At 44.0% G+C, this 288,358-nt stretch overlaps 2 protein-coding genes across 2 annotated transcripts; one reads left to right on the top strand and one right to left on the bottom strand.

The window, feature by feature from the left end:
* The first annotated feature begins 16,638 nt into the window (after nt 1–16,638).
* On the top strand, nt 16,639–59,484 carry LOC121833552. The gene is made up of 6 exons (XM_042286956.1): nt 16,639–16,824; nt 43,898–44,054; nt 48,731–48,872; nt 50,158–50,332; nt 53,336–53,460; nt 59,361–59,484. The coding sequence occupies exons 1-6, from the start codon at nt 16,639–16,641 to the stop codon at nt 59,482–59,484; spliced, it is 909 nt and encodes a 302-aa protein (XP_042142890.1).
* Nucleotides 59,485–71,615: 12,131 nt separating this feature from the next.
* LOC8034337 (SCY1-like protein 2) lies at nt 71,616–244,561 on the bottom strand. The gene is made up of 20 exons (XM_042286955.1): nt 244,538–244,561; nt 241,566–241,682; nt 234,678–234,812; nt 179,961–180,121; nt 149,978–150,125; nt 139,112–139,258; nt 129,350–129,565; nt 125,348–125,464; nt 115,713–115,838; nt 98,697–98,873; nt 97,978–98,100; nt 96,614–96,727; nt 95,516–95,648; nt 93,206–93,324; nt 92,514–92,617; nt 91,390–91,440; nt 88,638–88,768; nt 81,247–81,464; nt 74,884–75,030; nt 71,616–71,882 (listed from the first exon to the last, which is right to left on the bottom strand). The coding sequence occupies exons 1-20, from the start codon at nt 244,559–244,561 to the stop codon at nt 71,616–71,618; spliced, it is 2,775 nt and encodes a 924-aa protein (XP_042142889.1).
* Nucleotides 244,562–288,358: the final 43,797 nt, after the last annotated feature.

The raw sequence follows: 288,358 nt of genomic DNA, 5'->3' as shown, positions 1-288,358 counted from the left end.
TCCCGCGCGCTCACGCACTTCGAGCTCCAATCAAATTCGTGCACGTGCGGTCTCCTCTTCTAAAAGGCGAAAGAAAAGTTGTCTCCGGAAATATTATACTGTAGTTCGACGGCTCATAGCAATAACGATGGATATAGATGAAGGTATATTCATTTTCAAGCGTCTGTGAAGGTTTATATTTCCAGCATCAGATCAGTGGAACCCCGGGAGTGGAGAACGTTCCATCCAAAAGACACAAGCATTGCTAAAGGTGAGTAATTAGAATGATCGCGGAGCAGCGACACCTCATTAATTCCACGTCAGCTCAGGTATTCTACGCTGAGTTGATGGCAGGCAAAGAGGCGAGCGCGTGGCTTCAGAATGTGCCGTCTTCGTGCTTTTGCGCGTGAAAACGAAATATTCCGATCTGTTTCGCGTTCTCACCTCGATAGCAATGATCCGTTGAACTCGTTCTGAACTACAATATTTTGGAAAGCGAAATAACGACAGCCGATATTTGACAAGAGGCGTTGCCGCTTTGCTCATTTTGTTTTACGTCCGAAGGGCACCCTCGGTCCACGCAAAAACGTGCCTGTGAATATGCTTAGCTACTGCAGATTAGTTTATTGCGCAAGTGTCGGGTGTTCTTATTGGGAAGGATATCCAAACTTTGCTTCCTTAGTGAATAAATTGAAAACTACGTCGATAGGGACAACAACAACATAGACTATTTGTGTTATTACGCGCGACTGGCCCACGGAGCCGAACGTTTCCTCAGCGCTATACTTCGTCTCACCCTACGATGGACTAAAGGCCAAAGCTACGGGCAGCCAGGTCCATTGAAGCAAAATACCAGGCAATTTCTAAGTGGCTCGTGATTGGATCTGGTGGTTCATAGCTTTTGCCTCTAGTCCATCGTAGGGTGAGACGAAGTATAGGCTAGGATCCTGCCCAGTCAGTAAAGCCGAACGCGGACGCAGCGCTCATCGGCAATATTAGATTAGATAAGTTACGGAACTGCTCATAGACGCCGTTTGTACGAGCAGACGAGCAATGTCCGTCCCCGTCGACTGCGAGTCCGCGCGGCTGCTGGCCAAAATGGGCAACTTTGGGAAGGCTTAGCCACCGAGAGATTGGACACGAGCACTGCGTCACAGTTCAAAAAGGAGCTCGGACATTTGATCTCGAGATCGGGTCCAATGATTGAGGCCGCGGGCCGTCTCAAAGTTACGAAAAGATGGCGCCACCCGTCAATTCAAACTTCATTCCCCGGTGGGCTTTTCTTTGATGCTTTTGTAAATTGCAAAAGGGCTACTACCGTGCTCAGTCAGAATTTTCCGAGATATTAAGCTAAAGCTATGTTGGTTATGTGGGCAGGTGTACCGAGCGCTCTGCAGTCGTGGGTAGTTCAGCGTGCAGCCGCTTCATGACGACAAAAGTGGCATTGCAGTCGTGTCCCAATTAAAGCCCCTTGATAAAGGTGTTTTCACAAGTACCGCCAACCATTGTTGTGGAAATGCGCAAGACACGTGCCACGGGCGGGTGCTCCGCCGCCATTCGCTTCCAAGGGCCGCTCATTTCAGTGCTGCGCCGCCATTTGCTTCCAAGGGCCGCTCGAGACCTGGGCCACGTGCGCTCGCGCATTTGGCGCTACTTGCAAAGACAAACAAAAACATATCGAGGGGCTTTAGTCCCAATCAGAGCCGTTTATTGAGAGAGTTTGGCCATGCACTGGTTTGAATAGGCGAGCATCTCGGGGCCAGCCGCAGACCGCGAAACAGCCCCTAGCGGTGGTCGTGTGCTCTAAATATGAGACACGACTAATGTAAGCCGTTTTAGCGTCGCTAGAGTGAAAAAAGTTTAGCTCTAGGTGACTGAAAGCTTTGTGCATGTGAGGTTTTAGTCACGCCAATATTCAAGTGTAGAATAAACGAATATGCGTTCCAAACCAGGGCCGACTTGCTATACTCTGTTTCACCTTATGATGTACCGCAGGAAAGCCTATAAGCGCGAGCTCCTTGCTCTGGGCCGCAACTCGGCGGCACAAGCTCTCGTGATTTAAGAGCAGCTGCTAACGTTATGAGCACGCGCTTCTAGCCTTCGATGCGGTACAACATAAGATGAAACGAAGTATAGAAACAGCGTCTCAGCTGAGAAGTGGGAAGAAAGCACTCCCAAAGCCAGCGCACGAGCCGAGCGGGACTCCGCGTCTCAAGACGCTCGCGCGTCCCAACCTTTGATCTGTTTTCTTTCAGCCAGTCTCAGCTGGGACGCTGTTCTAGCAAGCAGGCCCAGAGCAAACTGTCACGGATACTCCATTTACACAAACATCAGCATTGCAGACAAAGGCATGAGCACGAGCGCGTGGCTTTGGAAAGTGCCAAAGAAAAGCGTTTTGCTGAGCTAGGCTCACGCGCCTGTGCCTTTGTCTTCACTGCAGACATTTGTGAGATGGAGCAGAGAGGCCGAGATTGAACGGCTCTATTTCACGCCTTAAATGCCGTTTGCAATATTGTGACGTCGTGGTCTCCTGATTGGTCGACGCTGTGTCACAAATTTAGTTAAAGCTCTAAGCGCGGGGGGAATATTCGGCGCTGGCGGCGGCCTTTGTTCCGCCTATTAGCGGCTCTGGTCCCGATTCATTTCTTCTCAAAATGGCGTTGCGTGAAGCTTCTCCTCGGTATTTGTTGTGTACTGAAGCGTCGTGCGCGAGCGCGTGGGAGCCTCTCGTACTCCACGTGCTCATGACCTTTTTCGGATATTCGCCCGTGCCTTACTAAGTTCCAAAGGGGCTGTCTATTCCATCCCACCGACGTTCAACGAGGCTCCCCGCTAAAAGAATGCTATGACTGAGAAGTCGCGGTTCGTTCAATTGCCCCAATACATTATGCAAAATGAGAGACGGACAGCTAGGCCCTACGTCAGTTCAGGTAAAGGTATAACGTGCCAGAATGTTGGTGTTTCGTGTGCGCTTGCAGAACCTCTGATGCCCATCGCTGTTTGCGCCATTCCTGATTGTTGTGGCTTTTCTATTGCGACACATTAATTGAGTAGTCGAAATCCTACAGGTAATTGAATTACCTATGTAAAAACGCCAGGTCTGTCGTCACATTTCAACATGCGGCTACGCTATCGCCATGTTTTTTGTTGGAATGCGGCTTTACTCTTGAAGAAACTCCGGCATTTTCTTGCGGGCATTGGTCGCCGTTTAGAAACAGTGCTCCTTGCCAAATAGCTTTTGTGCACTGCACACTGTGCCGTAATTAGATGGGAATGTTTTATTTTCTTTCTGTTCAAAAGATGGGCAAAGTGTGGTATTCGATAAAGCCGTTGTCTTTCGTAGTGTGCAGCGCTACTATTATCGTTGCTCTCTCTGCCCAAAGTACTGTCATGCAGGAGTCTACGTTGCAGACCGGTGCCGAGGCCAACTCCTTCCTAATAAAAGCGGTTACGCTCGTCCCTTGCAAGGATATCAAGGCTCATGGGCGTACCAACCGGGGGGGGGGGGGGGGGTAAAGGGGGCGCTTGCCCCCCCCCCCCCCCACCCCCAGTTCTCAGAGTGGGGGGTGGGGCAAGGCATGTGTGTGCCCCCCCCAGAAAAAGCCGCCACTGGGCACGGGAAACACTACCCATCGCCGCCACAAAGGGCACCGCCCCGGCCCTGGGGGGGGGGGGGGGTTCTGGTTTGCCCCCCCCCCACTCAAAAACAAGTTGGTACGCCACTGTGAAGGCTAGACAACGTTCAACCTTAGCTAGACAACTCTTCCAGCTGCTCCTCACCAAGATGATGCGCATAACCCACGACAGTAGCCAGCTCCACTCAAACAATGCGCGCGCAAAAATGTAAGGCTTTATTTAGTTTTTAAAAATTTAATACTTACTTTAAATCAGCTTTTCAAATTTTAGTATAGATGCTTTGCAGCAGCTGTGCATGGACGTCGCGATAACTGACCTTCAGTTTTTGTTTCCTCTTATTTCGTTTATTTCACTTCATCATTACCATAGCAGGCCAGGTTATTGCCATATTAGATTAACTGTGTCCTTTTCTGAAGCATCGGCCTTTGTAGAGATTCGTCAACTACCGTTTCAGTTGCTCGGCATCTCGGTAAGACAAGAGAAGGTCAGCAATGGCGGCTGTAATTTGGCGCGTGTGTAAATCGTCTATATAGACTGGAGTGGTTAATTACGTCTTCGAGAAAAGTGTCAACAGTGTGCATTATCAGGGCGATTCCTGTAACTTGCGGAACCGCAGCGCTTTTTCATCGCATCGGCAAAAAGCAACCGGGACCCTCCAGCATGGCGACATCGAAACGCGTCAGGCACAAGCGAAATGCAATCGATCTTCTGCTCTGCACGCCTGAGCCTATGCGCCGAAAAACTTAGGTAGAGGAAGAGACGAGAGCGCGCTGAGACTTCAGAACGCCGAGCTCTGACTGGAACGATTAGTGGGTAGACCGAAAGCTAGAGTTGCCTTTGTCTCCAGTGCACCCGTGGAACGCGTTCGAACGCCGAACGCAGGCGTCCGGCGTTTGTCTCTCGCATTCGAACGCGCTCGACATGTGCGGTGGAGACAAAGCTTCAGGTATGCCAACTAATCATTAAAACCACAACTTGGCGTTTTGACGTTCCCGCGGACTCGGGTATCCTCCTCTTCGTTGCTTTCACGGCTCGTAGCCACCTTACGAAAGCTATGGGCGATCGTGGACTCCCGTTTAGGAGTGTAGAGGCGCCAAGCATAGTTGTTCGGACGCGCGTTTTACTTTTTCCGATTCAGCAGAAAGTTTGAGGGAATTCTGACCGCTCATATGTGCAGCATTCGTGGATATAGCACTTGACTTACTTGCTTTCTTTACCGACAAACTCGCTCCTGTAGCGCTGCGGAGACTTCACGGTGGGCTGTGGAGTTGTAAAAACTGAGGTACTCTTTTAACTCCATATATCCCCTATCAGGACAGGAAAACCTATTAAGAATGCGGAAAATAAACACCACCACGCACCAGTCACGGCATGGAATCCCTCCGCGGATTAAAGGGATACTGAACCAAAGAATTTAGTGCCCATAATAAGTGGCACACGTTCTTTCCACGAGCCAGCAGCCGCCGGTGTGCGCAAGCACACGCAACGAGAATGACGTCAGAGACTTCCATTCGCGCTTGAGAGGAGAGGGAAATGCATGGGCTTCGGGCCAAAGGAGAATAAAGACAGGCTTTTCATCTCTACAAGTGAAAGCTACGTACTTGTTAGACCAATTAATCGCTCACCTTTTACACCAGACACCACTGTGTAGTTGAAAAACTTGTCTTTATTTTCCTTTGAATCGAAGCCCATAGATTTCACTGTCATCTTAACCGCGAATGGAGCTTTGCCATAGATTTCACTGTCATCTTAACCGCGAGCACAGCCACCGGTGTGCTCGCGCACACCGGTGGCTGCTGGCTCATGGAAAGAACGTGCGCCATCATGGACACTACATTCCTTGGTTCAGTATTCCTTTAAGCATAAAAGGCTGTAGCCATGAAGAGTTAAGTGACGCGTAAGCTTGTGGAAAAAAAAAATTGCCGCCGCCCAGAGTACGCGTGGAAAGCGTACTTAAAGGGGTACACCCTTTTGAGTATGCTTCTCTCCTTGCTGGTGATTGTTAGTATGGGATAAATGCGCTAAAAAGACGGACAAGTTAAACAGCGACCAACACTACAGGGCGTTTAAGACAACAGAATAAAGCAGCTCAATAGGATAAAAGCACTCTATGGTTTTTGTCGTCCTTCAAAGAGGCGGTGCAACGATTTTCAACTGGAATGTCTTTTTTTTACTTTACACGAGCCTACTGGCACTGATGCCAGTAGGCTCGTTCTGGCTGCGAGTTCAGGGGGTCAAACGCTGCTACTTATTCTTTAATTTTTTTCTGCAACTTTGATTGCGTGTGGTCAAACACGAATGCGTGTTTCACACGCCATGAATGCCGGCGATCCGTTTTAAGCAGTATTTGCGAAAAGTACAAAAAATCCTTGCATCACCTCTTTAACGTTTTCGTTTTTTTTAGCGGTTTTATTTTATAGACGCTTTACACGCGCTAGATTACAGACGCCATTGCCGACCTTCTATTGTCTTACCGAGATATCAAACCACTGAAGCGGGCTTTGGCAAGCCTCCACAAAGGCAAATGCTGGGGAAAAAGACACCGTCGTATCTAAAATGCCAGTAACTTGTCCTTCTGTGGTAATGATGGAGCAGAGTGAAAAATATAAGCGAAAACAAAAACTGAAGGGCGGTTATGGCGGCGCCCATGCACAGCTGCTGTAAAGCGTCTATAGACATTTGCAAGCATGGTGCCCCTATTAGTGCCCCGTGATAGCAAGCTTCTGCAGCTTGCGCGTGAACATAGCTTTGCAATCTTGAAAATGCACGGGCTTTTCCGCACGGGCAGAGACATGATGACGGCCGGTGCCCTTGCTTGCAATCGTCTGTACAATGAAGTGTACTCAATAGACCGATCTTACCGAGCGGTCGGCGTATACGTGACGCCGCCATAACTTAGTTCGCAGGAGGTGCACGAAAGGGCTCTTGCCGTCTCGTGCCCTGCTCGCGCATGAGCTCCAGCGAGGTTGCCGCACCTTCAGAAATGCGCTTCTTCGACACATTGCCGCAGTGTTTGAGCAACCAAATTGACCGGTGGGATCGGTCTATAGTAAGTATTCACTGGCGGCCATATCCGTGTGCGCGACTGCTGAGCGCGTGCTGATGACGAGCTTTCACAGTTCTTTTGGAACGTGCATTTCGCACCCTCAAGATTGCCGATCTTTGGAGCCTATGAAGGTGGGCTCGTTCAGAGCATGCGCTCTAGACATCACCCACAAGTATGGCGCCCAATGAATACTCCTTATTCATTGAACCCCATATTTGTGGGTGCTGTTTAGAGCGCATGCTCAGAACGAGTTCAGATGAATAGGGTGTTAAGACCGGCACTCTCGATGGTGCGGAATGCACGTTGCAAAAGGAGTGTGGAAGCTCGCCATCAGCACGCGCTCAAAATTCGCGCACACAGCTATGGCAGCCAGTGAATATTCCCTATTGCTGAGGATTTTCGGGTAAAGGTATTTTTTTAGTGTGTGGAACCTGTTTATTAGTATATATATGATTTTTTTTCTTTTGTGGTAAGCAGTTTGCGCTGATCTTCCCAGACATCATATTGACGTGCGCTTCGGTAGCAGATATATGCGCATTGCGCAAAAGCCTTGTTTGTTGTTACGGAGGGTGTGGGAGGATCGTCTGGCGCATTTTATAGCTTGTACCTTGTAACTTGCACCTAACTTGCGCAGCAGTAGTGATGCACAACCGCACGCTGGTACGATGCTCATCTACATCGGCGCTGGCAGGGGGGGGGGGGGGGGGTATTAAACTCTGGATACCTCTTGCCCCAAGTTGCGGTGCGCAAACATACTCTGCCACCAATCTTCGCTTTCAAGCTCCGATTCCTACGTTTCCCGCAGATGACGGATGATCAGGGCGTGAGCGCCAACATATCGTCCAGGATCGCGGCTTGGAGGTCAACGTTCGCGTCCTGCCTCGGCGACAGAGTCCACTGCACGAGGTCCCCTTGCGGCGGTGGCGGCAGCGCCCACTATGGCGTGTTCGTCAACAACTTGCCGCTGCACGTGAGCCGAGAGGAGCTGTGTCGGCTGTTCGAGCCGTACAGTCGAGTTCAGGAGCTGGTGATTGTACGACGACCCGAGTTCAAAACCCACTGTTTCGGCTACGTGCTCCTTGACTCAGACGACGACACGAAGCTAGCGATCCAGCAACTCAACGGGACGCTGTTTGGGGGACTGAGAATCAAGGTGGAGGCAACCTTCGGCAAGGCGAGCCATATCTTCGGTTCAGGTGAGTCGCATAGTCTAATAATGCTTCCTACTTGGTGCGTGATGGAAGAGTGATTTGACGGCAAGAATACTAAAAACCAAAAAAAAAAAAGACTAGATAGAAAAAATGAACAGTGCGCTTTTAGTACTCGCGCTATGTCCGCCTTTCTAGTCCTTCTCTCTTGGGGAACACTAACGTGTCCTCGGTGAACAAGGACTTCTTGCTAGTCGTTGTTCCCCGTGAAACCAGACGTACTCATCTTTGATTTTTTGCGATATTTCTGCACATTTGTAAAATGTTGCATTATGTCAGGTTAATGGAAGGTAAACAGGGTGGTTTGTTTACATAAAGCTGGTAATACTCTCTCTGCCTTGAACTGTAGCATCATATAATTGACTATTGTATACTCAAATTCCATGAATATATAATTTTTTATCACCTCATTACTTTTTTCGAAACTAAATATTTTCACTAAATGACAGTATAGGCATCGAAAGTCATTTTAGTGCGAAACACGGCTCATGTCATTTACTAATGACCTGTTTTCTGCTATTAATGGCTAAGCTTACTGCTGATTAGTTTTTTTTTTTTTTGTAATTTGACTTTGCTTTACAGGATTTACTAATTTTTAAATTGAACAAAATTAACGGAATTGTCCGGCAATATCCCGAAGTTATTAAGTTGTTTCGCTTTTCACGTAGAGAGGGCCCAATTATAGTCAGGAGTGATATTTATTTTATTAAAGGACGCCCCAATATTTGTTAAATCAATTGGGAACATCAATACAAAACTTCACGCCAAATTTTGCAAGTATGCATGGCTGGTCATGTCCTGAGATCACATTAGGCATGGTAACGTCAGAGGCGCGGGCGTTGGCTTCGTTCAAGTTTTTATCAACATGGTTGATGGTAAGACTGCTGACTGGGCGAGTTGGTAGTTCATGTCGAATAACGTAACAGCGCACAACGAGAGAAACTCTGGCAAACTCAGACACACCAAAAAAATATACACTCACTCGGCGCTGACTCACAACTCTTGTATTTGTATTGTCTTCTGCTTCTACGCAAAAGACCCACCTCCTCTTTTTCTATGCTCTAGGAAAGAGATGACGACCTCCAAATGCAGAATAGAAAAATACCCAGTAAAATTTAGGAATTATTTAAAAATAATTATTAAAAATTCAAAAGTAAAGAACAATAAAAAATTCTTACTACTGGTGCCTAGAAGAACTTTTGGTTAAATGCTCCAGCTCCCTTAGTGAGAGAGATAAAGGAGGCCCGCTGACACACTTGTCAATGTGTCCTTCGATGCTTGCTGCCTCGATAATCTCCCTGGTTAGCTGACTGGGGCTCCTTCCCAGCACAGTGCAGTTGCTCAAACGAGCCGAACACCCACAGTCCCTACAGTGCACTCCCAAATGTCCAGAGTTGGCGTTAACGCCGTTGTTGGCATGCTCCCGAAGGCAGTCGTTCACACACCTACCAGTCTGTCCTATGTGCACTCGCCCACAGGAAAGTGGGAAGAAATAAATCACTCCTTCTACACAGAAAACGTTCAATATCAAATGCCACTGTAAGTTGCACCAAAAAGCACCGAACCAACTATGTTCCCTGTGTAGAAGGAATAATTTATTCCTTCCCACTACTGAGTGCAAAATCATGGGTGTCTCTCGACTTTTGAAAACCACTGGCCCTATTGCATACGTTTTTCATATGATGCCGTTAGTATGTATGGCTTTCTACAAGTAGCTTGGGATTTGCATAACACATAACCTTTCATGGAACATACACATCGACTATCTACAGCGAGTTCCCGAGAAATGAGAGCCGCCTTTATCGGCACAGGTTAATAAACTATTTATCGCAGAAAGCTCAGACTCTGTGAAAACGTGGTGCTTGCGGTTCGGGTGGAACGCCAAAGTTTGAGAACATGACGTAACCCGAATAAAAAGATAATTGAGGAAACTTAAATTTATTTTTGAGCCGACGTCTACCTAAGCCTAATATCGTCACAACAGAACTCGGCATTGTGGAGGCTTGTGGAATTTATATCAGTGAAAACACTTGTCAGTAAAAAATAATATTGTCTTTTTTCTTTCTTACATTTTTTCTACATTGAAATAGATGCTACGGGCACTATAATGCAATTTCTCATTTCGACAACATTAATTAGGCTTAGGTTGACGTCGACTCATATAGAAATGTCGATTTTTTCAGTTATTGTTTGATCCAGTTAACGTCATGTTCTGAAAGGACGAAAATAATCCCCGGAGAAGGAGAACAGGAGGGACAACGGACAAACACAAATCTCCAAACCAGCTAGCTGACAGGTGCGCGACCGAAAAATTCTGCCTGGTCGGTCGCGCACCAGTCACCTAGCTGTGTTTGGAGAATTGTGTTTGTCCTTTGTCCCTCTTGTTCCCTTTCTCCAGCAATTATTTTCGACATTTCTCGCCAACTCACTTGCACCTTTGCATTTAATTGCATTATTAATCATAACGTTCTGAAACATTCGCGTTCTATCACGATCGCTAGCATCATATTCCCACGGGGTTTTAGCTTTCTGCGATGCATAGTTTTTTTACCCAGGCTGAGAAACGCGGCTTTCTTTTCTCGAGGACTCCTTGTATTTAAAAATACTAATCGCATGGTGAGATTTATACGCCGGGACTTTATTTCTACTACTGTCCCAGTCAAACTACAATTATATAAATCTCTAGTTAGGCCTAAACTTGAGTACGCGTGTTTATTGTAGTATCCCGGGCATGTAGCATTAACAACATTCTCGAATTCTTTAAAAACTGCCGTCACGCGTTTTATTCTATTCAATTATCTACATAATTCTAGCGTTTCATCAATGAAATCAACTTCTAATCTTACCTCACCTCACCTTACGTGGAAAATAGTTTCGTCCAGGGAGGCACATAGCCAGAATTTTGATTCGGACCCGGGTTGGGAGGGGGGGGGGGGGGGGGGGTCGCCCATGACAAAATTCTGTATGAGGGGGAGGGGGGAGAGAAGGCCCCAGCCAAATAGAAGATTTCGGGGAGGTGGGGCTGGGCCCCATGCCCCCCCCCCCCCCCCCCCCCCCCCCTCGCTACGTGCCTGCGTCTGTCTTTTTCATAACCTTCAAACCCGGTTTTCAAATAGCTGTTGTTTCTGCGCGCACCATATGTGTACTCTTGCACCAATCATCTTTTGGAACTCAAGCACATTGTGCGAACACATTGACCCCATCCCGAGAATATCATATGACTGGAATAACCCCTTTGCCGCCACTGCTACTATCCCTGAAGCCGCCTTTTTTTCGAAACACACCACCTTTATTATCTGAAAAAACAAAAAGAGTATTTCATCGCGAATAGAGATTTCTATCTAGATCTCGTTTCACAGGAAACGAGGGCTAGAAGGAAGACAAGTGTACCTTTATTATTCTTGCAATTTTCTAACTTACGGATCTTTCCATAATACCGTAATTTGGGGGCCTATTTTTATACTGATGAACAGTCGGTAAATATAACTTTGTTCGTGCGGCCCAAATAAACCCCGATAATTCGGCATACCTACACTGGTGACATCTCACAATCGATGTTGAAGTAGTACTTTAAAGCGGTATCTGCCTTAGGTGCACCCAAGTGGTACCAGCGGTCGGCGTAGCTTTGCTACAGATTAAAATAAAGTTTTACCCCATATACCCGATTCGTACAACAGTTTCATCGCTTCTGACGGTCTGTCAGATTGTTTTGAACCACAGCGAGCTGATGACAACGTATGAATAATTTGTTTTAAAAAAGAATCAACTCCGAGTCAATCGTCATTTGCATGCACGACTCCATCCCGCGCAACATTTTATCACCATACATAGAAATGTTTCGAAGGGGTATTAGGATTGGTTATTCACATGCGAAATTCTTTTGACAGGAGTCAAAACTACAGGCTGTTCTCGAGCAGCTTTTTGGATGTAAAAAAAAAGTATAAATAAGCGAATGAACGGGGTTCATTGAAACATTTTACAAAAGTGTTTTTAGGCAGTTCATTTATTATATATATATATGCTCAAATATTATGAGTGCAGGTTTAAAGAAAATTAAGCTTAAAAAAAACCTGTTTTCTCCTATGCACATAAAGAAAAACTGCAAAAACCTTCTGGTTGATGCTCCTACTCACAGATAATACCACACACGCTCGGATCTACCTGATCTGTTTTCAGGTATGCATCTCAAAGAAGCTTTCGTATTTTTGCTTTATGTTGTGCCATCAATAAGTAGCAATGTCAAGTAGAAGGTGTTTGCTGTTTTCCTCCCTTTAAATAAAATACAACAACACGTTTTTTTAAATTTTTTCTAAGGTTAATGTTTTATCCTTAATAAAGTTTGAGTTTAATAAATGTACCTTCTAATTATACCTTTGTTAAAAAGTTTCAATGCACTTTGTTTATTGGTTTAGTTATGAGAATATTGTTTTAAGCACAAATAGCGCTCCAAAAAACCCGTACAAACTCCGATAAAAAAAATATAAGCGCTCGCAAAACTGTAAGCATTGTGACGTCGTTTAGGCGCCTGCACCTCTACGCTTTAAAACATGAAAAATGAGAAAGAGAGAGAGAGAGAGAGAAAGAGGAGAGAAAAAGAGAAAGAGCGAATTTTTTAGCCGGCTATGTAATGCTGAGGCGATGCGAAGCAGGGCGGGGCACTTTGTTTGCTATTGAGAGCTTTATGCCCACAGCCAAAGGAGAGAATAAATAATATATATGGCGAATTGAGCAAGTAACAAAAAAACAGAAAAGAAGTGTAATATACTGCATATGTTAATTTTTTTTGACGTTCGCTGATCAGCAATTACGATGTTTAAGAAGTGAGCTATATTGTTAGAGCCTTATCAGAGCTCGACAGGTGGTTGGTTTTCTAAAACTGTGAATGATTTATGATAGGGCGGCATACTTGAACACCAACATGAAAAAAAAGTGATTAAGATAGGCGTGGATAGACATGTAACAAAAGTTCGATTTCTTAAGTGCAAACTTTTTTGCTTTGTCAAAATCAGGTGACAGCAGAGTGATGCCAGTCGGTCAAGACTACAAGCGCTTCCCACGTCGAGACAGCTGGGAACCGGATTATCGCGTCCCTAACATCAACGGGAGCGGTCACTACGGAAATGGAAACGCCCACTTCCCGATCAATGGAGGTTACAGGCCTCAGCTTCAGGACAACGCTGACAGCCACGCAAACGGGCGCTATTTCAATCCTAATTACGAGAGACGGTACGGTGGCTACAGAAACGACGACCCTTACAACCCAGGGATCTCATTAGACGCGGCTAGAGAGATAACTCGGAAGATGATGTATTCGTGGGAGCGTCATCTAGCGTCCGTCCCAGAAGACGAAGACTGGCCCGCGTTCAACGAGCTTTTGGAGAAAGTAAGGTTCGCACCTAATAGGGTGCCTTTTGTACGTTACCCTAGGGATTACTCCAGCCCGGATGGCTACCAGGTTGACCAGCCGACATTCTGGCCAATATCTGATGACGCGAAAGAAGGGTGCAGCGATGCTGAACACTACCAGACAATCTTGGATGTGTTGCGGCGGCGACACGGCGACAAAGAAATTGATGACTTTCTCGTGGATGTGATACCAGGTATGGATGCGAACAGGAGGGCTCAAGACGAACTAAAAGCAAACGACCGTGAAAACCTGCGTGCAGATTGCACCTTACCAAGCGGAAGGCTTGATACCCAAATCGGCTTCACTGGAAAACGTCAGTATGTGCGCACTCGAGACGTAGGGTCTTCAGAATCGATGCCCGACGATGAAAAGTGGGCGGCATGTGATCATTCAAATCAACTTTATCCGCCTGTTTTCAAGAAGCACGAGCATCCAAACGGTGAAATAGAAAAGCTCTTTCACTCTGCGGACGCTCATTGTGAACGAAGCAGCCGAACCGATAAAGGCTCACCGCTGAAGCTGTCAAACCAAAAAGAAAGTTTGCTGGCGCAACAGAAACGCATACTTGACGAAGTAGAGGAGCGAATTAATCGTCTTTTGGCAGGGCAGGCCAAAACGTTGGCTGTGCAGGATGATGAAGTTCTTGAGGAACATTATTCGCATGTGGAACACCAAGTATGTTTCCAAGAAGCACTTTCTGGTGACGACTGCGTTCTTGAAAATAATGCAGGATACCAAGCAGAAGATGGCAACAGTCAAGATTCAGGGTGTGACGAAGACTACAAGAATATGAACGCCTTTGAAAACTCTTGTACCATGGAGGAAGTAAACGAGACCGGTGAAGAGGTGAAACCAAGGGAGCTGCTTAGACGGCTCCCCCAAGAAGAGCCGGGGCATTTATCGCATGCTTTTGACATAACCGACAGTTGTCGGGATTGTCCCATGAAAAATGGGAGCTGTGCCGTGTACGAAGATGTCGCATATGACAGCCAAGGGGAGAAGGTAGTCACCACGACTGAAATCATGCACGCTAGCCAGAGCTTGGGCAATGGCAAACTCTAAGCCCCAGTTTGAAATCAATTTTGATTGGGGATGTCTGGACGCTACCACCCAGGACGACTTGTGAGTGGCTCATCAAGCTGACTTTAAAGTCATGGCCGTTCAATCAAACCATAAAAGTCATCCAAAAGAAGAAGAGGGTATTCAAGGACACAGTCCGTTTAAAGAATCAGGAATTAAGGGGGCAGATGACACCGTACCCCTGACATAAATAATACGCACTGCAAAGGCTGAAAAAGGTAGACATGTTAAAGGAAAGGCATCGGGCTCTCTCCACATCTACTGAAATGACTGATGACTAAAAAAATATTAGGCATAAACAAGAGATTCTGGAAGCCATTACAGACCGCGTGCGTAACTTTGTTCAGCATGCTCCATATGAGACCGCACCGTTAGATTATTCTAAAGAACATGACCAGGATCAAGGTATAGACGAGGGCGAGGAAAACGCCCAGAAAGAAAACAAGAGGGACCTGCTGTAAAGAGGAGATCTGTTATCAAGGAATAGCTGAGGATGCTGTTTTTCTTGAAGGCTTTTTCACAGGTCTTGAGGAGCTTCAAGTGGTGCCTGTGCATCAAGATAAAGCTTGTAATTTCTATACCCCGTTTCACCTTATGTTGTACCGCAGCGAAGGCTAGAAGCGCGAGCTCATAGCGTTGGGAGCTTCTCTTAAAGCACGAGAGCTTGTGCCGCCGAGATGTGCCCTAGAGCAAGGAGCTCGCGCTTGTAGCCTTTTCTGCGGTACATCATAAGGTGGAAGAGAGTATAGATAAGGCTAAATCAGATTATATAAATAATGCATGCGACGTCTGCAGAATGTATTTGATACCTATTGGAAAGCGAGCTGTCCGCTTTTGATCTCAACGACGACGAAAATTTTGTACTTGAGGCGAACCCAGTGACAAGTTAAACGGCGCAAAAGAAAACAACACGTAAACCATTTGTTATGAAAACGAAGTAAAAACAAGGAACATAGTTCGCAACTTACGGGCACATAAGTTTGTTTGTTCGTTGTAAAACAGCAAGGTACGAGGGTCAACCAGCCTTTTCTTTTAAATTCTTGGGATGGTTTCAGTTTTTTTTTTTATTCTTAATACCGAATTATATTTTTATGGTTAGCCGAGACTCATTGTTTTCAATTATGCGTGATCATTTTTTTTTGTGTTTCTTTTGGCCACTTTTATATACGGATTGTGAAATGTGGATTATAAATTCATTGAATAAAGAATATCCCCTGACTCGGACGTGGGTAAAATTGTTTTTCTAATTAAAGACTACTGAATTTATAAGGTTATAGGATATCTTTTTATTGCGTTTTTTTTTTTTTTTGCCGCCTACTCGGTGTAAAGGGCCGCCCACACTAGCGAGAAAACGCGCCCGGCGCGCCGATAAATCGGTTAAGCGGCAAGATAAAGGGCGTGTCTCTGCACGCGCTCGTGGCGCTGACTGTGCTTCGGCGACATTTTGTTACTTGCCGCGATCGGCGCGCCGCTCGCGTTTTTTCGCTAGTGTGGGCGGCCCTTAAGAGGCATTGCCTTCTACAATAAGCTGATGTATGATTTCTGAATTATTTTATTTTTTGAGCATTTACTGCGAGTTAATCCCTCAGCGCACATGTAACAGGTAAGGGACGTAATACTTAGTGAATAAACTACAGTAAACAGAGATGGTAAAATATTCGTAAGATCGGTGGTGATTAGGCGAAAAAAGAGCATAGAGCATTATATAACTCCGCGCGTTCCTAGGTTTCAGATAGTTTCCGAAGAGAGAATGAAAACCTTGAAGAAGGAGAGGTGAATAAAAAGGGAGGATATGGGAGACTGCAAAGTGCGATTAATTGGAAGGAATTAACGCAACTTCTGCATATACTTGAGCGCTTCATGTCACGACATTCATCCCAGTTCAAGTTACTATTGATCGTGTAGTTTTAGCAAGGCGAGAAGACAAACTTTGAGAGAACCCACCCGGCGGACGTAATCCAACAAAAGATGCCCGATCAATTGAATCCGACGGTGCGTACGGAAAGCGGGAAAACATATTGACCACCGGCCGCGGAGTTTCCATGGAAAACGACGATGGTCAACAGATTGCCATCGACTGCTCCGGTATAGAAACGGAGCTGTGGTGGCGTCGTTCATTCACGATCAATGCCGAACCACGACGAGCCGCGGTTCACCGACTTGCCGCGTCCACTAGGCCGTGCGGGACCACGGGCGAGCCATGGTAGTTTGAAGGAGGCCGGGCGAATGCCCAACCTAACCGAAAGTTGAGGGGTTTGAATCAAGGTTCGCGTTTCTTGCTTATGGGTTGTGTTCCTTCGAAGAGGGTGCAATCGGGAGTGAATGAGGTGAAGAGCCTGATTGTTAACGATACCGGGTCTCTTCCAACGACTCCGGTACTGACCTCTCCACTTAAGGCAGCCCAGAAGACTGCGTCTGCGCAGGAACTGAATGATGACGCTTTGGATAAAACGGCTGAACCATTTCAGGTGAGAATAAAAATGATCAAGAATGGAACGCCTACACGCAACTTGGTAGGTGTTGTGGTTGGTTTTACAGGTATATATATATATATATATATATATATATATATATATATATATATATATATATATATAAGGACGGACTCCGGCCGAAACGTCGAAGACTAAATCGTCCGTTGTTGCTGTTTTCACCAAGGTTTTTTTTCTTCCCAGTTATATATATATATATATAACTGGGAAGAAAAAAAACCTTGGTGAAAACAGCAACAACGGACGATTTAGTCTTCGACGTTTCGGCCGGAGTCCGTCCTTCGTCGAAGGCCGCATCCGGCTGATACAGTACTGCCTTTCCTTATGAAACTGTCGGCACAGAGTGCCATTACTTATAGTTGGTGGCAGGTTAAGAAGATGCTCCGCCTTGAACATGGGCTTGCTTTCTTTCATAATAGCACTCGCTGCCAAAGTCCCGTGGAAGGCAGCGAGCTCCCGCCGGAGGCGGGGCTTTTACTAGGTCTTTAACCTATCTCTGACAATACATAGCTTGCAAATGTCGTCGTTGCTGGGTACTGAAGTTACCGAGAAAAGGACGACTGGAGATTCCGGAACGACTGCTAACTCGGAACGTTTAATCTGCTAGCCCTTGCTCTTTTTGCCCGGCTGTCGTCTCGTGGACACACACGCGCGAGCATCCGCGCGCTAAGCGGTGTTGCAGTGACGTAACATCTCGCTGTGTGCCCGTCACACGCGCCGGTTACGATGACGTTGCGGGTGCTAACGGTCATTTCTACTTACTGGCTTCTTCGAACTACAACTCCTCCGGTGTGAAACCACGGCGAAACGAACGTTTGCGGCGCATAAAATGCTGGCATGGCCGAGATTTAGGTCACATGCAATAGTCACTGAGTCCACATGAAGATGTTATTTTGCCTTTTTTGGTATACATTATATCTGCGAAGCTAATTTGGGTTCTTTTGTTTGATGAGTCATCGTTAATATCGTGTGAATTCTTGTGAGGTTGAACTTTTTGCGATTGCTGCTGATGGCAACAGCTAAACTATTTAAAGGCACAATAATAAACTGCAAGTAAAATTAAACACTTTCTAGAGTCTGACGTTGCACGACCAAGTCTTGTTATGTCATTACTACTTATCTCAGGCTTTGGTACGTGACACAAATTGTGTACTGTCTTAGAACATTCATATCCAAAGGTGGCATTCACTGGGCGTCATGTTCGGGGGCGCTGTTTAGAGCGCATACTCAGAATGAGCTCACATTATTACGCTGCCAATACCTGCGACCTTGATGTTGTGGAATGCACCTTGCAAAAGGACTGTGGACGCCCGCCATCAGCACGCGCTCAGCAGTCGCGCACACAGCTATGGCCTCCAGTGCAGGCACACTACTCCAGTTAATGCCTATTATACAGATACTGTAGCAGTAATACCAACAAAAGGTGATGCAACGATTTTATACTTTCAATAAATATAACTTGGAATTATTCCTTGACATTTATAACCTGTGAAACACGCGTTGCTTTTTTTCTCTGCGCAGTGGCAGTCGCAGGAAAAATTTGAGAAGAACAAACACCTTTTAGCTCCTCAACTCGCAGCCAGAAAAGCGGCCACGTGATCTGGAGCCGATTGTATGTTGCCAATGTTTTTAACATAGCCACGCGATGGGATCGGCAAAGCACAGGGCGCGCGCTGAGTTATACTTATTGTTAAAGCGATTTTCCGGTCCAATTTCGTATTCAAGAAAACATTTAGAACTCATTGTGGATGGCTGTTGGAGCATCTTTCATGACAAATCTGAACTTTATGTGCTTTTCTGGACCAGTGACTGTATTTTAAACCAAGCGTACATAAACGGCATGTTTCTTTTCCGCCTTCGGAGCAGCGGAGGCTCTAGTGTAACATAACGCAGAGATCGCTCCAAACTAAAACGCCCTTCGAATTGTACCCTCCCCATGAGCGCTACGACGAGGTTAACCCGCGTTGTTGCGCTAGAAAAGTTTTGGTTTTGGACTCTCGTTGTGCCGTTGTCACGCTCAATATTTCTCCGCGAAATTCACAGTGGCGAGTAAAATGAAACGCTGTGGTGGCGTCGGGAGCACTGTGTAACCCACGGAGGAATGAGGCATAGAATCAGACAATTGCAAGTCTGGTGTTATGTCACGTCAGTCATGGAGCGCAGCCATTGATACCTACGAAACTTGGCATGGAGTTTTGTATAATTATCAGGCGTGGATATCACTAAGTTGGGGTGTCGTTTATTAGAATAAAGTGGCCTTTGTTAGTCATTACGATTCCGCCAGATGACCTTCAACGTATCATAAAAACTTCCGTTTTCTACCTGAGAATCCCTTTAATGTTTGGTTATTCCCATCATCCCAGGCGACAGGAGCCACTACACCAAATGCACGTCGAGCCATTGAATGTCACAAGCCAAAATGAATGCCAACGCAGTTTTCGTGTCAAATGCATAAACAGCATTTAAATATCGCCACAGCGGGGATCACAAAGCTTGATGACGCACTCCAGTGGATCGCATTGTTGGCATTATCCGCACGGCTCCGTCATCGAGCTTTTTGAAGGAGAGACTGAAAGAAAACGCACTCTTTCGTCGAACAAAAAGTTAGGGCGCAAACGAGCTGGTGAAGGTTTAACTTAATTTTAGACAAACCCCCGAGACTGCGGAAAAGGCGAAGGACAACACAGAACGCAGACTCTCAAACACACCTGTGTTTGAGACTCTGTGTGTTGTGTAGTCCTTCGTCTTTTCCCCGGTCTCGGGGGTTTCTCTGTTTCATCAATGGAATTCCATTGCGACGAAGCCTTTTTTTGGTCAGTGGCGTTGAGTTCGAGTATTCCTGGGTTCCAGTAGTGCCAGTAGGCGGGCGTAAAGTGAGAAATGCTTCCACCCAATGTCCTTGCACAGCCCTTTCAAATCGATGCCTGACGTCACAAGATCGATGGCGTGTGTCCTTCTTCTATTCGACTGGGGAGGACGTTGTACAGGTGCGTGTTTACGCACAGCTACTAGGAATAACACTAGAAATGAAGATTATTTCAACCGCGCTATTTAAGCGTATAAAACATTTTTTTTTATTTCGTAAAAACACTGAATAAAATTAATCCCAGATTACACAAGACCAGGTCGTTTTTTCTATCCACCTGTCCTACAGAAACGTCCGTCCTCTAGACGTTGTGTTAGGTCCGATATAATTAAATTTATTTGTGAAAGATCTTATGCGAGAGCCTATTAGTGCCGAGATATTTCTGTGGCGCCCTCTTACGGTTTTCATTCGTGACGTCACGGCCAGGATTCGCCTCGTCGTGAACCGGGAGATGGGGCAAGCATTATCAGTTGACAGGAAGGCTATGCCCGACAAATGTTTCGCTTCTCCTAAAAAAAAAGAGAAAGAAAAAAAATGAAGTGACGAGATTGCGTTTGATTGGGGAAAGGCTCAAACGACAAAATTTTTCTATGAAAATGAGGGCGGAGACGGCTGAACCGAGCGCGCCGCCCCCACCGGACGTGACAAAACATTGACGTTTTGTTTCCTTGTTGTTTCGTCAAAAAACGGGACGAGTCCGTCAATGGGCCCTTTCGGCTTGAGACCGATGGACTTTGTCTCTTTTTAGCGATACTTTTTTTTTTGTGCCAACACCAAGATTTGGTTGTGTTCATTCGTGTGTGTGAGGTGCATTAAAAATGCTTTACGAGTATCTGCCGCTGGCAAAAGACGCTTCAAAATGGACCGTGCAGCCGCTTCGTTGAGAGCACAGTGGCGAGGTTGCGACGCTTGTGTCCTGCGGGGTCGTGCTCGTTTTAGGGTTGACCTATATGCAAACAAAGCTGTGTTGTTGTCATGCTGTTACCGGGTCGATTCTGCGTCCCAGCGAAACACCCAGTGTTGCGTTCGCCTCGGTAGTGCACGTACTACGCCGTGAGAAGACGACGACGATTGGAATACAAAGCACCCATTTCAAAGGTTCAAAGGTTCAAAGGTGTTTATTGGCTAAAACAACCATACGACCGAGAGCCTGAGGCAATCAAAAGGCAGAAGTCCGTCCATACATATGCTGATTTCCTCCTCGGCCATACGTTAACAGATGAAATGGAGATGTTGGAATGTAATTTACAAAAGGGTGAGATTGTAATTTACACTAAATTACACTAGAGTGTAATTTACAGTAGAGTGTAATTTACAAAAGGGTATTTCCTATCGCTCTTGTAACTAGTTCGATAATTTGCGCAAATCTTGGCGCAAAAAAAGGCAGCCCCGGCAAGGGGCCGCAGCTTGGAACCCTGGACCGGCAAACTGAAGACTCACATGCCTATCCGGAGCCTCGAGGCAATGATCCCCCAGATTTTCCCGGGACCATAGTGAAAACACCAAGTGGCAAGCTCCATGGTGCAAGGACTCATGCCATGAGCCAGACGACGGCAAACCCTTATCCGACTCTCGTGAGTCATCCTCAAGGCAACAGCGGTCCACCAACCGTTACAGGTCAGCTCATTTACCATCAGATGTCCCAACAAGACGGTCAGTTTTTAACGGACGGTACGAAACAACGTGAAACGATTGATGAATTCATGAAGAACAAGGAGTTCCACGTACAGGTGGTCACGCGAAAGGATTCGTTTCAGGAGTACTCGAATCATAAGAAAGAGTTTGAAGAGTTTCTTTTGAACCGCAACCTGCCTACCACTGTGCGGCAGAAGCAGATGGTGGCAGGGACACAAGAAACAAATACAGCATGCACAAACGACGCGAGGCAGAGAGATGACAACGAAGAATGGCCACTACTACTATGACATTTATGCAAACACAGCACCTTGCCTACAAAACAGAAAGAAGCCCTTGCAAAAACAAGGAGGTCCCCAACTCAGACAGTGGTGTTGAAACCTACCTGCAAGGAGAAGGTTCACACCTTCACCGGACGAGACATCTACCGGACGATGGAGAAAGCCGGCATCTAGAACACGGACGGTTTCACAGTGCACCTCAACGAGAAGTTGAATACCATCGCAATCGCCACCAGAAACCCTCGGCTCACGAGCGAGCTACTCAACATTGGAGCGGTAGAAGAGGCGGAAAGAAAGTATGAGATGAAACCGTACATGGCCATCTCCAGCAAACAACTGAGGGCAGTTATATACTTGCATGGCGAAAACCTGAATGAAACACCATAATCACTGATGGAGGGATTAGACTGTCGCACAAACAACATTGTGACAGCTAGGATCATAGGAAGATCCGGAAATACAGCACTGATCACTTTCGAAGGTGAGAGAATTCCGAAGCATGTGCGTTTCCTATGTGAAGTGTTCAATGTAATGGAGTACAGACCCAGACCTGTAGTATGCTACTCATGCTACCACATTGGTCATAAGTCCGATGTGTGCCCCCCCGGCACAAAAAGATGCGGCAACTGTGGACACATTCATGCAGACGCAGAAGGCTGTGTATTGCTGCCGAAATGTTTCAACTGCGGGGGCTCGCACGTTGCAACTAGCAGCAATTGCCCCAAAAGACAGATACCGGCAAGGTGTCCACAGCCGAAAAAATTACTAACACCAAGGCCCCTTTTGAACGGTCCTCCACCACCACCGAGAGCATCGAACCGTGGAACTGAAGACAGTTCCAAGCCTCAAACAGGGGTCTGGGCTGCTCCCCTCAGGCTAGGACCAAACAGGCAAGCACCCGATCCGGCTTCAATTGAGACAACTATATCCCGACGAACCGACTGCGATGGCGACGCAAATGCTACAGAACAGCAGCGTCACGCAGAAAATGGCGTCACTTGATCAAAGAGTGAGAAAAATAGAAAATACACTAGACTGCATTCTGCAGGCCCTTCATGCTATGAACCGACCAAGAAATAAATAGGACCCGTACGCAAAGGTCTAAAAGTAAAAAGACTCCATGGGTCTTACAGTGGAATTGCCGAACTGTTGTATTTGAGTAGGCAGAAAGACTACCGCCAAATACTTCGTATCTATTCTGGTCCGGCCGTTGCGACCGGTAGACAGATCGAGAGAGAGAGAGAATGAACTTTATTTGTACTCAGGAAACCCTGGTCCAGGTCTCCTAGGGGTGGGGGGATGCGGTCAGGATCTCGTACTCCTGAAGCACTTGTGCCGAGACAGTCTTGGCATGAGCCGCGAGGGCTTGAAGAGTCTGTTCGGCGATGTCTAAGGGTGGCGCCAGCCACTCCTCCCAGGAGGTGATTTCGGGGGAAGGGGGGGGATGAGGGGAGTAAAGGGGGCACGCCCAATATGTGTGACGCGGCCAGGGGTAGGTCTCACAACATTGACAAGGGGGGTGACTGGGTCGCCGGTGAATTCTATGTAGGACGTGATGTGATGGCAGTGAATGCGTTTGCGCCTGCCGGATAAGTGCGGCGTCTGTGCGGATGAAATGGCCGGGAGGAGGGGGCAGCGTTTGTCGGTTCCTACGGTACTCCTGCAACAGTGTGCGGCGGTTGTGTTTATCGAGAGCTCTCTGTGTTTTGGGAGAGTATGGGCTAGACCAGCCAATGGAGGGTCCGGGAACGGGAACTCGGGTCAGCGCATTGGCTTTTGCGTTGCCCTCCATTGAAACGTGGCCTGGCACCCACACTAAACGAAAATGATGGTAGGGGTGTTGATGCAATATTGGGGCGAGGTAGTTTCGAGTGTAAACATTGACTTTGTTTTGAAGGTAGCTGCGGAGTGCATCCTGTGAGTCTGAAAATATAAAGGTTGGGTGGTGTGTGTAGGGTTCGGTGCAAGCATGCTCAATTGCTATGGCAATGGCGTGTTCCTCTAAGTCATCGATGGCGGGTGGGTTAGTGTATTGCAAAGCATTTTCGTGGTGTTCGGAGTGGTAGGCAATCGTTCCAGTGTTCGTGTCGGTTTGAAGGCTCGCATCTGTGAAGTAGACGCGAGCTCCTTCTTGTTTTGTTTGTTTGTTTATTGATTTGTTTATTCTTATTTTCAGTGACCCACCAACAGCTTGACGCCTCCTTAGTGGTGCACTTATTCCTTCAGAAATACAACGCTAAACAGGATAAAAGCGAAACGTTATAAAAGAACAATAGCCTGAACACACTGTCGAAATTTACGCTTTTCATCAAATATATCAAGGCTAGCATTCGCACAAATCTGTTCTAAATGGTTATAAGTCAATTGTAGGCGTGTTATGGGTGCAGCTTGATAAAAGTCTATAGGATAAAACAAAGTATGAAGTCTACAAGACTGACGAGGAACGTGCAAATAGATGTGGCCGAGTAGCTCTGGGGAGTCAATTATACCATTTACAATCTTATACAAGTATGTCAGTTCACGAATTGTTCTCCTGTTATGCAACGAGTCTAACTTCACGAGTTCACAAATCCTCTCATAACTATAGAAATAATTCGGTTGAAAATAACGATCAAACAAAACACGAACAAACCTACGTTGAACACTCTCAATTAAGCCTGAATTTGTCACTCCAATACAGTTCCAGACAACTGAGGCATATTCAACACGACTACGCACCAGTGAAGAGAACAAACGTAAAATACAAAGTGGTTTAGAAAAATCGCGTGTCACTCGTGTAATGGCTCCCAGCACTCGAAAGGAAGCATTCGTAATTGTGGTCACGTGATGGTTGAAATTAATTGCAGGATCCATAAAAACGCCTAGATCACGAATGACCTCAACGCGAGTAATATTGGTGGAATCTAATACATAGGGAAAACTCAGAATTTCACGCTGTGAGTACTCGTTGTGTAAGAGCTCGTGCTCTGAGTTCTCGGCGCTTTTTGTTTCTGTCGGGGTCCATGTTTCTTGGGATAGGCTCTACCTGGATATTGGGGAGGATGTTCCACGGGGGTGGTTCCTGGGGGATGTCTGGGAGGGTGGAGGTATCGTAGTTGATGAGGGACAATATATGTCTGCCCTGCTTGGACGTTTTCAGGCGTTGTAACTGGGACGCTAAGTGCAGTGGTATGAGCTCGTCTAGCGTGTTGTATGTTCTCGTGCCAATGACTTGTATTGTCGAGGCCTACTGTGGGACCCCCAGCGCGAGGCGATAGGGTTTCCGGAGAGCTCTTTCTATTGCTTGGAGCTGTGAGGCAGTGGGCTGCAGGTAGGGAAGCAGATATTGAATTTGGGAGGTGATGAAAGAGTTTATTATTTTGAAGATTTGGTTTTCACGGAGGCCTTGGTTTTTTTATATTCTGCTTATGAGATGTGTAATTTGTTGGATTCGTGTGTTAGTTTGGCTAATGTACCGTGTGCCCTGCCGTTTTGTTGTATAGCAAGGCCTAGGACTTTGATTGTGGGTTTGTGTGGGACGGGCTGGCCGTTAATAGTCGGGTTGATGAGGCCCCGCTCTGGAACAGCTCCCCGTCGGTTGGAAACGACGAGAAGCTCCGACTTGTCCGGAGCCAGGGTGAGGCCCAGGGAGGCGGCGTAGTTGGAGACCCTATCGCAACCAGCCTGCAAGGCACCCTCCTGTTCTCAAGGCGAGCCGGTGTTCGTCCAGAGGGTGACGTCGTCAGCGTAAACTGAGTGGAAGAGGTCTGGGATTTCGTTCAGTTGTTGGGGAAGGTTGAGCATGGCTAGATTGAACAGAGTCGGGGACAGAACCGAACCCTGTGGGGTGCCGCGAGTGAGGTAAAAAGGAGTTGATTTGTGCCCCGGTATATGGAAGGTGGCCGATCTGTTGCTGAGAAAGTCTCTGATGTAATTATATATGTTTGTGCCGCAGTTTGTTTTGGCCAGGTTTGTTAATATGATTTCGTGGTTTACGCAGTCAAACGCTTTGCGAATGTCTAAGGCCAAAATACAGCGTAGTTGGGCTGAGCTGGGCTGTTCGAGGATGTCGTGGTGTAATCTAAGGTGTGTGTCCTGTGTAGATATGTGATGGCGGAAGCCTGTGAGCGTAGATGGCAAGATGTTATTTGTTTCCAAATGCCATTCTAATCTTGTGAGGACCATTCTCTCTAACAGCTTGCCAGTGCAAGATGTCAGAGAGATGGGCCTAAGGTTTTGTGGAGTCAGTGGCTTTCCGGGTTTAAGGATGAGTATGATTTTGGAGTGTTTCCATTTGGCCGGTATTTGCCCGGTGTCCCATATTACGTTGAACATCTCGAGCAATTTAGTGTGGGCTGTTTTGGGGAGATTCTTGTGCAATTTATATGTGACGGCGTCTTCCCCTGGAGTGGTGCTTCGCCGGAAGGAGACAAGGGCGCTCAATAGTTCGCCTAGTGTGAAAGGGGAGTCTAGTGGGGTTACATCAAACTGTCGAGGTGTGAGGTTACTTGTTGGAGTGGGTGTGCTGTCGGGGTAGAGATCCCCAATAAGTTCTTGTTCTAGTATTTCTGGGTTGGTGTCCGTGGCCAGAAGAATTTTATATAGGGGATCCTTGGGTGAAGAAGGCTGAATTAGACTCCTCAACAGTGCCCAAGCGCGTTTTGAGCCCATTTGGGTGTTTAGCGAGTTACAGAGGTTCCCCCAGTTCTGTTGTGTAAGTTGTTGGGCGTAGCTCTCTGCTTTTGAAGTAATGTCTTGAATGCGTTTCTTTAGATTCAGGTTGAATTTCTTTTTTTTTTCCATCTTTTGATTAGCGAGCGTCTGACCTCCCAAAGGTGTGCGAGATGGGGGTCTATGTATTGCGCTTGTTCCGTGTTATATATTTTTTTTGGTGTGTTTCCGCTGGTGCCTGACAAGCGAAACGAGCCATTCCTCAGGGTTCATGTTCGGATCCGGAGGGGACATATCAGTGCAAAAAGCATCCCAATCTGTTAGGGATGTGTGTGTGTATCTCGGTGTATTTTTGGGTTGATGTAGTGTTATGGTAAGAATGTTGTGGTCGCTGCCGAGTGTTTCCTGAGTGTTTGACCAATCCGGAGTGTACGCACCTTTATAGAAGGCGAGGTCTGGATTGGTGTCGCGCTCAGCAGAATTACCGAGTCTTGTAGGGAAGTGTATGTCATTTAAGAGGGTGAATTGTGCTTGTTGACTGGCAGAGGCTAGTTTTCTGCGGTTCGGTGTGTCGCGGGGGTAGCCCCAACTGACATGCGGACAGTTGAAGTCTCCTAAAACCAGGGTGTCGTGTGTTTTGCTGTTATGTGGTGTGAAGATCGGTTTAGCTAGTCGTAAGGGCTGTCTTGGGTGATGGTATACGTTAAGTATCTGAAGTGTTGTGGGATGTCTTTTGTCCGGTTGCACTACCACTCCGAGCGTGAGGGTGTGCTCGTCAGATAGATGGGCAGTATCTATTTGGGTGGAGCTGAGGGATTTGCTAACTAATGTGAGCAGATTTAGCTTCGTCCGGTCGGTGCCGTCTCCGTGGTGGTAAGTGGTGTAGCCGGCAAGTTTAAATAGATAAAATGCTTCTTGGCATACAATGATGTCGGGGGTGGGGATGCGTGCTGTTGTGCGTAGAGTTGTAGTGATGATTGTTTAGTGCGTAGGCCACGGCAATTCCATTGCCATATGACAAGTGATGTAGGCTTAGTTATAGTGGTCAGATGTAACAGATGAGGTACTCTCTCGGCGTTGTTTCGGCGTATTGGTGCTTGTGCTCGGGGAGCGTGAGCGTGATTTGCAGAGTAGACGGAGTATGCGATCAAGCTTAGCCTCCATAGAAGCATTTTTGCTGTCTTGCGCTGCGAGGCGGTGCTCATGTTGCTCGTGTTGAGTTTCTAGGGCGGTAATGTGTTGCTGGAGCGCGGCTAACTGTTCGCGGAGGGTTGTGAAGAGAGTTTCAATATTCGTCATGGGTTGTGTGGGTGTCGGCGAAGGTTGCGTGGTACGCAGTGATGGGGGTGCTAGTGCGTCGCGGTAAGATGCTGATGCGGGGAGGGGGGTAGTGGAATCACTCATGTTGTCAGGGGAAGGGGAGGGAGGAGGGAGTGGCTGGCTCACCTGTTGTCGAGAGCTGGAATTTCTGGACTGGAGTTGCTGCAAGTGATTTGGCTGCGCCTGATCTCGGCGTTGATTCGAATTTGGGGCCGGGTTTCCCCACACCTTGGATGTCTTAGGTCTTGGAGTGGTTGGGCGGCGAGCCGGTGCCCTCGATCGTGATCGAGGTCGGTGTTGCCTTGCTGGTGGTGGCTTTTGCTTGGTTAGGTCTTGTGCCGTGGTCTTCCGTAACTGGATGCGGCGTTCGTATGCTTGCTTGACTGCCTGGGCGTTGGCTTGCAACCGTGCTGGGCATTGCGTGGATGTGGTGGGGTGATCGCCGCTGCATGTTTTGCAGCGAACATGGCAGTCATGCGGTTCGTCGGTGCTGTTTAGCGGAGTGGAGCATTGAGCGCAAAGAATGGTGTCAGGTGGGCTTGCACATACGTCGGCTCGGTGTCCAAGGAGGTGGCACCTACTGCAAAACTGGGCCTTTGGGCGGGGGGGGGGGGTAGCATCTGAACTCGGATCCATGGTGTCGAAGCCTCGACGCCATGGATCACACCTTTGCACGATGTTGTTGGGGCAGCGGTGTAGGACGTGTACGGGTGGTCCCGATTATTTAGTACGAAGTGCTTGTGGTCGAGGATTTTGGCTGCAGCGGTTGGGCGAAGGGTTTTAAAAGCCAGTATGTTTTGGGAAGCTTGTACTTGCAGCATGGAGTCGGTCATTTCACCTGGCGTGAGGCCCGCAGTCATGACTAGGGCCTGCATGACGTGATGCGGCTGAGCGTCGCGGAGGAGAAGTCCGGTGGGTCGGATAATGACAGTTGTGATGTTCGTGGTCTTGCGGCGCGGATTTCCGTACACCGTCTGCCATTTTTCTTTGAGGGATGCGTCCTCTTCTTGCATGGCGGGTGATTGGGGATTAAGCGCTCGCTCCTAGCGCGACGACGGATGCTCGGCAGCGAGCCCGAGGAGCCGGCGCTCAGAGCGGGCAGCCGGCGCCGCCTGCCGGCGCCGCCTGCCGGCGCCGCTCGCAGCCGGCACCCCTCGCGCGGCTTGGCCGTAAGGCTTAACTTGAGGCGCCGGGAGGTTGCGAGGATCGTGGGCGGATAATTCCAAAAGGAAAGCTCACCGGCCGCTGAATCTTCTCCCAGAGGTTCCTTGGAAGTAGTAGAATCGGCGTTGTCAAAGATTGAAGGCGGTTAGCCTTTGTTACAGGGGATTGAACGATTCTTAGGACGGAGCGTTCCGTTGGCGCGTCCGGCGTGGTAAGGCCGCTCGCAGCGCCCCCAGATCGAGAGCTTGCGAGTGTGCGCGTTCTACGAGTGCGCGCGTTCTGTGGCTGCTGTGCCAGCATCGTCGTCCTCTAGCACAGTGTTGCGACACCGGGTATAACACTTCTCCCCCCTAGAGAGAGTCACCATGTTGCTGAGCAGCCGTCTTGGGCGTAGAGATCTCGATGATGCCGGCACAATGCTTGAGTCGGGATGTGCAACAGTCTCTGGGCCTGGAGCATTTCGTTCGAAGTTTGTGGGCTCACTATTTATCGTAATAGTCCACTGCGGTAGAATGCCTGAAGCCGGCTTCCCACTAATGTCCTTCAAAGAGGTCTCGGCCACCGGATATTCTGCGTGTTTCTCAATTCGGTTGCTGATGTGGTCCTCGTGCCGTCGAACTGTACCTCGCTCGGTAGCGACCAGCCAAGAACGCGATCCAATTCTCTTTGTGAGGGTTCCTGGCATCAACTGTGGTGTTCCTGTAAATATTTTTACAAAGACGTCCAAGGATTCCAAGGAGCGGTTGGTGGTCAGTGTATATGAGGACATGTCGTCCGGCAATGTACTCGTAAAAATGACACACTGCGTACACGACGGCCAACCCTTCCTTGTCTAGCTGCAAATAGTTTTTTTCTCCAGCTCCCAATGTCCTTGACGCGAAGGCGACCGGCGCTTCACGTTTTAGGTCATCTTCCTGGGCAAGGACTGCCCCCAGACCATAGGGCGACGCGTCGCAGGAGAGCAGCAACGGCTTGTTTTCGTCATTGTGTGCCAAAACAGTGGATTCCTTAACCAATTCTTTCAGTTTCTGGAATGATTTCCTATGCTTGTTTTTCCATTCCCACGTGACATTCTCCTGAAGAAGTCCATAAAGGTCGGTTGCAACTGTGGCTCTGTTCCTGAGAAACCGGTCGTAGAAGACCAGCAGTCCCAGAAACGCCTGCAGTTCGTTTTTTCCTCTTGGTTCCGGCGCGTCCAGAATGGCTTGCACTTTTTCATCTGTTGTGTGAATCACTGCTGCGTCAATTCGGTGCCCGAGGAACTTGGCTTCGCGAACTGCGAGCTGACATTTTTCTTTCTTGAGCCGCAGGCCTGCGTTTTCGAGCCTGGACAGTACTTGGTCCAGGCGTGCAGCATGTTGTTCTCGGCTCTCTCCACTCACGATGATATCGTCCAAGTAGATACATATGCCCTCAATGTCAGCCAAGGTTGTTTCCATTGTACGCTGGAAAATTGCTGGTGCCGCTGAGATTCCAAAAGGCAGGCGTTTCACTTTGTACAAGCCTTTTATGGTGTTGATGGTCAATACAGCTGCAGTGGCTTCAGACACTTTCAACCGTTGGTAGGCTTGACAAGGGTTCAACGTCGAGAAAACGGTGCCCCCTCTCAGGTTTGCCAGAACTTCTCTTGTAGTTGGTAGTGGGTACGCTGCCTTCTTTGATACGGCGTTGACAGTACTTCTGTAGTCTCCACAAAGTCTGATCTCCACTCTTTCTACGGACGAGGACTAGAGGTGTAGCCCACTCCGAATGTTGTACTGGCTCGATTATATCCTGCTCTTGCAGTCGGGAGAGCTCTCGTGTTACTGCAGATCGCAGTGCTAGTGGAACGGAACGAGCCTTCCAGAACTTTGGCGCTGCTCCCTCCTCTAGTTCTAAGTGAACCGAGGGGCCAGTGTATCCCGAAATGTCCTCATTGAAGACCGTGGAATGGCGGTGTAAAACCGCTTGTACCTCTGGCGGCGTGCTCTGCTGTCGCACTTGGTTGATTCCTTCTAACCTGATGTGTAGGGCCTGGAACCAGTCGCGGCCCAGACGGCGACAGCCGGATCCCTTCAACACTAGAAGCGGGAGCACGTAGTCTTTTGACTTGAATCTGACGGTAGCTTGGAGGGATCCCAGAAGCTTCAGTCCTTCAAAACTCCAAGTACGCAGTTCAACATCGTCGTGCGTAAGTTTCGGCGGATTCCGTGGCCAGGTTTTTCGGAAGGTCTCTTCGCTAATTAGTGAGCAGGCGGAACTCGGATCAACTTCGAACTCCAGTGGTTTGCCTTCAATTCGAAGTGTGACGTGAAACTTTGAAACAGCTGTGTCCGTCGCAAGCTTGTGAAGTTCATAAAATGAGCATCCAGGATTAGGCGGTATTTGACTCTCTGAACTTGTCGATGCCATTATCTGGTTCGCTTTCTTGAGCGGTTTGCTTGCCTGATGCTTTTTCTTGGCAATACAAGCTTTTTCAATACGTCCGCGCTTGTTGCAGTATCTGCAGTCCGCGTTCTTGAAACGGCACTCTTGCGGATCATGTTGTCCCGTACACTGGTAGCAACGTCGCCCCTGTTGTGTTGAAGGCTCCTTGTTCCTCTTTTCCGTCTGGTGCACCTGATGCTCGATTTTGCTCTTGATGTCCTGCTGCTGCTTAAGTGCGCTTTCAGTTCTGACTGCTATGTCAAAAGCAGCTGCAAACGTCAAATCTTTTTCTGCAAACAGACGTTGCTGCAGCAGCTCGTCGCGTATGCCGCTGACAAATCTGTCGCGCAGCACGATATCCAACGGCAGTCTGGTGTCGCAAAGAGGTGTTGCTGGTGTCTCAGTCGTAGCCCTTGTACCGGAGACCTGACCTGCCGTTGATGGCTGCGATGCCGTCGTTGCAGCAGTTATCGATGAGGTCAAGGGTATACTGAAATTGCAGTCTGCTGCCAGTTGCTTCAGAGTCGCGACGTAACTGTTGATTGACTCGTCGGCTAGCTGGTCCCGACGCTGGAACTTGTAGCGACTGTACAGCTCCGAGGCTTGAGGGTCGAAGTGTGTCCCAAGGATCGACACCAGTTCCTGGAACCCGATATCTCCTGGCGTCTTAGGGGCCACTAAAACTCGAACGATGTCGTCGGTTTCTGGCCCGCAAAGCGTGAGTAGCAGTGCCCGCTTCTTGTCCAGTAGTAGAACGAAGTAGAACCCTAAGCGTTCGATCCATGACGCCCATGCCTTGCCTGGGAAGGCTTCGATGGTACCTTGGGTGAGCATGGCTTGCGGTGGCTTTCCAGGCTTCGTTGGCTCGTACCAGGGCTCGTCGCCAGTATTGTATTCGAGTAAGCAGAAAGACTACCGCCGAATACTTCGTATTTATTCTGGTCCGGCCGTTGCGACCGGTGGACGGATCGAGAGCTTGCGAGTGTGCGCGTTCAGCGAGTGCGGGCGTTCTGTGGCTGCTGTGCCAGCATCGTCGTCCTCTAGCACAGTGTTCCGACACCGGGTATAACACGAACCTTCCGACAAAAGCAAGCAGAATTCAAGGAAAGACTGGACAAAATGGGTGACAACAAACCGCTTATCATCCTGCTGCAAGAAACAAAAACAGGCTCGATCGAAATTAGGGGTTACAACACCTATACGCAAACCGCCGCCAACACCGACCGTAATACACCAAAGAACCCCATGCCTACAGTAGCAACGCTGATAAGTAAGGACATCTCCCAGGCACAACTCATGACGCAACATCTCTGCAACAACACGCAGGAAGTTGTGGGTGTCAAAGTACGAATAGGGGGTAAGGAATGTAGAATCTTTAATACCTATATCAGACCGCACAGACGGGAAGGAAATGACATGTCATGGTTAGATGACGTGAAACACGGCAATATTTTTACGCTGGTGGCCGGTGATTTCAATGCCCAACACACACCATGGGGATATAAGCGAGAAAACCAACACGAAAAAAGCCTCAACAGCAAGTGTAAAGAGCTAGGGCTTCTTCTCAGGAATGAGCCGGATTCACCAACCAGACTAGGACTCAACCCAAGGGAAGCGGATACAACACCGGACTTAACATGGACAACCAGGAACCTAAGGGTGACCTGGCACACAAAGCCGGACCCCGTGGGAAGCGACCACCTTCCAATCAGTATCAAATTGCACAACAGCGTGGGTGCGAGAGAGAAGGTCCACTTTATTTGATGGGATAGATTCCGAATGCTGCTAGGAGAGAGCAGCATAGAAGACCTAACACGCAGAATACAGTTGACCATGGCCGGCGCAAAAGAAGAGTACCGAATACGAGAAGACGCACCCGCGCTATACCTGCATTTACTTAACCTATGGGCCAGTCGCCTTCAAGCCTTACAACGGTACAGAAAAAATAAACGAGACAGGAAACTCAAAATCAAGCTCAATCTTGCTACGGCTCGAGCAAAGAGGTACACACTGGAGCTTAGTCGGCTAAAATGGCAAACGCACTGTGGATCCTTCAACGAGAAGACGGGGCTAGGAAAAGCATGGAGCACGTACAAAGGGATGTGCGGAAAGACTAAAAGCAAAGGAATGGGAGCCAACCTGGCTCCCAACTTGGAATATCAGAAGCTGAGTTAGCAATTCAAGCTGGAAATAGCTTTTTCCCGCAGCCCACAACTTCCCCCCTAAGCACCTGCTACGAAAGATCGCAAACGGACGACCAAGCACCAGAAGACGCTCCTTTTAACAAGGGGGAACTGCTGGCGGCCATAGCCACAGCCAAATGCAACACAGCACCGGGACCCGACCTTGTAACTATTGCTGCTGTAAATAACCTCCTAGAAAAAAACAGGAGGAACTTTTGGAATGGTACAATCGAATTTGGAAACAAGGCACCCTACCCAGAAAGTGGACACACTCCACAGTAATTCCGATACCCAAACCCGGCAAGCCAGCCAACGATATCGGGAACCTAAGACCGATTTCTCTAACCTCTAGCCTGTGTAAAATAATGGAGGGAATGGTTTTAGCCCGTATTACATGGCACCTGGAAACACAAAGTAGACTGTGCCCTACGCAAACAGGATTTAGGCAAGGCCTCTCAACGCAGGAAAGCTTGGCCATGATACACCGAGACATAACATCTACTCCCCCAAAAGGACAACCCCGTACCATCGTGGCAATTGACATTAAAAAAGCATTTGATTCCATACCGCATGAAACGGTCATAAAAGCGACCGAAAAAAGGTGCATTCGAGGCAGACTGCTGAATTTTATAAAGTCCTTCTTGCAGGACAGGATTTACAGTGTTCACATGGGCAGCACCAATGGACCGATCTCAAATAACCCGATTGGAGTACCCCAGGGTGCCGTTATCTCCCCCACGTTGTTCAACATGGTCATGGCGGACCTCGCTCTAGCACTGGAGAAAAATGCGGCAGAAGTAAATTTCACAATCTATGCTGACGATATTTCTATCTGGACCGCAACAGGGGAAGCTAAAACACAAGAGGAACATTTGCAAAAAGCACTTGACATCACAGTTGCGTTCCTTAAGGAAACCGGGATGAAGATTTCGGTTGAAAAGACAAACTATCTGGTTGTTGCAAGCAGAAAAGTCAGGCAGCAGAACATTGGGGACACCATCTGCCTTCAGATTGAAGGAACGAGGGTCGAGAGAAAGCCCAGCATAAAAATTCTTGGACTAACCTTTGATGAAACCGGAGGCGCTCATAACTGGGTAAAACAAACGCAATTTCAATGGAAAAAGGGACTCAGTTTGAAAGGAGAACGACTAACAAGGCGAGGGGAGCAAACGAGAGTGCCTTGAAGAAAATAATACGAGCACTGCCCATTACCAGAGTTATGTACGTGTTCAATTTCCTGCGGCTAACAAAAACCCAGATAAGAAAGCTGGAGATACTTAACCATTCAGCCATGAGAGTGGTTACTGGGCTGCCCAAGTACACCAGACTTACGGATTTAAGAAGCGCCGCTCAGATGAACTCCCTCGAGGATATCGCAAACGAAGCGAGGAGAAGTCAACTCGACAGACTCGAAAGATCACCCGCCGGCCTTATCATCCTCCGAATGCTCGGAAAAACATCACAACAAAGCCCCCACATCGCACCACCGAACCCTCCCTGGGAGGATGAGGCGGCAGTGGACCTGAACCCCACACCGATGAATCAAAACAGGACCGAACCAAAACGCAGGGAAAGCAAAGCAAAACGCCACAGGAAAGAAGTGGAGGCAATTCTTAAAATGGGAACCGCAGAAGTAATGTATACCGACGCCGCGAGGAACGAGGACGGAACCACGGCCATAGCAATGCACTCAGCTAGCACCGGCGAATCAAAAAGCAAATACCTGCTAAATAGCAGCAGCACAAAAACTGCTGAACTATTGGCCATACACTGGGCTCTTGAAGAGCAGGTTCAGTGCAATCCGGCCGCACACATGTACGTCTACACAGACTCCAGCGAAGCAGTCAAGGCGTCCAGAAGGACAGACTGTAGGAATAAGATTGCGAAAGACATCAAACATACAGCTAAGATCCTTCGCCTAAATGGAGGCAGTTTGCACATCGCATGGATCCCAGGACACCAGGGAATCCCGGGAAACGAGGAGGCCCACGAGACCGCGCGGATTGAGCTACAAGCATCCCACGCCGCATCAGGTCACGAGCGCTCCCCCGTCACAACCCAACCAGAAGATCTGGACCTCGATGAACTGAAAGAGGCAAGTAGAACAGCTCGGAAACAACGACTGGCATCCCTGCTGCCAGAAGAGGCTTACCCTCTTCCATCCAATTACTCCAGGTGGGGGAAGGTATGCATTGGACGCATCGCCACCAACACAACCCTAACACCTGTGCTGAGAAGGAAGTTTTATAGGTCACACGATGAAGACGACCCTTGTCCCCACTTTAACTGCAAGACTTGCAAAACCCCGGCTACTTGTAAACATCTGAGATGGGACTGCGAAGCAAACAAACAGCTAAGGCAAGACGCACTCCTCAGCATTCCGGAAGACGCACGACCTCAAACATACGGAGAGTGGGTAAGCCCCCTGAAAGAAAGCGCAAACAGGATCAAGTTCTTGGACTCTTTACTCACCTACCTTAAGGCAGTGAACTTCACACACTTCATCTAACCCCCCTTTCTTACTCACACCCTTCATCTCTTCCTAATCATCCCGTAACACCAGATGACTTCAGTCAAGAGGTGTGGCGGACCCCAATCATCCTTAATAAACGTTTTCTGATCTGTACTACGCCGTTGCCGTGGGGAAACATCCGAGATCGCCGTGAACCATGCAGATGGGTTTCACACTCGTGCTAACTTCCACTTCTACAAATTGATAACCGGCAATCCAGCGGTACAGCCACGGTACGGGAAATTCTTCTCCGTCGTTAGTGCTCTGTTTCTTTAGTGATTTAACTGTGGGCAGAGATCATATCAAGATTACGTTTCAAACTTGTCATGTTGTTGCGATTGAGCGAGCGACGCGTCCTTCGCAATACGTCTAGCCCAATATTTAAATTAATATTTATATAGTACTGTTTGTTGATCTGCGATAATTGTCGCGTATCATGGAAGTTTTAGTGTTAGAAGTTTATCGTAAAATAGATGCAACGCGACTGTTGAGCTCGCACAAGGTTAGCTGTCGTTGCTCTGTTAAAAAGCGGAAATGCTCCTCCGGTTGCCGGAGAAACGGACGCTCGCGTAGGGAGTATGTACCACGTAGGTACGGCCGGAAAGGCGCAGGTACGGCAGGGGGACGGCGTAGCTCCTTCCGCTCTCCAGGGGTTGGCACTTGACGCCTTTCAATAGAGCGACAGACGCTAATCTCGCCATGTCGTAACGGCATCAAAGAGGGCAGTTTCGCCGTGCGCGCCGCTCTGGGTTACGTTCCTCTTACGGCTACGTGACTTCTGTTTCTAGTTTCTTGAAAGTCAGACATAGCTACTCAGGAAGCTATGGTTTGTCCAATCGCCAATGCCGACCACAGCGATACTTTTTGTCGCACGCGCGCGTCGCTAGTATATAGGCGCTTTTTTTAACTGGTTAACGATAACTGGTTAACTATACTCTTATGTTATACGCCTAAAAAGGCCTATAAAATAAACGCAGGGGTAGAGAAACTTGAGCAATATCAAAGATGAAATAACTTTAAAATTAAAGGGAGTACGGTACCACCAATTTTGTTAATCGAATCTGCACTCTCTTAGACCAACCGACACTTGACTCTCGCATTGACGTCAGCCATCGTGGGTCAACGTCTAAAGAGGACACAAAAAAATCACCATATGTTTTGTTCATTGCAGGAAGAGGAACTAGGTTTTGCGAAAGACCAGAAGGCAAAGATTAACAACTGCGTCACTTGATTTCGGAGGGACCGCCTGCACTATATGCGTAAACGAGCGCCTAAAGAACATCAACCACACATTTTCTGGAGAGTCCATCGCACAGAAGCTTAGAGCGGGTTGTCGTTCGTGTGGTCGACCGCCGGAAAGATTTACGCGTGCAAAAATGTCAAAACTGACGCTGTAGAAATGACGTGCTTGATTGCCATTGGAAATATTGCTAACTAAAAGGAAAAAGGAGTTAACATTTCAGTTAAAAATATTAGCCTAGATGCATCAATGGCTGTCCCTTCGACTAGATGCACTTTTGTTGATCGTTCATCTTTTAATGATGAATTCGAATGTATTAAACCAAACTTTTCTGTGATGCAGCCAAAACGCGAGAAACATAAATATTAAGAAAGCCAACCTTAATTACAATATTTTTTTCTCCCCGTTGCCCAATTTTTGATGTTTCTCTTGATCACGGAAACATGGTTAAAAAAATTACATTGCAACAAATATTGAAAATTACGAGTATTGGGTCTGGCGAGGGATAAAAAGGAAGGAGAAGGAGTCGCAATTTAAACGAAACGTAGTATATCGTACGAAATTATTGACGATTTTTGTAAACTCTATATAAGTACTGCATGCATGACACTAAGAACTAAAAACACAGTTATTGCTGTAGTGTACCTCCCACCCTCGGGCAAGGTGGTAGCTTTTTGCTTTTTTTTTTTTTTAGTTCACAGGTGAACTACTTCGTGATGTGGGTTTAAACTCTGCCTCATTTAAACTGTGCCTCACACAGCTAGTTGACTGGTGTTCGACCGAGCGTCATTCTTGTCCAGCTCGCTTGCACCTTTGCATTAATTGCATTATCATCATAACTTAAAATGCAGGCCGTTCATCCTTGTTGGTGTTAGACTGGCGGGAGCTGATGAAACTTATTTTGCTCTAGTGACATTTTACGCCTGGTTAGCTCAGTTGGTAGAGGGTTCTTCTGAAATGGAGAGGCCCCTGGTTCGATATCAAAACCAGACGGATTTTTTCGCGCATCAGTTACCCAGTTGTGGTTGGAGATTTGTGTTTGCCCTTTGTCCTCTTGGTTCCCCTTCCCCAAGAATCATTATAGTCATTCTTGTCGAGCTCACATATACCTTTGCTTTAATTGCATTTTCATTAGAGAATAATCTTTGTTGGAAGATAAGTTTATAACCAGGAAAGAGGCCACAGATAAGATGATTCACAACTTCATAAATGTAGGCAAGTATCCACAAGAACAGGAAAACCGAAGTGGTGAAAACTAGTCTAGAGAAATAATTATAGGTTATTTAATGTTTGTCCCAGTATCATCTAGAGAAATTGATGAAATGTTTAAAATCAAAACGATGAAATCAAGCCCCAGCCCATTGAATATGTGGCGTCTTTAATAAGTCAGTCTTTCTTCTAACTTAACAAATAAAATATTACAAAGCGCACATTTTCCAAACAAACTAAGAATAGTCAGAATTCATCCTGTGTCCAGAGAACGGGGAGAAAAACAAAGAAACACACAATTAAAAATTAGGTTTGGTATTAACGGCTTTTCAATTTTTTTAAACTAATATATGGAATAGGCAAGGATGCTTTTAAATAAACACAGTTATAACTTCTTAGCATACATTTTAAGAGTATAAATCTATGTAACAAACTGAAATCCTTCACACCAAAGACAAAATAATTGCGAACATTGAGAGTAAATTATGTACTCTCATCATTTTTGCACCATCAAAAAAGTTCGATACTGTGCAGTACGAAATATTCTTCCAGAAACTTGATAAATACGGCATACGAGGAATTGCACAAAACCTATTAAAGGGTTATTCGACAGATGGGCATCAGTACGTAATATAAATAAAATATCCTCTTCATAGTCAAATATACAGCGTGAAGTTCCACAAGGATCAGTCATAGGCCCTTTATTATTTTATTTGTATACAAATAAGCTCACAAAATAATTGGCCATCAGGAAGTAATCATGCACACTGATGATTGTAACATTCTTCAGTGGGGAAAAATATTTTGAACTAGCTGCAAACTCTTATATCTTAACTGTCACAATGCTTACAAAAATAGATTGCAATTAAACTCAAACAACACAAACTACATATTTTCAAACAAGTAAGTAAACGAGACGACGATAGTATAACTATAACATTTGAAGGCTTGTAACTGGAGCAAGTAAGCGGGTAAAAAAAGTCTTGGTATTTGGCTTAGTGAAGTCTTGTCATAAAGTGGCAATATTACCAAGCTAATAGGCGACTTGTCCAAAACTGTAGGCACACTGTATAACTTCAATAATTTTATCTCGAGCTCGCTGCCTAACAAATGTGTTACTATCTTGTTTTTAAACCTAACTAAGCAATTATGGCGGAACGACAAAATTCGGACGTTTATGAAGTCATTCAAAACTACCCATTTTAACGCGCAGTGGCCCGCACCGCACAAATGCGCCGTTGGAATTCGCTTTCATTCACTTCAATTTGTACCACGAATGAAAATCAAGGAAAGATTTGCGCAAAAACCAGAAATCAGGCTCGTCTAAATGTAAGCTATCGCGATTTGATAATAGCAATAATACTAATATTGCTAATAATATCAATAATAATAATAATAAGAAGAGAAGAAGAAGAAGAAAAAGAAGAATAGTGTTTATTTTATGAGCCCAACAACCATGCGCGACTTCGCATTGGCGCACACAAGAAGACCAAAATAAGAAACAAAACGCTTAGAGAATCAAATGTACAAACGATCATCTCTACAAATAAATAAGATACAAATAATACGTTATTTATTCGCACGTTTCTTAAATTGTAATGCATATTTAAAAGACTGAGCATGCTATTGGATAGTACCGGAATGCAATTTTTAGTTACCTTCCTCTCGTTCTTCTTCGCTGATTTATTAGTTGTTACACTATTTGTGCAATACTTAGAGGGGGGAAGCCCAAAATACGACCTATGTGATAGTGATATTTTGTTATTGTGACATGCCGAGCACGAGTTATCGCTTCTTCGTAACCCGAGATGACTGCGGGACAAGAAGCGTTCTGATCTTATGTGGCGAGGCGTCTAGCCTGAGGAGTAACTTCCACTCATTACGCTATTGTGTGCCGGTAACGTGCTCGTGAAAACTAGCACGATATGTGATATGTGAATAGTGTCATGCGGGAGCGAAACTTTGGCGAAGGCGTATTTTTGTATATTTTTTGGGGGAGATGCCCCATTTTAAGGCTCAAGCGTGTGCATATACGAGTGGAAATTGTGTTTGCCCTTTAGACGCACCTTGCGTCCCAAAGACTACGTCAGTAAGACCTCCACCCTGGAATGATTCAGCCAGTTTTCGTAAACCGATTGGCCTGTCTGCCTCTAAACGTCAAGTTAAATCACCTCGTTACTTGAACTCGAACTCAATTGGAGTTTAAGTCTTTTTGTCACTTGAACTCAAATTGAATTGAATTGCATCGAATCGACTTAACACAAGTTACGTTCAAGTCACTTTGCGACTTAAACACAACTCGAATCGAAAACAGGCACTGAAATGTCAATAAACCTAGTGGTAAAGTATGGTGTTGAGAGCCAACTGGTTCATCGTCTACTACTAGAAGAAGCGACGATATAATTAGAAAAAAATGAGCGAGAACAACTGGGCAAGGGGAACTCGCAACTAAGTGTATTGGAAATAAATTGTATATTTATATGCCCCCCAAAAAATAGTCAAGTTCATGTCACGAACCTGTCTTTTCGTGAGAAATCAAACTCGAATCTCGATAAGGGCTAGAATTATACTACCTGGCGGAGTCATCCCTTAGTGCTCTTCCTACAAATGATTCGTGCTTGCTTTGTAGTAGATGCACTTAATTATGGTCATTTCTTGATATCGAGTTCTTTGCAAAAGGAAAAGAAAGGACTCTGAAGGAAACATATATACGCCTGTACTATAAGAACGTAAGGGGATGGCTACGTTCGCAAAGCTCCCTTTGTCTTTTTCCCTCCCCCCCTTTTTTTTTTGTCTATTCGCTATGCTCCTCTTGTCCTATTGCGCCCCGGGTTTGATTTCTTGAGTAAAATAGACAGATAAACACGACTCTGTTTTTTTTTCATTTTTTCTTGTAAGTGCGTGTGCGTTTTTAATTTTAAATATACTTAGTTGCGAAAAATCACCTTCCGCCTTGGTTGCTTTGGGTTTTTATTTAGGGCCCTTTTTCTAGTACAGTAGACATATGTAGAACTGGTTTATTTACAATTAAAACATTTTATGTTTATAGGTTATGCACAAAGTAACTTCCTGCAGCGTGATGTGCTCAACAGCATACAGCAATATGTGCGATGGCACAGAAAAAAAAAAAAAAGGTTGATGTGGTAACTTTTAAATAAAACGATATTTTAAACACGAACGTAGAGAGCTATGCTGTGCACATGAAATAATAATGGCCTTATTAACATTATAATGCAATTAAATGCAAAGGAGCAAGCGAGCTGGACAAGAATGACGAAATTAATCCCTGGAGAAGGGGAACAAGAGGGACAAAGGACAAACATAAATCTCCAAACACAGCTAGGTGACTGGTGAGCGACCGAAAAAATCCGCCTGGTCCGGGTATCGAACCCGGGACCTCTCCATTACAATTGGAGCGCTCTACCAACTGAGCTAACCAGCGTTATGTTATTGCTAAAATATAGAAAATAGTGAGGACTGAAACTAACTGTTACCGGTCAATATCGTGTTTACATACAAACTCACAAACTTTAGGCACCCTTTTTTGACCAGCAATGCACGCTTCAAAACGCAACATTTTTCTGCAGAATTAGACTCTCTTTATTGACTTATTTAGAGTACGCGAGTTCAGCAACGAATGCACGATTTGACAACTGAGTGAATGCTTGCTCCTCGCTTCCACCATAATCCAAATATTCTGTTCCTCTTTCGGGTAAAAATACTGGCAGCGCCCCGCGAGGCATCTTGCGCTGGAAAAGTGCCATAAAAATTCAGCGGAAAAATCTTGCTATGTACGGAACAACCATCACCCAAACGAGTGCCAAATATACTTTATGCAAGAAAGTTTCCGAATGCCATATTTGTTGTTTTTATGTAGAGCAACCGCGCGCCGAGCGATGCTCTATTATCACAAGGCTAAAATAATCATTAATTTTTTTAAAAACATATCCACATTGCTTTCAGTCGACGTTCAGGAAGCTACTAAAACTAAGAGGAAAAAAAAAGTCCACGCAACATACACATAACACTGCTACCATTCTGTTAAGGCACCTGACACTGAGTGTGAAGAAACTTGAAACAACCAAAAGTGGAAGAGAGAGGGAAAGAAGTGAGTTAGACGGCGTCTCATGGTAAACTTATACCAGCTCGCCTGCGTTCTCACTGTGTTTACGTACAACAGCTTTCTTGAAAATAAACCTGGTGGGAACAGGTGGGCAGTTACGACGCGGACGGCTAAGGAGTACGTCGCCACCTCGCGGAGCGCGAAGGAGTTTGCGCAATTACTCTCGTTCTGCTGAGGAACGAGCTGGATGGGATGACCCGTGAGGCGTTCGCGCGCGCCTAATCTCGGAGCCTATGCTTGGCGCCGGAAGATGTTCTCATTCTTCGCAGTACGGTGGGTTAGTAAAAGAGGGAGGTGTGGCGGTATAGCTTGCGTTTCGTAACGCCCGAGAGAGGTCTCTCGGTTCATCCGCCAGTGTGACTTAATATCCTATATCACCATGGCATAATTTCAAAACGCTTCCTTATGATGGATTACTCTCCTCTGTATAAATTGAATCGGCGCACCGTTCTGGCCCACGCAATTGTCAGACATCCCCTTTTTAGTCTACCGCATTCACAGGGCCGAAGCTACGCCTCAGCACAGCCACGCGCGCACGCACGCGCCTTTGATAAACACGATCATTCTACGGGTAGATGTCAATTTGTCAGTGCTTGTTTACAACTGCCCTGGAGATAAGTTTTACTCGTTACTTTATTCGCATCTATGCTACCGTTGTTTTCAACTCGGCCTCCCGACATTATAATGCCATCTTGATTAGTGTAATCGCGCGAAGATCGAACGAAGCGAAATAATATTTGTTTACATTCTTTGTCTTTTTGTATTCGGGGCTGCTTTTTCTCGGTTTCAAGTCCGTGATTTTGAGTGGGTTGTACGTTTTCCCACACCTTGGGTGCTTTTTCGGCGTAAATTTTGCAATTTCGAAGAAACAACCACGCAGCTTTTTAAAATACGAAAGAGAAATACAGGGCTCGGCCTTGTGATTTTTCCACCTTCAGGGAAAGCGCCCGCGACAGGCATACTGGTAAAGTTCTCGCTACCAATAAGAAACGAAAACGACATAAGGTGTATGGGTTTCGAAGAAGAAAAAAAACAGCCTCAGAGACAGTTCAGTGAGGGCTGTTACCGAGCAAACACAGAACAAAGCTGTGTTCCAAGATTTGGTTCCATGAAGCCTGGGTGTTCGTTATGCAAGGACAGCTCTAATTCGGGGCTGCTCGTCTTCCCCGATCTTGGTGAACGACCAGCTGGGTGGCCACTTCTCGGGGGTTTATCCCTATTATACCTAAAAATACGGATCCCCAGATATTACCGAAGCGACACGTCACGAATGAACCAGTACTCAGTTTACAAACAACTCGGAGCGTGTCCACGCCAAGCGTGCGCAGGCAACAGATTCGCATGGAGGGAAGAGTCCGCGCAAGCGCCGTGGCGACAGAAGCTTCACCCCCGGGAGCGCAATGACGGAGTCGCGCGTTAGTTTCCATTTGTCGTCGATTTTTTTTTTTTTTATCTCGCAGCGCACCTCAACGCCCAGGCCTGTGACTGGCCAAACTCAAGGTGAAGACTCGGGTGTGCACGAGCTTTATGAAGAGTACGCCGATGTCATCACCGAGTTTTCAGACCCGGAAAAAGTCCGGGCCGTTGAACTCGACTTCAATCCCCTGAAAGACATCGGTAAGGAAGCGGAGCCGTAAACAACTGTTGGCCCGCTGCTGTTTTGCTAAGTTACAAGCATGCGCTTTTAAAACGGGTCGAAGAAAAGACGGGGCCTTTGAATCCATTAGTGAATAGGCACCTGAAACCCAAGTAGAAGGCATTATGTATTCGAGACTAACGGTATGGTATAGAATTTCCCATGTTTGAGACCGTCGTCTGAAATATTTGCCGACAACAGAAACGTATTTTTTAGTAGGAGGATATTTTCTATTTTTATAATGAGCACATTTATGCATTAGCACAGCTTGGCATGACGTTGGTTTGGAATTAATCCATTGAGCCCAATGTATTGCAATATGGTAAACGGTAAAATAACTTACCCGGTATTAGTCTGTCACAACTCTGCTTAGTCGTATGGAATATTTGTGTCCCACCTATGTCTCTCTTCTTTTGGCTTTCATACACAGTGTGTGTGGTTGTCGCATTCAGCAGCCGGTCCGATTCGTTAATGGAGTGAAAAACACGTTATTGAGTGCACAAAAAAGAAACGTTTCCTAGTCAGCTTGTTGGAAACGATGCCAGGAAGGCAGTGGGAAGATGGACTATCTACCTAGTAATAGAGCTATATAATCTGCTGGTTTTCAGCAACAAACTAAACCGCTGGACATGCATTTCCTCGCCCTTCGTCCCAAAACGTTCAGTTGTACAAATATGCTGTTTCTGCTTTTTTCTGGGTTTCTAAGTACTAAAAAAGAACGCAAGATTGGTTCAAAGTATTCTGGCTGATTACAGCGTGGGGCAAAGCAATTTTGCTTTGACAGTTCAACTGTGCTGCAGCGAATTAGCAATATTCAAATAAATGCTAGCCGGCACATTTGCGTCTGAGTGCGCCCGAGTGCGTTGCGTTCGTTCGTAACCGCTTACCACCGGTACACAGGCACCATCAATTAGATGGCCCTAGAAAACTTTCAGCCTCCAAATATATTGTCATAGTTTCTACTTATCGTTACTTAACAGTGCGCCTCACATTCCATCAACAATGTGTTAAGCGACTCTTTGACACAGATAGTGCCGAAAGTTTCAGATTAGGATCAGTTGGGAAACCCCTGGGAGGCAGCGGTGTCATTCTGTAGTGCTTCCGATAGGCGGCGATGGGCGCGCTCTTAAAGGGACCATGAAGGCAAATTAATTTTTTTTAAAGGTGTTTTCGGAAGCATTGGGGTCCTGGCATGCAACACAATTTTTTCTAGAACGTTGTAAATCTTATTTCTGTACCTGCAAATAAATTTGCGAAACCGAAACAAACATTCCGATTTCTTCCTTTTTTTCGCCTCTGGAAAGAGAAGTGACATCAGGGAGCACTGTCGGCATCGGTAGGATTCAGTGCACACTCAGTGTGGTTCCCGTGGTTCGCTCTAGTGCACGGCGGTCTGTGAAGAAAACCTGGAAGAAATGGACGACAACGCCGCGCTCGCAAACGAGTTTGAGCTCCCGTTCAGCGACCTCACGCCGACTGAACGTGCTTCGCTGCCGCTGTGGTGTGGGCTCCTTGGGCAAGGAAAATGAGGGAATAGCGTCTTTCCTCAGACGCGGGAACTTCATGTTTTTACCCAGACTCCGACTGACCTGAAGGTGCTGCTCGAAGTCTTCTGGTCAGTAATGCAACGAACAAATCCTGACACCGCTGTCCACAGCTCTACGCAAGACGGCGCGCAACTAAATGCTGCGTATTGCTGCATCGGTCGGCAGTTTATGCAAACTAACGTCGCCCGATCGACCGCACGTCTTTAGCCGACTTTTCGCGCAACTTACTACTGCACATAAACGCGGTATTATTGGTGAGACACCAGTTCGCAAAGCGAACACGAGACGACGCACGAAACCAAAACTAAAAGTCCGCTGCCCCCGGCACTGGTACCTCTTTTCTTTTTTTGTCCATGGTTGCTCGATGCTTGTTACGCACTCCCCGAGGTAGCAGTGCGAGATGCGTTCAACCAATGATAAACGGAGGGATCGCTTTAGATTATGCTTTTATACACGGTGTGAAACCTATTAATTCCCAACTACAACTTCAAAATATTATCCAACGTTCAAATAAACTTTTTTCATCACATCTCACCACCGAAATCGAAACCAAGAGCGCGTCTATCGTTTGAACCAATCGCCAGACGAGGAGCCCGTTGTCGTCACGCTTCGACGGCACACTTTAGTTCAGCTTTCTGCCGCCGCCTCGGTGGGGTCTCAGGCATCGTTCCCGGCACTATTATTACCGCGCCTGTTTGCTGGATTGGTGCGGAACCCAACTTCTGTTCGGTCTAGAACTTGGTCAACAGTATCTGAGACGTGCCTGACATCCATTTCAATCGTCCAATAAAACTTAGAAACTGCCTTCATGGTCCTTTTAAGAGCGTGCTTCAAAGGCTCCGATAGTGCGCTACGCAAAACACGGAACCAGTCTGCTAAGAGTCCCTAGTATTTCTTGTCAGCGGCCCAGTGTACTAACCGGACGCGCTAAATTGCTCATGGCGAAATTGCTCATCTACAGCTGGGAGACAAGTCGCCCGTTGGGGCGACTTGGCTCCCAGCTGAATCCCAAAGGTTGTATGCACATACACACAGCCTACTTTTTCTTTTAATCGGACGTGTGAGCAGAAACGTCCGTTATATCACAGATGCTTTCAGGCGTGCCCAAAAGAAAAGAGCTAAAACCACGGATATGTGCTCCTCGTGGTGAGAAAACATTGTACAATATACTAGGATTTTACTTTTTGCTTTGGTGCCCACGTTCTCTTTAAGGGCACAGGGTAAGTCCTATACTCCCCATGCATTTGAGGCCATGTTGAGGAACATTTTTTTCAGTGACTACTAGGAGTATTCCTGTCATGTATCTATCATTTTGTTCGAAATATTGTGTTTTATCCACTGAACTAGAATTATTTGAACCAATCTAAAATAAGTTTTTTTTTTATATTTTTTTATTCTAGTACTGAAATTTTTGTTCTTTTCATCTATTAAAAACTTTGTATCTCAAAAACTGCTAGGCGCACATTTTTAATTTTAGTTCAGTATTTTAGAACACCCATTTATGTGGTAGGAATAAAAAATCAACCCTCTATAATGTCACGTTAAGGAAAAAATGGTACCTATGTACTAAGAAACACTGTTTTGAGATAATTGAGTTTAAAGTAAAAAAACTGGTGAATAACGAATTTCTATTGGCACCAACAGCCTCAGAGTCATTTTTTTCAATAGCCGCCAGCTTGAAAGGCATTGCTAAAGTCATGTCTTCGCCTTTAGGCTTATCGCCTTGCTTGCCGGGCCTCTTTTGTGACGTGCCATGTCGCTTGGTCCGTAAAGTATATTAGAGTGACGTCAACTTCCCTCAGCCACTTGATGGTTTTCCACACAGGGTTCCATCCACGAAACTTCAAAACATTGGCTTCTGCAATGCTGCCACCATTGAATAAAGGAACAGCATCCAATGGCACCATTTTGTTGTTACGAAAACACAAACGCTTGAATTTACACACGGTACACACCTGGGAAAAACGTGCACAGCGTCTCGTGATTGTCTTGGTTGAAAAAAAGCTATGCAATAGTTGCGAAATAATTTTTTTTAGATTATCTGTTACTGGACAAGCTTTTAGGTCTTGTTTTGATTTTGTTTTGTTGGAGAATTCATCGCTAAACAGGGAGTGTATCCCAAAAGGAGGCATGGTCACCTGCTACTTGCTTTCGGAAGAAGTGATTTTCAGCCCAAAATATAGCTTTCTAAAAACACTGGGACAATGGAAAATGTGCAGAAAGAACTAAACTTTTCAAATTGCGAAAAAAACTAAAATCGATTTTTTTTTCAATTTTACCTTACCCTGTGCCCTTAAATACATTTGGTTCAGCGGTCATTAGTTTTATTTGCTCTACAAGCTCTACGGCGGTTTGTCTGGCCACGGGCCAACACCTTTCAGAGAAGGAGGCTATCACACGACGCGCAAGGGACCGTAATGGAACCGGAGCACCACCGCTTTTTAGTCTACGGCGGGGATCCGCTCCGGCGCACCCCCGCTCTTTCCAACTGGCCCTAATCGAAACACGCTGATAGTGCGTAAAGTTTATTTAAAAAATAATTCAGCATTTTTAGCCTAGTTGTACTCAGCTCGGAAGTGCCCCAGGGGTACCCGATGGATGGCGCCTATGTACCATGTGTTCAGCAGTGAAACGCTGTCCGCACAGGAAATAATTTCTGTTGGGCCCAGTATTTGCTGAACGGTAGCGGAGACTTCCCCTCTACTTCATGTGTACTTTGGGACGTTCTTTGGTGGTGCTTTGGGACATTGTTCGTACTTATAGCCCAAGGCAGGACACAGTTGCTCACACTCTGCTGGCTATCGTCAAGGCCCCCGCTGTTGTTTTCATCAAAATCTCCCGGAAAAAAAAAAGAAGAGGAGGCGAGGAGGAAAGCCGTGTTTTTTGCGAGGTTGGTGTCTTCACTGAAAACGTAGACGCCCGCTGAAACGGTCACGCTTTTTAGGCGTTAACAACACAAAGCGTGTAGACTGTTTGGACATCCCATTACGGGGGAACGCAGTGGCACTCGAGCACATTCTAAGGAAAATGTCTGAGCAAGACTTATAGTTCAGATAACATTATGCGGAGTTTTCGTGTTCTTGTTAGCCAAAATGTTGTTCGTTTGACAGATTTAGTCGTGGAAGGCAAGCAGTGTCCTCGTCGACTCAGCGGCAAGGACAGGGATCGCCACGAACAGGAAGTCATTCTGGAGAAACTGAGGACAGAAGGACTCGTACTGCGACCAGAAAGCAAGGCGTCCGGAGGAGTAGCGTACGTGGTTTGTTGTTTCTTCACTACCAGGGACAATCATGCTAGATACCAGGAGAAATCGTAGCTAACATACTTTTGAAATGCGGGGAGTGCAGGTCGGTTTTTTTTTTTTTTTTTGGTGGGGGGGGGGGGGGGGGCGGGAGAAGGCCAGAGTTTATGCGTGAAGGGAGAGGGAGACGAGAGCGATAACCATTGTGCATTGAAAAGACGCGTATTTCTAGACAGTTTTTTTTTACAGCGGAGCTGTTAAAGGCTTGTTTCCCCAGGATCGTGTCCGGTTCCAAAATCATGTCGACACCCGTGGCTAACCCAACACTCTTGTTGCCGCCGTCGCTCATAGATGGCGGTAGCCGTCCAGAGTGTTGTGCTTGCCGATTGTCTGCTTGCCGCAGTCGCTCATAAATGACAGCAACATTTCTTCGGAGGAAGAAGAGCGGAAACCGAACGAGCGGCGATGTGCGCAGCAGCGCGAATGGTTCCGCAACCACCGTGAGGTAGCTATCGTCTAAAATTACACTGCGTCGAGCAAATTAGATTCCCTTGTGAAAGAAGAGCAGATCGCTCGCCTGGAAAACCACCGCCGAGAAAAGAAGCGACCAGCTCCGCTGCTCTTCCTTCTTCACCAGAGTGGAAAGGCTGATTGTTTTTTTTATTGAAGTTGTGTGTAGAGTGTGGTACACAATGTACACAAAACTCCGATTTCATGAAGGCACGTTCCAGTAAGCGCTTCGTTTGAAGCCTAAAAACAAAGGAGAGCAACTAAAAAAAAACATCCGAAAGTTGCCTCGACATTTTTGTTGATGTTGTTATGACATTAGATGGGCACAAAGTGAACTGCGGAAAACGAGACTTGCAGTTAATGCACGTAATACGACATATTTTAGAGTGTTCTATTACGTAACTTTACGAGGGCAAGACAAGGCATCATCGGTGGTTGGTGGAGTAAATATTAGATGAAATTAACATGTGTTAGTGGTCGAGCGTAAAAAGCTGGCGTGGTTTTCATTGTTTCAAAAGATACTCTGTAGGTTACAAGAACCCAACTAACTTCGTACTGTTTAGGAGTTACCTTCGTACCTCTCCATTGTGCCATTTGCAACAGGACAATACATACGCGCCACTAGCCTTCTCAGTTGACATCCGGATCTTAGATCAGGCTGCCGATAACATTGTGGAATAGAAAAATGGATCTACAAAAAGTCCTTATTCTGCCATAGCAGACTAAATAAACCCGTAATAGAACCAAGCTATAGCTCAACACTTAATGACTATCCTTTTATTTCAGGTTCGAGCTCGTTTCCGCCAGCGCCGCGTCCGACACCGGAGGTCTGCGGCCGCAGGCGCGACAACTTCCTCCTTTGCTTCAAAAACGGAAGAAGACAACGAAAGGATCTGTCGAACCTGACTTCACAGAGAGAAGCATTCGTGACAAGCTAAAGAGGGCCGAAGACCGCAGAAAGGTATAGGCAACGTATATTCTCCCAGCAGCCGGGATAACGATTTCCCGTAATTCTACCGGCAGCCTCCCCCCATTGGCAGTCTGAAATCACGTGACAACTGCGGGCGGAAGGCTGACTTTCTTGTCAACCCGGCATTTCGTGTAACCACGTTTCATGGACAACTTGTTGTGGATACAGGTTTAATGGATGCAAGTTTCGTTTTCACTAACGTTTCATCAATGCTCGTTACGCGAATTACGCGCTGTAGGGACATTTTGTTCCGCGCACGTCACTGGGGCGCGTGTTAACCTACCCTGCCCACCCGTTCACGCCGCTTCGCGGCGACAGTCTGCGGCGGCTATTTAGAAAAAAATGCTAACCCCCCTGGCCCACCCGGTAACGCCACCTCGCGGCGAAAGTCTGGATCGGCTCCGTACCGAAAAAAAGCTAACCTAACCTGTGGATGGATGGGCCAAGGGGAGGCGACTGCCGGAAGAATTTTGGGGAAATTATTCTCCCTGCTGCCGGAACAATAGACACTACGAAGGTATATACGCTCGAGCCACACTGCCTTATACACTTTTTCCACAAGCGCGCAGCCATTTTGAATATCGTAGCTGCTGCGGTAAAACATCTTTATAATTTCTCCATGCTGCTGGAATGTGTTTATGAGGAATGCGTGGTACTAGCTCATTCTTGTTTCGCCTCACCTATATAGTCTCGCATATTCCAGGTTGAAAAGTTTTGTTATTTTTTGTCCCGCATACCGTATACAGAATCCACGTGAGCGAGAACAAAAGAAAACCGAAAACATTCATTGTTCGTATTCACCTCGAGAACCGAAGTAATACAAGTCCGAAACCTCGCGGAACGTAACTAATTTTCTCCCTAATGTAATAGAGTTTGAAGGTGGGCTAATCGGTGTATATTGGTAACAAGACAAAACAGAGAAAAAACGAAAAGAAAAAAAGACGCATGGAAAAGAAGAGGAAATACGCAAATACAGCGTTGACTCACAACTTTGGTTTCTTTCTCATCTTCCTCAGCAAATAGAAGCAATGAAGTGTGCTTTTATTGATTACTATTCCCTCTTTATTGCTTCTGTGTATTAAATCAGATGAGAGAGAAAACGAACTCGTGAGTCAGCGCTGTTTGTGTCTTTCGTCTCTCCTTGTGTTTTGGTTTTTCGGGCTGTTTTCTCCTGTCCCTAGTCATGTGGTCAATTAAGATATTAGTAGATACAACTTGGATTATTTTTGTGATATTTTATCGTGACGTAATATTGGGTTCTAATGAAATGCGTGCACTGGAACGCGTTGCCGTCGAGATATGCTGCACCTCCAAAAGCAAAACAAAAAAAAAAACAAAAAAACTGCGGGGTGGAAAGTAGGGCGCTACCAGGGTGTGCGTCCTACTCCGATGTGTTTGAACCTGGCCCAGCTCATCCCAAGATTCGACGCTGTGCTGGTAGTGCCCTGGAAGCTCCGTCACGATTCGCATTTCATTCGATCCCCGTGGCAACTGTTTTCGAAGTCCGAAAATCACTGTTTCCTGTTTCGACAACCAAGTCATGTAAGCAATACTTCGCGCAACACATAAAGAATGCGGAAAAAAAAAAGGTATTTTCTTTGATGTGACAACGAGCATAGATAACCAGGTAGGGTTTATATTTTTACATCATATACCGCAGGTCGACGCGGCAAAGATTGAACACGAGTGGCGCGTCAACGTTGGGGAGGGACTCGTGTTCTCTACGATTTTGACGAGTGCCAGCCGAACGGTGGCGCAGCGCTCGTGTCCGATCGGTGGTTGGTGCTCACTTCCCGTGGGTGGCGGAAAATCCAGCACCACGGCCTGGTTATGTCGTAAATGTTGGACCCAGCCGCCGGAAACGCGCCCGTTGTTTACATAGAAATTCGACTATATGAGTCTCGGTGTTGGTTGTCTTAGGGTGGAAAGTTGGGCGATAGGTGGTACATAATTAACAAAAGAAAAATAGCGAAAAAACAACAACGGAGGACAAGATAACGAAGTGTACAAACAGAGCGCTGACTCTCAATTGACTTATTGGAAGAAAGCAAAAATTAACACGAATCGCGGATCATCAAAAACATCAAGCCACCGCCGTACCGCAGGTGTCAGACTTGTAGAAGGATGCCAACTCTTTGTCAAATAATGGGATGAAAGGCAAACTGACGCGCCTATCTTTTTGTTTGGAAATATAAATGGCCTCTAAAATTTCTTTAGTCCTTTGTTGACCACGTCGTCCTAAGATACTGGTTTTATCAAGAACGGGCGTGCAGCAGTTGCCTGTTGGCGCTGATCTAACCGATAGAGGTTAAAATCTCAATAGAGCTTGCTCTCTTAGCCTCTCGTGTACATGAGCAACAAAAATCAAAACAGCGAGAAAAAAATTAATAAAAAAACGGAAGACTAGAAGACAAAGTGAATCAACAGAGCACTGACTCTCAACTGAGAAACTTTAGAGGCCTATTATATTTCTAAGTTTAAAGACAGGTGCATCAGTTCGCCTTCAATCTAATTTTTTTTTTGACAGAGTTGGCATTTTTGAGCAGGTATTACACGTGCGGGGAGGCGGTGACTTTATGTTTTTGATGATTCGTGATTCTTTTCGATTTATGCTTTCCGCCAATAAATCTGTGGAGAGTCAGCGCTCTATTTGTACACTTCGTCTTCTTGACCTCGGCTGCTGTTCTTTTTTAGCTCTTTTATTTTTTGTTAATCAGTTGTCTCATCTTAATTTCAAGGAATGGCGCAGTCTTGCTTTGATTGGATCCGAGAGTTCTTCCGCGTAAAAAATTATGCGATGACACATTTATTCTGACATAAAGAAGACGTTGCTAGATTGTTGCTAGATAGCCTTAAGGTTGTACCTACATTGTTGGAAGATAGCCTTAGGATTGTTTCTAGATTGTTGGAAGATAACCTTCAGATTGTATTTCAAGAGTTCTTTATTACTAGGCTAGATCGAACGTTTTGTGTCCTTGTATGTTTTTGGTGCAGAAACAAGAACGAGAGAAAGTGAAGAAAATACAAGTGTCCAAGGACAAATCCACGCCACTGAAGCCCGTTGAAGAGACAAAGCTTTTGAAGCAAGCGGTCAGGATGGCTGCAACTGTGGAAAGCAGGTAAGCAACTTACCGTTGCTTATTTAAGTTGCCCTGTTAATAAAATTAATAAAACAAAATAACAAAAATGCATACAATACCATCCAGGAACAAACTAGAAGCCATCCGTGCTTGATGTAACTACCTCAATGGTACGTTTGTTACCACGCTGTGGCTTCCAAATTACTCCTTTCCCAGTTTTGTTTACATTCGTCAAAACATTATTTCCAGAAAGACATAAAATGTGGACAAACGATATAACATAACCACACAAGCCTTAAAACAAAGCGAGGTTTACAAATATAATTGAACAAAAGTTGGATTGATAGGGTTTCCGATGTTTGGCATTAATTCGTCAAAAGATTCGGCGTAAACAAGGAACGGATATTTCACAAGAGTAAAAAACTGTATTTTGATTAGTGTTCACGCTACATATACACATTGGGCACGACGCCAGAAGGTGCGCAAAAGCCGAGCGCGAGAAACGCGGCATGGTGAATAAAAACAAAGCTATCTTTGATTATGATTAACTGGTCTTTCATGATTCGATAGCCAACATTATTACAAACGGTCGCAGGATGACATGAACAGAAATAAGTAAAATAAAACGCCGAAAGGTATCTTTCATATCTGGTAAATAATTGCTCCAGTTATTTGTCTAAAACACTGACGCCATTTTATTACTCTTTTTAAAATAAATACTGAAATCAATGAACTTGTGTGTATGATCTACTGTATACTTTGCCTCCGCTAGATGACGAAAGCTATCGGTGTCTAATGAGGGAATTGGAAGTAAGCCGCTTACCTGTGTCACAGCAAAATCGTTCAGTTCACCGTGTAGTCTCTGGCTTATTTTCCGTGCATGAGCGACATAAATTGTATTTGCATAGTGGCATACTACCTTAGCATTTTCCCCAGAAGTAAAGTTCATCCAGTACTATTCTGAAGATAGTAAAACCCACTGCATTTTCTTCATAACCTTATTCCTCGAGTCTTGCCAGCAATGGATATTTCGTCTTGAGAAATAGAAGGTTAGTCATGTTGCGTTGATTAGATTGGTATCTACCATGTAAATATTAATTCATCGTATTTTGCATTGAACTGAAACAATGGCTCCTTCGTTCTTTCGGCATGTTAGTTTCTCGCTCACTTTGATCGTGGTAGTTTTCAAAAAATTGATCACGTAAAGTAGTTGGGTATTCTAAAGTAATTTTGCTGAGCATTAAATTGAAGTTTTTAAAGGCGCCCAAAAATTAAAATATCAAAGAAAATGATGTGCCCCTTGATTTTCGATATTTTATGCTAGCAAGGCGACCTGGGCCAAAGGCTGCATTTTACTGTTTCATATTGTTAGAAAGCAAACTACGTTGTTGGTTGCATGAGCGTTAATGAGAAAGAACTGGAATAATGCTCATCCCTAGTGAATTATAAAAAAAAAAAAGTAGTTTCAATTCCAGCCTTCCGATTATACCAGGTGTCTTCGGTTAGGTATCTTATCAACGACACTGCCTTCTAACTGGCTCTTAAAGAATACAGCTTTTTTTTTCGTTTGCAAAATCTATTAGTGCAATTTTTGTTTTGTACTTTACATATGTCGACGTGCAATTGTATTTAGATTGAGAGTAATGCCTCTGTGTGAATTAGAATAAAGTTTTGTTACCGTTCATCGAAAGTTTGTGTTCTCTTAAGTTTCAGTGGGTAAAGTAGCCACTGTCAGATCGACACCTTCTGTATAATCTATGCCTTCCAGACGGCGTAAAGTACAACGTGGGGCCGCCGTCCGAGAAGTTGCGTGCCGCCGCCGTTGCTTCAGGGTGGGGGCACCCCCTTCGTTGCAGCAGGATAAAGAGCGTAGATGGAAGAGAGGGTCCATCTCGAACCAGGGGCAGCGTTTGCAATATATTGGCTGATACCTCCTGAGGCGAGAGGTCGCAGGTTGGTATGCGCTAGATTTTCACGTGGCGAAGAGGAAAGCAGGTCTTGCGCGGATTGTATTGCAAAACATGGCCAATAAACCACTTGATCGCAGTGGAGGAGCTATAAACTCTCTCTTATAGAGGCTCTCAAGAGGCTAACGTTAAGGCTTTGGGTGCGACGCGTCATCAGCGCGTGCCTTAGAGAGCCTGTATTACAGAGCTCCTAACTGGTCAGTAGGGGTCACGTGGTTTATGGGCCACATTTGTAATACGAGTTGCCAGGAGGTGACGAAAGGGTTGATCGTTTTCAAAGGCCTACATCTTTCCTCCTGCTTTCCTCCTCGCCACGCCAAAACGCAGCGCATGCGCACTTCCGACACACCTCCACAGGATGCGTCTGTCATTAATTTGGAAACGCTCCCCATGAATTGAGATAGAGACTTTAAGTGAGCTATGCTTAGACTATTGGCACTCCGTTTCCCGATCTGCTAGTGGAAGCCCCCATCTTGGTGCTTACAGCAGAGTCGACGAAACTGTCGATCGTCACAACTTAAAAATGCGACTCTCTCAGTTTTACACAGGGTGGTAGGAAGCTCAAGCACAGGTGATATCGTTTGCTCCGTCGCGGACGGTTCCAACATTTCTGTAGGACCAAAAAACGTTTCATCCGATTTTACGTAAAGCTTAAGAAAAGTGGCAACCATGATATTGTCACGAATGACAGATGATGAGACAGGAGAAAACGGAATGGACTAAAGATTTAATGGAGGCGACCTAGTGTCCCTCTACTTCGTTTCAGCTTCGGTCCGAGCGGGGACGATGTTATGAGTCAAAGGGCCAATCAAACAGCGCAAAAAACGCAGCGCCATGGTGTGCTTTCTGCGCTTGATAAGACTAGCCGGCGGAGGAGCGCGTACAGAGAGACGGCAAATACCGGCTGGTTCTATCAACTGCAAAGAGCACCTTATAACGTTGTGCCTCTTTCGCTGTTTGATTGGCCCTTCGGCTCATAACATCGGCTGCGCTCGGACCGAAGCTGAAACGAAGTATAGATAAGAGCGTGCTGCAAGTAGCGACATTCTTTGAAGTGCCGACTGCGTGACGATGCAGGTTCTAGGAAGCGAATGGCGGTGCACAGCGGAGGTCTAAACTGAGTCACACCATTTTGATCCAGCGGAATGTGCTTTGTCATTTGTATTAGCTGTGGTTGTCGTTACTTGTAAAATAAGTATCAAGGGACTTCAAAGCAAACTTGTGCTAGAAACAAAACAAAAACACACACACGCACACACACACATAGGGAAAGCAACAGCGAGCGTCGACGGCGGCAGCAGCAAACAGCGATGCGTTCGCGTAACTGCTGGTTCTCGCGAGAGAAAATCAGCGAATGAATCGGCAATACAGCGCTCGGCTCTTTATCAACTATGGTTCGACCTACCTAGAAGGCTCGGGAAAGAACTAGGCCGAGACCAACGTTACTAGAACACACAGTTGAGAAACTCAACTCGCCGTCGAAACCTGGGCCGATGGCGTCCACCGAGACCGAGCTAAATACGACAACAGCGCCACTCTTTATCATTTGTCTGTACTCTGGTCACCTTAAACTTTTAGAAGTCATGTGTTTTGCGTAAAAACAAACGAAAAAGACTCTTTGTATAAAATTTGTTGTTAGTTTAGTACAAAATGAAGGGCGCGTGTTGTTTTTAAAATCTTTAGTTTGCAAGGTTTTGCGGAACAAGTAATATTGTTGTTATACTACCATGCCTCAGCGGTGCCTTCAGGTAGCGCGTCCCGACCTAGGTGCATTTTAACTTCGGTAAAAATTCGCGGCGCGTCCGCCGGGGAGACGGGGGTGGCACCCCTGTAGCCTCATCCGCTGTGTCTGTTTCGGCGCCAAAACGGACGATTAAAGCCAAAATAGACGTCACGTCCAGTTCCTCGAGTGGCCGCTGCGGGAGAAATGGCGGCGTTGTGTTCGCCATTAGCTCGGTTCTCGAAGACAGATCGGGGAAACTTTTTCAGAGCAGTCTCTATGGCAGTTTCCCAACTGAGTGGTTGAGTAACGTTGGCCGAGACTGACTAGACAAGGTCATTCTGGCCTCCTTATCGTTTATGCTCGGTGTAAGGGTGTGCGCGAATCTTCTAGATGAACGGAGGAGCGTATCTTCTCGATCATGCACGCGGAAAAAGTTAAGCGCCAAGATGAATAAACTCTCATTACTCTGAAGCCTAGCTCAATTAGCGGCTCTAGTTCGAGGTAGACCCTCTCTTCAATTAGCTTTCTATAGCCTCCCAACGTAGGCAGCACCGTCTTGCGGCGCACACAGGCCTTAAAAGAGGAGGATGAATAAGTAAACCCGACGGCCTCGGGAAGCACTTCCGACAGGCATAGTGTATAGAAAAAGCGTTGGTCAGACATACACAATGTTGTTTTTTTCCTTGACAAAAATAACCACATTAGCGAATTTCGATTTCTACAACTTGAATGTAAACAACAAAAAGACGATCATGCTGACATCTGGTATATTGGCCATGAACCAGAATGATTATATTGATGTTGGCGTCGAAGCAGGATTGCTTTATTAATTTTTTTTAAAGAATACTGCGGCTCACATCTGTAAGCCATAACACGGGTGTATACATGGTGACTTGGTGTGATGTACTTAAAGCACTTTCCTCGTGGCAGAAGCGATTGCAGCAACAACATATTAAGTGACGGAAGGTTTGCCATCTCGTTAAACAAGGAATTCCAAACATTAATCGCCCGAGGAAAGAAATAATATTTGAAGACATTGTGCCTAATTCTATATTGTTTAATAGTGCTAATATGATTTTGTCTAGCTAAACCTCTTGTTGAGAATTCCATGTATCTTTTCACTATTGACATTAAAGGTCCCCGTTTAATGAAAAAATATATAAATTTCTCAATCTATTTATTTTCGCTCTAACCTCCAATGGCTGGATGTTGGCTTGTTCCAGTAAGCTTGACGCAAAACACAGTGTATCTGAAGCTATTAAATATTAATCTCCCTGCCAGTTTTCGGTGGCGTTCAAGTTTATTATTCCTATCTGCTGTGTGCGGGTATACCAAACCGTGTGAGCGTGTTCCAGTATAGGTCGTATCAGTGATTGGTAAGCAGTCTTTTTTTGTTTCGGTATCCGCGAGTTTTAAGGTGCGTCTAAGAGTGTACGATTTTCCCCGGGCTTTATTTCCTGTGTCGTCCATATGCTGGTTCCAAAGTAGTTTAAAAGTTTTTGTCACTCGAAGACATTTGTATTGGTCAACACGTTAAACGGGGTTCGCATTTATTTTAGTAGCTCGATTTCAAAAGATTCTGCTTCCAGTTTATTGTTTTTGCCAAGGTTTTATCGTAGTTTATTTTCATTTGCCACTTGTTTTATCATTTTTTAAATTTCATTAATGTCTCGTTACGTATTACTTGATCTTGGGGTGATTTTATTTGAGAGTAAATCACACAGTCATCAGCGAATAATTTAACGGGAACATGAATGTCCTTAACGATATCATTAATATAAATTAGGAATAAAAGAGGCCCCAGCACGGAACCTTGTGGTACCCCCGATGTTACTGGAAGTAGTGAGGAAATCTTGTCATCGAGATGTATATGTTCCGTTCTGCTAGACAGAAAATAGACCACCCTCGTAACTAATTGATAATTTTTTAGAATATCGGAATGGTTCAGGAGACGTTTAAGATACGATACGTGATCGAACGCCTTTAAAAGGTCATGACAAGCTAGGCCTCTCTGAATCCTAGCATTTATTGAAAATGAAAGCTCATGGAATAGCTCGATCATCTGAGTACCCGTTGATAATGATATTTTAAAACCGTGCTGGAATGGAGTTAGAATACTATTATCATCATTATATTGAATCATGTGGGAAGATCTTATGTGTTCAAGAATCTTGCAACACGCACTAGTTAAAGATACAGGCCTATAGTTTGATGGGCCTGTATAAGTACACGTTTCAATTTATTTGCAGAGAGAAGCGACTGGAAGATATGGTCCAGAAATTAAAGGAGAAAGAACTTCATGCCAACGCAGTACGCCGAAGAAAATTTCTCCTCAGCGATCCCCACGTGTCGTCAACCGACGTCTCCTACTGACTGAGAAACTCCACGTCTTCAATTCTTCGTGTTTATGACCGCTCTAGGTACGCCTAAAACATGTGTTTACCTGCGAACTAGGTTCCGAAGAACCAATGTGTGCCATGAGCACCGAAAAATTATATTCTTTGACTGAAAGTACGAGCGGTGATTGAGAATAAGTTAGCCTACCTTGGAATGAATTGGAGGATTAGAACGAAACTTCGCCAGTTTGCATCCTATCGCAGAAATGTGGGGCCACCATTGCTGAGAAGCGTTCTAAAAAACTTTAAGATTGCTTGATTTTGCTCCAGGATAACGCGCTCCATGAAAACTACTGTGCCTCCTTGCATCAGATACATGAATGCGACTTCCAACTCCTCTCCCGCCCTCTATACTCGGCAGATTTGGCATTGTCTTTTCAGACTTTTATCTTTTTTTCTGCAAGCAAACGACATTTGAACGAAGAGCGTCTTTACAGTGACGACGCCGTCATGGACGACCTGCGTGAGTCATGTGAGGACAGAGACCAACATTTGCTTTCTTCCGGTTGGCTGCACTGGAGCACCGGTGGAAAAAGTGCATCACACTCAAGGGAGAACTCCGTAGCAAAGTTATAAAATGTCATTAGCCTGGAAACAACTCCTTCACATTAAGACCAAATATTTCTCAAAGATCCCTCGTAACCACTTTAAATTGATTCAAGGAAACTAAGCGAAACGCTTTGAAATGATTGCAGCCTGACTGTTACCCCAATATACTCACTTCGGTTGTTCATTATGCTCTTATGTAGTTAGCATCAATTATTAACAGACCTTCCCACTTGGACTGTGGTGCATCGATGGTATTACTTATTAGAAGATAGAACTAGATCATTCCGATGTCAGCTACACACGCTGTGAGGTAAACTTGATAAATGGTGCCTCTTTTTTCCGCCCGGCTTATAAATTGTTCCCGTAGCTGCGCAGTAGTTTCGCAATGGGATTCAATGGAGACGTTAGAATGCTAATGCGAGCTTGTGATACATTGAGTTCCTGAGCTCGAATTTGTGGTTGTGATCCCTTTAGTTTGCACACACGACTGTCCCTGCGGCTTGAGAGCAGTGATGTCTTGGACTACAATTCGTACATTCCAAAAGTTATTTTCATAAAACCTCCACAACATGGTTTGATCTTCATTTCGTGAAATTTAGTGGTGGTTAGGATGACGACTGAACCAACGTTGGGCCAACGATTCTCTCCAAGCTCCGACATTGGCATGGTGCTAACTGTTATTTTTTTCCAGGGGAGTATAGTGTACATATTTTTCTGCCTAATATGTTAAGCGCTGGCCGACTCAAATATACTTACGTGATTAGATACTCGCTCGCTGCAAATAAACGATTTTCGATCATCTTCCTGTTTTTAGCGTCAAAATGCGAGATCAATATAAAGAGCGTGTCTCACTATTGAAGCATAGAAGTTCTGTCTCACTTCTCGTGTCTAGAATATCTAGTATAATAATGTCATGTACATGGCGAAAACTCTCATTAGACGCGTTCCCAAACAATGAGCTGCAACTCTAGATCCAACATCTTGCTACGCCTGTGGTTCCGCAAGCTTTTCTATGTCTCGATTTGTCAAGGAAATGAGAGACCGTACGTAAACGTTTTATACTCAATTTAATGTTTAGCGTACAACACTGTCAAAGCTGCTCGCTCGCGCCTTTAAATCAATATAGCTTTTCGTTTACACGAGAACGCGTGCAAATCAGACTCAAGACAGAGCAGCTTTGACAGCGTTATGCACTAGGGATGAATCGGAGCATAGGATTTCTCAAAAAAAGGGGGAAAAAACTCCCAGTTCTCATGGACGGTTCTTCACGCTCTTATTATCACGGATAGTATAGTAGCCGATGTTTTAATAATACCAAGCGACCGTGGACCGCCGTGCCAGCCAGCGCCGTGCCGCGGAGAGGTACGACGATACGGGCGAGATTAGGCGCTTGCGCACAAATCTCCTTCCGCTGCAAGCGCCGTCTGCTAGGCTATTTCGTTGACCACACACAACCCCTTTTCCTTACCTGCTGGCAGAGATAACCACCTTTAAGCAAAGAACTTAACGCTTGCTTGCGTGATAGTGCTCAGGCGTAACATAAATCTCGCGCCACTGTTTATACCGCACAGACATTTTATCTACCAACAGATAAGAGTACCAGAGAGTCAGAGAAGGAAAGAGAAGCAGGCGTGGAATAAACGATAATATCAACTAGCGCACTGGGCTTCTTTGCTACAGAGCAGGGGCTCTGTGCGGTCAGCGGAATAACCTAGCAGATGACGCTCGCACCGTAAAGAGCATTGTGCGCACGCGCCTAATCTCTCCCGTATCACCGCACCCCTCCGCGGCAAGGCGCTGGCCGGCCCGGCCATCGACGTTCGCTTGATATAATTAAAAATTGGGCCACTGTACGTCAGATGTCTTAACAACTTCTTAGTGCTGAAATAACAAGTCAATTCAAAAGTCGATACGTCGGGTCTGTGTGCGAATTATATATCCATGAATAACACGCCAAAGTAAATGAAGCAGTAGGCACGGTTCAGTTCGAAACCCTTTACTGAACCGCTGGATTCGTAACAGGCGCATAGCCACTCATAAGTTTATTCATTACATCGATACTTTGAAAACACTCCAGTTTTATCTTTCGTTTTTTTCTTCTCGTGGGCCAAATTAAACTCTAACAGAAAAGCGAGGTATACATTTGGAGAAATGGTCTCTGGGCCTTTTAGGATATACACAGGAGCAGGAACAGAAACATGAACATAAACACAGGAGAGAAGCACTGATATATCATTAGGAGTGGGGCCGCGCTCAGGAACACAGCAGAACACACACGCACACACAGCTGTCTTTGTATATCTTTTCCTGTTCTTCTTCATCTTCTTCTGGGGCAATAGTAAATCTTTTTCGCTAGTGTATGTAGGATAGAAGCAACAACAGTCGGCGTTAGCGGGCCGAGGTATGTACAGGTTTGTCTCTCCGGATAGGCCTTCCAGAGAAGCGCAGGCGAGTGCGAAAGCGGAACAGTCGGTTCGGAACACTCGGGTAGTTTATGAGAAAGAATGATAAATGGCGGAAGAGAGAGAGAGAGAGAGAGGAGATAGATTAAATAGATAGAGATAGAGAAAGAAAACATCGAGTGGTACCCGAGAATACAGCATCTTCGCGTTTTGAGAGCGCAGCACCTCCGCTCAAGCAAACAAAGGATGCCACTTCGGTTACCTAAACGCGATAGAATGGGGCGACGGGAGCTGCATCATTAAACTCCCTTGACCTCCAAAAACAACGCAAGGCTATTACCAGCATAATGTACAGTTCCGTTTTTTAGATTTAAAATCACTTCGTTTGAATTGTTACCCATATTATGTTGCCGCGATACATTCATGTATGTTTACCGTAACACTTTAACTCTGTTCAACGGACGCTGAGCAGTAAAAGTATTGAAAGTCAGCGCGAATAATAATCTTGAGAGAACGTAAAAATAACTGCTACAAAACGTTTTACACTCAAGCGTTCGGTAACACACAACATCTTGGATGTTCCTGTCAATGCTTCGAGATCAGGGAATGCAGAAAGAAATGTCGACTGTATAGACATTAAAACACCCAAGCTGTCTTGTTCTAAGCCTGTTGAAATTATTAGTGCCATTGCCGTTTACTCGATCATCAACGCGTGCGCATCAACAAAACCGCGACAGATGCTGGTTTCTCGAAGATCCACTTCTCAACCGCAGACAAAGTAACACACCACTCATGTCGACATGGTTTCTTCAGCATAAATGTGACAGGAGACCACATGCCCTCTGTCTGGCAGAAGAAAAACAAGCAACGTCATCTGGGCAAGGAAATTGTGTTTTTGCATGGCTCACAGTTTCACTTCACTTTCCGCAGAAGGTGTGTGCTAAATCCTGCGAAGAGAAGAATACATCTTGAAGAGTTTGTTGAGCAGAGGAGGGTATCACCGCACGACGGGTGCGCACGGTTGGTTGAACTCTTCACCATCTTATGTGCGTCGACTTCACCGTACCGTGGCTCACGTTTGGCGATGATGTGGCTGTCGTAGTCGGATGGTGCGTAGCGAGGTGGGTGCATCGGTCACACTTGAGGGTATTTTTGCTCTTGGGCAAAAGCAAAGTACTGTTTGGTTTACGTAAGTGCAGGCGTTGTGGAAAATACAGTTGCATTGTTTGATATGGGTGGAAGAGGCTTAACTTGCGTCATCACAATTCCGTGTGCTTCTGTGGGCGCGAGGGCTGTGACGGTGCTGAAGGCGGTACACGGGCTAGAATATACATCCTCAGGTACGCAAAAATAAACAATAAAAAACACCTATGGGATATTGTGCACAACCTCGGTGCAGTTTCTTAGTGCGCAAAAGAGAAACAAGGGACACAGTGTAAATATGGCGTTCGCAAGGCGAAAAACAAGAGAACTAATTAGTAGTTCAAAATATTTCGCACATCTCGGTAAGAAAACTTGGTGTGTGAAATGAAGCACAGGTCGTTGGAAATCAGGTTCAAAGAAGCTTCGAATTACAATATAGGTGAAAGTAGGAAAACTTATTAGGCTAACTTTATATTTCCCATACCCCCTCCCCCTTGCTGAAACAATCATTTTACTACTACTCGGGCCACGACACAAAGACAAACATTGTTTCTAAATGCAAGCAAAGTACTAAACCAAGATTAAAAGATGAATCAAATAGTTTTAACCCAGTAAGTCGCATTGTTTATACAACACAGTGCACAGGTTCGCAAACACTGACGTTACTTACACACATTGTTGAAAACACAGAAAGTTACGCAGTCTACAAACTTGACGCAGAAAACCGCATAGGATATGATGGGTGTGTTGGACTTGTAGTGAATGGCGGCAGTGGCGGCTCTTCCGTAGTATTCTGCATTAAAACTGAAGGTGTGTGGATTTGTGAGAATCCAACGTGTTTAGAAAGGTACCGCCTCTGTGGCTTATGTACTAAACAGTGAATTCGGCAGACACTTGAATAGCAAAAGTGCATTACTTCCTATTTTAATTTCGAAGGAAACCCTTCATACAGAGAAGGATTTTTAACACTTTAAAATTTCATTTTCTAATGATATATATGTCAATTATTAGATCGCACTGCTTATAATAATAGATTAGTAGGGAACATATAAAATGCTCGTCCAGAGCAGACAACGAATACTGTTGTTAATTCAAACAAGTTTCAGCATAAGACTCCATAAAGATGAGTATACATTCCTTTCAAAAATGATGCACAAAATAGTTGAGTTTAGACATGAAAATGAAATGTCGTAATTTTCGAAAGCTGAAGCAGCCGCCATTGCTACTATTCCAAAAGCCGACCTAACATGTGTGATATGTGGCTCCGCGGCTAGCAAAAAGCTGCAGCCGCATAACTCGGCGAGACTGATATGCATCTTGAAGTTCCTGGTTTTGGTTCTTGGCGGTCAACAAAACAGACACATCTGGACGCGACGTACACAACGCAGTGGGAAAACATTAGGGTGCCATCACGCATACACACATGACGGATGCAACACCTTTCTGGGCTCACACCCATAATGCGGGGATTCCATACTCTGACGTGAACCCGCGAGAGTACAAAGGTGTCCACCGGAATCGGGTAACAAGAGAGACGTGCACAAGTCAGCGTAGCATATAGTACATGAAGTGCTCTGTACCTGAGGGTATTCCCAGTGTATCTAAGAAGGGACAAATACGCGTTATGCGAGTTTCTTTAAATGAAGGAGGTGATTGGAATATTTTTGTATAATACCATGACGGTTTAGATTCTGCTATCTGAAGTTTGGTTCAAATATGTAAATAAAACTGTGACATGTGCATAACTGAGGCCGGCTATATGATGGTATTTTGAAATATGAACTACTTTTATTTCATTTCTGTATCATTTACAATATAAGTATATTATCCTGGACATTGGTCGGATTTGTGTGAAAGCTAGCAGCTTATAGTGTATCTTTTTATTTTACTTACTTTCACGAAATGGGAAGTAATGACGAACAGCATGGTTGTGTGAAATAAACGTTATTTTAAACCAAGCACTTGGAGCTTTCGAAGTTGCGTTGTTATCTGTCTCCCTCTTTTTGACATTTGTTTAACTTTCATATTTTCTTCTCCATGCTAAATAAAAAAAAGAGCTTGTATAATCTAAAGAAGCTCCTAATACATATTACATTCGAAGCCTTTCCGGTAATAATTTAATTACCTTTATCATGAACATTACAGGCCACCATAAAGGTGCCTAAGTATTGGCACTGGTTACCCTGAGAACTGTGAACCCTGTATCTTGATTCCAGTAGGCTACGCGCAATCGGGAGCCGGTCTTCAAACAATGTTCAGATTTTGATAATGTTAGTTCATGTTGAACAATACTTTGCAAATACTCTTCATATATACGGCAGAAACACCTTCACCGCAATCAAATTGAGTGAAAGCAAAAAAAAAAAAAGCTAATGAAACAAATATTTGGAGGCATCACAATCTTTTTGAATTAGGCCCTTTAAAACTTTCGTAATTAAAAGGGCAGGCTCACTAAAGCAGTCTATTTCAAAATTGAATTAAAGAAGAACGGGTAGCTAGATATAATGTAATTGTACGATATACGAATCTTGCCGATGTGTAATTTGCGTTTATTTAGTTTTGTAGTATAATTGGTTGTGCCTACACAATATGTACAAAAAGGTACCATAATTGTCGCCAAGAAACTGTATGCCGTGTTATAACTTAAGACGATGGACAAAAAGAGTTACATGAGTACAAGTGGTGTGAAGTAATATCTTTATGCACCGCTTAGGCAGCATTGTGTTCAGAAAGAGTGGTGAATAAAAAAAAAAACTATTGTGACAAGGATAGATTATGAACGCACGTTGATATTTTTAATGAATATTATAGTCAGCCAGCCCCAGGAATAAGTATAATGAACATAGCTCAGATGAGTAATATGCGACACTGAAAACCTCTTCAATGTTGTGCCGAACAAATGTAAACTAACTTTAAAAGTGATATGCGCAATATGTCACAATCTTGATATGCCTATCGAAACTTCTCGCCTATTCTTCCGGCGTACTATTTCAGTCCAGACGCTAATGCATAGTTTAGGTACGGTCATAAAAGATAATTCCCTCCTTTTAAACAACAATGAGGGCCAAGCCAGGCCAATATCAGTCCGTTCTGGTGCTTTTTCTACGAAGAGGCTATGCTTAATTAAACGTTTGAAGCATACTGCTGCCCACTAGGCTTTCCGCCTGAATCTGTGTGTGACACGGGTGTGTTTTTATGATATGTTTGACATATTCGCGTTTCAGGGCAAATTTGTTTGGTTTTTGTGGCGAAATAGCTGCGACATGACTGCTGCCGTAGGCCGAAAAAGCTAGTTTGTGTGAAAGAGTGGAATTTCCGCAGGCAGCAGCTTCTACCCGTATGCGTTTTAAAACAAGTGACCAAACTTTTCAGGCGTGAGTAGAGCTTGTCTTCAGAAAGACGATCAAATTTCTGGACGATTTATGCAAAAGTAGTTTAGGAGGGACAAGGTTTCGTTCAGTAATGACGGCTGTCTGTTTCTTGTACAACGCTCAGGTTTGCCTGTGATAGGGTTAGACACACAAGGTCGACAAACACTATACACGAATTTACAAACAAGGTTTGAGGTGTTCCTCGCAAGCCTGGATATTCACCTGCTTTGTCATATGAACACCTAGGATTTTGTACACGGTACTAATATAGTTTCAGTGCAATGTTAAGCAACAACATCGACCTATTTGGAGCGCGTAACAGAGGACAAATGACAAACTGGCCACCATTAAACACTTTTTTTCTCAGGTTGTACGGTGAGACTGGTATAATAACAATGAGCGAGTCATAATTTCACCTGATAACGTTCCAAAAAGCTTTCAATGCAAACGTAACGAAGGTTACGTAGGGTTGATGATGCCGCTTTTACCACTCAGCAACGCTAAACATTTGAAGTTAGCAACATCCGTAACGATTTAGTGGCCTAACGGTAGGTTCTGGTAACATCGGCATAGAATAAAATGGTTGGTCAACAGCAATACACACCCACGCGGTAACATGGGACGTAAGACACACCATGTACAAATGGCGAACGCTAAGTCTTATGGCGGCGAGGCGCCTGAGGTTAGCGCCTTTTCGAGTTTATATGGCTGCTTCTGATGCGCGAACAAATCCACTCAGAACGGTCCACCTCGTCAGAAGCTTGAAGAGACAGATCAGCAGATGGATTGTCAGAAATCAACGACAGCAATACGGGGACTGCGACACACAGAAAAACGTCATGGCACGGGACTCGGGGCTTTGTCGGAAAGCGTACTACTACATTTTGGGCATACTAGATGTCGCTTGCCAACGCACAATTCAAAAGAAGGAGAAAAGAAGGTGCCGTGCGCCCCACGTGTCATAGGTGAAAGTTACGCACGCACATGATTTGTACAAGAATCGCGCTTGCATAGACCTTGACAGTGGTGAACACTCATAAGCTGGCGTTTCCATAGGGACGAAAGTGCCGTGGAAGGAACAACGCGGGAGTCGGGTTGGGCGAAGCCGACGGTAGTTGAAAAAAGGGCAAATGCTAGGCTCAGCTAATTCATTGCCTGCACCTCGAGTAATGCAGAGCCGAGTGTGGAACAGGAATTTTTAAAGTTGTGTGTGATTGTTCCTCATTTGCTACACATGACCCGACTTAGGAGTTTTCTTCCCTATGGAAGGTTGTCAGGGGTGTTGTCTTGTACGGTTCGGGTTCTTGACATGTGGAAAGAGTTGGTTTAGTGACGACGGCTGGTGGAAAGGTAGGTGTAATGTCGTCTTCTACCATGTCATCGCAATTGAATCCGACTGAGCGGTGATCGGAAGGATAAAATAGCTAAATTGCGTACATTGATAACCTTGGACGCGCTCGGGGCCCTGTCAGGTCTTCAAGTTCGATGATCGGGAACCTGATACGTTCGATTCACTTCTTAGTTTTCGATTCTTCTCCGTGCGGGTTTTAGCTAATGTACAAAAAAAGAGAAAGAAACAACAACTAATATATGATGTTCTTTACATTCACTAGACATAAACTTACATTTCTGTTATCGACATATGTTATCGTTTAATTAACATGGCATTTATTGTTCTGAAATCAGTTGTTCAGCACCTGATTTCTTAATGCTTATGTCCAAATGACGCTAAAAATTGCCTTTAGCATGTGAACTATGCTACAAGCCGTCAGCCGTATATCATGCGGCTCCTCAGAGGAACGATTTATCTTCTCAACAATCAACAAATTATATTTTTAGTCCCAACATACAAGTTCTTATTCACATTTAGTGACATTCATAACTCTCCGTAATCACGAAGGTATACAATAGGATTTCTCTTAAGCGTCAGTAACTGAAAGTGTTCCGTCACAGTGAAACCAAACAGAGCAAACAGCAGGTGCGTTAGTTGTCTTTGAAAGTTATTTGTCTTTGTAAAGACAAAACGGTCAGCATGTGCAATGTTGTCACAGTCGATGCCACTCCTATGGGCTGTCTGGGGGTAGAGCTGAGATTCACAAGGTGCTGCCGCTTTTAGCCTCGGTACAGGAGTCGGTGCAGCCATTAAACTGTTAGGTTAATAGCTTGGTAACGCTGAGGAGATATTACAGACTTGCGTGAAGGATAGATCATTTTCGGGTTTACATTGTATTGCTGGTGACAGGATGGAGTTTGCAACAAGGTTCTTTTATGGAAAGGCTGGAAGTGGGGCCTGGGTCACTCTGGGTCACATGAAGGTAGAAGACGCCCGAATAAGATTATTTTACACAAACAACTCAAGCTCAGAACTGTCTGTTTCCTGATATACTTGTAACGGTGCTATATTCAAGTTTTGTATCCCTTTGTACTTATAAGCTCTCGATATACTTCATTAAACATCTTAATGAATATATAGATTTGAAAACCCATCTTGAGAATTTGGGAACATTAAACTCCTCCACTTGCATTTTGTAATATATAATAATCATAATAAATAAATTATAAAAAGTGTAATGGACCTATCGCGTAAGTTTTCGTTTATTTGTTGAGGCAATGCAGTAAGTGCGCTTATTGAAACCAACCTGTTACTTTTTAGTGTATATTTTTATTAACTCAGTATGAGCGGGCAGCAAAGAAATAAATAATTATTTTAGTAGATATCCAAAAAAAATACTTTTTAAGCAACATCCGTGCTACGAAAACAGGGAAACCGATGAGAGAAAATAAATATTCAAGAAATAAAGTTAAAAAAGAAAAAAGATGTTTACGATTCTCTGTAATACTGGATTAGTGCGCAGCTCTCGAGGAGGAAAAGAAGAGGGGAAGGTATGCCCGTGTGACGTCACGAGGGTGACGTCACGAGGGTGACGTCACTCGTGAACCTCGTAACGACATACGTGACGTCACTCGTGGTGCTCGTGACATCACACGAGACGTCACTCGTGAGCCTCGAGATGTCACTCGTGACCCTCGTGACGTCACACATGACTCTCGTGGTGTCACACCTGACGTCACGTGTGATTACACGCGGTTACGCCGACGGCGACGGCGATGGCGCTCAACTCGGAAACGGGCGCCTAAGAGCTACGCTCTAAGAAAAAAAAAAGTACCAGGTGAAGTTTTAGAGAAAAAAAAAAAGCCGATGCCGGACTGATTAGGCTTAGTCAGGTCCAAACTGATATTCGTAACTTCCACGCAGCACATTATAAACCTACTTCAGGATAGCTCAGTTTCAATTTAGCTTGAAATAATCCTGTTTCAAAGTGAGTATATTCGCAAATCAAGGCTGGCCAAGCTATTTAATACTATTATAACATACGTTATGACCCAATGGCCTCTCATCGAGTGAGTTATCTTAGGCTTCGCTAAGATAAACCGCACAATGAACCGGAAGCCGCCTTTTGAAGTCGGGCCAGGTATTAAATTTCCACTGGTTTGAGCACGCCGCCGTTCTGTTCCAGTGGCATTACCTGTCATTGGCTTAAAGAATATTCATTAAATATTATTCTCGCTATTGCTATTCTTGTACTAAATTCAGTGCTCCCTTCCATGCTGTTTGTAAGTTTACGTGTTCATAATTTATTTGTTGTACCCCTTTCCCCTTTGATCGAAGACTTTACGACTGAGGTAAATAAATCAACAAACTAGTAGGTTATTAAATAAGCAAACAACTTTATAAAGCCCAAAGACTCGGGATTTCGTAAGACCCACTCCAAACCAGGGAACATCTTCTGCTCTCATGTCACGAAATCAGTGCCAGCTGTGAGCAGTATCCCAACTTCCAGCCTCGCCTAAATCCCAAACCACACAGAACCGTCGCATCGGGTCCGGCATCCACCTTGCGCCAAATTTGCCGAGTGATAATACACTTCTCCCGCACTCCTGGAATCCACGGAAATGTGGCTGAGGGCGCGTGTCGGGCACCGCACGACGGGACCTGTGCGGATGGCGCCTAAACAACAGCATTTGGACAGAACTGCGTAGTGCTGAATTTTCCACGTCGCCTACGAAAGGAGATAGAGGAAATACAGATTGAACTCGAGTGCATCGTTATCGTTCGGCTGGAACTCGTGCTTAATCAGTGAGAACATGAGTCCCAGCCGAATGTTAAATCAGCACTCGAGTCTGTGCCCGCGGTCTTCTTTCTGGAACACTAAAAACACAAGAGAACAATTTGAAAAGAAAGGCTAACGATGCACTGTTTCTTTTTTTCCCTTCTAGTCCTTGTTCAATGGCGCTTTTAGTAATCCTGCAATGTAGCAACTGGTCCGTCTTTTGATTCTGCTGCGGTCTTTTTGACTTACCATCAAAAATCAAGAATAGGAAACAGGAGCGCAAAAAGAGCAGAGCAAAAGAGGATTCACACAAAAAAGACAAAGAAGGGAGTTTTTTGTTTTTCTTTGTCTCCCCTGTTGTCATTGTCCTTTAGCGCAGTTGCCTCCAATAGTGAATTACCAGCTCGCTGAAGCCTCCATCTTAATAACCCCGCGCTCGCTTCCTGTAGGCGGCGTGGAAACTCTAGCACTACGCTCCTTGTGCTCTACGAGGTGTTGGCTTGTACACGGAAACCTTCAGGGGCGCGACATTCACGCTATGGTCGCGTTACTAACGGTCGGTCGCGGCTGGGGCAGAAGACGACGGGTATGCCCTCGTGGCGACGGCGACCTCGAAGAAGGCGACCGCGAGGGCGGCGACCTGGACGACGGCGACCTCAAGGAGGGCGACCGAGAGGAAGGTGACCTGGGAGACCTCGGGGACGACCTCGGGGACAGGGATCTGGGCGACAGCGACCCCGGCGAGAGCGACCTTGGTGAGTGTGATCTTGGAGACGCAGGCGGCGGCACTGGCAAATGCTGAAGAGGAGGAGAGAGATCGCAGATAGGTCGGCATCGAGCTTTTTTCTTCGCATTCTCGGCGGCTCGGGATGCTGTCGTGTGTCCCCTTGTCTGTCTGCTCCCGAACCCTGGCCTGGGCGCGGGGGCACCGCGGCTCCTGACGCGAGCTATTTTCCGGAAAACAGCTGCGACTGGAAGCAGGAAAGAAAAAGAGAGAGAGAGGCACGCGCTATGCGGCTCAGCCGTCCCTCTGGGTCCGCGCTGGGGACGAACAGACAACAGAGGGGGGGAGGCCGGTCTTTGTTCTTTTGATTCGGAGTGTGGTTGCGGACGTCTGAATTCTGCTTTTGGAATGAGGGACGCGGAGGCTAGAGACTGGTTCCCAATGGGCAATCAATCCGTTTGGCAGACTCTCAATGGGACCGAAAGAGGAGCCTGGGCCCCTGCTCTTGGTCTTAGCGCATTTAATGGCCATGACGCTGTTCTTGGTCCAAGCGCCAAACAGGAGTAGCTAAAGATCGGCCTACACCTTCAGCAACCCCGTGTAATGAAGAAATATTGACATAAAGATTAAGCACCTAGCTTTGCAGTCCTACGAACAGCTTAGAGAATACGAGAGATAAAGAACTGGCTCAGAGTTGCGTTTTCTCTTGTTCAAGCGCACTGTCTGCAATGGTGAAGAATGGGAAATAAAATTATCGTAAAGGCTTTGCTTTACTTGAGTAAGAAGTTTTTGACTCGGCGATCATCCACGAAAGAATACTAGGATGCATAGGACAAACATCGTTGTGCACATAACCGGATATGTTAAGAATTTCATGATACTATTGTGAAACACAATGAGGGTACGGTGAAACGAGCAGGTAAGTTTTTGCTTAAATATTTACGTTCAATGTGTGAGTGCGGTTAGACCTTAATTCCCTTACTTTAGAGCAAAGGAAACTTCGAACAATTTGCATAGGTCTTCAACGTAGCACTTACGTAAGTTCTAGCCTAGTACAACGACTATATAACTACCATAATATCTGCTTTTAGCCACCTGCCCTTACGCAAACCTCAAACCAAGCCAAGGTAGTACTTTTCTTCGGAACCACTGAGTGCTGCTTGACGATTTAGAGGCGTTCTGGGGACCAGTCAGTGAAACCTTCGTCATGTATACGGAATTCCCGCAGTAATTTAGACATGCATGAAACGATTGGGTACATACGATTACGGTTTAAGGCTAGTCTCACGAAATGAGGGGATATCGTAGCTAATGTGCTTAAATGTTAATTATGTTCTCTCTCTCCCAATACACTCTAAAAATCTCCAGGTGATAAAACTGTTGGCCGAATTAGCTCGTAGTTTGCTCCATGTTAGCTTACTCCGAATACCAGGAACAATCGTGCATTGACACTCATGGCATCTTGAACAGGTAGTCCTGACACAAACCAACAGTCTGTTGTTGGTAGCTCAGAGGCATGAGCCTGATCGTAATGGCGCTTTTTAGAGTGTAGCGTGCTTACCAAAGCCAGAGCAAGAAAACACAGGACAGCACAAAAACGAGCACAAACTACCCAACTACTAACAGCCGTTCTGCATTCCTTTGTTTGAAAGCATTCGCGAACGTAATAGTCCATTCAAAGCTTGCCACCCTTGAAGAAGCCATATTATTGACGACAATCAGGCACATTGGAAACTTTGGAAGACTTTTAGTGTACGAAGTTATCGGCTGCGTCAAAAATATTTGTCGTGCTATAAGAACATTGAAAAATCTGAAACTGTTCCTCGAAATGTCTGAGGCTGATTCTTCAGATATTTAGGCAAGAGGTGAACTGTTGTTTATGACAAAATAAATAGGTTGCATGTCGAACTAACGGAAAAATGTCATGGTGACAATATAAAAAAACACGTGGGTGCTTTCTGAACCGATATCATCCAAATGATCTCATGTTCACATTACGAAAACTTCAATTGTCTCTGTTGAAAGCTTCTCTAGGAAGGGTTTTCTGGCTTGCTTGTGTCATAAAATGATGGAATAGTGGAAGCAAGCTTTGAATGACTTTTAGGTATAACGAAGGCTTCCAAAGCAAACGCGTACATACTGTTATCATTCCCTTGCGGCAGTCTCTAGACATGTCTTACGCGCACTAAAACAGGCACCTACCATATCAGCCCGAACGAAGAAAATGGCCGTTTCTGCAGCAAACACTGCCACAAGCGTTTTTATGTCGCGAACTGTTAAGGTAGAGCGACTGAAAGATTGACCGAGTTCACACCATGCTCATTGTTTACAAGTGTAATAATTCGTCAAAACGTCATAATTTTCCTTTACTTGTGTTTTATGAAAGTAACTGAGAGTACCTTTTGGTGCAATGGCTTCGCAGGAGATACGGATGCGCGCACGTAACGGTGCTTTTATACTGTGAAATATTTTAAAGAATAATAGTATAGCTACAAATAAAAATAAAATAAACCAACCTAAAGATTACTCACACAGAAAGTAATCCTTAAACATATGAGGCAAGCTAGCAGATTTGTAATTTAAAACATTGCAAGCTTATATATTTAAACCGGATTTGAAAAGAAAGTTTATTAAAATATCAAAAAGTCTATAACCATTTTTGTTAAGAAAATAAATTCCAGCTAACCCTTACTTAAAACGAAAAGGAAGAACGTTGTGTGTTACTCCACTCAATTAATTAAGTCCCACTAACAAAGCCATCGGCCGCAAACGGCAAGATGCGACGCAGTTTTCAATTGTTCATCAGGGACATCGGAGTTCGACGCAGCGCAAAAAAGGAGCCCATCAGGCAGATGCGCCACGCCGTGCTAGCGGAGCGCAGCAAAGCGCCAGCCCGGAGCCGCGAAAACGCAATTCAACGTAATTCAACGCAACCTGAACGCAATGTGAACGAAACACCCAACGCAAACGCCACACACTTCATGGCCACGCAACGCAAGAGACAAGGCCCACACACTCATGCCACGGCGAAGCAGGCAGCAGACGCAGGTGAACAGTGTAGGGGGCGGTACGTACAACACCAGAGCCAATTTGCTGCAGAAAACTCGAGGCCTGATTGGCGGCGTTGGGAATTCCTGCGGCGCCGCAGACGGCGGCCGCGGAGTACCGCCTCACGTTGGCTCTGCTTGAGCTGAAGAAGTCCACGCCCAGGTTGGGGCTCGCCTGCGAAGGGAGCAACACTACAGCATGACACCAGGCCAGCAGGGCTAAAAAAGTTACTTCAAAGATGTACCTAAGATACAGTTACAGTTCCTTACACAAAAAAGGTACCTACGTAAGGAACTATGTACTCGCATAAAAAATGTTCCTAGGTACAGGTACAGTTACTTCAAATATACTTCCTTTATTTTCCCCAAAGTTTTCGAATATATTGGAAGTAAAGGTTTTTGTACTGAGGATACATATAAAAACGAGTTCGATAAATTACTTTATTGGTGTCAATGCGAGAAATAAGGAAAACCTCATTAACGTGAGCCGGTGCTGACGTCGACGGGCCCGGAAGGCGTCGACCGCATTAAGTGGTATGGAACGTGGTAATATACATATTTGAGAATTTGACCGCAGCGCCCTCTCCTGTATAGACGTTGAGCGGCTACATGCAACGTTTCATCCATGACAGAAACCCCAGTTCTTGAGTTACTACCACATCTCAGAGCCCCCTACTCGTCCCGGAGTCGAGGCCGAGTGGTTAAGGCGATGGACCAGAAATCCATTGGGGTCTCCCTGCACAGGTTCCAATCCTGTCGACTGCGCAAACATTTTTTTCTTTTTATATGAGCACGGACACCGGCCGGCCGCACGGACAGACGGACGGACAAGGCTAGACCCTAAGGAGCCTCGCCCCTAAAAGCTCTAAGAACAGCTTGACGGAACCCCTTGCTCTCTTCTAGTAGCATATACAGAAGTCAAAACAAAGCAACAGCGAAAAACACTCAGAAACCGACATAAAAAAGCAAAATAAAAAAAAATAAAAGATCAAACAGTTTTCAGAAATTAATTCATTCGTTTTCGCCCCACATTAGTTGAGTTCGTAATTCTTGAACTGCAAAGAAGTAATATCAATGTTATTCTTTATTAGGGTGTTCAACATAGTAGGAAGTGTGTGTTTGAGTGATTGCATAAAATAGTTGTCATGACACAGTGGCACAGTCCAATGTTCCGCCGACCGAGTTGGGTACGAAGTTGCATGCTCTTTTAGCTCCGCAAGGATTACTAAACAATTCCCATTTCTTCCATTTTCTAACTTGAAACTGATCGCGAGTCTATACTTGCACATGCTGTAAACAGGAAGTATACTATTTTTTAGGAACAGTCCCTGGGTGCTGGAGTCGTAAGAAGCATTCTCAATGAGACGTATATATATATATATATATATATATATGTCTTTTTTTAGTAGGAGTATTTTTTGAAGATTTATGCGGGTGGTTGTGCCCCAAACAAGATAACAATAATTAAGGTTCCATTAAACATCAGGGGCAGGGCTCCGTTCACTAAAACGTCGTTCGATCAAGTCAGTGCCACCCAGGTCGTATCTAACTCAACGTTAATCACGGCACATTGTAGTGTGTCAACACTTCAAGATTTGTAGTTTCTACCATTTAAACGAAGTGAATAGAAAAGTGCCCGTAAAAAGTAACTTCGCTCAGTTACAAGCTACTGGAAAATGTACCTAAGATATACAGAGATATACAGATACCGAGAAATGAAAGTACCTAGGTTTGTACCATATGTACAGCGAAAGTACCTAGATACCGATTTCTAGTTACCTGTACCTAGGTACTTTACAACCCTGCAGGCCACGTAGCTGCGGAGTGCAAGTTCATGCCGGGACACTCGTTTGCCATCATCTAGCCATTCACAGCTCAAGAAACGTTGGGGGTACTTGGTCATTCGTTCCTGGTCTTCTTACCGGCCAATGTCGCCATCTCAGTAACTGCGGAGCAAGAATAAGATGCTGAGGGCTAGCCCCGTTCTCCCTTTTTCAGCTGTCCGTGACCACAAAATAATTTTCTGAACAGACTCCTCTCCCCCCCCCCCCCCCCCCTCCCTCCCGTAACGTAATCACACGTTGTTGACCTCAGTTCAGCAACTGAGCCAGGCCCCACGCCAAGCGTCCTTCGACGCGTTGACCCTACACTAGGCCCAGCAAAACGCTGCCGCTGTCCTCGTGTCCAAGATATGTCGGCGATAATTTTAATTGTGATCATATCAAAATGTCTGTGCGCGGGATTTTATTATTCTGGGTGGTGTCGGCCTCTCGCTTGTAATCTTTACCATCGGCGCTTGTCCAAGGCCAGGTAGAAAAGAAGGATTGCATCATCTACGTCAACGATGTTTATATCACCCATGGTTATGGGTGATATAAACATCGACACACTTGCAAATGAGTCTCACGCGACCGATTTAAATGACCTCATTCTGTCCTATGGATGTTCAAACGTGATATCGCTACCAACCAGAATAACAAGTGAGAGTGCCACATCAATAGACGTATGCATAACAAACATTAACCAAACTGAACTATACCCTGGAATTTGCACACAGGACATTAGCGACCACCTGCCCATTTTCTGCCTAAGCCGCCGTCCGAAAAAAGGCAAAAAAATTGACCCAGTTAATTACTGCTACCGAAAAATAAACGAAACAACACTTAGCATATTTCATGAACTCGTTAAGAGTTTTGATTGGACAGACGTTTACTTAGAAGAAAGCGCGGACACTGCTTATAGCAAGTTTTTAGGTGAATTTAAGAAGTTATATGATTGTGCATTCCCTATAGTACAGGGAAAAACGTCAAAACCCAAACTCCGTAAGCCATGGGTGGATGACGACCTATACAAGAGAATTAGAATAAAAAATAACATGTACCATTGTTTCGTGAGGTCGCGTGATAAAGCGCTGCTGAGTGAATTTAAAAAAATCAGGAATAAGCTTAGTTCCGACCTTAAAAGGGCAAAATCTGAATACTTTTTGAGCAAGTTTGATAGTATTTACAATAACCCGAAGAAACAGTGGGAAACGGTTAATAGCTTAACAAATAAAGACTACGTCCGGTGTGGTGTGGAAAACATAACCATAAACGGTAGAAATATAGGTGGTGAAGAACTTGCAAATACACTGAATGAGCATTTTATAAACGTTGGTGCTCCGCGAGAAAGCGAAACTGACAGCAAAATCACTTCCACAAATAGAACTTCAAATATCTCAAGCTCTATAATGCTTGAGCCAACTTCCCCATGCGAAGTTAGTAATTTGATAAAAAATATAAAGACGAGTGTAGCGGCTGGGGCTGACGAAATAAAACCTTTGCCAGTTAAAATGGTGTCAAATATAATAAGCCCAGTCCTGGCACATATTATAAACAACATGTTGCAAACAGGAATATATCCAGACGAACTCAAAGTCGCAAGGGTTAGTGCGGTGCGTAAAGGGGGAAACAAAAATGACCTAGAAAAATACCGACCAATATCTGTTTTGCCAATTTTCTCAAAAATATTTGAAAGCGTGATAAACGTTAGATTACAAAGGTTTTTTTCAAAATACAACGTAATCACTAGGTCCCAATATGGCTTTCAAAAGGACAAATCGACTGAGCTTGCTCTTACGAATATTAAAGACATAATTATAACCAACATCGAAAATAAACTATATACACTCGGGTTATTTCTAGATTTGAGCAAGGCCTTTGATTCGATACAACACAATATTTTACTGTCAAAACTTCAGACTTGTGGTGTACGTGGCGTAGCGTCTGACCTAATCAAGTCCTACCTCCGAAATCGAAAACAGTTTGTACATGTCAATAACGCAGCTTCTCGGCAATTAGAAATAAAACATGGAGTGCCCCAGGGCTCCATACTGCGGCCACTACTTTTTCTCATATATATAAATGATATAACAGACATCCCAAATTCCCCACATATGGTGATGTACGCTGACGATACAAATGTTTTCTTCTGCAGCAATACAAAAGTGTCCTTAGATCAACAGGCAAATGATTATCTTCAGGAACTTTCAGACTGGCTGGAAACAAACACGCTTAAACTAAATGTGGAAAAAACAAAGTACATTATATTTGGACCTATCAATAAGCACGAAAATAGTGTAATACATCTGATATATAATAGCATTCCCATATCTCAGGTTATAGAACAAAAGTTTCTTGGCGTCTGGTTTCATGAAACACTTACTTGGAACACTCACGTGAGCAAATTAAAAGGGGACCTATCGAGAACACTAGGCTGTATATATAAAATAGCAAATTTATTACCAAAATGGCTTATTAAAAACTTATATTACTCTTTGTTTTACTCAAAACTCTGTTACGGAATTATGGCATGGGGGACAACCACTTCCACAAATTATAGCAAATTAATCATTCTCCAGAAAAAGGTTCTGCGAATTTTAGAAAACTATCAAGGAAATGTTCGTGATTTTTATAGCAGTCTATATTTTGCAAAACATAACATGCTTAAAGCAAACCAGATTTATTACTTTAAACTTATGCAGACAATATACAAAGAGAAACTCTATCGAATGGATGAAGTGCCATCGCAACCCTATCTTCTCAGAAACGCCAAACACAAGGCTCCTAAGGTCAGGACAAATTATGGAAAACAAAAACTAAATTATCAGGTTCCTACATTACTAAACATTTTTGAAGGGCGTACTGATTTTGCAGTATCATTTAATAAATATAAAAGTAACATCAGACACACCCTTGTACACAACGATATATATTACGCGTAGTAGAAATTGTTTTGTTTTTGCGCCTACCAGTGTTGCAATGACGAATGTGTTTGTTACATGGCTGTAACCTTTTGTGTACATATCTTTTGTGATTTTCTTTCTTTTTTTTCTCTTGCTCCTGCGATAATTTTGTGATTATACGTCAGTGATTACGAATCAATGTCGTACAAATGGTAGTCATCTTTGTGTGACATTATCTAGCTGCGTTTAGAATTTTAAAACGTTTTGTGAATTGTTTCCTATTTATTTTGCTTCTTTTCTTTCTTTTTTTTGCTCCTTTGTTTATTTTGTGATTATACGTCAGTGATTACGAATGAATGTCGTACGAATGATAGTCAACTTTGTGTGGCATTATCTAGCTAGGTTTAGAATTTCAGAGCGATTTGTAAACTGTTTTCTTATTTCTTGAAATATTATATTCATCTGAGGACAGATTTTGTGTAACAAGTGTGCATGTTTGTAGCTATGTAGATGTATGTATTTTGTTTACTTTTTTTACGTATATGGCAACTAATGCAAGTTGTGCTGTAATGAACTGTGGGGGGTAGAGGCCCAGTCAGGCAGAAATGCCTTTTGTCTCTACCTCCCTACCGGGCCTGGCCCGTGAGAAACCAAATAAACTTCAAACTTCAAACTTCAAACTACGGCGAGAGACAGTTCAAACAAGGGTGCTGCTGTGCTAACGTTCAACTAGGACTTGTGCCCCTTACTGACTAAATACGAGAGTCGCAGGCGGAAAGCTGACGCAGCATTCGAGTTCAATCTGCGTCTGTGTTCGATTTGACTGCGCCGACTTAGAAATGCTAGTGCACGTGCACCGCCACCCCCCCCCCCCCCTCCCCGTTTCTCCTTCCTGTTCATACGCCACTGTTTGCACTGGTGTCGCATTAGCCGCCATTTTGATCGCCTTACTACCGCTGATTGTTTGCTTTCTGTTGCAAACATTACACACCACCGTATTTCTTCTTTTCCTTTCGGTACAAATGCATGGCTTACACGTGACATCAACGCTTCATGCTGAGACTCATTCGTACATGCTCGTGTTGAGAAAAAACAATTGCGTGGAGCGTAATTAATGTATGCGGGAGAAGGTAACGCGGCCAGCAGCAAGGCCACCAGAATGGCCCTCTAATGTTAGGACATTAAAAGCGATAAATGACTACCAACCCACGTTACTAGATTAGCTCAGTTACGTAACAGCCATTAGACGTTCCTTTCACGTGCAGTACGCACCTCTTCCCCTTCGACCTGCCTACCACCGTTCGACGGGCCACTATTTTGGAAAAGGCTGGTACTGTAAATGGAGTGTATTCTATGGAATACGTATGTTTAGAAACACAGCGTCTAGATGGCGTTTCGTCGTATTCTAGGAACACCCAATTTCGCAACAAGAATTTAATGGCGTTTCAAACGACGGGTGGCGGACTGGAGGGGGTGAGGGAGGATACCCCTTCCGTTAGCGGTCCACAACTGATCTAATCTAGTAATGCTGCTACCAACGTAACACGATGACGTCTCATGCAAGCAGGTATTACGTGTCAGGAACATTAACAAAAGAAGTGTGTTGTGTTCACTCTTCTTTTTTTTCTGCGGAAAAGCGTGCGGAAGGTTGGGTTCACTTACGCTTGCCATTTTGGGCGAACTGAAGAATCCCGAAAAACGCGAGTCCTGCGTCCCGACACTGGAATGCCTGCGGATGGGGAGGCCCCCGGGGGTGTAGCTGACGGTGCCCTCGGGCGAGCAGGGGGCCACCAGGATCCGTGGGGGCTGGATCGTGTTGTCCGAGTGCCTCCGCCCTGGCAGAGTGGCCTGCACGCGCAGCAAGTTGGAATCTGGTGACGACGAAGCTGCAAGGAGAAAACGGAAACACAGTCAGACTCGGAGACGACAGCAACGGAAACTCCGTCATGCGAATACACCTTTAGTCGATGCAAAAAAAAATGGCCGCAGTTTTTTTCTATAGACTACTATCATGTTTACGAACACAAGCCGTCCCTGACTTCCCAAGAGACTTGTGGTCGCTCGGTTTCAGCAGGTCCTCCATGTTTGTTCACGCCACAAACTGCAAGGACGCTTCAGTGCGACAGTGTTATTTTTGGCATCGAGGCGTCACGTGAGAAGACCAGAAAGCATGCCCAGGCACGTTCAGGACACGAGCAAGTGTCTCATATATTCCTCGTCTTATACCACTAATAGCTGCAGCTCGCGCACGTTTCTTAGAGTTCCTGGAACATATTCATATTTTAAGATCTAAAAACATGACCTATCGGCTGGTTTCACAATACGCCCACTGCGCGTTGCCAAGATACCCGTAGATGTTGCAGGGATTCTGTATATTTTGTAGACAAAGAATACGATGTTGTAGGAAAGGAAGTCGTATTCGTAGAGAGGGGTTATCCTTCACGCGTGGTTGGTGCGCGTGTAGAGGAAGTGGAGATGGGAATCAAGTGTACTCAATTTTCTCTCCTAACTCCCCGGTCGGCTTGTACCGTGTATAAATGGGGACGCTTTCGAAAGTGATGTAACGTGACCAGTTGTTCTCTGGTTTGAGATCCGCATGCGTTGTTCAATGCATACGTAAGCGCGTATACCTCATGTCTTTTGCCGAAGTTTATCTTCTCCTTTTCTCTCTTCTATTTCTCCTAATTTATGAGGGTTTCGGGATCAGGAGTCTTTAAGCTTAGGCAAGGTTCAGCCGAACCATGGGGTTCGGCTGAACCCCATGGTTCTCTTGTGAGCTTTCCATAACCGTTTCCAAAAAAGGTGGATAGGTACGACTGAAGTGAGCGCTAGGCGTCATCGATATTGTTCCAACTGCGCTTGGTTATTTTTACAGAATTCTTTAGAAAACCGTTACTTTGTGCAAACTTCAGGGTGGAAGTTTTGGGGTGGAACCATTGGGAAAACTTTAAAACTTCTGACGAGTCATTGTTTTAAGATTGTAAATTATTCTCACTGAATACAATTTCTGGTGTGCCATGCCTCGGTGCATGATGTCTGTGGCGTATTTACTCCAAGATGTATTGCCTTGTAGACTAGAATACAAAGATCGTTTACACTTTTATTAAAAGTCTCTCGTTAAGAGAAATATCGGCACGGTATTGTCAAAAGTTCTTACACATCTAATCTACATGGGATTTGACAGACAAGCCTTCACCAAAGTGTCTCATCAAAAGGTGAGAGACGAAAAAGTTTTGTATTCTTCGTGGATTTTCTGGAGTCTTTTATCAGTGGCGGGGACACTGCAGGTGACGCCATTAACAAATGCCTGGATCTTTTTTCGAAATTACAGTTTGAAACTTCAGCGATAGGATATCTGGACAAGACACCAGTGGGAATGAGGTCTTTTCCTGGTACATGGCTGATGTCATACGCGTACCTCAACATGCACAGTTTAATTCATTGTAGTCTTCCAAACCTTTCGCAGAAAAGATTGGGACAAGGAGAATGTGATTAGTTTCCATTATGACTTTCAATCTTGTGATGAGGTCACAAAACTTTTCACAGCTCCACACAACAGCCAACCCTCCTTTTTCAATGCGAGCCTAGCGTCCCTCAGCGTTCTTGAGCGATCTTGAGGCATAAACGACTGGACCATACCTGTCGTTGTTTTTCTTTTGTTGCAGAGCTGCTTCAATGCCATAGGATGTGGCGGCTGCCGATATCACTTTCATTTTCCTTAGGATTAAGCAAGGCAAGTATTGGGGTCGATATGAGTGCTACTTTTAAGGAGTTAAATCAATCTGCTCCTCACAGTCCCATATCCGGGCGTTTCCGAGCTAAAAAGCGTCTTTAGACGATGCGGTTCTTTTGGGGGTTAGGTGGGGGATGAAGTTCCTCAGGTAGTTTGTCCTTGCCGGAAAACCCTTTAGCTCACTTATGTTGGCTGATGTGTTCATTGTCCAGACCGCCGCGGACTTGTCTTCGTCTTCGTCAGGCTTTACCCAGGTTTGGTCTATAATGCTACCTAGGAATATCACTCGGGTTGCCTCAAAAACGCACTTGGTGTCGCTCAGTGTGATTCCCACATGTGTGTAGCATTGCAAGACATTTGTCAGTTTTTGTTGTGTCCTTTTTTTGGAAAAGTCGTAGACGAGGATGTAGCCCATGTTGCATCTATGGCCCTCAATACCACTCAATAGTCGGTTCATCTTTCAGTAAAACTCTAGTGCGGACCTGAAGCCGAACGGAAGCCTTTTGAACTTGTACGATTCAAAGGCAGTGAGTGATAAATGTGTTTTGAATCTGCTACTTTGCTGCCAGCTGAAACTGCCGAAAGAAGGAGCTGATGTGGAGGTTTCAGAAAAATCTCGGGCTTCCCAGCTGCGCAAGAGCGTGATCCGTGGTAGGGAGAGAATGAAATGCTTTCTCAGTGCACTTAGTCAACGACGTTAAATCCACGCAGACCCGATAGCACCCACTTAGCTTCCGCACCACCGCCATAGCGCAACACAATTAAGTAGGTTCTTTGACGGGATTTATAACGCTAAGGTGAATCATGCTTTCAAACTCTTTTTTACTTCTTGAATTAGATGTATTGAGATCCTTCTAGTGAAGGAAAAGAAAAAAAGGCACATCGTTTAGGTACAGCCTAATCGTATGTGGCATGTTTATGCATCAAAGACCTGTGAAAACGACGGGAGCTCAGTTTTAGTATTCACTCTTTTGGAGCTTGAAATGATCACCGCATTCAGTCCCTTGACTACATCTAAGTTATCGCTGTCTCGTTTCGACAGGAGCGGAGATTAAAGGTTTTTCAGAACATAGATATCCGTGACAACATAGTTGGTCATGTAGGGTCTCAAGGTGTAAAACGCCAAGGACTTGGTCTACATAGACGCTTTGTCGGCTTCATCAGGGCAGCTGCTCAAGTTGTTGAATATACACGTTATTAGTGATGACCGTGGCATTCCTGCTCTACCACCATTAAACGACAAAAGTACTTGTCGGAACTCCACAGTAACAATCCAGACATCATTATATCTGGCATCCAGCATCCCCCTAAAAAATGACTCCTCGTCTTTGGCTATAAGACAGCTTTGGAGCCCAAGGAATCTTTCGAAAAGTGTTTTCTTTTTTACAGTTGTGACATATCGCAGCCTTTGCTGGGCATTCCTTCCGCGCATGTAGACTCTGCCCACATCCAAGGCAGTGGCGGCTTTCGACGACATTTGTGTTTTGAGCAGGCGATCGTCTTTGCGTAGCACTTGTTCCTGAATCAGGGAATGCCCTGACTCGATTAACACTGACAAATTCAGGTCGAACGTCGGATTGATGCAATTTGGCTATTTTGGACGGGCGAGCCATAGTGGTTGCTGTTTCCGGGGTCAAGTTAGCGCCTATCTGCACTTTCTTTGTATAGCTTGTTGTCATTGCCATCAACCACAATACGACCTCTGATCATTTCGTCGAGTAGAACCTCGTATTTGTAATATTGATCCAAAGCATGAAGATGAGTCAGGAAGCGCTTAAGAGGCTCGCCATCTTTCTGAATCCTTGTGTTGAATTTTTATGTCATAGATTAGGTTTCGCCGACCTCTGAAGTGATCGCCGAATGCCTAGTGGACCGCTGTGCACAGTGTCATTTGATTGGTGGTTAAGCTAGACGAGAGTAAGATATCCTGAGCTTTGTCTCCTAAGCTAAGCAACGACCTCAAATAAGTATTAACAAACCTTGAATCAGCTACTGTCGTTAACAACTATTTTTCGTCCGTATTCACCGTAGAAGACTTACCAATACCCTGTGATCCGATCTGTACACCACTTAACATTTCTTGCGAGCCTATTGTCTTTGACCGAAATGGTATCCTCAATGCAATCGAAAAACTCTCCCGCAGCTCAGCGCCTGGCGACGACAATATTTGCCCTAAACTTCTCAAAATAACAACGCACATCTCATCTTATATTCTTTGTAGACTGTTTCAGCAATCGCTTGACTCGGCGACCCTCCCGGAGGACTGGAGATTCGGGAGAGTTCTATTTATTTTTAAATCCGGAAACAAGCAGGACTACTCGAATTAGAGACCTATATCGCTGAAAAGTGTGCCATGCAAAATTTTTGAACATGTCGTCTACCCTACATCATGAACTATTTGTCGGAAAATAAATTAATATTTCCGCGCGTCAAGTAGGCAGCGCGGCCGTGGCCAAACGGTTATCGCGCTTGCCTCCCACGCGAAGAGCCAGGGTTCGATTCCCGGGAGTTACGCGTCCTTTTGTTTATTCCTGCAATTTAGTTTTCTGGTAAATTCGAGAATCGTGTTGGGCTTGTTCGAGGTCCCAATATTCTACGCGTCGAACATTCTACGCCGATTATTCCAGCAGCTCACGCATGTACATAAGGAGCCCCGCGTGGCGAGCCGGAATCAGTTTTCGCCTCAGCGTTCGATCTTGCTGCTTCGCCGCCTTGGACGCCCGCGACGCTCTGTTGTTATCTTTCTTTTCCCTTTCACTTTTTGGGCACCAGTTCGCCCGATTAAACATTCAGTTTACTCCGTTATTCGCCGCCTCATCGCTTGTCCTTCGTGACATTTTTGGTGGAGGTGCTTGGTACCGCACGTCCGTGCATCGTAGCCCTCCGAGTTCCCGCAGTACAGGTTCGAACCCTGGCTCTTCGCGTGGGAGGCAAGCGCGATAACCGTTAGGCCACGGCTGCGCTGCCTACTTGCCGCGCGGCAATATGTAACAACCAACATGGTTTCAGGTCGGGATATTCGTGCGAAACCCAGCTTTTTGAGTTCGTAACCGATTTGCATAACAACTTTCACTCCTCTAAACCCAATCATGCCACCCTTATCAACTTCTCTAAAGCATTTGACACGGTTCCTCACCAACGACTTCTATACAAACTTTCTGACTTAACATCCATCCATCAATTATACTCTGAATAGCTGAATTCTTAACTAACCGTAAGCAAGCTGTTTACCTTGGGGATGCCAGATCACCAAGCCTGCCTGTACTGTCGGGCGTCCCCTAGGGCAGCGTTCTCGGTCCGCTTTTATTTCTTATATATATTAACGATCTTCCTCACCAGACAACATCATCTATTAGGCTTTTCGCGGATGATAGCGTAATTTAACGTCGCATCACTAACCCTGAAGATTTATTACTACTAAAGCAGGATCTAAATGTTCTGTCTCATTGGTGTAACACGTGGCAGATGAAGGTCAATGTAATCAAAAGCAAACTTTTAACATTCACTGGCCAGCGATCTCCTATTGTACGTAACTACACCTTACTAACACTGCCTCTCAAAAAAGTACGAAATTACAAATATTTAGGCGTAACATTTTCTGACGACCTAACTTGGAATACTCATATTGACAATATAGTGGCTAGTGCATACAGATGTCTAGGATACATAAAACGTAACCTGTACCCCACTCCCCGTTGTGTTAAACTAACTGCCTATAAGACTTTCGTCCGATCAAAATTGGACTACGCCAACTTTATTTGGTGGCCTCATCAATCATATCTCATTACTAAACTCGAATCGGTGCAAAACAAGGCCTCACGTTTTATAACACATGACTACTCGAGAACATCAAGCATAACTGCACTAAAATTCAACCTCGACCTAATCCCTCTATCTCAAAGAACTCAACTTGCTCGTCTTGTCCTTTTTCCCAAAACTTACTATTCCTCTTCTGATTTTCGAAACACCAACTGTCACCCATCTCCTTGCGTGATGACCACAGCCTAAAAATTAAATCTCTATTCGCCAGAACTAATAAATTCCAACATTCCCCACATTCTCTCGCTATTACTAACTGGAATTCCCTTCCTGAATCCATAGTACGTGAATCTAACCCTAAGAAATCTTGTGAACTATGCAAGGCACACCTGAAAAGCGTTGATCTTTAACATGTTTATCTGTTAATTACTATTTCTACATGTTCTGATATCTGTCCTATTAGTTTGTAGTTTTTTTCTTTTTGTGTTTTTTTATTATTTACCTTGTCGTCACTCTTTTGCCATCTGTATATGTATTTTGATCCCCCCTCATGTAATGCATTTCATCTGAAATGCCTTTGAGGTACAATAAACTGAACTGACTTGAACTATACAATGAGCGAGGGTGTTCCCTTGTTCGATGCTGGTTTTCCTTTGGAGTTCGCTGACAATTTAATATCTCTTAAACCTGATTCATCTGGAGAAATTTTACTTTGGATTTCTTAATTATGACGTCGCTTTCGCGGCAAAAAAAATGCGGTGGAAGCTACGTGTTGGCCACCACCCTTGCGAAATCACAAGTAAAATCGCACCATGTGGATCGGGCTTCAAACAGATAGATCCTTTGGTGCCAGTCTTCGGGCTTTGAGAAGTCAAACCCTTCCGGTGGCTGACAGGTCAGCATTGTAGTCGCTATCTCGGTTGAAACTTTCGGCATTTTCAGATGGCTTAGCCTGAAGGAATCACTGGTAGCTCCTAGCTCAACAGCTTTTTTTAGGCTGCCAGGAAGCTTGAACGACGCGTGGTGGTGTGGGTAAGATCCAATTACGCTGCCACAATGTTGTGTAGGACGTTTTGGCGTCAGGCGAGGGAATCAAAACGCCCGAACAGCCAGGTTCAGGACGTGAGCGAGCGCCTCTTTTATTCCTCGTCTTCTACAACTATAGCTGCAGCCCGTGCACCGCTCTAACCCTTCTGCAAACTGCAAGGACGCTAAAGTGCTACATAAAGAACAAAATGATATTTATCGAGGTCTTTCTGCCCCGTTATTTAAAATGCATGAAGTGATAATTCGTCTTACAGAAGCAATGAAAAAATTTCCCTCCAATCTTTGGTAAACGATCCTTCAGATACGGGCATAGGGAACAACTGGTACTCGTAAGCACCTGGAGAATTGGAAATGAAGTATATGAGTTTTGCATGCAACGAAAGATTCTATGACGGGAATTGTTTGTCCTCTCATTTGACAAGGAGTTTTCGAAGACGAGGAATGAAACAACGTCTTCTTGCGAAACTTGCACAGATAGGGTCTAAGCGCGATGTCTAGTCCGATGTCTATTTCAGCCTACCTGAACTACACGTCCTGCGGACAACATCATCCATGCTGATGGATGTTCGCCTGGACTCGAGTCGAAGGGAAGGGGGACGGTGGGGATATCCCGTTGGCTGTTCCATTGTATACTGCATCTGCACTGGAAGCCTACGGGGGCAGGTAAGAGAGGCAGAGAAAAATGGGGAAGGGCACCGAGAAAACAAAGTTTGTTAGCGAAGGTAATTTTAAAGTGACTCTAAGCAATGACGGCCGTGCACCGGCCAACTTGTATTCAGGTACATCTAGTCCTTTAATATGCCTTACTTTTCAATGCAAACTTATGAAATTTGACAATCAATTTATTGTTATAATAACTCTGAGTGCAATACGATTTCGCTCATTAATTGGTTTATCAAGTTCGTAACTCTAAACAAAAATAAAACTTTATGCTCTCATTTTATCTGTCATTGAGCGACTATATTAGTTACCAATTAAAAATAATATTTTGACAAGTCGTAAATGTACAGAGAGTTTATCACATGATAAAACGACAGAGTTAAGTTCAATTCGAAAACATATTTTGGCCTAAATAAAAATACATAGACTCATACTCTCGCATTTTTATTAATTCTAAGTAAAATTCCTATACATACACTTGAAGATCAGGAATTATCAATTTTCACAAAATTCGATTATTCATTTATTTCAATTGAGATAATCAAACGATGTGATATTTAGTTTGTAAAGTTAGATAAGTAGAGTTATTGTGCTTGAGAAGGATGTACAGATAAGGAAGCAAAGTGTAACAAAGTAAATAAATAACAGAAGTGACGCTTTTTTACTAAGCAACATTATCAGCAAGGCGCCCCAAGATGCAAAGCGCGCTTTTCTACGAAGCATAAAACTATATAGCTTGCAGTGTACAAACCTACAGCTAAAACGATTTCGAAGGAAGTAGCTAAGCCAGTCCAAGCAGGTCTTGCCTAAAGAAAGCCATGCTAGAAGCAACTACTGCAGCGTGAAGTTCTACTGTTGTCAAAACGCACATTGACACGTGTTTCAACAGTGTATCAACAAAGAACGGTTAGAATAGTTGCTACTTGTGTTACGTCAGCTTGTTGGTTATTTCTATAAAGACAGGTAAATGTACACTACATTTCTTAACTATATTTTTAACATATAGTTTTATTATAAACCTAATCGCGACCACTCCACGATGAAAGTGAAGTAATCATCTACTGAAGTGTCATAATAAGATGTCAAAATAAAAAGAAAAATCAGCAAAACACTAGCCTGTAGTTTTTTTATGAATTGAAAAAAAAATTGTTTTTCTAAATTATGTTTTTTACCTAATGGGAAATTCACATAGATTAGTGTACTATAATGAGCAGCTTGTCTAGCCCTGTGTTCGAATTTTTCTGCACACAGACAGCCGAGGTTTTATTTCTTCATGACGAATACAAGCTTTAGGTTTCTAACCGCATTTTTTAAAACTAAGGTGCACAAGGGTCAAGGTGTCTTACTTGTTCTAACATGCGAGGGCTTAGAAACTGTCATCATTCCCCGACATGTTTCAGGCTTTAATCATGCCTCTGCAGTGATTTGTTTGGATTCTAACAGGTTGTGCATTTAGTTTTGTGGGTTCGAATATGCAGGTTGAGTTGCAATGTGGTAAATAAAATCTAGTGGGGAAATGTATGGCTATGTGTTGGAAGTGCGTCTGGCTTAGCCGGTACCAGGGTGCAAATATAAATTGTTAGTTTTTTTTTATTTACTTCGTCTCTTAAAACGATAACATTGTTCAGTCAACTGGAAATTGTAGCTTTGAGTATTCATTGAAATAGTCATAAAATAATATTGTCCGATAGGCCTGCTCACATGCTTTTTTTTTTTAGGAACACTTAATTTCGTGGTATCACCAGCGAGGGATTGAAAAAAATATTTTCCGAAAAAGAATCCCAATATGATGAATTTAACCCGTTTCTGGGGCAAAAGGAGGATAAAATTTTGACAGTGGTAAGAAAAGAAACTGGAACAGATGTCTTCCACCGGCTTGCCTAGCTGCGCACTGACAGTATTGTCGTTGACCACAACATGTTTATTCTGTAACACATATTTCTAAAACGTCATTTGTTTCTCTTTATTCAGAGTCCCAATATACCCGTTGCTTACGTAGGTTTAGTTAACGAGATAGAGCAAAGCTTGAAGAGGGTCTTGACGTTATCGACGAATTTGTGTTTATTTTACGCACACAGTTGCCTTCGTTCGGTAACTGTTCCGCTGAATTATTTTGGATATAGCATTCATGCAGCCACGAACAATGTGGAATAATATTATATACTTTTATGCCTGCAATTGTGTGTGGGTTTTATTAAGGGCTATATTACTCTTAATTGCACACGCATGTTTAGGCTGATCCATGTTTCACTTCTCGTAGTGTTTAGCAATTATAATCATTATTGTGAAAAAACAAGTTGATAAAAGAAACAACGCGGTTTCCGAAAGTTCTCTCTTTAGATTATGACGTGTTAACACTACCTGGATCTTCAATTAAATGATGCGGCGATAGGCGTGAAAAAGAAATGGTCATTTTTTTGCACCCTGACCAGCGCTGCCAAAAGGGATTGCTAGTGGAGTCCGAGAGGCGAGCGAGGCAACTACAGCGAGCAGAAAAAAAAATAAATAAAAGGTTCGGGGCCAGGAGCCGAGACTGTATGCAACGTCAGCCAAGAAGCGATGCTGCTAGATTTGGGTCTTTGGGTTCGGGGGACCTAAGTTCAAGTACAAACCTATCCGGAGGGTTCACGACTCGGTGTTGAGCTTCGTCCACCGATGCTGGGCTGTTTTAGGAGAAGAGATTGCTTGCGTTGGACCCGTTTCTTACCCCCAAAACAATCTCAGACTACCCGGTGAAGCTTGTAAGAAGTAATGGTAAGACGAAGCTATCAAATGCACTTCCTGACAATAGAGAACCATAAACACTCGCATATCTTTTTAGTATGGAACATTACATTTTAGACTCTGGTCCCATTATCATCAAAGTGGCGAAGACCGTTTCTTTTTCTTTTTTTTTAAGAATAAAGAAAAGAAGGTTATAACCGCTTTCTATTGATTATGCCTTTTGACCATTCAGATTGTTTGTACGAGACACCTCTTTCGTTTTCATCAATTGAAAATCCACGCCTTTAGTCAATTCTTACATTCACCGCCTGTTTCGCCTGAAATTATTAATTTAAATGGGCGCTTTGCGTCAGAATTGAGACGAGTTTATTACTCAATTTCGTCAAACCATCGCAGCTTATAGAATTGATTTGTATTCATATTAGTGTGCATTTAGACATAAAACAATGTGGTGAGAAATTACACAGTCATAGTCGCCATTCAGCTGGTTAAAAATTCAATAAATTGTAGAAAGATGTCGCGAACCTGTCAAGGTACGCGTTTGACCAAGTTCAACTTTTCAAAACATCCGCTCAAACTTCGAAAAAAAAAAAAAAAAGGTCGACAAAAGTTTGACAATTACGCGCACGCAAATATACTCCAAAAGACGGTAAACATCATGGAAAGAATAAGTACAAACACGAGCTGGCACCACCCGGCGGAGGAGGGTGTAGCCATTTCGACAAACATCACTAATATATAACTAGCTGATATGTATACTATGATATTGTATAAAAAATATAAATTTCTTTTAATTTAATGCAAGTTGTTTTATAAATAAATGTTTCTCAACCTCTTTTTATATATATATATCGCGTCACACTGTTTTAAAGGTCGAACTTGGTCGAATTTTGTCAGAAGTTCGAGCGTTCGCCGAATTAGCCGAATCTTGAGGTTCCAGAAACGTTCGAGACATGCCTAATACATGAGCATACATATAAAGCAGTCAAGGTATTGAGGAAGCTCAGCTCACATGTCTGTGGAAGGTATCGACAGCTTTTCAAGTTTGAGCTTGTTCCGCTGGCTCTTTGAAACATGTTCCAACATTTCTTGGAGCAACTCTATCAAACTTGTGAACTGAAAAGGAGAAATCAAGTAATAAAAAAGTGTCCAAATTAGTCATCAGTTAGTTGAAAGGTAAACTTCTACATTCGCCCCGCACGTTCTGTTTCACAGCTGGTTTACTATTATTTATATGTGTGCTTACGTACACACGTCAAAATAAACCACCGATCGTGTTTCGGGAGGTACATCACTGTGGTTGACTTATGAATATTTACTTTCTAAATTTAGTATGTCTATTAGTATGAAGTCGTATTGATTAGAATCAGTTAAATATGTACGAAGGGTCTCCACGTTCGAAAATCAGTTGTTGTATTATACGAATAGAGAGTAGGGCGCGCAAATGGCTGAAACGTAAAGGCTTTTCTTTAATATTATTGCATTGTTAGTTTATATTACTGTTAATTCAAATATCAACATTATTTTTTCTTGGCATTATATTATTTTAGTTCTTGAATTAGTGTCTTTATTAAATTATGAGTTTACGTGAAACACTCGTAGCAAGCTCGAATCATGTCGAGGCATTCATGAAACGATTTCAGGTCACGCCAATAAAAGTAAAAAAAAGGAACCTAAAAGTGCGTAGAGGTTTGGAATGCTTACTTGATCTAACTTTAGTGCAGGACTAACTACGACGGGGATGAGGGCTGGCATCACTTTTGTAGCTATAAGGTTGACCGTCAGGCCATAGCGCTTGTCGCTTAGCATGTGTTTGTATATCCCTGAAAAACAAAAATAGATTTTCCGCATTACGAAGCCAGCACTTTTATGCACCATTCCACAGTACAACACTGCAAGGAGCTTTGCAGCGTAGCTCAAGCATGATTGTTGCTTGAAAGGCACACACCATTGGCTACGTGAGCGGTCGAAAGTGGCGCTGTGGTCGGCCTTCCACGATTGGCCGAAGGCTGACTACGCAGTCAGCAAAGTATATTCCTCATCGACGGAAATAAGAGGAATGTAAGAACTTGAACTTTGACGTGCTGGCAGTGTTGGTTTCAGAGAGATGTGACTTTTAGCTTCCGCCATGCTCAATACAGGCACCATCGAACTGTTGTTCGCAAGGTAATGACGTCACGAGAGGGAGCCACAGGAGGGCGCCATCAAAACATCTCGTCGCTAATGAAACGGAACTCTCAAGACGGTATCTGCTAGAAGCTTGTTGGCGGAATCGTTTAAAATGAGTGCCAAAATTTAAAAAAAATAAAAAATAAAATAAAAAGAACGGCAGAGGGACCTTTCAGTTAACCTGCCTCCAGTGCGATTTTTTGAATTTTCGATACTACTACGGTGTCATGTGAACCTCGAGTGCGCTGGCGCAGCCAGAGCGCGAAAAAGGGCAACGGACGCCTGCCGGCGGCCGGGTACCGGAAAGACACGCACTGCCGTCCCCATTCTTTCGCTAACTATACCATAGTTTTCGGCTTTTCTAGTGATCTGGTCTATAGAAAAAAATATTACGATAGCCGGACTTCTATTTATTGTTTTAAAATCTGGTTTACTGTTGATTGCCACGCAACGTGGTTTTATGAATACTTGTCGAAAAGTCGCTATAACAGAAAGAGGTGCTCGCCTGTCATGAAAACGCGCGCGTAAGGGTTCTTTCCAATCCGTACTGAAAGATTCTGTTGACTACTGCACTAAAAAAAATGCTTAGTGATGAAACATTTTGAATAACAGCTGGCGATACGCGACCGTGCATAGAAACCTTAGGTGCAATAGATAATGATAAAGCTTCAGAAACGAAGCGTGAAATGTCAGGCAACGGTATTAAATTTCGTTTGATGTATTCGCCCTCACTGCATAAGGCATTACGGAGGGGGCGTGGGGAACTGCATGTGAGTTTCTATTGAAATGAAATATGCAAAAAATGAATAAAGAGAAAGATGAATAAAATCAGGAAAAGAGACTAATTAACGCCTTCTTAAAAAGAACACTGTCAGTGATTGAGGCGATGAAGGTCGAAAGGTATTTCCATTCGAGGAATGTGCTTTGTGTAAAGCTGAAAGATTTGTGGACCATTCGAACACTGCGGAAAATAATGTTCGTGGCATCTCAGATGCAGCGATGCCTTGAATGGCACAAACCTGAATAAACTAAATAAATAAAGAGAACTGTTTAGCGAAGTTGTGTGCAGTCCACAGAGACAGAAGAAAGATTGCGACTGCGTAATTTTTTTAACAATTATTAAAAAAAACAAGATTTCTAAAAAACGATACTACGTTTAATTTTCCGATGAGCAGGAAACACAACCCTTCCTTACTGTCTCCCTGAGACCTTTTAATGCTTACGATGGGACTGAATCGTAGCATACTGTTATTTAGTATTAACTTAAAGGGAGTTCTGCAAACTATGTTTATAAGTCAATGAAGCAAGACTGCATTCTATGACGCACTGGCCACGAAAGCATGCTATTCAAGTGGCTGCTTTTGGGCACAAAACGTATAAACACATTGCAGCGTGCATGAAAATGTATTACCTAAAAAAACGCGTGGTACATAATATAACGTAAGTAATAAAGACGCGTTGGCACGACAATTCACAAGGTATAAACTCTATAAAAACCTGGTGCGCCTCCGTTTCTGCAAAGCTTCTATATAAGCAAATCGGTACGATCTACGTACGGCGAATGTCGGGGCTGCATACATATTAAGACCTAAAATGATAAATACGCGTTGTGACACTGAGCACAATGTTTCACGTCTTACGGCATGGCAAGTGTCATGGTGCAGACTGTACATTTCATTAGATCTAAACTTGTTTTGAGCTTCGTCGTTTGCCAAGCACCCTCCGCAGATTGCGGCTATTAGCTTTCTCAATACGTTACGTGAAAATAAAATCGTGTTTTTTTTTATTAGAGTTTACATGAGTTAATGCATTCACTTCTATACAATTTGCATGGACGCCACTTACTAACGACTGGCATCAGAATAGCCGGGTCCTGGAGTTTGGCCTTGCCGAGCATCGGTAGAACTTCGTCCAGAATGTCAGTTTTTTCAAGTTTGTCGATGATTTTCTCGATGCACGTTAGAGCATTGGCCTGGACCTGATGTTCAGAAACAAGTTATGGTGAAACATCTTTAAAAAAAATTGATATGACATTGAGTTTTTTAAAAAAAATAATAGAGGCACAAAAATAAGCGCTTTCCCTTGTAAACAAAAACGAGCAAAATTAAAAAAAACCATATATATATTTTTTTTAATTAAAACGAGTTTTCAGTTTTGATAATAAGTAGACAACCATCAAACAGTTACATATACTTTTGTGACAGTTGCTCAGGACTTCTTAGTTTAAGAGACACTGTAGACATGAGAGATTTAATTTTACGGGTGCATGATTTTACGTGCCAAGCAAACAAGTTGCATTTTCAGTTAATGTAAGATGTCTAATAAAAAAATAGTAAGGTGAAATTATTATGTCGCATGTCTCACAAATGGTGTCCTGCAATCTCATTTTGGTTTAAAAAACATTCGCATTACTAGTCACCTGTTAAAAAAATACGGTTATTAAATGGCCAGTCAAATTATGACATCTCTGCAGTACACTTTCATATTTCTGTGGTGACGAGAATTTCTCTATGGTTTTAAATTGAATATTTCAAAAACCATGAAAGTGTTTAACGTCATATTAATTAAAACTATAAAACACCTAAGGCCGTCTAGACAAAGCAACTATATGTGAGGCAAAAACAAATATAATTTATTTTTTATGGGCAAGCACTTATGTGCAGCACCAGGAAACGCATTAAACACTGGTTATTTTACGAGAAGGAAAGAGGGATAATTAAGACAAACAGACAAGACAGGCTTTCGAAAGCCTGTCGAAAGCCTGTCTTGTCTGTTTGTCTTAATTGTCCCTCTTTCCTTACCGTAAATTAATAACCAACACGCTCAACCATCTACACTGGTTATCCCTATCATATAAATTAAATATAGCATCATTGACTAAATTATTGTTTCAGCTATTACAGAAACAGTCGTCCTGTGGACGGAAAATGCTGTGGCACGTACCTTCACACCCGTGTTGTTTTCAAAGACTTGCTTTGTCCTCGGAAGTACCATTTTGCGGACAGCGCTTTCTTCAAGGTAGTCGGCGATTTGCGCTATCGCGTGCATGGCAGCGCACTACGTTTGACACAGAGAAAACGATAAAGCATAGCAGTGCCTGAATATCTACAAATTCATTTTTAATATGTACTGTTTTAATATTGTAATCCGAATATTAGACACCCCGACTTAATTTTCGGTAAACAAGTTTTCTTTTTTCACCAGTTTTTGATGTTTAGTATTTGTGTCGAATTAGCAATTCTAAGCGTTGCTTATTCGCTTCCGATTTTTTTCTAAATCCTATATCTTGTGTAAGATGAGAGAGTTTTAATAATATCTGTGAAGATTGTTTGGCAGAATAGCGACGCGCTTAATCACGGCACATATCCTATCTATGCATTTTCGTGGCTTGGATGTTTCAACTTCTAGTATGACTAATATCTGCTTTCTGCCTCTGAAATAGCTTGTCTTTTCCTGAAGTTAAGAGTACCCCGAGCGTGAAACTTTCAAGTATTAAAAATATAATGTGGAACACATTTTCCTATAAAATGCAAACACATATACACTGAAGCTATATTGAAGGTAAATTTATGTTAAAAGATAGTTTTCTCAGAATGATGGAGTCGCCATATTTTTCTAGGTTAGACAACATCATTAAAAGGATTTGGCTTCTTAGAGATTTTGTCACTCAGTCCCAAGGTGATTTTAAAAAAAATGGTAATAAATAAATTGCCACTTTGATGTATTCAATGAAGACGTGGTAAACTTTACCAAAAAAAAAAAATTCCTTAACGTCTTAAGCACGCTTCCCAAAGTGAAAATATATATACAGTTTATTATCTCGGTTCATGGCCTCTCAAAAATGGCTCCAAACGTCACAGGGGTTCCGCACAACTTCCTTACAGGTTTGCCAAGCTCACAAATTTTTTTCGACCGTCGCTGCTTCTATGCAAATTCTTCCCAATTTAAGCACTTTTTGTGAGATCTAACCCTCTCGTCGAGGCATAGCTTTGAGCCGAACATTTCGCATTACGTTCAATATTGCATGCAAGCTCCGTAAACTGCTTCAGTGCATCAACATCAAGACTGGGAGGTGTTCTTTAGCTATTACATCCTATCAGTCGCGAAATTTAAACGGGTGAAAATTCCCGTTTTAGACAGTATAATATTCAATTCAAAACGGAAAGGTGCCTTGTTGTGTATTGCTGAATAGAAACACCAAACGTTTAAAAAATACCTTGAAAAGAAAAGATAACGGGGAGGAAATGTGTGTGCTTAAAAATCTGAGCAGCAATTGCATGTGCACCTACGTGCAGATAACGACTCACCTGAATCTGTGGTGTTGTTGAGTCAAACGAGTTGTACAGCATTGGGAGAACATCCGCCTTGATGTCCGTTTTGGGTGTCTTTTTCATCAGGACGTCTAAATTCTCCAGTAGCGTTACTGTCGCCTGAATGAGAAATGTAGCGCGGAAGGTAGTAGCACAGCTGTCGTTTAATAATATATTAGGGAAATATTGCAGAAAACAAAACCGTAGATAGCAAAGCTTGTTAATGTGTTTTGGCATGTATTTAAATATAATAAACTATGATAACACACATTAGATAAGTGCAAGGATTCATTAGTTTTGCCAATGGCGTCTCAACAATGCCACGCACAAGAACGTTGTTCGCGGTGTCCAATACTATGCTTACAACTTTACTAAAACTCTGCGTGAAACGACTACAACGCCTAAAATGTTGTAGCTTAGCGGTCGAGAAATGTAATGCAGCGAAATAAAATAATTGAACGAGTAATGTCTCTTTTGCAAAGTAAGTAACCCATGTAAGAGTCGTGAAGCATCAGAACTGTTCGCGTAATGAGATTCAATGAGATAATTTGAAGGTCAAGCAAAAACGTCTAAAAGCCATATAATTACAAGGGGAAAAAAATTGGTGCGCATATTTTAGCAGAAATCTTTAATCCATTTTAAAATAGATGGAAGGCTACACGTCGAGTAAGTCTGTTGATCCGATTTCTTGTTATATGAAACAAATCGGAAATTACCTGAACAGATTTGGGCATGCCGAAGACGCTTCTAAAGATGGGCAAGATGATGCTCTGATATTCGTCCACAGTACTCTCCTCGATGATGAAAAGAAGCGGCTGAAGGGCAGCTGCTAAGACCTCTGGAGACTGCAGCTCCATCTTCAACGACGGCAGCACATGTTGCCACCACAATTTCTGAAAAAAAGAAAAAAAACATTTGAGCATGAAGCTGTCGCATATAACTTTATTAGATTTCTCAGAGCATGCATGCGCGTGCTCGTTACACTAATACTGGTTTTTTTATAAAAGATAAGTAGCTCTACTAATGAAACAAGTAAACAAGTTAGAGTTGGCCTGTTTCTCGCAGTCATCGGTGTTCCGACAAAGTGATGTCCATGAACTCGCATCGCTGCGCCGTCCGTGATCTAAGAACGTCTGCGACTTCAGTGGACTCCAGAACACGAAGATAAGCAATCGCAACTAACAATAGAGGTATATCAGCAAATTACAAAGCCAATAGTACAATTAGATCCGAAAATGCCCGGTGTGCCCGAACCATGTGGAAGTGAAACGTAATTCTGATTATCGCGATGCACATCGAACTTTTCAGGTCTACTCGAATTCTTAACTTCGTCCTTCGCAGGGATGTTTCTGCTGTTCGTCGTGATTCGTTTTCCCGTGTTATGCAGGAAAGTGAACTCGCATTCCTCTTTTCTTTTTTTAGAGTGAACAGGGTGTCCCAAAAAATGAGTGTGTGTTTGTGTTTTTTTTTCAGCAAACGTAGACTATAGGCATCGCCGAATGCTCATTGTTCACATGAATGTAGATTTAGCATTTCGACCCACATGCCAAAAAAATTCAGAGCTAACCCTTATCGTATTCAAAAGTTATGAGTGATGTTATAAAATTTTCGATGGAAAAATGCGCGGCCGACGAAACTCTCAAACACATACAGGGTGATTCAAGGAGTTGCCAGGCTCTTTAAATCAACCGCAAAATTCGGTTTCTTAACCTGTCGCGTTCCGAGTTTGTGCAGTGTTGCCCACAGATGGTGCATCTTTTTTTTTTTTTTGGTAAAATTTGCAAAGAGCAGACTTACCTGAGGAAAAAGTAGAGAACGAAAAAGGTTTAGCTCCTAGGGAAAACAAAGCGAAGCCACCGGTCTTCAAAAAATACGGCGCCGCTTCGCATGGGAGACAAGAGATGGCGCAAGCGGTCGCGATGCCAACTGCTGCCAACGAACGAGCTTACGTCGCCGAGAGCCGGCGTCTTTAGCAGACGATCGTTCCGACCCAAAAGCGGTGCGCGTTCCGCAGGCGGCGACAGTCGCAGAAACAAACACAGGCGCGGTAACAACAAGGAACTGCAAAGCAGGCGACATCAGTACCCCGAAAAAAGTCAAACTATCCCGACAAAAAATTTTTTAATCGAGTATCTGGCCATTTAATACATAGAGTTATTATAATGTACGCTAGAGGTTCAACTGGCGCTAGTGTCTATGCGACTTCCGGGAGGCAAATTGAAGCAGACAGCAACCAGTCTACTTTTGCGGTGCTCCCGTGCATTCCTATGGGAAAACGCGCGTGAAATTTGTCTCTTCGCCGGAAAATAACATGAATAACTTCTATTATTTCGGTTGTACCGGATAGTATGCACATTTATTAATAATGTAAAAGTATAATCGCTTTAATTACCGCATTTTTCTTTACCACTGAGCGATGTTAAGCTTCGCTATATTTCAGGCCCAAACCTATGTTCCATGGCAGGTATGTAAAAACGAGCGACGATTTTAAGCAAACTAACGATCAAAAAGAATGTAAAGTGTGTTCAAGGTTCGCTAGCATTGCGGTGGCGCTTATATATATTGCTAATATGCCCGTTCTGTCATTCTATGAAGATGACTCCGTCGTGCATCTTTACGATCGTTTAATAAAACATTTGAATGTAAAAAACAAAGTACGTGGACTACGAAAGGTGCGCCTTTTTATTATTTCCTATGTCGGGCAGTTCTTATCGGGCACCTGTTCTCTGACTTCTCCCTATTTGCAAAGATTTGGAGCGTGCGGTTGATGATTTGAACCGAGAACATGCATCTTTGCACATATTCATGAGCAGAAAAAACAAAGCAGTACTTATTTATTGCAGATCGGACTATATTACGTGGCTTTCAATTTATTTTGATCGCCTGCATGCACAAGGAGTTACTTATCCAGTGTTACTGGGTAGTTTTTGCCGTCTCTCTTGGTTTTCCACATGTCCTTCGTTCGTTTGACACGTATATCCCCCATCGTGGAAAGCGCCGATGCCGTGTTCGCGCTAACAGTGTCCGACAGTGCACATAAATACATGTACGAAGCGGTTTTAGCACCGTTTTTCATGCTATGAATTTCAAATAAAAACGCCGTAACTGACCAATTATTTCGTCTCAGTGACTGAGAAATGTTCCAATGTGCCAGTACGTACGAAATATTCGTGATATTTGCTCTTATAATCGAGCGCAGCGAGAAAATGTACTCGCTTTTCCCCATAGAAATGCATTACCGGAAGTCAATTTCCGACTGGTTGCTGTCTGCTTCAATTTGCAGCAGCACACTAGCGCCACTTGAACCTCTAGCGTACATTATAATAACTCTATGATTTAATATGTTTTATCAGTAAGAATGATAAAATAATGCATTGGCAAGTGATATCAAAAAAGCTCTTGGCCCTTTTGAGTCGAAACGATCGTCTGCTAAAGACGCCAACTTTCGGCAACGAATACTCGTTCGTTGGCGACACTTCGCATCGCGACCGCTTGCGCCATCTCTTGTCTTCCGTGCGAAGCGGCGCCGTATTGTTTGAAGACCGGAGGCTTCGCTGCGTTTCCATAGAAGCAAAGCCTTCTTCTTTCTTTACTTTTTCCTAAGGTAAGTTCGCCCTTTGCCAAATTTACAAAAAAAAAAAAACAAAAAAAAAAACGCCATCTGTGGGCAACGCTGCACAAAGTCGCAGCGCGATAAGTTCAGAAACCGAATTTTGCGGTGAATTTAAAAAGCTTGACTGCTCCTTGAATCACCCAGTAGAGTTCACTGGTGCGGCAGTTAACGAAAACATGCAAAAAAGGGCTCAATTTTGCCAGTTAAATTTTCAGAAACTCACTCATAACGTTGGAATGAGATAACGAATGTTTTATAAACATTGGTATCTGGTTTAAACCGCTATCACTGTATTGAGCGGAGAATGGAGGCTGGACAATGCATACTTTATTTTCACGGTAAAAAAACAAAAACAAAAAAAAACTAAATGTAATATATTTTTGGGACACGTTGTATATACCTCTATAAAGCGAGGTGCAGAGATGAACACAACTGCTGCGTCAGTGTTCGGCTACCAGCCAAGGTCAGGGATATAACCAATTAATCCAGGTTTTTGTTGTCCGCATACGTTTAGTTATCAGCTTAGTCGCTAGGGGCGTCACGGTTCTATCTCTTCCCCAACACCCGAGTCTCGGATAGTGAAGATACGGCAGGGAATTCGTAATCGATAGAAACAAAATACCATTCTCTGCAAATCAGAGTCGGAAAGAAGCTCGGAGCTTGAAACAAAACGGTAAGCAACAGGTGACTATATAATGGTTTCTCGTGTTCTGCTTCACAACGTAACTACCCTTCCGGACGCCAACCGTCGTTCGCGCTTTCACCGTTTAGTGAGAGGAGTGCCCGTGCAGTGATGTACACGTTCCTAAAAAAAAAAGAAAAAGGAACGAAAGATCGTTCCTCGTTCTTTCTGATTTTTGGAACGCGTTCCCGTTACGAGCTCAATCTGTGAACAAGGAACTCGTTCCTGTTAAAGTTAAAACAAGATGGAAAGTATCGTTTCATATAGATTACATTTGTATTTTGATGATTACCATATTCAGTTAGATACAAACAAGTTTTCTTATTTTTTTATATATTCTATCAAATGGGAACATGCGAATTTGAATGCCGTGATAGAACGGCACCAGGAGAAAAAAACAAGCGGAAGCAGGGTTTCATTTCTTCATATATTCACCTTTAAGAATCTCAGCTTTTAGCCATATAGAAGGTTGTGGCGAGCGATTCAGACGAGCCAAATTTACTGTTATCCCAGATATCACGAGCGTTTTACAACAACCTCACAGGCTTCAATCTAACAAAGTCGCATATTCGAACTTAATAACAGTTTCTTTTCGATGCTGCTGTCCGCAAGGCGAGCAAATGAAGAAGAGGGTAGGGCTTTTGAAAGGTCAATCTTGAAAGCTACAAGTCCTTCCTCGTGAAGGTTGAATTCGTTGTACACTTTGAAGGTTGGGGACAAGGGGAGAATGAATAATGATTAATTCTTATGTATCCTTTAAATGACAAATGTTCGGGATACAAAAGTGTGTTCGATGTTCGGTAACCTGTCATTTTGTTGCAACTGTAGGTCTCTTTGCGGAAGTTCAGTGAGGGCGGTAGTCGACCTTAGATTTCTGGGTGTATAAGAACTCGTGAAAGCAAAGAAAAAAGCTATTAAGTTACCAATGTTCAGGATACAAGGGTGTATTCGATGTTTGGTAACCTGTATTTTTGTTGTTTTTGTTGTCACTGTAGATCTTCCTGTGGAAGTTCAGTGATGGTTGTAGTCGGCCTTAGATTTATGAGTGTATAAGGATTCGTGGAAGCAAAGACTGAGTTTGAAACGTCCCTCTTTCTGTGTCAATCTTGTTCGACTAACAGTTTTGCCGAAAATAATTCATGGAGAAGGGGAACAAAGGGACAAAGCAGAAACACATTTCTCGAAACACCGGGACCTCTCCATTTCCAATGGAGCGCTCTACCAACTATCCTTATTCATGAATTATTTTCACCATTTTTGTACAGCTCGATTGCACCTTTCCTTTTAATTGAATTATAATCATAACAGTGTTGTTTCTTGTACTGTAGTCTCGGGTACTGAAAAAAGAATTGATGTCCACAAGCTTTCCTTCACCCAACTGTTACCAAGCGAGGACCATACAAAATAAACCCTAAGATAAATAACCAAAAAGCTAACCAGATCCTACTCTTCGTAAATATATAGTTTTTATACTTTAAATATTTTCGTCTTTGAAATAAAATAAAATTACCCCACTGGACAAAGGAAAGAAACGCCGTTTCTATTTCCGTTTCAGTAAAAATGTAACGCGTTCCCGTTCCAGTTCCACCGATGCAAAATGGAATGGCGACGTTCCTTCGTTCTTTCTAAAAAGAACGAGTTCCAGGAACGCCGTTCCGAACAGAACCGAACCCGTGCATGCTTTAAACTCTTCTGGATCTCGTAATTCACCAAACCCCACTTTGTGGATCACAGCGATTTGGCTCGCCGAGTACCTTTTGGGGACACGGGGCACACAGAGAGTCTTAGAGTACAGGAGACAGGCAACGCGACTGGGCACATAGCCACATACGACGCTCGTGTGGCTATTCGGCGTGCAAGGTCTCCAGACCGTGCATTTGTTTACCTCTCAAGCCCGCCGTAATGCTTTCGTTTCCCCCAACCTCAACCAATTATGACACGAGCTTGGCTGCTTTGTCATCGCACGTTCCCTGGGCGTTAATTAATTTGCCATTTAATTTGTGTGCTCCTTGCTTTACGATGCGCCGGCGAACGCCTTTTGGAACACTTGCTCGCCGCATACTCCCTGAAAGCAGCACAAGAAATCCGGGAAGCGGCTTATGCACACACTTCTTCTCTTGTGGTTTGCTTTTCGGCAGCCTTATCGGATAATGACGCAATCTTATTGGCTTCCAATCGATAATAAGATGCTGAAAAATCACCTCCCCACCCACATTTCTTCAGCCATCCTTGACTATTGTCGGATTGCTTTAACAGGAACCGTACACAATAGGGGTAATTGATAGGAATACGACCGCAACTGAATTCCGCCAAAAACTGTCGTTGACATTGGCGTTTTATTATTCTCGACTGGGTTTTGAAATTATAGGTTACGGTTCGCAAGAAGAAACTTCCCTAATTGCGTCACATCACGCATGTTTGTATCAATCTAAAGCCTGGTTCATACAATTGGGTTTTGAACATTTGCGTGACGACTACTGGCGTTCCACAACGACGCGTTGCGGGGACTTAGGTTATCATAAGCACCACAATGTAGCGAGCAGTCATATGCAGCTGCAACGTACTGTGTCACACACAAATGCAAATAATCCGAACCAGAATTAAGCGTACAATGCGGCGCAGAGCTAATCCTCAATCTATCCAAAAAAAGTATAAATGAATGGATGGATTGCCATGCCGTTTGCAGAAGGCGGTATCTTGCGCCACCTAGGCTAGAAAAACGTACACTCCTATATTAAAAGTTGCTCTAAATTCCGTCTCTCGTTAAAAAATATCTAACTCACCAATGCTTCTGCAATCTCACACTTCTCTAAACCTTTCATACCAAACTTTTTTTTTTTTTTATCGTCAAACTATGTCGATGATGTTGGGACTACGACCGTGACCCGGGGCAGTCTAAAGACAGTTCAAATAACGCCATTTCTAATAAAACAAATTCAGAGCAAAAAAGGATTCGAAACGGCTCAATCCAGAACCGACCAAGACAACACGACAAACGAAAAACAACAAAACAGTTCGATAAACCTCAAAGGGAAGGGAAAAGGGGAGGCATGAACTTCCAGCTACTCGCCCACCTGGTGCCGGCTGCAGAATTTAATAGACGTAACATGGGCGACATCTGGCCCTGACATCGTTTCCCTCCTGCGCAGTCAGCCTCGGCCAATGCCGGCCACAGCCCGTCAGAGCAACCTCGGAAAGCGAGTCAAGACGCTCAGATGTCATATTTTCCCCGAGACAACAAAACGTCCCAAAAGAAAAAAGAAAACAAAAAAACACAAGTCGAAACACACACAAGTTTGGAAAAGAGGAAGGTTGTCCTTTCAGACGAAGGATTTGCCTCTACTTGGTCTCGTCTTACGATGCACCGCAACGGACGCTAGGAGCAATTCCAGCCAATCCTTCGAAGACAACGCACCACGTGACTATACGGGCCCTGCGCGTTGCCGCTTCACAAACCCCAGGTCGCGTGACACTCGCATGGCATTCGATTGGTTCCGACGGCTTGTTTCAGGATCCTCTGCGGTCCATCGTAAAATAAAACCCGACTACAGATAACTCTCAATGTATATTTCGGGTTCCGTTCCTGCTTAAGATGGACCACTACGAATGCTGCGTAAGTCGTGCCAAACCAATCCGGCGCTGCCAGCCTGTGACGTCATTTTCGTTTTTGATCCTAGCGATAGGCTGCGCGTGGCATCACGTGACAAATTGGCGGTGCTTGGTGGGCTAGTGTAGCGGGGAATCTTTCCACGAGGTTCGACCGGCGGTGAAGCGATGCGGAGCTCGGCTCTCGCAAAGGTTTTGCCCGCTCTTATCGTCGAAGGTAGGTTTTTTTTTTTGTTGTTGTCGTCGTTGTTTTTTATTGTCCCGCTTCTTTGGAGATCGCAGGATCTGGCGAGGCTGTCAACGCAGGACCAGAGCTTCGGAGCGTGCACGGGATTCCAAATAACGTCGGCGTTTGGCGTGAGAGATGAAGAAAAAAAAAATATAATAGCGAAAGCAAAACGGGAAACGAATGCAAGCAGGTTGGCCATGGAATCTCCTCACGTGAAAGTTCGAGCGGAAGAGAAGGTGGCAGGCGGTTCTTCCGTATTCCCTGCGCCGATTTGGAGCTGTCACTGCGTTCAATTTCGGCGTGGTGCTGAATAGGAATTTAGCAGCTTGCTGGGCTGACGCGATCTACCTCTCCCCCTGTCAAGTTCATTTGGAAAGAATTCGCCCCGGATTCGTAACTACATTTCAACTTCTGCATGCGCGATTTTTTTTCTTTTTTGCAACGCAGATTTATGATGATATGTTTCTTTTTTTTTTTCTTTTGTTGGTCTGAACGCGTTGCCATTTTGAAAACGCTGGAGGGGTGATGGTTTTGAGGAGAGACATGTATACCCTATTTTTTTTTGGTAACGTTGGTGGGAGTAGTAGTCATATTTATTTGAGGTAGATAGAACCCCGTTTAAACATATAAGTTAAAATATTTTACTCCTTTATCTTGGTACATTTTGCGTAAAACGAAGTGTACAATGACGGTAGCTTCCGCCAGTTTAGTCTGACCCCACCGAAGTCACTGACGGCTTCATAAACGCGGGGCTTGGCGGTTCCAGGTCGTCTTAATATCGCTCCAAAGCAAATCAGATTCGGCCTTTAGACAATAAGAACGTCTAGAAAACTAATCAGGAAGCCAAATGTGCAAACCTAATATGCCGAGCCCTGATTTTCATGAGTTGTCAGAGAATATAATAAATCAACTAAAATAAGCCTGTGCAATCACCGGAAATGTCCTTTGCTGGTAAGATGTAGAAAAAGGTAAGACACCTAATATTTACCCTAAGACTGGGGAGCAAGAAAAGACAAAAGCAACCCAAACCTTTTATTCTATATTTTGGTAGCAAGATTTTGAGCGTATAAATTACAAGTATTCAATACGGTGAGTAAATTGTACTTTTAGATATTACGAGGTAACAAACACCATAAGTTATCTCTTTCGTCCCGAATTTCAGAGTCTGTTAACTTTTCCCACCAATCATATCTCATCCCAAAGGCAAGTTATATATCAACTAAAAAATAAAAATTTCAAATTCAGCTGATCAATTTAAACAGAATCACATCAGCACCACGTGTGGATTTTTAAATTGACAGCGATTTTTGTTTAAAAAAAGGTACTGGGAAAGAGGCCTCAAAGCAAGTCTCAAAACTTCTTAAATTTCCGGTCAAAACTGCCTCGCTATTTACCGGATACGATGAAGAAAATTCACCGCAGAAACGTAAAGGAAAACTGAAGCTGTTCTGTAATTAAGTAAAAACACTTAAACGGGGCGTGAAAGTGGTCTATTGTTGGTGCATTATTAAAACTTTATACATCTTTATTTTTTTTCATTTCTGTTCCTCGCAGAAATAAACTACAGTTGCCAGTCAGCGTTGTGTTCGTTCACTTCTCTTTCTTGTCCTTTTTTAAGTTCGCGCTGTTTCCAAGTTTTAAAAACACTTAAATCGTCTTCATTTGGCCTCGAGCATCACGAATATCGAGATTACTATTCAATTTGGTGCATAGAAGCTGCAGAATATCATTTTCAAAGTACTGCCAAAGTTCCTACCCGGAGCGTTACGTCATTAAAGGGGTTTTCGGAATCTCCGCTCTCTCGCATTTTCAGTGCCTATCAAAGCTACGCACGCGCACTCTTGCTATTAAAAAAGAAAATCATAAAAAGACGGAACGACTGGTGTCAGTGCGGGGGAATAGATCTGGCAAGCCGGCAATTGCACACGCTGCCGCCCAGAGCGCTTGGCGGCCGAAATATCCTTTTATGACGCAACAACTAGTCGTAGGTTTTTCGTTTTTTTCTCGCGTGTAGTTACATCTTAAAGGAAAACGAACGTAATACACGGATTCACGGAATAGAAATACTTGAAAATTCACCTCTAAATCGTGTTCTCAAGAAATTTTTCAGCTTCCTAATGATGTGGCCGTAGTGGTGGTGATAGAATGCTAAGGTTTGAAAACACGATGTTACTTGGATCAAAAGAGAAAAGGGAACGACGAAAATTCTTGATGAGCCGAAGTCTATGTAAGCCTAATATACGTCAAATAAAGTATTAACACTCAGGGCGCCTGTATAAATTCATTGTGTGAAAAATACCTTTCAACGAGGACGACAGTTGTGTTTCCTTTTCTGGCGACGAGCCTTGTACACTGAAACAAAGCCTACAGGCACCGCGTTGTCGTTTCCTGATTTAGCGAATATCAGGCTGAGGTAGACGCGTCGGCTCCAAAATACAGTGTCTTTATTTTTTTTTATCTTTTGATCCGGGTATCGTCTTTTTCTCAAATTTTCACGTTCAGTGACAACCACTAGCATCACATTACTACAGAGTTTCAGATTTTTGCGACGGGTAACTTTATTATTCAGGCAAAAAAAAAGTTTTATTTTCTGGATTGGACCTGGTACAATAATAGCTCTCACGGAGGCTCTAATACTGCAGGCTTAGTGAGCTATTAGGCTAAGTGTACGTTCGTATTCAGCAAACTAAGGTGCTGGAAGGTAATTCAAGTTGCAATGTTATCTGCTCGGGAAAGCGCCACTTTGGTCGGAACCGCTAGGTTGGGTACGATAACTGCTCCACCCCGAACGCAACTTTAGCACAAAACTGTGAGCGAAATTCTGCTAGCCAAATATAAAGCCGCTTTTGTTTTCACAAAAATACTTCAATAGCATGGTTCTGCTTCTGCGTGCCGAAATGGTTTGTACTTCTTGTTTTTTTGGTCAGTGATGTACTCCGGATGTAACATTTCTACTTTGAGGTACAGCACTGCCTGAGCTTGATATTGTAGAAAGCGTTATCTCGTTAACAGTATAAAGCACATATAAAGAACACTTGAAGTAAAGTAAAAAGTAAATGAGAGGCTGTGTACTTCAAGTAAAATAGTAAGTACACTGTGTGCAATATACTTCAAGTAGAGCACTATAAACACAATGCATTTTCAAAGTAAAGTAGAAGTACTTTTTAACACAATCTTTCAGATGCCCCCTCTATACCTTGTTTTTATATGGTATGCTTTGCTTCAGGGGTAATCGGAGGAGCATCGTTTTTTTTCAGAAATGGCGACAAATATTGAATAAGGTCAAGTTGACATAGAGTAGTTGCATTATTCTTCCTGGCGAACTACTTAAAACAATCAGCTTATAAGGCACTTATTTGTATCGGTCTTATTGCCGCCATTACTTCACTCAGAGAATTGACCAGATGACGTCTTGAAAGACAATAGCGCATCTTCACATGACGATCCATCATTTTTTGTTTTCAATTTTGGGGAATGTACTATGAAGCTAAACGTTCGGCAGCCCTCTGCCTGGTTAGGAATAGACATAATGCGAAAATTAAGGACTCTAACCAAAGACTTAATAAACATTTACCCAGTTTCGAGACCAGTTCGGTTCCTTGTTCACGGGTGAGTGACGAAAAGAAAAAAACACGCGATACGGATGTAGGGGGCTTTGCTCTCGTCACGTAGTCCCGAGACGTAGCTGCTGGGCAGGGAGCCCGAAGAACGATTAACGTTCTCCTTTGTATGTTGGATAAAGCAAGACTCAACGAAGAGCCGCTTTCGCCGATTCCTCTCCAAGGCCAGCACGGTGCTTCCCTCGAAGTCGACTGTATGGCCGGCTGCTTGTGCGTGCTCTGCGAGGGCGCTTGCCTCCACATCCTTTTTCCGGACATCATATTTTGTATCTCGTGAGCCTCTCTGCGAAGTTCTTACTTTCGCCAACGTACGAGGCCGGGCAATCTTTGCAAGTTATGCGGTAGACCAAGTCTTGGGCCCTTTCTTTGGGGGGGGGGGGGGGGGGGGGGCAACCCTTCGGTAGGGGGAGGCGATGACCGATTGTCGACGCGGGCTTATGAGGCACCGCAATCCCGTAGCGACTGAGGACTCGAAAAGGTGCTTCGCTCGTGCAGCTAATGTAGGGGACACAGACGCGATCGGAAGGGGGACTGCTGCGCCCTAGGGGTGGATGCCTTCATTTCTCGAGTATCCTGATGAGTAAACCGTTTAGGGTAGCCGTTCTTGCAGAGATCCGATGTTACGACCTTGATTTCTTCCTGGAGACCCTTCTTTGTGGAGCACGTGGCGAAGGCGCGCCTGAAGAGTGCAGAGGCCACCGACGCTTTATGACATCGGGGATGGTGGGAATCAAACCCCAAGTATCTGCCAGTATGGGTTGGCTTCCTGTAAACAAAGAAGCTTAGCCCACTGCCACTCCTGGTTACCAGTACATCGAGAAAGGGAAGGGAACCCTTGTCTTCGCGTTCGACCGTGAATTGTAGCGACTCATCCACCGAGTTCAGGTGCTTTAGAAGACGATCCACCTCGCTGGTTTCAACGACGCAGAAACAGTCGTACAAGTAACGCAGGAACGTTCTGGATTTAGGCTCGAAAGTGTCGAGAGCCTTGCGTTCGATGACCTCCATTATGAGGTTTGCCATTGTCACAGATATGGCTTCCCCCATGGCTGTGCCGCTGGTTTGCTTGTAGTACTTCTCGCTAAATAAGAAGTATGTGCTGTTCAGGCAGAGCTCTTGTAGTCGACAAATCTCGTCAACCAATAGGCACGTTCTCTCCGGAAGTTTATCGTCTGCCGAGAGAGAACTTCTTGCAACAGATACCGGCAATATCACTGGGATGCTGGTGAACAAAGACACCACGTCAAAAGAGACGAGGCTCTCGTCGTCACATAGCTCTAAATCGGAAACAAGATCTATGAAATGACTAGAATTCTGCACGTACGTTGGAGTCTTTCCGGTGAGGGGTGAGAGAAACCTGTGGAGATATAGTTGGAGACGGCGCGCAAAGGTGACGTTGTGAAGTCCGCAATAGGTCGAAGTGGAACACCGGCCTTGTGTATTTTGGGGAGACCGTACAACGCCGGGATGGATCAGTTCCTGCAGATTAGCAAGTCAGGGTATTATTGGAAGATGATTGCCAGTGTTTTGTTGAGCGTTTCTTTGACTTTTCTCTTGGGATCTCTTGCCAAGGAAGTGTAGGCACTGCTGCCAAGGAGCTCAAGCAGCTTTTGTGGCCGTACGTCTCGCTGTCCATGACGAGGGTGGCGTTCCCCTTGTCTGCCCGAAACACTACGATGTTTTTGTCTTCCTTGAGGCGGCGCAAGGCCTGGTTTTCTTCTGCCGAAATATTGAGAGGTTTCCGCTGTACAGCCTGAGATATAACGCCGATTGCTTTTAATCGAGCCTTTTTGCGAGTAGACAGGTCCTACCCACGAAGACCGTCTTCGATGGACGCAACCATAGCGGGGAAGCGGAGCTTGCGAGTGGCTTAGTTAAAACGCCGGCCTCTTGCCAGTACTGATGTCTCTGAAGGGGAGAGCTCTCTCGATGAAAAATTGCACACGAACCTTGTGACGACTCCGCGGTGGCTGGAAGCTGAGTTGTCCTGCTGAAGTGCAGCCAGCTTTTTTGCATGTACCTGTTCTTTGGTCCGAGAGCACGTGGAAGCGGTGCCCCTGGTCAAAGCATCCAGGGCCTGGAACACCTCAGGTACTCGACGTTCCAGCTGTCGTCACATGAAGAAGAGTTCTACGTCTTTCCTTTTGATGGCGCTGTGGCATTCGTGGATCCGGGCACACAAAGGACTGCGTTCTGCCTGGTCGCTGACGCTATGTCCCTTAGTGGTGTGGACAAAACGCTTGAGGCCGAGGCTCTTGGGCACAAAGCCGAGGTCTTTGCACTTTTTGTTGAACGTAAGATGAGACTTGAAGGTGGTGATGGTTAACGAGATCTGCCGACTAGTTGAGCTCTGCTTGAGCAGCACAAACTTCTCATTTAGCGGGAAGTACTACAAGCAAACCAGCGGCACAGCCATGGGGGAAGCCATATCTGTGACAATGGCAAACCCCACAATGGAGGCCATCGAACGCAAGGCTCTCGACACTTTCGAGCCTAAACCCAGAATGTTCCTGCGTTACGTGGACGACTGTTACTGCGTCGTTAAAGCCAGTGAGGTGGATCGTCTTTTAAAGCACCTGAACTCGGTGGATGAGTCGCTACAATTCACGGTCGAACGCGAAGACAAAGGTTCCCTTGCCTTTCTGGATGTACTGGTAACCAGGAGTGGCAGTGGGCTAAGCTTCTTTGTTCACAGGAAGCCAACCCATACTGGCAGATACTTGGGGTTTGATTCCCAGCATCCCCTATGTCATAAAGCGTCGGTGGCCTCTGCACTCTTCAGGCGCGCCTTCGCCACCTGCTCCACAAAGAAGGGCCTCCAGGAAGAAATCAAAGTCGTAACATCGGATCTCCGCAAGAACGGCTACCCTAAACGGTTTATTCGCCGGATACTCGCGAAATCAAGGCATCCACCCCTACGGCGCAGCAGTGACTTATAAGCCCGGGTCGACAATCGGTCATCGCCTCCCCCTCCCGAAGGTTCAGCCCCCCAAAGAAAGGGCCTAAGGCTTGGTCTACCGCATACCATGCAAAGATTGCCCGGTCTCATACGTTGGCGAAAGCAAAAACTTCGCAGAGAGGCTCACGCGACACAAGTATGATGTCCGGAAGAAGGATGTGGAGGCAAGCGCCCTCGCGGAGCACGCAGATGCAGCCGGCCACACAGTCGACTTCGAGGAGAGCACCGTGCTGGCCTTGGAGAGGAATCGGCGAAAGCGGCTCTTTGTTGAGTCTTAGTTTATCCAACATACAAAGGGAACGTGAATCGTTCTTCGGGCTCCCTGCCCAGGAGCTACGTCTCGGGACTGCGTGACGTGAGCAAAGCCCCCTACCTCCGTATGGGCATTTAAGCGACGCGTGTTCTTTTCTTTACGTCATTCACCCGTGAATAAGGGACCGAACTGGTCCCGAAACGTCGGGTAAATGTTTATTAAATCTTTGATTAGAGTCTCTATTTTTCGGTTCAGTGTACTATGAAGTTTGGAGTTGTACTTTCCTGGGAAAAAATACTTTAGTTGTGTAAGAGTGTATGCTCAGAGAATGTACTTCAAATGAAGTATAAGTTTTCTAAACATGTTTGAAGTTCTACTTTAGGTACCACGAACTTAGAGTATGTTCCAAAAACTGCGTGTTTATTATATTTTTATGTAAAAACACGTTGGGGGGAATTAGTAAGATTTCTCAGACTATATCGAATTTCGGAAGACCTCTCTATTCTGAGCTTTGAGAGGAAAGGCAACGCGAAGAGGTCACTTTTGCGTTGCGCAGCGGGTGCTGCATTTTGTTGCCTCTTTTGAGTGAGGATACAGTTGGTACAAATCCTGTAGTGGGCGAGAGTGAATACATTGGGGAGAAGCGGGGACAAGCGCCTTCTTCAAATGAGTCAAGTCTCCGTGTGCTTCGGGACAAAAAGACACGCCAGTCTTTGGCGCTAATCACGCAGTTACTCGGCTTCACATGCGGCGTGTTTGTCCGCTCTCCGCGCCTCGTAGCAGGGTCATTGCAGTGGGGAGCTCGTGAAAACTTGAGTGGGTTTCGAACACTCCCAACCTCCCCCCCCCCCCCCCCCCGTTTTTCTGCCTACGCCACATGCTTCCCTTTCTTTGCAAATATCAGCTGATCTCCCAACATCTTATTCCTTTTTGTGCAGGGATGTTTGTCGATAAGCAGACCTACCACTAAATTTGTAATATAGTTTGTAATTGGAGTAGAAGTTACTCGGAAAAAGTAAACAAAGGGAACTACTAATTACAAAAATGAAAATGTTAACTGAAAGTTACTCTACTACTAAGAAAAATAGTTAAACTCCAGTAAATTGAGTAGAGTGATTGAACTACTTACGTATTATGCTAAATGCACGCTTCTAACTTCCCTCACTGCTGCAATCATGTACCAAGTTAGATAAGGACTTCCTGGACTTACAATACAGCATAATGTGCATCTTCCCAAAAGGTGAGCATTAATAATGCCTACTTTAACAAGTAAGTCCTGTTTTCATTACTTCATGGCCAGACAAAACTATTTCCCTAGAACGTCTACAACATTGGTGGTATCGGTACAGTCCCCGTAGTCCTGGTGGAAACCGGTGTTCTTAAACACGGTCACCCCTGCTCCGGTCAATGTTACAACTGAAGTAAAGTCTGTTTAAATGCACCATGAGGAAAATTTGAGTGAGGCTCTTCCTGAGGACAATATGGGCTTCAATGTCAAATACGTACCTGTCCTTTCGAAGCGCGACCTCAATTACATGCTCCAATGCTCGCAAAAACAAAAATATATTTTTATTTGCATTTTTATTTCGGCTTTCATTTAGAAGAATGCGATCAAAGACACGTCTATGGGAGCGGCTTAGGTGCAGTCACTGATATCTTAAAAATAAATCGGTGAAGCGAGCCGTCTTATTTACACAAACCAAGAAGCGTGACCATAATAGGCCATACCCTACGCTTGAGAATGGGGTGACTCTAGTGAGTGAAAAATGTGGAGGAAGGAAATATTGAGGCAGCTTTTTGAAAGCGCCGAAACATCTGAGCCAACAACAACACACGGCTTTTCATTATATTTGACGCGCCATGTTTAAAAAAAAAAATCCAATGCGATTGCTACACTGGAGGTAAAGTGTTAAATAGCATCACATGATAGCTTTCGATCATCTGAACTAAAGTTTCTCTGATATACAATTCATTGTATCTCTTTTGCTTCGTAGGAAAGAAGTAATCTTAGAAAGGTTAACTATAATGAATCTACTCTGTTCAAGGCCTTTATTATTTCTTGTTGTTTTAGTATATTTCACTTCTCATTTCCCTTCATTTTTTTTCCTTGAGACTAGACAGTATTGGTTTGTATTCAGTAAACGCTTTTGCTAGTTAAAAGTATTGAAACATCTTTCTTGCTTCCCCCTTCCTCCTATTTTCGTACCTCATATCCCTTCAAGTGAATGACTGCTGTAATAAACGTTAAAAGACGTTGCGAATGTATACTACTATCTCGCAAAATAAGTATTTAGAAAGTGCTCTTTAAGTTTAAATGATAGATTCCAGGATAATATCCAGATTGTCAATGCTACCTAGATACGAGCGGGACATGGGAGGTCGCGGTTTCTGAAGCTTTGTTCTGGGAAGCTTTTTTGTTTTGTTTTAATTGAAGAGGAGTGTTAGCACATTAACGTTTCGACTGGGCAGTATGAACTACAGGTTAGAAAAGCGAGCCTCGGCGCACAATATTTTATTTGCGAAACATATAACAAAACAAACGTGAAAATATATAATAAAAAAGTAACTATCGGGTAATAATTACCCCCATAAGCAGTTGTTCTATTCGTCGAACATAAATATCTTCTACTCAAGCACAAACTTTCATGTGTGTATGTGTTTTTATTTGTCGTTGTTTAGCTTTTTTATTTTATTTTTTTGGAAAGGGGGGGGGGGGGGAGTTGAGGGTGCCTTTTATTATTGAGCTAGGTTTGGCGCTGAGTGAGCTCACCTTGGGTATGTTTGGCAGCGCTGTCTTGAGGCTGTGATAGAAGTGAGACTTGTGCGTGGAGTCCTTCATCTGAATGACGTCGAGGTACTGAAGTCCGTGTACGGCAGGATCCATAAAATACTTAATCTGGACAAAGAGAAAGAAAGCGAAAGCGAGAGGTGGAGGAAAATCATTTGAATTACTTATATGTCCAAAGAAATAATATAAAGATAAAGAAACGGCATTGTCGACCCTTGAGACATTTTAGTCATTCCACTTCCGCAATACGATATTTTAATACCTCTGTTGTAGCATATTAAATATGCATAAATGAGAATAACAGGTATTGCATATCCGTGCTTAGTCGCGTGTATGATGCATAAATGTATAATTTAATTTATATAACTTGATTATTTGCTTACGTAAGCAAACTATGTCAGGAAGACACACAAATGATCAGTTGTCATAGTCATGTGCCTTCTAATATACATTTATGACTCATCAAAAAACAACTTAAGGAGAACCTGAAGGGGTTTTGTATTTGAGTAAAGACACTTAAATCACCTCTAGTGTGCCTCCACGATCATGAATATCGAGATTATTATCATTATTTTTTTAATTTGGTGCACGGAGGTTGCATAAGTTAATTTTCAAAGTACCACTAAAGTCACTCCTTCCCGAAGCGTTAGGCCAAAAAAAAAAAAGAAGAAAAAAAAAGAATTTTCGGAATATACGCTCTCGCGCATGTTCCGCGCATACCAAGGCCATGCACGCGCTGTCTTGCTATTTTCGAAAAGGTAAAAAAAGAAAAAAAAGCCACGACTGGTTTCAGTGCGGGAAAATATACCTGACAAGCTTACAACTGCACGCGCTACGCACACGAGCGACACTCGCTTGGCGCCCAAAAGATCGACCCTTTTATGACGTTTGACTGGTCGGAGGTTTTTCGTGTTTTGCACGTTTTGTTTCATCTTCGAAAAAAACAAACGTGATATTCAAATTCACGAAGAAAGGGTAATAGCACAGGCGAGCTGGTGAAGAACATCCATCGCAAACCGGAGACACGGCAAAATAAAAAGAGACTTCTGGTTGTCTTGTCTGTTCTTTTTTTATTTTGTCGTGTCTCCGGTTTACAGTGAATATTCAAATTCACGGTATAAAAATACTCTAGAATTTTCCTCTAACTCGTTTTTTTTTTCGAAAAACCTCTTTAGCTTCCCTTATCTTTATTGAATTCGATTTGATGCCGGAAGAGCAGAACGAATCACCTCCTGGTTTTCCAAAAATAGGTTCCTCGTCTCGCGAGAAAAGGTAAAAGGCAGAGTATCTGCCTTTTGCCCGTTTTCTGAGTTCCATTGTGTCAGAAATAAAGAAAGAAACAAATAGCACACCCCCGCAGCAAAAACCTAATATAAATTCGTCTTCTCATCTGAGCATTATAATTGCCGAGCCCAAGACATAAATAGCCTGAAAACTTAAAGTTTCAGGTAATTCCAAGAAAATCAAGTTACCAGTATTATACTTCGTTTTACCTTAAGTTCAGACGTATCCGATGTAACCAGCTGATGGGCCCAATCATACAGAATCAAAGCCGCACCACCGTAGTGTTCGTCAAGTTTTCATACGTGTTCTATTATCGCTGGACCAGTCATGTACTACAGGAAAGGATGAGTGGCATGCGCTCTTGAGGGTTATTGATTAGTAACATTATCTCGCAGCGTCGCATACGTTTGGACTTAAGCTGAAACAAGGTATATTCTTCGCTTCATCGCAAATCAAAGCGCAACTGACGTTAATATTATATTGTATATGTAAATCCTGTGCGCCTTTCTGAGGGCTGTACAGGAGTGGAACGTCAATTTCCATACATCTCATATCGTGCAAAATGTAAAGTTGGTATCGCCGGTTCGACGTCACTTGACGGAACGTCGCATTGGTGAATTGAGTTGGTGAACCAAGCCCCTATATCTGTGCCAAGTTCATAAACGGCTGAAGTAATCACGCGCAGTGAGCACGCCGTGACCTTGCACTTTTTTTAGTCAGTCCATCTTTATCTGTGCCTTCTAACTTTTGAGAGCGCTCTGACTTAAGCTTAAGTGTACACTGGAGGATTGCAGTTGTGAGCTCCCTGAATCACCCACTTAGTGAGTTCAGCAATCGTACGGCATCCCACACGTCGAGTGCGTGATATGACCCCCTAGTAATGCCGAATCAGTGGGCACTGAAATAGTAATACCTAATCTTGACTTTTGTCTCTGTACTTAGGAAGCGCAAGGATTGGATGATCCCGAGCACACCTACACTCCCAGAAATAGGATGTGTAGTACTTGCACCTCTTGTCCAATATAAAGTACCCCAAGAAGTACAATTCGACGTTTCGTCAAGTGACGTCGCACCGACGATACCAACTTTCACGATCTGCTTGGTAGTCGAGTGATACAACTTATTAAGATAGCTAATGAACCTATTACATAAAAACTCTCAAGGTTACGTTCGCCCTGCTGCAAAGCCTCAGTGTGCGTTTTTCTCTCTCTAGTGTTTGATACCTATACAGTAGCTCTTAAGTAAGTTATATCACAGAGATACCAAGCCGCTCGCAAAAGTTTGTATAGCTAGTTCGACGTTAGCACACTGAACGTCGAAATGTAGTTTGGGGTGGTATAGAAGAGAGAAGGGGTGTAAGTAGTACACCCCTCATTTCTGGGAGTGCCTTATCGCTCCGCACCCATTAAAATGGGACGATGAACCAATAACAACGCCAAGGAACCAATCACAAAGCAAGGAGCGTGAACGCTATAAGCCAAGCCCTGCACTTCTGAAGCTGCCAGCGACTCTATAGGTTAAAATTGTTATGGGATCGCCGAATTGGCCTCGCTTCCGATCCCAAACCCTTTGTTTCAAATGAGGCCGCCACGAAGACAAGCGGGTGCACACACTGATACACACAGACAGACAAAAGGGAGATGAAGTGCACGCTTTGAAGAGTATGATTGGTTCAATCAGACTTATGGACGGACTCGCACACGCACACGCACATGAAACCTCTAACAGTGATACAATCTCCGATTCCCGATTCCCGGACCGGTGTAAATTACGGATCTCGGACATAACGGCAGTTCATGTCGACTTTGCGCGTAGGCAGCTGCGCCTCTAGTGTAAGCACCGAGTTAGGATTGTGTCGTTCGGAAAGCTTGTCCGCTCGGCCCATGATTGTCCCCGGAACGCGGAAAACCGGCCGCCCGGAATAATGCAGCCTGAACGTCCTGCCATAAATCACTCTTGTCGTACGGCTAACTCATTAGAGGAGTCGAATGTTCCCGGGGTTCTTTGCTGACCCTTTTAATCCACGCGTACCATGCACGCCGCATGGGAGATTGGGATGTTGGTGCGTGCATTTCGATTGCGGCTCTTGACAGATTGTTTGAGAGCGGTCAGTATAGTACTTTTTTTTTTTTTAATTATGGACAAGAGGTGTTTTTGGTTCTGACTTTGGTCTCTGAAAGCTCAGGGAATGCAGGGACTGGTCCTCAGCATCTTATTATTGGTCCTTGGCCGATGAGATGGTAGCATAATTCGCAGAACAAGAAACGGGAACATATAAAGTCAAAACCCGTGTTTCTTAAACTGTTACTGACTATTCATAGGGGCAAAATTTTAGAGGCAACGTCCTTGATTTATTATAACAGCGATATCTGCACTACAAGTTGCCAAGAAGGTTTATTGAAAGCATTTGGCTAGCTAAGCAAGCTAGACTTGGCTTGTCGAAAGAGAATGTGGATTACGGCTTTTTTTTCGTATTATTTTACTATATTGCGCGATACAAACGCTTTGACATTAATATATTTTTACACGTACTTAATTTATTTGTATATTTCGAGTTATGAATATTTGTATACTGCAAACGACCCAAGTTTTGCGAAGACCTAATTTTGGAGTACATCAGAACCTGTAAAATATTTCCCGACAGATTGGTTCACTGATGGTAATAAATACATAACTGACCATTTCCAATGGTAATAAATGCACAACGTAGATTTCACAATCTCAATATTTTGTACCCGTCGTATAGCCTCGTATAGCCGAAACTCGAACTTCGCGAAAACACAAAAAAGATCGAGTATAGGTTATAATGTGGCAAGAAATCGTCATTTGACAGCAAAAGATATGAGCTGAAAAAAAAAATAACGAAACATGTAATCTTTTAATAAAAACCTGGAGGCACACGCCATCGACAACGCTTTCGTTGTCAAATATAATTGCATGCATGCGCGTTTCTCGCCATGAAAACGTGCCACACGAGAGTTCACCCAACGCCGCGCCAGAACCAAAAAGAGCAATGCTATATATAGACCAACTCAGCTCACTGACGTCACACCACTACGGTGGCGCTGCTGTCGGTACTATGCATGCGCAGGCGCTTCACTCCTCCCGATTTTGGTTTCTGCGTACGTTTAACGCCCGCGCCTGGTGTGGGCAAAGCGGGCTTGTTTGGAAACACTGTGTTGGTGTGCACTTCGTTTCAGCAAAGGTCGAGCCACAGCCGATGCTACGAGCTAATGGTATGCCGATGAAGCAGCGTCAAAAGTGGAAAACACTGGGCCTTCTTTGTTTATAATTTGTTCAGCGATGATGCAACACGTACGAAAACACGACGAACGCCATGATAATGCGATTTTCATACAATCTGGTTGGTTTCCATCAGCTCGTAGCGTCGACTGCTTCTAGATTTAAAGGGGTGATGAAACGATATCGGTTTGGAATGATCGTGATTTTACAGTGCCGTACTGGTTCTAGTTTGGCTCCAGTATATTCGCACAGACAGCCGCTGATTTGGAAGCTTGTTTTTCGCGGTGAAATTGCGAGGACGAAAGGGAACTGCTTCTTTCAGTCTTGCCTTCGTAAAACTTGATGACGTAATTGTGGGATCGAAACCACCCGCCTGACGACAGTCGAGCGCGGCTCATGCGTTCGACACGGGAACTGCGTGAACACTGGACTTCGGCTCGTAACAGACAGTGCCTCGGCGACCACTGCGGTGATGAGAATGGCCGAACTCTAACAATGCCTGGAGCTGAGCACGCGTTCTCTACTTCGTCAACCCAGAGCGTGAGTGTGATTAACGATGGCGGCACAGGATAGGAACCAGGCCACGTGGTTGTTTTTTTTCTGGCTACGAGTTAAGGGGATCAATGATGCTCATATTTCTCGAACTATTTTGACGAGAGCCATTGCCTTAAAATAAAAAGTGAGGCAAGTCTATTAAGTTATTAACGTTAGAGAGGGAGGGATTCTAAGTAAATTGAGCGAGAGTAAAAAAAAGTTTCAAGACTACTTTAAAGGAGCCCTGCAACGATATTCTCTTGGAATGTGTTTCACTTTATACGAGCGTACTGACACTAGTGGGGCCCAATTATACTCGTACAAAACTTCACTGACCAAGAAACTTTTTTGTTGTGGTGTAACTTTAAGGACAAAAGCGAGCGTTTTTTTTTTCTTTCACAAATATTTATGACGTAGCTGGGGGATCGCAGTACACCCAGTGACGATATTTGAATGGGGCTCATAGACTGGACCCGAGCATTGCGTGAGCACTCAATTCGGGCTCGTGGTAATCAATGGCTTGAGAAGCATTCAGGTTGTGGGCCGTGTCCAATCTCTTTAATGATGACAATAGTCAACCATAACAATGTTTGCAACTCGGCGCGTGTCCTGTGCTTCGTCAACCCCAGCGCGTGGCTATGGTCAACATTTGCGGCATATAATTGGCGATTGAAAAGGTTTACTCCGACTTAACATAACAAATTAATAACAAAAGGTACAGACGTTTCGCCACCTATGCAGGTGGCATCTTCAGTATACACTGACACAAATGAGGTGAGGTCGACCAGTCTACTTATCACACACGTGATAAGTAGACTGGTCGACCTCACCTCATTTGTGTCAGTGTATACTGAAGATGCCACCTGCATAGGTGGCGAAACGTCTGTACCTTTTGTTATTAATTTGTTATGTTAAGTCGGAGTAAACCTTTTCAATCATGAATTCACCCGGCTTTTGGAACATTTTTGCATATAATTGGCTCCAGATCACATGGCCACTTGTCTGGCTGCAAGTTTTGCGGGTAAACGCTTCTCGTTTTCCTCTATTTGTTTTTGCGACTTCTATGTATAGCTTGCATTTGACGTCATTCATGGCCATGTTAGTATTTTATGCACCGCTAGCTTTCGGTTCGCCGTGTTAGTTGTACACCACCGAAGTTGTAGTTTAAAGAAACCGGTAGGTAGAAATTACAATCAGTACGCAACCGTCGCGACACTTGCAAGCTATGTATTGCGTGTGGCAAAAACTTAACGCGTGTTTCATAGGTCATTAATGCCAGGTGTTCGTTCTAAGCATTATTGCAGCAGAGCAAAAACACCGTTGCTTCACCCCTTTAAGGTGAAACCAAGTATATAAGTTGTAATCGGCATCTGACCGTCGCATTTTTAAATAAATATTTCAACCCCCTTCTTTTCCCGCTTCAGAATGGTGACTGATTCATCAAAAACATTTGTTAAAAAAAGCAAGAAAGGGTTGGTTGTGCCTTGGGAAAAAAAGCTGCTCAATAAATCGTGCGTGTTCAAAAAACCATTAAGAGGCAAGGTCATAAAACCGAAAAGAACCCCTTCGAATTTAAAAGCAAAAATGTATAAAGGTTAACGCGCATTTGGTTGGCAGATTATTGAACGAAACTGGTACAACCTAAAGCACAAAGGCTGCAAAGCGAAAATGGAAAGGCACCAAACTGCGCCGATTTCAGTACCTGCTTTTATGTGGCACTGTTCCACTCAACTTTTGAAACCTTTCTTACGAATGGTGTCTAGATCCGAACCTGTCGACATTCCGAGTTGCGTAAACTAAATCTCCAGCTTTCTTCGTAAAAATTATGTCTAACGAAACGCCGACGAGACCAGAATCAATTGCAAAGCCCACCAGGCGTTCTGAAAGTGTCAAAGGTAACAGCTGCGACAAGCAACCTGGGTTGGTCAACCCGCGTTCAAAATAACAGCCAGTGCCGTAAACTCTCCTTTTTGATGAGAAAGAAAAATAAAAAGAAAAAAAAGATGCCGTATTTTTAGTACCGCCAAAGAGTTTCGCCAGATGGGACTTGTAGTAAACTGTATTTTTCATGTAGCATATGAAGTGAACAGGGAATAAATGTCAGCGTCCTCCATTATACTACATTGTTCGTGTCTGGGCATTTACACAGGAAATTTTTGTTATTTAATTATAATGCCTATTGACAGCCTTGTCATAAAAATATAGGGCACAGCGCTCAATCGTTTATACTAAACTTCCAATCTAAAGCTGGTTAGTTCTGCAAGGCTATACGTGATAGATGATTTTAATTCTAACATGTATTAAAAACGGCCAAGTCAAACAAATTCAAATAACGCATTTATTAAGTAAAAATGTTCATGCTTTCTTTCTATATGCCACATACTTCTAGAATATTTTTTTTTAACGGTGTTTAGTATTGATGCGTGCGTTACATAATCCAGCCTTCCACGCCAGGGGGCCAGCGGAAGGTTATATCGTGAGCCTTATCTCAAAAGGTCATATGCTTCAAGAATATTTGACAACTACCTTAAGAACCTGACCACGTATGTTTCAAGGCCAGGATGGGCCAGATCGGCCGAATTCATCCCATACTGTCGGAGACTAAATTTGATCGGGGGCTTACCCCATTACTTGTTGGGAAAATACTCAAACTACGTCGTCGGAGATCCCACCGTCCAAAAATCCGGCCAATCGTAAGTCGTCGCACGCCACCACAACACAAAATGCCTCGCTAAACAAAACAAGCACAAACACACGCACGCATGCACGCACGCACGGACGCGCACGCTCGCTCGCAGTCACGCACGCACGCACACACGTAAAAAATATCCTTAACTCAAAATCAAGGATAAACAAAATTTAAACTTATAAACCGTCCGTCCGGTTTCGATTACGTTGCAGAGCGATTCTCCACAGTCGCTTCACAGCACTCACTGGCTCCGCAATCGTTGCCTTTACGACACCATTTCGTGGAACACGTCCCACAAAAAAACAACAGGAAAAAAGATAAACAAACAAAAATCTGTCTTCCAGAACAAATGGACATCAAACTTCGATTGGAAGCTTACGACACGGCGCAGCGCACTTCAAGATCTACACACCACCTGTTCTCGTCCCTTCTCTCATTATTATTTTTCTCTCTCTTTCTCTTCTTTCCCCATTTTTCTCTCCCCCTCCTTCCCCAACTCCTTTTTTTTTTGCCTCCCGTACAACCAATGCTGAGAAATGGCGCGTCGTGGTGTGAATAATTCAGCGTCTGCACTGTTGCCGTCGAAGCCGCGCGGCGACGAAACTCTCGCCCTCTCCTATACTCCGTTTCCCTTTAGGGATGGACCGCGACGGACACCACGAGCCATCCCAGCCAATCAAGGCCTGTGAAACTTGTCACGTGACTACGCGTCCCCTATGCGTCGCCGCACCCCCCGCCCGATGGTCACGCGATACTCACGCGACATTCGACTGGCTTCGATGGCTCGTTGTATCGTCCTGGGCGGTCTATCATAATGCAAAACAAAGTGTACAGAGAACCGGCCGGAACTATGGTCGTCAAACGAACGCTCGGGGCGCCATGCTTTAATGATTTTAATATAACATGGCGTGCGGACGCCGATGTTCCCGTGAACACCCCCCCCCCCCCCCCCCCCGCTTTTCTCTTCTTTTCCTTCTTTTGCTAGAATACAATTTTTGTCCTTATGTATATACTCTGTGTGCAAAAAGAAAGCATCTAAAGGAACAATTGATACCCTACTTTCGTACGCGTTAATATTTGAAAACGTTTCGAGCGTTAGGGAAAGATTAGGAGGATACTGCAGGTCGCTGACTCTGCCTTATTTATTCTGTCCCTCTCTACTTCCCGAGCACCCGCTTTGCCTGTCCTTTGTTTACATAAGAACAGAAACGGCCTGGCCGGTAACTTTTTGATACTTTAGTTCGGGCCGGCTTTCTGTGGTGCGATTTGGCCCGTTATAAACGTTTCTTTCGCACCAGACGAAATGGCTGAAAAACTGAAACTGACACGAGAATCCTGATGAAACGCCTTGACCGACATGCGTTCACGTCTTGACGCGTGATCAATGAGATCGGAGAGAATGCGGTTTGCGGACATGTACACTGAATAAAACAATAAAGTGGTATGACCTTTCTGTACGGGCTGCCTGATTAACGGTAAAAAAAAGAGCAAGGTTAAACGGAATGCAGCTCGAACGACAAGAACTACGTGGATGTACCAAAATCGGCGGATTGAGAAGATAAGTAGCTTGTGAAACGGTAATTCTAATCTTAAACCGAACAATCTATACGTTCTTTGGTAAAACCGGCAGATAAATCTGTGTTCGGTATGTGAAGTAATAGGAAAATTAAAGGTAAATTACTTTTCATCACAAATAATCAACTATTGTAATTGACACGTTTTAACCAAGGGTTACTGTAATTTTAATCGATTCCGTTTTCCAGTAACAGATTTCTTAGGGTGTATAAAGTCACTTGAAAGGTACACGTCTCCAAAAGTAAGCACGAACAAAATTCAAGTTTTGACTAGCACAAGGACATCCGCGTACCATGGAGAAGTTCTGGGCGTTGGGCCTTCGCCTGGGGTCCACCTGTAGAAGCCCCTGCAGCGGTTCCTGAAGGTGGTGCGGCACTCGGTCCAGCATGTTGTGCAGGCTGCCCTCAAGCTGAAAGAAAATTGAAAAAAAGAAACAAAATACTTTTTCGAATATGCTGCAGCGCACTTATTCCAATACGAGAACAAAAGAGGGACATGAAATACAATGCCGACGACATAGTTTCTATGTCCCTCTTTAGTGTCTGTATTCTATACTTCACTTCACCTGAAGTCGGGACGCAACCGAAGCAAACGAGTTTAAGGGGCAATCAAACAGCGCAAACATCGCAAGTTACTGGGCCTTCCATGCACATAATTGTTATCACGATGAACCAAAACACTTGACGATCTCCCTATTGCTGCATTTTTGAGATAGTTTGATTGGTCACACCAGCTCATAGCGTAGCTGCCACCGGGAATTTCGAGAAATTACGTAGTCATCAAAATACTCAGCTGTCCAAATTGCACTTTATTGTATGGGGTTCATTTCAAGGCCGAAGGTTCACTTTTAAGTTGCTGAAAAAAATAAAGGCAGGTACAGACAAGACGACAGATCTTACTTTTAGCCTACAACAGTGTAGGAATTTTTTGTTGGCCTTGCAGGCTTTCCCATTTCCAAAGCCCCGGCAAATGAACGAAGAGAAGATTCTAAACATAAAAAATCTAGGAAACACAAAACATAAAGGATACTTCGATCACTATGGCAATAGATTCTCATAGCATGTACTGTAATCTAACAATCTTAAACACCCATTCGATGAGGCAGTTGCGTGTTGCTGCTCAGAATGCGCCTTGGTCAGAACCATTATTCACTCAAACGAGTAAATTAAGGAAGCTTTGTTTTATTATCTCTCTAAAAGTAAAGTGCCTCTGGCCAAAGTTTGCTTGAGGCTCCGCATGAACTGCTTTAACGAATGAGTGTATCGTATTAAGAAAAACAATACATCCGTATAAAATAAATACAATTGCTCAATAAAAAGAAATTAAATCAGACTGAACCGCTATTGATCTGAATCAACCATATCGGCAGAGCTTTTTTTTTATCATGAGGTGGGTTGCTGATATGTCAACACTAATTTCTGCGGTAAGAGAACTGGAGACATTGATTTCATTTGCGCGATAACCAACGTGCTTTCCTAACGCGGTAAGTTAATCGTGCTTTTTCCATCTGAGTACAAAAGAATATGCAATTATTCTTTGAAATTGATCTTGACTTTTTTTACCTAAAGAGTGTACAAAGAAGAACATATATTCGAATCTTAATAATATCCAGTTTTACTACATATAAAAACAATAAGAAAATGAGATAATTTCGTGGTAAGAGTACTTTTTGTTTAAAACATATTCGAAATGACGCTTTTGGATGTTCGTCTCCTTGATTCATCATGCCACAGAGTTATTTCCAATTTTATTGTAGTTGGGCCTCTATACTTCGTCTCCCCCTACGATGGACTAAAGGCAAAAGCTACGGACCGCCAGATCGAATCACGAGCCACTCAGAAATTGTGCGATATTTTGCTTCGATGCACGTGTCGGTGACCGCGTCTCGGATCACTGATAAGGGGACGGGTGGACAGTGGTTCAAATCGAGGAGCACTGAGTGACTCAACAGTATTACATCGCAAAGAAAGCCACGACTTATACAGGCTCTTTGCAGCGTCGAAGCTATAGAAATGATGGAGCGCTTTTGGATTCAAGCATTATTTGTCCACCCCTAATCAATGTTAAGTGTGTCATAGTATAGCGCGGAACGTGATTGGACCTGGCGGCCCGTGGCTTTGGTTTTTAGTCCATCTAGGATGAGACAAAGTATAATTACCCTGAGGGTTACTGCACACAATAGTATTTTTGTCTTATCTCTCGTCTTAAAAAGAAATCGATTGTTTTGCATTAAGGCTTAGTACAGTCCATGGAAGTCATAAACAGCAATTCCAAGATGTCTTTACCAACACGTAATACAAAAATATATGTTTATTTTTTTCGCCAACTGATTGCGATGATCATTCCTCCATCGAACGTTTACCGTGCCCGACAAGCTCGCAGTCGAAAATTCACGTAATGATGGATTCCTCTCTCCAATTTTTTTAACGGGAACAGAAACGAAATTTTAGGGTTCATTCAATAGCTTAGGTATATACCACGTCGCATCAGCTCCTGAGAAACATGAGTGTTTCATTTGTAAACGTGAGAAAAGTAATTTTAAAACGAACAAAACAATTACCCACTTGCACTTAATAATTGGGGGGTCCAAGCTTTATTGGGGGATCGGGACGTGTTGCTCCTCTTTCAGTGGCGCCACCCTCGGCAGTACACCGTACTCATATAGATACCATAGCCGTGATCGCAATGACGCAATCGCGCTACTTTGCGCGGCGCGCAATTGTTTCGGTACCACCGGGTCGTTTTTTTTTTATTCATCACTTTTGCGTGCAGGATACTGCGCAGTTGTGCCACAGAAGGCGGCGGCAAAAGCGTGCTGAACTGCGAGACGCCGAACCACGGGTTTTCCAACGATGAGAAATTCCGAAGCGTGTGGAGCCGTTTCGCGCGTCTGTCGTCTCTCGGGCGCCGGCAAAGCCGATCTCCTGTTCGGTGACCATTTTCACGATGAGAAATATAAAAGGCGACCGACGGTCTTAGGAGTCTGAGTCTACCTACTAAGAATATTCGGTTGCTACCAGGGGTTTTGCCGACTATATTTTTGCAAGAAGTGAGAAGCAGACGAGCTCAGCTAACCGCACCAAAAACGAAGCAAACTGGGAAGTGAGCAGGCTGTTAATAAAACACCTAATAGCGTATACCGCAAAGTTGCCCAGTCATTATTAAATGCAATCCTTTTCTTGGCGACCCTGACCGATTTCAGATTTTGTCGGGCGGACGGTCGGTCTATCGGATGGTTCGTACGGTTCTGGCGTGAATCGCCAGTCTCTTACCATGTGCTTCCGCACATGGTGAGTGACTACTCGTCCTCGCTGACATGTTCCGAGTCGTTTTAGTAGCCGAAATCCTCGTCCTCTCGAGCTCATAGATCATGGCGGAACGCCCCGCGGGCTACAGGTCGAAATAAATGACGTCTCGACGGTCGTCCGGCAGCTGTTGCAACTGTGCAGTCCTCCGCCACTCTGAAAAGATAGATTGTAACGCGCAAAAGCCACCGCGTGGCGCGCTCATAATCTCGCTAGCCTTTGGCTGTGCTTGAGGAGCCTGACGCTAGGATTGCGACGGAGTTCCCATGACGCATCGCACGCTTCGACGGCTGATTTTAAAGCGCTCGCTAAAATCGGACGTTTCAAACCAAAAATATAACCATCCGCTCAAAATACGAAAGTGCGATTGCCATTTACGAATGTCATGGGTCATATTTCACCCATTTCAGAAAGGTTTCCATATATTTTGATTTTCATGCACATACCCCTTTAATTTATGTTAAGCCAAGCTAAATACATTAAACTATTCAGTGCCGCTCAGAACAAACTAACAAAGCACAGCCTTATTGCAGTTTTCCCGAGGGATTGACCCATCATCCAAGTGGAAAGCAAAAATGAAACAAAAATTGTGTTGTTTGTATTTCAGACTTAGGAAAGTTAGACTACCTCAATGGGTGTCTGGTGCGATCGCTTTAGATCAGATATTTAGCCAGTGCACTATCACAGCCAGCCTCGGGCCTTTAATGTGCATCATATGACTGCACGTTGATATAATGTTGATCCAAATCGAAACGGTGAGGGATGGGGATTGAACAAAGGACCCTTGAGTTCTGCAGCACAATCTTGATCTTCACGTGATTTGAACTGTGCTGCATTAGCACACTCGGCAATTGATGCCCCCAAGAAAACAGACACTGACAGGACATTATTCAGTCCGCCCGACTTTGAAACAATGCCGCAACATGAACGCACGTACTGTAAGAAAAAAAAGAAAGACGATATAGCAGGCGAAGATCGAACATCCTCACCACTTCAAGCTGCTTGTTGTAGGTGGTGGTGGAGAGGTTTCCTTCGATGATGGAACGCCCGCCGTTGAAGAGCGAGCAGATGATGAGACCCAGGGAGAACATGTCTGAGAGCGGGGAACAGGAAGAAGCCGCCTGCACTTCTGGGGCCGTGTAGTCTAGGTCCGGCTGGCCCATCTTGGGCAGCTTGGACGTGAACGGCTGACAGCTCACGGGGCTCTGAAAGACAGCGGTCATCTTACCGTGGACACTAGTATTGTTGATCATCCCACCATTGCCGATCCTGCTAGTGCATATGGTACCATTAGTGACTGTATCGTTGCCCATAGTACCAATGTAGGTGCTGCTATTCCAAATGAAACAATTTCCGATGGTACTGTTGCCGACAATTCCATTGTTGATGGTACCACTGAGGATGATACCATTTCAAATTGTACCATTGCCGATGTTACCATGGCGGACGGCATTATTGTAAATGACACCATTGCTGGTGGTATTATTGCCATTGATACCGTCGCCGCGAATCAGGTAGACGAATGTATGTTGGTCAATTATACCTCTGGCAATAGTGCCGTTGACAGTGGGAGCATGGACGATCAGTTATTTCATATTGCACCATTGGTGACTTTAGTATAGGGGAAAATAAATTTGCTGACAGTATTCTTTCCGGCTGTTGTATTGTTAATCGTATTGTTGACAATCTAGCCTTCGCATTTCGTAGTATAGGCGATCGAAGCGCCTCCCAAGCAGATAGTGTATTGATGTTCGTAGCTTTTTAAATTGTACTTTTGGCGACCGTATTATTAGCGAACCTACCCTATGTAACCACGGATCTATGTGCGTTTCCATCACAAAATTAGATGCACAAGCATTGTTTAAAATATAGCCTGTGCATTCTTAAAATTGTATATCTCAGTTGTAACTAACAAACTAGACTTTTAGCGTGCCCGGTTCAAAAAATGTAACGCACAATTGCTGTTAGCTTACAATTACTATTTCTGACAAAACCAGAAATGCTCAAAAGTATGTTAACGATTACAGTTATACAATTTCCACTAATATGCTCACGCTGTCTGGTAGTTGATTAAAAGCTGAAAAATTTGTGTATCTAAACACGAGGTAATTCTTAAGAAGGACCCTTTGTCATAACAATAACAATATATATATATATATGTATTACTGCATAACCAGAACTTATCTGTATGGATCAATGCGTACAAACTGAGACGGACTATAGTTCCATTCTTTATCAATACAAAAAAAGAAATACAGATATAGCGGTGATCCTTCAGACGTGCCTTCATAACGAACGTTCTTAACAAACCATAGAGCATCACACAGTTAAAGTGACTGAGTATATTGCGCTTTAGAGTTTCTACTCGGTCTAAGCTCGACAAACCAAAATAGAAACGCCCAATTCTTGCCCCAGTTGCTGCAATCAGCGCCCCCTTCACCAGTCCGCAAAACAAGGGGAAAGTCACACGCACGTAGAACTAAGACTTCTATCAATTACAAGCTGTAAAACCGACGAATCTATGGTCACTTAGAGTTTAAGAAGCGCAGAGCGGGAGGCACGATATCTCGTATAACAAAAACTCCGCATGCTCACAACGGATTGCACAGTCGAGTAGGAACAAGTTGCAGCGCGCAGAGGGCGATTGTTTTGATTAATTAATTAATTAATTAATTATTATTTAAATAATTAGTCAATCAATCAATCACAAATAAGTTACAGGCCAATTCATTGCGTTCATATCAGACATAATTGATTTTGGAAGAATGCGCGAGACGTGATATTGCGCAGAAGACAGTTCCACGCATTCCCGCAATCCCATTCGTAGTTTAGAGTAAAAAGATGTCGGCTTGCAAAAGGCGAATATGGGAACGGTATCCCGGTGCTATTCAGAATATCGCATGATTTATATAATACAATAAAGGTGCGATAGCACAATTGTACATGATGAAAAATTGGGCTCAAAGGGACAGGACAAAGTAAGACACATAATAATAAATTCGTCGATATAGCTGTTTATACGGCATGCAGGAGTTTAGCCTCCCAGAATATGGCGACATTGTTACGAAGGTGGAGAATAAAAATCAAGATGATTTGAATCGCGACCTGGATCAGACCCGTTTTACTATGGCGATTTATATCGAAGGTTTTCTCCAAAATAACCCCGAAAATAGTTCTTAGTTTTTATTTTGTGTTTGTATAAAATGTAATTATCTCTGTGTGAATTTGTTGTGAACTGAAATCAAGCAATCATTAAGCAAGAAAAATTTATATAAGGTTGAGCAGGAGCAAAAAGCACTGTTCTTCTGAGCTAATTGGAGCATTTAGGATTTAGGCTTCGTTCTACCTTCCACTTTGATGGTCAGCTATGGAACGTCAATTTCACGCAAATCATAACACAAAAGAAAGATGTAACTAGAAAAGTAATGTATTATTGGAAGCAAGATAGAACGAGAAACAAAAAGTAAATTAAGCTTTATAGCTAAATAAAAATGAATCAAGTTGTTCTTATTGTAGTTGCTGGGGGTTTAATCCAACAGAAAGTTCTGAACTTCCTTTAAATTTAAGTCATTTTTTTTTTCCATATTGGTATCAGTGATCGGACAGGTTATTTAATCTATCTACCATATTTAAAAATTCATGCAGCGATAAAGTGAAATTTTTTAGCGACATGCATTCAAATCAAATTGGTCTGATTGGAATGCAATAAGTCTGCTTAATATAAAGATAAATCTGATTCATTTGAGTTACAAAATCACCTTTCCCCGCCCTGGGTGTTGCCCACTGTAGATAAAAAAAAGTTAGCGATTGCAGTACGATTGGTGACCTCGGGTTTTAACGTGTGTCACACAGTAGAGATACACGACCACACGCCGTCATCTAAATCCAAACGGGCATGACTGGGGATTGAAACAGACACGCGCGCTGACTCCCAACTGAAATATATTAAACAAAGAGAAGAAAGAGGAACTAAGCAGCGAAATATACTTCTGGTGCGAGTCGTCGCGTGTGTGTCTTGCGTTCGTTTCTTTTGTCCTGTCTTTTTGAGCGGTGTATTCATCGTGTAAAACGATCATCAACAAACCCAACTTACCACCTTGCTGCACTAACATACGGTTAATTGTAACTAGTACCTACTACGCAGCTCCCTTTGGTACCCAGCGGAGGGGTAAGGGTGTAAAAGGAGTGTTAGTACACCGCTTTTCCCCACACCCCTTCCCCTTTTGTGCAATGCAATGCCATTGGTTGCGGGTGCTATGACGTCAAACCTTATGCTGATGCCCTACGTTGCTAACGCTCTCTCTCGTGGCCTAGTTGCAATGCTCACATCATGAACACTCGCGAGCAAGTTTTGTGCAGGTGTTCTCATATAAAGCTCTCGCTTTAAAAGGTTCTCACGACCCGAGGTGTGCACTTCTCGAGCGAAAGACGACAAAATCCCACCATGTTAGGGAAAGCACTTCGAATCCTACGCTCAACAGCAAAGCGAGCCGCCGTAGATAAAATATAAAGCATAGAGAGAAAAAGATATATCTAAAAGCGTTCTGAAGGAAGGTTAAGAAAACATAACGCAAAACACAAAAAAACAAACAAAAAAACGTAAGCGCGATTTCATGTTCCGAATGATTGGTGCTTATTGTTTTATTTTTGAACGTTGCTTCGACCCAGAATTTGTTTCTCTTTTATTAGGCTAATAGAACCCGTGACATTGGGACTCAGTGTCACGTTCTTTTTTTAGTTGCTGGTGGAAAGGAATATTTAAGAAATAAGAAAAAAATGGCTGAGGTGAAAAAGGGTGAATCGTTCGCTTCGGAGGACAGCATTACTTTGAGCAAAGTTAAAGCAATTCTGCAGTTTTTTTTATTTTTTTTTTATTTTGCTATTGTTTTTCTATGATGGGTATTTCTCTTCATTTCTGGTGTTTTTTTGTTTGTTTTTTTCCTCTTCGGTACACACTTTTACATAATTTGTCCGCTGCTCATTTTTTTTTTCGCGTAACACCCTGAAGATAACTAAATAAATCATGATGTTTTAACTAAATGCTATCAAACCTTTATTTTCAACGGAAGCTTAGACCGCGCGAAGCACGTCCGCCTTGAACGATTTCGGGGCTGGCTTTTTAGAAGAAAAAAAAAAGTGTCTCGGTTAAGATAAAGATATCGTTTGGTAGCTCATTCCAATCGCGAATTGCCTGAGAAACAAAAAAATTTGTCCGAGAAAAAATGATTACTTCAAACAGTCCTTCTTAATCCTTTGTTGTCTTAACGCTTTAGTAGGGTTTAGGCGTCGGGACCCTGTCGATAATGGTTCTAAGTAGCTAGAGCTTCAAATTTGAATAGTGCCGTTAATAATATTATACAACACTTTTAATCTATCAATTTTTGCTCTGGTTTGCAACGGCTGAAGCTGTATTCTGAGAGGCAGTTTTGTAGATAAAGTTCCTGTACGAAAATTATTAAAAATAAACCGAACACCTAGTTTCTGAATACTTGCAGGCCTTCAGGAAGAGAAGAATCGACAAAATATAAATTTACGCGTTAGGGTGGCACACTGAGTCCGCGTATTCTCGCACAGGTCTCACAAAACTTTTATAGGCAATAGGTTTTGTATATGAATCAGCAAATTTTAATTTCCTTCTACAGCTTTATCTGAACACTTGCCGATAAACCTATTTAAAACGGTTTTTACATATTCAGGGTCAAAAACTTCAAATAAACCTCGCAACGTACCTTGATTTATTATGTTTAAGTTTCAACATTGAAGTGTGAATTGCACTATTAAGATTTACTAAGAAAAAAGGAAAGGCATGTAAATCCTTTTCACTTTATATTGGAATTACGTATGCTGCGTAAAAATTCACTATCTACGCGCCCTCAGCATCCGTTAAAACTCAACATTAGTCACGTGTTAGCGTTTTTATTATTAAAACCCTGGCCCAAACAACGTTGCTGCGTTTTGAAGCGTTCTTCAAAAACTGGGGGCTTTGGTTGTAATGGTGGGGGTCGTTCACCGAAAACCAGGACGACCGGCTTCAACGAAAAATGGTTTAGTCCAACTGTCAGGCTCGTTCTGCCCGTGCTCGCTCCCATGTCACCTCTTCTTGAGGTAGACAAAGTCTTTCATGCCAGCCACTATTTGGTATAAATTTTCAACAACCATAACAACCCCATCTTCCTGAAATATATCTCACAAATAAAAAAAGGGGAGGGGGTTACGTGGGTTTGGTTGCGATCTTAGTAGGGAAAAAATCTAAACAAAATTGCAATTTTAAATTTCTAAAGACACTTGAGACACTCCAAATGCGTTATTTGCCATAGATAAACGAATTAAAACTCTCTTTTTAAGATAGTTTGCTTAGACGACATTTACTGGACTATTTTTTTATAAGCAAGTTGTCGTTATGCAGATTTTGAACAAATTATAGTCAAGACACACAACTCAAGAGTCTCACGTTAGAAACACTCCGCGTCTGTACGGCGAGAAAACGATACTACAAAACTGCGCCTCTGTTTTCTTCCCCCTTACATCAACACAACGGAAATTCAGTCAGTAACTTGTCTTTTGCTCACCCTGCAATCTCACCAAATCCGTGCAAAAATACCGGCCGATGAATCGAAAAAGAAAAGGCAATCACCCAGCAGCATTTCACCATTTCGTTCTGCATTAGATACGGTCCAGGAAAGGAATGACTCGCGCCACGCTGAACAATAGATGATCGACGACTGGTGGAACCCACGAAGTGTCTATAGGACGCCCCCGATGAGCTACAAGTCTTGTTTTTGTGTTGATCGACCCAGTGTTGAAAGAATTCGTAATGCAACTTTTGGCTATTTTACCGTAGAACCTTAGTCAAAAACGCCTTCGAACGATGTTTTCTTATCACCACGCCGTCAATCCTTCGGCTTGCCTTATCGGTTGAACGTCTCTCTTTTATTTTCTGTTGGTTGTTTCAAGTTCGCTGCACATTTTCATGTGGCGGTCGGTGATATACTGCGCTGCAGTAGAAGCGAATATTCAACGATAGGAGTCTAGCGAAGAAAAATTACGGAATACAAAATAATGCGACACCACGTATTTGAATACCATATTGCTTCGCCATGAACAGCGATAAACTATTTTCTTAACTAGCCCTAATCACTGCGATAAAGCTGATTAGCACATAATGCATATTACATGTATTGCGCGTGCGTTATGATATTGTATACCTGGTTACGGAGCGCGTTGGATAGCTACCGATACGTTGTACGCAGGACGCGCCATGTGCTTACCGAGTTTATCACAATGATCGAGAAAAGTTTAAACTTTTACAGAACCCGTGTTGTCCTGAGATTGCGCTGAGGGCCGCCCTTCTACATCCGAGAACCAGCTGCGCGCTCTTGCAATCACCTGCTACCACAGGTTCGCGAGAGACATATACCGTCCAGCTGTGTCCGCTATCGTTCGCCCACTCTTCGTGGCGCCGAACGAAAGCGTTCTGCGGTGGATATCACGATTCGAGGTTTAATTCCGGCCGCTCCGCTGGGTGGATTTGAATAATTACGATTTATTGCTGTAAATTATGATTAAGTGTGACCAACAATGGCTTAAGTATACCTTCTGTAGGCCTTGCATGCTTATGCATTGACTGCTATGGGTTATGTATGCTTTATGGTGCCTTGGCCTGCATGTAACGGTTTTTTGTTGCTCTCGGGCGCAACGCCTTTTTCATAAATCCTGGCCGTTAAACGTACTCTGTGTAGAGCAGATGGGAGTGATAAATGAAACGGAAGTAAATAGTTCTTTTTGGCCTTTAGACGCGCTCATCAAGCCTATTTGTAACTCCAAAAAAGGCGACGCCACTCTCTAAAATACGTGGAAGAAAAAAGTGGAAGCTGCCTTCTATCCAAGTATGCACTGAAAGCTGGCACTGCCTGATAGTTTAAATGTAAAACTGAAAAAAAATGCAAAGGTGCTTGTAATTGGAGATTTTCTGATATAAGGCGGTGACTGTGGAATTATGGGATTAGAAAGGACTTTCTAGAGAGGATGTCCTCTCCCTCTATCGAAGTGGCATAGTCCTTGATGGTTTCACACTTTTTTAACAAAAACTATCAATCACGCATAAATTTTAATCAGATGCATTTTTAAAAGATTAAAAGAGCGCAAAAAATACGACGGACTAGATGTAGAAGGACACAGACAGAGCGCTGTATTCTTGCTGGTTACCGAAAGTGAGTAGCGCTGAAATTAAGAAAAGTCTTCTCCAGACATCCCGAGTTTACACATACTTTGGGTCATCCAGATGACGACAAAGACGTAGTTTCCCAATTTCGATACTCACTGTACAAGGGCCTTTTGTGAACAACAAAAATCGACAAAAGAAAGTGATGTGCTGCTCTTGGAGATTGTACGCTATACTCCGTTTCGCCTTATGCTGTACCGCAGCGAAGGCTAGAAGCGCGAGCTCATAGCGTTGGCAGCTGCCCTTGGAGCACGAGAGCTTGTGCCGCCGAGATCTGCCCTAGAGGAAGGAGCTCGCGCTTGTAGCCTTTCCTGCGGTACATCGTATGGTGAAACAGAGTATAGTTGCTGGGATGTTTTTCGCGAATATGTACTTCCAAATGTTCCCAGAAGATTAAAAGTCGGGGTCTCGCTGCTCCTACCATCATACAAAAGACAGTCTACAAACACGAGTCACCGTACTATTCGTGGTTCGAATGCGGCGCGCCAAGTTTTCTTCTTGAACTCATTGCCATGCGGCATTCGAAGCACGGATCTCGGGGTGACTTGTGTCAGAATCTGTCTGCACACTGCCTGTTGTAGCAATAACAGCGTAGACTGAACTTTCGGGAAAGCGGCAAAGTGCACTCGAAGAACTGAGGAGCGTGAATGACGCTCGAGCAGACAGGGTGACAAATTTTCAAAACCGTAATAAATAATTGTAACCTTAAAAAAAAAGTGTTAAAAATAACATGCTCTGTGTCCGATTATAGCTTGCCTGCAGCTGCAATAAACAGAACACAGAGGGATAAATCCCTCGAGGATTGGTATTACCTGTCTTAAAACATTTTGTACGTGGGATGCTCAATATAACCTTCAACAATTAGACTGACTCTTTTCATTTTCAATGGCTCAGTAGTTCTGCGAATTTTTCATTTGTCTTCTGTACACCTTTCGATCGCTTATCACCCAGGCAAAAAGAAAACGTGTCACTGGGATCTAGATGTAGGTGCGATATTCCTCAGAAGATAGCTACAGCCCATGCTCAGAACGGATTTCACAGCCTGGTAGTCAAAAATGGCAGCGCGCAGAAATGAATGATCTAAGTGGTCTATGGGCTGTTCTTTTGTGAGCAGCGCCATTCTGAATTCCGCAGCGCCTCCCGGAGCATGTCAGATTCTGTCGCCGCGCTGGGTTGGCACGTAAGGTGATCTTTTTTATGTGCCATTGACGGGCGAAAGTGGCGGTGTTCATAGAAATAGTTTCATGAACACCATCGGGGTCTTTCGATCCAGGCTCCCCCAACCCAGCAAGGAGGAAAACGCATGACAATCCTTTTCCATTTTTCTCTCGCCCTCTTTCAGTAAATTGGTGTATTTAAAGTGACGTTCGTTGTGCGCATGATGTGTTAAAATATTTGTGGGCGGACGATAAGCCATATCGACTACTTTTTTAATGCCTTCGCGTAGTAAAGTATAGAAACATCTAGGCTACAATCATAGATTCGACTAGCCAGCATGCTTTAGGAGGAAATAATGAAGCACATAATTACCGGAATTGGCGAGAACAAGGCCCGTCTTGGCACATCAGCCGCCTCATAAAATTGTGTCAACAGCTGAGTCGGAAAAGATGTGCGCGATATGGTTTATAGTTTTATATAAGTTTCGATAACAAAAAGAATGAACCTATGATTGGCAAGTTAATTTTTGCCTCCTTAGAAAGTGGTTTTAATAATGTACCTGGTACAAACCAAAAATGTTTAAAGTGTAACCAGAAAATATTCAGAGCACATTTTTTTTGTGTGTGTGTCTTTTGGCTAGACTAGAACGGTAGATGCAATGTGCATGGGTTAAAAGGCTTGCATGCATCAAGACTTTTCAAGGATAGAATGCTTTCTAGCGAAACCTCCCCCTCTACGAAATTTTTCCGCCTGTCCATCTGTCAATTTTACCCGCTAAATTTGGAGGAAAAAAATTGAACAGGCGTGAAATTATGCATCAATTGAGGTTTCGCACGTCACAGGTCGTCGGCCCCGCAGGAACCGTTATTCCACCAAATATATCGGGGAAATTCACGTCACTTATCTGATGTCACGTTCGGTCAGATGACATGACAAGCTTTTGTTGAGCAAGCTGATTCAAGCTTGGTGAATGTAGACAGATGAAAGGCTTAGACAAATCATGAGGGTAAGAGACGTATGAAGACACCGTTACGCACACTTGGTGTCGCATGACCGTCATAATCACGTGACGCCAAGTCTGATCATTATTGCGTCACGTCACGTGACTCCATCCTGTGTCGTCGGGTCACGTGACGCCAATCAGTGAACAACATGTTCATCTTCACTCCACGGAAGTACGTTTTACTTTACGCGTACCTTTACTGGACTTCTGTCGAGGGCCCCCGGGGGTCCACAGACCACAGTTTGAGAACCGCTGGCTTAATTTAATGCATTCTAAAGAGGTAAATGTGATCGCTACATAAATACTGTATTAAACGCATTATGGAACTGTCTAGATAAGAAAAGTTTCTCTGCAATGGAGTTTACTCACAAGAAGGTCCGTCTCGTTACATTTTTCGGTGAACTCGAGGCCAGCGAGTTTCCAGGTGCCTCGCTTGTTGACGATCACGGACTGCGGACTCAGGTTCCGGTGGATGAGTTTGCAGGAATAGTGTAGGAAGGACAGGGCTTCCGTAAGCTGAAAAAGCAAAGAGTGAAAGCCGTTTACGACTCCCTGTAACGCCGAATTAGAGCGCAGCTCTTGAGGAGGAGGAGGGAAGGGTACTGAGGGTCGCGTGTTGTCGGTGAGGGGGAAGGGGGGTCACGTGACCTTGGTGGGGTCACGTGACCTCGGAGAAGGGGGTGTCCACGTGGGGGGACACGTGACCCCCAGAGAAATTTTTCCGCTAGATTTAGCGGGGAAATTTTTCCGCTAGATTTAGCGGGGAAGATCTTCCGCTTAATCTAGCAGGGAAATTTTCCCACTAAATTTAGCGAGAAACTTTTCTGCTAGATTTAGCTGGGAAACTTTTCTGCTAGATTTAGCGGGGAAATTTTTCCGCTAGATTTAGCGGGGACATTTTTCTGCTAAATTTAGCGGGGACATTTTTTCGTTAGATTTAGCGGGGAAATTTTTCCGTTAGATCTAGTGGGGAAATTTTTCCGCAAGATTTAGCGGGGAAATTTTTCCGCTAGATTTAGCGGCCAATTTAACCATAATGCACCGTACGGTTACGCCGACGGCGACGCCGACGCCGCTCAAGCTGGAAACGGGCGCCTAAGAGCTGCGCTCTAAAATAACAACAAAGTAAAATAAACCAGAGATAAAATAAGAGTAGCAGCTACTGTTCTAAAGTGTTCTTTGTGTTTAAAAATGACGTGCTCCGAATTGTAAGTGCAGCGTATGTTTAGGAAAGAGAAAACTCCACCCCCCCCCCCCCCCCCACACACACACACACACTAAAAGGTGAAAAAATGAATCCTGAGCACCTGTATTCCATAATAGAAAATTAATAATAATAATAATAAAAATAAGCTTTATTGGCTCAGAAGAGGCGCTTCACCGCAGAAAGACAACAGTCCCTACCATGGACGCCCGCGGTGCCGCGTATATTGATGGTGATTATGTGATGACATAATATACAACGTGAAAGTGATGGTGATTATAAGATGATATGTACACAGGGAGCACGACATGGTCTCCTTAACATCGCAAGCACCGCTGCCCGAAGTTTCGGAAAAGGTTCAAGCGAGTCGGCCAGCGAGCTGAGGTGATCTCCCTCGAGCTGTAAATAAACGCCTCAGATGGGAAAACCCGGTTCGGTGGTGTCGTCGCCCTCTTCAGTAAATGCAGCGGGCTTCAAGAGGTGGCCTCGTCTTGGTAGACGGCTGCCACCAACCCAGGCATTCCAACCAGAACTTAAACATGTACACTCTAAAAAAAAAAGTCTCTTGCGTCTACTTTTCCGCACAACGCTCGGAGAATCAATCACCGCAATCACGGGGCAGCTCAGCGGTTGACGATGTCGGAACATATGTTTAGACCAAAAATGCAGTGTGAGTTGACATTACGCAATGCAAGCGTGACGTTGTGCATTGCTTAATGTCACAACTTTGGTCAAAAGGATGCCTCCGTAAGTTGCGGTGATTGGCTCTCCGAGTGTTGTGCGCGAAAATGGACGCACGAGCTTTTTTTTAGAGTGTAGCGCCGAGCTCACCCGGTGTAGCATCTTGTTATCATCGTTTCATATGAAGAAAAATCTCCAAGTTAAGTAGTCTTATATGTTGACTTTGGACATTTGAGTTGTACAAAACAATATCCCATGTTTTATACACGTATTACATCTATAGAACACAAAAATTGTCGTCCTCTTGGCGCCACGTTCGTTAACTATATTATATATCGTTCATTAAAAAGGGACAAAAGGTAAGCGAAAGCAAAAAACGTCATTTACGTGCCATCTGAGAGACAATGTGTAATAGGCAATCATTACCACATATCCAATTGACCTGTATGTTTTTTATTGAGAAAACAGGCATATAATAAATTATAGAGTTCGCTCTTAAGGTATTATGAAACATAAGTCGCTTTAGTCGATATGTTTTTGTTTTTTTTCAATTGGAATAGTTGGAATATTTATAGCCGTACCGAAACCTGCACGATCCATCATGCATGTTGCTGTATAGTCCAAAAAAAAAACCTAACCCATAGTAGAGATATAAAAGGCGGAAAACATATGTGAGAAGGGCGATCTTTTTGGGTGGGGACGATTTTTGGAATTGTTTGGGAACAAAACAAAAATCTAAATATTTTCGCAATAGAGTCCTAGCACTAGCTAGCTTTTTTGTTTTGCCTATAAAATATGGCATCTAATATATGGGGTGCGTGAGGATTAATGAGGCCAAGCAATAAAATGATGCACTAAAGTTGCGAATAATTACGGCCCAGTAGTATCTGTTCATATGTATTGTGATTCAAAAACAATGATAAAACCGCGAAGTGTATTCGACTAGACGAAGCGATGTTGGAGCGAGGTGACTTATAAGGTCATTGAATATTAGACAAGATTTCTTAAGACAACTTTGCCTCCTGGTGACAAGCCTTTTTTTTTGTTGCAACATTAATAAAAACAAAAACGAGACACACGTAAAAAGGTGCAAAATCATAACACCGAGAAATGAAACAAATCCTCGCCTAACAAAAAGAACGAGGTTGTTCAGAATCTACATTTTTATCGCCTCCTTATCTTTCTCAAAGCACTTGTCTTCACAGCAGCACAGGGTCGTCACATGTTACGTTAATGGTTCCCACTCCCCTTCCCATTACTTTCCTGTCTTTAAGAATCCGTGTCGTTTACCCAGGCCATTAATTAAGGCCGTACAAGAAAGAGTTGCGCTACATTAGCGCCCACGACAATATTGGTGCACGCGAACCAAGAAACAGGCTTATATTTTTAGAAACGAAATCACTCGACAAAGAAAGGTGTTAAAAGAAACAAAAATGAAGAGAAGAAAATAAAAAGAAGGGTCACGGGTACTTTCAAAGGAAATGCTTCATTTGTACCTCGGTTTATTATTAGTTCCGGAAGAATCGCGGGCCTTATTGGCAACATTGGCTCCGTCTAATTAAGTTTCTACGAGAATGGTCGCTCCCGTTGGCTGACTCAGGCGAGGATGTGAGGGATTTGGAAAATAATACTAAAAAAAAAAGAAAAAAGGGTCTAATCTTTTTTCGCATTAGGGTCTTTCTTTCTTCTTTATCTTTTTTTGTACGCGACATGAACCGTAAGTTGAAGAAGGAAACGGAAGAAGTGGGACGCGAAACTGCAAATGAACACAGGTCTGAGGGTATATCAAGAAGATTGTGAGGATCAAGAGACGGCCTCAGGTTTCTATTTATGGTAGGGCTGAATGCATGCGCGCCAGTTTAAGATGGAATGACCCGTGAGGCGTTCATTTTTTACCAGTTTCTATCTCTCACGGAGCTTATTTTTTAGCACAATAAAAATTGAAGTTTGTAAACGAAAAGGTTTAGAAAAGAATGGCACATGCTTTTAACACGAAAACTTTGAGGAGAAAAGTGTATTTGGACGAATAAAGCTGGAGCACAGGTTTCATTGTGTTCCTTAATTTCGTCCTACGTTCAAATGTCATAAAGGGGTACTTTCAAGAAAGGACAAAGCAATACATTTTGCAATTCCATGAACAGGAAATCACGCAAGAAAAGTGTGCCAACAAAACATAAGAAACAAACAAGTTTTGTGGTCGAAGAATGTGCAGAAGAAAAAAAAGAAGCGCATTGAAAGTCACTGGACTGTAAAAATTCACAACAACCCTTATTTACAGAAATTTATCTACAGAAACAACCTCCAACGCCGAAGCAATATAGCAGGGAAACACAAAATGGAACACATATTCACGAACATAGATAAAATGGCAGAAATACAATAAATACTGTTAAATAAAAGAACGCGCACAAACTTTAGAATGTTAAAAAAATTTAGGATACTGAGAAAAAATATCCTGTGTCATCTGTCGTAAATGCTGTTGCAGGCAATGAATTGAAGTCCGTTATTGTACGAGGGAAAATCAGTTCGACAAAATATTTCTCTGATCATGTTACAATTATCTATTCTGGTTGAAATATAGTTTAGTAATTCAAGATATTTATACTTATCAATTCTAGTTAAGTTACTAAATATAAAAAATAAAAACCTTAGACGAAATTTCTTTCTCTTTGAATCCAATAGTTCCCAACCCATCTCACGTTTAATTTTTGTCACTCTGGATGTTCTATCGTACTTTCCCGATAGAAACCTTGCAGCACAGTTTTGCATTTTTTTGTCTATTTTAATGAAAAAGGTACGCTTGGTGCGGTTCCCACAGAACACACGCTTATTCAAGCATCGGTCTTACCAAGCAGCAGTGACCAGTTTCTTTTAGCTCTTTGGGTGCTCTGCGTAGATTTCTGTTAATAAAATTCAACATTCTACCAGCTTTTTGTACAGATTGTGTTACGCGAGAATAAAAAAAAAGATATATTATAAAACAGCAGTATACTTTTAAAAACGCAGTCTTATAATGTAAAAACATATTTATTTACATTTAGCTGTATATGTCTTTCAGCTTCTAAACCGATAAATTTTTCATTACAAGTTTTCAACATGAAGAACGTGAGCGAAATGTTAGAAACTGTGCTAACTTTTTACCGGTGACGGATGTTTCTTACATTGCTTTGAAAAATAATTTTGTGACGATTACTTAATTGCTCATCATTCAAAGCAGGATAAAGGGGTACTCTGGCGATTTTTTGAGCTACCCCAGCTAACTATATTATCGGAATCACCTGCCTTCACTCTTTCCGGTATGCTGTTTCGTAATTAAAATAAGAACGCCGACTTGACATAACAGAAAAAACAACTTCATTAGACGTTTCGCCTCCCATGCGGGAGGCATCATCAGTAGTTACACAGCAAATGCAGGGTTCAACCTAAACTCAACGCTATTTATCACGAATGTCCGTGTAAGCTTCGTGGAGAGGGCCGCGGTTTTTGTTGCACACGGATGTGTCCCTGCGAAGGGGATACGGCCCATTCGTCACATGTCGATTCGTCATAGGGCAACTGGTAACAGGCCCGTTGGTAACAGCGGAACATTGGTCATGGGGTGATTCGTCACACTGGCAGTTCGTCACACAATGACTTCACGATTGTTAAACGTTTTTTTTTTTTTTCTATCTTGTTTTCTTAGGAAAGTTACGAAAGGGGGCCACTTAATTAAATCCGTACAAGGCCAGTGAGGTTGACTACGGGAAACAAAAGCATGTCCCAATGACCCCAAGTTGAGGCAGCATGCAGCCTTTAGCCTGCATGTTGTCCCTATCGGGGTCACCTTTCTAACAAAAGAACCTCGAGAACATAAAGTTCACAATAAAAAAAAGCCCACCGAACGCGATTCTTTTCTTTTTTTTATGCCCCGTTTCAGGGCTTATTATGCCGGTTGCCCCCGGATTATAAAAATATCATTCTCGATTTCTAAATGGAGGTACTTACTACTAAGATAGGTGGCGATATGCTTCTTCACGAAGGACATTTCTACACTTGCATTAAGGTTTACGAAACTACGTTGTATTGGGCCTGCCGGCGAAGAGGAGTTTGTAAAACTAAAAAAGTCACCGATCACGCCAAGACTCGTGTAATCACTTATTCAGGAGACCATACGCATGCATTTGACAACACCAAGATAAACGTGCTTGGTTTCGTCATCAGATGAAGGAAAAAGCTGGTATGTACCAAAATCTGTTCCTGCTCTTATAATCCCAAAACAAGGTCAGTAATGTCCTTTATTCCAGTAGAAGGCCGTCTAGCACCACACCAAATACTTCTGGCTGCGGTTACCTGTGTCAGTGATGACACTGCTTTGCAGATTCACGCACCGCCAACACTTCGGCGCACCATCCGGAAGCAAAGGCAGCGGGCGAATTTCGAGTACAGCATATATCATCTTGCAGAGCCGACATACGATCGAATGCCCACAGAGTTCAGAGTAAATTGTATTGGAGCGCAAAATCACTGTGCGCGACATATTATGATAATAATGACTGTTTTACCTGCATGCAGACCACAGCCAAAGGAGACTCCTTTCTCCTCCACGATAGCGGAGAGGGCGACGGCGAAAGAATCCTGATCTTTGCTACCGATCGCAACTTGAGCTGTCTGGCTCAGGCGACTATACGTGGTTCGCGGACGGGACCTTTAAAGGGACCCCGGCACAGTTCTACTAACTGTACACAGAGCATGCCACAGTCAACGGCGTGGTAAAGCCAATGGTTTACGGCTTGCTGCCCAACAAATCTGAAGCTACCTACAAAAGGTGAGCATTCAAGGGCTCTGATAAACGTATAAAACGAAACGCTCAGTGGTCCTATTATGGGATATGTGTTCAAACACTTCAAAATATGTTCGCTCGTTTTAAGGTTTTTCGACGTCGTTCTGAGTCACATGGGGGGCCAACTGCCTTGAGGTGGCTTACACGGACTTCAAGATAGCGGCCATCAACGATACAGGGATGCTTTTGTCGCTTATTCCAGTTGGTGTATAGGAAGGTGTGCTCCAGTGGTCACCAGAGTCGCTACAATTCAGATGACGAGTTTGCTATTCTGGTATGCGGCATTGTATTTATATGTCTCATTGTTGTCTTTAGGTAAGCCAATTGGTTACTTTATTTCTTGTTGATTTTCAAATGGGAATGCATCCAGCATTGGCCTTCTTGCCAATCGCCGACATTCCCGAGGCCTTCAAGGAACTTCTCGAGGTTTTCCCCACCGATGCCTCACTCGTGGCGGTCTACTTCGAGGACTTGTATATCGGGAGACTCCGTCGAAACGGCTTGTCGTCGGCCACCTCCCCTCCTCTGGTTTGGTCAGTCAGATAATCAACGCCAGCAGAAAGGCCAACAAGGACGAACAACAGCATCGAATCGTGGCTCTGGGGACGGCACGTAAGAACTGACCTAATCTTCTGAAAACTTGGACGCTTTCTGTAGTACATTTTTGCATTTTTGGCTCAAAATTTCAGTACGGTGCCCACTCAAAAAGCTTTCTCCACGAGTTTGTGTGTTATTTTTTCTTTTTATCCTTAACATAGATGAAGCTGGCTCAAGCAGAGGGCGGCACGACATCTTCGAGTATGTCCAAGAAGCACGACAACAGCAACCGGCGTCTTCAAATCATTGTGAGCCGCTACAGTGGTCGCAATCGTCTAGAAAACCTGAGGGTGGCAGCTCGGAATATCGCTTTTCAATTTTTTTTTTTTTTTATTTCGCTCAATAAATCTGTTGTTTTCTAAGTACAACGATGACTTGTTTGGATGTTCCCTCTCTTTAGTAAAATTAAATATACCGTACTAATCTTTACTGCATGCACAGCCAGGTGAATATATGTTGGGCAAATTCAAATATCCGGTTCGCACAGTGACTAACGTTCCTGGGGACAAATTCCCCTATGACGAATCTTCCTCTGTGACGAACGGGCCTATTACCAGTTGGCCTATGACGAATGCGCACATGACAAACGGGCCTACACCCCCTGCGAAGAAACCACGATTCTAGAAGCTTTCGGGGCCCCCATCTGTCCTCTCTCGCCAAGGTCGTCGCGGCCGGAAAGTCGAAAGTTTCGTATCCCGAAATTCTGAATAGTTGCGCTGAAATAAGCAAGTGAAAATTATGCCAAAAACTAACATTCAAATATACCCGGGATTTTCAGTGCCTTGACGTCAGTGGTCGAACGGGCAGTCGAAAAATAGACAATGCCGAGCACTTCTTTCATGCTGCTGCGCAGGCACTGGAGCGAGCTTCAAAAGCATTCATTTGATACCTTCAAACTGCTTGTAATCAGTTGGGAAAAAAAGTCTACTGTCAACGTGGCGAACCCCTGCCTTTTGCTGATGTCACTTCGTCAATGTTGCGAGAAGAAAATTTTATTTTGGAGAACACGGTGGGAACCAGAAGTGTGAATTCGATAACTTCGCGAAAAATATTTATTTTGGCCCAATATTTGGGTTACCATTTTAGGGGTGTTTTTGGTGTGTTTAACAAATTTTCAGGCAAACCAGGGACTACAAAAGAATCACCGGACCACCCTTCAAGGCAATACATAAATATTGAGAGCTAGTAAAGCAAACGCTGAAATGGTTGAGCGAATAAAACGGTCTGAAAGAATGATACCAGCACTTAGTGTTAACTGGTAGCTTCAGCGTGATACAAAAAAGTGAATACAAATATTTGCTACCAAAATAAGCAGTTTAGTTCACAAAGTGACAATACTTCAAAAGCGGCATGACCATAAGAAAGCAACAAGAACCGCATTTAAAAACCACAATTCTAAGTTTCAAAAGAGCTGTTTATCGAACTCTTAACGAAAAAAGAAACTGAAATTTGTTACCTATTCCCATTTAGTATATATGCGTTTTAAATATTGCTTTCGGGAACAGATAAATGCTGCAATGCACCCTAAAGAATATCTACTCCTTTTGTTTTTCTTTTGTTCCGTGCCAGGGGAAAATGTATAGGCTTCTTTATGCTATTACTGGACGCACCGCAATCTCGATCCACTCACCCCCATGAGAGGACGAAGCAGTGGTGGATCACCCACCCCATAAATCAAAACGTGAACAAACATAAATTAAAAAAACAGGAGGAACAACGCGTCCAAGACGCACGCGGATTCCGTTCGCGACGCCTGGCCCGGGTGGCAAACGGTACACGTTCACACCGAAACAATAGTCGAGGAAGACGGAGGAGGAACATCCATTACATGACATTGCCTCAACACGCAGTACAAGGCGAGGTTTGCGATTCGGAAGAAACACGTAACCGAAGAAGAGGAAATTCGAGCTTTTAAAGTCGCTTCGTGGAAACCGAGTCTCTAGTCCCCGGGGGCTCAAGATATTTACGCATGTACACGGAGTTTAAAAACGCCGTGGTCTCGTGCCGGAAGCAGGACCCCCCCGCAAGGCGGCAAGTAAGGTGAGGGTAAGAGCGACGACCCTAAGATACAGAGGAGTCAAAGTAATCGTCTCCTGCGTCCCGGGACATAAAACAAAAGCGTGCACGAGGCCGCGCGGGAGCGCGAACTTCGGCTACCCTCCGCCAAAAAGAACCCGAAAGCACTTCGATGACCACAAGGAGTCGAACTGGGAAGAGAAATTGTCCTTTGACCACATCGAGAAGGAAGGGCTCCTGCCTAATGTACTTGCGGAAGACGATGCCCCACTACCGAACGGATATGGTCCTTGGGCTACCGCGTGCCATCTACGGAGACACTGAACCGGAACGACGGTCTCCCCGGCAATTCCAACCGAATTTAAGAGATATAAACTGAAAAACAGCGACAAAAAAGAAAACGCTGAAGGCGGATCCGGCAGTCGATACGTAAGTGGGCAACGAGCCACAAGCACACACCTCTTATGGTACTGCAGGGAACTGAGCCGGACGCGGGAAGAAGCGATCGGGAAACTACCCTCCAAGCTGCTCCTGAGCTCTCTTCGGGACTGGACGCATCTGAGGGACGCGCCGTAGCACCGAAAACCGGTCTTGGGCTCGCTGCTCGAATTTGTCGCGGCAGCCATACAACTAGAGTCTAGACTATCTAATCGCGAAAGTTCCCACTACCTCCCTTTCCCCTTCACCCCCCCCCCCCCTTTCCTTCTTCCTCCGATGTCAGTGGACACCTTTCAATAAAGACATAATCAATAACTGTAATAATATATTTACGAGACTTCATTCACACGAGCTCATAATATGTAGACCTGTGCCAGCCTATTACGGCTAAGGCCCAATTCTAGGCCCAACAATATTACTGACGGGGATACTAGATGCTATCTTCCTTAACAAACGCAGGACACCTAATATTGAAGTGGGTTACCGTGCACATATATCATTAAGGCACACTGAACTTAGCAAAAATGTATTTTTCTTAATGATCGTATATAACACTTGAGTACAACAACAGCAACAACAAAGCATTAGAAAAAGAAAAAGGTTGGCGAAACTTATTTTGATAATTGCAACGTGCTATTATTTAGTGCTTGTCTTTCAAAACTACGCGTGCCCAAATAGAAGCATTTATTGGTAACGCTTTTACTCGCTATCAATCCCACAATGCTACAACTGCTACAAAAAAAAAAAAAGTTTATTTTAACTACTATTTTATGCTGCAATTCAAACACTTAAAACGCTCTCTTTTGGAAGTTTTGTGTCTCTAGGAGCGATTCCGGCACATGCTTCTATTTCGAGTCCACGTTCCGAAATATCCCAATTGCCTTTAATTAAAAATGTGTCCCGCATCGTAAATATTTATGTTAATGTATTATTTTTTAAGGAGAGGTGGATTTTGTTTTAAGGCGTTCAGCATTCAACAGAACATTTTTATTATTTTGAGTTCCGGGTATTTTTTTATCATGCATGCACGTACACACTCTAAATACATCACTGTTATGTCTCGTTAAAGGGGACCCCTACTGACACAGTTTTCAGGGACCAATCGGGTAAATACACACATGTCTATCTCGTTATTATGGACAACTCACACTCTGCAAAATCTTTTGGGGGGGACGGAGTTGTCCATATTACGAGGCATCACGGTGCAGCGATGACTAGTTTTTAGGGACACCTCTGTCCCCCCCCCCCCCCCCCCCCCACACACACACACAAAAAGAAGTGTTTATATTTATGCATTTACCTGATTTGTCCCCGGCAACTTTGTTTATGGTGTAGCGGGGTACTCATAGTAAGGGTGTCCTTATCAATCCGACATTACTGTAAATGTACTCACAATGCACGTCATACGTAAATGTGTTTGACGCTGTTTCGCAGCAATCCGATAGATTAAGGTCGAAGGTGACCAAATCAGGGTGCTCACCTGTAGGAGTCCATATTTGATCTCGATGTCGAGAAACTGGTAGTCTCGGACTTCGGGTGGCAGGCACTGGGGCAGTCTGTCTTCTAGGCAGCTTAGGATATTTGCCAGGCTGCCAAGCACGGGTTCAGTGGCAAACGCAAGGGTCTCGCTGCATGAAAAAAAAAAAAGAATGAAAACGGAAACATTAAGAAAGAAACATTGACAAAGAGCGCGAACCTTTTTTTAAAACCCCTTCAAGCAACAGTGGCAGTCGTGACTTTCAGTTACGAAATTGCATCGATATGAGCAAATTGGCGAAAAAAAGGAATCATACTTTTGAATCGTAATTTCTAGCCTAGAAGGCGCAAGCTACCGCCCGTTATAAAAGGTACAACTGTTAGCATCATTCTATCCATCCTGGGCACAAAGCCTATGACTGGATCCAAGACTTTGCCGAACCCTGACGTAGCACTCGTCCAGGATGCGGATGCACTTTTAGCATGAGGCGAGCTCATGCTAAAAGTGCTGCAGCCCTCGTGTACAACAAAATGGGCGCTCAAGGCTGATTCGCACACAAGCTTCTTTTGGCTGCTTACGAACGGTTGCGCAGCAGCGCTGCCAATTTCGAGCGGTCACAAGTGGCTTAATTAGAACCGGTGTTCAGCCTCTTCGGTCATAAGTAGTCGCAAGTGTGCAATCCAGTCTTGATTAAAGGAAGGGGGACTGGGATAATAAACCTTTTGCTAAATAGACCGATCTCACTAAGCGTTGGGGGCATGCGTAAAGCCGCCATAACTTTAGTTCACAGGAGGCAGACGGCCGTGCACGCGAGGGCTCGTGCCTTCTCGAGCTCTACACGTGAAGAGCTCCAGGGAGGTTGTCGCACGTGCAGAAAGACTAAAGTTCCCTCGCTGCATTGCGGCAGCGGTGGCGTAGTCAAACTGGCTGGTGAGATCGGTCTATTACCCAAGCACCACGGACCGTGCCGCGAATGTAGTTACACACGCTGCGCGTGCTGGCGTTTGTAGTATAGGGAGTATTCACTGGCGGCCATAGCCGTGTGCGCGACTGCTGAGCGCGTGCTGATGGCGAGCTTCCACAGTTATTTTGCAACGTGCATTCCACACCATCAAGATTGCCGGTCTAGCAACCTCTTTATGTGAGTTCCTTCTGAGCATGCGCTCTAAACAGCACCCACATATATGGCGTCCAGTGAATACTCCTTATAGTAACTGCATCTAAAACAAACGCCTAAAAATAATTTCATCTTGCACGCGCGCTTGTCAACGCTTTATTTACTTGCGAATTTTTTATAGAAGCAAAGCGAGCATGCGCGGCGCGTGGACTTATATTTTTAGCATTCTCATTGTTGCTTCGGTGATTTAGGTACAGATCGAAAATGGCGATGGAAAGCACAGGAGCCCTAGACTAGGGGCCCCACCTATAACAAATATATTTTTCTCTTTATTTTTTTTTACTAAAGTTATTTCCTCCTATATTGGTCGGTTCGGAAGGTGCTTGAACGCGCGCACTGTAGAAAATGGTCTATTCGGTAATTATCTGTACTCTAGCATGAATGCATCAAAAGTGACAGCACTCGTGAGGGAAAAGGCATCGAACGCTGAGATAATAAATAAAGTAACGCGTTTTCAAAAACAAAACAAACAACAACAACTCTAAAGTCGTAATTCTTGTTATGTTTATAGCGGGGAGTCTGGAACTTAGTTAAAATATGTTATTTTTATGCTACGTTATAATTCCACAATCCCACATATTTCAAGTTCGACAATTTCCATGCACGCAGGGTCTATGATTTCTGTGAACGAAGCAAAAAAAAAAAAGTAAGTCGTAGTACCGCACCTTCAAACAATCTACAACGTGTTACAAAAAGATTACAGTTTTTTTGTTTTTGTTTTTACTGCATAAATTAATTAGGCACTGCCAAGCCATACCGGTCGCGAAATTCCTATGCAATATGAAAAGAAAAAATCCTATACTTTGCCAATAAGATAACGTTTAGTGTCGAAACTTTGACATCTGATTTAAACCGGTAGCGCTATATTTGGGCGGTAAAATGGTCGTTCGTCAATGGATAGTTTATTCTTGCGGCAAAAAAACAAAAACAAAAAAAAAACATGTCATTTATACTTAGGAACAGCGTGTACATTACCGAGCGGAGAAAGGTGAAATGACATAACATTATAGTTGTCTATGTACACCTGGCCATGAACTTAGGGGTCACATTTGTGTCAACACACCCTTTTTTTTATGGCTGGCTTCATGCCACTTTCCACAACGCACTCCTGTAGCGAAAGGGCGTTACATGAGTGCTGCGCCAAAGTTCTGCTGGAACGCACGTCCTCACTGAATGAGCATGAGTTGCATTCAAAAGCTCGATGCAGTACTCGGGGCCAATCTGCGTTCCATAAACAAAAATCTAGCACGGCTGCCTTGTTACCGTGAATTCGGGTGGTCAATCGTCGGCGTGACAAAACGGGCGGCACGGGAAACCAGAAACGCGCCGGCGGCACAACCCCGTGACCCTCAGCAGCCGAACATGAAAGGTCAGACAGTGGAAGTTTACTTCGCCGCTTGACCGCGAGACACCGCGCGTTTTTTTATCTATTTTCTTTGCTTATGCCTAGGTGGCGCACGTTATCACCTAATAATGCTACTGAGCCAAAAGTACAGGCATTCTTTCAAGCGCTTGTTTTGGGTCGGTTGTAAACATCCGTAAGAAAAACGTGAATTCCGCCGATTCAACGCTTGGATTAGAGTATAGCTTGGATGACAGATATGAATAGAACCGTCACACCTGACGTGTATGATGTACTCAATATTCGGCCTGGGCTCAGGAGCAGAAAAAAAGATATAACTGAAGGCTGTTTCAAACAAAATAACGTCCTTTTATGCTTTGTCACTATCACTGTCTCTTCAAAAAGTAACAAATTTGTTACCATTACAGCATCGACGATGCGAACTAAGCGATAGACTGTCGCCGCCGTCAGCCATGTCCTCCATTTTCCTTGTGGTATTGTCCCAGCGGCTTGGATTGACTCGAGTATAATGGCTGCTGAATTGACTTCAGATCAGTCTCATTCTTTCACCGACGTCCTCTCCCATTTCGGATGTGACGACACCGGATACAGTCTGTTGCCCGCACGCCCCGCAGTTCGGAGCTCGGGCGGAAAAAGCGCCGGAAAGCTGCCAATGCTTGGCGTAGTACCAACACCCGAACGGTGCGCGCCAGCCGGAAACGGGCCATGCGAACACTATTTCCGGTTTTCCGGCAAAATAGATTGTCGACGATGGACCACCCGAATTCGCCATTAGTTGCGAGGTGTTGAGCGAATGGGGTCGCACAAACGGTGGGAGAGCGCGCACGAGAGCAGGGCCAAGATAACACGCACGTACTTTGGAGGAAAAAGACAGAAGCGAAATAGCAGGGTTCAAATTTGGGTGTGTGACTACAAGAAACGCGAATTTCGCGTTTTCTTCCTGCAGGGACGCTGGCGTTTGACGGGGCGTTCTGTCAGAGCAGCTTATGCAAGACGATGTTCGTTCCTCCCTTGCATGAAATACGGAACGAGCTGATCCGGAGCAAAGCTCACTGCATCCTGTGTTTCTAACGCCTTTGCCAGTATAGTGCGGAAAAAGAAATAATTTCTCTCTTGAGGCAAGTTGATTGGTAATAATATTGTCACGAAGGAACAGGCGAAGAAACAAAGAATAACTGGGGGAAACTGAAACGCTTAATGGGGCCAACTTGTGCCCAAAAATAAAAATGAAACAGGAGATAACAGCAGGGCGTCGCGGGCCTCGACGAACTCGACGTAACAGCAGAGTCGAACGCCGGGGCGAGACTGACTGAAGGATAGCCATGCGGAGCCCCTTATGCAACATTGAATACATTTACATGCATCTTGGTTTTTAATAAAGCATCCCGTTCTATTGTTCTAACTGCACACTCGTCAGAGAACATAGCTAGTTACTAAAAATTGCGATCTGTAGATTATTATATTCTTCCCTGCGCTATCAAACTGTCCAATGGACGGGTCGCCCAACGACGAATGTTCCTATGAGACGAATTATCCTGTCCCTAGTCGGCCTGCGACGAGTGCGCAGGGAGGAATCGTCCTCATCCCGCAGTATTCGAAGCATTCGAATCTGTATGCAGGCTGTCTGTTTTATGATGTACGAGCAATGTGCCCCCGGCTTAAAAGTGCTAGTTGTCAGCAATACAGGCTAATACCAAACGTAAAAGAAAGAAATTCAGATATCACGCCCCAGCCATCGTTCTCACCCGAGGTTGTCCTCAAGAATCGCTTTTCATATTAGCCGGAAAGTTAATCGCTCTAGTGCGCGTCCTCAGCAATATCCTCTGCAACGACACACAACACGACATAGAGGGTTCCTAATTCTCTGCTGGGTCCGTCCGAATTCTCTCTGTTAGATTACCCCAATGTCGCAACGTGTCCCCTAATCCGGTACAGTCATTTGGGTCATTCCTCGGTGCAAGAAGTGCGTTCCGACTGGCTTAGGCGGGACGAAGCGTACAAAATAGGCGCTGGCGCAGCAATCAGAGTGCTCGGCTGTTCCTCCGAATGGAGTTTTTTGTCGCAATCAAACGGGGTGCGGCTCCGAGCGATCCTGGAGGAGAAAGAGGAGGGGGCGGGGATCGTGGCAACATCTGGTCTGATTTAGGACACGCCGTGCTTTCGACTTTTGGTCGTCGTTAGGTAAGGTGGCGGCTCGTATACGAAAGAAGCGAGGTCAAAGGTCAAATTGATTGCGGTAAATGGTTACGGAAAAAAAAAAAAGATTTGAGATACTACCCCCTTGCCGACAGTTTAAGGAACGCAGGGCGAGGCGCGTCCCAGGCACCCTGTTATTCCTCTACTGCCAATCGCATTGCGGCATCAGCTGAATAAGAAAACGATATAATGAATTACGAAGCAAGAAGAGCGGTCATCAATAGGCCTCGCCCCGCATTTCTTGCAGCTCTTTGGCTGTCCACGATTATAGACCGACTGAACTCTCTAACGTCACGCTACTGCGGTGGCGCTGCCGTCGGCACTGTGCATGCTCACACGCTTCACTCCTCCCGAGCTCGGTTTCTGCGCTCGCGCAGTGATGGTCGCCGAAGGCTTAAGAAGCGCAGGGAGTCACCCTACTGTGATCACCCGTTGATACTTCGCGATTTGTTCTTTTGGCCTTCTCTGATGCCGTGATCCCATTGCCCGTGGAGGGATAACCTGATGCTAGGGGCTTTCCAGACCCTGCGGTTCTCAAGTTGTCTCTAATCGTACAACGTTCAGATTTGCGCCTCCTATGTAAAAATGAAGGAGGGCGATTTGCTCATTACTGTACTATACTGCTAACCTCGCTCCTTTAAGCGTGCATCGTGCAGTAGCCGTTTCATGGATCTAGGGCGGCGGAATTTCTATTGTAATTAAATAGGGAGGAGTCGTTGGACGTTCTTATGGCCGACTCTATGCCGCAAATTTCCGCTCTTTTGTGATGTCGAGTTGTATTCGTTAAAAACTCACGGGTGCCACACCCGCGGTTACTCAGAAATATGTACGTAGCCTCTTAAAAAAAAGTGTCATAGCTCACTTTTTTGTAGGAAAAGGAGGCGCCCAATCGCGGTGAACAATAGAAGAACCCCAGCGAGTGACGAAGCACATATAACGATTAGACTTTAAGATATACGATATTGATATGCACATGGGAAGTGAACAAATGAAACGTCATGGCCAGCGTTTTTTTTTATGTTTTCGTATTTTGAGCCATTTGGTTCAATGGGAATGTTCTGTTGGTCTCCGTGATCGACTGTTTATTCCCTGTATTGAGAAAAAAGGAATTCAGGGCGAACGTTTTGTTTTTGTCAGATTATTATACTTCACGGTAAGCCATCTGAAACTACACTAAATATTTATAACTTTTAATTAGGCATAGTTTGCGCCATCCCAAGATTTGTTTTGAAGGAGAACTGTAACAACACCACATAAATCACTTTAGTGAAAAAGGAAAAAAAAAAAAACATGGCAGACATGCACATTGTTTTACCATCGCATTCTGCGCAAAGATACTGAAATGATTGCTAGCCAGTCAGCATCACGTTATGATTTTGCTCTCTGACTTTAGATAACATAACTCACGAAGTGCTCACCTAAATTTATTTCGAACGTTGTCGATAAATGTAACTATTCAGCAATTTATTTATTCAATGGCGCATCTCATGAGCATATTTAAAATGAAAAAAAAAGAAAGAAATTGACTGGAGAATATATGCGGACGTTTAAGCATATTCCTAATAACGGTTGCTCTAAGAAAACAGACGATGCATGTACAATGGCCCATTTGTTTAATAATATCAAGCGAGCGTCGGCCGCCGGGACGGCCAGCGCCGTGCTGCAGCTGCGTGTGGCGAAACGGGAGAGATTAAGCGCGTGCGCGGTGTTATTCTGCTCGCAAACAGCCAGGTACCTTTCGAGTTGTGACGTATCGAGAAAGAAGGGGCGGAGCCTCAAACTAGAATGATTCTTGTTTGAGGCTCCACCCCAGCGTTCGGGTTCACGCACGCGGTCAGCTAGAATCTGACGATCCCCCTACGTCGCGATGACGTGTCCACGCAGTTGGGGAGCAGAAATCCCCGCATTTCCCCCTGTTCTGTTTCTTATCTTCTTTCTTTCTCCCGAGGGTTAGAACGAGCGAATAACGGAGCAAAGGTTACCTACGGGAAAATGTAAGAAAACAGAAAAAAAAAACTAATATCATTTTATAAAATGCGAAACATTATTCCAATAATTATGACGTAAAGTAAATTTAGATAAGATACCTCAACTTGTTTTATCGAAGTATTTCGCTACGGTATTTCAAAACAAACATGGCGAAAACCGCCGTAACAACCTTGTGGTGTTTGTGCCTCGTTTGCGTCGTTGCTTTCCCTATTGCTGCACGATACGGATGGCATTACGAGAGGAAAATATTATGCGAAGGCACGCTGAGATACCAATCATCTTTTGTGAAGACGCCGTCAACATAAGCTGAAATGAAATCTCCTGTTTGCCTGTGAAGGAGACTCCAAATAGATACAGCGCTGAAAACGACCCTGTGGTAATATATGACAATTCGTGAGATTGACGCAGAGTCCACCTGTTGTTAAGATGCTTTGGATGATGCAGGAATGTTTCTTCGGGCAAGTTTAATAATGCTTGGCTCCCTTTGCTCAGTGCACTGATTACGACGGTATAGTCTCCATAAGCCATGCTCTTTTTTTTCGGCGCTGAAGAAATGGACGCGACCGCATAATCTCGGGCAGTGTTTTTTACTTCCTTTTTATTTGCCGAAAAGCTTGTGCAAGAAAAAAAAAAGAAAACGGCTTCTACGTGTTCACACGTCCCTACATAGGTACCTTGCTATCCTAATTGGCTTCGATGCGCGTGAAGATTCAACGCTCTTTACCGTCGGAACATTCGTGAAACTAGAAAGCCTCTGTTTGCCGCTAACAGTCGCTTTTCTAGTTCGGGTTGTGACGACAAAAAGACGTAAAAACAAGAATTCACGGGAGTATTTGCATTGTTTTAACCCGACAACCGTACACTTGGCGACATAAACTCGAAAAAACATTGCCGCGATGCTCGTCGGATCGACCGCGGCTGGGGTTTGACATGCGATCGGTAACTTGATCTACGCGCTCACCAATGCTTTTGTGCTGTTGGATGAGCCCATTGGGCGGCAGGACCGGGTCGAAGAGCACGGTGAGCTGGCGTTCAACGTCTCCGATATAACACTTGGCGAGATGCAAGACTTGGCCTCTATTTGTGCCGGCGTTATGAAGCTGGAAAGTGGTGGTGTTGTTGTGGCTCGTAATGGCAGCCTTGTTGAGATTATATAGACGGTAATAGACCTTCATTCGGAGGTGCCATGCGTCGTGATTCAAAACTTCAGTTTGACACAGAGTGACCAACGCTTCCGCGAGCACGGAAGCAGCAGTCAGCGGTCTCCGAAAGAATTGTGCCGCCGACACGACCGCCATCGATCGCCCCAACGGCCAGAAAACAAACGACAAGCTTATTGAGGTTTGTGTAGCACTGACTGCTGATTCATCGGACGACAAAGGTGAATGATGTCAAACGCAATGTAAGTTTGCCAGCGTTTAGCAAAACTAACGTGTTTCGTTGAAAATTTAATTTGCGGAATTTGTTAACGTCTTGAAAGTTTGACGGGGACTGCATTGTGAACGCAGCCTTCACCCAAGTGCTTTCTCAAGTGTGTGCTTTGCTTGCATGCATATAAAGAGAGAAACACTGCCTATAAAATGCATAAAATAAAGGAAATTTCACTTTTCCTGATAATGTTGACTATCTATTGAGTGCTGTTGATATGACCATACCCTGCCAGACTGAACTTGTGCTGTCTAAACAACTGACGATTCATTTGAGGACAGGCCTGTTCATATTTCATTTCAGAACATCAAACAGTGTTTCTTAGGACTCTCCGATGACTGAGATGCAACTCCAGAAGCTTGGCGTGAAAAGGCAAAATATCTAATTGATGCAATAAAATGCCATCAGCAACCCATTCAGATTTTTATTGCGTGATTTACAGTAGCTAGAAACCGCAACTAATGGTCAAATGTAGGCATAGGCACTAAGCGTTCACTAACTCCGAGGCGGTAGAAACCCTGAAGTTTTAACATCAACTTATCACCATGTTGTTAATGGCAAAGTGGTGTTTGCGGCAATGTGTTGAAGTCCTTCAGAACCCTCCTTCAGACCGATGATGATTTTGACGAAGGTTCAGTTAGATTCTAGGTTCAGTCAAGGCACCCCCCGACGTCGGTGTGCTTGTCGTGGTGGCGACGAAAGCCTCCTTTCGCACATGCCTCAGCTGCCTCGGTCCGGGGTTTTGTTTACCCAGCCGTCTCTTCCCAGCCGGTTGACAGCGACACACGCGACGGCCGTCACAGCTCTGATCACCATCGACTGGGCATTAGCTATGTGATCATCGGTGGCAACCGCGCCCTTGTAGCTCCCCGTTGCGAAAAGTCTCAGTGCGATTTGACGAGTAGGTGCTGCTTGACGGTCATTATCTCTCTTCGTCGCTGTCTCTCGTCGCGCAGCTGGTCACACTGCGATCGCATGGTGCTTTTCGACAAGCGGTATTGTCGTCACAAATAGTCGTCGTGCATCACGAAGCCAACCGAGTGCTCCCGGAAAATCCGTCTTTGTACGCGTTGTTCGAGTCATCGTTGCGCAACAAGCGTCGCCGCCATTTTCTACGCTCTAGAATCCTGCCCAAAGCTTGTTCCCTTTCGCGCAATACAAACAGAAGTTAAAAGCACGAGCACATCACCCCGAACGATGCTTGCACGAACGTGGGCTTGCACTGCGCAAGCGCGCCTGCTCTACAGGGACGTTAAAAGCCCGGGACACGTTCTTGTAGCTCCTATACTCGCACTAGCTCGCACTCACAGTGAAACAGAGAGCAGGGTATGTCGAGTAATACCGCAGTTAATCTAGTTACGCGACTTCCGCTATGTGCTACGTAGGTCGGACGTAGTCATACGTCACTTTGTCGTCACGGTCCGATTTCGAAGAGCGACAGTTAGTGCAGACGGTTGCTTGCGTGTTTCGCGAACGTTCCCATAGGAACCGAGTGGAATTATCACGCGCGCTGTGATAATAAGCGGAGCAGGGGCTATTCCGTTGATTGTACATCGCCCCTGCTCCGTAGCAAAAGAGGGCAGGGCGCTTGCAATGTCGAAGTGCATCGCCGACACGGCCCTCCTCTTGGAATGCGTTCACAATCCTATTGACGGTAGCCTGTGTAACCCCGATTGTTGTTTCTATATCCCATTGCATTGCGCCCATCGACATTCTCAAAGCACGTTCCCGCGTTTCTATGGGCACTCGAGAAGGCATAAAAATTTGTGCGCGCCCCCGCTGGTCAAAGAAGAGTGCCACTGCCTGGCTACATAAGCTAGATGACGACAGAAACAACGCATTTGATAATACAAAACACATAGCGGAAACCCTGTCTATACTCCGTTTTACTATGTGTTGTACAGCAGCTGGCGCTACGAGCCATCTTGGCCAGTTAATCGTTAAAAGTGTGTCACGTGGCCTTCCCTTTGGATACTAGTGCACGGGGAAGCATGATGTCGCGTGGCAGGTTGAAAGCATTGGATTCGTTTTGATGGCTCGTAGCATCGTCTGCGGTATATAGTTTAATGCATCGTTGCATTCAGTTTTTCGCGTCACCGTATTTTTCATGTTTGTTGGTGTTCACAAATGTAAACTCAAAGATGAAATGAAAAAAAAAAAAGTAAATTAAACCTGAGATGGGGCGCGGTTTTTGCCACGCCTGAGCAGTATCACGCAAGCAAGCGCTGTTCAGATCTTTAAAGGCGGTTAGCTATGCCAGCAGATAATGAACAGGGGCTGTGTGCGTCAACGAAATAGCCTATCAGACGACGCTCGCACCGGAAAGAGCTTTGTGCGGACGCGCCTAATCTTTCCCGTTACGCCGCATTTCTCCGCGACACAGCGCTGGCCATCCCGGCGGTCGACGCTCGCTTGGTATGATGAAAAAATTGGGCCACTGTACACAGGTTGGGAGAAGGTCTGATCCATTGGCACTAGATAAACGTCAGGGCTTTGAACATCCTAACATCATTACTGCAGGGCGAAGGCTTTGCTTCGGTATACATTTAACATAGCACAAATATATATTATAGAAGCAACACGGTCGCGTCTTTCTTCTTTTTATGTATGAAAAATAGCCAAAAAAGTCATTACGGAACACGTATTGCCTAGCCCCATTTTTAGTCTACGAGAGTTACTCAAAGAAAAAGCCGGATTTATTTCCTGTAAAAATATATGTTTTAACTTTTTTATTACGGGGCAACCACATGCTATTTCTTTTTCATCGATTCTAATTATAGAGGTCTTCATAAGCCACACGCACACAAAACTAATCTACTATAAGACAACAACAAAATAAAAACAGCGCTCGAGCGCGCGTGTTCGCGACTAGGTATTCCAGAAATCCATCTTGACAACCGATCCTGCCAAGCGAGCATCGTACCTGAAAAGCGACGTTGATATATTCCGCTATTCCTTATATTCCTTGTTTTCTTCAACATATCCAACTTCCTCAATTTTTTAGACTCTATGTTTTGATTCATTCAACCTTTCAGGATAGTTTTATCTTTTTTCTTAATTCTCTTTCCCAAGGTAACCTTTCTTTTTTACATGCTACAAACCATTTCCCTTCTCTTGCCTCCCCAAAGCAATAACCCAGAAACTTCCCTTCGGTATAGCGGCGACACAAGCCTGAAAAGATAAAAAGAAGATAGATGGATAGATAGAGGAAAAGAAAGAGAGAGAGAGAGAACTATTTGGTACCTTTGCGTCGTATATCCGAGATATTTGGCTGTGATTTCACTACTGCAGGTATTGTTATGCTTATCGTGAACTAAAGCAATAAGTGAACAGCCGCAGTATTTTCTTTTCTTACTTGTTCGTCCTTAACCTAAATGTCGCAATTCTTTTTGTTCTTTTTTCTTCGCGGTCTCAATGATTTGTGTTTTCGAGAATACATTACGCTCAACGCACAGGCCACATCTGTCCCTACGCTCGGAAATCTCGCAATGTCTCGCCAAGACGCTTCGGGAAACGGGAAAATAGCGGGAAATGGGAATGATGAGGATATATGAGGCAGAAAAAAGGGGAAAAAAAAGGCTACGTACGTAACGTTTTCTGGAGGCGTATATGTTATATCTTTGTTTTTTACTTTTCTTTTCTTCAATCTTGTCTGTCGATTTATTTCTAGCGGTGCTCCTTCCGGTTCTTCAACCGGCAATATCGCGGAATCCGAGCAGCCAAGCGCTCCGCAACGAAAGCACCTCCCTCCCTCCCTCTTGCTTCTCCCACCGTCCTCCCTCTAGCAATTATTATAGGGCCGCGTATACGAGGCCTTCTAGGATGTCCCTTGCCCATATATACACACTGGAGCAAATGGACGTACGCTGCTGCCTTGGCCCGTGGAGTCGGATTCTGCTTGTTCGACTGTTGCTGCCGCAGCCGTTTTTGCTTACTCGGTACTTGGCCGTATTGATTTATTCTCCAATATGCCGCCGTGTGCTCTTACTAACTCGTCAGGAAGACGAGTCCGGGAATCTTAAAGTAATGAAGGAGGGTTTTTGTACGTGTGTGTGAGCATGCTGTTTTTTTTTTTTTTCGTTGTCCATGCGGAAAACGATCGCATGCGGAAGCGCGGACGACATCCGGTGGTATGGTGTTCTGTTTCTAGTATCGTCATTTGAATTGAACTAATGCATTGTTGCTTTTTTTTCTCGGTTTTCCAAGGGCGTCGGAGAAAAAGGCGGGTGGTTCTATAGACGGTCGAAATCGCGTCTCAAGCGTTTCCCGTCGTTTTGTTGTATGATTTCCTCTTCAGTATTTTATTTATGTGGTTTATTTGTTTGTCAGGTTTGTTTTCACGTTTAGAACATCACTCAGTCTTTTTATTATCACTTAAAGGGTAACTGCAAAGAAAAAAATGTTTTTTTTAAACTGCCTAATTTGGACAAGCATGTCAAAAAAATAATTTTTCCGCGAGAAAAAAAAATTTACAGCAATATTTATTGCGTGAGGCTGATTTTAGTTTGCGGCTATTTCGTCCGTTTCAAATCGCGCCTCACAAAGTTGGTGTTCCGTGACGTCTAGCACCGAATGGCCGCTATACTTCTCATTGGCTAAGAGATTGATCGACAGCTTAGGTCTGTGTTGTTAAACCTTTGTTATATGTTCTAATTTCCTTTTGAGCGGCATATTTTTACATTAAAAGAATACCCCCTGGGATGAGAGTTATTATTATTTACAAAAGGTTTACAAGACGGGCACTTCCGTTTGGATTAATACCATAACAAAGCAAAAGCTTCGCCATTCTTTCATGGCCGCCGAAGTCCCTGCTCCCGCCTGTCTCGCCTACCTCGACTAGTCGTTTCGCCGAAGTGATCAGTGTTTCGTGCTAACCCAGGTGCTTGAGTGAGACTTCTTGAAGTGAAGTAGCAGCTGTCACAGGTGTTAGTGATACGAAGCGACGCGGGATCTTGGCTTTCATAGCGCGGTTCTTTCGTTTTCCTCTTTGCTTGCTTAGCGTGCTTTTTCTTTTTTTAATATGGAGGGGGGAGGGGGGCTTGCGCGTATAAATGCCGACTTTTCGGAGATGTCAGATGAGTGATCCCGACAGCGAGCCTTCCAGCAGCCATGTCGCCCCGAAAGGAGTGTGGGGCCTACTTCGAAGCACCGTACCACACACACCACGAATGTTTCAGTTCTCTGTCGCATCGCTATGTTGCACCAAACAGAACGAGATCGCCGAAGTCAACGCAGCGCTGTCGTGAACCTTGGCTTGTGGTTGCGCACTCGTGGACCCTGTGACTCCCTTCGCTTTCAAAGCACACACGACGATTACGAATGATACTTTCCGTCTTCCGGGAACATCACAGCGGCACCTCTCCGGTTACGTCTTCGCTATGTACTCTCAAACCGCGCAGCTTCTCGTGTCCCGGCAGACCAAAACAATACCGGCGCCATGTTTAACGTGCGTTGTTGCCAGATCTTACCGGAAGTCGAGACGCTGCGTCGTTCACCTCCGCAGCCACTGTCAACCCAAGAGCAAATCCAAGAGTGAGGGGCGGGGCCAACGAGGTAGAGGGGCTTAGAGCGATAAACCGGGGTTCCGGTCTGCACTCGAAAGTGACCCCCATAAGGAGGCTGCCATTGTACGCAAATTTGACCACACGTCACATGACAAAACCAAATACGTGACGTCACAGGAAAGATGGCAGCGCCCATGCAGCGGCTGGCCCCAGCGGGGCCGGAGCTTGTCGGATGCTTTGTTGGTTGTCGTTCGTCTCGGCGAGTTGATTTCAGACGCGGAAGCCGTCATATGAGGCCGGTCGAAAGCGAGTTCAGAGTTCAGCGTGGTGTTTGACGTAGGTATAACGTGAAAATACGGAGAAACGGTGTGCATTTCGCTGGTGACCGACCGGGATATTGCCACGGAAGAGACAATCTGACCTACGTTGCTCGGACCTCGGATTGATTCGGATACCGCTAGGATAAAATTTAAGGCGACGTTTCTGTGCTCTCGTTGACCATCGGAATCTTCGAGGTTTGCAGTGAAGCGTGTGCAATATATTTGGACACACAGTTTAGCGACGGAAATTGCGTGAGTCGTGCTTGGCGGTGTGCAATCGTGGTGCAGCTTCGATCAAATGACCGAGGGCTCACTTCGGTTGTGCGGCGCACCGGAAGGCTGCCTTGAAGCTGGTAGTTCCCGTGCCGTGCTGAATGATGCTGTGCTGCTTACAAATTGTTCCGGCGTAGAAGTGCACTTTCACGGAGCACAGGTGTGCGGCGCACCGAAGAGCTGCCTTCAAGCTGGTAGTTCCTGTGCCATGCTTTAGGTGATGCTGTGCTGCTTCCGAAATTGTTCCGGCGTAGACGTGCACTTTCACGTTGCACAGGTGTTGCAGTTGGCATTGATCCCGCTGGTCTGTCGCACGTTCCGTCAACACAAACGTTTCATCCACACTCGTTACGCGAACTGCAAGCTGTCCGGACATTTCACCGAGCGTGTTACGTGCCCAGCTCACGCCGCTTTGTGGCAACAGTCTGCAGTGGCTCATTACCAGAAAAGTGGTCCCACATCCATTTCAGTTCAGTTCGTCCACGGCAGTCGCCAAACCCCGAAGGAGAGGATTTATTCGGACAGAATGCCACTAAAGCAATGCAGCTTCTTCAGTGGTCAGGATAGATTCTCTTCTGCTAGTTTTGTTATACTGTCACAGATCCCTGTTCCAGTCCTATCTTCTCTCAATATTCACTATTCTGGGACACTGCAGGTCATGCTCAGCTGTAATCGTATGTTCAGGTGGAGGTGCTCGGCACTTTACCCGTAGCCCTTCACTCTGTGTGAACCCGGCGGCTCTTCAGCCGAGTTACCCGATAATGGGACACGGCTGGCGGACTATGCTGCGTCTTATACCCCTGTCGAGCCGTAGGCAAAGTCCTGACCCGAGCTTGGCAGAACAACCGCAAGACGACCGAGTACCACAAGGAGTAACCTCGGAAATACACCACGAAGCACCTGAAATCCGAGCCAATTGCTGCTACCAGGAAAAACCACCGGAATTCGGTCTCCTGTCAGAAAATCCGAAGCTGACTAAGCCAACAATGACAAACCTGTAGCAGCAAACCGTGTCCCCTCCCACCATTGTTTGCATGCCCGTCGCAAATCACACTCCGACGCTTTTTCACGCAAGCTGTATGAAGACGTCAAGGACTGGATTGAACAATATGACAGTGTCGCCCGCCACATTGGGTGGACAGACAACCAGCTCCTGCAGAACCTATACTTCTCGTGGAAGCAACTGCCGGCGCTGGTCTGAGAACCATGGATCCTCCTTAACGTCATGGGAGGTTTGCAAGATCAAGCTGAAGCGCGCATCCGTCAGCCAACATCAACGAAAGAGAGCCGCATTCTTGATTGCGGACACTGCCCCAATGAGTGTCCAGGACACTGCCCCAATGAGAGCGCCACCGCACTCGTGGAGGATGTTTTGCGCTTGATCGAGCGCCCACGCCCATGCCCACGCCGACCTTGATGCTACAGAAGACAAGAACCTAAGAATCCCATGCGCCTCGCGTGAGGGACAACACCTTCGGCAGCCTTGTCCGCAACCCCCCAACAACAGTCGAAGTGTTCATATCACTGAGGCTTCCAACATGGAATGTGCACTGCATGCCCGAGCCTGCCACTATGAACAACTTCCCGGCGTCTCGACACTCGAGTTGTCCAGCTACTACTTCGACGCCAGCCTCCCAGGCATCCACGACATCACCCACGACGTTGTCTGGGAGGAGATCAGGAAGCTATATATATACTTCCTGCCATCAGTTGCCCGGCTTTTATTTTGATTGCCGAGATTGTTTCGGAACAAGTTTGACAGGTATTTCAACCGAGACTTCTGCGAGCGAAGCGGCATCTGACAAACCAAGGGCAACTTACGCCACAATGGCACGACGACCGCCACCCGCTGCCCCTTAGTATTCAATGCCAATTCAATGAGACACTCTAACGCCGAAGCATTCCTGACATCGTGTGTAGGACTGTGCTCAACAAAGTACACCGAGGAAAACGTAGGTGATGCGAATGTGCGACCGAAAACCACTTTGCTACCACTGCATGAAGCCGACCATGTCTACCAAAGCAGCCCGTACCAATGAATTGGTCGGCGAGGGTTCGTGCCAAACGACCCTCGATTACGTCTCGAGGAGCGACCACGGGAGATTGAGGATTACCTTCGGCGACCTTTGTCCCTGATGCCAAAGGTGCTGAATCGAAGATTCTGAATCCCTGATTACCCCAAAGCTCCTCATGTCCATCACCTCAACAAGAGGTAAGCACGACAAAGCAGGTGAGCGGCGATGCAGTGACAGTGGATTTGGTGTCGGTTGTCGTCCAAGGACAATACCTAAAAATTTGCTGACACCAATTTTCTGTGTCCACTCCACGAAGCACACAATTTCCAACTTTGAGGGAGAATGCCCCTGAGTGACTTGAAGGAATAGAATGGTTGGTTGCTCTCAAAAGTGAACTGCAAGCATCACCAGACTTGGATAGCAAACAAAAATTGTTGCCAGCTTTCAAGTCAACGGTACAGCAAAAGGCACAGCCACGTAAGCAATACATGCCCGAGCTTGCTACATTGATGCCGAAAACTACCAGGAAAATTTTCGGATTAGAAGCCAGCCCTGCAGCTTCAGTGCACATGACGTATGATTACAAGACAGCATCAGTCGGTCAAAGTTGCCACTCGACCAAACTGAACACCGACGTGCCAGGAGCGTCATCCGACAACAAGGTCCACAGGTACTACGACTGAACGCCTGACACGAGACTGTCGCAGAAAGAACTCGTTATGGAACCATTTACTAAGAATCAATAATTATGTAATCAAGTGGAAATAAACATATTTGATACACTAACCAGATAAACATATTTCCGCTTGCCTTCATGCCTTGAGAGTCTACACACCAAGAATTGTGTCCATTGCACGCTCTGGACCTTACAAGGACACTCGTTTCTCTGACCCTTCAATATTAATTAAGGGGCCATACCAGACTGGCAGACTTCTTGCAAGGGGCTGCACTCGTTCAACCTTTCCTGAACATGTGGTGCATCCGAAAACCAACTCCAGTGATGTGAAAATGTTATTTATTAATTTATTCCTTCCAGGGGCCTTCGTAGGCATTGCAGAGAGGATACTTAAAACTACACACATGATAATAGCATTAAGGACACTGCTGTAACTGGTTAATTGGAAAAACAAACACACCTCTGAGCATATAGTTTAATAGTATGTGTTGATGCATTGTTATATAGCATGACACTTCCTATATGTATGACACAATATACCCTTTGCAGAACCTTATCAAGCAACACAACCGTCACCATTTTTTTTCGGCGCAAAGCACACGAATAGGTCCCAGTTCACGTCGAACGCCAATGCAGCATTCGAGTCCAATAGGTGCTGAGCCGAATTCACAGGGATGGCGGACATAACATTCTTGTCGAACAAACACCCAAAGTATGAAAGCCTGGGGTAATCACAGTAGTAGCTACTGTAATTTGTTTCATCAGAATTTGGCAGACTGCAAAGGCTACGGTCTCGGTGAGTCAATAGACACATTGGAGAGAGGCACATGACAGCATATCACCAGAGTGCTCGTCTGCACAGATTTGTCACACACCTTCGCTCCGTCTCTCTGATTGGCTCGAGGGGGCTGTGGCGGTTGGCCTTTTCCAAGTTACGGTGATGCGAAGTATAGACAGCCCACACTTTTAAAAAGAGTCTATTGAAGAGACCGAAAGGAATGGTAGTCAACATTTTTCAACAAGACTGCTCTCCAGGCAAGGGATGAACACAAATATGAATCATCTTATCCAGGTAATTAGAACAATTAAATAATTGACCGACTAATACAATGCACTCTTGATGGAAAAGAGTATAGCTGCAATAAATCCTACAAAACAGAAAAAATGCGCAGTTAATCTATGCATGCACCAAAACAGTTGTTCTTATAGCAAATCGAATAGCTTTGAAGCAGGTGCCTGCAACGATTTATTCTTCCCCATACACAATAAAACGCCAACCTCGTAGCTGAAAATAAGGGTGCACTTCGCACTCACACACACACAAAAAAAAAGTTAGAAAAGCGATCGAATGTAGAATCGTGGATTAGCACAAAAGGTTAAAATCGCAGGAGCTTCCTCGCTAAAAGTTGCTATGGTTGTTCGGTGACGGAGGGCTGAAACAACTTCCCTTAGGCCCTAACGCGACGTATACATTTCGCGTAGATTCTCAGATATTTCAACGTTCAAACAAAGCTAAGAGAATGCGAAAATTTCATGTTAAAAGCACTCAACGATCCTCGGACACATCCCGGAATCCAAGCACCGGTACGGGGATGCAGAGCTGATGCTGTCTCACAGGCGTTAATATCCAGATGATCCAGAGCGATCTTGCGCAAAAACGGTATAAAGTCTCATTCCTTCATATTTTCACATTATACCTGCGTCAGCGAGCACGAAGAAGCCCGAAGTCGTCGGAAAGCAGCTGCACATCACGGCTACCGCGCACCGAACAAACTCGCATCCGCCAGCTCTGGGCGCTGCCATCTTACCTGTGACGTCACGGCTCTTGGGAGGTCACGTAACGAGTGGTCACATTTGCGTAAAATATGGCGGCAACCGGGGGGGTGCCACTTCCGAACTTCCGGTTTATCACTCTAAGCCCCTCTACCTCGTTGGGCGGGGCGTTCTTCTCCTCCACGGGGGTCGAAAGAGCGGAAGTTGCAAATGTGGAGAGTTTCGGACTCGGACTAAATTACGTCGTATAGCGTAAATATAGCTAATTTTTTTCTCCGAACATTTGTTTTTTTTACATGCTTGTCCTAATTAGGCTGTTTAAAAAAACACTTATTTTTTTCTTGCGCAGTTACCCTTTAAAGCTAAGGGGGCGCAAGGTGCACTGAGTCCCGAGAACCCTCATTCGGCTCCGTAGACAATGCGCATTGCAAGTTCGCCTGCTTCTTTCGCAGAGATTGAGGTGACGGCAGAACTTCGAGCTTTGAATGGCTCCGATTGGAAAGACAGTGGGCAGACCTCAGGGCAGTTAACCTCGAGGGCTACCCACTATCGCTCTCATCGGAGCCAATCGCAGGTGGCGTTCTGACGTCAAGGAAACACCTGCGCCAGAAGCAAAAGAATTTTCGCTCCGCATAAGATTGCGAAATCTGCCTGTAAGAACGCCTGAGAACAATCACTAGGCCAGAAGCGTGATTATAATAAACCTCCCTACCCCCCCCCCCCCAAAAAAAAAACAAAAAAAAACGTATACTACTTGGATTGTGGAACTGAAAATCTAACTGGAATTGTTCTTGTAGACCTGAAATCCATCATGCAGGCTAGAGAATAATTTCTGAAAACCGAAGTCCAGATATAATTCAGATAGTTTCCAGTTCCATAATCCAGATAACAAAACGTTAAACTGCGATTTTCGGTAGGGCTTGCCCTCCGTTAATTAGTTGTCAATTAGCCTAGTCATAGTTCCCGTTATATAATTTGTCATCGCGTAATGTCAAGATAGGTTCCTCCCGCCGGGTGCTCCAATTCCAGATGTCCTGATGGTAGCTCCGGACTCTGATCTCCTTCAGCAACATCACAACGTGTTGGTCAATACGTTTGTCTAATGAAGAGGTTGGAGGTATATGGACTCCAACCAAAAAAGAGTCCGGATGCCGTGTCAGATATCTCCATCTCTCCATCTTCGCCTTTTCCCTTCGGTTAAAAACAACACTCGAGAATTCTCGCTGACCCTCTTTTTCCCCTGTGCTGTTCTCTCATTCGTCCATCGCGCTGCAGTCCGTCCCTCCACACTCTCTCCCGGTCGTAAAGTTCGCAGGTGCACGTATCACACGTCACAGAGGGCCCAAGCACGCAGCCCGATGAGCTACAGCGACCCCAGGCGTCCAGATGCCGTAGAGGACCCCTTCCTCGTCCAAGAACGATCGACGAGCCGGAGTCAAACATGCCTCGGCAAAAGACCAAGTTCGAGCTTCGGCGTAGTCGCTAATTGATTCCGGTCTCGGGTGTCCTGGCTGAAAAAGAGTTCTGCCTCACCGCCGCTTCAGCCTGACCGCTGCAAAGTCGTTAGCTCAGCACATTGGCCGCGTGTGTAACGAAGCACTTGAACCAGCTACACTCCCACTCCGCCGGTGTACGGTGGTACATCAACCTTGGGAGAATTATCGCCTGCCCCACCTTTCGGCAGCGTCGTGAGACGGTTCGTTCGAAATCTCGCCCCGACGGTGTCCGTGCCCCCACATGACGTCTAAGAACGCGCGAGAGTCAGGCACATTTATTTCAGCATCCGATATAACGAGAGCACGCTCGAGTACAACCTCCAAATGTCTGTCCCTAGAAACTGAGATCACATGTGCATGGCTCGAGCGAGACACAGGCAAGTGCCTACTTGCGTGAAATTTTGCTTAAATCTCTAGCACAGGGGCGGAGTTTGAGAGTGGGGACGGTGGGGGAGGGGGGGTTACCGCTTCTCTTAGGCCCCCAAGGTCAAGTTTAATTTAATTAAAGAATTGACATACACGAGCTGTAAGTTTAACCTTTCGTGAGAGCAAATATTGAGTCAACAAAATAGATCTGGGAAACATTTCGGCAGTAACGTCCTACTCAACACTATTTCGCCCCCCTCCCCCCTCCCTGCCCTCCCCTCCCCTCCCCTCCCTCCTTCCTCCCCCCCCCCCCCCCCCGCCAGCCGAATGCCTAGCGACCACCGCCCCCCAGCCTGCCCGTAAATCTGTCCCTGGTGTAGCACTGCCAATATACTGTCATTCCGACTGGTCTCGAACTTATTCCGCGACGACAGACACAAAAGGGCGACTCAAGGCCCGTTCACTGTTGCAACCGAGTACGGGCGAGAGAAACGAGGCCTGTTGAAACCTCTTCAAATTTCTTAGGACGAGGGAACACACTGGCATTCTGGCGCCATCTATGCGGTGACCCTGGAACTGCAAATCACAAAAGCGAAGGTTTTGCGGGATTTCCGCAGTTAAAAATGTGCGCAATACCTATAACAAAAAGGCTCGTTTATAACGTTGACAAAAGTTTTTCAAGCCAAGAAAGAAAGAATAATGCGCGAGAGAAATAGAAAGCATGCCGGACCACCAAGTTTACACTGCTACCCAATAGATGGCGCCAGTGTGTCCTCTCGTCAGCAGCAACAATACTCCAATATATTTTTTCTTTTTTTTTTCTTCTTGAAAAGGGGGGGGGGGGGGTGTTTGTTTTGCAGACGCTCGTTGCAAAGAGCTTAAGCGCCGCATAAATACATACATACATACATACGTTGTAAGAGGTTTCAAGGCACCCAGTTCTAAAAGGTCGCAAGAGTGTGAACGGGCCTTCACACACTTGTGTTGAGTAGGCCCCATAGCGACGGTAACCAGTTTTTAAGCCTCTCACGACCGTGCCACGCAGCATCAATGGTGGTTGTAAGCGGCTTAAAACACCGTTCCATGGCAATTTGTAAAATGATTAACGTCGCAGGCCGTTGCAGTCACACTCGACGCAAGTGCGTCAACCAGCCTTAAATAGGTTGCTCCTCGTTTTTTCTATTCCTTTTATTTAACGTATGAAACAAGTTTAAATAATTTCGTAAAAAAAAAACTAAAAAAAATGTCGCCTTTATGGATTTATGAATGTATAATAGCATCGTTTCAATCACAGTGGATTTGTTCATTCTAAACTAAGGCTTTATTGGAATATTTCTAAATAAACCAAAAATTATCAGAAAAAAACATATTATTCGCTTTCTTCATTCCAATTCCAAGATGATGGCACCTCCAACAAAATTTCTGTGCTCAAAGAATCTAGCACCAGTGCAGACAAGGCGAAAAATCGCACGCTTCGAATTACTCCTTTAGTTATTAACGGCAAGCTTAAGGGTCCGTCCACCGATTTGCGTTTGGCTACGACCGGCTCGGACAACAGCGGTTTTTAAACCACTTGTGACTGCTTAGAGCCGGTTGCATTACTGCGCTGCCGGTCATAAGCCGTCACAAGATGCTTGAATACCGCTCTTGTCTCAGTTTTTTAAGAACGGGCCTTAATTTGAGTCCAAATACATATATTCGCCGGGCAAGTGCCAAAAGGTCAGGCAAATTAAACAGCTCCAGAATATTTCGAACATTCCATAGTCGAATAGATCCTTATAGCTATAATTTATTTTAAGAGAGAAAGCCTGGAACTTACTGCTAAACAAAATTGTGAATAAAAAACAAAAGCTGTATCATCGCTTGAACTTCCATCACTCAGGTGTTAAACTGATTGAACTACAACTTTGTAGTGCGCGTTAATGTGTGTTCATTTCCAACTGTACCTGGATTGCCGAGAGTATATTTATATTTATAATGCAATTAAATGCAAAGGGACAAGCGAGCTGGACAATAATGATGAAAATAATCCCTGGAGAAGGGGAACAAGAGGGACAAGGGACAAACATACATCTGTATGTTTGTCCCTTGTCCCTCTTGTTCCCCTTCTCCAGGGATTATTTTCATCAGTATATTTATATCTTACACCCTCCCGGTATTGACACTAAAAAGAGCTGACAGTATTTAAAAAGAACGAAAACATACACTCTTTATTTTCGAAAGCCTAAGACCCTCAGAAGAACTCGTCGCCCAAAAAGGCAAAACACTGAGTGGTGTGGTTACATAAAAAATAACATCACTTACGCCTCGATCGAATGGGAGAAAAATCATGTAATATTATTATTCAGACAATATATAAAATAAAGTAGAACATATTATTCTCCAAAACCAAACAGAGCTTATTCGTCAGCCTACATAAGTAGTTTTTACTTCCACTAACAAAAAGATAAAGCTAACGGTCCATCGTGTTTTTTGTTTGTTTATTTTTTTTTCTTAAAAAACGCACTCAGGAGAGGCGTTTATCTCCCTTCGGCGTTAACGTAAAAAAATGTAATCCCCTTTGCATTCCGGCCTAAAGAAAAGCGGATTCGTTTTTCGATTCTTGGGTAAAGAGACGTGTTTTGTGATAAAACCTTTTACCACAATCGAGTTATAGGAACGCTGTTTTCTGAAATGTGGAGAGGGTCGAGAACCTTTCTGTGCAACATTCTTTACCGCTAAAAGTAACTACACACCGTATAATGCTCAGTTTCTAACCAAGTATGTCGCTAGCAGTCAAGACCAGATGCCGAAGTTTCAAAGCTGGCCATTATAAGCGATTTTCGGAATGTTTCATTATGGAAATGGGGTCTGCCTTCAGCATCGGACGCTTCTAAGTTCCGTACATTCGCACGCTTCATCGGCCGTCATGTTGTTCATTGAAATGTTCCTAAAATCTCATAAAATTGGAACGTGTTAACTAGCTCTGAAACTTAGGCATCTAGTCTGAACCATAAACTCTGCATTAATTTTTTTCATTTAATATATCCCAAGGCCTGAGGGAATCACAAAGGGCGAGAGCAGACACAAAAATGGCCTGTAATACTGTAACAAATGCAGAAAAAAAATAGTAATAAAATGTAAAAAGAACAACAGTCAAACGGGTCATGAATCATTTCACAAAAAGTTGTGATAGCATTTTGATACATATTAGGGTCAGTGATAGAAATCAAAGAGGAGGTGTGGTTCAATTCTTGGTTTATGCGAGAAAGGAACTATGAGTAAAATGCCGTTGTTAATGAACCTATTAAAACTTTAGATTTATGTTTGATGATTGACGGGAATTGAGAAGTAAAAAGGCGAGAGTTGTCATTTGATCGCGAAAGATAGGAGTATGAAAATAAAGCTCATAAACTAATCATAAACGTGAACAATTTACGACTTAATTCGGCGGAATACTGTGGCTTCAGTGATGCGTAGTTGCGTTTTGTGGTAAAAAAAAAAAAAACGTAATTAATTGTCTTTGCGAACGCCCTCAAGTTTTACATAAAATTAGGCAAGCTTCCTGCTGGTCACAACCTGTAGTTTATCGTCATTGAAAACTTGAAAAGCTCAGGGCGTGGCAAGTTTCGCGTATCTCATTATCGGCCCTTAGCCAATGAGATTGTGGTGCTGGCCAATGAGAACGCCCAAGAACGAGTGACGAAGGGAAAAAAGTGAAGACAATAAGTCACGCCCCGTGTTTCTTAAGTTTGTCAATGAGTATGGTTAGGTCACTGACATCACCCCAATTTAGACTGCGCTTTACACTTTTCGTGATCGCAGTTATTTAAACAATGCACCTTGCAACACATAATCCGCCGGTGTACCTTAAATTCGTGCGAAGAACAGAGTGTCGAACCGGAGACGAACTGAACCGAAAACTAAAACCGCGAGTCGGTAATTTTAGGCTAACCGGAACTGAACCGAAACGAAATCTTCACCGCCATCTTGGAACTGAACCGGAACTGAACCGTAAAACATTATAACGGCAAACGGCTCAAAACAGTTCACGGTACTTTTTTTTTTTATTATTCTTCGTTAATATGACAATCTGAGTATTTGAGAAGCAAAATTTGGCTGCTGTATTTCTGGGAATCGATCAAATCGCCGTATACAGAATTGCAATGTATGAAGAAGCGTGGGCTTTCGTGGCGCCTCTGTATTGGCACTATGATTAATAATCTGCCGTCAAGTGTCACATGGTCACGTGACGTCACAGAGTCAAGGTATGCTGTCAGGTAATGTCACGTCACGTTGCCCCGTGGCATCACGTGACGTGATCATGTGAATCCCTGCGTCCAGTCCAGTCGAATTGAGAACGTCACTAGATTCATTGGCGTTGTTCACACCGTGACGTCATATAACATCACAACATCATGAGCCCATGCTCTATGTCTTGCCATTCTCATAGGCTGGACACAGACGGTATATAATTCACCTCACATCACGTGGCCGCTTGTGCTAACATCTAATTGCGAGTTCAGGAGGGCAAAGCTGTTTCTTTCCTTTAGTGTTTGCTGCGTCTGCCATTGCGCTGAAAGGAAAACGAACGTGTGTCTCGCAGATTATCATCAGGGCTGCGCTCTTTGCGGCACAATTGTTGCACGACCTTCTCTACATGTGCACATCATTGAGGCACCCAAATATGCTTTCGTTGTCGCTGAATTGCCTCAGGAATTTGTCCCCGAGATTAGAAGCATCGGAAGGGCTAAATATTACTTATTATTACTTGGGCGTTATACATAACTAGGAGTGCTCACTGGCGGGATACCGGGAAAACAAAAATCCCGAAGGCCTCATATGGACAGCCGAACGTTGGCATCCGCTCTACTGTCTCAGTGTAGTGTCGTTTTCACGTTCTTTCCCGAGCTTTCACGACCTCTGTATTTTGTTTTAACATCACAGTTTTTAGGTTCAAAAGAAGAGAAATGAAGGATTACTGTTAATGTATTCTCTAAACGAGCAACGAAAAAAAAAAGGGGGGGGGGGGAGGGTCAATTACAGGGGACTGAGGTAGACAAATGGATATTGAGTGGTATAAACAGGACGTTTTGTGCGGTAAAATAAAATTTTCTACTGTTACGTTCAAATTAAATAACGCAATTTAAGATTTCTGGTATTTGAAAATAAAAGTGGATTGTATAAAGGGTAAAAAAACAAACACATTATAGCTACTTGTTTCACGGCTGAAAATGTGCCATTGCCTAAACCAACGCGCAAAATATATTCCCGCTTCAGCGGTTCAAACAGGTTTCAGCTGTTGTTTTAGCTCCCCGCAACTGAACCGGAATTGAACCGAATTTTGTGAACCGAAACCGCACCAAACCGATACAAATTTGGTTCGTCACTCTGGCCAAGAAACAAAGCGCAGTAAAAACTTCCAGCGTTAAAAATAAATAAAAAAAAAAACCTGGGAGTCATAACAAGACTACTTTTTTTTACACACGCTTTCGTGAAATGCGTAGGAAAATATAATTCTCGTCTCCACCGGTAAAACTAAGAAAAACAAAAAAAAAAAACCCGCTAGTTTGTATTTACAACGATAATCAAGATGGTCGGCAACAGCCTTTTTTATTTATTTCTTTGCATACCTACGTCGTCTGAAGAGGCGTTATAGTAGGGCACAGACATAATTTTTTTAAGTACAAACACAAGGTGAAACAGAATTATTCAAGACGTGATACACAACGGTAGTTAGAAGTAACATTGAATCCTTTGAAACAAGCATCTCTGACAATGCCGTTTCAACATTGTCACTTGGCAGGTTATTCCAATCGTTAATGGACCGCGGGAAAAAAGAGCATTTAAAAAATCTGTTCTGACTGCTTAAGAAAACGGTGGGCTGATTATGCTGCCAATTCTTGTTTCCTGATTCCATATTCGCCGTTTTAATCGGTATGTTCAGCAATCTCGCTGGCAGATTTCATCTCAAATAATCGAGGCAAAAGGAAATCAGTTTTTTTTTCGACGAAAAAATTGGTGTAGGGACTTTTTTAGCTAGATGTAGGCACTGTGAACTTTATCACGTTTCCTGCATGGTAGAGTGAAAGCTGCGTGCAATATGTTATTTTAATTGAACGACAACTGATATATCAAGACGTTTTTAATACGTAAAACAGTTTTTTTTTCTACATTGTTTTGGTATGTTTTTTGTCGCCTCACACTGAGCCCACCACGAGGGCGGGGATTTATTGCACGAGACATATACTGATATATTAAAAAAATCCCAGGGACGCCAAAAATGAAAAAAAAAAAATGACAGATTTTCTAGCTAAATATGAAAACACATTTGACAAGATTAGGGCCTGAATAAAGGCCATGTATATATATATATATATATATATATATATATATATATATATATATATATATATATATATATATATATATATATATATATATATATATATATATATTGCGATTCATGGACGAAAAATAATATTTTGTATGATGACGCAAAAGGTCTTTCATATAATATATTTTTGCCTATTTATCAAATTTGCAAATTCTTTCATTTTTACGGTCTTTTAGTGATATTGTTGCCCGAGATAATGCGGACAACTGAATAATTCCCATATATTCCTAAGGAGCTTTTTGGGGCTTTCCAAAAACATCAAAATTATAAATATAACTGAAGCAGGTCACAGATAGCAGTCAGTAAAAATTGATAAAAAATCAAACCTAAAGGTGAGTTTCGCGATTTTTTTCAAAAAATGTGAAGCGGCTAAAAATATTCGGGAAATTAAGACCTCTTCATAATGCCCGCAAAGTTATCCACACAAATGAAAATGACGTAGATGCAAAAATCAAGGGAGGAGAGCGAGTGAAATATGCATCGTTGGACTGTGGGGAAAAAACGCCCCTTTCCACCGCGGTCGCTTCAGCGCTCCATAACTCCAGAACACATAGATCATCCAAACCCGCGGTTGTTACCTTCTTTTCTATGCAGAAAATTTCCTACGAAGTACACTTTTATCGTCGAAATGAAAAACATCACCTTTCTCTAAAGTCGTACCGGCTGGATGTTAAGCGATAATAAAATAGCCCGGACTCGCCACTCCTTGCAATGCTTGAATTGTCCGTGACTATACGGAGAGCAAATCGTCTGCTTCTTGCGCAGGAGTTGCGGTCACGTCAGGACGACTCCGACCTCTGATTGGATTTGATTGAAAGGATAGTGGGCAGACCTCAATGCTAGATGTCGTAAGGTCTATCCACTATTTTTATTTCAATCAGCCAATAAGAACTCGGCGTTCTGACATCATAGCAAACCCTGTACAAGAAGTAGACGAACTTGAGCTCCACACAGGGTTTCAGTTTTAGAGCGCAGCTCTTAGGCGATCGTTCCCGGCTTGAGCGGCGTCGGCGTCGGCGTAACGGCGCGGTGCATTATTGGTAAATTTCCCCGCTAAATTTGGCGGAAAAATTTCCCCGCTAAATCTAGCAGAAAAATTTCCCCGCTAAATCTAGTGTAAAAATTTCCCCGCTAAATCTAGTGCAAAATATTCTCTGGGGGCCACGTGACCCCCCCCCCCCCCCCCGAGATCACGTGACCGGGGAACACTTGACCCTCAGTACCCTTCCCTCCTCCTCCTCCTCAAGAGCTGCACTCTAATTCGGCGTTACAGTAGTTGTAAACGGCTTTCATTTTTTAGCTAGCCCATAATCTGGCGCGCTTAAGGAGAACGTCGACCCACTTGCGGTAGGCAACCTGCGATAACTCTGTCAGTCTCCATTGAGTCCCATTCCATTGGGCACGGCCGTAACTTTGCAGTTAATCAATTGAAGCGCCACGGCGTGATTACACGTACACACCACAGCGCACTATAGCAAACGACACTCCAGGAATTATAACAACTGTATAAGTACACCATCTTTACACCTGACAGAAAAAGAGAAAACATTTTTTAGGCATCTAGGAGATCGGTGCGCGTGATTTGGGAAATTCGGTGGTGCTAGAGGTTGAAGAAGACGAAGTTATATAAAAAGAGTTGTCAGTCAGCGCGGTTTGTTTGAATTTTGCTTTATTTTTCGTGTGTAAGGTGTGAGTGTCGTTTGCTATAGTGCGCTGTGGTGTGTGTAATCATGTGCAACCAACTCGCCCAAGCTGCTACGTTAACGCCACGGCGTGTTTTGGAAACAAAGCTTGAGAGAGTTCCGGCATACTCAAGAGAGTATCGAGTGGCACTGATGCTGCCGCACATATGTTACCGTGGCGAAGCCGGATTTAGCGAAGCCGCGGCCTGTGACATCACGTGATCTTCAGTTTCGCCGCTAGATTTAGCGGGAAAATTTAAGTCACGTGGCATCAACACCAATTCAGTTTCCCCGCTAAATTTAGAGGGGAAAATGACGCCACATAACTTCGTGTCACGTGATCTATATGCAAAATAAATTTTCCCGCTAAAATTAGCGTGGAAATTGGCGTCACGCGAATTGATGTTATGTCATGCTAGAACGTTTCACGTATGCAACTCAATTATCTGGCGATTTGACGTATACTTTTTAAACACCGCGTTCGCGCTCGTGCTGGGTTGAAATAGAGCGGTTATCGAGGATGAGGCGATACGTTGGCGAGGTGGTGACAGCGTCCACTACACTTACGGACAGGATGCGAACGGCATGGATTAGTTCCAGTCGTCCGGCCTCCCAGCAAGAGCTTCCACCCTTCGGTAACCCTTCGGCCTCTCGTGACATAGCCTCCTACATAGTTACAAAGCCTGGCAGATCGCCACGAGAAGCGGCCGCCGAAATGAAAAAAAGGTGGAGCGGCAGAAAACGAATGAGAGGAGTGCCACGTGACTGGCGCCCCGCTGCGGCGGGACGCCGAAATAAACTTCTCCAGAGCGAACATGTGTGTTTCGGGTCCTTGACGCGGCAAAAGCTGTGCGCTGACGTCCAGGTTCCCCGAGAAATGGATTTTTGATGCTCTGTGCTGCCAGATCCTCGCGCTCCAAATCTGCGACCGGGCACTCTATCGCTCCATCGTCGAACTGCCAGGCTTTGTGTGTATATATGAGGCTACGCTCGTGAGCATCGTGCACGAGCGGCCAAAGCAATGCGAAAGCAAACGAGCGCGTGTTGGAAGGCCGAGTGTTCGAAAGAGACGCCCCACCGTCCTTATGCTGTCAGTGACTGCGGACAGAAAATCCGTAGTACCGAACTTGTGACGTCACCTGAGGGAGGCCAACGCGTGAGCACGGATTGGAGGTGAGTGCGGCGTCAGCGTTCGGCTGTGACTCAAGCTCTTAGTGATTGCACACCAGTCAGAGCCGAACGCTGACGCGGCCTAATCTGTGCAACAGGTTGGCCTTCGCTAAGTGACGACAGAAATGAAGCACTACGGCATTGTATTCTAGGAGGTGTGCGCTGGCGAACATTGTGCTCACTTGGCCTCCTCGATGGGGTGGTAGAGGGTGAGCAATTTGGGATGCTTGAAGCGGTCCAGCTGCCTCACACTGAACCTGAGGATCTCCGTGATGGTCTCTTTCCGCTTCGGCTTGTGCAGCTTGTCTGCCACCCGCTTCTCGAACACGAACACCGAAGCCTCCTGCACAACCCCGAAAAAAAAACAAAAAAACACACGTGCTATAGTACACCTAGCTTCATCATAGGTCAGTGTACACTCAAATGTTATAGTCACCCACTTTCGGAAATTGGATGCGGTCACTTTCCCGCAAAGCATTTGCGACAGAAAAAGACTACCGCCAACCACGGAGGGATCCGTAGTTTGCAAATGATGATGCTGCAAATATGTCTGAACCTAACATTAAAAAAAATGTGTATGACGTTTTTCGGGTTTACGTCAAGCTAAGCATTACAGCATAGACAAAGGTCTAAACCTATTTTCAACCTCGTCATTTTCGCCGAGCTCCATCCGCAGATTGCGGCGATTTGCTGTTTTAAGTGTTTTGCCGGAAAGTAGACGCACAGGACTTCTCGTAGCATATAGACACTAACGGTTTAAGAAACGCGGCACCTGCAGGTTCTGAGCAGCTCACTATGCGTAAACAGCCAATGAGATTGTTGCATTAGTGCACTGGCAGCCCCAAAGAACGAATTAGAAAGCAAGAAGCCTCAGCGTAATAAGGCAAGCCCGTAGTTTCTTAAGCTGTGAGTAACAATACCAGCAGCTAGCTCTTCAGTTCCAAAGCTTACGTGTACACGGGATCTAAGCACGAGACCCACAACCTCCCCGATTATAGCTGCACCGATCTAATCATCGGAGAACGGTGGGCAACCGACCGAAATAAGCGCCGCAAGTAGCTCACATGGAATCAATGCGAAGACCGAGGCGCATTGCGTAATATCCAATATCCATTCGTCGATGATAGCCCAATGTGGAATGCCTCGGTCAGGGGGAACATATTAATAACGATGTTTATACGCTAATGCTATACTCTCGGAGCCTTTAACAAGCTTCTGCTGTAACTATTGTTGGTTTGATCTCACGACGATCCGCAGGAGATCCTACGAGCCGTCCCAAATCAATCCAGCGCTGTGAACAAATCGCCTGACTAGGAGCTCTGCGCGTTGCTATGCCCCCCCCCCCCCCTTCCCTCCCCCGCTGGCCACGTGGCACTCGAATGGCATCGGATTGGCTGTGATGGTGAGTAGCCTATGCTACGCTCCAGAGTATGAATGAAACGGATCAGAGAGGTCCGCGAGCTTAGATTGTGTAGTCGGTCGTCACGTCCCCCAAGACGATTGTCAGACCCTTTCATCGAAGGTTCACTATAGGGTGCACCTCCCGAATGACCCATCACGGAGTGCAAACACAGCGAGCCTGAAAGGTTAATATATTTTGATACCAAACACTACACTATACTTCGTTTAATACTAAGTTCAGACACAGAAGACGCTACGAGCTGATGGCGCCAATGAGACAGCCTCAAAAGCGTACCATAATGGTGTTCGTCATGCTTCTGTACGCGTTCTATCATCGCAGACCGAATGACAAACAGAAGAGGCCTAGTGGCCTGCGATTTTGACGCTGCTTGATTGGCGCCATTAGCTAGTAGCGTCGGTTGCGTCTGGACTTAACCTGAAACAAAGTGTAGCCGATAACATCCCCCTCCGTGAAAATACATAGCCTTGGAGCGCACGGGTTTTGCTTTTGCGTAGTTGGGAACGGCTGGACGCGCCGCACATTCGGGTTTTCTTTCTTTCTCATTTGAACTGGGAGGCGCGGCTGCCGCCATCTATTGTCGTGGACACTCGAGCCCTAGTATAAATAGAAATAACAGAACCATACACTCTTTCGTCGTTAACCACGCAGGCAAAAAAAAAAAAAAAAGAAAATAATAAAAGAAACCGCCGAGCCATCTGGATGTAGGCGCCTACGATCGACGCCTGATGTTTTTCGCAGAAGGAATCTACAGAACGCGTTCCACAACCCGTGTAGATAAAGATGGCGGCGCGCAGAAAGCGATTTTTCGCAGTAGTCTATAGTTATTGGCAACTCAAGAAAGGAAAGGCGACGTTTGTCACGAACATCTTATTGTCGCTCGGCAGCAAATGAGATTGCTGCGTTAGCTTATAAGATAATAAGATATAAGAGATAAGATAACAAGAGATAAGAAAATAACATATCACGAAGCAAGAAGCGCGAACATACAAGGATATATCCTGCGTATATTAAGCTGTCGATGACTGCGTGGAGCACAAGTTCGTCTGCTTCTTTTGCAGGGGTTGTGGCGACGTCCGAACGTCCAGCTCTGATTGGCTCTGATTGAAGGATAGTGGGTAAAATTCAAGGCAGCTGACATTAAGTTCTTCCCACCATCTTTTTAATCAAAGCCAATCAGAGCTCGACGTCATTCTGACGTCACCACAGCCCCAGCAAAAGAAGCAGACGAACTTGCTTTCCGCATAAGTAAAAAGGGAAATCGCGCTTTGTCCGACGCAGGGGTACGCGTACACTGACATACGCAAGGTGTTGCAACAACGATTTAGAACAATAAAGAAAAGGACGCCTTAATTAAACAAATGATTCTTTCGGGATGAGGTTCTGGACCCCGGCGGACGACAGGACAATATCGGCAGAAATGTCGAACAAAGACACCAAGGCGTGAAATGTGGCAAACTAATAAACGAAGTTCCTGTGTTTTTATATAGATATTTTTCTTGTATTTTTTTTTAAGAGAGGCAAAAAAAAAAGAGCAATGAGTCGAGAGTGTTTTTTTCTGAGAACTGGCGTTGTCAGGTCGGCGCGCACCAGAAAGGTCGCAATAAGAGTAGAATGCTATTTTTTTTCTGATGGCTCCTTTCTTTTTTAAACGCTTAAAGATAGCTTTTATAAAGATGTTGTCACTCCCTTTGCAATGTCCGTGTCTCTGGACTGCGGACATGGTCAGGAACGCAGTATGAACTTCTTGATCTTTGTATATGCGTAACATCAATCAGCCTAAATGAAGTCAGTTCCCACAGCAAAATAAATACGCGATACATCTGGTGGGCATTGCCGTCAATACAAACCGGGATAGTTATTAACCAAAATATATTACCCCCGCCCCCACACACGCACACACCCTTGAAAACAAAGCCGAGACAAGCCAAGATAGTTATGAACCGAAATATCCTACCTTTCCCTCCCCCCAGGCACACACACACACACACACACATCCCAGGAAACAATGTCGCCGGCGAGCGCGTATACAAGTTCTATACCCAAATTCTACCGTGGCGGTATTCAGATTTTGTTTCCAATGGTAAGAGTAGCAAGGCGCATACAGAGTTACACGCTCTCACAAACACTGGAAAGAGCAGCAGGTTCAGCGTTGATTCGCTGATTCACACTTGAAATCAAAAATATGTCTAGAATTTAAAAAAAAAAAAAAAAATTAAAATTACTTCAGTTATTGGTACGCGAACCACCAAATGTGCTCTCAGAGTATCGGCACTTTATACCCCGATGTTCTTGCGGTCGCCGCCATTTTGGTGCACACTGAAGAGTGGGTGCAATGGGCGATCGTAACGATCTAGAAATGTCATTTCCTGAGCTTTGGTAGTGGCGTCGCGTAGCTCAGGTAATACCGTTTTGCTTTATCGCGAACTGCTTTTTTGTAATGATTTCTGGTGCTTAAAAAAACGTTTCCCGCAACTCTAGATAGAGCTTTAGATGACTGGGAACAAACAATATGCACCAAGGTGGCTAAAGGGTCGTTACTTTGAAGAGTAGTTTATTTGTCGGCTTTGGTTATAGTACTTAACTCTGTACGTGAAACTGCTTTTAATAAAGATCACGTATCAGAGCAACAAAAAGTAAGCCTCGAACTATTCAAGTGGGGATGGCTAGATGACGTTATTAAATAGGGGTATGTTCTTGAGAAAAAAATGTAAACTTCTCTATTATTCTCATAAAACAGGAAATCACTGAATGTCTCGTGCATGAATTCTGCGTGAGTGAGAATTCTTTTTTGCTTTGTTATAAAATACTTCGGGTGGTTTGAGATGCGTTGCACGCACTGCACACTTATGTACTCCCCAGGCTTATGAGAAGAATTAAATGCGACAAAAGCTAGCGAACTGTTGGGAGTTTGTGAGTTAGCGCCGAGCTGTGTAATATGCGTTTTATTCACACAGCGAAAGCTTCTCCTACCAAACGCCAAACGTGTTATATACATAAATTTATGTCTTAACAGTAAGAAGTAAACCCTAGCTAGGTAGCCTATAGGCTGCCGACTGACGCAGAGGATTTCAGACGCGTCAATTATTCATCTGTTCATTCACCCAACTAGAGCTCGTAGAAAAAAAGGTGCGATCCATGTTATGGAGGGCTAAATGGGAGGTGTAATGAGACCGGAGTTACCTCGGGTGTCGAGAGGGGTCCCGTGCTTCATGCCGTCACTATTTTGTATCTGTTAGTAGCCGCTGCGCGCAAAACAACTGGGCACACCACCAAGTCACATTAACTCGAAAGAATTGGCGCGGTTTGGATTTCCTTTTGAAACTCGAGTGCGCATAATGCTGACAGAACTGAACCGGTTTGAAAACCAAGCGTGAACTTTCAGAGTTCTACAGAATTCCCATTTTAGAGCTTTCATCACGTTTATACACTAAAACCAGTCAGTTTTCACTAAAAGGAATTTTAAACGCTTGCACGCCAAGGTCAGGACCATGAAGCGTCTCTCGCGCACTCCCCACCAGCATTTTTTTTTAGACCGCGGCTGTCTTCGCGCTTGAACCGGCACATCCAATAATGGCGAGGACAATAGAACAAACGCACACCACGGAGGAAGCCAAATACAAAACTAAGAGCTAAAGCCAAAGCCAAAATTAAGAGCCAAGGCCAAAGTCAAAAGTAAGTAACGGGGAAAAAAAAAGAGACGCGATAATAAAACATACCGGTTAAACGAGGGAGAAAAATAATAGTAGGCTGTCTCCCGCTGCGTTGAACGGTTCGATCTTTTTTATTTGTCTTCAGTTTTCTTCTTTCGCTAGCTCTTTTTTTTTCTGTCTGGGGTCAGCAATTTGTTGGGTCTGACGTGGACTTCGGGGTGGGTGCGGCTGGTGCGCCCGTCGCGATAGGATTCCATTTATCATGGAGACAATGGAAAATGTTGGGGAGTCACTGCCGCATATATGGTGGTATATAGAAGGAAGTCATCCCCTACTCTTTCACCATATCGTCTACCGTTCTTGGACGCTCGGCCTCTCATAGTTCATAAGTGCGAAGATGATGCCAATGTTTTGGGAGCAAGAAGCCCAAGTCGTCCGGCCGCACTTACTGCGCAAGGTCATATTGTCGTTCGAGTGCAGAAAAAAAGTATAAAAAATGAACACGCGTGAGTTCTGGATGTTTTATATCACAATGTGCTCAAATGCAAATTAATTGAGCGGTCTAGAATGACTTCTAGCCTCGTTTAATAAACCTTTAGAAAACAGCCAGAGAACAATTCTTTTTTAAAGCTGATATATCATCCCCACTGTCAGCCTTCATAGTTTAAGAATTCACTGTCAGCCCTATGGACCCCTTAGGAGAGGACATCATGTTTCCTTGCGTATTTCAGTCTTATGTTTTTATTCACAAAACGAGCGCATTTCTTTATGAACTTAGCTTTATCGACACGCAGAGAAAAGTTTATTTTACCTCTATGGCTTCTCGCGTAATGCCGATATATAATTTAGAATATATCAGGTTAATACTTGTTACTGGAAGACCCACACGTCAGCGCCACCTGAATGAGACAATATGTCTCACTGAAACACCCTTTAGAAGACAAGACCCGCATAACACTACGTCATCATTAGTAGATCCCCGACCCGCCCCTAGCGGCGAAAATGCAGAAGCTCGACGAGGGTACCCGGCAAAGACAAAGACCTTTGCACTGCCGCGCGCTAGAGCAATGCACTCGCTCTGAGCATCCATCAGTGATGACATGGAAAAAGGAAAGGTGCAGGTTTTGTCTCGCAAATGGTATTAGTTTATGTGGAGAGCGAGTCGGGGTCTGTTTCATTCGCAGGAGTTGCGGTGACGGCAGAGCATGGCCGAGCTCTGATGGGCTTTGAATGGAAGGATAGTGGGTGGACCTCAATGGTAGATGCCTTGAGGTCTACCCACCATTTGTTTTTAATCAGTCAATAAGAGCACGGCCTTCTCACATCATCGCAACCCCTGTGCATGAAGCAAACAAACTTGCGCTCCGCGTGCCGCCACGACGGCACTGCGAATATGCCGAAAGTCGTACATTACCTGGCTATGCGTTGGGACCGCGTCCTTTCCCGAAGAACTTCGGATGGTTTAATCCATGGGTGAGGTCTTACCGTGGTCACGTTATAAAATAGATGTCGTGCGCAAAACCAGGTTCTTCTGTATACGTCTGTGCTGTAGTATCGGTGTTAACTAACGCGCTAACATACATCGTACGCACATATCGCACCGGGCAATACTTAAAAGCAGCTCGGTTCAACCTGTGTCGACACACTTCTACTATAACTGTGAAGTAACACCGACTGGTGGTTTTACTTCGTCTGTGGAAACAGGTCTTGTAGCTGTCAACAAAACCATCGTCCCCTTAGCGGTATTTCTTTTCTCCATTTTATCAAAGGCCGAGTACTAATTTACAGAGAACCGGTGATTTCCGAAAGCCACAGAAAAGGTATAGGACCGGCTGCAGACGACACCGGCTTTCGGCGTTCGAACGCCTGAGCGTGGCGTCGCTGTTTCCTCTGCGTGAGGAGCAGAAGACGGTCCGTCTCGCCTTTATTTAAAAAAAATATAATAAGCAAAAAAAAGCTATTAGCATTTTTGTTTACCCACTATCCTCCGATCAGAACACGGCGCTTTGACGTCCAAGAATCCTCTCTGCATTGCTTCGCTTCCACACGCAACCAGCAGGGTCGCGACAATCGGTAGCGTTGTCTATAGGTCATCTAAAGTTCTCTCAGCGTATCTTTTGACCTTTTGTGTTGCCATACTTTGGAGGCACTCGGAAGCTTGGGTAGTATAGGACGCTGACCAGAGCAGTTTAAGACGATGTCCAGTCACCCCACCCCTACTGACAGCTAGCAGAAACCAACGAATGGGATGAGGAAATCGCAGAAGTGTTAATGACAGCAAACGTGAAGGTGGAATCACCGGTTCCGAAGCAGGGCCCGGCGGTTATTGATGCGCTGACCTGTCGCAGAAGAGGGGGAAGAACGTCTATGTAAGGACCAAACCGCCAAAGCGGCAACAGCTGTGTTGGGCAGATGGCGTTGATTGATCAACATTCTAAGACGAAGAAGAGTGAGGTGGCGAAATAAGAAGAGACAACCAGAAAAAAATAAAAAATAAAACGAGTTATGTTGTAACGAACAAAATAAAACATAAATTGAATGTAAAAAAAAGAAAAGTGGACGTGCTCGGCGCAGTGAGTAAAAAAATAATGTTTCTGAACCACTTACAGAGCTGTTATGATAGTAACCAGCTTGTTACTTCCATTTTTGCAACTTTACGTTGATAGCGAATGTAGTCACGAGGGAGGTGCTTAAAGACTACGACGTTCAGAGAGTTTTTGTTAAATTTTTTTAAGTGTTGATTATGAAGTAATATATTGAATAAATTTTGATTTATTTTCTAAAAATAGAACGGACAAAAATGCACACAAACTTTTCTGGTTTGTATATTTTAAACAGCATCCAGAGACTTAAAATAATTGACTGAGAGTTAACTATACAAAGAGAACGAATGGAACTTTGTGCAGATATTCTTTAGGCCTTAATAGACCCAAACATAACATTCTCAAAAGTTATTGCTTTGTTTTTAGCAAAAAAAAAAAAAAAAAAACCGGTTTCTTGGCCATGTGCTTCCTTAAGAAATTAAAATAAAAATTAAGAAATAAAATAAAAAAAGTCTGGAGAAAAGTGTTTGGTTTTTGATATGTGCATCTAGACAGGTGAACGCCGTTATCCCCGCGGTGTCGCTAAGACAATACAAAGGCGACCGTAAAGAAGTGGATACAAGGTCGATACGATGCGCTTATTCGACTCCCGGTGATATTAAATGTGGGCTCAGCGTTTCTTATAAGCGGCCAAAAGGGACTAGACAAACAAGTGGCAGATGCAAAAAAAAAAAAAAATGTTTAGTCGGCGAAAAGCCAAAGTGTCGCGTAAGCCGATACAGCTAACAAGGCGAAGAAAGAGAGAGGGTGAGAAAGAAATGAAAAGCAGAAAATCGGCAAGACGAAATCAGACCCATCTAACGCCGGTTTCGTTTCCGTGATAAAAAAGGTAAATGAAAGTCACATATACAAACAACAATCAAGGTGAAAAAAAAAATAGTTTGTACAACTAGAAAAGTTTGTTTGTTACAAAAAGAGGCAAATTCGATCCGGCACAAAGAAAATGAAGGAAAGAAAAATAAAACTTCGGGGCGTCAAGCTTAGATGTATCGCGGGCCGGTAACGAAGCTTTAATGTCCTCGTTTCGAGAAAGTGTAGGGAGGGGCAGACTGCAGGGAGCCGACAAACGGCTAGGAAAAAAAAAAAAAAAGAAGAAATATGGAAGCGAGGCAGAAAAATACAAAAAGGAAGGAATAAAAGAAAAACAAATAACAATGCGATAGACGCACGCACCATGCAATGACGCAGCGTCGACGTCAGCGCTATCGACATTTCTCGAGCGTCTTCCCGTAGCGGAAACCGGTTTTCGAACTTGGTCTTGCATCCTCTGTTAAACTCGTTTTTCGGGACATACTCCTTCCCCAGTACCGCATGCGTGAGTTTGAGCGATGGTGAGTTGTGTATAAAAATTGACAGAACGGAGGCTAATCAGTGAAGAAGCAACGTCTTGGTCTCTAGACTGACACAAATAAAAAATTACAGGAAAATCCTTTGGTTCATTTATAGCGAATGGGTTAGCACAACCTTTGACAAACGTCACAGATGTCCCCCTTTGGGAATCGCTAACGCTGACACGTTCACTTTTCTGTTTTGGCTTTCTCATTTGCTTCCTCTATTTTTTGCTGCCTCTTTTTAGCCTGATTACGGGGTCAGTGTTAGCAATTACATAAGGGGACGTGTGTGACGTGTCCCAAGGCTCATGCTAACAGATTTTCTAAGAATCTCCCAATAGATCTTCCTGCAATTGTTTCCAACCTTTTTCTGTACTCTCCCCGTCAGAGTACGCCAGCGCCCTCGCATATCGCTTGTGGAAAGAACCACATCCATATCACTCGTGGGAGGAAGCGCATTCATTGTTTTGACTACACACACACATCACAGCCCACGCACAGCTACAACGGGAACACAGAGCGAAGAAGAACCGGCGATGGCAGAACGGCAACTGAGTACGCCCACCTTCCACCCCGCCGTGGCGCCTCTTCCTCTCTTGCTCCATCTTGCTCCGCGCCAGCTGTGCGACGCTCTTTTGACGAAAACCCAGTGGTGTCTGTCAGTTTGTCATTGCCGGGTAGATAGGGAGACGTTGACTCGTGCTGACGTGAGCACTTAGGACCAATGGGAGCGTCACACCCGTCGCCCTCTCCCCCTCCTTCTCCCTTCCTCCCCGGTGCTGACAAACGAAAGGCACCAGCGGGTTTTTGTTAAAACGAGCGTTCTGATCCTAACGCATTAAAAGGGAGACAAAGAGACATCATGGGACTTTGACACGTCAGGGACCGCACCAGAGTCAGTTGAATTTGGCACGGTTAGGGTCAAGAGCGTGTTTTTTACGTTGTTGTTTTACGCTTGCTTGAAGTACATGGTCTTAACAATTACAAACACAGTTTTTTTTCGCAAAAAATATTTACGCATTGGCGAACGCTTTTTTTTTTTTTTGCGCACAATTGTAGCGCCAACGGTCCGAATCAGATACCAAAGTTTCAGAACTAACAATGTAGTCAAAATATATAACTGATTTTTTTAAACGTTAAATTGGAAAACAGCGGCCGGCGGAGCTCTCCAATACACGAAGGTGAATGGCCTCATTTACGGAAAACGGGTGAAAACGGTCACAATTTTCGCATTGAAAATTGCAGAAAATCACCTATAAATTTTGAATTAAATAAGTGATAGTTCTGAAACATTGTCATCTGGATTGAATTGGTAGTGCTACATTTGCCCGGAGAATGAGCGTTCAACAATGCGAAATCTATTTTTAAAGTTTTGTGGAAAAGGGGGAGGGAGGCGGGGGGGAGCGGGGAGGTCACGCTTTTGTTACTCGAGGACGTCAACTATGATATTTATGTTGGGAGACAACATGTCACACTCATGAAATGGGATGGCTCAACATGAATCGGAAACTGAATTTAGCAGTGCGTGTATTGTACGAATCGATTAATTGCGGGTGTCAGAGCTTGTGACAAAACATATGTGACGAAGAGTGATTTGGTGACCTACGACCAAACAGCACCTGGTAGAACCCAGCGGGAGGCGGAGATCGATAATGCGGGCTGCGTTAGTGGTACGCCAAGACACGTCTCCCCATTATTTTTTTTAACACGATTCGCAGCAAAACATTGACACAGCACTCGTGTTTAAATATTGTCCTGCAGTGGCTTCTGCTAGGTGGCGTAAAAAATCAAGCACTACGACCTTGTGATCTATAGCCAGTGACACTTTAAGGAAAAAAACTGGTTTTAGAACTTTTTTTTTTTTCTGACCAAACCAGATGAAACTGCCCAAGCTTCTTCAGTTTCTTTTGTTGCTGATTTTATATATTATTATATTATCTTTTCAGTGAGTAGATTAGTCTTTAAAATAATTAAAACTGGTCTGTCTTTGTTTCGTGGAGAAATACCTCAACACAAAAGATTCCCTTTAACGGGTGGCTAGGTACTAGAATGTATGAAAAATACAATGTTGGGAGTACTTTTCAAAGTATCTTATTATTCACGATTTTATGACATGATCAGTGCAAAACGTGCGGCCACGAAGTAATGAAATGAAATATACGATGAAAAATTTTCTAGACCTGCAATAAAAAGGTATGCTCTCAACATTGTGTACTTCGCGCATTGAGCTACGTGTTGCAAAAAAGTAATATTCCTACCTCCCCCATGTAGTGAAATATTCATTCTGCAAAGTTGCAAGGAATTCCTTTTTTTCTTTGTTTGTGAAATCGGCGTTTACAGTCAACCTCAATCCACGTTTAGCCCGCATAAATATTCTAAATTGACTTTTAGCGCCAATATTCATTCACAAAATTAGAAACCTGATAGACTTAAAACAACAACAAAACAGCTGTAGATGTCAAAACCATTATTTTCGAAAGATTGACGTTTCAAAGATGTTTTTACTCAAAAAGCACATGCCGCCCCCCCCCCCCCCCCCCGCCTTTTAGGAGTGAAGCTAATCCCCCCCCCCCCCCCCCTTTTCCACTTTAGCAGATAGAACGCTGGAGAGTGGGCGACCTCCTCTTTAGCGTTCGCTCTGCTATAGTGGAAAGTTGTCGAGGAAGCTTTCTGCATGCTCTTAACGTAGCACCGACTATAGCTGCCGCTGGGCCAAGCTTCTTAAACTGTGTCACAACGTCAGAGCAGAAATAATTCTTTTAATTTGTACCTTTGATTGTTTACCAAGGTTATGCGCACAGCTGGTGGGTTAAGATGAATACAAAAAACACGAACAAACAAATTCTAGATGTCTACTTAGTGGAACTTAGTAAGTTGATCTTTAGTTTGCCAGGATGTATCGTTAGCACAATGTATAGTACATTATTCTTTGTAATCTAGGCGCGTTTACCCGCCGCGCATGCGCAGAAATTCGATGCTCTGCCATAGACACTGACAATATAAAAAAAAAAGAAAAAATGCTGAGCGTGGCTCAATACTTGCACGCTTCTTGCATCAAGATTCATTCTTCGCTTTCTTATCAGCTATTGTCACACTTTAATTTGCTGCGGAGCGATAAAAAGATGCCAATGGTTCTGCGCTTTTTAAGGCTGTCGCTGGCTATGGTGTCCGATACATGTACTATTGTTAATTTAGTGTGCTCACTTCCAATAGAGCGAAACCAATTTTTTACATTATTATTGTAACATGGTACTTCTTAAATCTTGAAAAAGGGTAAGCGGATCTATTTTGCACGAAACAATTGTCACGTAATTTCGAGATACTTCCTACGCCACTGAAGAATACACTGAACTTATGATAGAGTTTACCGTAGTGATATTGATACAAGAATGTGGCCGAAAGAAGGAAAAGTTGACAGTGGTAGAAAAAGGAAATAGAGAAGACAACGTCTCCTGTTTTCTTGTTTTTCTTTGTGCTTCTGTTTTAATTTTGGGGTAATAGTACTATGGTAAGCTTCCACCAGCTTGCCTGCACACTAACTGCATTGTCGTTGCAGTAATGGTTTTCTCTTTTTGTTTTGTAATTTAGCTGAGTCCGTGCAGCAGCGTTAGTTTCAAGGAACCAAGACATACACTTTGTTACTTTATTGGGGAGAAGCCGTTTTACGGAATGAAAGACTTGTTACCTTGTTGGACTTGTGTGAAGAGAAACACACGCAATAGACGTGGTATTAGTTCAAATGTAACCCCGTATTAGGGATTTTTGTCGTAAACCTACCCCGCAAAGACAAAAAACAAACAAAAACTTGGCAGTAAAAAAAAAAAAAAAACAATACGAGGCGAAAATATATTTAAAAAAAATGCAGAGCAGCGTTTTTTTTAATTCCGCTTCCAAGGTTTATTTAGTTGTTTTTTTTTTCACCTCAGTGTCGGGCAATTCAACAAATGCTTCCACCAGATCGACTAAACTGTATCTCAGTTTTCTTTTACAGACATATTTGAATAAGTTTAGAATTTTGGAAAACATTTGACCTCCACTGAGAGGAAACAAAAATATTTAAATAAAAACATTTTTGTTAAGTGAGAGGATCGTTTTTAATATCTGCCTGCGATAAGTTAGCAAAATCATACGCAAAATATATACCAAATTATACGTGGCAGTAGATGTTTAACCAAGCTTACCGGGCACATTTCGCACTACACTGAATTGCAGCTTCCTTTTAAGAAATATTACGCATATGTTTGTCGCCTCTCAAGTTTTCTTCATGCAGGGAGAAAGTCGTCTGCTTCTTACGTGACGTCAGAAAGACACCGAGCTCTGATTGGCTCTGGTTGAAGGGTAACGGCCAGACCTCAAAGCAAGCCGCCTTGTGGTCTACCCACTATCCTTCACTCAGAACCAATCGCAGCTCGGCGTTCTGACGTCATCACAGCCCCTGCAAAAGAAGCGGACGAACTTGCTTTCCGCATAGAGTTACTGACAACTTAAGAAAAGCCGGGCGTGGCGAGTCCAAGGCATCTCATTATCTCTCTACAGCCAATGAGATTGCTGTATGAGCCGACGAGAACGCCCAAGGACCAATCACAAAGCTTGGACGTTGTAAGCCACGCCTTACGCTTTCTAAAGCTGTCCGATGAGTGTATACTCTCTGGCAAGCTCTTGGCGTACTTAGTGTGTCCCAGGATGTGAGATCTGAACATAACGTGTTCGATCTGACGCCGAGTTATGTACCACACACGGATTCTGAATAAGGCTCGCTGGTCTGCGTCCCTCAGACCACTCAGACAGCCAATCGCCGTAATCTATGGGTGACTGATTGTGGCTGCAGATATCTTAGGAAACTAAAAAATGAAGTCAGCCGCCTTACGCTCATCACGTGAGCACTTAAAAAAAGCATGCTCAGTTCTACATCGCAAGTTTTATTTTCAGCTCAAAGCGTGTTATGGACCCTCTTCAGTTGCCGAGAATTGTATCGCTATAGCGGTCGGAAACAGATGCCAAAGTTCCAGAACTAACCGTCACGTTATTCAAAATTTATACGGGATTTTCTGAACTGTTCAATGGTGAAATGAAAACCGACGACGCTCTCGAATACATGGAGCTGAATGGGCGCCGGTTACCGAAAACGGATGCAAAACTGAAATGATCATATATTCGCATAACTTTTGAATGAGATATCGGTTAGTTATAAAAGTCTGGTATCTGTTCGCGATCGCTATAGCGCTGCATTTGGGTGGAGAACAAAAGTTCGGTGATAAGTAGATTTTTTTTTTGAGGGGGGGGGGGGGGGGCATTATAGACATTCTAGAAATAGTGAGTGCTTTCCTAGTGAACATGAGGCAACGAGTTCCAGTGAACAATAGAATGATCCCATTAAAGAACGAAGCTAAGAATACGATTAAAAAATACGATATGCTCCTGGACAATGAGCTTGATTTTTCACTTGCACATTGTCGCTGCTCACAACGCAATTTTTTTTCCCCATCTGAGCATATGAGTTTTTTTTTCGTTCGCTAGGATCCTTCTATTCTACGCTGTCGTTTTTTGGCTCATGTTCTGCGGAAAAGCAAGCTCGCAGGCTTCTTTTTTTTTTTTTTCTTTCTTAGCGTGTGGATATACGGGCACCTTTTACAGTGCAGACCTCCTCCGGAGCGCAAGACGGAGGACTCAAACTTCGGGTGATTCCATATCCATGGAAATATTGAAGCCCCCTTTATATTGTGGTGTAAGGCCTCAGAAGTTCTATTTCTGTAAAGGCGTTTTTGGTGGTTAAAATTTTATAAGAGGACATGAAAAGACGAAGTTCGATGTTTGAACAAAGAAAGTACGCTTGCAACCCAACAAAAAATGCAAACGTTATTACACTGACAAACACCATGTTCTCCTTCCGAGCCGGGTAAGTTCTACAACTTATTCAACGCTCCTTGTACGGAACTTTTTTGTCACGTTCCAGAGTACGCACATCAAAGGGATCTCCTAAACCTCTTATGATTCAAGATAAAACTATCACACGCGCGCACGCACGCACACCGCACGTAAACACACACACATAAATACGCACACACACGGGCAGTCACGTACATATACATCCACGAATAATCAGTCTGCGAATCACGGACCGTGCTTTTCCACGACGCAGCTACTCTGAATCACGCGACTCCGAATGATGCTCTCCGTTCGTAATCCAATTAGCGGGCATCGGGGGTGGGGAGGGGGAGGGGGGGGGCTTCATCTTGACCCTCCAATCTGGGTTTCGCAAAACTTGCCTTTCTTGTTGAGGCCGAGTTGCTGTCGCAAGCAGGTAGGAAAGCACGCGCCCCCTGCGTGGTCAGCGCATTCCATCACGGAATCTCCCTGACCCTCCTCACTCAATATCGGCTTCCCAGCCCTTTTTACATTTGGGAAAGCGTATAGGGATCGTGAGAAGCGTACGAGAATTTCGCTTGCGTCACCGAGTGACAACATGACTGTAGTATTTATATAATTATATATATGAATATACCGCCAGTCCAAACTGGGAATTTAGCCGGAAAGGACGTAATATGCAAGAAAATTGCGTGCAACATAGGTGTGAAACTTCAAGGTCAAGACATACACATAAGTGCTATAGAACTGTATCTAAATAAGGAACAAAATCAGAACCCATATTTATAATAAACATACAATAAAATGACTTAGCAGGTCAGTCCTGGTTGTAAAATAGAAAACAAAGAATAAGTCCTCTGAAATCATTCTGAGTCTCGTCGTTGCCACCAGAGTCACTGGACGACTACGCTTAGAGTATCGTCGTCTCTTTGTGTTTTTCTGGGTTGCTAGACGGAACCGCGACAGTCACTCGTCCACTCAAGTCACGTGGCCCTTATTTCCGTGTCAACGGCTCGTGAGAGTCGCCCTTTTGTTTCTCATTTCCAAGCTTGTGTCGTCGAGGAGTCATGGTTATGGAATATGAGTTTTAGAGTCGGATATACGTTGTTAAGAGACATTCAAAGCACCGTTTATGTCTGTACCCTGCATGTGCAAGCCTACAGGCGGAAGGACATAAGTTTCCTTCGCTTTTTCACTATGCTTTGTTTTCCCTCAAGAGCGCAGTCAGCGTCTACAGACAAACAGATTTTTGCAAACAAGTCAGCGGTTGTCCACGTGAGGTGTAGGAAGTGCGCTTGCGCAGATACCGGATTCCCGTGGAGCGAAGCGTCTGCACGTGTGCAGTGCCGACAGCGGCACCACCGCTGTGCCGTGACGCCGCAAAGTTGAGTTTGTTTATACTATATAGGGAGCGAATATAGACGCTCACTATAGTTTTCCTTCTGTCAGCAACAACAGTCCCTCGCAGCGTGAAAAGTTCAGGAAAGTGGATAAGTTGTTTTGCCTTTTAAGTGAGATTACTGCCTTTGATAAGGCCTGAGCGCCTCCTTAGCCCCACGCATGCACGCCAAGCCAAAGCACGTTCTTATCTTCTCGGGTACTATAGGAGACCTAAAAACACCAGCACATTTTAAAAACGCAAGGTCATGGTGAATTCATGGCACTTGAATATTTGAGCGGTTATAGCAAACGCGTGTAAATATGACAAACACCGTGACGTTGCACCACTTTTGTCGTTTTTTTTTTTTATTGGACTTGTTGACTGGTTGATGGGTCCTGTTGTCTCGTAAGACAATACACTCGTAGACAGAAACAAAATTCACGTTTGGACATTCCAAAACTTTTAACAACAAATGTCTTCTTTGTTTGCAAAGGACGCCATTTGTAAAACAATTATTGCTTCTGAAAGAGAAACTTATCATCCGTCATGCGTTGCTCCTGATGACATCATAAAAGCGAAAACTTACCGCCGAATTAAAAAAAAACACAAAAAATTTCAAAACATTTATTGCGCAAAAAAAAAAAAAAAACTTTCATCTTTTTAACACAGCATTTTCTAAATACAAATATGATAACAAATTAAAAATAAAGCTCTAAAATAGTACAAGAACCTAATGGACTTCAGATGTTGAATATTATATATGAGGGTTCTTCAAAGTGTATTCGACCTACGACCGGGAAAAAATGTATTTATTTACCTGGAAGTGCGAAACCACACTCCCCTCCAAACTGCTCTCCTCGGTAACGCACATATTTTTCCCAGAGGTCCTGCCACGGTTGGAAGCATTTTCGGAATGCCGTTTTTGGGATGGAGTATCACTGCTAGGCCGTCGCATTTCGCTTAATGTCTTCTCGTCACTCAACTCGGGTTCCTTTCAGCGGCATTTTCAGCTTCGGGATAAGACAGAAATCACAGGGAGACATTTCTGGGTGAGTAGGGAGCCTGACTAACCACAGGAGTGCTGTGTTTTGCCAATAAACTTTGAACCAGATGTGAGGAATGAGCTTTCGCATTGTCATGATGCAGATGACAAGTTTCTAGTAGTGGAGAGCAACATTAGTTGCTCTCCACCATCGTGCGGTCATCTATGATCCAATTGTACCACTTCTTATGTGCATAATTTCCATGGAGGGGTCACCGAAAGCCAGCTGAACCTTGGGAATGGTTTCGACTAGTGTATCATCAAGATTGGCGCAAATGCTTCTGTAATATTTTTGTTCAAGTCTTCCCGTCATTTCTAGAGAGATGAAATCGGACAAACGCTGAATACAGTCCCCCACACAGCGGCTGACCGCCCACGACTGACGCTCGCTTGGGACGTGAAAACATTCACGCATGAGCGTGAATCAACCCTCCACCTGCCCACTAGAGGACACCCGTTGAAGTTCACTAATTTCTGCAGAAATTATTCAGGTAGGATACTTTTTGAACTGTTCAAGTACATCACTAAAAATCTTTGATTGTTTACAATTTCACTAACGTGTTGCTCGAATGCAACAACTGTCAGGAATGGCAGATACCCCCCTAAATATTCATGAAACTACAAAACCAAAAACAAGAAGGAAGCAAATAAAGGAAGATCTATTGTTGCTGGGTTCTTAGTGAATGCCAAAGTATGACCTTCGGGAAACACCTCACACGTCACCCTTTGAAAAACGCTAATGCTAACTTCTTCGCCTTTCTGTTTTGGCTTTCTTTTTTGCTTCCTCTATTTTTCGCTACCTCTTTTTGCTTTCGTTACTGGGTCAGTGTTAGCATTTCCCAAAGTAGGACGTGTATGGCGTTTCCAAGGGGTTCTGCTAACGCGTTCCTTAAAGATATACCAAGGAATCATCCTTTAATTGTTTTTTCCGGCCTTGGGGTTTGTCCTTCACCTGCCTTGGATGCTTAGCAGCGGCATCCGCTGCCTGACGCTCCTTTCGCTGTTAACCAGTTTCGGCAGAACGTCTCTCCTTCATCCACAATCCGTCTTTGTTTTGCCACTTACTTGTACAAGCGCTAGTACTTGGTTCACACTCCATCTTGTGGTCCCGAAGCGCCCCAGCATCCCCACGCGCATTGGCTTCCACCTTCACTACTCTACTCTTCCGTACGCAAGGGGCTTCCTCCTCTTTCCACTATTTTGTCCACACAACGCCGTCAGCTTTTACCCGTCAAGTGGGTACTAATGGTAACCCAGAAAAAGAAAACATAAAACAAAAATTACCCAGTGAGGGACAACGTTTTGTTCAATACAAAAAAGAAGAAGATGACCACACCAGCTTGCGATGAAGCGGATAAACAATAGCAATAGAAATATTCTGTTGATAAAAAAAAAAAAAAAGAAACCACGAGCGCCGTCCACCGCGGTAATAAAATTATCGAATTAACGAGCCTTGGAATCGATCTCTTGTTGAAGCAGCGGGGAGATTTTTTTTACTTTCGAGGTGAGCAAGCAAAAATAATCAGGCCTTGTTGGGTTTTTCAAAGCGCCTTTTCCATCTGTCGCACGCCCGCTACACGCTTCCACGTCCATTGTATGCACTCTGTCCGGGCTTCTCTTTTTCTTCCTTAGCTGTCGTCCTTCTTTAGCAGCTGGCCAGCATTTTGGCCATGGGCTTTCTTTTGCTGGACGCGGGTGACGGTGGTCCGTCTACACGGAACACACACACATAGACACCCCCCCCCCCACACACACACAAACAGTCTTGCTTATTGTAACGAGGAATGGAGGAGCTTACACATACACACACACACACAATATTTTTGCAAATTGTAACGCGGAGTGGAGGAGCTTACAAGCTGCAGGTGCAATGAGGCTTGTAAAAACCGAGCTTCTTCAATTACCTCTTATTTTTACCTGTTGGTTTTCGTCTCGTTTCACCTCTGCCGTTTTCTATTTATTCGTATTTATATCAATTGTATTTGTTTCTGTAACTACACATACATATCTATCTCATTTTCCCCTCTTGGCTTGACTCAACTACTTTATTTTTCGCTAATTTGAACGTCTATTTTTTCTTCACTGTTGTTCTTTTTTCTTAAATTACTTGTTTTACCATTTCGTTTCATTTCTTATTTTACCATTTCGTTTCATTGTCTCTCTAAATTCCTGTTGATTATTATTTCTGACATTTCTTTATCTATCTTGTTTATTATCTTTTATTGTAAATTCTATTGATTTACCTTGACTTGTCTGTTTCTTTAAATTCATTTCGCGCCTTCCTCTCTTCATATCCCCCTCTCTCTCTGTGTCTCCCAATTCCTCTTCTGTCCTGTCCATATCCTCTCTGTGTTTATTTTAGTTTTCTCTCTCTCTCTCTCTTCTTGTATCTTTCACTCTATTTACATTATCTTAACAAAATAAAGTTGTTAAATTCTCATCTCTTTACACCCCTTTTCTTCCTTCATCGCTCCCAAAATGTTTACCCTCTCTTCATTCCCATTCTTTCTATCCAACTTCCTATGCGTACATTCCCTAAAATTTGGCTCTTTCCCCTCTTTCCAAGCTTTCTCCCCTCCTCAGCATCTTGCTTATTCCACATTTCGCGCGCAACCGGCTCCCCTGCGAAAAAGAGCTCGCACAGCCTCGCAAGCAACGTTCATCCCTAAACTAACATATTGCCGACGCTTCCCCCAAAGTTGCTAAAACAAAAACAAAACAATATCTTAACCCGCTCTTTCCCAAATGATCCGGAACCGATAAATTTAATAACACCACGCGGGGGAAGTTTATCAGGCAGGGATGTGTTTATAGTTCTCCGTCTGGCGTCTGTGCTTTGTTTCGTTCTTCCTTTTCTGTTTGTTTACGCTTTAGAGATACACATAAGGTAGCGCGGCGGCGGTGCCGGCTGTTTCTCAAAGGAGATGCTTTTTCCCGAAAACAACGCGGCAGCCCATAGCTTGCCAAAGTGTTTACCAACGGCGAGTTTTATTTTTTTTTTACTCGCTTAACTTTTTTTGGTAATGTATATGCCCGCTGCGTATTAGGAGGGGTTTTCTCATTTGTTTATTTGTTCTTGCTCGCACTTTCTAATGCCTTTTCTGACGGAAGTTTGTAGGCGGTACTCATTAAGGTAAGACTGCTTCAAAACTCTCTTTACTTTTTGCTGGGGTGTTCAACGCGATGAACCGGTAACATTTACTTGTTTGTTTTACTCGAATATTTCGACTCTCACATTAAAGTGAACAAAACTATAATGCAGCTTCAAATTTCTGAAGTTCCCTTTTCTTTCTGAAGAGCTGATTGCTGAAGGTTAGTTGTTTTGTTTTTTCTGATCCAACAAGCCTGTCGGTTTAATAATAATTTTATTCCTAAGACAAAAACAAAACAAAAAAGCGAATTCATAGCTGTACAAATTAAACTTTACGGAAGCGTAAATTTTTTTATCGAGTATAATAAAGGTGAGCAGCGCAATACTCACGTATTGTTTTTTTTTTTTCTTTTTGCGAGATATTTCAAAACGCCTTTTGGAGCAGCAATCTTTTAGCAGTATTTTTTTTTCTAGCATAAGTACATACTTCTGCTCAAAAATGTGTTCCACTGCAAATACTGTGTAAAGATTTATATTTTGTGCCCCGCTCCTGTAAAAGCTGTCGGTTCGAGTTCAACGTCCATCGTAGAGTGTCATGCCACCGAAGAAAAAGGGTGAGTGTGGGAGCTGCTCCAGCCAAATTGTTGGCGAACAGCAATTCGTCACTTGTTCAGGCGGCTGCAAGAAGCAATATCACTGCAGCTGCATCAAGGTGGGTCTGGAAGAATACAACGTCCGAATGGAATGGTGAAAAGCATCTACAAATGCAGTGGGTGTACCCATGCATTGTCATTGTGAAGCAACTGAAGATTAGCCTGCTTCGGACGCAACATCGGAAGATTTTGAGACGGATAACGAAACTGAACATCCCAATCTGAATGCAGCACCGGACTTATTACCTGCTTGGGCGAGTGTGCTAGACAAGGTAGTTGTCAAGTTGGACGTACTAACGGCCGAGGTAAATTGCCTTACGGCAGGAGACAGGAGCCTTCGATCTGAGCTGTCTGCCCTTCGATATCTACTTCCTGCACGAATGCCCGTTTTTGGCCAACAACAAGAAAGCTATATAAATGTTGCTGCGTCATCTGACTATCCGCCGTTGGATGCGGCTACGTCGGGACTTCTGCAATTTACCCCTGGGGAGGTGGGTGCGGTTGCTCCGGCAAACGTTCCTTCTGCCGGTGCACTTATTACCTTTAAGGCCAACGGCCATCCGCAGCGTTTCGTTAATGATGGTCCTGTAGTGGGACGGGTGCAAGGTGGAATCGTCAACCAAGTCAGGTTCCCCCAAGAAGAACCAAGCCCTCTGTCGGAACAGCAGAGTGATCAAAGGTAAAGGTTGTTCCTCGCGAGCGGTTACAAAAAGCATTTTTTTGTATAGAGACTAGACCCCAGCACAGTTGTAGCTGATATCTGTTCTTTGATTGAGCACCTACTTGAAAGTAAGCCGCTGTGGTGCACCCAGTTCAACACGAAGTTTCCTTCCTCATTATTTTACGTGTGCGTTGAATGCGACTCGCTTGAATGAATTTAGAAGCCAGATGTCTGGCCCGAGGACTGCATGTTCCATAAGTTTTTTTTTGTTTTGTTTTTTGAAGATTGGAAAACTCCCGGGCACTTGCGAATGAACCGTCTAAAACCTAACTAGAGTATTGGGGCCTCACTACCAAATACGCGCGGTCTGCGAACTAAGGCCGACGAAAGCTTGTGTAAAGTTTCTCCTAATGGGTTTGATCATATTTGTTTAACGGGAACGTGGCTTTGAATGAAATTTTGAGCCCCAAGATCAGTTTTCCTTTTCTTACACTATTCACCGGAAAAATAGAAACGATACCGCGACTGGACAGAAGTTTCGTCGCGATGTGTTAATTTCGGTCGACGACTCTGTGCCTAGCTGTAGGAGACATGACCTAAAAACGTAAGTGGAATATGTTTGGATTAAGCTTGTATCATGTGATGGCTTAAACTGTTTAATAAACAATTATTATTTCTCGCCTCTTTTGGATGAAATCAAGTTCACTGGTCATTTGAAATACTTGGAGAAGCAGATAAAGTTTTCGGAGTTCTCTTTCCATCTTTACGGAGATTTGAACCTGTTAGGCATATACTGGTTATTTGGTTGATCTTCTCTGTGGAAATTCAAAAACAGGTAGCAATGTGCATTTTTTTTAATTATTTTGGTAATTTTACTGATAGGGTTTAAGTCAAGACGTTACAAAACACAGCCAGAAACGTAGCTGATATCTTTTCTCAAACTTTGGTATTGATAACCTAACTACTGTAAGCAATACGCTTGTTCATGTTGAGGGTTTTCCCCTGTCTTTTTGTGTGTTTTTCTCTTTTCTAAAAAACGATGCGTGCTCAGGAGGGTCATTCCTATCATACTGGCGACTACCTAGGCTTGTACACATATTTTCAAGTTTGCGATTGGTTGATTTTTCTAAATGACAACTGTGTTGATACCGCTACTGAAAACTTCATTTTGATGGACAGAAAAGGCATTCATATTTTTATATATCAGCGTATTATTAAATCCTTGAGGTACCCGACGTGATTTTCTAAGGAATTATTTTATTAAATGCACAGAAAGACGCAGTTTCTTTATATGTTTTTATTGAAAGGTGCGAATATTTGGTACCCAAAGTTTAAAATTTATAGAACGCTCGTGAAACAATTGTATGCTCACGACAAATGTGCCCACTAGCTACAAGAAGAAAAGAGTTTGTTACGGATAACATAAAAGTTACGGCAATATGGTAAAAAGCACACGAAGGACCGAGCGAACGGTATATTGTTGTGGAATGGAAATAGGATAGACGTCTCTTCACGTCAATAATTTGCAGATCACCTTCGTGAATATTGTTCCACAGAAAATTGTCAAGGCAGTTCCTCGTCTGATATTCTTTGTGTACAGGACTTTTGAATATCTCGAGGCGTAGATACGGTTGAAGTTTTAAAGGCGAAAAAGAAACTAAAACCAACATTATCGGCCGTCTTTGACAGTATATTACCATTCATGGTCAAGAGCTACGCAGCAATTATTTGCGCCGGTTCTAACATTTTTACACTTTCTTTGTGACTGGTTCACTTGCCGTCTTCTTCGAAAACGTCTGTCGTAGCGCCTATGCCTGTGCGCAAAAGCGGAGATGCTTGTGGGGTTGACAACTATAAACAAGGTGCGACGCTATGTTAATTTCCTGGGGTGTTTAAAGCTGCTATTCATATCCGATCATACCACTTCCGACAGAAGATAAGGACTGTTCAGCATGGCTTCATGAAACGTCGTTCTGTGGACACTAACCTTTGTTATTTTCTTCATTACTTTGTGCCATTCGTTCTCACCCGTGGTCAGGTCGACACAGTTTATTTCGACATGTCAAAGGCTTTCGGCAGTGTTAACCATCAGCTGATTCTACACAAACTTTCTCTGTATGGTGTTTTCTTTTTGCCTCTTAGATGGTTTCAGTCTTATCTCACAAATCGCAGCAGTGTGCGAATTGTAAACAGCTTCTAGGAACCCGTTGTTTCTTTGCCCGGTGTCCCCCGAAATTTTATTTCTGACCACTTTTTTAATATTTTTATTAATGATATTAAAATGTAGGTAAAAAATTTAAGTTGTTGTTATTCGCTGCAGATTTGAAGCTGTCTTTGCAGGTCGGGCCACTCATTGACTGTGAGTATTTACATGACAACGTGTCACGTGTCTGTAATTTGTGTTTATTTAACCATTTAATCGTCAAGCTTCATAAAACCAAGTTATTATCAATGTATAGAACACGGAAAACGATTCCTAACGACTGCCTTTTTGGTACCACTCCTGTCTTACGTGTTACCGCAGTTTGTGACTTAATGTTTAATTTGATAGCCATCTTCTTTTTTTTTTTCTTTTTCTGTATCTCAAATTGTTTGCTCTGCTTTTAAACTGTTAGGCTGGATTTATTGTTTGCCGAAAGAGCTAACAAAATCCCTTGTGTATTATTTGTGTTTTTTACCCTTATTCATTTCAGGATTGAGTTCGCCAGTGTTGTTTGGAACTATCTTACATTACCCGAATCAGAACAATTTGAACATGTTCAAAAGAGGCTCATTCGTATTAATTCTGATCGGTATTTCTATAAAGAGTTTTTATAATAATGCTTACATTTTTAGATATCCCAACTTACAAACTTCACCAAGCATGAGTGTCGTGTGAGACGCATTATTCTTTATTAGGATGAGTCACGGTCAACTTGATTGCGCTATGTTACGATTCGTGAATGTCCATGCACCTATCCATGTTAGTAGACATGCATGTCCACCTTACCCTTTTCATCAGGAGTCGCTATGCCCCATTACTCGCTTGCAAATTGCTTTTAATGACATGTCCACGAACTCTTTGAATTTGTTCATTAGTTACGAACATTTTAAGCTTGAAATTGAGTCACTCTTGCACACATAGCTACCATTACGTTATTAAACCTTTTCTATATTATAGTACTCGTGAGCGTAAGCATGTTTTTACGAATGCATAACTGTTCCTGAGCATTATATGTGTTGTACCCGTCTTATAGAGAGACTTCGGTTGTTTTTAAAAAGGAAAAACTAAATAAATAAATAAATGAATAAATAAATAAATAAATAAATAGTAAAGCAAACAGTAATACTGCGCGAAACACTAAACCAGATGTTTAGTTCGTATCTGCTGTGACAAGAGTCACTTCCTTTGTTTAAAATGCCTATTGGAGCTGCCGATTTTAAAATGCAAGATGAGCAGTCAAGGATTTACATTTACATTACATGGATGAGGGGCAATTATAGGCTTGGCGAAATAATAAAAAGAACGTACAGTGTTGCACAATATGGTACCTATAAAATACAATGATTCTGAGTGCTGAACATATCTTTACGCTGCTACCAAATCAGCAGGTGGCCGCTAAGAATTTTTTTTTTTAATTAGTATTCCCGCGTTGGCTAATGTTTGTTTAATTTGATTCAAAGAACTTATTTATTTGTTGTGTCATCTGCACATGTAGGTATAAGTAAGAATAGCATGTAAGAGAATTTGAAATATTACATAATCGTTCGCGCAACCCAGTACTTTACCTAGGGTTACCGATACCTGAAGTATGGCAGTGCGTGAAAAGTCCCGGACACCTTATTATATTCCTGGAGTCAATGACCTTGCGGTATTAGCCTCAATCTCGTTGGGAGGACAAGTACTCGTCATAGTGTACGCATCCATCTAACATAGTCTGAAAAATGAGGAGTCGTTTCGAACCTTCCTAAATATTGTCATTATTGAACTCTACAATAAAATCGAATAGTTCGTTATTTGAATCGGTAGTTTAGATAATTTTTCACACGCCAGATAATGGTATTTTTACCGGTTTTAATGCTAAAAAAATAATTGACGGATATTTGTGACGAGAATTCCGCACATTTTAGCGAAATGTAGAGCAAAGTTGGCATGCTATGCACTTTGACACCGTTCGGCGCGAATAGGGCAGTGATACCCCATCACAGGATATATCATCACAGGTTGTGTCACTTTTACGTTATCGACGAGGAGACTGACCTGCACGCGCAAGGTGGACGACGATTGCGTCTCATCTAGACCGGCGGTGGCTGGGAATAAATACGATGTGGGGGATAAGCCAGGGAAAATAAGCGGTTCATGGGAGGATTCGCGTGGTACTTTGTCGCGCTGTATGTATGATCCGGACGTCGGCACATAAGGCACATGACTCACGTGGGACATGAACTAGAATACATCCAATTAACGTTTAGGAGTTGTTGCCTTTTCGATATTTTAATAGCGAAGTTCGCCGCATAGTCCTACATCTAATTTAATTGAAACGTCTAGAGTCTTCTTTTTTTTTCTCTCTCTCTCTCTCCACGGAACATCACAGAAAGTGTCAGAACAAATTCTCACGACCTCGTTCCAATTTAGCGGGACATTAGGCTGTTGCAAACCTCAGCGTTGATTCATTTCTTAGAACTGCGAGTTCCAAGTTGCAGTGTGTGTGTGTGGGGGGGGGGGGGGGGGGGGGGAGGGTTATATCGTGGCCTTAATGTCCGCTAATGAATTTAACAAGGTTTTAGTGCCAGCTGAAGCGCGTCGTTAAAAGCCAGCTTGCAGTCGTTGCAGACCTAACCTGGGTGTTTTATGATTTTACTTGGTTTTTAATATAAATTCTCGTGTACTGACAAATTCATCGATGAAGCAAAAAGTCAGGGATGTCATCATGCGTAAAATTTTTCTTTTGTATTTTTGAATACCTAGAACACTGGGGAAAAATGAGACTTATAATTCCCTGTAATGGCGAATGAGAGCGCGGCTCTTGAGGTGGAGGGAAGGGTGAGAAGGAGCAGGAGGAGAGGCAAACCCTCCTTTCTTTACTTCTCTTCTTCCTCCCCTCTTGTGGTATTTCGATTTTGCGATATACCGTGCTAAACAATCTGAGAAATATATATAAATATATATATCGTTTTCAGATTTTTTAGCATGGTATATTGCAAAATCGAAATACCCCAAGAGAGGAGGAAAAGGAGGAGTAAATGAGAAGAGAAGGAGACGGTACGGAGGAGGAGGGGCATACCCTCCTCTCTGTACTCTCCCCTCGTCGTCCTCAAGAGCGGAAAACAATATATATATGTATGTAGTCATAGATGCGTACTGTCGGAGTTACTAAGGTCATTACGACCGCCGGACGGGCATTTTTTATCATTGTACGGCGATCTCTGAAGAGGAAATAATCGAAAGTATGATGATGATTGAACCATACTTGATCGAATGAATGAATGCCTTACGAAACTCCCGAAAGCAAAATATTCGGCGGAGCCAGGATTGGAACTCTGGGGCTCCCATTGTCCGGCCGGGCGAGCTAACCACTACACAACCCCACCTTGGCTTCCTGGCGTTTCTATCTGTCTTATTAATGCACAATCTACAAAATGTATCCAATCAGAGGTGTTCCGAAAGCACTCGCCGCCGCGCGGTGAACACGGTATGACGCTTTTTGGCATGCGATACATGCTCGTTGTGCACCAAAAGCACTTACACTGTTCGTCTCGTCACGTGCACATGTAGTATTCTTGTTTGTGAGCTTTAAAAACACGGTATTATCTTCATCCGCGAGAATCAAGAGCCACGTTCTTTAATATATCACGGGCATTTTTCACCATGTACGGCAGTGTCCGGAGAGGAAATAATTGAAAGTATGATGCTACGAAAACCCCTCGGTTGGATGCAGTGGTTAGCACAGCCGATGGGACATTGGGAGGCACAGAGTTCAAATCCTGGCTGCGCCCTTTCGGGGGTTTCGTAAGACATTGATTCACTCGATCAAGTACGGTTTAATCATCATCATACTTTCGATTATATAATATATATATATATATATATATATTGAGGTGTTCTCGCACATCGCTGGTCAGTAGGAAGGTTATATTGTTCTCAGATCTGCAAGCTCCACTCTGTCTAATTTCCGTCGGTGCCAGTAAACAGGACAACAGGAACAAAATGGGAGAAGGAGACAGCTCTAAAGTCAACACTTTGACGAAGCGGGAACACAAAAGGCCAGGCTATTCGTTTCTTATAGTGTCAGTTGCAACGCTTGATGTGACGGGCGAAACACGAGACAATTGGGGCCGGAATCTTTGGGCCTTTTTAAATGCGATTATTTCTAATACACTCATTCAAAACACAATATACAAATAAAACTTGAAAAATAAGAATAACTCAAATTTTACCAGGCTGAGGTTCAACGCAGTTGATACAGCCTTGCTATGGGTGACATGCACATAAGCTACGGGGAAATCATTTATAAATAACGTACCCCAATATAATGGCGAACGAACCATTTTCATAAACTCACTATAACATAAATAACTGCTCAAAGGAAGTCAATTTTTTTTTGCCGACACCCAAAAAGAGTTTCTGAAAAAAAAAAAGCCGAATATGTAAGAATAACCCCCTCCCCTCCCAGCGAAAACACCCACAATTTTAAATATATATAAACACTGAAAGAAAATTGGACCATAATTAATTAAATTTGTAGCTTCTCCTTATTTCCAAAGACCTGCTCTACCAGTCGTGTCCACGAGCAAGAACACTAACGCAACAGACAAGCACTCGGCGTGAGGTCGCGTCCAACAACAAAAGCACGAAGAACCCTATTAACGCACAAACAGCACCCCCTCACTTCGCCAATACCACCTTCTCTCTTGCCGATGCCGCGAACGACGTACACAATGGAGAGTCGAACACGAGGCTCGCACGGGACACTGCTAACCAATCAGAAGCTTCTGCTTTGCGTTCGCAAACTCGCTCACACGAACACGAGGGATATAGAAGCGAAAAAAGGAGGAGAGAAAGGAAAGGAGAGAGAGAAAAAAAAAAGATTAATGAGGGGCACAGAGACAAAGAAAGTGAGAGAATGTTGGCGCTCAGAACTTCCAGGATTGTCTACACAGGCCATCGTAATGGCTTGACCTTCTAATTGAGGGCACTTAGGTTACGAGTCTCCGCTAATGAGGGAGAGCGGCTTGCTTTTGAAGATGGATATTAGGGCTAGTAGAAGGAAGAGAAAAAACACTCTCCTCTCAGCTCGCGCTCGGGAGCGGCGAGAGCCTCTCTTCTGTGAGCGCCGCGGCGTACCTCTTTTGTTCTATCATCAGAATCAAGTGTAGTGCTTTGTCCCGTCTAGACATAATGACAAGGACGGTAGCTTTCAATGAAGCCGGGTTTTCTGTAGAACGAGAGGAAAGTTGCCTGAACAGAAAGGACGAGTTAGCACGGTGAATAGCACACGGTGACGGTGGATTTTTCCAATAATACAAATACCTTTTAAGCGCTGTGAAGCAATTTGGGTGTTTTTTGAAGCATCCTGGAGCAATTAAGCGGTATAGAGGTGCTTGAATATGCAAATGTCTTCGGGTTGTGAAGTGCCCTCGTGATGGAGATGCTCGCGAGAGTTTTGTTAACTCGCTAAACATACATTGCACTACAACCTTGCATAAGCCTGGAAATGTCCTTCACATACTAGCCAACCTCACTACATCTGAGACGCTAATATACACGTCGGGACCAAGCGGCACGAAGGGAACGGGAAATCGCCCTGCTCCGGTTGGTCAGCGGTGGGGAGCTGACCAATCGCAGCAGGCGGCAATGTTCCGGTGCCTTGTTCACCTCCGGGCAGATTAGGGCCCCAGGTGTACTGGAAGTATTAACTTCATTCTGACTCAGCGTTTGGCGCATACAACGTCGAAAATTTTGTGTTCTCATATTACACAGTGCCTGCATGCTGTAGACAGTCCAATCTCTGCATTGTATGGAGTGTTTGCGCACAAACTACCAGGCACCGCATAGTTTGAAGTTTTTACACAATGAGTACACTAAGAAAGTATAAGCTGAACCGTAACTTGGACTTTCCCGATAAAAAAGAGAAGACGAAATTCTTTGTCAAAGTTTTTCAAAGTATGACTTGTCTACAGTTCACTTATTCCGAGCTAAAATTGAAAATATTTACGCCTCGATGCATTTCCTTTCATGCAGTTCGTATTCTTAAGTTCTATTGACCAAAGGCACACCCACAGTTTTAATTTAAAAACGCATAAAAATGAGCTATGCTCCTTAATATTTAATCATTGATGCGTAGAACAGTTCACAGTAAGATATTGTGATTATACCGTTTGAAGGCCGATCACTTGTGTTCACGAGCCTGATCCTGCGATGTAGGCTCTACCTCAACAAAGGTTATATTGCAGTGAAGATAGCTTTCAGTTTTCTGGTTACGGTGTCGTAGTCGTGCGATGAAGGTCAGTATTACAAACACACACACAAAAACACACGCAAGCGCTCGCACGCCCGCAGGCCCATTTATACACAAACACGGACGCACACGCATTCCTGTACGCATAGAGACACGCACAGTCGTTGACCCAACGTAAGAAAACTAAAAATAACTCACCCTCTGTCCTTTCTAAAATATGCTGTTCATAGTTTACGACGAAACTATGCCATAAAAATGTTTAAAAAAAATTATTGAGGGCTTCGTGCAGAAGACGAATCATCGCCTTGATGTTTCAAATAACAAAAAATGTGTCGGTGTGCAAACACAATATTTGCATTCAGTTTTTTTTTTTTTTTTGCCGTTTTAAGTTTAAATATTTGATGGCATGTTTTTGATACGTATCTCACATTCGTTAATATGGGTCTTCTTATACAAACTAAAGAAAATAAGAACAGAAAACGGTAGTGGATAATAAGAAAGTAACAATAAAATGACGTGGAAAGAAACGAGCAGCCCTAAAAACGCAGTGGGATCAATTTATTTTGGATTCAGCGTTCTAAATGACGCAGGACGATTTTTTTTTATTTGAAGCGAAACAACTACAGACAAATAGGACGTACTAAGAATTATTGATTCCGAAAATGCTTCATCTTCTTGCCTTTTTATTTTTCGTGCGCCCGAGTTTGATGACGACATCTATCCTAAGAGCCTCGAGAGCCGAACATATCGGATGACAGGCTTAGAAAAGAACTCTTGGAGTGCTGACGTAAAATAAATAGCGACATCGAACATCGAATAATACAAAATTTGCAATCTGTGCTCTTCAAACTAACAGTAAAAGGATGCACGAATTCAAACACCGACTTTTATAGAAGCAAGGTGGGATTGCCTATATACATTTGTAACTTCAAGATAAAATAGAAAACAAATGAGTAATGAGCGCTGCCTGTAGAAGGTTTAAGAGAATAGAATAAATAAAATCGATTGATAACGGCGTTCGCTGACTGTTTTTTTGCGATAGCTCATCGTGATAACATCCTGCATTCTTATCTCCTACTTGTGAACTGTATAAATCGCGTTTCGATTTTTACATCCCAGCAAATCAGAAAGAAAGAAAGAAAGAAAAAAAGGCAGGAAAAATACTTAGAAATTAAAGCCGGTTTATTTACCGTTTTTTGATTGAAAGCCAGTGTTGAATTCTGACGTAGCTGAGTCGGGGCAAAATGGCAAATCACTTTATTTGCCGATAGGAAGGCGATAGAATAGACTTATTCTAAATTTCGAAGCGCCTCATCACGGCGTAATACCAAGTTATGCATTTTTAAATCACTGGGAAGCAAAACCCACATGCGCTCCGCCCCTGGCCCGCAGGTTTCCAGACTGCAACGTGCGCGGTTGCGGTTTTTTTGGAAGTAGTCCATTAAAGAATCTCGAGCCAATTGTTCTACTTTTTTCTTAGCTATACTTTTTATTAAGGCAATGATTAAACAACCTACAGTATTGTTTGTCGTCCAAACCAACCCCGTCGTGTATCAACGTGGACACCGTCACACGAAAACGGTCTGTACTGAGAAATACCCGAACCGTTGCACTTAGTTTTCCTCCTTTCCCTCCTTTATTCTCGGGGAATAACACAACGCACCGGTTCAACAACACGGAGTCTTTCAATCGCCGTCGTCGCCCGTGCCGCGGTCCCAAGAGCGTAAGCTGCGACGTCTTTTTATCAACGGCGGAGCGCCACTCGCGTGGCCTATCGCACTTGGCCTCCTCGTGGTGGAAATGACCACGGGCGATCTGGCATGCGAGCAACCCGGTTCAACGCTTTGGATTCCCAGGTTCCCCACAACCCTCACCCATAAACGCTATTTTTTTCCCTTTCCAAAAGACAACGCATTATATGAGCGCGCCGAGAGGGGGAAAGAAACGGGTACTGCGTCAGCTTTTCAAGGAACCTCGTGTCTTCACCACCGATAGAAGACACGCGACTCTGCTAAACGATGACCCTGTCCAACCTATGTCCCACGTTTTCCTCTTTAAGTGACGTTTATACTTCAGCCCTATACTTTGTTTCAGCTCAAGTCCAGATGCAGCCGATGCTACGAGTTCCTCGGACCAATCTGACGGCCCCAAAAGTGCCGGTAACTAGATCTTTTCTGTTTACGATTGATCGAGCGGTTGCAGAACGCGTATACAGAAACAGGACGACCACCACGATGGTTCAATTTCGACGCCGTCGGATTAGACCCATCTACTTGTAGCGTCGGCCTCGTTTTCTAGGAGGTCTTGCACGGCCGCGCTCAAAACTATCGCCGTCTGCTGGGAGGGGAAAAAGGAAGACAAGGGTCCCCCCTTCATGGAGAGGAGGAACCGAGTTGTGGAGAGGAGGTTGGCGTCACTTATAGACCGACACTAACTTCACGAAGGAGTTCCCGTTTGCGCTGCGCGTGAGCGTAAACTGGATCTTGCGGGAAGTGAAGCGTCTGCGCCGCGGCAACAGCAGCGCCACCGCCACAGCGTGACGTCACATGCGGGCGTTGATGTACATAGGAGTGTTACGGGAAACACCTGCGTTTATAGCGCGTTAAGCTGGCTCTTCTCGAAACTGGAAATTTTTTGTTTTTAGTAAAACAAGTTCACCTTCCTTGATACTTTCTTTTATAATTACCTGCAGTTTTTAGCGAGCAAGAGGAAAATATAAATCTGAAGAACTAGCGTTTCGCGACGTTTTTGGTGTGTTTCAATTTAAATACGATTTCGTTCCATTTATACGTTTCGCCCTTATGTGTTTTTTTTTTTTTTTGTCTCGTACAAATTAGTGTTCTAAGCAAAGTTTATTTTATTACGTTGGTTTTTACCCAGATAATTAATTTTTTTTATTCGAGTAAGTCTGCGATGGTAACGCGAGAGCGGTCAGAGGCATCTTATGTTTTTATTCCTTTACCCGCCTCATCTCTATTAAATAGAAAAGAAAGGCCGGTGCTTACTGGCCAGGAAGGCGCGATCGCGAGTACGATAAATTGCGCATCGCCGCAGTGAAACGCACGTCCGATGTAAAGATGACGTGGGTTTCTTACTGGCGTGGGTTGGGACCTGGCGAAACTTCTGTTTTTGATTGCGTTTAACAGAAGCTGAAACTGAGAACAGCAGAAACGTAGCTTTTGATGGTAGCACTTTTCCGCCAAGTTTTCCTTTTACTTTTTGCTCACGATGAAACCTGGGATGGCGGGGGTTAAATCACGTACCAAGAGAGCCGGATCACGCGCCCCAAACAAGCCTGTGGACATTAAAAATGTATGTTTTGTTTCGACGGCCGTGCACTATCATGCCGTATATCACCGCTGCAACAAGATTTCTATCTTTTTTTTCTTGCTTGCTCTGCATATGCGCGGACCATAGCGGCAACTATGTGAAAAAAAACAAACATGTTTTGCTTGAACGACCATCCATTGAATGTAGTAGCTGCTTCAAATGGTTCTGAGATCAATAAATAGCTGTCTTTTTATACGTGAGTGTAAATCTAATTCGAACTTCAATAACTAGAGTATTTTCGACCGAGAGTGAATAGATTCGTTATATTTTCTATTTATTATTGGATACGCATGTTGTACTTATGGCAAATTTTTATAATTATTGAGTACAATATCGGGCAACGTCGAGCGGCACATTGCATTCACCTTACATTACATAATTTTTGGAACGGGCGGGAATTTTGAATTAAGGTTTTAATTTGTGTGTTTGCTTCATAGTAGCACCTGGTAGTGCGTTTTATTTGCATAATCAAGCGGCCTCTACAGACGCGTGCTCGTAGATTCGTTAGTTTTAAATTATCGCTCGCGCTATGGCCAGCTGAAGGATTAAAACAACAAAAAGCTCCTTCAGTTTTCTCGCCACCATCGGAGGCTCCCTAGCCACGAGAGCGCTTCAGTGCTGACCGTGATTATAGCTCTAAAACATTGTATTGTGTAAGCTAGCTCATCTAGGGCAGCTATGGTCAATGGTTGTCTTGGAATGCAACGCTGACAGATGAACGGCATCGCTCTTTCCCACGTTCCGACTGCACGTGGACAGCCAGGATGTCGTGATTGGTTGCACCACATTTACATTGTTCAGGGGTTAATAAAAGGGGCAGCGCTAGGGGAGCGGAAGAGATTTTGCCTGAACCGCCACCTCGACGAGATGTCTCCTTGATCGAAACTATTGACGGTTGATGTCCCAAGTCGGAATCACCCCCGCAATTCCACGGCGTAGAACCACGCTTTGACATCTCGGTGAGTTGGACCTTACCGGTCACCCGTCTTCGTCAGTAGACAGCTCAGCATAGACTCTAGATCAAGTACGAGTCAAGGCGGCGTTATGTGCGGACCAGGGGCAGTCCCCCTTAAATATAACCACCATTAAAACACTATAATTGAGACAAATGCATGTGTCTACTTTTAGGCACTAAGAACCTCTTGTTCTTCGACTTCGAATAAACTTTCTAACATAACCCAACAGCAAATAGTAGACTGCTCCCAAATTGGAAACGTCATACGTACAGTTCAGGATTTTACTTCTTTTTGTGTTTTTTGCGTCTCGCACAGATTATGTACATATACTTTCTCAACTACGTTATTTGCTCAATAAGAGCGTTCTCGGCTATGCAACAAACAACATAAGATGGAAAAAAATATAAAGCGTATATTCCTGATTTTCTTCGAAAAATTCGCGACGCCTTCCGGCAAAATAAGAAGAAAAAGAAAAGAAGAGAAAATATAAAAAGGGTTCGAAAACTAGCCCGTATAGGAAAATGTTTTTCCGGAGTCACAAATAGCCTTGGGGGATCGCTACAACAGCATACATGTTGACAGAAAGAAGTAGGAAAACGCAGGACTTCCCCTTACAGCTTCGCCAGATTTTCTTGACAATGTTTACATGCGCAGGCGAGCCCAGCACCTTCTTCCGAATTTTAATGTTTACGGACAACAAGTCGAAACAGAACGCGTAGTCGGCAAAAACAATAAAACAAAATTCGAGCTCACGGGAGCAAGCGAGCCGTGACGCCTCTTGTGCCCCCGCGGCGTTTTTCTCTTCTTTCTACGCTTCGTTTCACCGTACGATGAACCCCAGAACACACTATTCTCCTTTTCACACTGAAGGTGCACCGAACAATTTCTGCGATAGTCTACTCATGGTCATAACCTAATTTATCGGCTGTATACATCATAAAAGAATTACATTCATGCGAGGCGGATTTCTTTATTGAAATGGGTTTCAAAGACGGATTTCCTTAGAACTATCGCATACATCAGAGGGCGCCTTCGTAAAAGGAGAAGGGCTTTTCCTTGTCCGACGCAGCCCTCTGGTGTCTGCGATTGTCCTGAGATAATCGATCCTTGATGCAAAATTTGAATAGAGAAAGTGGCTGCGTCTGATCGGAAACTATTGCTTTTTTTTTTCTTTTTCTGGACAATTAGATCCCCTGGATTGAGCGATGACCATAAATAGACCATAGCAGAAAAAGGTCTAAAGCCCTTCCTAAATCCAACCATAGCTGGTACAACGTCCCAGTGGGGATAATTCAGCAAAGCCGAATGGGCATCGTCACGGCGCGCGTAGCCTTTACATGCCTGCCATCGTCGGCAAAACCAATCGTGCACGGTGAATGCGACAGAAATCATGGGCGACTGGATTAACTCGTGAGTGTAAACCCATAAACTTGACGATGCACTTTTTTTTTGCCGCTGCTTGATTGGCTCCGCTAGATCGTAGTGACGGTTGGGGTCAGACTTAATCTGAAACGGAGTACGGGAGCCATCGAAGCCAAATCCATCGCCGTGTGGGACTGTCAGGTACGGTATGCCGGCGGTCGAATGTGTTTAGTGGTGTACTAAGTTGTTTTTGAGTAGGGGGGCAAACCAAACCTCCTCACCCTCCCCTCCCCTCCCCGGGGTCGCATATTTTTACTAGTGATGGGGCGAACGTTTGCCAAATCGCAAATTCGGCGCAACTTTTGGCGAACTTTTCTAAAGATTTGGCAGTGATTTGGCAAAAATACACTGTTACCAGACTTAACATTGATCATTATTTTCTTTCACGAAAAAAGTTTTTTTTTCTTAACATAAATACAATATGTAGTGCCTATTGACACCGTTATGACTAAATAAGGTGATATTCTACAAGATAATTGTATCGATGTCGCTTTTGTATGTTTACTGGCAATATTAGTGTTTGGTTGCAGAAAGTGGCTTGACAACGAGGTTGGGTAGCCGGCGCAGTCACGAATCACGCTACGAGAGTTTTGATTTTAAGGCTTCATCAGCGCACGCCTGCAAGTGTTTTTACATTTTTTTTCTTTTGTTCAGGTTTTGTTTTTATTGATGCCCTCACCACCTTGATCTCAGATCGTTTGTGGGAGGAGATGGGCGATGGGGATGATGTCGGAAGAAAATATGTTAAGAAAGGTGGCGAATGCCTGCCTCCCGAATGAATTTCAGGAGGGACTGAAGCACCGCCTCTCTGTAATGCAATCACAGCGTTCTTACTTTCTCTGGGAGTCATTGTTTCGTGCGCGAAAACGAATGCAACAGTTGCTGAGCCTTCACCAGAAGAGATAACAATATTGTAAATATGCATGTTTTTCGATTTGAGTCACTTGACGTCAGCTTTGCATGAAAGTGTGCATTGCATATTTGCAACGTGCCTTTTTTACTTTTAAAATTCCGGTTTTCGGTGTTAGGACACACACGGACGTTTAGGAAGATGGGGAGAGTTAGAAATGTCGGATGCGCAACATCGAGCATGATAGCTCTGTGCTTAGTTTTATGCAGATACATGAAAATCGCGAAATAACGCGAACTAAAAAGCAATATTATTCTGTTTTGGTACAGACTACTTGTGAGCCGAAAACAGGATAATAATAATAATAATAATAATAATAATATTTTATTTGCACAAACCGGAAGGTGCCCATGTGGTGGTGTGCAGGGCTAGGCAGATAGGTGAAAACCCTTACGCACAGCGCCTGCCAGCCAGCCTAGTACGTAGTTCAACTACTTTGCTCAAATTACTGTAGTTCAACTACTTTTCTGGGTAGTTTAGTAACTTTCAATTAGATTTCTATTTTGGTAATTAGCAGCTTAACTACTTTTCTGAGTGACTCTTTTTGCCCATCAACAGAGATAAGATGTTAGAAGATCAGCTGATATTTGCAGAGGGGGAAGCATGTGGCGTAGAAAAGGGGGGGGAGGAAGAAAGCAATTTGGATAGTCCAAAACCCCCCAATATTTTAACCAGCCCCCCACTGCAAAAACACTTCTATAAGGCGCGAGGAACGAACACACACGACGCAAGAAAGGCCGAGTAACTGTGGGATTAGCGCCGAAGACTGGCGTTTCTTTGTGTCCCGAAGCTCAAGGAGACTTGACGCATTTGAAGAAAGGGCTTGTGCCCGCCTCCCCCCAATGTAGGAATTCTTACCCACTACAGGAGGTATACACACTACATCCTCACTCAAAGGAGGTAACAAAGTGCAGCACCCGCTCTGAAGTTCATCTGGTGCTCCTGTATAGCTTGTGCTGTCTTTCGAGACGTCATCTAGTCATTTCTCTGAATGAAGAAATGGCGGCTTTAAGACCGATACAAATAAGTGCCTTATAAGTTGATTGTGTTAAATGGCTCGTCAGCGAGAATAAAGCAATTACTCTATGGCGCACTGGTTGCCGCAATCTAAAAAAAAAAGAACTGATGCACCTTCAACATTTGATGCCCTTCCCAACAAAACTGATGCACCTCCGATTTCCCCCGAAGCTATGCACACCGGCATGTTAAATAACAAAAACAAAAACAAACAAAAAACGCTGTGTAGGGAATGAAAGTGCATTCTGAAAGAATTTGTAAAAAGTATTTCTACTTTACTTTGGAAGTACATTTTATTTATAGTACTTCACTTCAAGTACATTGCACCCGTTGTACCTACTACTTTACTTGAAGTACATAATCTAATTAACTTTGTACTTCCAAGTTGTTTTTAGACGTACTTTACCCAACACTGTAAGCAATCAAACACTGTCTGCAAAATTAAGCTCAGGCAGTGCTAAACCTCAAAGGTGAAATGATACATCTGCAGTACATCCTTGACCAAAAAGTACACAACAATTAGGCATGCAGAACCTGAACCAGCTGTTAAAGCGTTTCTGTGAAAATACAAGCCGCTTTATAATCGGCTAGCAGAATTTCGCTAACGCATGAAACCCTATGTAAGTACTTCCTTGTTAGCATAGAAAAAAACAAAAGCAACTTCAAAAGTAACTTGCTCCTTTTTACGGTACTTAGTAATTTCCTGAATTACTTTCCATTTTAGTAATTTCTACTTTACTCAAATTACTTTTGAGGCTAATACTTGGTAACTTAACATAATTACTTTTTTTTGATTAGCTTGTACATGTCTGCTGCCAGCCCGCCACCACATATAAAAAAGCAGACAAATAAGTGTGCAGAATGTATACTTTACAGAAAGTACGTAAAAAGGAAAGAAAAGAAGGGAGAAAACATATCACGTTATGACGAGGATGCCAGCTGCATCCCATACATTCTGGTAAGCTCTCATAACTCTGCCCCGTTTGACGGCAGTGGGCTGCGCACACTGAGCGTAATATGCGCAGTTATCAGTCAATGTTTCAACTACTTCGTTGCATCAATGAAAAGGTCAAATGAAAATCACGTTATCCAGAATGCACCGCATCATTTGTCACTTGCGCAGTGGACTGCGTAAATTACTGGTCAATCTTCTGTTCTTGAGGCAGAAAATATTGAAGAGAACCACCCTCGAAAAAGCTCACAAACGCACAGTTACCACGTCGCCTACTCCACACCGCGCCGTAACCTCTGGTTGTACTAAACTGTAGAATGGTAACCACGTGACTGCGCGGTTACCATCGTCCATTTGCGATCCATGACCCCATCCCTTTCGTGCGCGTGCGCAGACATTTGCCAAATGTTTGCCGAATCTTTGCCGAACTTTCTTTCAAAATGTCGGCATGTGCGGAACTTTGCCGAATCTGAAGTTGGGAAGATTCGGTCCATCACTAACTTTTACGGCGTGTGTGTGTGTAAATGTTGTAAAAGAGGGAAAAAGGGGGGGGGGGGGAGAGGAGAGGGACAGTTGTGTGTGCGCAACGGGCTCTTTAGTCTTTGGCTCCTTTTACGGCGCAGGCGATAGACCCTCTAGCAATGACGCTCACGCCGGATCGGCTGCTCGCCAACGCGCGAGAACTTAAATTTCGGATTCGGACGGCGCGTGTATCATTCGAACCGCGCTAACCCACATCCGCGCGTTCGTTCACGCCGCTTCGTGGCAAAAGTGTGCGGCTGGTAATTACAAAACTCTTAACCTACTCAGCCCCCCTTTCCCCCCCCCCCCCCCCCCCCACACGCCGCTTTGCGGCGTCCAGTCGGCAACCTAAGCCCTGCTGTCCCCCATGCAATTCCGTAAATAGAGTCCCATACGATTTAGTTCAGCAATGTTTCGTAAACGACATTCGTTTTTCTTTTTTTCTTTTTCAGTGTTAATCGTAAAAAAAGAAGAAGTGGCGTAAATATCGCCAAATGCCTCGACAAAACAAAATGCTTAGGAAAAAAAAAGTGAAAGCCGTTTACAAATCCCTGTAACGCCGAATTGGAGCGCAGCTCTTGAGGAGGAGGAGTGAAGGGTACTGAGGGGAGGGTAGACCCCTACCCCTTCTCCTCCTCCTCCCCTCATTCTTTAATATGCTCCGGGGAGGGGTCACGTGACCTCGGGGGGGGGGGGTGTCACGTGACTTCGGGGAGGGGGGTCACGTGACCTCGGGGAGGCGTGACCTGGGGGTCACGTGACCTTGGGTGTCACATGGGGGTCACCTCAAGGTCACGTGACCCCCAAGGTGACCCCCACGTGACCTCAGGGGGTCACGTGACCTCGGGGGGTCACGTGACCTCAGAGGGGTCACGTGACCTCAGAGGGGTCACGTGACCTGGGGGTCACGTGGGGGTCACCTTGGGGTCACGTGACCTTGAGATGACCTTGGGAGGGGTCACGTGACCTCAAGGTCACGTGACCTTGGGGAGGAGACCACGTGACCTCAGAGGGGTCACGTGACTTGGGGGTCACGTGACTTGGGGGTCACGTGACCTTGGGGGTCACGCGACCTTCAAAGGGTCACGTGGGGTCATCTTGGGGTCACGTGACCTTGAGATGACCTTGGGAGGGGTCACGTGACCTTCAGGGGGTCCCTTGAGATGACCTTGGGAGGGGTCACGTGACCTTGGGATGACCTTGGTTACGCCGACAACGACGCCAACGGCGACGCCGACGGCGACGGCGACGCCGCTCAAGCCGGGAACGGGCCCCTAAGAGCTGCGCTCTAAAATGAAAGAAGCAAGCCCACAGCATGGATAGAACCCGGGCCTGATACGTTTGAGGCAGACATCTTACCACTAAGGTATACGCTACCGCTTCGGAAACTCGCGTGGCCACCGCTGCCTATGTTGACGGCGGCAGCGGCTATCTCCACGAACAGCCGATCCCGCGTGAGCGCCGTTGCTATGGTATGTATTGCCTGCGCGTTGAAAATATGCCCGCGTCGGTCGTGGGGCGGTGGCCTTGGTATTCCTTGGGCGCCGCCGGCCGGTGTTTGCCCTGCCCAGTGGCGGCCGTTTCAGGAAAGGGGGGGGGGGGGACACGAACGCGCTCTCACTCTGAGAACTGGGGGGGGGGGGGGGAGGGGGAAGCCCCCCTCCTGCCCCCCCTCCCCCCGGTTGGTACGCCCATGAATGTGGTAATGCTCAGCAACTCGGAGCACAAGGAGCGAAAGCTCCCGCTGCAGAACCCAGGGCATATTTGTGGTGTGAAAGAAGCTCACTAGGGGCGCTTCCGTTTCCCTCACTAGGGGTAGTGCACGTGATACTCACATGGTTGCGTTTTAATTTTCATACTGCATAGAAGCTTGGCATTGCACATGCTTGCACCAGCAAAAGAAGTTGTACCCTCACTCTAGGTTGTTAAAAAATTTCTCCAGGTGGCGACACCTCAACTTCTCGCCGCCAATAGCTTCTTTTATTCCAGAAAGCCTGTCAAATCGCAAAAGAACGCGGCTGCTTAGAAGAGAAAGGAGACCAGAGAAGAAGGTGATCAGGGGCTCTCTTGAGCAGTGCCAAACAAGGCCCCACTAGTAAAATCCGGAAACACGAACGCGCTTTTTGTCTTGGTTCTTTGGGGTTTTTTTTACGAAAGAAGAATGTCTTGCGTTGACCCCGCTCTGTTCCCTCCCTCGCCTGTTTTTCCACGCGCAGGTAGCCTCTTGTTTTTTTGTTTTTTTTCGTTTTTTTTTCTTCGTTGCGGTTTGTTGTAGAGTAGTTAACAGGGCCAGTTGGTTATGCATGATGAGAAAAACAGTTCAGAAAAAGCGGACAACAAAGAAGAAACACGACAAGACAATGCTCTAATCGCGACTGAAGAATTTTAATTCAGAAAATAAAGTCAGGAAAAACATACACAGTATCTTCAAAGATTTCGCACAAACGAAGGGCCACACTCGCCAATTATTAATCGTGTCAGTAATCTACATTTCTGCCCGTTGACTACGTGACAGATTTTTTCCCGCGGGAAGGATATCTCTGTTTCTGACAGAGCCAACAAAAACTCACTAACACATGAATGCCCATAGCACAAAACGTGGAATGCCTCTATATACTCTCTCGACACCCTATCCCTGTGTGTGCCCAGAATTGCGACCCTGCCATAATCAGGGCGATATCTGCAATCTCTGCAGTGAATTGGCAAAAGCCCCCGTGGTTCCGAACGAATACGAATGTTTTCTGAATCTATCATTGAAACATCTTCCTGTCTGTCCCACATAGCACCAGTTACATGACAAAGGGATCCTAATTTAATAAAAATTTATACGAATCGAAAAACTTGGACTGGAATAAAATGTCAATAGGGGAAATCCGTTCATTATATATTATGGGTGGTCATGACACCTAGTTAAAACACTGTTCTCGTATTTGAGTATATTGCTTTATCTGCCATGGTGAATTTTTGCGTGTTGCAACCTCTGTGTGTATGTATGTTTTTTTTTTTTTTCCTGTTGTGTTCCGTCGCCGTGCACTGTAGGCGGTCAAGGGCTCGTCAAGCTGTGTATGCAGCTTTTTCCCTTGGTCGCCACCATCGAGTGTGGTGGAAATAAAATATTATTATTATTATTATTATTATACACCACAAGAAGAACGCAAGTGAAAAAAGGTGTTTTGTGCGCCTTGGTACACTTCTAACGACCATCTGGACCCGCACGATCCCTGGAACATTTCTGTCCTATTTTTGGGGGCGCAGAAAACACTACAAAGTGCTCCATTTCTACCACCTACTTGTTTCACGTTATGTGAAACACGTTGGACGTACGGGACCACCACCTTGCGCTTCTTTTCCGTTTGCGCCCTCGTCCTTTTTATCCCTTAGCTTTCTAAGAAATGCGCTGGCTACTTCCCCCAAGAGCGCAAACGGGAACCCTGACTCCTTCAGTCTATGAATTTGACTTCTATAACTTTCTATCTTGTTATGGGCACATAACTTTTTGAAGCCCGACCTAAGGCATGGCACCGCTAAGGCACCCTAGACCATTTCTGAGTAGGAAGATTTAAAATGAAGGATCACTTTTTTCAAACGCGGGAAAACGACCAACATATAGTTTTGTCACCCAGGTACATCGTCAAATCCAATAACCGCAAAGCCCCTTCATTTGGCTCTTCAAACGTAAACCTCAGGCCCCCCCCCCAAACCTTTCAAAGGTGTGTAAAACGAAACACCGATTACCATCTTCTCCCCCCCCCCCCCTTCTCCATACAAAACCAAAAAAATAATTTGCATATCAAAACGCTCTTTTTACAGCCGCTGCACCCAAAGCAAACTCCACTGCCCCATACGCCCCGGATAGGCAAATGCCGCTCAAAATGGGTGCCACACAAGACCCGATATACGCTTCTTGCTTTTGTAGGAACCAAAGACTTTTCCAGCTTACAACCATATAGTTCATATAAAATAACAACATCTTAAGAAAGTCCTTCATAGCCACTCCACTGGAGTTTCTGATCCCCAGTTCCCCGTTCGTTTCAATGCAATATATAACAAAGGCAAGCAGCTGGTCATGAAGTAGCAAATAAAAGTTCTCAAAAACAACGCTGAAGGCCCACCACCTTGTGGCCTCGCTGCCTTTAAAAAAAAATCGCACACCACTTCAGAGTTTGGCACCCCGAAATTATAGAGGCTTTCCACATTTCGTGCAATGGTCATTCATGCGTTAGCGAACCTTCGTTGGCGCCGTCAGCAAAAGAGATATCCTTCCTGTGAAAAAAAAATGCGTGACGTAGTGAACGGGTAGAAATGTAGACTACTGACACTTTTCGCGGTTGGTGAGTGTGGCCCTATGTTTGTGTGCAATCTTTCAAGATGCTGTTTACGTTTTTCTTTTCTGTCCCTGTTTCCTTCATTAAAATTCGTCAGTTGCGAGTTTAGCCTTGTCCTATCGGGATTGTTCTTCCCCGTACACCGTGTTTTCTAAACTGTTTTTTCCATAATGTATAAAGGTTCGTTGTTGTTTGGCGGAGAGGCCACCACGCGTATTGTTGGCGCTGCCTGAAGGGTTACCTTAGAAGTGGCACTGCGCTATCACGTGGGTAACCGGTCTGCGCTGCTCCTCGCCTATTTTCGGCGGCCCCGCGCTCAATGGCCCCGCCGCGGAATTGACGTGGCCTTGTAGGATAAAAGAGGCTGTTATATTAAGGCGGCCTGGGTTCCATCCTCACTGTTGCCCATTCCTATCTTGATGAGAATCGTACCTGGCGTCCGGTCGTGTATCCCTACTGCGTGATGAACGTTAAAGGCCCCAGAGTAACGGCGGTACTGCACCTACTAAATTTCTTATCTACAGCGTAAACGAGTGTCGCCACACCCCAGAGACCAGTCTTACACACGTTACTCGAAAAATGTAATGAATCACAATTACAGTTCCTCTTGGTTATAATGTATTCCGTTAGATAACTCGATTCATTAAGAATAAAAGTAAGTGTACCTTTCATGAGAAAGTAACAGTAACTTTTTCCGATAACTTCAGATTTTCAAGACAACTAATTTTTCTGCCGGTTGGAAAACGGGTATTCTGTACTCCCGATTGTCGGATCACCGAAATATGAACTAGTCTTGTCTTCTTAATCCCACTAGAGACTTAGATCAAGCATTGCATTGTAAAAAAAAACAACAACAAATACTTGTAGAGTCGAAGGGCGACATTAAAAGGGGAAGCAAAAAATAGTAACGGTCACAAGTAATTTTAGGACTTGAAAATGTAATCAAAGTGCTATGGCAATTACTTCCATACAAATGTATTCAAAAAATATAGTCAATTACATGCAATTTGATCACTTGTGACGAGCAGCGCGTACAAGTTTTTCAAAAGCAGAGAGACTTCCCCCTGTATAAACACGAGCTTTAAATGTTTGGTTCGGTTTTTCAGTGTCACGTGACCTTCGGAAGAGGAGCAAGCACGTGAGACTTGTCAGAGCTCTGGATTGGTTGAGACGGCTCGTAGCCTCTACAGTGATCCACCATATTGTCAAACAGAGTGCACCAACTTGAGCGGGCGATAGAAAGACGGGGAAGAAAGATGGACAAAAAAAAAAGGCACAGACAAAGAAAGGCAAAAACGAGATGGGGGAAAAAAGGAAAACGAGAGAGTTTTTTCTCGAACGAGACAGAAGCGGGGGAGGAGGAAAAGAGCTCTGCGCCTATTTTGGTCCGTTGCCAGGGGCGACGACCAGGTTGCGCCGTCGTAGCAAGGTGAAGTCCCGGGAGCAAGCTTGACGTTTATCCGGGATCCTGTGTGTGCAGTTCCCGCGCTTTTGAAGTGAGCCCGCGCTTTTTCTTGTTCTTATTCTGCCGTACTTAAATAAAAAGAGCGTGCTTTTTTTTTCTTTTTCTTGCCAAAACCTGTTGGGTATTCGACTTTTTTTTTTTTTTTTTGCTTTGTTTTAGTATTTTTATTGAGCCATCCTTTTCCACTCTGGGCATTAAATACGGCAGCTCTGATCTGTTCGTCTAGTTTGTGCAACGTATCAGCTTGCTGATACTAGCACGTTTTTTAAGCGCACACCTCCCGATTTTTCGGCGGATATTTTTTTCAAAATGTATTTTTGGTTCAGGTCATTATTTTCTTTGATGCGTATCTTAAAAAAAAAGATGTGGAAGTCTAGGAGTTTTCGAGAAAGTTGTCTGACGACACTTAACATGCTGCGTACTTAAAAGTGTGCATGCCGGTGAAATATTTGCTTGGGTTAAATAAAGATCAGCTCGGCACGTTGCTATGCTGCCTACACAAACCATTCTTAAGTTGCTTACGTTATCAAACAGAACTCAACGTATAAACAGACTAATCGCACTAAAGACCGGTTCCCAACTGCAGTGGTGTGCTTTTATAGCGGTGTTCACGTGCCGTCGGCTACTCATCGTGTGTCATGAACAACAGCTTTGACGGTTGCGGTACGAATCTGGTGAACGCTCCCGCCAGCATGAGCTTAGTGCGAAGTCGGTGCTGTGCTTATATTGTGCTCCCCTGCATATGTGAACAGGCGTTAAAGGGGCCATGAAACGATTTTCCTGCTTCTTCCTCCTTAGCTTTAATCCTCAACTCAGTTGCGAATTGAGAAACTACGTCGTCGTGACATTCTTCGGCACCGATGCGAGGACTCCTAGCTTCCACCGTGCTTTGTACGCACACCATAGAACTTGTCATTTCCTAGTGACGATAAGTTCCGTCAGGGCACTCATTGGCCACGAACGCGAATCCGAATATTCGTCGACGGATGTATTGTTGACGAGCGCATACGTCCGAGTGACGCAGTTCTCGCGTCCAATGCGTGAGCTGGGATCGGCTGACATCAGGTTGGCACCGCTGACGCGCTTTGGGAACCGCGGATGTATCATAGTGAGAAGGCAGAGAGCTTTCGAAGGAAAGGAGTAACAAAATAGTCCGCTTTGTTTTCAAATGTTCGCACTGAAAAGCTGGCTGTTTACTTTCGAAGGTTCTACCCTCTTTCTTTTGGCCAACGAAACGATATGCGATTAGTAAAGTCCCAATTTAAAAATATATATCCCAGCCCAAAATTTGTTTCATGGCCCCTTTAAGGAGCAAACTAATACAAGCACATCGAACGTGGCAAATAAAATATTTCGTGTTTTTTTCGTACATATATTTTAATGTAAAACGCATGACATTCCAACTTCGTGGAACTCGTATTGTTTACTTGCTTTAGAAAACAACGCAAAGATACATATACAACTGTTTTGCACTTGACGCAGTTAAATGACTAGTTAGTTTGTCATAAAAAAAGAACCCTCTAGAAAGTTTACGCTTCAGTCAAGGATCCCCCCCCCCCCCCCCCCCTTTCAAAGAAGCGCTCAAATTACAGCAAGGCAGTTTCATCAGTCAAAGTGCAAATATGAATGCGTTTTTATAGTTCTGTTTAGGCAGAAATCCGTTAGAGGGCAACTCCGGTCCAAAACGAAACCCAAATAAATGGCTGGTACCGCTTTAGTGGCAGGAAATATGATCGCAGCCGAAATATTACGTCAAAGTGAAGCTACGTACTTCGCTAAAACTGATTTTAAAGATGCGACCTGCTGCTCTTTAGCGGGCGGCAAGCGGGTTAGCATTTAGTCAAGGAACAGAGGCGCAGGACCCTCCTGACGTCACGTCGCGGCCGCATGGCTGACTATCAGTGTTGCCATCCCTCTAGCAGATAGTTTCGGTTCTGGCGGAGACGCCCGAAACCAAATTATAAACCGCGATATTTTTAAAACTACACACAAAAACGAAAAAGAAAACTTGTAATTCAGGAACGCTGCTTTAGCTGAAAGCTTTCGTAACGCCAAATTCAGAAATGTTGATCGGAATTTTCCTTTAAGGGAAGATAACATGAAAAGTGGACCGTTCTTACGGTAGGGCAGAACACGTGAAAACATATATAATGTGATTTCTTGTTGTTTCTGATTGGCGGAAGGTAGTAAAAAGTGGGGGTATCTTAAGCTGTACAAATTTATGCAGATATTGCGGTATCAAGTATACACGCCTTGTACTCAATGCACCGCTAAGTGCACAACAGTATACTAAGTACACACATTTTATAAATTTATTAAATAAACATATCGGAAGTTTTTTTTTTATGAAATGGTTATGCGATGTTAAAAATTCAGAAACCACAAAGCTGGCATTTTACAAACTACGGCCACACCACGTGCCAATAAAAGCAAGTTAAAACATCCCCCCCCCCTTTTTTTTTCCGAAAACCGCATTATGTAATATTATCCATAAACAACATCTATTTCGCTCAGTAGTAGCCTTTCAAATATTATCTGTTCGTTTTCCGAGAAAGGCACTTTTTCTCACGTAAGATTTGTTTCAATACGTCAATTTTACCTCTGCATACTTGCTGTTAACGGCGGACATCACATAAAGGTGAAGGTCGACCGATTGTACAGTAGCCCTCATTAGGAAAGGTATTCAACAAATAATAGTTGAAATTTGGTAAATACTTAATGAAACGCCAGAAGGAGATGATGAACCACGTGTGCCTAAACCATGTCACGGCTCCCGGATTTCCTCCTTGTGTGCAACAAAATGAAAGGACCATCGAGAGGTACTACTTGTTCTTCCGAGCACTCTGAGCAAACGGTGCTTATTAATCACCCCCGGTGGTATTGGCCACTGCTGCCTTATGGCAGGCGAGATCGCAGAGAGGAAGATCTCAGTCTGCAACACTGGCGGTTATCGCTTTAGGTAAGACCATAAATAAACATATTTTTTTAGACGCAATGCATGAGAGTAGATGTCATTGGCGTTGATGGCGTTGCTAACAGCTGTTGAGTTAAGTTCTCTCACAACTGAAGAACTGTCCCCTCAACTTCTAGAGTTGTAAAATGTGCCACTAAATGAGTGCAAACGTTGAAAGAATATTTTATGAAAGTAAATACCCAGCCTGAACAAAGCACGAATCAATGACTCGTGTTCGCGGTAGCGTTGCACCTGGGTTACGTATAAGATACTATTAATCTCAAGATAGTGCATGGCTTATGTTGCTGGAATATGCTTCTTCTGTTCACCATCCTAAGAGGTAATATTTAATATTCGTCGGTGGCCTGTCCGAACAAGTGGGGAACAAGAATTACTTGTGTACAAGGTAACTCTGTCCCGGAGTTTGCACTCTTAAAGACTGTGTATGTTCACATTCGAGGAAAACATAGAGGCGGCCAATCACGGCGGACAATGTAAGAATATCACTGATTGGCGAAGTTCAAGATGCAGATAGATCTAAAAAAATGCAATGTGCACAGGGACGCTGAACATGTAAAAACGATATTCTTATTACACCTCCGCACGGTGAATTTTTTTTTTTTTTTGAATCACAATTCATGTTTTGTCACTAGCTGGGATAATTGTTTGCCGTGATTGGCTGTCTTCGTGCTAAAAAAACAAAAAAAAACTTTTTGTTAGGCTGTATGCCCATCTTTCAAAACATCAACGTAATAGGCAAACTTTAATATTCGTCATTAACCCACCTGGCTAAAATTGCGGAAAACATAAATCACTCGTTTTCGCAATAACCGTGTACCAGTGTGTGCGCGTGTGAAACGTTAAAATACTTAGACATAACTCGGCCGTGACGTGACACAAAATAATGTACCAGTCAAAAGGCCTGACCAAGGCAGCATTCCAGGGAAAGCCCTAACTTGGCCCGAGTTGGCACCTGGGGTATACTAACTTGTGGACCTAACATCGATTTTTCCTCAATGTGCTAGTTAGGCCCAAAGTACTAGCCTTTGGACCTAACTAGCCAAAGAAATGCCAAGCCAGGCTTTTTTCATGTTGGCCACATAATTGCCTAAGTCCCAGGCATGAGCCAAAAATGCCACCTGACAGTTCCACACTACTAGCGGTGAACCCAAATTCTGGGCCGTTGCTCGGGACTCGAGGGCCAAAGATGCCAGTTGACAAGAGAGCAACTCTGGGCGCAGTCTAACTCTGGCACCTACTTGACTATTTAGACCCGAAGATGCAAGGTGAAAAACTGAGCAACCAGGCGGAGAACCCTATCTATGTTTGCTGATTCAAAGCCTAAATTTCCAGGCTCTGGCTAAAACCTGACTACCATTTGACTATAAGTTCGCCTCTTTGGATCTTCGGGGCCAAAATAGTCAGACTAAGATCAAAATTAGGCCAAAAATTTGAGAAAAGTTGGAGAAGCTAGATAAAATCAATAAACACTGAAAGGACACTTGGACCGGAATACGCTTTTAAGTATGCGTCACCACTTCGGTCGGTCGCCAACATCGACCTAGCCTCGACCGCTGTGTTACCGCATCGAAGCACAACGTGTACGGGCGCAGTCGTTAACCTAATTATTCGGCGCGAGTTGTTCGTACTTAAAGCGCCTTTGCCGGTCGTTCGAAAGCGCCCAGTTCCGGTTCTAATGCACGTCAAGGGACCGCCCCGCACGCGTCCACTTCGCAACCAAATGCGAACTGAGCCAATCAGAGCATCGCCTGGAATCGATTCCGCCAATCAGGCTGTCCGGAGTTACGCAGCCTATCAAATTAACGTTTGTTCCAATTTGTTTTGTGTGTTTGTGTTTGTGTGTTTGAGGGGGAAGGGAGAGAGGACGCACGCATCAGTGGCCTTCTGAAGAAATCAAAGTGCTGCGATAGAAATTTGTTAATTAACGTACGAGCAGGCTGTGCGCCGAACGTTTGCCGTAGGTTTGGGGTTGATCACCGCGCCACACTTCTAGAGCGTGCGCAACATGGGTGCTTTTTTTTGAAATTTAAGATGAAAAAATATTGAGGGTCGTCAAGGTTTAGCGCTGAGTAGACAAAATTCGCACTTTACAGCCACCACTGATGGTTTTGATGATAGCCGTTCAAATTGAAAAGAAAACAAACATAAATCGGCGACTGACTGTTCGCCTTAACGCTGTCCATCAAGTACTACATATCTACCTCTAGGGTAATAAGCATTACGTTTTAAACGTGATAATAATTATATTAAAAATAAACGAGCTCAGCATTTTTTTTAAAGATTGCCATGTTTCCAGATACCAGCATACTAATACAGGAGGTGGCTGTACGATTACGTGTGTAACAGGTTTAGAATCACTACCAATAAATATACAAATTTTATAACAAGTGACTTATTTGAAGCCTTATCTAAATTAAATATTATAAAACCAACTGTACACGCAAATTGTTGTCTCGCCAGTTATTTTGGCGAAAAAAAAAACTGCCGATGACCAGTATACTAATGATGTAATGAAACATGCTTCGGTCAGGGGTGCGATCTCAAAAAAGGACGGCCGGTATTTTACCAACGTCGTGATTTATGTTTTCACATAGACGTGAGTATCTAATAATGCTTCCAGCACAGAAGGTTTAGTGTTGTTTCGCGCTGTCTTTACCCGACAACCTCGATATTCCCACTTTCATGGAATCATTCATGTGGGCGTACGCATGCAGTTTCCCCTACACACATACAAGCCATTCCAAAACCGTTTTCAACATCAACCTATATTTTTTTTAACAAAATTCAGTGAGTTTGTGTGATCGGGACTCGCTGCCGGTATATTATCTTTCATCTCTTTGTAACAAAACGTCTTGAAGATATTTAGAACAAGTAAACCACAAAGCAGGTTCAGTAACCACGCTTTAAAAAAATATCGTCTTTTGTTTTACGCATTCACTTTCCCCAGTCTCGGGAATTTAGGCGTATGTTGTCTGTAAATGTTAATTCTGCTTGTGCCTTTAAAGGTTAGTTTAACCTAGTTTAAAATAAAGAGGGCAAGGACAAAACATGCACATGCATTTATAATAGGTCTGTCTAAATGCGGGTTCAAATAAAAAACGCTGCGTTATTCTTAGTACGACGGCCAGCAATGTTACATACACATTTTCAGTTCTCATCACCTAGCGTAAAATGGCAGGCGACTGAGCTCTGGAACACACACTTAGCGTGGAATACTCCACAGAACAGAGCTGCTGCACGAGATCAGAACGCGTTTCACGGCCCAGTGGACAAAGACGGCAGCGCGCAGGAGGAGGTAATTCAAATGGTTTATGCGCACGAGTAGCTACGGCCTCGGGACATGGCCCCCATGCAGCCGGTGTTTGTAAACCGTCCGATAGTCAAGCTTCGCTAACGCGCGCTCCCGGCTGCCAGACTTGTGACACGACAGAGCGCGTTACTCCCAAGTTGGCCAAACTTGGGAGTAACGCGCTCTTTAAAACAAAAACGCGAGTTTTTGTTTAAAAAAAAACAAAAACTCTAACGTCTTTTAACTGGTTTTGAACTTGGGCTGAGACGGAGTTCATCGAACGTAGGAACACAGAGGAAAAACATATTTTCTGAAAATGTGATTTATGTTAGTGTATCATGAAAATTAAAATTACAAATAAGCAATACATTTGAGGTCCGTGACGTATTAGCAACAATTTACTCATATTGAAAAAAAACATCTATGGGGCCCACCAGCATTTGTGAAATGTTTTGACATACTCTTCAATTGTTTTTAAGGTTTTGAAATGACCATAGAAGTTTTCTAAGTGGCCTGACTTACACTTCAAGAATTTATATTTGGTGTAAGAGACACGTCATAGCTTCGTAAGAGGCTGTGGGGTCTCTCTTAACCTTTTTCGTGGAAGCACGGTACCCATCAAGATCGTTTGAAATTATATGTTTAAAAAACACCTGACCCTTTAGGATAAATGCGTCGGTGAAGCCTCTTGGCTAGTTTGTATTGGGCGGCCTCAACGAGAAGACGCTCAGTGTCGGCTTTCTACCCAATGCCCGAGGCCCATCTCCTAGAGCAACTCAGTGTGCCAATCATGGAGAAGGTCTCTCAGTGCCCTGTTCCTTGCACCTCTTTGTCCGTCCAGTTTCAGAAGCTAGTCCAGCGAGTGAGAAAAGCACCGGGGACGCCACCGAGACGGCACCAGCGACGATACTGTGACCATGTTCAAAATTTCTCAAAGGCAGCGGACGCTGGTTTCGCGTTCGTAGTTTTCACTAAACGTGTTATTCCAGTGTGTGTGCCGGTGTGGAATATCTCCTTGGTTTCATTAGTTGAACTACCATGCATCTCAAGAGTTTACCCAGTGTCATTGTGAGTACATCGAAAGATATGTTTTCCTACAAGGTATTCGCTTGTCCCTGCATGGTCGAATGGCTTTTGTCTGCAGCTGCTTGCATCTTGGTTTGAGTAACGTTGGTTCATATAGTCTTTTTGAGTTACAGCATACATGCAGAACTCAATTTATGAAATAAACTTCAAATAACGTTTTACACTGCAATTTTGTTCTATGGTTCACGGTAATTTCGGCGTCTAAAATGTTGAAGGGCTGAAGGGATCCGAAACATGAGTGGTCTGAAGGGCTGAAGGTGTTTGGATCGCTTAAGTGGTTTGATGAGCTGAGGGCTTTAATAGGATGAGGAATTTGAAGGGCTGAGAGGCTCCCATAACTTATCAGGGCTCAAGCATATTTTCAATAGGGATTCATTGAAGGGTTGGAGCGAAGCAGTTGGTGAATTGGCTGCGGGTTAGGTTCATGGCTGCCGCGCCGAGGACGGTACGTATCGTAGCCATCGAGGTTATTGCTATAGCGTTCAGAGCCTCGATTCAGGCTCTGAACGCTATCGTACTGAGATCGTTCACTACGCCGCGCCCCGCTTGCCCTGTCGCGCCGAGAAGAGCCCGACCAAACTGAGTCCAGCGAGGTCCAGCGCACTCTGTTTCATCTTTTTTTCCCGCTTCCACTGATCGGTTTTTATTACGATCGGTGTAATCGAAGCAGCGATTTGGGTAGGGGTTAGCTACACCTTGATAGGGTCAGAAATGACAAAAATGAAGGGGAATAACGAGTTGAAAGAGGAATTTATTTTCTCCTGGAGGTTACACAAATATCGGCTGGAAAAGATCACAATACCGCGCACCTCGAAGTTGCTCGGCACGAAACCGCCTGCCGGTTTTTTTGTTTGAACGAATCAACAATTGGAATTCGTTGTTTTTAAAGGAAGCGGCTGCCGCCACGTACGCCTAGCCCATGATCATACATGCCTTATAAATGATATCCTCCTGAATTCTAATTAACCATGTCTTTCGCACGTCATCCGCCTTAAAACTTGTGGCGGCATTGAGGGAAACAAGCGTCCGGCTCTTTAGGCCTATGAAGCTTCTCGGGGTAGAGCCATTACAATGTGCGGATTCGTCCAGTCGAGCGCACCGATGTAAAAGACAGCACAAAACACACGAGGACACCAAACTGACCGGTGTGAACAGCTAACACGCGACACACGGCAAGAGCAACAGATTCAAATCACAGAAATAAGCTTCCCATTGTCTTCGTTGTTCCGGCATCCCAAACGGCGACTTCCGAATGTGACTCGCACAAGAAAAAAAAACACTATAACTACAAAAATAAAACTTGGTTCGATTGTTTTGCCGTTACAGCCGCTGGGAGGCGGGCGTCTCAATAAGTGTTCTTGTTTTTTTAACTCTGCACATTTGAAATATTGCTTGCTTTTATTAACCTTTCTTGCTGAATAAAAAGAAATGTTTGAAAGAACTACGATACCTCACGGGGCGATACACATTCCTTAGCCTGTATATAATAAATTCTGACGGCTCTTGATAATGCTGCCAGTTGCAATGTCACCACTGTATTTCCGCTGCGTGTTTTAGCACGCTGGTGCACCACCAGAGGTTGTGCTGTTTTTTGGCCTGATCGCATTAAAACATGATGCACTAATATTTTGTGGATGTTACTTCTTTCCTGGCTAGCCCCACCCACCAATGTGTAAATAACATAAAAAGCGCAGAAGCTCAAATATCGTGAGATGGCCCTTTTTAACTGCTTGCAAACGTGTTATAACCCGCAAAGTGAACAGAAACACGTCCTTTGCGCATGAGAGGAGAAGCTCGCCTAAGAGAGCAGGCGCGGTGAGGCGGAGCGATCACGTGTGTGCCAAAGCTCCGCCCCGCAGGTGTGTACTTAACAGCCGGGGACCAGACGACACATCGACCGTACGTTCCTCGCTCGTTGTGACACGTCTGGTAGTTGCTTGTCAGAATGAAATAACAGTGCACCCTTGAAGGTATTTTCTCTTCGAGCTCTCAAAGATTATAGGTTTTCATAGTAGACTAAAATCTCGAGACTAAGGGAAACCAGGGACGACCCTATACATAAGTCTCAAGAGATATTGAGACGTCTTTGTCGTGTTGTTCCTTGTGCCTCTAGTCTTGGGGTTTCAGTATATTATCGCCAGTCATCATCAGCTCGTTTTTGCCCTACCGTTCTGTTCTCCAGATGTCTGTTCGTAAAGACCCGGTGGAGCTCCAAAAGCCGTAGGAAAGGTAAGGTAGCCTGTACTAGTATTAGCAGGCTAGGTAGCCTGCACTAGTATCAGCACTAGGCACTCGAACGCCTGACCCCGGCGCCGCTGCTCCTTTGGTACAAGGAGCAGACGACAATCTTGCTTGCTCTACTTGGAAGAATACAGCATGGAGAGACAAACACAGCGAGATTTTGTGTCTATTCGCTGTTTTTTCGTTCAGAGGTCAGTGCTTTGACGCCACTGCATCGGCTGGGCAAGCTATTCGACGAGCTTCCTCGCCGTATAGGATCCAGTCTAGCTCACCCGCTTGTCGGACTTGCGCTGAGCGTCGTAGATCTTCCAGATCAGTTCGGGTCCCGCCGAGGCCACTTGGCGCCCGATCTCGTAGAACTGCGAGATGGGATTGGCCTCCAGGGGCGTCGCAGGACGTGTGCGCACCTGAAAACAAGAAAACAAAACAAAAACCACGTGAAAAAAAAATAAAGACAATAACAATGCAACCACTACACTCTTTATTCACGAACTTTTCTTCGTATTCAGGTTTAATAAAAAAATAAGTTCTGAAGAAAAAGAAGTGTCACACAAGACTGTCACACATAACTTCCATGCTGAACTTAGCGGGAAAAAAATGCTTTCCGCTACATTTAGCGGAAGCTGTGCCCGCTAAATTTAGCCGTATCTCACGTGTGTTTCCGGAAGGTAGCCGTGGTAATAGAATGCATAACAAATGGCTTTCTTGAACTTTCTACAGCCCACCTCATTAGCAGGGTGTAATGAGTCCCACTCATCTTGTTAGGTCTCGGCACCCAACGGAAGAGCGATATTGGTCAAGAAGGATGCCACATAACCAATCGCGAAGCAAGAACGCAATAAGCCACGCCCGGCCTTTATTAAACTATCAGTGGATATGTGAAATATTTTTATCATTGACAAAACGCAAGTGCTAAAGGGAGATTTTAATCATCTATAAAATTTTGAAGGAAACGTACGAACACTGACACGGAAATACAGGGGCGCTGTCGTGCTCAAGGAAACTACCGTGGGAGACTGACTTGTGAACGTGACGTGTCGAAGAGACCTGTAAACACGTTTAACTCGCTTTGAAGGTTACTTTTTATCAGTTGAACCAATCACGGAACGGTTTCCCATGAAGGCAAGTTAAAATACCTCAGCGTAGGTCGAAGTAGCTCTCACTGCAGGCGCTGTAATGTTCTACAAGAAGCATTTTTACCTGGGGCCTCTGAAGATCCTCAAGGGTCCTATATCCACTTGATTTAAACATACAGAGTGTTTCATCTTTTAAGCTTAACATATTTGTTTAAAGAAAAAGCCGCGAAATTAGGCTACACTAATCAGCCTTGTGCGGGTGAGTTATAAGGGCAAGGGGACTAATTTTGCCGCCTTAATCGTCCCGATAAGTAAAAAACTTAACGAAATGGTTAGTTGATGTTTTAAAAAATGAAAATAAACACGAGGTTCTAATTAAAACATGCGGAGCGTCACCGAAGACCACTAAATCATAAATATGAGAAAGACTTGGGCCATGGGGAATCAGAATTATGGGAGCGCTGAAGTTACCACTGGTGCAACGATAGCGAAGCTACCGGTGCGATATCACGCCCACGCTGTTTTTCCGTCTTTTATGATGGCCGCAGCATTGTGCCTGTTGCATGAGTCGGAACTTATGCGCGTTACTACCCTAGCGGCACACTTCCCCGGCGCAAACTTGGGCCACTTTGGCGCAAGCTTGGGACAGGCTTGAGCCAAGTTGGCTCTAGCTCGCGCGAGTCTGGCCCAAGCCTGGGCCGTGCAGGTCTGCTACTTGGGTAGCTTCCCATGCGCTCAAAGTCTTTCCAAATATGACTGGTATTGTGAATTTCAATAACGCTCATTAAGTATCCAACTGTAACTTTGTGTTTATTTTCAATAATTAAGACGTTAAATAATCGTTTCTAGTTAATTGTTCGAATTTATGGTGACAGTTAGCCCCCTAAATTATGTCACTGTTGGTCATATAGGTTACCTGCATAAACCGCATTAGTGTGTACCGTTCACGGACTTTTTTAGACAGATCGTTTAAGCTTAACCAGGTATAATATATAATAAAAGGAACAAAGTCCCAGAACCAGATTAAAGCCGAAATAAAATTCTCCAGACAAAGTTTGAGTTATTCTTCTTTATATGGCTCATGGAAAGCCGCGCAGCTGGCTTGCTAAGCTGGAGCTTTAAAAGTTTTCCGAGAGCTCCCATGCTCGCCTACTCTTTTATTCTCGGAGCTAACCAAGACCCGAGATTACAGAAGGCGAATTAAGTTCCTCAGTGTAAGCTAAGGTAATTCTTAATCACATAGCTCATGTAAAGTTATGCAAATGATTTTCTAAGCCGAAGCTTCGGAACTGCTAAAGCGATCTTCTTTTATATTATGAACGAAGAAAAACCTGAACAATAATTCTACAGATTAAGCTAGAGTATTTTTCGCTGGAATCGCTAATGTAATGTTCAACAAGCCTCGTTCTATGAGCTTTAGAATGTTTTCAAGAGTTACCACATTCGTCTGTAAAACATATATTTTTTTTTACCCACAGAACAAATAAAAACAACTTACTGAAGTCCAATTACAGTGTTCCGATGTAGGCTATGGCAGTTCTAACTTATGTAACTCAAGTCAAGGTCTTAACGTCTTTTAATAATTGGAGTTTTTTTTTTAAAAAAAGATTGTTTGGATTTCCCATATCGTTTTTAGTAAGTGAACTTTAGAAGTCATGGTGCAGTGATGCGACTGACCTTTACCGATTATAGGCTTAAAGAACCAGAATAAACTAAATGCCCGTTTACACTCTTTCGACCGAGTACGACCGAGAGACACAAGACAGGTTTTTAAGCCTCTTGCGACATCTTAGGACCGGATGCGCTGCAGCGGAGCTGGTCCTAAGACGTAGGAAGAGGCTTAAAAACAGGTCTCGTCTCTCTAGGTCCTACTCGGTTGCAAGAGTGTGAACTTACCTTAAGAGTGTTCGGGAGAAGACTCTTGGGATCGGCCAACGTTACTAAAACACTCAGTTGGGAAACTACCATAGAGACAGCTTTGAAAAAGTGGCCCCAATCTGTCTCCGAGCACCGAGCTAATGACGAACACAACGCCACCACTTCTCCCGCAGCGGCCACTCGAGGAACTGCACGTGACTTCCATTTTGGCTTTAAGAACAGATGCAGCGGTAGAGGCTACAAGGGTGCCACCCCCGTCTCCCCGGCGGACGTGCCGCGTTCAACATCGGAAGTTAAAATGCACCTAGGTCTGGACGCGCTACCTGAAAGGCCCGCTGAGGCATGGTTGTATAAAAACAATATTAATTGTTCCGCAAAACCTTGCGAACTAAAGATGATAAAAACATCACGCGCCCATCATTTGGTACTAAACTCCAATAAATTTAATGCAAAAAGAGTCTTTTCCGTTTGTTTTTACGCAAAAACAGGCCTTCAAAAAGCTCAAGGTGACCATAGTACAGACAAACGAAAAAGAGTGGCGCTGTTGTCGCATTTAGCTCGGTCTGGGTGGACGCCAGCGGCCCAGGTTTCGACAGCGAGTTTCCCAACTGAGTGTTTTAGTAACGTTGGGATCGGCGCTCCCAGTTCCGCTTTACAAGGCATGCTTAAAGCGCCAAGGGAGACATCAGCCATCCGAACAACACATCCTAGAACTTGCATTACCATGCAAGCCAAAACACGCCCCATGGAAGCATTTTCCGTAAGCAGGCATGTATCTAACTAACCGTCTGATCGGGGGTCCCACTTATATAAAAAGAGCGAAGCGTCAACACTGCCTTCGACATGACGAAACCTAGCACTAAACACCACCTAGTCTTGAGCAACGTGCTTTGAGCAATATTGTTCCGGCATGCTTATAAAGTTGTGGCAAAACTCCGAGCGTGCACAAGCTGCTCTGGGACTTCTAGAGGTATATTGTTATCAATAAATATAAGCAAAACAAGAACGTTTACTTTTTGTCTTGTACCTTCTGCTGGAGGCAAATGTTCTTTTTTTTTTTAGTTTCACAATATAAAAACTTCCTAAAGATGTTATACGTAAAACTCTTAAGGAATATTGATGGATTATTCTAAGTTTGTCATCCACGAGAAAACTGTCTGTGTCCTGGACCCCTGTTAAAATATCTGTAGGGTGTTATCCCCGAGGAAACACTCTAAGGGCTCTGCCGGTTCACCTTTATGGAGTTATCTCCCTAAAACCACTCTACTTCTGCATTCACACCGGCGCTCGAACCGCAACCACGAAGCGAATCCACTCGTTCCGATGATAAATGCGCGACTGAATTTTTAAGCAACCCTGTTGCAACCGCTAAGCGAATGCGGTTCAGCCGCCAATGTGAATGAGGCATAACGGTGCTCATCGAATACGATTAGGAAGTAATCAGCGTACAAAAAAAATTCTAAAAAGCCTACCGGACTTTTCTAGGAGCAGTGGTTCTCAAATGGGGGTCCTCGCACCCTTTAGGGTTGGCAAAGGCATTCTAGGGGTCCGCAAAGCCCTGCCTCACCAGTCAAACCCGGCAATAAAAGTTGTATTTTTTTTCTTAGATGGAAAAGTATCTTTATTTTCAGGTGAGTTTTTTTTGTGTGCAAGTCAATGACAGAAGTATACCTCACACTAACGTCTAGTTATATTCATTTATTAAATCGATATCATAATTAACCTATACATTTCCCTACACCTCACAGCGAACGGCGTCCTTCATCAACTCCTGTGATCTCCAATGGATGCGCGAAACATCAGTTATTGAGAACTGACGCCTTAGAGCGTTATTCTCGTTATTCGCGTCTCCATCCGTTGCTCGCCCTCCCGCGGCAGAAAGGGGAAGCGCTCTAGTGAGGGTCACCAGGTTCTCCTGCTCAGCGGGCACGGCGGAACTCCTCGCGATCATGGTTTGCGAAATGCCCAATTTCCGAATGCAAACAACACTATTCGCGGTCCCAATGCAGTGCTGCAGCCGGTGTGGGATTGTATGTTATTAGAGAATTTTAGTACTGCGTATAGAAGCAAACAAAAGCATTGTGTCTTCGCGTTAAGCGTGTTTCACATGCAGCGGTTTTGGCCCTAGAGCGGCGCGATTTCTGCCGTCGCGGCGCTCTGGCCAGCCGCAGCGGTTGAGCGGCACGAGCGCCACGACGGCAGAAATCGCGCCGCTCTTGGGCCGAAATCGCTGCATGTGAAACACGCTGTGCGTGCTCATCGTCGCGATGCGCCAATCCAAGACCGTACTGTTGGGCTCCTGCACGCGCAGTGTAGAACACGCAACGCTAACGCAAACATACAGTGCTTGCGTTCGCTCGTATACGCAATACTAAAACTCACTACCGTTTTGCCAGTTTTCAACTCCAACAAAACATGCTGCAGTGAGCAGACCTGCAAGCGGGCAAGTGTCTTTCGAACTGGAAAGGCATGAGATTGGCAAGACGACGGCGCGTAAAAATAAATAAAACTAAATATTCTAAATTTTTTTTCCAGGGGGGAGGGGAAGGGAGGCATTTGGTTTGAAAGGATTCGCGTGGAAGTTTTCCCGATTGTCAAAGTGGCGACATGATAGCACCATATGCGTTGCGAACAATTAATGTAGTTTTACGCGGATTTCTCAGATTAGCTCGAATGTTTTCATTAATTTTAGACAATTTATATTTCATAATTTGTTAATTAAAACGCTGAAATTGGCACCAGTGCGGATAATTTTGACACTTTTGATTGCCATACTTGTTCGCGCGTTCGAAATTAGATCATAAGCAACAAATTATATTAGAGCTTGAAAAACTACGTGTTCAAACATCTTCAATGTATTATTGTTAATAATACAACTTACGGCAACGAAGGCCCCGAATAAATTCCACGATCACAAAAAGACATCATTTAGCCGAAAAAGACTTTTCAGAAAGGTCTCGTTTTGCTTTATTTTTGGGATATGAAACATTCTGACATCGTTATTAAGATATATATATATATATATATATATATATATATAGAGAGAGAGAGAGAGAGAGAGAGAGAAAGAGAGAGAAAGAAAGAGAGAAAGATAAACAGCCAAACACTGGATGTAATATAAAGTCACATCCGTCTCGCGTTTCCTAGAAAATAAAAAACACGCGAACCTCTCCCTAGATTGATTTTGTTATTTTTGAGTAGGGAATTAAATAAATTATGAATCTAAATACCACAAAATCCATTAAAAGTCCCGCAGTTCATTAGTTCAAGTAACAATTATGAGAGGGAGAAAAGTGAGAAGGAACACTCATATATCAGCACTGATTTTTTTCAACAAATATAATTTTATATGTAACCTCTAAGGTGTATGAGAGACTGCCTTTAAAGGAACACTGATCTCCAAATTATTTTGAAGTGCCTGGATCGGGCACGTTTCTCACAAAATAAAACTTCCGCCAAGCAACTTCCTTAACTCAATAATAACGCTGTGCGACACACCTTGAGTTACGAAAGAATCCGATATTCACACCTATACCGATGAACTAAATCGAAAATAAAGGTTAGTTTCGGTTTCGTTCCAGAATAAAAACGTGACTCCTGGCGTAAATATCACGCTAAACAGCGTTTTTGTTCTCAGGATAAAGAGGGGACCTGCGCTCGTAACACCCTAGCTTCCTCGTATAGACCGACACCCTGTTTACAAACAAGCCCGCGTTTGCCCACACCAAATGGTGTGGGCACTGGGTGTGCGCAGAAACCTAATTCGGGAGGAGTGAAGCGTTTGCGCATGCGCAGTGCCGTCGGAAGCGCCACCGCAGCTTCGTGACGTCAGGGCCGCGTGTTGGTCTATAAGCAGGAATAATTTGTGTCGCTCAGTCAAGCCAGCTCAGTGGAAAGGTTCAGCAACAGGTATAGCGGCACGTATCTGCGACCCCCACTGTAACCGCCATTTTGGAAAACGAGTGGCGCCACCTATAGCCAGTTGGAGTTGCGAACAATGCTATAAGGATTTTGCTAAACATCCCTAGGGTGGGATTTGCAGAAAGAAAAAAAAAAATCTAAGGGTGCTAGGGTATTAAACATTCTTAAAATGTCATCTTCGGAAGCACACTTTGAGGATCCTGGGGGAACATGCCGGGGGGTGTTATCCCCTAGGACAAGCGACAACACCAACGATAGGCGTGCAAAGAAACGTGAGGTGCGCACCTTCTCCCCTCCTCCGGGATTGACGAGTTCTGCGATGACACTGCGCCGGCGTCCGCCCTTGGGACTGACGGGACACCCGGCGACGCTCAGCTTCGAGCGGTCCTCGAGGGACGGCACCTGGGAGCCCGGCAGGGGCGGGCCCCCCGGGACTCCTCCGAGTCCTCCCGGAGCGCCCGGAGCTCCCGGGGCGGACGACGTCGCCGCGCCGACGCCGGCGCCCGGAGACGCCGACGCCGCCGCGGCCAGCTGCAGGACATGCGGGGAGCTCGGCGTCCGCGGGAATATGGTGCCGGACTTTGAGGGGCCCTGCGAGAAAGAAGCCGGGACGATGACGAGGAAGACAACGGCTGAGATAAAGCCGTGATGGCGCGCGCAATCTAGTGTTGATTTATAATTTCCTTAAGCCACCGCAGGCTGGGCGGAGAACGCGAAGAATCGAAAGTGCAAGAGAAAGAAACCGAATGCCTCTGAGGATGACTATATTTCGTTTTAGTTAAAAAACAACTCCGCTTCATTTTTGTTTTTGAAAAAAAAAACAATGTAGTCCCCTTCAGTATTACCCAAGAAGACTACACTTCAAATATTACGACGTAGTTCTGTCTAAATGTCTCTTAAACGGTCGGGCAAACCTTGCAACTTGCCAAGTTGCCGAAATCGGCTGACTCGACCGGTCGAGTTGATTCGCAACCAACAGCGCAGTCAAGGCTATGGCTTGGGCGAAGCCAAAATTGAGCTAAACGTCATCACCATCGCAATCTTTGGCTTGTGCGCTTCTTGGGATCCTTCAAGTCGCCCCGCCATGGTCCCGCCGTTACCGCCATCTTCCGCGTCACAACCATCGTCGTCGTCTCACCGTTTGTGATTATTGTCTCTCGCAGTTTCATGAACACTACGGCCACTACGTGCGCAGAGTTATGCCAGAATCGTGCCAAAGTCGTGGAATGTTGTAGACACCAAAACGTGCTGAAGAGTGCGGTGCAGACGACACTTCCGCCTGCCACACGCCCGCCCCAATCCCGCCCGTCATTAAATAGAGGACCACGTGACATCTCGTTCCACGTAGCGTGTTCCAAAATGTACTCGATCTTACTCCAGGGTAAGGGTTTTGTGCCCTTGGCGTTTTAAAACCTACCCGCGTCCAGCGTTTTTCAATCTGTGCTGTCACGTGAAACGATTCGCCGGAGTAACTCGGATCCATTTGTGTAAGATTTGGAATGCAGCCGTGATGGTCATGTTCTTGGCGGCCCGAGGCCAATGTTGCCGGACGGAGCCGAAGTTTCGGTTTCGATTTCCTCTCGTGTTTAAATTTAGATTTAAAAATATACCTATTGCCCATTTTCCGCGAAGAAAATGACGTGGTTTCTTTTACTAGGGTTTATTGATGCTAAATCACTCATTATCCGGAAACATTCAGAATGAGCGGAGTTGTCGTTTCCGTCCAGACGCAGCCGACGCTACAAAAAAAAATGGGACCACTCAAGCATCGTCAAAGGCGCAAGTTACGAGGTATTTTCTGCTTATGATTGGTTCAACGATGATACAACACGAACAGAAACATTAGCACCATGATGGTCCGCTTCTGACACTAATGTCACATTCAATTGGGGCGCACGCAGCACCGAGAAAGTGCTGCCCCCAAGGCCGCGCCACCGCGTGGATGCAGCGTATGACGGATTACCAAGTGAACACGAAGCATTCCGCCGTGCAACGCGCTTGGCGCGGTCACTTCAAGGGCAAAACATTAACGGGTGGACCACTGAACAAAATCCGCCGCGAGTGGGGCGGCGGCGCGCGCCATCTAGCGAGAGTCTCCCGAGCCGCCATGTTTACCGCGACGAGGAAGACGAAGCGAGGGAAAGAAGGGGCCGAAGGAGGCGGAGAGCGGTAGCTCAAGGCCGCGCCGGTCCACAGTGCGCGAAGCTGCACGGTCTCCTTTCGACGGTGCAGCTGGTGCAGCAACGCGCCGGTGTCGTGCGCCGCACCAAGTCCCAAATGAACGTAGTGCAGCCGCACCGTCACGACCATGTGAACGCGACGCGTCCGTCGGTGGAGTGCGGTGCGGTGTGGTGCGCCCCAATTGAATGTGACATAACTCATGGCTCCCATAAGCTCGTAGCGTCGGCTGCGCCTCGAACTTTAGGTAATTTGTAATCGCTTATGGACAAGTCTTTTTGTGTTTGCTTATGCTCTGGCCCTCTGGGTCTTTTGTGTGGGGGGTTGTTGGTTGGCGACCTGGAGAATATTGCATATATGTGAAGACGCTACCGAATAAATTAATCTGCTCAGTTTGAAACTTCGCCTTTTGTGAATCTGTTTCTCTCTCTTCCACTTTAAATTATCTTTGCTTCACACCCAGTCACAAGTACATCAAGAAGAAAGGCGAAACACTAAAGGCTGGGTCATGTATTTGTATTTGACTGAGAGCGAATGCGTTCTGATCTCTCGCGGACACTTACGACAAGAGACCACGCTGGCGCCATCCCTCGGGTACTGTTGGAGCACGGTACTGTTTGAGCACGCTCTACTGTCTGAGCACGGGCTTGATATACTTTATGACAATATCGTAAACGACATTACTTTTTCTTTATAAATATTGCATGGAAATGATATTGCAAATACTGAAAAACCTTCTCTACGCGCAGTTCCAGTGCGTATTGGTCTGTCTCACTCATCCGTGGTGCTCTCTTTATCCGCAAGCGGTCACATGACATCAGAACGCAATCGTTCGCGGTCAAAGGAAAATGTGCGAACCGGCTTTAGGGCACTTATTTCATCCGCCGCTCAAACATCTCGTATGCGGTGTGCATGAGCGGCATATCAGTAAAATCTAGGAAGCGTCACGGTGTAGCATCGTGTGACGTCACGTGACGTTATACCATCGAGTCGCCGCGGCACGCGAAACACAACGTGGCATCGAGACGTCACGTGACCTCGCGGCACCTGACGCACGTCACGTGATGTACGTGACCCACCTCAGCCATGTCGCCAGGCGACATAGTGGCACAACCAATATTCCACGTTGGCACCACATAACGCGCAACAGTATCCCGATATAGGTCCGGCTGGAAACTAGTTCATTATCCGTAGTTTATCGTAAACGTGTTGTAGCTGAAAATTAACCGGCCAAGTTCGGGTTGTGACGAAACGCTATACGGCTACGGTGACGGCGACCGCGATGAAATTTCTAACCTCGAATTCGTCCATTCTTTAACAAAAGAGTAGAGCGTTAAAGGAAACGCTAGCTGATGCGTTGTTTACGTAGGGGTTTTGTAACACCTCACAAAACAAGACCTGTGATCTTGTGTTTTTTATTGTCTTTTTTTTTTTGCACGTGATTGGTTTGGCAGTTGAAAACGCACGAAGACGGCGATCGCCGTGGCGATGTATTTCTTGTTCTGCCTCATTGGCTTCATCCGAGTATAATGTCTGCTGTGGTCAGACTTATTGCCGTATTGGAGGAAAACAATATCCTCCAATACGGCCTTGGCATCTAGGAATTTTTACCCTGTGCCGAATTTATCTGGATGGGTAACACTTAACTAATCTTAGAAAAAAAAAAGTTTGACTGAATGGAGAAGGGTAAGAATCTCATATTCCCGCTAGGCGCCAGTCCTATCTCTACCATTCTCCACAACCAAAACTTGAAATATGTGTCACGACGATGCCTCTTTGCAGCGCTGTGCGCGCACTTTTCGCTGTACGGATTGAAAGGAAGAGAATAACAATCTTTGTTCGTCGTCGACTTATGCCACCAGCCCGATGACCTGTGCTTCGTGATCTCTTTCACATAAAAGCAGCACCAAGCGGCGAAAGCCCCAACTGCCATTGGCGTCCGGAAGGGAGGTGCTACCTCTCCTGCCTCCTCCGCGGTTCGTCTGTTCCCAGTTTAACTGCATTCCACCAATCTCACCGAGTGAACCACGCAGACGTGCGCATTCCACCATGCTACTCTTTCTCGCCTGCATAGAGCTGCGGTGCGGCTGCAAAATCGTACATTTATTTTAACCCCTCCTGCCACAACCTCCAAAGGGAGGTTATCAGTATATCTAAATAAAAGTGATCGTTTGGGACGCCCCGGCATCGGCTTGGATTATCCTACGATGCCTGTTTAGTAAGATAGTGTTGTTTGTGATGCCTCAGTTTGTCAGCAAGCGCAGAAAAGCAGCTGTGGTCGTCTTATCGCTTTAGAACCGCTTCGTCTTCTGCTTCGTCGTCTTCATGGACACTTGAACTGACCGCGTTTACACGGTGCTTCCACTGCGGCTGTGGGAAAAACAACGACGCCACTACTCGAGCATTCAGGCTGCTCGAACGTATCAATGAACTTGGAAACAAGTTAACACCTAGTTCAATGTCATTGAACACAAACATTCGAGGGACCATCGGCTCCATGTAGCACCGCGGAACACCATCGAGTGCGGAGGTGGAAAATGCATCTTGATGGTGCTCAGGTCTCTGCATAACGCTTAATCGACTCTGGCTCCATATTTATGAATGCCACCAGAGCGCATAGAATCGAGATTTGACTATATTAATTGGTAGTAGATGTGTAGAAGAGGGGAAGAAGTAAATAGGGTACTTGCGATTTGCCCCAGCTCGATTCCATGCGGTACAATCGCATTCATGTAAACCTAGCCAATGAACTAAGGGTACCGAAATAGACTTTCTCGGGAAGCGATAGTTTCTTCAGTGTCGTTTCACTCTGACTGAGAGCCTCTGTGACGGATTACAGATAAACTGTGGGGATAAGATTGCACAAAAAAAAAAAAGAAACTACAGACACTTGAAGGGATACTACAACGAAACTTCGGCGCTCATTTTTTGGTCTATACGTGCTCAAAGTAGCAGTATCACATAGAACATACCAATATCTTGTAAAAAAAGTCTCGAAAAGGAATTTTAAAACGAATTAAACGATTAGCAAAGAGCACCTGGTGGATGTCGCTAACGTCTCGTTTGTAATGCTCGTCTAGGAACCTTGATAGCTAGTGACGGAGGTTGTCTCGTCTCCAGCCACGACGAGATAAGGGGGTAAGGAGGAACTCCCCTCTTCCCGAGAATCCCTTTTGTGTGTCGCAGAAGTCGCTATTGTCCCCCTAGAAGATTATAGAAGGTTAACCCGTCACTCAAAATTCGTACAAAAGCAGCCGCTTCGGTGGCTGGAACGACTAGGCCATCCTCTCGACTTCAGCCTCGCCGTAGCTTTGCTCGTCTTGAGACGACCTACGTCACGATTGCGTTGGATGTCACGTGCTCTAAGCTGGGCCTTCTCCGAGCGCTTGCCAGAGTGGGCCGTTTATAACGAAAAATACAGCCACCAGGATCAAAATACAAACGTGCGATTGTCATTTACGGATATTGTGGATCATATTCAACCTATTTTTGAACACGACGGGAATATTTCAAATTTCGTTGAAGTATCCCTTTAAGACTGCTAACGTGTCGGAATGCGAAGGCATGCGTATGCGTAGCGTATTCCTACAAGCGGAGCTTGTAAGAATAGACTACGTGGACTACGGCCGTGCTGCCTCTCCGCAGTCTGCCCGGGCGGGCGCTGCAGGCGCTGCAACCGGCCGCCGCTGCGCCACCATGGAGAGGGCCTATCTGTGGGGCGGCGTTCCTTGGAACTATATGCCGCGCGCCAGCCAATCGGTAGCAGCTACAGACTACAGCCTTCGGTCCATGGGAGAGGGAAAATCAGGTGCCGTTTGGTTCGGCTTCAAGAGATGATAACGCCGGTTTGCTCAATGGGACCCCCAGTTAATGCTTTCGCATTCAAAAAGTTCGGGATGGACCACGCCTGACGCGCCGTAATACTTCGCATCTCTCAACATGAACCAAACATGCCAGGCACGTAGAAACGTTGGAGGGGAATGAGTTTTCTTGTACAAATTTCATTCAGTTATATTATGTCGGTGCCTGCTCCAAACGTTAACAGTCGCCCTACGGTTGAAGTTGCTTTCTGCGATCTCGATTGGTGTTAGTGCAGAACGGACCAGTAACGCCAGCCAAAACCACATTGTGATGTAATTATACCACTACAACGTTGGCAAGGTTTTTTTGCAGCCCTTTTTGGCAGAAAAATAACCTTTTTGGCAGCAAAGAAATGTTGCACTTCTAATTTGCATTATTTCTTATTTTTCTTATTCAGGAAATACTGCAGACGAGTTTTCACCATTGAAGCAGGAGAGGGTTGCAGCTGGTTTCGAACAAAACTGCAGAACAGTCAATGTTCGTGGTTTCCGGTTTTGAAGAGAACATTCAAAACAGTTAATATTCAAAGCATTTTCACGTTTCGTTAGAAAAAAATTAATAAATAAAAGTTTCTTTGGTAGAAAAAAAAAGTTTCATTTTGAGCGATGCAAAACGGGAATCACTGCTTTTTTTTAGTGATAATCCTGATCTTTTGAAGCGCAGTTGTGCTACAAAATATGTCGTCGCAACAAGAGCTATAACCACCAAAATGCATCGGCGCAAAAAGTATTAAATACCCCCCCCCCCCCCCCCCCCCAAAGGAGTGCGGTAGTCCCGATTTATTTATTTATTTATTTATTTACATACCCTCAAGGCCCTGGGGGCGTTACAGAGGGGAGTGAGTGAAAAAACAACAACAAACAGTAATAGAAGACATGGAATAGGTCACGGGTCACTTTCGCAAAAATAATTAGTAACAACACTTTTAAACACATATAACGAGGGTAATAATATTAATGACGCCGGAAGGTGGTTCCACTCTGGTGATGTCCTAGGAATGAAAGATTCGTGATAGGCTGAGGTTCGAGAATGAGGAATGCCGACTTTGTACTGATGATCAATGCGTGGAGAAACGTAAGGTGGGACGAGGAAGAGCTTTTCTTTAAGAATGGGGTTAGAATTATATATTTTATAGAAAAGACATAGACGAGAACACTTACGGCGCAAAGAAAGCAGTGGCAAGGAGAGAAGAGATTTCATGGATGATACACTAGCTGTACGGTGATAATTGTTAAGTATGAAACGAGCGCCGCGGTTCTGAACTGACTCGAGATGAGAAGTGAGCGTCGTCTGACCAGGATCCCAGATTGAAGCTGCATACTCTAATTTTGAGCGAACCAAAGATTTGAATAATATTAGTTTGAGAGAAACTGGTGCTAGAGAAAAGTTACGTTTTAGGTAGCCTAACATAGAATTGGCATTAGCAATGATGTGGTTAATATGAATATGCCAGGAGAGGTTAGAAGTAATATGCACACCGAGGTATTTATATGAGGTCACACATTCTAAAGAAACGTTATCAAGATAATAGATAAAAGGCGTAGTGTTACGGCGAGACACTTTCATTGTTTTACATTTTTTAGTATTAAGTGTCATGGACCACAGCTTGCACCAATCAAGAACAGCATTTAAGTCGTTTTGAAGAAGGAGAGAGTCAGAATCATTAGTAATCTTACGATAAATAACGCAGTCATCCGCGAATAAACTAAGCGATGATGAGACACACAACGGCAAGTCATTGATGTATATGAGGAATAACAAAGGACCGAGAACGGAGCCTTGAGAGACGCCAGAAGTAACAGAAGACACTGAAGAATTAGAGTTATTTACATGAACAAACTGCGAACGATTTGTAAGAAAACACTCAATCCAAGTTAGTATCTGAGGGTCGAGGTTGAGTTCGCTAAGCTTGAAGAGTAGTAGTTGGTGAGAAACTTTATCAAATGCTTTGCTGAAATCAAGAAAAATACAGTCAACCTGGGATCCATGATCAAGTAATGAAAATAAATCGTTAGTAAAGACGAGAAGTTGTGTTTCGCAAGAAAGAAATTTACGAAAGCCATGCTGTGAGGACGAGAAAAAAGAGTTGGATTCGAGATATTTAACAAGATGTGAATAAATAATATGCTCTAACATTTTACAAGGAGCACTGGTTATGGAAATGGGTCTATAATTGTCGGGGCAGTGTTTGTCGCCTGATTTATGAAGTGGAACCACCTTGCCAGTTTTCCAATCTTCAGGAAGGACACCAGTAAGAATAGATTGCTCAAAAATCTTAGTAAGAAAAATTGCACTGTAAATTTTAGTATGCTTTAGAAACTTAGTGTTAATATTATCAATACCACATGATGAAGACATTTTGAGGTTGTCAATCAGCTTAACAATGCCATCAAAATCAAACACAAGCGGGTCCATTGGAAAGAAATCATGATTAGGGTAAGTAACAATAGAACAGTTTACATCTCTAGAAAACGATTGAACAAACACCTCATTAAGGATTTTCGCAGAGTCATCGTCAGACATAACAATGCCATCAGAGTCATAAAGCAAAATAGCCTTGTCTTTCTTGCCATTAATAACACTCCAAAACATTTTGACACTAGTTGATAACAGACGGGGCAAGGTTTGGCTGAAGAAAGTTTGTTTGGCGTCCTTAATTGCATTTTTGTATAAATTTTCTGCGTTGTGGTAAACCGTCCAGCTCTCAACAGTGTCTGCACGCTTAGCAGTGCGGAACAGGCGTTTCTTTTTATTTGAAAGTCTTTTCAAGGCATTATTAAACCATGGGGACGTGGAGCTATTAGTAAGAAAGCGACGTGGGACGAAAGAATTGATAAGGGAATTGACTTTATTTTTGAACATTGTCCAATTAACCTCGACAGAGCGTTCGGAAAAATTGGATAGGAAGAAGTCAAGAAATTGCGCTAACTCGCGGTTTATACCCTCAAAATCAGCTTTGCCATAATCAAGAAAAGAGTTATTCTTCGCTTTTGCAAAGGCAGATACAGGAGCACTTAGGTGAAAGTGAAGTAAACAGTGATCGCTGATGGCAGGTAGATACGTAAGAGAGGATGCAAGATCAGGCGCGGTAGAAAGAATAAGGTCCAGCACGTTCTCAGAAGTTGCCGTAACACGAGTCGGCCTAGTAACTATCTGCGTTAACGAAAAATCGGAGCAGAGACTTAAAAACTCGGAACACGCAGCAGAATTTGAAGATATGGTAGGATATAGACCAGACCAGTCAATGCCGGGGAGATTAAAATCGCCCAAAAGAAACAAAGGCAAGGCAGGAAACCTGCCTTGCCTTTGTTTAGAACGTATGAAGGTTCCAACGTATGAAGAACAGATAGAACGTATGAAGGTTCCAACGTCCGGAACACTTCGGGACACCCTACTCTGCCTCTTCCCCTGTAATCTTACTCTCTTTTGCTACTGTGCAATAGGGTGGATCTAAATTATAAAGCAAATCTAAAAATGGGGAAATGCTCTTTTTCTTGTCGATCCATCCGGCTCTGTTTACCTCCCTTAGCCACACATTTCGGGGACTGCGTTCTTTCAGGAAGACTTAAATCCCCCTTCTTTTTCCCTGGTATTGTTTTTGCACTGCCCTGGCACACAACAAGCGAAGAAGCCCGTTGAAAACAATAAGGGAACGCGTGATTAAAAGTCTCGTGCAAGCACGAACATTTCCAAATGCCAGGCGTAAAGTGCACCTTGATACGTTATCTTTTTTTTATAATTTCACCTAAATACTTACGAGAAGAAAAAAAACTGAGAGAAAAACGCAAAAAAATCAACAAATCACATAGCTTGTCGACTAAAAACACACAAAAAAAATTGAAGTGTCATGTTTTACGTCTTGGGAAGAAATTCCGAGTAACGTAACTCCGTTACCCGTTACTCGAAATAAGTAACTTAAGTACGTTACCCGCTACTGTCATGAAAACGTAAAGAGTACGTTACAACGTTACCGAAAAAAGTAACGCGTTACCGGTAACGCCGTTAGTCGTAACGCATAACAGCAACCACCAATTTCCGGACGCCAATCGTAGTTGGAACTCTTATTGAGAAAGGTTCGTTGGGGGCGTCCTCCTCACCTGTAGGCCTAACGGGCCACAAGCCGTCGCCGCTGCCTCTGGTGCCGGTGTTGCTGCGGCCGCCTAGTAGTCGACGTAGCCGGCAGGGCGGGCCGCATAGGGGCCAACGAGAGGTGGGGCTGAGTCTCGATGGGGCCTCAAGTGCGGCCGAGTCACCCACGAACCCCCTGCGGTGAAGAAAAAAATGAAATAGCGCGCGTAAGCATTAGGGCGAAAGGGCCGACGTTTTACGTTGGAAGCCTCTATACACATTTTCACACACAGAAAAAAAAGGGCATGCACTCTTAAAAAAAGAGGGTATCGAAAGTCCTTCCTAAGGAGAGGAACTGTCTTGTAACTTATGTTTTTTTAGAAAAAGATAAACTTTCGTCCCTGCAGCAGGGACGAAAGTTTCTCCGTCGCCTGCATCTCATTATGGCGGCCCTGAATCGAGCAAATCGAGTTCAATAAGGCTTAACGAGGACGCTACGTCTCTTGTACGGGACGAGAGGAGCAGCAAATAAAAGCGTAATACGAGCTTTCCGCGAACTGTGCTTATTTCCGAAGCCAGATTCCCCCCGCAGGTACAGAACTTGCGTTTCGAAAGCAGTGACTCAGTATTCTCGTCGTCAGCGCTGCGATGTTAAACGGAGACAACCGATACCAAGTTACTTCGCGCACTTTACGTCTTACCTTTGCTGTTCCTCAAGTTACAATTCCTTCGTCAACCGCACATCACGGAGGAATGACAAACCAATCCGCGAAACCGAAAGCCGCTCTCAAAAGAATAAACTCGAAGCCTCTGTTTATCACGTAGAGTGAAGGAAGGTTACATCGCTTGCCACCAGATGGCAGGGTCAAGTAGAGTAACTACAAGTAGGCAGGCTTGGTGGCGCTAAGTACCACCCAATTCATGTTCTACAAAATTTTTTATGTCCACAGGACACCATTGCGCTTCGGGAACTACAACGGCACACCAATCCGCACACTACACCCGACCTCTGCATGCGTTTCCGTCTTTTATACTGGTCCGTACCGAATGTCTCGGTGACTGAGTAAGCAATCAAAAATATTCCCAGCATGTTGATTTTTTTCCAGCAATGTCATACATCTGAGAGTATTTTGAATGGCTCAGAGAATGAATCTCTTATTAAAAAGAAAACGCTCGATCATGCCGTAATTATTTGAAAGACAATAAATCAAGCCGCTCCAAGGCGGTTCGATGCAATGAGTTTGTTTCCCCGCATGGCACGTCGTAGCCTGTATTTTTATTGTAGTGTTTGCTTTTCTATTTGTGCTGTTCGCGCACGTTGAATTAATCTCTTTAGAGCGGACATTCACTCAGCTGGAAGTTATGCTTCACGGGCAGAGAAATCGTTTTTCGATCAACTTGGATGGAGTCAAAGCCACGACTTTGCGGGAGGTGTTATTTATTTATTTATTTATTCATTATGCTTAATGTGCCCACAAACAGTTCGAGGCCTTATTAGTGTACACAGCTATGCCGTGGCGAGCTCAAAAACTTCTAGCGCTCATCCCAGTGCGCCTCTTGAAGGCCAGTTTCTCCAGGAACCGCAGTATATTTGAACAGCAAAATAAAAAGGAGCTTTTTTTTTTTCTTCAATTTTACCTACTAGCTTTTTTTTTAATGCTAAAATTCCACACTGTAAATATACGTACTTTCCGCCATAATTTCGTACTGTTCAGTCTTTTCCCCGGAGCGCAATCGCGCTCGGGGACGAGATAACCGACAGTCACATTGGACACTGTACGATAGGAGCTTACTGTTCAGACCACCGTTCCAACATCACTATCCGCACGTCGATCGATTGCGCCCAATCCCTCAAGTGGTCTTAAACTTTTTAATGTAAAGTGGAATATCAACCTCCGACACCCTGCCCCCTCCGATCAAGGCCCGACCAGCGGAATCCATGCCCGACAGTTTACGTCATCTCATCTTGCTGTTACACCACTGATACGCGAACCCACGGTCACATCGGCGATAATTCCAGTCTTCTGTTCACAACGCACAATACTGCCATGAAGATGCTGCTGCTATGTAGCTGACACGCAGAAATACACAACCATTTTGAACGCCGGTTGGCAGTCGGCATCGGAAAACAGAACCGAACTCAGCACGGAAGGCACCCAGGCAGCCGGTAGCAAAACTTGCCTGCCTTGGACGCAGTTCCTGCGATTTCCATAACGTCGAAGACGTCGACAAAGTTCCGCGTGTTATGGAGACGGCCATCTTATTCAGTGTACGTGGCGCTGCTGGCACTGCTCCGGAACTCCGCTGTTTCTAGCTGCTTCGTTTGCTCGTTTGATAAAATTAGTGATAAAAACGTCAATGCAATCCAAATGTTATGCACGTTTGGACTAGAAGACCGAATTACAGGTGGCCTTCGCTGCCGCTGAAGCTCAATCAACTCAACAACATTTATTAAACAACGTGCGCGACGTGCTCGAAAAACAAAACCGAAAGTTGAGTCGGGAGGGCGAAAGCTTCTCCCGTCTGCCTGGAGGAGGAGAAAAACGTCTCGTTCCTCCCTCCTTCGCGTGTGACGCTTAGGGGCGCGTCAGTAGAAGGGAGGAAGACGCGCCGTTACTACCTTTTTCCTCCATTTTTTTTAGAGTGTATTCTTAGGCCCCTTGTCACAAACAAACGTACAGGGCATGGATGTTGAACCGACGGTACCAACGTTTACGAGCTGCTTGATAGCCGAGTTGTTCAACTTATTTAAATAACTCTAGCGTACGTGTGACTGACTAAAAAAAAAAAAAAACATTGTTTTTTTTTATTTGTTTTGCGGATTTTAATTCGCAGAGGGGGCAGAGATAAAGGCATGATGCCTGACAGCGCCTGTGCCCCCTGCAGTTTATACAGCGGAAATAGCATTTCAAACAAGTCATAGTGATAATAAGTAACAAGACAGCCATCGTCATACAAACAAATAGAAACAATTATCATAGAAATATCTGAAAATACATGAAATACAATGACTCAACAACTACACAAGCGGCACAGCTAGAACAATGCTTGACGATGTGCTTGTCATAATCCAGAAGTAAAATAAAATTAAAATAAAGATAAAAACAAAAATAGACACCGTTTTTTTTTACATATCTACTAAACATTTATAAACAAGGATTTATAAAAGAAAGCGGAAACAAGCTAAATCCAAACCAAAAATCAGGCTACAAAGCCAAAATTGAGAATTCCAAAGTTTGGCCCTACTACAAAACGTCAGTGTTTTTTTTTTTTTTTCTTTATTCTCTAGCCCTTGGTACGTACCTTATCCGTTTAAAATCTATATCGCGCCTTCATCAAAACCCTTGGAAATGTTGGGGTCGTCAGTGGGTTGTACGTCGAACTGACGTTTTGGGGTGTATTGTATGTGACAAGGGGTGTAATGGCTACACCCTTCCTTTTTAGTTTGCAGAAGGGTTAGCGAATAGAAGTTCGAATGGAATAGCGCAGTGTCACTCGTAGCTACAACACTACTCAGAAAGCTAGTCGTCGTGGCTTTTTCTCGCTCTTCAAAGGTTCGTTTTAGGATTGATTCGGTATCATTCCATTCCAATTAGTACAATTCGCACAGCCCTACATTCCGGTGCTCATCCCACGGGCCACGAATAGACCGATCTCACCAAACGTTCCACGCATGCGTGACACCGCCATAACTGTAGCTCGTAGGAGGCAGACGCCAGTTCACGAGACAGCTCATGCGGCCTCGTGCTCTGCTCGCGCATGCCTCCAGCAGGGTTGTCGCGCATGCAGAAAGACTACAGCTCCCACGAGCCATGTCGGCAGCGATGGCGTACTCAAACTAGTTGGTGAGATCGGTCTATTGTCGAGTGACTGGTATGTGGCAGCACGAGCGGCGTCCCATCTTCTGCTGACGAAAAGCGAGTGTGCGTGCTCATGACGCGTTCCAACCAGCCCCGTAGGCAAAGATGGCGGCACGCAGATGGCGGTTATTGGAATTGTCTGCAGTCAATGAGAACTTGAGAAACCTGGGGAGTGCCAGGTTTTCACCTTCTCATTATCACTTCGCTTGCAACAAGGCTTTCGCCGATAAGGTTGGAGAATGAATTCTCGTAGAAGGGAGCGTTAACATCACAATCCACACCCTGCGTCACTTAAGTTTTCGGAGGCTATAATGGGCATTTTGATGCCCACCTCCAATTTATGTCAGGCACCCTCTTGGGCAAAATGAAGGAGTGGTAAAAGCAAACCGGTAAATAACTAGAAAGAGCCGCAAGAAAGAAAAAAAAACGAGGGACGAGTTTTGCTTTTTCAATGACCTTCGGGCAGAAGGGTAGACGGCAGAACGTAGACAAGTAGAAAACACATCAGTGTTTCGCGAAATTTTGTATTACCTGCACGCGTTCTTTAACACACACACACACACACATATATATATATATATATAACGGGCATGGTGGCGGGAGGCCGAAGGCGTGGGTATAAAACTGAGAAGAAAAAAACCCTTAGTGAAAAACAGCAACAACGGACGATTTAATCTTGACGTTTCGGCCGGAGTCCGGCCTTCGTCAGGAAGAACTTGTACAGTATAGATATATATATATATATATATATATATATATATATATATATATATATATATATATATATATATATATATATATATATATATATGTATGTATGTATGTATGTATATATATTTCTAGTTTAGCCACAACTCAAGCCGGTGAAAGTTTTATTCCAAAGCGACATAAACATCTAGAAGAATTATTAAGTACAAATACAGTTCTGACACCTAGAATTGCGAGTGTGTCTTTATTTCAAGCATAGATAAGACGGCGCTTCTATCCAGAGCGCTAGTTCGCCTGCTTTTTGCACAGGGGTTGCGATGATGTAAGAACGCCAAGCTCTTATTGGCTGATTAAAACAAATTATGGGTAGACTTCGAGGCATCTATCATTAAGGTCTACCCACTATCCTTCCAGTCAAAGTCAATCAGAAGTCGGCGTCGTTCTGACGTCGCCGCAATCACCGTGCACAAAGCAAACGACCTGCTCTCTGAATAGTCCCTAAAACGGGGCGTTGAAAGTTCCGAGCCATTCCATGCCTTTCACTACTTTTTTCGGTGACTGTGGTGCACTGCATGGTTATGTATACTTATTTTGAGGCCCGTACCGGGCCCACTTACTCTCAGTTTTCATCGACCCAAGCATCAAACAGCAGAAACTCGGTCACTTAGCGGATCTGCAACTGCAGCTAGCCAGAAGGAATAAAACATCCTAAGGACGCTACCAGAAGGACAATATTCGTCGTCATATTTAATGCGCTTCACTCTTAGGGGTAAATGCAAACATAACATAGATTTCTTTCATTTTTTTCAACCGCAAATGCTCAAGGTAAACATGAGCATGCACCCCCATTCGGGCACGTCCGGGTAAATATTGAAGACAGCGTCAAACTCGGAAAAACGTAGTTAGCGGTATAACAACAGCAATACATATCGGACTAGTTCTTCGCCTCACTGACACGTTTTTTCCTATTTCCAAATTTAATGCTGCTCCCTCACAACACGAACTCCGCCAGGCCCAATAGTACGCGCTTATGCTGATGGAGGACGCCCCGTCGACGGCCGTGCCGTGTAAACAAACGGTACGTGCACATCATTTATTAATTTGAATGAGCAGAGCTTAAGGATTCCTCTAACCTTAGAGTCTTAAGATGAGAGCACACAAATTCCGGCGCACTGCGAAAAAAAAAAAAGAAGGAAGCTTAGAAACGCAAAGCAATGAGCAAGGTTAATGCTTTATCCATAATAATTATGTGAGGCTTCCAACCCATCGAGATGTGTGAGCGCCTGGATTTGTTTTTATGATCTATATTTTTTATATTAAGACGTATTGGAAGGGCTTCAGTTTAGAGTGGTTAAAAATTAAAAAAAAAATACACAAATACAAGAAAACTTTATATAAGAGAACAAAAAAAAAATGCCATTGAAGAGAGGAAACCAGCTTTTATTTGTAGCGAGCGCATACACGTTATAGATTTCAATGCTTGTGTCCGGTTTGAGCGTATAATTTCAGCCTTAGGTAGCGAGCCACGAAATCTCCAAAAAGATGTGCTGATTCTGCCGGACGCAAAATAAATCCTAAATATGAGGTGGTCTGGGAGGCGTCTGCGTTAATTATAAAAAAAAGGAGATCCAGTTTAAATCTGTTAAATAAATTAGAAAGTTCATAGGAAAATATTGAAGGTCAGAGACTCCGCAATATATATTTTTTTCCTTCTTTTAAATGCCATTGCAGGAGGGGCTGCTAAATAATACACAATTGGACGAAAACTGCTGCAAAGAAAATAACATGCAAAACTGAACAAAATATCTAAAAGAAAACACTAACACAATGAACGAAAAGTGTAGTACGATTTTAGATCAAATTTACACATATAAGAACCTAATATTTGAAATATTAGCCCCAATAGTACTCGAACTGTTAGTGAAATGCTTTTATCAGTAGAAAATCATATATTCCAATGAAGATTAAAAAAAAGACGCGCGTCACAGGAGTTAACAACCCGTTCTGGAAGCCCATTTGACTCGTCAATCGCTTAAAAAAAGAATGAAAATATCTGTCTTACTGTTGCAGGGTTTATTGATTTTGCCATGTCTTAGTCTACGTGATTGTTTCTGATGACGTCGTGAGATTATTGTTTCGTGAAGTTTAAGCGAGATAACATAAAAAAATTAGCGGTCTGTGAAAACTTATAAAAAGTAGTAGAACTTTTCTTGATTCTTAGAGCGACACTAACTTTTTTAATTGTGGTATCTTGAAGAATCCCATATTATGTACAAGCCACTCTTAAAGTATTAAGATTGGTGAGATAGTTAAGTATGCACAACTTTAATAAAATAAACACCGCACAACTTTAACATTAATAAATTGAGTGCAGGTGTTTTATCAAATCGGGCAAACGAGAATGGAGTCCAATATCTAAATAATAAAAGACAATACAATGCTCGGACAATATGACATAGTTGGTGTCTGTTTGAGGCTTGAGCAAGGCAGGGTATGGCGTATTATGTTCGCACGTTTTGATTTGGGATTCGTTTTTCGACGTTCCGATCGCATAATGAGGCGATTTCAGTGTCTGTAAAGAAATATGGAGATGCTTAGGAGCCACCACATCCTGAATTGTTTTAAGTTACCAGTGCCTATGAAAGTATGACGAAGAACGTGCCAGCAGGGATGAATATTCATAAAGTTTTCTGGTGACATTAAGCTAGACTATACGCTAATTTATGTCATAATTGTGATTTGATATTTGCCGTGTTCTTCAAGTTTATCCCGAGGATGTTACTTGCTAAATCAGAAGACGTTTCTTGACAGTTCACTTATAATATAAAATATATTTTTCCTACCAAAGTGCTCAGTAGGCATTCGTATTGAGGTTAGTTTGAAAATGACTTAAAACTTTTAATCCTTTTTTTCGCACTTTTTTTCTCACGTACACTGACCACCGTCGTGTTCAGTAAGGTCTTGATGCTCTACATTAGCTAAATAAAAACCTGGTTGCAGAGGCTGTCTCACAGACAACTGTGAATACTTAAATAAAATGAACATAGCGTCTTTTTATTTGCTTTTATTTTCGGTATCGCTGACGCTACGAAGAGAATAGCAAGAAACACACTTTAATCCACTTTTATGTAATAACTATGGAACATTCTGACGACGAGCAACGCGTCTCTAACTGTAATGGGCCAGCTAGAGAATATTCAAAGATAATATGTGGATTTTAGTTAATTAATTTGTTCATTATCATGTTACACACGTAACCCGGAGCCTTCTGCTGTCGATAACGTTATGCCAAAAAAAAATATATATTTTAGTGCGTTTATTTTAAACTCTTCTCCACCGTTGGTGAAACTTTCTGTATAACCAATAAATGTTTCACGCGTGAGTCAACAACTTTAGCGGTTAGAGTTATTTATTTTCGTTGTCCTCTTTTGCGCGTTGTAAGATGACGACGCCTGGGGAAATAATGATTATCAGGAAGACGACAGGTCGCAAAAACAACATCTTCTTAAAAGGGCTCTTATTTAATTACGCTAGACAGGCTTAGTGCAACGCATACCGTGTCAAGCCGAAGCAGCCCCTGCAAATATTGAATGACAAAGCTCCGTCTGCACACAAGGAATCAACGCAAGAAGAAATATCGGCGACCGGCTGAAGTCATTATCGCGAAGACAGCCGTTGTTCCGATGGAGAAATAATGACAGAAGAATAGTGTATTTTTGTTTAAAAACCGGAACGTGACAAGAAGGGCACTGCGGTGAACGTTGGCCGCCTATAATGTAATAATAAAACACAGCAGAAAACAAAACGTATCATTAAGCCTACAAGATTTCTTCCCTTGGAGATAGGTTCTTCGCGTGTTTCTCTTATATGGAAGGACTTGGGACAGAAAATTTTCCGCCTCTTTTGTGTCCAAAAATAGCTCACGTTTACCACTCATAAGTATGTCTTGTGTGTGAAAATATGGCGTAAATGTTATTGAAAGAGCTCTAGATTTTGTTGAAAATGAAAAAAGGAGTAACGTAACATTTGATTACGCAAGAGGTACACCTTGCTTTTTCTTCACTTTGGGTCGGAGCGGAAGCAAAAGTTAAAAGCACTTTAGTTAATTTCACCTTAAGACAGAAAGCAGCCGACGCTACCTACTGACTGGTTCAATCAGAGAACGAAAAAAAGTGAAACTCCATGCTATTAGTCATCTTCTTGCATCTCTGCTATAATCGGCTGACGAATCAAGAACGGCGAATCGACCGTCACCTTCCGCTTTAGGTGAGTATGTCCATGGATGTATATCTCGTATAGTGTATGAGAGATTAAGAAACGCAGGCGGTGGCAAACGGCTTAAGCATCTCATGCTTAAGCCGTTTGCCAGTGAGAATGCGGCATCCACTGGAAAGAACGCTGAAAATCCCATCACAAAGCAAGAAAGCGTGTACCCAATCAACCACACCCTGCCCTTTTTACCCTGTCAGTGGCTCTTGATAGTGACTTTGCCACAAGTAATGCGGAGCGAGAGTTCGTCTGCTTCTTTTGCAGGGGTTGTGGTGACGTCAGAACACCAAGCTCTATTTGGTTCTGATTAAAGGATAGTGGCTAGACCTCGATGCAGCTTGCTTTGAGGTCTACCCACTATCCTTCAATCAGAACCAATCGGAGCTCGGTGTCTTCCTGACGTCACCGCAACCCTTGCACAAGAAGCACGCGACTTGCTCTCCGGATTGCGACGCCTTTGGCGTCGGAATTACTTGTGGCGAAACAAAGCAAAGACCTAAGATCGACACATCGTGCACACACAATTTTCAACAGTTGAAAAGATTAACGAGCGGGGACGACGAACAACGCGACGCAGCTATTTTGCTGCCGCATGATGAATCTCGTTAAATCGCAGCGTCGCGTGCACATCCACTTGAGTGGAAGCAGATCATAGCTCACTGAAGCATTGCAGTACAAATTAAAAGTCGAATTTTTTATTTTCCTTCAAAAATGAAGAAGGGAGGGAAAGAAGAATAAAAAGCAACTTAGTAGTGGCTTGACAAAGCATCTTCCTCCCCCAACAACAACAGCAACGGCAACATCACAGACATAAAAATATTTACAAAAAAATTAACATAGGATAGTAACATAATTGCAGTTTGCATAGAAGCATTTTCAACACTGTTAGATTCCTAGATAAACAGCGTGCGCAAAATTCCACGAGTAAAATATTTAAAAAAAGATATTTGGCATACAACTGTAGTAACGTGAGTTCAGTATGCATTTGAGTACTCAAACACTGAGATTCCTAAACAAATATCGTGCTTATATTTGTTCTCCTAGTTGCACGAATAATATCTATGTTCAGTGTGTCAAAACGATTTAAAAGAAAGGAAAGAGTATATCTTAGCTTTTGAATTTCAAGGTTTGTTCTGGAGTGCGGCACTACGCATTTTTCTAAACAGCGGATTTTGATGTGAAACTTCCCTTCACTTAAGGTTGGCTAATGTTGAATAATACTTTCATTGTTTTTAAATGATTTTTTTTTACAAGAAAGAGCAAGTTCGCAGTGTTTACGACTCATAATTGGTACTATATTAAATTTATTAAACAGTGGGTTGGAGTGCATGTTGTAAGGGGTGTTGCATAGAATACGAATTACCTTTTTTGCAGATTTTGAATTTGTTTAAGATTTTCGTACGTCGTATTTCCCCAAACTAAAGTGCAGTAGTTATAGATAGAATAAAAGTGATAATTATAGATGAGCAACAAAAACCGAAATGTGGAATAAGTTACAATATTTATAAATTATACCAACAGCCCTGGATAGTTTTTCTACATATATACAGCAGGGTTTAATCCCACACCGTACACTCATTTAAGACTATAACAAGAACTCTTATACTTTCTACTATAACTAATTTATTTCCACGAAAACATATATTGAACGTATGAAAGCTATTTGTATTTGGCACCTAAAACAAACTGTCTTCGTTTTTATTTGCAATGAATTGGCTATCGTCCAAGCATTTAACCTATCCAAAATTTTATTTACACTTTCGATAATTTTATATGTGTAATGCCCTGAAAAAAAGTCACTCGTATCGTCTGCGTAGACAATAATAATAATAATAATAATAATAATAATAATAATAATAATAATACTTTTTTTTCAATTTAGATTGCAGATATAACCACTTGAGTGTCGGGTCTGGTCAAAGCAGCAGAGGCTTGTGGGACCAGATCCAGCATTCGGTGTGGCAGACCGGATATTCGCACGGACTCACATCTCGTGCACATAGGAAAACACACGCACGCACGCACACACGCACGCACACACACACACACACACACACACACACATACACACCTTTCAATGTTTCATCAGAGTACATCCGAAGAGTCAGAGTTGGTGTATTAGTCGTGTTTGTATGTAGAGCTCTTAAAGATGAATCATACAAAAAATCACTGACTGAGATGACTCATACAAAAAAGTGCTGACTGGCACACACTTTCGCGCACGAAATCTCGCAAAATATGGAAAAGGAAAGCAGAAGAAAACACGATATATCGCATTGAGGACACGAATGTATCTTTCTGAGTCGGGAAAATTAACTCAGGGTGTGTTCACACACACAAAAAAAAATGCATAGGATCGAATAACAGATATCAAAACAATAAGCGCATTAGCCACTTTGTGTGTCCAAAGATAAAATAAAAAATAGGTGCTTCAGTAAAAAAAAAAAAAAGAATGACACTAGGTAATATGCGATATGTAAGAGCAAAGAAATAAGAGTTCAAAGCAGTAAAGTTCACTGTCTATACACGTCGGATTATAAGCTCATCAGAAATGTTTTTAATGTCTTGTTTGAAATAAATAGAAGCAAGGAATCTGGTACTTCATTAAATGTTTTTAGGACACAAAATGAGCGAATACTTTCACCTTAATGAGCCCTTACCTGCGGAGTTTGAAAACGCGGAGCAGATCTCAGGTAACGAAGTGGACTTGACTCACCTCCCCAGAAGTGTCGCCCGATAACAGTTTGGAGAAATAATAATTATAATAATAATAATAATATTAATAATATTAATTGGTTTATTTTCGGATGCGACGAAGTATGATTCGGGTCTGCCGAAGACAGAATTCACTTGTGTGGCTAAACCACCAGTATTAAAGTTATAAATCAATTAATTTCAACATTGTGAAGAGTGCATCAGCACAGAAAACACACACACACACACGTTTAAAAAAATAACATTGAAGCATTGGTAAAGTTAGTGTCCAGAGTTGTTGCTATGTGGATAGTCACATTACATGAAGAGCACCACACACAGACATCAAAATATTAAAAAAAAATGAAGCACAGGTCACGTCAAGTTGCCACAGTACTTGGGTTGTAATAAATATCACATCACTGGCCTAAAAAAAAATCTTTAGACCACAGATTAAGACGTCCAGAAGATGAATCTGGTTCGTGCATTCACACTTGATTTAAAATAGGTCTCGTAGGGCTTGTTTCAACTTTTTTTTCGAATCCAGGTCCAACACTCTTCCAGGGAGACTGTTAAAATGTCCGGTACATAAAATATTCGTTGTCTTCTGCCATACCTCGTTGACATTCTCGGCACCTCAAAACGAGTAGTATGTCTGAGTGCCCGAAGTGCAATGTGGGGAACTTTAAATATGTCATCCCAAAAGTGTCTTAAAACAACCGTCTCAGTAAACAGAGTATGACATAATGGAAGATTAATATGATAATTTTTTTCTTGTTCTGTTTCAGTGTCAGTGCCATATATAATACTTCTAAACATTCCAGTCAAAATACTGCCAATTTTCTTTTGCCATAACGTAGAACAGCCACCATAAATGGTTATTCCATAGCGAAGAACACTGTATGCCAAAGCATTAATGACCATCTTTTTAACATATTGTGGAACAAGTGATCTCACATTATAAAGTAGACAGGAAACACGTCTAAGCTTTTTACATACAGTTTTTATATGCACATTCCATGAAAGGTCACTATCGAATTCAATACCTAGATATTTCACATGGTCCACATAACCCACTGGAATGCATTTACACGAGGGACAAATCGATGAATGTAAAAATAGTGGCGTATCTGGGATAACAACTTTTAACGGGTTCCGGAAACACACCAGACGTGTCTTTGTGTTGTTAATTTTTAAGTCATTTTTCTGAAACCATTTAATCAAATGTGCGGTTTCACGTTGGAGAAGAAAAATTTATTTTTCGTATTCTATATGGCGTGACAAAAGTGCAGTATCGTGAGCATACTGATATAGTTTGCAGCTAACTATTGAATTTAACATATCATTGACAAAGGCATTAAAAAGTAACGGAGACAAGATAGATCCTTGTGGAACTCCGGATTTCAAGGCGAGCTTTGAACTTCTTTTGGGACCTATATGAACTTGTTGAGATCGTCCAGTTAAATAATTTTTAGTAGCTCCAGAAATGGACCTCGGAAGCCAATATGATAAAGATTTTGGAATAGAATGCTGTGGTTAACAGTGTCGAATGCCTTTGAAACATCCACAAAAAGGGAACATACGACCTCATTTTTTTCGAATGCGTAATGTAATTCATCTGCAAAATCTTCAAGTAATGGCTGTGTACCCCGTCCGTTGACAAAACCATATTGATTATTGGATATGATTTCGAACTTTTCAAGAAACCGACTCATTACTTGGAATAAATGCTTCTCTAAAATTTGACTTATACAAGACAAAATCGAGATGGGACGATAATTTTCGACCTTATGACGATATCCTCCTTTATGAAAAGGCTTAACTTTGCATTTTTCAGGTTATAAGGGATTTTTCTTTGTGCAATGAAACCATTCAACATATGCAGAAGGACATGTTTAATTTCATCAAAATTGCGGATGAGGTCATTTGCTCTGATATTATCAACTCCAGGAGATTTTCTTGGTTTAAAACTGAACAGGAGACTTTTCAGACTTTTCATAATAATAATAATAATAATAATAATAGCAATCTTTATATAACTTAGATCAAACGGCCAGTGTCCCAGTGGACGGTAAAGCATTGCATTGCATCGCACATTTTTTTTCTGGATTTTTTATGATTCATAGTCGAGTTGCGATTATATTATTGATTTGCTGTATTTGTGTTTGGTAGACACGTGGTAGCGTAGCCTTATCTAGGCGTTTTGTTTACATATGGTTTCCTTGACACCTTAATAAGTTTATGTCGTTACATATGCCCGCATCACTATGGATGGGCACAGCTAAATTAACCAGAAGTTAATTTTTATATAACAGTAAAGCAACCCCCATTGAGCTGGGAACTAAGATGCCTATTAGGCGACATTACGCAAGCTGGGATTGTGGTATTGCAGCCATATTATCTCTAGTTGTATAATATTCAGTGGCTACACCCAAAGTAGTCATAGACTTCGGGTTACTGCGCCTACAGAAAAAAAGATAATGCTGAAAAAAAAACTCATATCAAAAGAGATTTAAGATTTCGGCTGTTTAGTAAATCGACGGAGTGATGTAAGATGCACGCCTTAGTCGCTCATGAATAAATAGAGCATATATATTTCTACTACTTGCATGTTGCGTTAGTGAACAGATTTGCGAATATAATATATACATTTATCCAGAAAAAAGTGCAAATTTAATTCTCCGAAGTGCTAACAATGCGTAGAGTAATTTGTACAAAAGACTCTCAGAAGTATAATTGCCTGTGAACCTTTTCAAGCAATAACGATAGAAAGAAATACGTACAAATAGCAAAACAAAGTATATAAAAAAGATATTTAATACGAACTTTAAGAAATACAGTAAAAGGTGTAGAAACTCAAGTCACTAAAATCAACTTCTCTTTAAGTGACTAATATTTAAATGATGCAGCGTCGCAACCGGCACTTACGTTGACCTTGGCTGCCAATACTTTTTTAAATGTTTGTTTCTTTCCTCACTTTAACGTCTAATTACCTTATTTAGGGCAAAATACAAAACGATTTGTATTTTCGACATTTGACTCTATTTGGTAAGGGGATTATCTTTCAGTTTTCTTAATATTTTCGTTCTTCACGGCAGAACTTCTATACTATAATGAAAACAAATCAAAGTCATGCGACAAGTGGTGTGAGCAAGCCTCGAAAATAAAACAAAAAATGTAAAAGTTTAAAATACATTTCGTGGACGCTGGTCACGTGCCGGTTGAGGCTCACCTCCTGCGGCAATTTGGACCGCTTCAACTCGACACAACTTCGTTCGAGGTTGATGCACCGAAGGGGTCCGTACAAGGAAAATCCCCGAGTTTTAGACGAATTTTATGCGCCACTTTTCACGTCGTCTCACACTTCTCCCCTGTCTGTCCTTCCCCCTTTGCCCTTTCCCCACTTCCCATTTTCTGTTTCCCCCTTGCTCCATTTACCATTTTATGTTTACCTTTTTTGTATTTTTACCCTTTCCCGATTTCCCATTCATTTTCCTCCTTTCCTGTCGTTCCTCTTCCCTGTTCCCCATTCAATGTTTTCTCTCACCCCATCCACGTCCCTATTTCGTTTTCCACCTTTCATACCTCCCATTTAACCTTTTCCCCTTTCCCAGTTTTCTCCCACCTGACTTATACTGATTTTAACAGTATTACTGATTCCTTGTTCCCTCTTTCGCTAGCTTTCCCTCTTCCCAATTCTCCATCCCTTGTTCTCTCCCTTTCATATCATCTCCCTTTTTCTATTCCCCTTTCCCAGATTTCACACTCCCTTGTTCCCCAATTCCCCTGGCATGTTTCCCCTTCTACTTATCTTTTGTGTTTTTTCCGTCTCCCTATTTCATTTCCTTCCTTTCCCTTTCTTTGACCTTACCCAATCCCCAATCCTAGTTTTCCCCATTTCCTTGTATTTTCCTCATTTCCCTTCCTTTCCGCCCTTCCAACTCGAGGTGATTCGGGAGAGGTGTCAAAGCAATCGTACGCGCGACTGCTGTTAGGCGAGCGAGCTGTTGCCTCGCATTCAAATGAGCCAAGCGTCCGCCCATGGCCACGGGGCGCGACTGACAGATTCCGCTATTCAAGTCGACGGTTTTTCAACCTCAAATCGGAGGACGGTGAGTCACATAATCCGAACTAAATTTCGAATAGCGTAACAGTCTTTTATGATGTAAACCTGCTGCCTTCGACGGATCGGTCCAGCGGTTTCTACGTGCGTCAGCACTTTCTTCGCGCGACCCAACGAAGTCGTTAGTTTCCGTTCGTTACTGATTGCCCTGAAAAGAGTGTTCGGTTTTAGTAGTTTAATATAATCGAACTGTGTTCGCGTCTAGACCGAACATGTGCAAGAACACACAAATACCCTTTACACCCGTCACCTAGCACGTTGTGCAATGATGTGGCTATTCTATTGTTCGCAAGGCTTCGTCTCGTTTGGTGTTTCAATGTTTGCAGCGATGAGCGCTGTACAGCAGTCCACCTCGAATATAATAATCTACGGAAATATCGCGAGATTATTTCAAACTACCCGGGCATATGCGAAAGGAAAAAAGGTACGTCTTATGACGCTTCTAAAACGTCACTAACGCTCAAGAAACGCAGGGCGTTGCTAATGGTTCATGCTTTGTGAATGGTTCTACGGTGTTGTTACTGGCTAAGGCAGTAATAGCATCGACTGCGCAGCGATAAGGAGATTCGCGGAGACTTGCCACGGTTCGACGTCCCCAAGCTCTCTCCGTAGATCTCAGCGATTGGTTCTTCCCATTGCATCGCGGGAAAAAAGACGCACTGGATTTTTTTAGTTTATTGTTGCCGTACATGTAGAAATTGAGGGAGAGGAGTCCACGATGACGGTCAAAGCTCCGAAATCTGGTCGGAATGATTAGTGGACAGGCGCGAACCTATCTGCTCTTTGACTCTACCATAGCCTCCTCTATATTCACAAAGCCTGGCAGTTCGACGAAATAAGCATAGAGTGCCCCGTCGAAGATTCGGAACGCGAGGATCTGGAAGCACAAAGCATCAAAGAGCCGTTTCTCGGGGAACCTGGACGTCAGCGCACAGCTTATGCATTGGCGGGGCCCGAAACACACTTCGTCGCTCCGGACAAGTATGTTTCGTCGTCTCGCCGCAACGGGGCGCCAGTCACGTCGCTCTCTTGATTTCGTGATTTCGACTGAGTTGCGGTGAGCGGACGTGTTTCCTGGTTCTCCTCGAGCATCCGAAGCTAAGTGCCAGTTTTTCTTCTTTTCTCTCTCTTTTTTTGAGAGTTGATTGGAAGTGACTATGCGGTAGCAGTATTAGGTTTGAACAGCAGCAGTTAACGTTAGTTTCGCAAAGTAGGCTCTGTTTGAATTTTTGGCGGGAAGGGACGGTTTGTTCCCGGTCTAGACATGGGTCTAGATTTGGGTCGGCATGACAAGGGTGGGGACGAGTTGGTGCAGTGCGAGGGGTGTGGGAGGTGGTGTTACCTGGAGGAGACGGGTTTCGGGAGCCTGGAGGTGGCGGCGGAGGTGAGTTTCGAGTGTCGGCTTTGTGTGAAGCTTCAGCAGGTAACTAGGGAATGGGAGGGTAGAGTTCGGGAGATTGAGGCCCAGCTTAAGGCAGAAGGAGAGAAGCGGGTGGGTCTCGAGGCCCAGGTAGAGGAGCTGACTAGGCAGCTTAATCATGAGAGGGAGCAGCGGGTCGGCCTCGAGAAGCAGGCGGAAGAGCTGGGGGAAGTATGGAAGGCGGGTTTAGAGGAGCGTAAGAGGGAGTGTGACAGTAGGGTAGAGCGCCTGGAAGGGGTAATTCGAGCGAGTGAGAGTAGCGAGGGAAGAAAGGAGGAAGTGTCAGTTCTAGCGGGACGAACCACCAGTCTGCAGGCTGGGGTCCCTGGTGGTCGGGAGTCCGGCCTGTTGGCAGGCGGGCTCGACGACGCTGGAGAGCTGATTGAACCTCAGCTCAATGGCGCCTTCGAGCAGCAGGCGTCGGGCAGTCAGGTGACAGGAGATAAGTCGCAGGACAAAGGCGCGCAGGCACCAGGGGGATCTAGGGTACTGGTAGTGGGGAGCTCTAACGTAGCACGGGTTAGGAGGGGTGTACATAACAGGGTGAAGGGAGACCAGAGGGTAACCGTAGAGGTCCAGCCAGGGAAGTGTATGGTGGATGCTATGACCGCAGCACGTGAGGGGGTGTGGGATAACCGGGAGGGAAGGAACCTAGTAATAGTTCATGCGGGGCTTAATGATGTGCTGAAGGGTAGGAGCCAGAACCTCGGAAAGCAGCTAAACGTGGGAATACGTAAGCTGAGGGACGTGTCTGAGAATGTGCATGTGGTTGTGTGCACCATTCCAGAAGTTCGGGGGCAGTCCGGGTTAACGGAGAGGAGGGTTGTCGAAGCCAACGGAGTAATTAAGGGTATGAGTCGACAGCGTCGGTACGACGTAATGGAAGTAAACAGAGAAGTGTACGAGGCTGGCTCCCGCCCTTTTGCAGATGGCATTCACTACAGTGAGGCCACGGGTTACAGGGTGGGGGATAGGATGGGCCGCACGGTGACTGCTTTTTTGGGGGGACCGAGGGCCCTGGGGGCACTGAAGTAACTGAAAACCCAACAAAGTCAGGAGAGGCACCCAGGGTTAAAAAGAGTAGAAAACGTAAGAACAGGTATAAAAAATCAGCACAATCAGACATTGGATATATTAACATGCAGGGTGGTAGAAATAGGTTAAAATGGGAAGAGGTAGAGGAGCAACTAAGAAAGGAGGATTTAATGGTGTATGGGTTTGTGGAAATACATCTCAGAGACATGGAGCAGCCACCTTGCAACCCTGACTATGTGTGGGAAGAATGCAACAGAATGGAGGGAACGAGGAAGGGAGGTGGAATTGGAGCATTCATTAAGAAGAATATGAACTTTCAAAGGATCAGAAAGGAGTGCGCCGAACATTTGTGGCTGAAAGGAAAAGTCGCTGGGGAATCAACAGTCCTTGGAGTGGTTTACTTATGGACAGGGACAGGTGCTAAAGAGGAAAACAGAAAAATGATTGATTGCATATCAAGAGACATTAGTGAACTAGGGGAAGGCTCCGAAATAATTATTATGGGAGACATGAATGCCCATATTGAGGGTCTGGATGGGTATACGGACTCAACTGGAAGCATATTACTAGAACTGGTGGAAAAACATGACTTAGTTTTATGTAATACCAGTCAGAAGTGTGACGGGCACATAACTTGGGAAACTGGCAATCTGCATTCAACTATAGATTACGTACTCATGTCACACAAAATATATGGTAAGTTACAAGTAATGAAAATAGATGAAGAAGGTTCCAAAAGTCTTGGTAGTGATCACAAACGTATTAAGCTGAATTTTGCCAGAGAAGTAAATGCTGAAACTAGACAACATAATTCAAAGCAAACTTTCTGCAGCGACAAAGAGTTGGAAATAGTTGTTGAAAGAATAGAGGCAGCAGTTTCAGGGCAGCGGCATACAGATTGGACCTATGAGAGCCTAACTAGGCTTTTTTCTCTAGAACTAGACAAAGTTAAGAGTAAACGAAAGGGGAAGCAAGGACATAGACCAAAAAGTTGGTGGGACAAAGAAGTGAAGCAAGCGATACAAAAACGTCAGGAAGCCTCTAGAGAACACAGGTATTCCAAGCGTAGTGGGGAGTCCGAAACGGAAGTAAAAAGAAAATGGGACAATTTTGTAACATGTCGCCGAGAGGCATCCAGTTTGATCAATGCGAAAATTCAGAGAAAGGGTGAGGAATGGATGAGTAATGTAAGTAAGAAAGATAGAAATGCTGCCAAGAAGTTTTGGGAGCACTTGAACTCACTCGGTGAAACAACGCAAGCTAGACAGAGGTTTATACTCTCGCATCAGGGAGATCAATTAGAGGGAGATGATGCGATACAATATATAGGAGCAGTGATGGAGGAGAAATTTCGGGAACGGGTACATGTGGAAGATAGGAGAACCGAAGGAAGTAGCAGTCCAGTTTGTGACATCGCGGATTTTGGACAAAGAGAATGGGAAAAGGCGGAACGAAGAGTCCCTAGTGGCACGTCGACAGGCACAGATGGTATCCCTATCAAGCTGGTGAAGAATTTGGGTCCTAAATCTAAGGTAAAACTAAGGGAGGTAGTGAGTACCATGATAACAAAAGGAAATATTCCAGATGAATGGAGGCTTAGTAGGATGAGTATGATATATAAGGGAAAGGGAGATAAGTCTGATATTAGGAATTATCGTCCTATAACCGTGACACCGGTTATTTACAGGTTGGTAATGCAGATTATAAAGAACAGACTGGAGGAATGGGTAGATTGCGAGGGCATACTGGGCGAGTTACAGAACGGGTTTCGAAAACAAAGAAGGTTGGAGGACAACTTATTTTCTCTAACACAGTGTATAGAAATAGCGCAAAAAGAAAACAGACAGCTCTGGCTGGCATTTCTGGATATCAAGGGTGCCTATGACAATGTGAACCAAAGAAACCTGTGGGACATAATGGAGAACTTAAACCTAGATGAAGGACTAACAGCACTATTAAGGAACATTTACAAAGATAACAAGGTGATTATAACATGGGAAGGAAAGGCGACAGGGAAAATAGAGATAAGACGAGGCCTTAGGCAGGGGTGCCCGTTATCGCCTTTGCTGTTTATGTTGTATCTGAGAGGATTGGAGGATAGACTAGAGAAGAGTGGGCTTGGGTTCAACCTTTCTTACAGTAAGCTAGGCCAAAAAATTCAGCAATCCTTACCGGGATTGATGTATGCGGACGATATTGTACTAATGGCTAACAACAGGACAGAGTTGCAGGAATTAATGAGCATCTGTGGTAGGGAAGGAGAGGAATTAGGTTTAGAATTCAGTAGCGAAAAATCGGCAGTCATGATTTTTAACGAGGATGAAGTTGAGAGGCTGAAGATACAGAATATTACAGTTGAGAGAGCTAGTAAATACAAGTATCTAGGAGTATGGATATGTGATGGTGCAGAATATCTCAGAGACCATGAAAAGTATATAATAGGTAAGGGCAACAGAAATGCAGCTGTAATGAAAAATAGAGCACTTTGGAATTACAACAGGTATGAGGTGATGAGAGAGATTTGGAAAGGGGTCATGGTGCCTGGCTTGACTTTTGGAAACGCAGTGCTATGCATGAAATCCGAAGTGCATGCGAAACTAGAAATAAAACAGCGCGGAGTAGGTAGACTGGCTTTGGGGGCGCATTGCGAAACGCCAAACCAGGGAGTACAAGGAGACATGGGATGGGCATCATTTGAGAGCAGGGAAGCGGTGAGCAAGGTAGAATTTGAGGATAGGTTGAGGCTAATGGATGGGGAGCAATGGGCACGAAAGGTTTTCAGCTATTTATACATGAGGAGTGTAGACACAAAGTGGAGACAGCGCACTAGGAAATTAAGAGGAAGGTTTTTGGGCTATAGCGAAGATACGGAAGAGCAAGTCTCAGTTAAGAAGAAAGTTAAGGCCACAGAAAGAGATCGGTGGCTAGAGGGAATGCAGACAAAGACTGCTCTGGAAAGCTATAGATTAAACAAAAGAGTTATTGCCAAAGAAAGCATTTATGACAATTCTAGGGGAAGCTCATTGCTGTTTGAGGCAAGAACGGGTGTTCTGCGAACCAGAACATACAGAGTGAAGTACCAGGAAATTGATACAGTGTGCAGTGCTTGTGGAGAGGAGGACGAGACGGCTGAGCACTTGATACTCTACTGTAAAGGGCTTCACCCTATGCCTACAGAAGACAACATAGATTTAATAAAGTCATTGGGTTTTAGAGACAGCGAAGGGAGAGTGGATTTCAAGACTGTAGAGATTACCAAGCAAAGATTAAGTGAATGGTGGCAGAAATCGAGAGAAAACTAGGTATTTTCTTAATCACTGATGGCAAGGGGGTTTCATAGCCTCACTTTCTTTGCACTGCGGAGTGAATATAGATTTCACATTTAAATATTCTAAGCTTAAATGGTAAAACAAAATGGCTAGGTGGCGTAAGCTACCGCCCGATCCAAAGGGCTCAGCCGTATTCATCCATCCATCCATCCATCTTCTCTTCCGTGGTCTGCCATTCCACCTTTTCCATTTCGGCGGCCGCTTCTCCTGGCGATGTGCCAGGCTTTGTCAGTATATAAGAGGCTAGCTGTGATATAGCATTTGGCGGTCGCTTTCGCACAGCGGGTAGATACGAAGGCAGCTGCTAGGATAAGGTCAGCTTCAACGTAAAAAGACAAAAACGCAAAAGAGAAACATATATTGCTAGAGAAAGAGTCAAAATACCGCTGTTTTTTACACTTTTGTCTCCTAAGTTGAAACTTGCCTTATTCTAAAACATGTGAACTAACGGTTTTAAGGATTTTTGAAGGCCCGGAAATTTTTTAACGTATCGCGCTGCGATTTGCTACAGAGGTACAAGCAGGTAGTGTCAGTTTACAGCGAAAAAATCAACTTACCTTGTTCAAGAAAAAGAAAAAAAAATCGCCATTTCGCAGATGATGCGCGCACAGAGAAAAGCGCTGCCGGCAGATGGCATACGCCGCGTCGAGGAAGCGCGGGCCGATTCGTGTTGATACCAAACTGTCTCGCAAAAGAACCCGAATTGGCCGGCGCTCCCTCGGCGCAGCGTACGCCATCTGTCGGCAGCACTTTCCTCTACGCGTGCATCGTCTCCGAAGTGGCAACGTAATGCTCGAAACAGTTTCTTTTTATGACGGTAAAATTATTTCTTTTAAGCTTTTACCACTTGTTTGTATGTTTGCAGTAAATTGCAGCGCTATACATTGAGACACTGATGTTTGCAGGCCGTCTAAATTGCCTTAAAAGTGTTAGCTTGCATGCAGTAAGTAGTACCATACACAATCACCAACTAGCTCAACTTAAGTGCGTTAAAGGCAGGTAGCTTTACGCGCCAGAGCTTTCCAAAGCTCGGTCTTCTGATGTCCCCGCCGGGCTTCTTTACTCCCTCAGTTTCTACCATAGTTCGCTCCTCTTAGCTGAGTTTCGGTGTGTCATTTTGGTCGAAAACACACACACCTAGACTCATTCGATGATACCGAGAGAGAAGGACAACACGTGCGTGAAAAAAGAGGGGCCGGAAATGAGGGAAAGAGGAACACTAAGGCACCATCAAACAACGGCAACTTCTCTCTGGAAATCCCGTCACGCAACCGACGGTCTCAAGTCGCACTCCCAGCTCACAGAACGGAAGGTGGGCGATTCGAACCTCATGCAATTGCTTGTCGAGAAAGAAAAAAAAAAAAGCATTTTGTACGATTTTTGCTTCCTTATGCTTGATTTGTCACCGCTTTCTTCCTTCCTCACATCCTTGTCCCTCTTTGTGTTTTGTTTTTTGTTTGTTTTCTTCGATCGAGTTTTGTCTTTTATATGTCGTTGTCCCACTCGCGTGTTTCATTTCCGATTTCTTTTGTTTCTTTGTTGATGTTTTTTTTCTAAGCAGCCACAAGGTGTTTTTGTTTTGTTTTTTTAGGTTCGCCAGAACCGCGTTAGGCGGTTTCATTTTAGAATGCGATCAATTCCCGACGTGTCACGCAAGGTGACGCTAGCGGTGCGCGCGTGTACGTACGCCACCCCGCGCCACGCCAACTTCCTGAAACTTGGCTTTTTTTACATATATGTTCATGGTAATGAACCCCTGTAGAATAGGAACGAAACAAAGTTAGAAGTAAAATAAACCATAGCTAAGCTGTAGAGTTCCCTGGAAAGAGTATATATATATATATATATATATGCGCCTGCGAATGTTTTGTATTCGAAACACTCAGACCCTTTCAGAAAACTCTACACCTTAGCTATTGTTTATTATATATATATCTTGATACCAAAAGAAGACGCGGGGAAAGCAAATAGGCACTAGAAAAAAAGTAGTGTCATTCAAACGTCATCTAAGTGGAAGTGGAGGATTTTTCGATTCAATCGATAGGGCGGGTCGGTTCTTCTTTTTTCACGCTTCTATTGGAAAGGGGTGAAAAAGCTAAACCACTACACATTGTCAAGTTTGACTTCTTGTCACCGAATGAAGTACAGACTAAAACCCCTTTATACGGAAAAGTAGCGACATCCTTCGAAGAATGCCGCCTGCTATCTTGGACCAAACCAGAGGCGCTACCGTCGACAGGCCAACGTAGAAAAAGCAAAACATAAATGTAAAAGGTGTGCGCGTCAGAGGAGGAAGGAAGGAATGCCTATGCTGGGTTGGAGTGCGGTGCATGCTATGAGCTTATCTCGCCAATCGAATAACGCCGACTGTGCAACGTCATGGCTTTCATCGTCTTTCTTTGAGCACATCCTTCGAGGCTGGTAGACCGTGACATTGCGCTTTCAGCCTATGCGTACGTATTTGCGTGTCTTTGAGACTTTGACTGCGCTCTGACTCAAGTGTAGGAAGGCCGTCTGCTATCTTGGGCCAAACCAGGCGGCGCTACAGTTGACGCGTGGGTGTAAAAAATAAAAAAGGAAAGATAAAAGGTGTGCGCGTCAGAGGAGGAGGGAAACGATATCGCTACTCTTTTTTATTCAGGGGCATTAGTACAGACAACATTGTGACAAACAGTTTGAGGATTTTAAGCAAGTTTGATACTCGATATTATATATTTACAACAGGCTTTTTTTTTTTTTCAAAACAAACTGCTTTTTTTTTTTTATAGATGATATTACGTTGTAGAGTTGGCCTATCAGACTAAGCATCAACTTCCTTTGAAATCTTTTCGCCCCTCATTGTAGTAAGTCTATTGATTCATTCAATCACGAGTGTAATTCAGCAGTGTCATCCGGCATCTTCTGGTTTTCGTCTTTGGGCAAGTGCATTTTTTACAATTTTTATATGTGTATGCTAATAAATTTCAGTTGAAAGTTACGTCCTGCTCTGTGTGCCGCTCACCTTATTGTCCTCATGTTTTAGGCGTAATCTACATTATGGAGCTTAAGCAACCCAGATATAATATTAGTTCACCGCCAATCAGATGGCGGCGTCTGCCGATTAAAAAAACCGAATAACACAATCTGTTAGGGCACAGTGCAATAAGAACATGCTCAAAACTCGGTACGCCCCGCATTTCTTGAGGTGACGAAGTCTACAGCTAAAAAAGCGCACTTTGTTCGCTCTAGAAGTTCCGACATTCGTTGAAGCGCCACCACGCGAGTGCATACTTTCGGAAAGCGAATGGCGGCGCACGGCTGAAACATGACAGACGCCATCATGTTTCCGCGAGATGCGGTTCGTGATGCGTTTTGGTTGTCGTTACTTGTAAAAGAAAGTATCGAGAAACTTTAGGTTGACATCCGAATGGTTATTGCTGAAAGTAGTATAGTGTAGTATATCGATTGTTCCCGCCCTCTGGCGGTCGCCGCTGGAACTAGAACTGTGTGGAAAACATTAATATGTCCTTCCTCGTGGCACGTATTCGCTGCTATAAACGGAGACGAAATTAGTATCCGTAAAAAAATCATATCCCGCTAAATGCATATCAATAGAAGTGACGCGTTTAGGCTTTGCGAACTAATCGCCTCATAAATCTAATCAAAAGCAAAAATAAATTCCAGTGCCAGTTGGTTGCTAATACTTGTTAAAGCAACATCAGGAGACTCTAGGTTCACACCAAAAAGGGTGTTGTCAAAACTTATACCAAATACCAATGGGTAATATCGTGAAGGAGATCGAATGGTAGCACCTCCTGATGGTCACTACTTGAATTACAGTTGCGGGGAAGCTGCCGATGTGTTAATGCATCCTTTGTAGTCCGCTCACGCATTCGCTCCTACGAAGGACGGAACAGCAACCCTCAGAAATAAACTTTTCCGCTAAAACGCTTATCAATAAAAATAATGAGCCTAAATTTAGCAATATATGCTCCAGGAAACATATTAATGCATGTCCTGCGTTTGTTAATCTGTCTAAAAATGGTATAACGTCCACAGCTCTTCAGCAGACTTGCGCCCTAGCGTAATAATTTATACTTCTCACATTCTTCGGCAAGTTCAGTTTTTTACTGGGCTGCGCACGGTTTCAGATGAAAAGAAGGCACACGAGCTTTTCCCTTGCGAGGCTCATTAACTGGGTTAGTTTTTTTTGTTTCTTTTTCAGCCTACAACTCGCAAAAAATAAATATCAGAAAGCACATTGATATGTTTCTACGATAATTCCATAACAAAAAAAAAAAAAAAGGTTGCGCAGAGATGATAAAAGAGGTATCGTTCGTTGTATAATTTAAATGGACCCAAGCACGCGATTGGGTAGATTCCATTGTGGGGAAAACGAATATGCGTGTGACCGCTGCAATAAAAATGGGACCGAAAAACATATTTGAGTGCAAAATAAACTTAAAAAATAATATAAAATTATCCTAGCACCCTCCGGTGGCTCACGCAATATTTCGATATGATCGTGCAATTGCTTTGAGGAGTTTACCCAAAATAAATGGCTTTAGGGTACAAAAAAAAGAAGAAAGAAACCATTTTCGCAAAGTGCAATGTCACAAAAAAAAAAGCAGCGCGCGCGCACGCACGCACGCACGCAGGCACGCACGCACGCACGCGCACACACACACACACACGCACACACACACACACACACACACACACACACACACACACACACACACACACATATATATATATATATATATATCTTGTGAACCCCGATTAGATGATTAAGCCGCTCTTGTGAACTGCAAGCCATGTTTGTGCAATCCCGGTGGTACTGACAGAAGAAACAGAATGATACAGTCTAGCTCTAGACGACGAAACTCGAGGGGTCTACGTTTCCATAATCAATACGAAAAACGTGCCTTAATTACAAAAAAAAAGTAAAACTGAATTTTGTCGATTGCCAGACTCAACAAATCACAAATAAGTAATCACAACATGACGCCGTGACCGTTATGAAGTTGAACAAAAGACAGTGTCATGCCTTCTATAGTTATTGTCATTTTAAAGAATGCAGGATTCTATGGTCGCCACGCAGCCAATGAAAATGCTGGTTTAGTTGAAAATAAAGCGAGCATGCAAGGGAGCTGGTTCAAGACTGACGTGTGGCCCAAGAGCGGCGGAAAAGCGGGACGGGCAACACAAAGTTCAAACTATAAGAAACAAACTGTAAGGACGCCGAAACGCGAAGAACGAAGTGAGAAGCTTAAAGATTACAATTCAGGCCTCCCATTTCCCAAGTTTTTGACGATATATATATCGCTACTATTTGACCAAGTTATGCAAACGGTGCAACATATATGTAATACCAGAGCCATGTTGTGCTAGTTCTTTTTTCATCAATGTAATCGCTACAACAACAGCAATCGCGATATGAACTTTTAACTGTTATCACCGATAGCTTAAAAAACGCCGGGCACGCCTCAGTTCTGAGCGTCTTATTATCGCTCTGCAGTTAGTACGATTGCGTCATTAACCTATAAGGATAGCGAATAACGAATCACAACGCGAAGAGCGTGAGGGTAATAGTAACGCCCTGTTGTTGTTGTTGTTTTCAGCCATCGGTGACTGCACAGGGTGATTGATTGTAATTCGAACAGAATAATCGCAAAACATTCCTAAAATATGCTGTGTGTGTGGTTCAACTGTATGGACAGGGGGACATTATATAGGGTGTTAATCTTCGCGATAAGTCGGGTCATTAACTAAAACGTCTTAATTACTTTTTGATTGGTGCAAATGAACGCACGGTTTTATTATAAAAACTTACCAAGCATCATCGAAAAAAACTAAATCCTCAACGCTAGAGCTTTGCGCCTGCTCTAGCATTAAGTAGAGTGTTAACCTTGGTGTACCCCCGCCCGTGTTTTCAGCGGGCTTCAGGTCCTTCTAAATTTGGGATGATCTGGTAGTTTTGGATGATGCACAACACGTTTTTAATCATAAAACCCTATGCTTATTTTCACTACTTCAAAAGTTGATGAGGCAGTTTTAGTTAATTTTCTGACTTATAGCCAACTTTAACAGCCTATGCATTGTACACCTGGCCGCATAATTCACCTGCACAAGCTGCAATAGTGTCTCTCTTCAGAATTTTTGTAATATAAAGATGTTCCAATTAAAATCGCACACCTTGTATATTATTGACGTGAATTTCTGCCGTTCATAAGATAACAACGATGTTCATTTATTTATCTTCTGTAACCCCTCCGCTCTCCCCCTCTCCTCCCTCCAATCCTCCCCTCCCAGCAACCTTGCAGGCTAAAAATTAAACAAAATATTACGTCCAACTAGACGCTTTTGCGTGAAAACATTACGACGCTCCGAGGGAAGCAACTGACCCTTTCGCCCCAATAAATGAACGGAAAACTACAATGAATCACCCCCCCGGTATTACTGGGAATGGGGACATGGGAGCAATAAGTGTAACGATGGCTATTTGTCACCCGCTGAGTGCTTGGCACCATCTCTGGCCATGGGAGGGAGTGAAGCGGTCACCGCGTGATGTAAGATGGGGAAAAAACGGAAGTTATATTATGGTTTTTTCGACTCTCTTTTTTATTTCCTGTATGAGGAAGATTTCTTGCCGTATAAAACCATAAAGAGAAAGTGCCGCATGATCTAATTTGCTTTGTTGTATCACGATAAATATACAAAGTTCTTGTTTTCTTGAACGCCACAGGGTTTAAAAAAATAAAAATAAAATCATTGGCCCAAGTTAGTGGCCATGGTGGCCCCTAGAACAAAGGCATAATGAGTTCATTAGCTATCGATTTACCTAAAATATTATCATTTAATTTTACAATAGCTTTTCTTTATGGGGGGGGGGGGGAGTATTGTATTTCGAGAAATAACGCTCAAACTCAATACAGTCCAGCTGTGCCGTGATATCCCGATTAATAAAACGAAAATTGTAGTGAGTACGACGAGGCGAGAAATGTAGCCTTTGCACACGGCTTAAAACCGAAACTGGTGGAGCAAGGAGCGACTTTGCTCGCGGAGCCGGCGGAGGGCGAAGGAATCGAAATCACTGGCTCTCTTTTCCCACTTTGTTTTGGTTTGAAGCCGTGTAAACGGATGTCATTTGTTTGCCACGTGGTACCCCCTACAACGTTTAAACAAAGTTTTACAACAGGGTTGCACCGTAACGAAGTCGAGCGCCACGTGAGAAACTTTTCCCCGTAAATAAAGAGTTAAGAAAGTTCAAATATTTTAAGTTAGTTAGATCTAGTTAATCCATTTCTACCTTTTTTTCTGCCCGCCAACACGAAAACTCTAATGCACGTCGCCTTTTTATAAATTTTGTACTAACAAAAGGAAGATACACAAGTATTATCTTCGTTAACGCAGGTTATTTTTTTTTCTGGGGGGGGGGGGGGGGGGGAGGGTATGGATAAGTGAATAACGTAAAATATGGACATGAACTGCTCTTTTTTTTTTGCGTTACCTTTAAAAATTATAAACCAAGCAGTAATTGTCGTAATTGTTTCTCTACTTTTGGTTTGAACATAAATATATACAGGGTGTTTCCCTTTAGGTCTGACAAATATGTTTTAAAAGCAAATCACAGAAAAATCTACTAATGTACTCTGAGGGAATGAGTTAGCCTGAACCTTGGAGACGCCGCATACGTCACCTTTTAGAAAATGCTAACGCTGTCCCTTTTACTTTTACCGTTTGACTTTCCCGTTTGCCTTCCTCTTTTGTTTTCTCTATTTCCTGCTGCTTCGTTTTGACCGCTATACGGGATCAGTGTTAGCGCTTCCCAAAGGGGGACGCGTGCTAACGGATTCCCAAAGTATCAGTAAATGGATCTTCCTGTAGTTCTTTTTACCCCTCTTCTGTACTCAGCCTGTCAGAGTATATCGACGCCCTTGGATACGGTCATCCATATCACTCGTAGAAAGAAGCACATCCATACCGCACGTGGAAGGAACCGCATCTATCATTTCAACTACGCATACATATCACAGCCCACGCGCCGCTACTACGGAAACCCAGAGCTTAGAGAATCCGGCTACGGCAGAGCAGCAACTGAGCACACCTGCTTTCCCCTGCGCCGCGGCTCAACGTCTAGCCGCGCTTACATGAATGCGACTTATTCGAATCGAATCAGTTGTCGCACTGAAGGCGGTAATGTAAATGGTATAATGCGCTAGGGAAGTGCATCACATTCAGGTCGCTATACAGAGGTGGACCGAGACGGTGAATGGACATTCATTCAGCCTATGTAAACGCAGGTCACATCGCATTTTGGAACGGGGAGGATTATAGGAAGGCGTTCGCTGCGGGAGTGAGTAAACAACTGAGAACATGGCGGCGGCCAGCCTTGTGGGCGGCGGCGGATTGCGGTCCCGTGTGGTCGCCCGCAATTTTCTCCCGAGAAGAAACGAGAGCTTTTGTAACCAAACTAAATGAGCGGAATGTAACTGGAGCTGCTCGGGAAGGGCGGCCCCCGTAACCCTTGGGCAATTCGACTTGCGCGTCCGAGGGAGTCCCTCGAGGCTTCGGCTCAAGCACGAACGACGCCGAGAGCTCCGAGCACTGCATGGTATAGCGCAGAACGAGCAGCTCCTACTGCAGTGCCGTTCCTGTATGCGCCAGAGCCTTTCGGCTTCGGGGTCCGGGTGTGGTTGGCAAGGTTTGGCGAGCCGAAGACCGGTGGCGTCCTCAGAGCTGGTGGAAACAATCTCGCTCGCCAGGCCGTGCGTAGGCACGTCGCGTTTGATCCAGAGTGGCCCAGCGGCCCGACACGAAGCCCAAAACGCTTGGATTTTGATGTTTCTTCCGTCTCGTAACTTCTTGCACAGCAACGAAGACAGCGGGCAGGATCTCTACGCACGCCGAAAGCGTGGAAAGGCCTTCACGTGCGTTGCACCGGAAGATGTGGTCACATGGTCCGGCCAATGCCGGATACACAACTTTAACTTTGAGCTTGAACACGGCGTGACACCACCTTCGCGGATGGCTTGGTAAGCATTTAAGTAGCTGTTGCCGCGTCGGCTTCATGCGAAGGAAGTTGGGGTCGATGCGCTAAAGGCGAATTCATGTAAACGCGCCTCTAGATAATAAGGTCGTAGTGCTGAATGAGATTTCGTCATCAAAGAAGTCGAATGCTGGGCACGGATTGGAACGACGACTGCGTAAACGTTCATCTCAAACTTGTCTAGAAGAAGAGCGCTGACGAAGCACTCGTTTTCAATCTGTGTCCAGCGTTGGCCTTCTCTGATGAAGCCATCTCATTCAGCCGTGCGGCTTTATTATCTAGAAAGTGTTTCCCGGCTCCTCCTCCTCTGTGGCTCTGCGCAAGCTGTGCCCGTGACTTTGACAAAAACGATAGGGTTCGTTTTGACGAGAACACGGCGGTGTCTGTCAGTTTGTCGTGCCGGCGGGAGAGAAGGAGGTTGACGCGTCCTGGCGTCAGGGCTTCGGGTCAATGGGAGCGTCGCACGCCTCGCCCTGTCCCCTCTATCTCCCTTTCTCCCCAGCGCTGACAAATGAAAGATACCGCCGAGTTTTAGTCAAAAGGAGCATTCTAATGCAAACTCATTAAAAAAAAGACCTGAAACAATAACACAGTTTGTGCAGGTGAGTTCTACGGCCAAAGGAAGAAAGCATAGGCGTCTAATCGCGGCGATTAGTCGGCTAATTAACTAAAATGTTAATTCAAGCTTTTATCATTGAAAATAAACATTAGCTCCTAATAAGAAACGTGATGAATGTCATCGAAAACCACTTAATCGGGCAATATTATAAGTACTTGGAGCACCTGGGAAGAACGGAAGATCGCTAAATTTACCGCTCGCGCAGCAGGACCAAGGCCACCACTGCGAAAGCGCTCCCGCTGAGTTTTTCCGTCTCCTATCATCTGCGTCTTCTCACCCATCCCTTGTGCGTGTCTCACGAGCGATAAGCTAAGCGCACTGCTGCGTCTCCCACGCGCTCAAAGTCTTTTTTTGAAAAATTTCTAATTTAGTAATTTTCGACGAGGCTCAGCAGGTTACTAGTCGAAACAATATCCACCAACTAAAAATTTTTAAATTTTTTTAGTTTATTAGCAGACTTATCGGGACGATTAGCCCTCTATACGGTGTCATCCTGGCCGTACAACTCAACTGCTTAAAGCGCATTGGTGTAGCTTTCACGTCTTTTTTCTTTAACAAACCTGTTAAGCTTAAAATGAAACACCCCGTAAAATAAATTCGCTGGGACGGCGTACGGATACCACACTGAAATAGTTGCAGGTATTTATTCCTTGACTGCCAGAAATTAATTATTACAGCTTAATTACGTCTTCCACTAAGTAAAGGAGATTGTTTCAGAATGAAAACGTTTGTTCTCTCGTGACAACACGAGAATGAGCACATTTGCTTCTTATTGACGTCTATTTGTACGCGTGTAATTACTCACAACTTTAAAAAAAACGCGGGGCTTGGCAAGTTCCCAGCATTTTTGTTATCGCTTCTTACCAGCCAGTCAGTGTTTTACATTTGCGGATAAGAACGCCTCTACGAACGAATCACGGAGCGGGAAGCGAGAACGTATTAAGCCACCTCCTGCACTTCTTAACCTCTCATGTACTTTATAAGTAATTTATTTCCAGTTCTCAAAACAAGTGGGGCGAAAAATAACCATATAAATAAATTGTGGTTTCTCTGCCCCGCACTTTCCTCCGAAGAGTGAAAAATCGTAACTCTATAATTGCATTTCACATCTTTGACCATGTGATGAAGGCGTCATCTTATACTGAAAAAAAAAAGAACCAGAAAAAGTTTGATTTGCACAACACCATAAGCTTGTACGCTGACGGCTGTGTCATTTATAAAGAAATATTAACGATTCTGACATTTGTGTTCTTCAAACTGATATAAACAACCTCACACAATGGTGCTCAGAATGGCATATGGAACTCAACACATCTAAATTTAGATGTATGAGAGTGTCCAGGCATAATAACACTTGTCCATCCTACAACATCATTGTCTCCCCCCTACTTTCTGTTACTTCCTATAAATATCTTGGTGTGCATCTAACCAATTACCTTTCCTGGAATTTACATGTCGAATATGTCACTGATAGCGCTAATCGCTTACTAGGTTACCTCAAAAGAAACCTTTCGCTTACTCCTGTTTCATTAAAGCTTCTAATCTATAAGACTTTAGTCCGTACTAAACTGGAACATGCAGCCTCTATCTGGGACCCCGGTATCACCCTTTCATCCGCTGTTGAGTCCATACAAAATCGTTCCGCTCATTTCACCCTCTCGAACTATCATCGCACATCCAGCGTCACATCTATGAAAGCATCCCTTTCCTTGCCTAACCTCTCCCTTCGCAGGAAAATATCCCGGCTTTGTCTTTTTCAGAAGATTTTTCACTCTAATCCAACACTTCGTCAAACATTATTCTTAGAACCATCTTACATTTCCTACGAACTAATCACCATCTAAAAGTGGGCGTCCCCCAGTGTAACACCTCATCTTTCAATGCCTCCTTTCTCCCTCAGACCTCACTAGATTGGAATCGCCTTCCTGCACCCATAGTCTCGATAACTGATGCTACTGATTTTAAAATTGCCATTACTAAGTTTTTTGATGTTCAATAACTTTTGTTTTATGTCTTGCGTTATGTATCGTTAAACCCATATATTTCCGTTTAAAAAAAAACAACCTCCTCTCTGTAATGCCTTCGGGCCCTGAGAGAACAATAAATGAAATGAAATGAAATGAAATACCTTGCTGCCACAGGGTCACGTCTTCTTTTAAACCCTCACTGCCCCTTTCACTAAATCCTGACCGATTTTAGATCCATCGCCCGACCATCGTAACACGACGAACGCAATCAAACGAACTGGCTGGCCACTCGTATATTGGTGCAACGGGGATTGGCACAATGTTTCTATAATGCATTTTTCCCTCTTCTTCCATCAAAATATATGTCTCCGAGTGGAGCCATCAACGCGACCGCTTTTCTGGGGCCCCCAAAATGCGGCCGGGTTATTACGTCAACTCAAGCAGCCCCCTATCGGCAACAGGAAGAAGCTTTTCCAGGCTTCACCGCCACTTCGCCTCCAGCACTGTATGTTTGTTTTATCTTTCCTTTATATTTTGTCCTCTCTCTTTCTTTTTGCGTCACATCCGAGCACGCTTACTTTATCACGGAAACCTTATTTTCCCCTTCCCTTCATGGCAGCGCAGTTCTCCTTCCGGTTCACCTAGCTACTCTTCGAGGCAAAATAATATTATATGTATGTATATATATATAAAAGGAGAGCCACTCGGTCTTTCCAAGCTCTCATCATTTTCTCGCCTGATTTAGCTTTATCCGGGAGAGCCTTTGGCAACAGTGGGTTTCGTCCGCCGCCATTGTGGGGAAAGAACCGCTCCTCCGGAGCCCCATTGTCCTCGTCTGGCCAGGCGTTTGCAGAATGAAGTTTGCTATACAGTTTTGTACACTTCGCGCGTTCGTTTGTATTTTGTTTTAGCCTACCTTCGTGATTTGTTGCTCTCTCTCTCTCTCTCTTTCTCCGTCGGATTTACCCGCCTGGCGTAAGCGCTGAAGAAGGTATGAGGAATTTTTTGTCTGTATATTTGTTTGTTTTTTTTCCCCGAGAGATGCCGCTGACGCGCGCCTCTGGTTGTTGACAGCAGGCTGGAAGTTTCCTGATTGTAAGCGGTCTGGGAAATGTCTTGGGTGCCACAATACAATTAAATAAAAAAAAACATTACCAACACATCAGTTTCTGTCGAGCAACTTATCATTTTAACTTACTCTAATTGAATCTTGGGTTAACAAAAACTTTTAAACAAGCAGTCGCTTTGGGGGAACCACTTAAAAGTGTAGATCTAGATTTTTTTTGCGTGATTAGGTAAAAGAGTCAAGCATAACCGTTAGTATTCGAGAATAAAATATTATTACACAATTTATCGCTTCAGAATTTCACAGCCGTCATTTTTTTTCTCGGATAATCACTCTCCAACGGTACAATAATTAGAGCGATTATCAAAAGCAAAATCTCGCTTTTCGTAACAAGTAAATTACACTGTTTTCGTAAATACTTTTAGGTTACTGAGAAAACAAAAAGTTGCGAACTTTTAAGCACAGTGGATGCAAGAGCGTCTGCTTAGACATTAGTAATATTCGGTTCGTCTCTCAAACTATAGGTAACTAAATATAAATTACAGCCTATGGTTATCACAGTTGTAGTTATTTTGTTATAAAAGAGTCATGTGTTGCCAGGTTGCAGCTCATTTAAATTGAATTGGTGAGCACCACTGCGAACAATATGTATTCTTCGCAAGGAAGTGAATGAATACTCAGAGATAATCTGTATTCAAACAAGGGTTGTCTCGCTAGCTCTTATTATTAAACAAAATATCTGTAAACTCTAACAAAAACTGTGCGTCAATAATGATATTAGCCACTTCAGACGAAAGTAAATTATAAATACAGAAATATTTATTTTAATTTTATGTTTTAACTCAAGACCACAAACACTAAAATGAAGTCACTGTTTAAATTTGGTCAAAACTAAGTAGTTCGTATTTCTAAGCTTATTTGCAGTTCTGAACTGTTTCAAATCTAGAATGTCATCGTTAGTACTTCCAGCAAGCAATATTGCATCTAAATACATACACTAATTATCTCCATTGAGAATGCACACACATGATGGATTTCGTTTGTGTGCTTTGTGCAGCTCAAAGTATGCTTTTCATGTTTACAGATTAATTTGGTAAAAATATTCTGCACCGTTAACTACAATAAAGCAAATTTAAATGATTTGTTAACTAGTTTTTAACAAGAAGTTAAATAAGCTAATAAAGATATAAATTATTGTAGAAAACTGATAAATCTGAAAAGATACCTTGATTCCTACAACAACAAGGAAACAAGCTCCAGAAAAACATCCTATTTTGTGCATCCTGGATTAAGCAGGAGAAGATGTATTAAATAATAGATACCTTGATTCCTGCAACAACAAGGAAACAAGCTCCAGAAAAACATTCTATTTTGTGCATCCTGGATTAAGCAGGAGAAGATGTATTAAATAATTATTTACACGCGCTTACCCTGACAAAAAAGTTTAATTCTTTTTTGTGAGAAGTCTGCTGAAAAAAGTGAACACAGGTATTAAATGTCAACAGCTTTCCATCATACTTTCTGCAGATTGTATTTAGCTTTTGACTTGACTTCCAGGAGCCGTTTGACAAAAATTTCATTAGAAAGGCAGTAGACTTCTTGAGGCTTAGGTGTCAACTTTTTGATTACACTCCACTAAATAGCTAAACCTCTAGCATAAGACAGCCTTGTGACTCCAAGGCGATTCATTGGCACCAAATCATTTGTAGTCTCTGTGTTGCCAGAGCCTACAGCTGTTCTTGTGACTGCCTTGTAACTTATGGGGCTCTTCATTGGCGTCATCCTGTTTCTTTTCTGTAGCTTGTTTTGTGACTCTCAGCTCAAAAACTAGTTTACTTATGACTGCCTTGAGACGTCGAGGCTATTCGACTGGCGCTAGTATCTTTCTGTGGAGCTTGGTTGATGATATTCATGATATTCTGCTACTTACGGAATCAGCTTTTCTTGACTTTATATCTCTACACCCTTTTGTAGAGGCTGCTCCGGTTGTTCGTCTCCTTTCTTCCGTCCCGTCTGTTTCTTTTTTGTACGTTTTAAATAACCATATTCCTAGCTTTCATTTTTTGCTATATTGCTGAGCATTTATCTTTTTCTTCTGCCAGTTCATTGATTTTGTTCTTGATAATAATCCAAAATATGTAGACGGTCTACATCCTTAATTGCACTTAAATGTCACAAAAAAAGGGGAAACTCAAGGTGTTTCAGACTTGGCGAACTCTGTTGGCATTCCGGATATGGCGTCTCCGACGGACCCGACGGTTCCAGCAACCCGCATCGGAAAGGAACAGCTGATAAAAGACTGATTGTGATCGCCCCAAAGTGCAGTTGATTAGTCAGGGTTCGCACGACGGTTGTTCCGCTCTGTGAATTGACCGTAGGATTTATATATATATAAAAAAAAAGATATTTCGCTTCAGTAAAAAAACAAAAAAAAAAACAATATTAATAAAAAAATGGTTTTCTTATGCATCATGTGTAAAAAGGATATATTTAAATTCATTGGGCTGTTAATTTAACCAAACTCAAGGTCAAATTTTTTCCCCTTACGCCGGCTGCTCAGCTGTAACGAAGGCGACAATTGCCCTAGTGCTTTTAATCACTTGGGGGCCAGAAGAATTTGTACGTTGGACAAAATTATTTTTTTTTTTTATTGGGGAAGGTTATTTTTTGATAATACTCGAGGGACACCCGTCGTCGAGACCTGCCGGTAATTGCTGGTGTCGTTCGCTAGCTGGAAGTGCCTATACCTCAACATATTGTAAAAACAAAAGGCTTGCCATTTTTGAGAGACCTAGTATGGAAAAAAATAAAAATAACAAGGATGGTGTTTTGACAAATATGCATTTTCCT

Source organism: Ixodes scapularis, unplaced genomic scaffold, assembly GCF_016920785.2.
Source record: "Ixodes scapularis isolate PalLabHiFi unplaced genomic scaffold, ASM1692078v2 PGA_scaffold8__174_contigs__length_109621045, whole genome shotgun sequence".
NCBI classification, from domain to species: Eukaryota; Metazoa; Arthropoda; class Arachnida; order Ixodida; family Ixodidae; genus Ixodes; species Ixodes scapularis.
Note: the sequence above shows the minus strand (reverse complement) of the source record. Positions and strands in the feature narration are given on the sequence as shown.

Coding starts and splice junctions, on each gene's coding strand:
- LOC121833552 (XM_042286956.1), top strand. CDS start 16,639: ATGGGTTGTGTTCCTTCGAAGAGGGTGCAATCGGGAGTGAATGAGGTG. Junction 50,333..53,335: donor GGGCCGAAGACCGCAGAAAG/GTATAGGCAACG, acceptor TTTTTGGTGCAG/AAACAAGAACGAGAGAAAGT. Junction 53,461..59,360: donor GCTGCAACTGTGGAAAGCAG/GTAAGCAACTTA, acceptor ATTTATTTGCAG/AGAGAAGCGACTGGAAGATA.
- LOC8034337 (XM_042286955.1), bottom strand. CDS start 244,561: ATGTCGCCTGGCGACATGGCTGAG. Junction 75,031..81,246: donor TCTTCAGTTCGCCCAAAATG/GCAAGCGTAAGT, acceptor CTCCCTTCGCAG/GCGAGCCCCAACCTGGGCGT. Junction 71,883..74,883: donor AGCAAATTGGCTCTGGTGTT/GTACGTACCGCC, acceptor CCTCCTCTTCAG/CATTTGCCAGTGCCGCCGCC.